We start from the raw sequence: 288,358 nt of genomic DNA, 5'->3' as shown, positions 1-288,358 counted from the left end.
TATTCCTCAAATTTTCCCTAAAGTCAGTTTCATCAGTTGTATGATTGGTTTTAAATCAATTGATTAACCTTCAAAATGTTTTTGACCAACGATCATCTAGGAAGGCAAGGATTGTTTTGAATTTTCAATATTACCACCAGAAGCCAAATTGTAACCTTGATCGAAACCAATTATCAAGGCTTTACGACTTGAACATATTTATAAAATAGTATTTCGTCTTAAAACGGCAGCCATGTTGAATGTCTTTATCACACGTTGTACAATGGCATACTGTTTCTGATCTTTGTAGCAAGTTTGGTTTGATATCATTCCGACGTTGCGGAGATCCTCCGAAGCAAAGATATGATGGAAAGAAGAATTATAAGATACAGAAAAAAACCAAACAAAACAAAACAAAACAAAATGTTCCCCCACTTTGTTTGGTATTATGATTTTCTACATTTTTTACGGTGATTGCTGCAATTTATTGTATTCGTGTAAAACTCCTTTAAATGCTAGTGTGAACTTACTATTGTTGAAGTATTCAAGGCTTGATAATCCAGTAACAAATATATGAGAATGATTACATAAATTTTGATATACCTCGTCAGATATAGTCAATTTGTTTTTGGAACTTCTAATAACCCCAAGTTAATTTTGTACAGTAAATTTAACCTTCATCTTGTTAGGGTTTTTTACAAGATTTAAATACATGTTGGAGACAGCTCAAACCTTTGGCAACATACATAAATCGATGTATTGTAAGTGCATTATAGGTGTTTATTTTGATCAAAAAGTCAAAAACGAAGCTTAAATATGTACTTTTAAGTCAAATTTGCAATATACTTCAAAGACATATGCTTTTGTTTTATATGTATGAGGGATTTCCTCCAAAATCTTGTACCCAAATGGTGTCAAAAAATAAAAATTTGCTATGATCAAAAAAAAAAAAAAAAAGGAAATATGTGGCTGTTCAAATGGTTGGATACGCACTTAGATTCAATTAAATGTCATTTTAGTGTGTCAACGTTATCAATGATAAATCTTGAAAAATTCATGCGCACATTTTATGACTTGACTATGATAAAGAAATCTGAAAGACGTAGAAATTTTTATAAAAATATTCTTTGGATATGCGCCGTAATCAATTATATGCAAATATATGTAAAAAATTGTAAAAAATGGTAAAATTGCTTACTTCGATCGATTAAATCTTTCTATAGTTGTGATTACCGAAGCATGATTCATATAAAATATAATAACATACAGTTATACTTGCAATACATTTGAATCATCGAAAACATTGTACAATAAGTTTTATATTACATAATTTGACTTGGAATAAACCGATATATAAATTCTTTCAATACTTGTAAATTATCATTTTATAGAAAGACACTTGCTCTGTGCAGTAACTCATTGATTGAAAAACCGTATGATATTTTAAACTCTTGATCACAAATACCTCGACATTGCCATCTTTTCATTTTTTGCCTTTGGGGATATTTCATTCTTTCTTATCAGCCATATCAGATATACCAACAACAAGCAAAAACGTTTAAAAGAAAACAATATCGTTTAGTTAGATCCTTTAATCTCAGTTTTCACTATATGTATGACGTATTATCTTTAAACAATTTAATTTTGGAGATGTGATATATCTCATGTAACTCAAAGAACTTGAAATAAAGGATACTACAGACACTGTGAACTTGGCCTCATATCTTGAACTACACTTAGAAATCGATGGTAAATGAAACTATTGACCAAACTTTACGACAAACGTGATGCCTTTTCATTCAGAGTTGTCAAGTTTCCATTCATCTGTGGCAACATCCCTTCAGCACCTGCGTATGGAATATTCATATCACAACTCATACGTTATACCAAAGCTTGCCGAAACTACGCAGACTTTTTATATCGCACTAGAATTCTAAAAAAAATATGCTTCTGGAACAGGGTTATGTTGCTACAAGATTGAAGTCATCAATAAAAAAGTTTTATGGTCGTCATTATGAACTCGTGAATTGTTGCAGTGTATCCATCTGCACCTTGGAAACTGATTTGTTCAACGTGTCATAGTTTTCGTTTCCTCTTTCGTCTACCCCGGACTTTACTTTTTATGAGCAACTCGGTGGGTGTATCTAGAAAGCAGAGGACGCTTACCCTACCGGTGCACCTTTTCCATGCTCCCAGTTTTTAGTGGAGTCCGAGTTGCTCATTTGGTTTTGTCACTTTGTATGTATGATTTTAGTTACTTTATATTCTTTTGTATGTCTGTTTTCCATGTCTGGTCTTTGTCCCTCGATTGCATTTTTTTTATTACCGCTATAACCTTGGTTCTTTTGATTACTCTTGAAGTGACATGACTCCCTGTTTGATAAAGACATCCTACGGGTGTACTGTTCTCAATGTCGCTTTTTATCCTAAAACGTATTTTTTAATCGAATACATGTATGCGCCAAACAATGGCTTATTAAGACTCTTATATTCTGGAAGAATTCAGGTAATCTGAAGCACAATAACATTTATTTGTTATGCACATGTAATGGTCAGACATTTTTTGTTATATAAAAGTCTAATATTTCAGGGTTTTACGAAGCGCTTCAATTTTATGCTTATAATTATAAACGTTGTATAGTGGCTCACTTCAGCGTAAATAATAATAACAGTTATCAATGTTTTAATCTTATTTTCATATGGCTGTTTAGTAACTGTTAGTAGTGAACATGATGAAAATGTGTATGTGTAAAACCTTAATCTTACTACACACTAAATATAGCAACATGAAAAAAAGTAAGGCTCGTTCAAAACGAAGCTTGCTACAAACCTTTATGTGATTTATCTTGCATGATCATGACTGTTGGGATAAAATGGTCGGTATACTTTGACTGCATCTATGAGGGTGTATGCAACAGTGGGTATAGGCTTACTAGTTAGGAGCAAATTTAAGTTAACTTGATACAAAAACAATTTGTTTTGCTTGTGCATAATTGAACTGTCGAACATTAAAATACAAATTTACACGTGCAGCAAGAAAGAAGGGTATATCGGGATTTCGAAATATATAAATTAATCTTTTTATGAAAAGTAAGATGATAAGTTATGCATGACTTGATTAAGCTTGATGCAAGGTCTATGAAAAAAGTTTGGGTTTTACCCATTAAGATGGAATTGCTTTCCAAACTGCAATAGAGCATGATTATCTAACATCTTATAATTTTTTATTCCAATTTCAAACATTTTAACTTTTCTTAGGCATCTGTTTGGTTTTATCACATGACATGTAGAGCATCTCATCCGTTATTAAACGATCGCATGCTATATAGGTTCATGGAATGCAATAATTATGTAACACTTAGAGGATATTTTATTTATTTGTAAATCATTCGAATGTATATGTACATTTGTTTGTCTTATTAATGAAAAAGATAAACGATGATGGCGTTCAAACATAATGCATAATATTTAGACTCAAGTTATAGAAAAATAGTGTAAAATAGAGACACACGTTTTAGGAATATTGTTTATTTGTAAACCTGTGAATTAAAAAAAATGAATTACTATATAAGATGTGATATCCTATTCATATGTACCACTTTAGACGGAAAATTTAAGTAGATTTAATGAATTAGTTGACACGTGTCTCGGAATTATATTATTGTTGTTAGATTTTTACCGGATTATACTCACTCATTTTATGGCGGGTACACCTGGTGGAGCAGGACATGCTTACCCTGAGCACCTGATGTCACTCCCAGTTGTGTAGAGTTCAAATTGGTAGTGCTTTAGTTATTTTGTTTGAAGTCTTCTTCCTCTTCTACTTAGTTTGTATGTAGAATCCTTTTATTCAGTTCGATACATTGTGTATGCAGCCTCGGTAAGTATTGGATTTCTTTGGTTGCACAATAAATCGCTTCCTTAATCTCATTCAAAATCATTAATTGTATTATATCAACTTAGTTCTTTTGAATCAACCAATATCCAGGTTTTTTTCTTCTGAATTCTTGTGTGCTTTAAATTTTGATTTAATATTTATCATATTTGTAATCTTTAAAATAAATGCTTTGAAAATACGGTACATTGGAAATGAAATGGGATTAAAAACAATAATCTTATTTTAGAAAGCTTGTTAAATTGATAATTTCGTTGAATATATTCGTTTTTTTAAAGTTTGGTTTGTGAATGGTTTAAAATGTAAACAATTCAAATATCATTTAAAACTCCGCATAGGGAAATCACTGGTCTGTCTGGCACTTTTGTTTTATTTTAATTTGTCGTCGTTTTTTTTTAATACTGTCAATTGCTGCTGCTCAGATCAATCGGCTCAACCATCATTCTATTTTATTCCTTAAATAATGAAAAAATTATTAGTTCGACGCAACATGCCATCTACCTTTAAATTAGTCTGTAATTACTCTGTCACTACAACCCTCCATTTTTATATCGGTAAAAAAGAGGTTTTAGGGTCAGAGAAAATTCAGATAAAGAAGTGTTTTTAATGAAAGTTACAAACAACAAACGGATTAACTGTCAAAAGCGCCCGTCACTCTCTTCCTACTTTAACCTAGGGCGATCACTCCAAAGTAGTAGGAATTGGATCTTCGTTGTCGTCTTCTTAAGGCAAAATTTCCATCCTTTATGAGGATTTGTTTACAGAAGACCGAATATTAATTGCTTGCTTGATGAAAAAAACCAAAAAAAAAAATGATATACACACACTACAAAAACTCGTATATATAAATGCTTAACGAATTTTCTTTTGCACACATATGACTTATTAGTAAAGATCAAACCAGATTGAAATCAAATGTGCAGAACCAGTATTGAAATATTCATAGATCAAATTCTGTAGTACAGGAAAACATCATAAATAGCTAAAGACCCACACAAGTCATGAATATTTGAGGAATCGTTGTCTAAACTATATAGTAAAAGCTGAATAAGCAGAGATTTTGCTTTTACAAATGATTGTTAGTAACATTTTCATTCTATATAACTTCAGTTATGCATGGTGAAAAGGTCGTATAACTTTCACACACCAGCGGTACGTTTGTTTTAACTTTTAACATAAATCTCATTTAACAGTCCAAGTAATATTGATTATTTCATGTTTGGCTGGCTCTGAGGAAGTTGTTTACTGCGAACAAAACAATGATTTCATGACTTCACGAGTTATGGCCCTTAATGCTTAATTATCAAGTTAAACATGTGTGTGTTTCATATAAATAGGTGTTATAATGACAACAGACCTAAAAACACATATGACACATTAATTTGATGTTGAAAACAAGATGGCGGGTACGTTTTTATATTTTGTTGACACATAATGAACACTTCTTTTTCACATAGGGAAAATCATTTTTTTTCAGTCACGACAAAGCTTTAAGGATTATTTTGTTAACCAACACAACATTGAAACTTTTTATTAGGAAAGTTTAGTAAAGTTAATGTAAGAGATATATTCAAAGGAATTTCAGTCATTTTTTGAATAAATATTAAACATGTACAGAACATTAATTAGAATATACTGTATAATATATCATTATATAGATATCAGAGATTTACCGATTGTTCCCAGTGTATTGTTTTTTCAATAATTCACACTGTAAAATAAATTCGGTAGTTTTACTCTCGCGCTCTCTCCCGCTAAAACGTCACAACACGAATATCAATACGCCGTTCCCAAAATTTTAAATTTGTGTTGAAAATAACAATGAATAATGGAGGAAATCTATATAATAATAGGATAATCAATTGGTTATCGTGAATAACAAACATATGATCACTCGTGCCAAGAACGCATTAAGATTTAATTCATGTGAGGAATATGTTCCTCACACTCCTTAAATCTAGGCTTTCTTCGTCATTGTGATCATATTTAGGTTATTTACTCTTTCCAATTAATTATCCTATTATGAATATTTGGAAAATATGCCGAAACGTCAGTTGTTTAGTTTGGTTTCAGACCAAAAACACACAAGCTTTAACGTCTACATAATTATGCTTTGACTATTTTCCAGTATCTCATATTTTTTTTATTCTTTGGTACACCACCAAAACAAAAGCTGTTCCCAATAGTTATTACTGTATTCATGTGTGAATTACTGTCGCTCATTTACTTTTGTTGCTTTGTACGTATTATTTTGGTTATTTTAATGTTGTCAGAGATCTTGTTTTAGCAAAGTACCCAGATGATGCAGATAATCCTTGTACTTATTCTGAAAACAATTTACGATGCTTACAATGTGCTTTCGTAGTGATGTACGAATTTCCAAAAATGCTTTAAGGAATACTAGCCAAATCAGGAATTCCTGCAACAAAGATGTATGCATTGATTCAATGTGACAAACGATTTAAACCAAAATGAACTCGTGGAAAGCATCATGCTATTCAATCGATGATCTAGGACGACTATTCTGGACTCGATCTCACACCAGTCTTTAAAATTATCACAAACTGTACGAACATTTTCTTTGATCTAAGGATGGAATTCAAATCCAATTTCAACTGAAATAGGAATTGGTGATGATGCTCAACGACTTCGCCTGAAGCGAAACCAGTTTTTCCACAAATTTGAGGCAAATATAATGGAACATGAATTCGAAAATTTCAACCGTGATATGGCGGATATAAGTGCTAGAATCGACGATTATCTTAGTTTGGAAAGATCAAAGTATTTTAAATCTCGATTAAAAATATTAAAAAACAAAGAAATTAACACCGTTGAAGCATAAGAGCTGCAGAAACAATACGACAGAAAAAGTGGTATAACTGGTAGGTAAGAGAACCTATCACAATATTTCATATTTATGATGTAAACATTTTTTCATAACATTATAAATCAGAATAATAATCTACACACAAATCAATTCTGGCAATAACGATTTGTCATAATTTAAAAGTAGATCATACCTATAGCTATTGCAAGGAACATTCTTTTCTATCATCTTCAATTAACGAATGGTATGTGAAATAGTGATACCATGTTACATGCTATTGTCACAGATTACCTTGGATGAAGCTTCGTTTGAATTTTAATGCAAAAACATAGGTCCCCGAACTTGATTTCGAGTTAAATGAACAATAACAATTGTTGCATTTTAAATGAAAACATTGCACATTTCTATAAAGAATACTTAACTTACATTAATTTCCTTTCTAAAAATTAAAATTGGAGGTCATCATAATCTTTTTCATGTTATCAAATTTATTTCATTTAAATAAGATTTGTTTCCGCTTTTTATCTCCTCTAGAAAGAGCGACGATTTTTACAACAGTTTGTAATTGTACCGTACATATTGATGTCAAACAATCTTTGAAATAACAGGTACAGGTGCCATTCTTCATTAATGATTAAAAGGGTCACATTTACGCTTTCGATATTCAACATACAGCCGAAAAATGCACAGCTCCAAAAGAAAACAAGGACTAATTTGAGATATGTCAAAGGACACACGTATTAGATGTGTTATTTTATGTTAATGTTTTATTAAATAATCACTGAGTTGCATGTGAACAAAGTCGGATATATTTATAAACTTTCTCATTGAGATCTATTTTAGACAACAAATCTGTTCGTGTCTAGCATTAGTAAAAATGCTGTTGAAAAAGGCATTGTCACGTATACCGATTTTTCTTAAAAGGCTCTTTCAGGGGTATTCATTCACTCTTAAATTAAACTGCCATTCACACCTGAACAGTATAACGTATTTATATTAAACAAACTTATATATATAAATGCTATATATTCAAAATTTATCTAACAAACACAAACTCAATTCAATAGGTTTGACCTCAATCCTCAATAGTTTCTTACTGATAATGCTATAACACAAAATAACATTTCAAAACGGTCTATACAGTCCAATTTCTTTTTAATAATTCAAATCAAATGATTATTATGATATATCTCGCTTGACAGTGCGACCGGGGTGCAGATGACAATTCATCCAAACTCTCTCGGGGCTCTTGTTTTAGTAGTACTATCTAAACCGAACCCTAACGATCCAAAACCTTTCTATTCTAGACACCTTATATCAAGTAAATGCATTTTGAATAAAACACCTGTCTTAATTGGACCAATTTTATCCAACTGGTACACATGGTCCATACTTCTGGTTTTTAAGTGGAGTCCAGATTGTTCATCTACTTCTGTTAGTTTCAGGTTTTACGTGCATCGATCTTAAACCGTTAATACATGTTTTAAGAACTATATCAGTATATAAGGACTATTGTAATGACAAAAAAAAATTAAATCGGGCCGACAAGGTTTAAGAGAAGGTGTGAACAAACTATTATCCAAGTCCTAATTTAGCACATTTTTAAGTGGAAGTTTCTGGTATCTCTTGGGAATTTAAATTATGTACATACATCATTCTCGTTGTTGTGAAAAATGTTTCCTTTTACTCGGTTATTGTTGTCTGATTTAAAAAACAGAAAGAAATTACCAAGGCAACACAATATACAACAGTGCTTGTTAAACTCCGTAGAATGCGTATTGTTCACCAATGACATCATTAGAAGGATGAAACATGGTATGAAAAAAAACACCATTTTGAAAGTTTAATTTGACTATTTGCACAATCAGAATGAAGAAAAAAGACAAACTTTTCCATATCATTGTGGTAAAATAAGTAATAATTGCATTGATCCACTGGAAATGTTGGGACAAAATTGGACAAATCCAGAGATGTAGAGATCAAATAATGGTCATTTCAACTACAGAAAGCATCCTTGAGTGAAATTATATCGTCAGATGGTAGGTTCTTGACATGCATGCTATCGATTTGTTTCATTTTACCTAATTCTTACAAAAATGGAAAATGAAAAATTTAAAAACAAGGAACGATTTTAAATGTATACAAAAGATACGTATCAAATTAAATAATTGGTACATGTTACTACCCTTTTTGTGACATCGAAAAATAAGGGTTTGTTTTTGAAAGTCTCGCATAAATACACCATTTGTCGTAATTGAAAGGCATTCTCTTCAAAAAGTTATTGCTTGCCATGATAATGGAAAACAGCTAATTTAGAAAAAAAATTTGGGGGGGGTGTGACGTGAACAAGTTACTTATATCGTGTACACTCGACAAGAGGACAATGTATCTACAACTACTTACCTAGAAGAAAAAAGTGAAATGACGGATTTTTAACAGATATTTAAATCAATTTTCTTTATTGACCCTCTGGAACAGGCATGATAGTCTAAGACATTACCTCTAATCTTTTTAGTAGGTTAGCATATCGGGCTGTATAAACAATTAAGGTCAACCAAGCCGGTCGAATTGCAAAAAGGAACATTGTGAATCCCTCTTACTCATAAATTATTTAATAATGATAAAATTCCGGATTCAAAAAAGGGTTTTCGTTTTTATCCTAAGAAACTGGGTCAAAAATTTCAGTATATACGTAAAATAAAATTTACTCCATGTTTTACAACAACAACAATAACATATTTTTTTAACAAATAAATGGTATCAGAGAATACCATGGAATAGAAAGACTTTTTTAGGGGTGATTTCGGGACAAACGTCTTGGTGTCCAGATAATTTGTAACAACAGACATAAATAATGTAAGATGCTCCAAACGTATAATGTAACCAATTCCATCACACGGTATATGAAAACAAAGCAAAAGCAACATATATAAGCATTAGCAAAAGTCGTACATCAGTATCTTTATTTTTTCATTGCATTTTGACATAAAGGAATAAGAATATACAAATAGTTTCAAAAATATTCCGTCCACAAGTTTCCTTACATAGTTCGCAAAATTCTTGATAAACAGTAGCATTATATCACAAAGGTCAAAATGGGTTTTCATTTTATTAAATATTTGACAATGATTGCGATACTATTCCATTTAGGTTTGAATGATATTTAGTTGAGTAGTCCAACTAGAGATTATCAATATACAGATCTTGATAAATCCTTATAGTGTCCATAAAATGACACAAAAGCTTTAAAGTGAAAGAAAATACCGAAAGGTAAGAAAACGTGGAAAAGTATATCATAATTTCCTTCGCTGTAGTATCGACCCTCGTATCCATCTTTCCAACGATAAGTAGCAGAAATAAATGAAGCATTTGCCCAGTAACCAAACTGCATGATGGCCAGAGTGAGACAAATTTGATCTATTGACATATTAAACAAGGTCTGTGGTTTCTTGTAGGAGAAACAATAAATCGTTTGAATAATAAATCCAGTTTGAAGATACGATGAAAGAATTAGAGTTATTTCATGACAAATACCAGTGACTTTTATAGCGTTGGCAATTGTATCGTCCCTGAAAATGTTTGCAAACAAAGACAGAGTCATGAAAAATGTCAATCCAAAAAGAGAAAGAGTAAGTAAGCTATTGCTAAAATTGTAGGAAAGCGTGATAGTTCTCGTTACACAATCTCTGTTTAATAGAAAAAATGCGTAAACTGTTAGGAGAAGTATGTATACATTCCTAAGTATGAAACTGATGTTTAATAAAACAGTGAAGTTTCCATCCTTTGAAATATTTATCAGATTGGTAGCAATTGCAAAAATCGAAATTAAAACTCCGGTTATAACACATGAATTTCTTTGAATAACTTTTGTTAAACCTAAAATTTGCCATCTGATTTGTCTTCTGGTGGTCAGCAGTTGACAATTTTCGTCGTTGTTTTCCTCTTTATCTATTGACTGGTATGAAAAAGTCAGATGATCGTTTCGGCATTGTTCTCTATTGTTCATATATTTCTGAGGCAACATTTCAAATATGAACAAGCTCGCAAGAAGTGCATACTCGAGAATCATAGGATCAACAATTACTCTTGATATCAAGTAAAACTTAGAAATCATTGTAGTGTTTCCACAAGTAGTAAAATTATAATCTCTTATATAATTCTCAAAACAATAAAAGCTTGTCACTGTATAATGCGTCCACACAGACACATTGGTGACTAAAATGAATCCGATGCCATAATACGTGACTATACTGTTGGCAAGAACGAAACGAAACATTATTCGTATGAAAAATGTCTGCACTATGACAAATAGTATAAGAACCACCCTCAAGGCTATGAAGTTACCTAAATCGATACCATCTGGAGAGCATGTATATCGGTAAATCCAGCTGACAGTTTGATGAAATACTCCACCAGCTGTAAATAAGTAAAGGAATTTCATTTTCAACCAAGATGTGTTTGTCATTGAACGCAGTGCAGCCTGTTGAGACGCAATGATTCTTCTGTAATGCACAAATTTCATAAGAAAACACGCAATAATCGCCAGCATACACAAAACCACTAGAAAGTAATTTCCAGGAGGAGTCATGTCAAAAGTATTTTGTCTGGCCCGGTATGATGACACAAACACAGCACAACAAGAAAAGGCTGAGAACATGACAAGAAATACGCTTCCGGAGATGCTTCCATCGTTTTGATAAAAGTGATCGCCTTGAGGAACTCCAGAAGAGATGGTTAAAGCTAAACCCCTTAAGATCGACATCGCGACCGTGTTCTATTAACGATGGACTACGATGTGTAAATAAGTTCCTTTCATCTTATTTAAATTTAGATGAAAACATATTCCCATTTCCGCATCCTTAAATTTAAAAACCCCAATTACGACAGCATGTCAACGTATAAAAAATCTGCGGAAGTTTTTTTTTGCTTTTGTTGGCTGGACAATAGTATTGTATTGCCAAAGCAATTCAGTCTTTTTTAATTTTTGTTTTGAATACAAAATTGTTAAATCTAAACAATAATGATTATAAAAACAAACATCAAATATTAGTTTTAGATTACGCAGATAAAACAATTGTGTGCATAACTAACTACAAGATGTAAATAAAACCGTATGATAACATGATTAAAGTACTAAATGTGTTTATGTAAACATCTGTGAAAGAGTAATCAAGGGAACCAAGGTTATAGTGGTAATCAAATGAATATAATTCGATAACAAAGACCAGACATGGAAAACAGACATACACAAAAATAACATGAAGTAACTAAAATTATACATACCAAGTAACAAAAGCAAATGAGCAACTTGGATTCCACTAAAAATTGGGAGCATGGACCAGGTGCACCGTTAGGGTAAGCAAAAATAAGTACAGACTGTTTTGTTTCTTATTCTCGTCCTCTTCTCCTGCATCATCAACTGAAACAAGTTTTATACGACAATCATAAAAAACAGCCAATTGATTTCTTTCCAAAAGTTGCGGTTGTTGTTTGAACATTCCTTTACTTATTTACTTTAATATTATCATTATCTCTTTATTGCAGAGTATTATATAACTATACAATAAAATAAATAAATAAATAAATAGATAAAGAGGAAGGGCCAGTATTGCAAAAAGAAAGTAGATATATTTCATATCGAAGGAACCCATAACACATTAAAAGTATATAGTTATAATACAACATTGTAACTTGATTGATTAACAAAACATATGAATAAACTAAATAAATCAAAGTATAAAAAATGTTCAGAAGATTTATTTTAAATTTTAATTTTTTAATTGCGTTAATTCTAAGCAACGAGTATCAGGACGTACAATAGCAATATATATGGCGAAAGAACTTTTATTGAATGCTTGATATTAACAATTATAAAGACCAGTTGAAACCTCATTGTGGTTTTGCAATTTCATTTTTGTTTTTGTTGTAGTAACCATTATATGAATGATCATAATATGTCTTTATCAGTCTTCCTATTGACCAGCACCACGATTTAATATATCTCCATAATAATTTATTCAATGATATATTTATCATGACATTCTTCTATTCTTCGTAGAGAATCAAATAGCGGATTTTTTTTAAATAAAAAAACACAAAGACAGCAGCACTTGCATGTTTGAAAACCAACCAATGTTCAAAGGGTTCACCTGTAAATTTGATTCTACCCTTACTAGTCTACAATGACGGTTTTGTCTTTGTACTTTCGTTGGAATCTTAAAATTAGGATATATTCTACTGGCACTGTAAAAAATAATCGCATTCTATGCAAAAATCACAAATCGCGTAAAGTTTTACGTGTAGAAAGTCAAATTTCAATAAGAAGTGATTTGTGTGATTCTATCGGGACGAATAAAGCAATGTTCTACACATGTGGAATTTTTTGTTTGCGAATTTCATACTGCTTCACGATTATGATGCTGAAGATTTGTACAAAACGGCAATAAATTTATTTGAAAGAATCCACAAAGTTAAGGTTGCGCTATACAAATGGGAATGAGGTGCACTTATTCGTACACAAAACTGCCCCGTCTTATTTTGTAAAACTAAAAGGTGAAACTTGGTGGATATATTGATTGGGTGGTAAAGCATTCGTACATAAATAGATGAAATACTTGTGAAGGTAAAGAAGTGTAAAATGCATGCTTTAAGCTTTCCGGAAAGATTCAGGTTCTAACTGGATTGGCTTCTCTTCCCTGCCCCAACTAGCTGTTTTTCAAAAATGCAAAATTTCGCACGAACTTTTAGAATTAAAATCATGAACAAATGAACAGAGAAAGGTACACTTTTTATTTGTTTTCTTTACAATAATACCATGCCCGCGTAATTTTTCTGGCAGTTTTAAAGTGCCTGATATTTTTGAAAACCTGTTTTGTTTACAATAATTTGGGGAAAGCACACAAAATTTGTTATAATAACTAATATATATTTTTATTATGTTACCATGGCTTCATATTTTCATCTTTTTTCATGGATCTCCATAATGTAATGTTTTGAAAAAATGCATACGTTTTACAGGAACAAAATTTGTGATTTGTTTATTTAATGTCTCAGTATAGTTTTATTTCCACAAATTGTCATAGAGTTATCTGCAATGACCTAATAAAACGCGACAAAAGTCGTTGATTGTTCATATCTTAATAAAGTTTAATGGTATTTTTTGCTCATGCCGCAACATTGAAACTTTCATTTTCCGATGTTCTATACATGTACCATGAAAACAAGAAATCTATTATACTCAATGATGCATTTGTTATAAATTTGCTGGCGTTGAACATGTACTTTATGACTTGATGCTTACTGTGTTGTTTGGACAAATAGAGGCCAGGTTTTTCCGACTAATGGACGTGCAATGAAAAGTCACCAAAACCAAGATAATCAATTGATTATTTTTGATGGTTTATGTTATTTCGATTACATGTATGTCAACAATAATGAGGAAAGTGGAAAACAAGACCGACTTTTTAATCTAATTTCACTTCAAAGAAATTCATTATAATGGGTGTAATGTTTCGCAAAACGTATTTATTGCGAGATAATAGTGTACCACAAAACACTGTATCAGCTGAGGTGAAGTTTGATGGATATAGGTCATAGGTATATGCAAGTTAGAAATATGTTTAATTTTAACTGTATTATACGAAAGTTCGAAATATTCATTAACGTGACATGTTGTATTTAAACTGGTCCGGACATTTATTTTAAATTTTGTATACAAATTAAAACATTTATCGTACCGGCTGAGGTTTTTTTTATCCTTTTGTCTATGATAATATCCCTTTACAATGAAAAATAAGTTGTTAAGTCCTTCCCTAAAACAAACAAAATACGATCTGGGTATTCTTATTCCTTGTATTTCGGCATCATTTATGCCAAACTTGTGCATTACAAAATACATCATTCATTTGATATCAAGACATCAAGAAGTCAAAACTAGTTAACAATCGTCTGTTGTGATCAATGCATTTGTTATTTAAATCATTCTATTTATTGTATTTTTCTACAATTTTACCTTGACCATTAATACATTTCTGACTTCCTCGTATTTTAATCCATGTCATACTTCTTGATATGTGGGCCAAGAAACAGGTTTAAAAATATCAAAAAAAGAGTGTGAAGTATTTGGTTATGTTTTGTGTATAGTTTTAGTTGCAGAGGATGCTTACTCTACCGGTGCACCTGGTCCATACTCCCAGTTTTTAGTGGAGTCCGAGTTGCTCATTTGCTTTTGTTACTTTGTATGTATGATTTTAGTTACTTTATTCTTTGTTGTGTTTGTTTTCCATTCTGGTCATTGTCCCTAGATTACATTCTTTTGATTACCGATATAACCAAGGTTCCCTTGATTACTCTTTAAGTAATTGTTAAGGACAATTATCATAGATAAAAAAGATAAAAAGCGCAGCCGCCGGTACGAATAAAGATTCGTATGTATACAAAATTTATGCCATATTTTGTTAAGTATTTGAAAACATATAAAAATGATTCATTTTAGATTTTAAATTGTTTTATTTGAGCTACCATTTGTTTTCTCCTTTTCATTCTCGTTTACATATAACATTATGGAATAGTTTACACTACAAAACACAAAAGGGTAAGTATACAGGAAATACAAGCACAAACATAAACAGTAGAACACAAGTACAAACATAAACGATAGAACACAAGCTCAAATATAAGCAATAGAACACAAGCACAAACATAAACAATAGAACACAAGTACAAACATAAACAATAGAATAAAAGTACAAATATAAACAATGAAACACCAGCACAAACATAAACAATAGAATACAAGTAGAATTGAATGTATGATATAACTTAGTTTTTTGTGGAGTCCGAGTTGCTCATTTGCTTTTGTTACTTTGTATGTATAATTTTAGTTACTTTATGTTATTTTTGTGTATGTCTGTGTTCCATGTGTGGTCCTTGTCCCTGGATTACATTCTTTTGATTACTGCTATAACATTGATTCCCTTGATTATTGTTAGAGACTAATTTGGACCGTTTTCAAATCAAATCCATAACTTTATATTTATCTATGCTACCGTATGAAAAGAGAGAGATTTGAGAATGAATACTTATTTTTGACCGAGGCTCTAATTTTGAAAAGCAAGCACAAACTATTACTAGTATTTATCGAATAATGTATCATAAACATTATGGCCTTTTTCGGGATTTAATGTGCATTGTGGCATTAATCATGTCAGTCTGGCTTCTTATGGTATATGTAAAATATTTGAGGCACAGTGAATTATAGTAATGCTTTTTAAGAGTAATCAAGGGAACCAAGGTTATAGCGGTAATCAAAAGAATGTAATCCAGGGACAATGACCAGACATGGAAAACAGACATACACAACAAATAACATAAAGTAACTAAAATCATACATACAAAGTAACAAAAGTAAATGAGCAACTCGGACTCCACTTAAATATTTTTTTATATAATATCTTCTATACAAAAAACAAAGTTTGAATTAAATGCATTAAAGTTTGTAAGAAAAGTACTTTGGTTCTTTACAAACAAACAAAGATATCAGAGATATTTGTTACAGATTTATAATGCACTGCAATTTCATCATAGAGGGAAATAACTCAACTTTCCTCTATCATCCTATAGTTACTTTGAAGTCGCTTTTCTGCATCCTCCGAATCTTCTTAGACAAACAAACTGTAAACTCGTCCTACAAGATTATACAATAAGCGAAAGCAAATTCGTGAGTTTTCCTGATTCACTATTTTTTTAAAATTTTGTCTGATTGTTTCAGATTCAAGCACTTAAGTAGTACCACGGCTAAGAATCATAAAAAAATGTGATTCATGGTTGGAAAGCCTACATATTTTTATTTTTATAACTTGTATAAAACGTTATTCTAAACAGAACTTAACATGTGATTTTTCATATCACTTTTGTTCATTGGAGATAAAAATTATATAGAATGTACTGTGAAATCAAAATTAAGGGAGATAACTCTTTAAATGACACCCAAATACAAGAGAAACTGTTTCAATATGGATTATCTCCTGAGAGCTCCTGACAGATTGGAATGAATTATTATAAATTGCATCATATAGACCTACATGTATAAAGCAACTTAATAACAAAAAGGAAAATATGTAGCCTTTTTGGGGTGTAACACATTTTACAGAATCTGCATAATTCTTACAAAGACTGCTACTTAATATGGTTGTTTTTTTTTCAGTTAAACAAACTCTATTGTACGGTATTTTTATACACAGATATGGTTTTTTTTTATCAATAGCTGTGGTTTTACCCTTTTCTTCATAGCTTGTTTTCTTCGGAAACTTGACTCATGAAGTATATAGCGATGGAATAACACAACAAATTCAAACCCCAATAGTTGCAATTACGTTTAAGAAAAATACAGTGAAATTTGCTTGAACCAAGGTTCAATGTCATGTAAAAGAAAATGAACCGAATTACAAAGTGTCTTGTTTAAACATTTTTTTATTAGTATGCATTGTTCGATTCAGACAGGTTTAACTGGGGTACATTTCATACTATCAAATAAGCAATAAAATTAGGATAAGGTCTTAAAAACGTTACTTTCAGCATCTTTGTGTTATCTCAAAATTATGCTTTATGAAAGTTCAAATTTATCCATAGTGCAAACCTGTAACAGATAATCCAGTTTAGACATTGTACTGTAGCTAATTACTCGCGGAAAAAGCCGTAAAATGCAATGAAACTCTCGAAATGGTAAAATATCACAAAAGGGAACCAAAACCTTAGAAAGTGGAATTCTGAATAGATTTTAACTGCGTAAATAGGAGTAACAAATGTATAAGACGCCCATATTCCAAAATTACAAATACAAAGAAATAGAAATGTGTTCTTGACAGAGTACACCGAATCTTGGTCATCAGAAATTCTATATTGTTTCATTTGTAGGATGAACAAAGTCTGGTAGATGGTAGCAATAACTTTTAATACTGAGTTAATTATGGAAAGTATATGCCACGATGATGTGTAGGAGTCTGAAAGCTTTTCAATTATATTGATTGTATAGAAGCCACACGTGGCAAATGAACTCGTTAAAACAATTATTTGTTTCAAGTCGGTTTAATTTTCCTCAAAGTGTTTTGGGCGAAGCTGATTGGATAATGCGTAAAAACATCGCATGATAATTGGAGTTCTGGCCAAATTCGCACTTGCAAAAACAACACTCAGAAAGGATTTGTAAAATCCCTTTCGTTTATCATCAACATAAATATATACGCACTGCAAGATAATAAACGATACACTATGAAACATACTAACAAACAAAACGATGCAAGACTTCCTGTTCCATATACGTTCAGAAGTGATGTGCCAATTAGATAGCAACACTGTGTTCTCGCCATCGATTCTACAATTTTCCGATTTTTCTATGGATGAATAAATAGTCGAAGACTCATTTGTTCTCCCTACAGAGTGTTTCGGTCACATTTTGGATAAGAAAATCAAACTCAGTAGACTATACTCAAGTAAAACCGGCTCCAAGTATGGATGAAGACTGATTTCAACGTTTGCAATATCAACACCTTCAGCACACATTGTCGAATATTGCGTTTTATTTCTAGAAATTCCAATGACGTACATTATTCGCTAAGTCCATAGTGATATATTTGTGATGAAAAGTATAACCATTACGTAGTACAAATATAGAACATTAGAAAACTTAAATTTGGAATAATGTTGAATAAATATGGTTTGTAAGAAATGAAAAATCCAATTAGAAGCACAAAACATGACAACGTATGTATCATATATCTTACACGTGATTCTTTGGGCCAGATCAATGGCTTGGTATATTACATTCCCTACACAGAAAAGCCATAGAAATCCTAGTTGAAGTTTGTCGGTCGATTTTCTCTCCAGTGGTGTGCGCCAGTTGTTGCAGAGAGCTGTTGCTAAGCTGACGAAGATTAATACTATGATTGACAGACAGGCTAAAACGATCATCACTTTTCGAGACGTTGTTATAGGTAGCCCACCTATTATTTCAAGGATGATGACAGCAGTCGTCAAGAGTACTGTACCAGCAATACTGCCATCATGCCTAGAGTAATCTCCGTTCCTTCGTTCCTTCACATATCCAGCAGAAAATGGTATGATGCATAATGCCCTTAGTAAGTTTCGACTAATGTTAGCCATCGCTGCTGTTCTAAATTTGAAGTTTTCTAATCTGAACGTAGAATAGATTTAATCATCAATTCGTAATGGAAGATATTTTTACGTTTTGTTTGTCCGTTACAAATGTACCTAAATAATTAGAAACCAGAAAAAAGAAATATTTAGTTCGGCGCGTGTTGAATGTAGTGGCCCAATGTTCTTGGCAAAATATTAATCAATAATCAATAACATTTATAAATAATTTGTCTACAATCTTCCTCATTGGAAAAAAAATTAGGTAAGTTTCTTAAGACACATAGTATAAATAGTTGTATTTTAAGCACATTTATATAACCGTTAAATACATATAACTTTTAAAAACATTCGTTAAGAAATACATTTTTCGCAAAATTATGTTTTAAACAAAGAAATATTTTACACTCACTCAGTAAATTTCAACCTTATCAAAATGAGCAAGTATTATTCAAACTTCCTCATCATTTTCATGTACAAAAGATTTTTGCTTCCATATAGCCAAATAAGTAGCTAAACACGATATTTCCCCCTGTTTTGTCTCGTCAAAGATACAGGTAAACAAATATCTAAATATAGCAACATGTACAATCGTTGTAATCTGTCAAATATGAGATATTAGCATTATGCACGATTTGAAAAAATAATAATAAAAAAAAAATAATAAAAAATTAGTAGGAACACAAAAATTGGGAAAAATCGAAACATCCATGACAAAAACCTATCTATCTGACAATATAGCTTCACTCAAGTATACTTTCTCTATTTGAAAAGACCATTATTTGATCTTTGCATCATTGGATTTGCTCAAAAATGTTTTCAACAGAATGGATATAAAATGTAATTTTAAAGATGTATTTGACCTTGAAATGTTCATTTGTAGTGCATGTTCATGAAAATGTAACTCAGGTTATATGGAAAATCTTGCCTTTTTTCCTTGATTCTAATGGTACAAATTGTAAAATTAATCTTTCAAAATGGTTTTGTCATACCATGTTTCACCTACTGCCCGATTCTTACAGACTGACACTTTAAAATGATTCCATTACAGTTATTTTTTTTGAAAACGTAGGTTGTGAAAATTAACAGCACAATAACACACCACAAACAACTACAATATAAATGTAAATTTATACAGTTTTGAAATAAGAATAAAATTCATGCAAGAAAGTTATTTTTTTTTCAATTTATAATTTTATTTTCTCTGTTAACACTTTTGATATTATTTGTGAACCATTTCTCTTATTTAGCACACTTGTACAGTCCTTGAACTGACCCGCGCAACGTTTTGACGGATCAATCGCCGCTGGCTGATTGATCGCTGACGGATCGATAACCGATGACCGGTGACCAATCTGATCACAGTTTTGTTATGTAAATTGACAGATGATCTGTTTAAAAAGAGATGAATTGTGAAAACGTATAAATTGATGTTTAAATCTTTTGCATTTTGTAAATATGTGTAAATTTGACAAAAAAAACAACAAAAAACAACAACAACACGAAAACCGTAAAAATACGGTAGACGCTCTGTGGGCAGATGTTGCGACAGCCGGTTTAATGAATCGGTTTAACGAATCAATGAATGATCGGAAACTGATCGGTGGTCGATGACCGATCGCGATTTTTGTTGCACGGATCAGTTCATGTACTACAACAAAGCAAAAAAGCTTATTGTTAAACAAGTTTAAGTTCAGATAACTACAGACTGAGCAGTAGTCACAATATGTTAAACTTATATAAAAAAACAAATACTATACAAGAAAATATACATAAATTTGAAATGATTCAAACTAAAATTGATAAATATTAAACAAACCAATTGCATCTTTTTTTAAGTTGCATTTATAGTTTTACATATGTCCTTATTCCAGTTTAACGTGTATCTTTAATGTTTTATATTTAACAATGAAAGTCGCGACTCACATCTAAAGAAAATATATTTCAAAATATTTACAAGTGTGTTTTGAAACTAAATTTATTAAACAGACAAGCTATTTCGACAAATCATTATTCCATGCATTAGGTATACTGCCACTACACTCTCCAAAGAAGAGATAGTGGGAAACTAAATATATGTGCTATCTTCTTTTGGTCTCTCTACCAATGACGATGGTTGTGATTCACCAAATATGTACTGGATTCCTACACTCCACAATAATCTATACAAACAACGCTACATAGCTGGACCTGCAAAATGTACCACTACACCTGTTCAAAACTTTTAACTTCTTATTACTCAAATCTGTCAATGTTACTCCGTATTGGTATTAATTTAATGTGAATCCTGAAAATTTCGAAAGATCTTCTGGAAACCCTCAATTCAAGATTATTATCAGACTACAATATCATTAAAACCTATGATTTTTCAACTCTATATTTCTATTACCCGTACTCAGTTAAAATACCGACTCAGAAACATTATATATCGTTGTTGCTAGAAAAAGGTCGTTACACCTAGATACAAATATGTATTTCATGGTAGTGATTACCCATACTTTTTAAAAAATAATTCCAAATCATCTTCAAAGTATACCGAAAAAGTTGTTTTCAAAATGCTGAAACTTATTTTTTTTTGTGTGGTTGACGCGTTTTTCAACAAACTGTCGGAATTCCAATGGGAACAAATTGTATTCTTCTATTTGCCGACCTATTCATTCACTCTTATGAAGCTGAATTTATAGCTAATCTGATCTGATTTGATACATCGCATCTACCCGAAAGAACTTGAGATAAAGGATACTACCGACACTGCGAAGTCAGCCTCATATCTTGGCCTACACTTAGAGACCGATGGTGAAGGAAAACTATTGACCAAACTATACGACAAAGATGAAGATTTTCACTCAGTATTGTCAACTTTTCTTTCATCTATGGCAACATCCCTTCAGCACCTTCGTAGGGAGTTTTCATATCACAACTCATGCATTATGTCAGAACTTGCCGTAACTTCTTAGACTTTTTCTAACTTTTTTGAACTTTTGAAACTGGTTCATTTTAGACAGTTACTCGATTTACAAAGGTTGACAATACATTTAAATTCATATAAGATACTTTGCAAATTGATTGGTTTAGAAAGTTTTTCGGTTTATTCAGGGTTCAATTTAGATAGGCATCACTGTCTACTAGTTTTCAAGTTTTCTGAGTACCCGTACATTTAGACCATTATATAGCAGTTTTGTAAATGAATCAAACTGTATGCAACATTGCATCTACAGCTGAATACTAAATTTAATGTTAGTTTTCCTCCTGAACTGAACCTTGAAATAGATTGATACATACTTTGTTTGTTTGTTTGTTGGGGTTAAACGTCCGAGCAGCAATATTTCAGCTATATTCAGACGATGAACATGAAATTGATGATAAAATGAACATGAAATAATGATGGGATGGGACACAAGGGCAATGGGGTCGACAAATTTTGATTGCCACTAGAAAAAGGGGGATGGGTAAGGTTGGGCAATTAAGCCTCCTGTGGCGGAGCGCAAAGGTTCCTACTCCTATCAAATACCACAGCAGGGTTCTTTAACGTGCGAGGAACGTGGCATCTTTCCCAACACGGTACACCACTATGGTTTGCGGTCAGGTTTTCCGTATTATAGCCTGACAACCCCAGCATGCAACACGCCAGGGCTACCCCATTCCACCACCTGGGGCACACATCTCAGTTGCTCTGTGGGCAGAGCGCCTAGCCCCCGGCTAGGTTTCTGAGCACTATTTAGTCGCCTTATACGACAAGCTTAGCGCTGCTGCAGGCCTATTCTTTTGACACCCGGACCTGCACGGGGCTGATTGATACATACAAAAAGTTATTAATATAATTACATTTACTGTGCATATCATCAAAATACGCGTCTCGTTTTTGCATAAATGCCTGTACACACAACGTTTCACGAGTCGATGAAACTTACCTTTGAAATATTTATATAACATAATTGGACTACTTTCATTGATCATTGATTTATTTACCACTTTTAGTGGTCTACTTTTATTGATCATTACATATTTTCTATGTATATCTAAAATAAAATGTAAATAAAAAAAGAGAAACATATGCAATTGAAGGTTTCATCAGCGTGTAAAAGCGATGACCGGTAGCACATTTTTGACATTAAGCAATTGACCGGTCGCACATTTTGGACATTAAGCAATTGACCGGTCGCACATTTTTGACATGAAGAGCAAGTGCAACTTATTGAAAATGTGCTATGTATGCTCTTGTACACGCTGACAAAACATAAAAAATGAAATATTGAATTTATAAATAGACAAACCATTATACATAAAAAAGTATAAGCAAAACCTTTTATTGTTATTGAAACGAGTATAAAACGAAGATCCCGGAATCCAAGGAGTTGATAAAAACAGATCGCTGACTAACACTACTTTCGAAAGTCATCACTTCAAAGAGTGCCTACACTAGTAGACACACGAGGTGCATTTTAAATACAAGGGACCTGTAACCTGGGTTTTAATTTGTTTTAGTTTTGTTTAAATATAAAAAAAAATAGTTTGATGTAATTTGTGATATATATATGCGGAAATGTTGATAAAATGAGGAAGAATTTATTTAAAAAAATAAGTTTCGTGTGACTAAAACTGTCTCTTTACCATGGAATTTTTTTACTCGTGTTTCATGTACTCCACATACAATCAAAAATTATTTTCTTCCTTATAATATATTGAAAGAGAATGTAATGTACTATAAATATATTTATGACTCCCGGAAAACTTTAAACGCGCCGATTTGTTTCGTATATTTGTACGTTCTTGTGGTGATTTGTTTCTTTGGAAAACACCTTGGCGCTTAAAATAAGAACCTCAAGACGCTAAACTGGATGTAACAATGGCAAATATTGTTCGTAAAATATTACAAGCAACATTTATATTGCCTTTTTCTGCTGGGCATGTGAAAGAAAGAGAGAATATTGGATTCTCTCGTCATGATGGCAGTATTGCTGGAATTGTACTCTTGACGACTGCTCTCATCATCATAATGGAAATGATAGGTTTATTACCGAATACGGTATCCCGGCAACTTTTGATTATCTTTGTTGGCTTGTCAATATTTGTATTAATCTTCGTTAGTGTAGCGACTGTACTTCGCAACGATTGGTCGACTTCTCGGCAGAGAAAATCAACTGACACACTTAAATTGGGATTTCTATGGATTTTTTGTTTTGGAAATGTAATATATCAAGTTATCGATTTAGCTCAAAGAATCACATGTAAGCTTTATGATACCAATATTATCTTGTTCTTCGCTTCTACTTGGATATTTCATATCTTGCAAACCATATTTATTCAACATTACTCCAAATATAAGTTTTCAAATGTTCTATATTTTTACTACGGCATGATCGTACTTTTTATTACAAATATATCGTTATGGACTCAAAGAATAGTTTATACAATAGGGCATCTGGAAGATAACGCCAAAAATTATACTATGTGTGCTGCTGGAAATGAAATTGCTAAAGTCGAAAAAAGTTTGAAACCATATCTTGAACCAGTTTTGTTAGAGTATAGCTTACTTAGTTTAATATTCTTATCTGAAATGTGGCCAAAGAAACCCTTAGAGGTAACAAACGATTCTACGATACTATATGCATCTGAAGAAGTATCTAACGACAATAGCGTTGATAGCGAAAGTTCGATGTTACTATCTATTTGGCATAATGTAACAGAGCGTAGATCCATATGGAACAGGAACTCATGCATTGTACTTCTAGTTGGTGTTTTGTATAGTGGGTCTTTCATCATTTTACAATTCATATATATTTATGTTGATAACGCAAAGGGTGGTTTTTATAAGTCATTCCTCAATGTACTATTCTCAGGTGCTGATTTTATTCGAACACCGATTATGATAAAGTGTTTCTACGCACTGTCTGATCCGCTTCGCCCAAAACCAATGAGAGGGAACCAAATTTATTCCGTAAGCTTGAACCGGATTATTATTGTCACTAGTTCATTTGCAACATGCGGCTTCTATATAATCGATACCTTTGGAAACTTACCATATTCTTACACCATGTCATGGTATATATTATTTAGACTTAGTGCTGTTTTTAAAGTCATTGCTACAATTTATCAGACATTATTTATTTTACAAAAAAAGCATTATAAGAAAATCGAGGAACAAGATTATTTTTGCTCCATTAAAAATACTTTTCTGTTTCTCTGCGTAAGTAACTTTGGTATTTGGGCGTCATACACATTTGTTACCCCGACATATGCCGCAAAAAACTTTTCGAGGTTCACGTACATTCAATTTTGGTTTCCATTTGTGATATTTTATCACTTTGAAAGTTTTATTGCATTTTACAATTTTTTCCGCGAATAATGGTGTATTGTATTATGGTTAGTACAGCTGGCATAAATACATCATGACATTTTGCGTCCATTGACAATCTACAGTCTGAACCAAAACATCATTGTTAAGGCTTTTCTGAAATAAAAAACGATGTTTTAATTTAGTAAAGAAGTTATCTAAGATGTATTTCGAAGAAGTGTATATGTTATTGTATATAAGTTATTTATGAAAAAATATTTTGTATGTCCCTAACACAAATCCATGTATCATTTATCGTAAGAAAAACATTGTTGAGAAGGTGATTTTAGAAAAAAAAATTATTTGGGGTACAGCTTGGCCTTAAAATCAGACAAAAGCATACTTATTATGATTGATGATTCATGCATTTCTTAGTCCCAAATATTTTTGGATTGGAAATCCTTCAGTAGGCCTCATAGAAAGTGTATTCAAAAATAAAATGTGCAAATGAAAGTTGGTCAGTGGAGATATGATCACTTAACATTTTGTTACGTTATACAATAGAAAAGTATGGGGAAATTTCCAGAAAAATGTTCACACTATAACCAGTCAAATATACTTTACGATATATTGCATATTCAAAGAAATGAACACACCCTATCTGGTTTTAAGACAGAACCATACCTAAAAACAGAAATCGAACTTAACCTCCGCAAGTTTTGTTCTGGAGCGAACTGACGGAATAATACTAGTAATACACGGTGAAAGTCAGAAAAAAAAACACTCATTAGTACAAGGAAAAAGTTAGACAAAGGTTAGAGTATATTGCATAAATATACTACAGTGAACCTGGTAAAAACCGAAGCCCCTTGATTGGTTCGATTTAGACAGGTGTTTTACTAACATTTGTGCCAAAGTTTAAAAGACAAAATTTATATATAGGGACTTTTAATCATTTGTCTGCTTTAGACAGATTCTTTAGGATTCGGTAAGGACAGAGTTTCACTGTATCATCTCTGTACTATGATGGGTTATATAGAATGCACTGTTGATTTAAGAATTAAGGGCGATAATTCTGTAAACGACACACATATACAACAGACTATATTGGATTTTCAATGTTGATTATCTCCTCAGAGCGGAGCAGACAGATAGGAATGAATAATCACACATTTCAAACTAAAAAAACTCTGCTATTAAAATTAAAAACATGTGGTCTAGTTTGAGATGTATCACATTTTTCTCGGATTTTGCATGATTCTTACAGAGATGGCTACTTCAATTACAATACCGAATATGTACTAAAAAAATTAAAAAGTCTAAAAGTATATACAGAAAAATAAAAACAACGAATCCACGATGAACTCAAGAGTGAAAACTCAAATACGTTCACTTGTCTTTAACATTCCCTCATGTCTGTAACATTGGCTTTCTCACTCGTTAAATCTTAGATTTTTTTGCAATCTTGTGATGATCAACTTTTGAAGAATTTCATACCACAGTCCAATTACTCCTTGCGCCAGGTTTGAACTATTTTAATTAAAAGCACTGATGCTGTTTAAACGGCTTGCACTACGCATGCCTAAAAAGATCGATTTTTCATTGTTTATACGTTTTGTGATAGTGCGTGTGCCTCTGAAGAGAGACAGCGATCCGAATAAAAGTGGTATACAAATTCGGCTTAAATCCGTGAAAATACTTGGCACAGCCTCGCATTTTCCAGCAGTTCTAAGCCTTATCCGTAAATCAGTTTTATATCAAGTCATTGTACTGTCTAATTAAAGTGCATTACATTTACCTTTGGGTTTTTTGTGTTACCTTCAGACAAAAATTAGAATTTTTAGATTTTTAAATTAGATTAATCCTAAGAGGAGGAATGATCTGGCCAGCATCTGTCCAAGTAGTCTCGGGCGCTGGACCTTGTGCAGGCGGTGTTGCCATAGATGTCACAGCGGTACGAGTTTCAGTCCCGCGGAGGGAACGACCAAAAATTTGCATCGCAAATTTGACAGTTATGACATCGTTGGGAATTTGTCAGACTGGTATATATATGTGACGACTCTATTCGCCACACTGCTCCATCGGATCAAATTGATACAGGGAAGATATGTAAACGTATAGAAAGGTCTGAAAAATTCCCAACGATGTTAAAACGTCAAATTTGCGATGCAAATTTTTGGTCGTTTCCTCCGCGGGACTCGAACTCGTACCGCTGTGACATCTATGGCAACACCGCCTGCACAAAGTCCAGCGCCCTAGACCACTCGACCAGCTAGGCTATATATGGACTTTGTGCAGGCGGTGTTGCAATAGATGTCACAGCGGTACGAGTTCGAGTGCCGCGGAGGGAACGACCAAACATTTGCACCGCAAATTTGACAGTTCTCACATCGTTGGGAATTTTTCAGTCAGACATTTATATATATATATATCGGTTGCTGTTTTTAATAAAGAGCAGAGAGCGCTTACCCTACCGATGCACTTAATCAATGCTCTCAGGGTTTAGAGGAGTCCGGTAGGTAATTTATTTCATCATCGATGCTGTGAGTATTTTTTAATCTGCATTACATGTACTTTTCTGTTTTTGCGTAACCTTCAGACAATTTAAGATTGAAAGAAGAATAAAAAGATGTTTGTTATTGTCGCGTTACCTTTTTCGGATCTCCCCTTTTAAACGAACATGAAACAAGAAACACATAATACATATTTTGATCGCTGATTCTAATAAAGCTTACCCCAACGATGCACCTAGTTCGTGCTCCCAGGTTTTAGTAAAGCCCCTGATTTGTCATTACTTTAGCATCTGTACTCCGAGTATTATGTTATTCAATTTGCGTTGCATTTATTGTTTCATGTTTTGTATTGACAATTTTGGTTTATTATCTGTCCTTGGACTATAAATATCTTATTCATTGTTCTTGGAACCCCTTGCTATCGAATTGTATTTAAACAAATATCTTTTACTCTGAATTAAACTACAAAAATAATTTGTTCGCGTAACTTTAAACAATGACGGTCATGAATAATCATTTTTCTTATTCTCAATTTTAACTTCTTTTTTTAAATCTTAACCAAAGGGAAGTAAATTCTCAAACCGACATTCTGGTTTCCTTTTACATTTGAGCAATGGACAGCAGTAGATTACAAAGTCAAATATTCTATTCATTGTAGCTGCGGAAATTAATTGGATGCTTCATATTAACTTAATTTAAGCCATTTAGGTACTTAATTACCGAAGTGAAAATAGGTTACGTTTCAAAAACAAAAGTTTCAGTTCTTCCTTTCCCCAATGAGACCACCAACCAGGTTGTCATGAATTGGTGGTTTAAGTTCCTTTGAAAAACTTGGTAAAATGACGTGCATTCCGTAAATATGAAAAAGGACTGAATTTGCCTTATTTTAATATGATTTTATGTTATGGCTATGATTGACGGACCTTAACATATTTCACTTACCTGTTACATGTTTGTTTACGGTGCACCGCCTTGTTGCTATTGGCGAAGTCTCATTGGAGAACGTGTAAGACATTTTTGTCTGTAAAAGCTTAATACATTCTTATACAGCCAATGATTTCTGAATTATTATTAGATAAATATATAAATATAAAATCGTATCCATCGACGTATTGAAAGACAAAACGGTGCCTCTGCACTTGCACGATGGTTCTTCCGTGTCGACAAATTTCGTCACTTCCGTCAGAATAGTTTTTGGTCGTTCATAGCTCTGGTCTTACATTCTACATATATGGAGGTCGCTGATGCTCCGTCTATTTTAACATTTTATCTCAACAGTTAAATACTTATAAAACATTTTAATTGTTATAAAAACACCTATTGTTATAATATAGACGGCTTGTTCCCATTTCGCCTTAGCTGTCAAATTTGGTAGATAATTTTTTTTTTCACATTTCGCCTTAATAAAATTTGGAGTAAACTAAGGCGAAATGGGAACTTATGTAAACATGTAATTAAGTGCTACTTTGTGTTTTTGTAGCAATTAAACCTTATATACACATATTACAAGAATGGATATGTAGATCTTTATATTGTTTGATGGTATTTTTTTTTTTTTTGTTATTTCATTTATTATTTATTCTGTGAATTATTAAGTGGAATTTGTTGGGTTTTTTTGGTCATTTTTTATTAAGAATGGACTTTACCCCCTCTTTTTTATTTGGTAGATTCTATCAATAATACGTGTGAATAACAAAATTCAAATTAAATAAGAAAATATGATATGAATGAGCACTTTCATAATAGCTTGACACGTCCTATTTTTTGAATACACAGAAATAAAGAGGCAAATTAAAATCTTCATTAACATACAACAAAAATGAAAAAATCGTTATAAATCATGATTCCAGCAGAACAAAATTAAAAACAACAGCGGAAGACAATTTCAGACTGAGCACAGCAGCACAGTTGTGAAGGTTCATAGACCATATATAATATTCAATGAAGCTTCAAGATGGCGAGGTTGCATCTCCAAAGTAGATGCAGTTCTTCTCACTGCAGTAGTACATATGTAAGACTCGAGATGGCGACAATATCTGGTTGTGACACTAGCATACATGTACTTCAATGGTTAGAATTGTTATAGAATTTTTAAGGACAAAATTGCAACAAGTTACAAAGCTTTAAGTATAAGCATATTAACCTTTAGTTAAATGATGGTTACCTTATTTCGTTTAATTAACAATTATTTATGCTCCCCAATAAATAATGTCAATTTATTGTTATTGAATTTGCGAATAAATAAAGAATGTGAAGATAACATGTTCGTAATAAGTACTTTGATAATAGCTTCATTAGTTTAATCCAATCCATTGTGCATATTCATTCATTAAATTTATTTTTAAAATATCATGTTTCATTTTTGAACTAAATTTTTGTTTTGTTTTTTTTTCTTTATTGGTCCCTAAATTGTATGAACTCATACACGAAAAATAAAATTGCATATATTTTAAAAGTATTTTTTTTATAATGAAAAGTATTCAAAAACTTTAAATTTATAGCTTAAGAAGAAGAAAAAATGATAAAAATTAATTTAATTGTTTTGTCTTAATCCTTGTAAAACACCACACTTTGTTTTTACAACAGAAAAATATATAAATTCCCATTTCGCCTTAATACTTTTTTACCTTTTATCACCTGTAATTCACAGCTAAGGCGAAATGGGAACACAACATATAAACATCTATTGAAATATTTTTGTTAGCATTCAAGGTAGACACCCAAAATACTTCCTATTTAATAAAATATCTTTTGATCTTCAATCAATTGGAACTTTTTAAAACTATATTTAGTTCATACCGGAAATATTATACAATTTGAAGGTTTATAGAGGGGAAGTTGTGCAAGTAATTTTCAAAGTCAGGGATCAGATATGATACAGACAATAAACTGGGTTATTATATGTTAAAAGTATTTTAAAGATGTTGAATGTTATTCCATAGAATTGCTAATTTAGAAATTGATAACGAATGTCTTACTGTTAAATTTAGTTTTTAGGAATAACTTGTATACAAAAATAATTATGCAAACTACAGTCATAAGAAATTTTGCAACAGTTTAGTTTTAGATTCTCAGTTTTAAAGAATAATAAAATCAGCAAAAATAATGATGTCGACACTATCACAAAGCAAACTATGAAAATAATACATGTTCTGTACATGTAGATAATTGTTTATTCCAACAACGAAAAAAAAACATGTTATTTCTTAAATTGAAAGAAGTATCATTTTGGCGTACCCGAGAAATGATATACGAATTAAGTCAGAAACGAATCTATTTATGTCATTTATCCCACTGTCATGAAAATTCGTGTAATTTTCACAAAAGGCTACTTGATTATGGGAATTACATGTATGGCGGTCAATATAGCCCGCCTCTTTTTATAGATTTTTAGTACCATTTCTTTGGGTACATACATATACAAAATTGGTATTACGTGCTTGATTGAAACCACAGGGACTTGAGGTCATGAGTTAGATCCATTAAATGGGCAAAAAATATACTAAAATGCTGTTTTAACTATTTTGTTTTTACATTTTACCATTCATGGTCATATACCAAAAAACACAAGGAAAACAGCTCGCTACTTCTCCTTATGACGGTGGACTATGAAAACTCCATTTCGTATAAGAACTAAAAATATTACCGCCGTGAAGAGACCCGAGACAGTAATTGTGAACAAGACTGAGATCATTCATGTCGTGAAAGATAAAATAAGGCATGTACGTAGCGAGGGGTTTCAAAGTAACTCTTTATTTTGGAATTCAAAGAGAAGTTGGTAGAGAAATCCAAGATGGCGACCTGTTCCCTAGTGTGTGTTTTTTAGTGTATGGCCATGGATAGTAAAATGTAGAAAATAATTAAAACAGCTTTTTTTGGTACAAGTTTTATACTTTGATTGATCTATTTAGACTAACTTATGACCTCAAGTCCTTGAGATTGAAACCTGCTTCAAGGCAAACTATTTGTTTATTTTAAAGCAAATTTACTTCATATTTATCGAATTCATTCAATTATGAACATTTTAATATCGTTGATAATTATCTATTGACTAATATATGCAAATAAGTGCAACCTACGTCTGGCAATGAAAACCAACGTTACGACAAGTTACACTGCCATAGTATCACGCAATATTAATAACGTAGTAACCAAATGCGAAACAACATGGCGTATCTGTAATCATAAGGTCCGTCAGCTGTTGTGTGGATTTTCAATTAATCAGACATTATCGGTATAATTAGACCTTGTATTCTGTTACATTAACAAACCAGTACAACGCTGTTCGAGGATATCCGGGCATGGAATAGAAACGGTCAAAACGTGCGTCAATGCACTTAGATGGCACGCGGGACGTGTGCAATAGCTATCCAATTGTCATGGAATGTCACGTGCACGATCTTCCTATACACGTGCTACAATTCAGTGACGGCACACGGTTATTACTTTTTCGTTCGAAATTTCAATAGATTCCGTAATTTAACAGTTTTAATATCCTTTCATGCACGTGTCAAAACAGCTTAGTAATATGTGAACATTGTCATGCGCGAAACTATTGAAGTTCTGTTATGTAAAATATCAGATAAGACACAAACTGGTATGCAGTAATACAATATATGTTGTATCGCTTGCCATTTAGAGAGTGTTAATCTTTAACTTTTAAAAAAAGTTATGGACAAAGTCAATTCGGAACCGGATGATTCCAACAAACAGGTATGAAAATAATATCAGTTTATTTATTCATTTTACAAACTTTCATTTAATGAACTAACTTTTCAATTGTTATTGTTTAATGTTTCACAGGATTTTCTGAAACAATGGAAATTTATTACCAGGATGTCATTTTCATAGAACTTGAAGCTACAAAATGTTCACAATAATTTATACTATTATAAATTAAAAGCGCTTTATAAGGGATTGAAAAGGAGCCTTGGAAGATTTTTAGAAATAAAATTATTTATTTCCATCATATTAATGGTAAAAATTGATATACATGTATCTATTTTTACATACATCGGATCAATTTTGCTATTTCCATATCAGGATCTACATATAAGTTTCCTCATCTTCAAGATTAATTCGTCTTTTTTTCCGGAAAGGTCTGTTTCAAAATATTCATTCCAAAATTCTTCAAGGTTCCCTCATTGTGGTTCTATTACATACAGTTACATGTACATGTGATTTTTAGGTACAGATATCACACAAAGTGATCGAGAAAAGAAGACGGGATAGAATTAATACATGTTTGTCGGAGCTCAGTCAAACTGTCCCAGCTGCATTTTCTAAGCAGGTAATTTTAATTTGAAATGTAACCACCACATTCAGTTGTATCTAACTTTTTAAATTTATATAGATATATGTGTGCAATGTAAATAATGCTAAACAATTAAAAGATTAACTATTTGAATAAATTTAAAACTTAGTCACAGGTTTCTTTCGCGTAAAATAGAATAATAATAATAATAAATTGCTTATTTCAAGGTTAAGAGTTTAGGTTTCCAGACTGGGAGAATTTCAGAGAAAAGAGTATCACGTATCGTTTACGCGATTTAGCAAGATTTGTTTTATTAAAATTGTTTTTCGAAATACATTCATTTAGACAGAATCGTACCTCATTTTATTTTAAATACAATAGTAAATCTTAAATGTTTGTCATGTTCTATAATTTTCTTTATCGGTAATATTTTCTGATATAATTAAAAACTCCTTTTTCGGAAAATGATGTGGGTTTTTTTTCTCAAAAGTTGAGCAAAAATTAGCAAAAGACAGCCCGAAACATCACACCCTTTTCAATTTTTTTTGGACCCGGAAGCCACCCTTTTTATTGATTTCTAGGTCATCTCACAAGAATACCCTTTACTTATCACTTTTACAGACGTCAGGAAAACTGGAAAAGGCGGAAATATTAGAGATGACTGTCGATTATCTAAAAGCAATACAAGCAACAGAAGTTGGCATTCGGATTGAAAATGGTAAGTAAATACACATGCACGTTGGAAACAATACAAATGTATCTTGTAAAAATCAAGGACCTCGTACATAAAACAGTTTTTTGTATTTTCTCTCACCCTTTACAAAACGATAACCCTATATTGTTGTACACTAGTAATCTACTTTGAGGAAAAATGAACATATATTTTTGGTTTTGTATTTTATTTGTCAAAGTACTGAGGTACAAAGTCAAGATCGCAATACGAATATAAACATAATTAAGTACATGTTATATATTAATAGTTTAATTTCAGAAGTAACACGCTTTCTGATTGGATACAAAGTTTGTCCATCATCACATAGACCAGATTTTGGAATGTGACTGTGACGTCAACAACCTTTATTAATTATTTACTCGTTGAATTTTGATACTAAAATTAAATAATAAGGACTAACTGTTATAATATTTGTTCGGTCTATTTGAAATGGTAACCTCAATGCCCGTGGTGCATATTTGAAAATAACTGATACACAAGTTATTTAGTGTTCACCACGTGATTGAGGTTATTTCTTCATAGACCTAAAAAAATGTAACAGTCATTCCATAAACGTACATATACATATGCCGGAAAATACCAAATTTATTTGTACTGTACGAGCTTTAGAAATAGGTCAGATCGCGATGGTTTCCCGGTCGATTCTGACTTATTTTTTATATTTTCTGGTAATATTGATGTATTGGCTTAATCCTGCTACTGTATTTTATGGTAACAAATCACGAATTTACCCAGGAAATCGCATCACTATGTGCCATCTCTAGAACACTGGCACATTTGGAATCACCTTAAGAAAGGTAACCTGTTTTCTGCAATAGCTTAAACCGAAAAAAGGTAAACAGGATACGATATTATGCAACTATACAAATACAGCTATGATTTTTCGAAACCCTGTATTTGCATACTAGTATGACACCTAGTTACATAATAGAACGTCAAATGGCAAGATTTACGGCGGTAGGATTTGAATCTGACTAACGGTATATTTTGAATAAGAATTTTGTCCCATAAACATAAAATGTCTTCAGTACACAACACCCACTGCTTTAATACTACTCCATGTGTGACACAATTGTACTCTGAATTATGCAGAGCGTCTTAATTGAACTAAAATGCACGAAAATGACACGTGTGGAAACAAGCGACAGATCGCGTGAATCTATGAAATGGTTTGTATGACCTAAAAAGTCATTGTCGCTTCTCTAAAACTAATATTATTGCATTGTTTCATGTTGCAACTTTAATGTTTTGGACCAAAGCTCTGTCACTCAGACACGTGCCTAACTCTGTAAACACGTGTTTGCGACGTTTTCGCTTTTGGTTCTGGAACGATAGTTTATTAGTCTCAAATAGAACATCAATATTTCCTTAGACTCTTTTATGTTTGAAGATTCAATGAAACATAGTTACTTGTTTTTCTTTTAAAACACCTACAAAAAAGAGTGGGTTATCCTTTCAACATTTATTTATTTGCAAAACGCGAAGGATAATTGACACTTTGAACGATGTAATAAAACAACGAAGAGCTGGGATCAATTATTATAAAAAAAGTTATCATGATGCGATATTTGTCAAATTATGACTTCCCATTACAGATTTCAACCATTAAGATACCGGTAGCTTGAAATTGAAAATAAAAAAAAAATATTTTTAGGCATTTCTCAATTGAGATTTTTATGAAACTTGATATGTAATGCGATAAAAATAAACCCTCAGATATCTAAATTTAATTGGGCAACCGAATTCCCTAAAAAATTGAAGCTGGTTCTGTACCATTGACGGTTCACTGGCAAGGAAACCTTTTCCCAAGTTATCTTTAGTTTTTGCACATCTTAAGTATCAATATCTGCAAGAATCAAGCAGTGGGTGAAACATGGTATATAAAAATAAACACCATTTTGAAAGTTTAATCTGACTATTTTCACCATCAGAATCAAGGAAAACAGACAAGATTTTCCATATCATGCTGGCCAATTGAGTTACAATTTCATTGAAATGCACTGAAAATGAATATTTCAAGGACAGATAACTCTGTCCAAAAACCTCATTTTTCTAAGATTCTATTGAAAAATTTTAAATTAAATAATAGTCTTTTCGAATAGAGAAAGTATCCTTGAGTGATATTTTATTGCCTGATCGATGGGGTTTTGACATGCATGTTTCTATTTTTCCCATTTTGACGGATTCTTACAAACACTTACACTTAAAAGGTAATATTACCACACAGATAGCCAGATGGTAAGTAGTTGTGAGTTTGCATGCATTAGAATTTGAGATATTTTTTGTAGGTGATTGGTATAGCTTATCCATCTGGACAGACTTTATGCACCATTACCGGGTGGGGTATAATGACTGCATACGAGAAATTTTACGATACATGACGGATGTAGAAGGCTTGTGTTCAAACGACGACAGATGTATCAGAATGAAAACTTATTTGGAAACAAAATTCAAACCTGATGGATCCTTATCGGGAGGACAGGCTTACATCCATAACATAAACAAGTGTAATATTGTGCAAAGAGACTGGTTTCATAATACTGATCGATCATCACAGAGTTTACGGTTTCAGCCGTACGTTTCTAGCCAGAACGGAACACAGGATGTTAGATCACTGAGGTTCAGCGAACGACCACATAACATGATAATAAAATCTTCAAGTACTATGGACATACTCCCTCCATTTCTATAATCTTATACTAGTCTTCCAGGTGTAACTGAAAGACGTGTTATGCATACATATACGAAACTTCCATTTTAGATAAACATAAAACAATATTTTATTACTTCTACAATTATAGCGTATTAAACTTTAAACTCATTATATTAATCTGCTTCTTTCTTCCCAAACAATAAAATCACCCTGGTTAACTATCCCGTAACGTTGACACTACGGGGAGAATTACTCGTATTATTTATGTTGCGTTTTTTTTCTACAAAAAGCACAAATAAAAATGATGCTGCATATGTGGAAATTACTGGTGGAAGGATGAGATTTGGAAATTCGAACAATTACATACAAAATACTTGACCTACTTCAGAACTGAATAAAAAGTATTCCCAACACTCAACTCTGGATTTTCAAGTATAATTCAGACACCAAAATATACATTTTTGTTGATGTACAATGTTCATATAAATATAAATAAATCATTTGACGTATCAAGGTTACGGTATTCAAATGTACAAGCGCAGATCAGCTAATATTTTGGTTATTTTTTCGCTCTATATAGGCATAAGTAAACTTGCAAAAGTATAGGTCCTTGACAATTTGTAATTAATTACTATAGAAACGGTGTTTATAAATAAAAACAAGTACTATTTAAAAAAAAAAAGACACAGTAAAATTTTACTTCTAAGTTTCTACATTTCTTTCAAGAAAATAACACATAGCGCGCAATTTCAGATTTTCGATTGTTTTTTTGGAACGCAATTTCAAATTTTCGATAGTTTTGTTTGGAACGCAATTTCAGATTTTCGATAGTTTTGTTTGGAACGCAATTTCAGATTTTCGATATTTTTGAACGCCACAAAGATATCAGTATTTGTTCAATCGGGAAACAGAATTGCAATCAGGTGACTTACGTTTCCATAGAATAGCAACCTTAAATCAAAGGGTAAAATAAATATAAATAAATCTACGGTTTAATAAGCGATCAACTGGCAACTATGACTTTGTGAGTTATTCGAATTCCCTGATTTACATACAAAACCTATACAGTGTATAATATAGCCAGTTTTTGACCATTACTTCAACAAAAAACTTCATTGTTAACATTCTTTAAAAGAAGGAAAAATTTCTTTACCTGGAGCTTTCTAGTGGTTACTAATTGTTTAAGTTTTTTTTTTTTTTTGTAAGAATCAGGCAAAATGGGAAAAATCAGAATCATGCATGTAAAAATTCCACCGATCTGACAATATAATTTCACTCAAGGATGCTTTCTCTTTTGAATAGACCATTATTTGATCTGTAAATTACAGGATTAGCTCAGACATTTTTCATTAGAATGTAAGAAAAATGATATTTTTCAGACAGAGTTATCCGCCCTTGAAATGCTTCTTTTTAGTGCAAGTGAATGAAATTGTAAGTGAATGAAACAAAATTTTTTTCCCTTGACTCTGAAGATGCAAATACAGGTACCAAATTAAACTTTCAAAATGGTGGAGTTTTTCATATCATGTTTCACCCTCTGCCTGATTATTACGGAAACTGACACTTAAATGTTATTCAGGTCATGCTTTTTTATAACCATAATAGGACCGTACTCATTAGTTTAAAGGAAGTTGGAACTAAATTACTTCTAGACCAAAGAAATCATTTTCAGTTCCTGAAGTGCATTTAAAATGCTTCCTTAAAGCTTTTTTTCTTATTCTGAACAATACATTTTGGACACTCACGACGCTGAACAATTCTTACTATTGGCACAGGACTGTTTCATGCGAAAACAAAGAGCTGTTAATTAAGGATTGGTGTTTTTCCAACATTCTTCAAGCTAGCTGCTATACATGTATAATAGCTGTTGGTAAAGAAAAAAAAATCACTTTAAAAATCAAAGAATAGGAGGACTAACATTTTAGATAAACTCAAAAGAACAAATCCTTTATAAAAGGGTTAAAATATCGGAATCGGTGCGTTATGTCTGTCAAAAAGATTCTCCGGGCGATGTTTGTTTTGCCGTTTACTGCTGGATCAATTAAAACACGACGTAATGGTGACTTCTCATCTCATGATGCTAGCATATCTGGTGTTATTCTTCTATCTGCTGCTGTGGTGATACTAGCAGTCCTAATGGTGATGCTAGGTTCAAATAGCAGTGCTCATAGAATATTGATGATAGTTCTTTTATTCATTGGTATTTTATGCTTAATTGTTTGTTCTGCCATTTTATATGTTCGTAGGGACTGGGCAGAAGAAAAGAACACAAATACCATACCAAGTGAAGGTCTTAAACTGAAATTTCTGTGGCTGTTTTGCATCGTTAACTCCTCATTTCAAGCCTTGAAAGTGGCTAAACTTGCTATATGCGACAGCAAATCGGAATTAGGTGAAACCGCAGTGTATTTCGCTTGCACGTGGGTATTTCATGTTATTCAAACAATTTTCATCCAGAAATATTCGAGATTCAAACTGTACAATAATGTTTGTCTTTACTATTGTTTATTTTTCGTTTTCCTTGCTAATATTTCCTTATGGGTGCATAGAACAGTTGACTTGTACTATGAAGACTTCGCTAATTTTGTAGCTAACTACAGCAAATGTTCGTGTGAAAATAACAATGGAAGTGAGATTGCACGTGTTGTGGAAGATACTCAACCCTTTTTAGATCCGATATTGTTGGAATATTGTCTTCTAAGTGTAATACTAATATCAAAGATGTGGCCCGCAATGGAGACAACTAATGTAATCAATGAACTAAACAGTTCTACAACGCCGTCAGAAAACACTGACGAGGCAAGCATCTTGCTGCAAAGGAGTACAACCGAACAGAGTTGCGTGCCTTGCAGACGAAGATCTTTTATTGTCGTTACGCTTCTTACCTTAATTTACATCGTCGTTATGTGCACTTTACAACGGCTTCCTTTATATCGCCACGTGCCAAACGCATTTACAACAATGACAAATCTTGTGTACATTTCTGGAAATTGTGTCCATTGCGCTTTGTTGTTCAAATGTTTTTACTCGCTTTCATTTGAACTCAGACCAAAAACGAAAATCATAAAAGTATTCAATCTCAAAGCCCGTATTAACGTCATAACGTCAGTTGCTACGTGTGGTTTCCATGTTACGCAAGTATATTACATACATTTCAACAATAATAATGAATATGCAGTTTTTCTTGCTTTAACAATTTTTAGGGTTATGGTAGTTGTAGTCCAGACAATTTTCATGGTACAAATGAAATTGTATAGGAAATCATTACGCTTTCGAACCAACTCTGTAACGTCGATTGATAGCACCTTTCTGTTCATTTGTCTCATGAATTTTGGTCTCTGGTTCGGATATACATTTCTCACAATTGAAAAAGAATTACGTTCACATGAACATGCTTACAACTATGACGTCCTGATGATGCTGAAACTCATACACTTTGTGATGCCTTTTATGATATTTTATCACTTCGAAAGTTTTATTTCCTTCTATCATTTTTTTAATCCAGGCACGAATTCATAAGGACGGACCCGGCAAGCCTGGTATGAATCATCTTGAAATATAATTACCCATATAAGGATCGAATGTGACCGACTTCAGGTCACACATTGTAAAAAAAAGGCTGGTCAATACTTTATTAGACGTAAAGTAAGGGACACAACTCTTACAAAGCATTGGAACGTTTATATTCAGCATTTTACATCAATCTCATGTAAACATCAATTACTTTGGATTGATTTCATATTGTTTCAAATGGAAACTTGATAGGCTTTGGTGAAATTGAATATGATTCAAACATATCATTGATTTCAAGAGTTATGTCCCTTACCATAGGTCTACCTCATTAAAGGTCCGACGAAAAAATGAAAAGCACGTTCGAAATGAAACGATATGCGTATTTTTGTGTTTTCTAATTTTCTCAACATGCACATAAAAAACAAAGTTCAAAGTCTTGTTATCCCAGTCATGAGCACACAGGACAAACACGATTTCTTACATACATACAAACTTATAATTTATGGTTGTAACATGCATTTGCAATTATATATTGAAAAGCATTACATGTACATGTATATGTATAACAAATAATCATAAACTGATTATTATGCTGAATAAATTATTCATATGGAAGTGTTTTTTTCTCATATAAAGGTACCTGGAACGGAGAAACTGATCATTTTCTAATAAGGCTAAATAACGTAGTAAATCTGGGTTAACGGAACTTAGTTAATCAAGCTGAAATCTGCACAACGTATATGTACGACACCGACCATTTTATTAGCGTGCGGGGGGTGGGGGGGGGCGTGGCTGGTGTCTTTTTGAGAAAAAAATCAATGTTCCAAAGATCGGACGTTTTTCACTCAGTCATTGAAAACAATAAAAATATTGATTCTATATTTTCCCCATTAATTACAGGACAGAGTTGCAAATAAAAATATTGATTTCGGTTAAATGAAAATAATGCGCATGCGCGAAAAAATGTTTATCCTGTATATCAGAGTCTATAAGCTAGCGGAGTGATACATAGTCAATCAGTAAGCTGTTATAGGTCTGCGGAGGAGATTGGTAACTAGAGTACTCATTAATACTGTATGTTTCTGCACCGGCTAGGTAATCTTACGGAATTCATTTTCTACGCATCCTAAACCCGAGTTGTTCTTTAAGTTATTTTTGTATTTGATGAATCCACCCTTATAGAGCCCGAGATATCGAGGCTAAAATCTTTTTATAGGTCGATCTAAGGTTTCCGTATTGACCTGATTATACCTTTAAGAGGACATTTTATGCTTGTAAAATAAACGACAATTACTAGAAATTTTTGAATAGATTATATCAGAACTTCAACTCATCAAAGGCGGATCGATATTTTTAAAAGGGGGTTCCCTTGAAGCTATTTTTTTTGCTATAATTTTTGCCCAAAGTTTGCATTAATTTAATATATCAAATATTCTTTAAAACAACACAGGTAAGCACGTGTCTTGTTTACATTTCATCTATTTCTTGATTAGTTTTCAAATAAATAATGACAGTTAGTGACCATATTTGTGCCACATTATATCACAATAAGTAAATTTTAAAAGGATCCTTGCATTATATTCGAACGTTTATCTTTTACGGCTTGAATTTGACGGCCTTCCTTGCCATTGATTGCAAGCAGATTTGCTTTTAAAAAAGCGACCCTTACAGCACATGCGTGGATTAAGATCACCAGAAGTCACATGCATATGGATTTATTTAGGTCGTTCTTTGTCTTGCAAGACAATAAATATATAGACACCTATTTCATGTATTCAGCACATTTTATTTGTGGGTATGGAATGAAATTACACAATAAAGGTACAATTTAGTAGCAATAATTCAAATTTAAGGTATATTTCAACAGAAACAAAAATTTACGAAAATGACAGCTAATGCAGCTTGAAATAGTCAATACACGCTGTTTGAATATTTTCAACACTTTTATGCATATTACAATCCAACTGTGAACGTTTGAGACGAGCTTACTTTAAGTACATTTATCAATGAATGCTTGAGCAGTTGCTGTCTCCTGTTAACAAAATCATCTTTTTCATATTAACAAAAGGGGGCCACATTTCGGTCTTGTGGTGGTACAGATATATATGTTTCCGGTGACCCACTTAAGTAATACAGTTTTTGAAAGAAAAACACCGTGAATGTGTAATTGTTGAACACATTTTGGCTCTTGTTTTACTACTTGCTGTAGACATTTTTATCTGTCAATCAGGCATGCGCCCCCTTTTTTAAGTCACGTGCCAGCCACGCGTTCTATAATACGGAAGTTTGACGGTATCAAAAAAGGAACAAAATCGATATCCTGAATCGTGACTCATGTCATGTTATTGATATAAAGATTCGTTTTAATTCTAAAAATAGCTAGTCTGGTTTATTTTTGCAGGTTTAAAACATTTGACTTCCATGGGTTGAACTGTGGTGCTATCTCAAATACGTGTATTGCAGATGCATGTAACAATTTAATGTTATCGCAAATGATTTGTTTTTAGATAAAAAGATAAAAGCCTCTCTTAACCTGGAAGGGAGGAGCTGGGACTATGGGACTACCTGGCTTAGATTGTGTTTCTTTTATTGCCGTTGATTTTCGGATCAAGTTAAAGCTTCAAGGCAAAAATGAAGTTATTAATGTGGCAGAACTGCTTGATTTATGTCCCTTGATTAACTTATTTCAGTTTAATTAATTTTGTTGTGTTTTGAGATTTAAGTCATTGATAATTTATTTAGATAATCTAAAGATACTGAAAATGAAAATAAACTTTATCCAGATTGATATATTTTATAACAGATTTTCTCAGACATTGAAGTATTATGATTTATTATTCACCTTATCCATGAATATTTATAGATTTGAATAACATAACTTTGCAAACTTTTCATAATTGTCTGAGGACTAATTTCTAGCCCAATATTGCGGATAGCCTAGCTGTTCCAACAATGTTAGTGCAACTGCCACACACCTACCCCACTTGAAATGAGATTGCTCCATTTTAATGACTTCTGTATGTAATAAAGTATTTTGTACTTGGGAAATAAAATGTATTGCTAATTGTATTGATTCCTTTACATTCGACCCACATTGCGCTACAAAGCTTGGCATTCGTCGTCCCTCTTATAGTCAATCTAAAGCTGGTATGAATTGTAATCTGAGTCTGCCGAATCTTAAGCAGTAATTGCACCTGCTACACTAATTTATAAAAAATAACATTCACATGCAGAGGAGGTTCAATTGGAAGTTTATTGAAGAAACTGTGTCTGCCTTACAAGCTATCTCATGGTGGTCTATGACATCTTCTACGATGTTCTCAATCGAAACTCCTTAGCCCTTCTCGTTACACAAAATTAAGTATTCTTTTTCAGTGTATCGTAAATGGCCGAGTAGTTTCGATTGAGATGTTCCGGGGTTCAAAAAGTAAAAACGAACAGTCATTGGTCGTATATTTCAACACGCTTTTACGCACTTAACAATCCAGCTGTCAACTTCCGTGAGCTTTTTAAAAATCTATTTATCCCCGCATGTATGAACAGTTTAAACTTTTAAATTATATATCTGTCACAAAGGGTGACACATTTATTTGATGTCTATATATTTCCAGTGGCTCTGTTTTAAAATATGCATCCCTTACAACCAGGGGCGGGTTCATGCAGGGCATGGGTTGTCAGGGGGTAGATTTAAGCGGTTTTAGGTTGAAAGTTTAATTTCTCGCCAATTTTACCCACTCTAGTAGAATGTTTCATAAAATTACCTCAAAACATGTTTCGCATCGCTCCGCACCGCTCGGCGAAATTTTAACTGTGCCCCCCCCCCCATAATCTAAAATCCTGGACCCGCCCCTGACAACTTACTCTAGTAAGTACATTTGTGAGGAGAAATGTTTTCATATATAATATTATTATAGCATAGTCGTTAATTGTTGTTTAAATTTTCAAACTTTTTGGTTCTTGCTTTACCACATGCTAGAAACGCTTGCAAACTCCAAATTACTACCAGTATTGGCAATCAGGCATGTGACCATTCTTACACAAGTCACGTGTCATTCTCATTTCCCAGTTCACCATAAAACACCAGCATTTGACATGTACTCTAAAACGGCGCAAATTATTTAACAATTTTTGTAATGCATGTTATATTTAATGAAAGTGAGTGCTATACATGTAAAATTCGTATGAAACTGTCGCTTCAAGTGAAATTAGTATGAAACTATAGCTTCCAGTGAAATTCATATGAAACTAATGCTTCAAGTAAAATTTCACATGGAATAAACGTGACTTTCACGTGAAATTTACTTATCAGAATTCACGATGTCTTCAAAACGTGTTTGAATGTTAAGTGTAAATAGATGGTTAATTTGGAGAGAATGAACGGTTTTAGTTAATTGTTTATCATACACGAAAGTGCACAAAAAAGGAATGTGAAAAGGTTTTTGAAGGAACTGTGTATGGCCTACAAGCTAGCTCATAATGAAATTTTACATTTAATCTATGATATTCCCAATCGAAACTTCTCAGCCTTTCCCGTTACACAAAAATTGGTGTATTTTGTTCTTCTTCAGTGTATCGGATATCACCGAGTATTTCAGGTTGCGATGTTCTGTCGTTTGAAAAAAAACAAAAACAAACAATCAACTAAACAAAAACAAAAAAATAAAAATAGCACAAAAGAAATTCAGAGCGATATAAATTTATTCTGAAACCTGTCTAAACCGATCCCTGAAAAAATCTGAAGACACGTCTTAATCAGACACTATTTACAGTCCTTTTATATCAATATAGATGTATTATTAAAATTGGTAAACCATACAGCTGCTTATACCGAACCAATGCTAATATGTCGAAAAGGGGGATTGGTTAGACAGGTTTCACTGTATCACATTTTGGTTATCAATCGTACAAAAGAAAGTTAATGGCATATCAACAAGGTTTTCTAATTTATTTTTAACTTCGAATAATATGATTTCAAACTGCATTTTGGATACGATAGCCTATTAAATATTTGTTTCGAACCATGTTCTTGGCTATGAGAATATAAAAAAATATATAAATACAAATAAAAAAGGGGAGATAAATGGTTTGCTAGATTCACGAACGTTAATGGTTGATGTTCATGTATGCATTTAACTCTAGGGGCGGATCCAGACACTTTGAAAAAGAGGGGTGCCTGCCGGGGTTCCTCAGAAAAAAGAGGGGTGTTAGGACAAATAATGTCATATGAAAATGTTATGAAAGGTATTAAAATGTCACACAATGCATATGTTTAATGCAGCTATAGGTCTCGCTATAGGTTTCGCATTGCTATATTAAAGAAAATGACAATTCGTAAGACGCGATATAAAGGAGAAAATGGAAGTCACAGATGCAAAAAAAAAATAAATAAATAAATAAATAAAAAAAAAATCCAAAAACAGGAGAGAAAGAAAGTATTCAGATTCAGAGAAGATTCCAACTTTTTGGATGAATACGACTGTGCAAATAAATTAAATTTATAAATATATTTGTACATGTGACTTGAATCATCAAAAACGTTTGTTGTATGGTAAACATTTTTTCGAAGCTTAATTTTAGGATCAATGAATTTCAAATTGAAAAATTAAATAATTTACGGATCAACTCGATTTAATGTGCCGTTAAATGTACATTTTAATTATACTGCATTTTGTATCTATTTTACCATCTGCGTGTTGTTACTGTTATAATGTCTTCCACTTTGCATTTTTCATGCAGCTCAGATCTTTGTTTGACATTTTCTTAGGCCAGCGGATCTTTATAATGGCCTTTAGAAACCAGTTAATGAAACCTCTCAGTTTATGTTCAAGATCTTTCCTTAGAAGCCAACACACAAGAAAATTTAGTGTTTCAATAGAAACCAAATCTTGGGAAACCATTATAATTATAAAATGTCTTCAAATACATAATTAATGAAAAGGAAAACTTTTATTCTGAGATCAGTTAATTATGTAATTGTCTCCCAAAATCGTAAAAGGACAGAGGTGGTGATTAGATTGTATAGTCGAATAATGTCAGATTGGAGGGCAGTAACACAAATGTACTGGAAGAGTAATCAAGGGAACCAAGGTTATAGCGGTAATCAAAAGAATGTAATCCAAGGACAAAGACCAGACATGGAAAACAGACATAGACAACAAAGAACATAAAGTAACTAAAATCATAGATACAAAGTAACAAAAGTAAATGAGCAACTCGGACTCCACTAAAAACTGGGAGCATGGACCAGGTGCACCGGTAGGGTAAGCGTCCTCTGCTTTTCTAGAAACACCCGCCGAGTTGCTCATAAAAAGTCAAGTCCGGGGTAGACTAAATTACTGTTTACTAAATGCCATTGGTAAAAAAAAAACAAAGCGAAACAAAAATCCCCCCCCCCAAAAAATGCATTCCTCCTGACTTGGCATACCAAAGTGTCATTGAATTACATTCTTTTACATTTCCACTAGAATCTTGGTTCCGCTTCCAGATATTCTAACATGGGATGAAAATACTTGTTCAAAAATACATTTTTCAGAGCAAACGATTCTGTTGAACTGTATTTCGAAACTCCATTTATTCTGTCCAACATGATTATACTTCTTTATATTTAATTTCCTTTCAGTTTCAACATCTATATTGTATTTACATAGTAGGACATGTACATGATGCGTTCATATGTCATAAGCATGACTGTTGTAAATTTAAATATATAAATTGTCAGTATTGATAAGGAGACGGATGAAAGAAAGCTTACTGCTTTCTTCCCAAATCCTGTTTGTCAAACTTTGTTTCATCTATATTGTACACATGTTTGATACTTACAAATAAAATATGTTTAAACTAAATGTTAAGATACTGTTAATGTAGGAACCAACAAGATCCGACGGTACAGGTTGAACTTTATCCAAACAATATGTTTATTTTAATATATTGTTAAATTCAGAACAGGGATTTTTCTGTATCAAATGTGGACGGATACGGATAAATGTTCCTTAACAATAACTAAATTAATATGGGGTAGGCATTGCCTAAATCAGCTAACATCATGAGCCATACCATACATGTACCGTCTGTGCGAGACACGTGACAATAATAAAGGGCAGTACAAAGAGGAGGGGGAGTCGACCTGGATGAAAATTTTTGCTTTGCAAATGCAATATTTTTATTCATATTTAAGCAGGAGGCAAAATCAATATTTCTATTTGAAAATTTACTTGTTAATTAATGGGGGTCAATAAATGAATTACTACAATTTCCCCCCAAATTTCCAATCCCACACCCCCTTTTCCCTTGCTCTCAAAATGGTCAATAACTTTATAGCACTTCGCAATACTTCAGTGTTTGCCTTAATCCACTAGCCCGAAGCCCGGGACTAGTAAAAATTGATTTGGACTAGTGAAATGATGTGTACATTTCTTGTTTTGGGCTAGTTGAATCCTATACAGTCCTCTATTATTCAGGCTAGTCATTCAGAATTTCGAAGGAAAGGACTGATACTATCAATTTTTTATCCCTTAAGGGAATCTCTAGCAACATCCATTTCAGTTTTGGCCTGTCAGATCAGAAACCGGAAATATTACAGTTATCCACCGATGGTAGGAATATTTTACGCATATCTTGTGACGTAAACAAAATTCAGAGGATAGCTGCAAATTCCAAACAAGAAAATGATTGCCTTTCCTATCTTAGAAAAGCCATGCTTCGATTTTGATAATATAATTGGAGTTATATTTTTTCCAACAAGGCGGATTAGGTTCTTGACAACAGCAACATAGGAACAGCGTGTTTCCCGAAGTTTTTAGAAACATAACATTCACTTCTTTAAATAAGCAAAACAAATTAGAAAAAGACTTCAAAACTATTAGATAAGATGAATTTATTTTTACTTAAACATTAACCTATATTTTTTTTTATTTGTTTGATTGAATGAAATGATGAATTTTCTCCGTAAGGACAGTCACTTTTTGTAACGTCCGGGCGTGACTTTTATTCGTTAGTATATTGAGGAACCTTAAGGAAAATTTAGAAAGTACATGTAATAACCGTAGAGGAGATCACACCGCTTCGCGGTGCTCGCTATGAACATATCAAATAATTATTTCCCTTTATTTTAAATATTTTGTAGTACTAAGAACTGACTATGTAATTTATTTCCATTATACCATTTCGTTAAATAACAAATATAGCATTTTGCACCAGTGGTATCGAACAAAATTTCGAAAGCAAACCAAAAAAAAAAAAAAAAAAAAAAAAACATAATAGAATTTGCAGGTTCTTAATCAAGTCTATAAAGCACATCATTACAAACAAGTCTGATTGATTCATCATCTGTCCAGAAAATATTTATTCGTATAGGATATGATTTCTCTTTTATCAATTTCAATTATTTTGAACCTTATTTTCATAAATATAGATATTCGATCGCTAATTACATCTCTGTACGTAAACACTAAGTCATCTTTTCAGTATTGCACTACATCCAATCTTGCCTATTAAAAGTTTAGCCTTCCTCATATTATTTAATGAAAGTGAGTACTACACAGGCAAATATTGTACATATGAAGTTCAGGTGACACTACAGCTTCAATTGAACTTCACATGAAATTAATGTGTTTTCACGTACAATTCACCCATCAAAATTCATGGATGTCTTCAAAACAATTGTAAACGTTTATTGATATTAGGGAGGATGAGCGATTTTAGTTGTTTTTCTTGCATGTTCATTTATAAATAAAATATGCGAAATGGGTGTACTTTGTCCTCATATAAAGAACAATAAAATGACAGTTTAACCAGGATGATTAAAAATTGCACAAAGAAATTTAAAGTAATACAGTGAAATCTTTCTAAACCGACCCCTGAAATAATCTGAGGACCCTTCTATATCAGACACTGTTTACAGTCATTTATATCACCAAAGTAAAATCAAATTAGTGTAAATTATGCGTTTTTCGTGCATTGTGATTGGTTGTCTATCCTTTGCGGTTCCGGCGATGACACTTTACATTAAGTGTAAATTGTAAAATCGACAAAACATAGAGCCGTGAAAAAGCTTGAAACAGCATATCTGCTTTATTCCATTCATTTTCGGCGCTGTATTTTCGAAAGAATATGGTTATCAGTAGCCCGTATTTAGTGAGAATATTGAAATTGACAATGTTGTTGGTTGAATGCCGCAATTTGCAATGAAAACTTGAGATGACAGTTTTACTGAATGACAATCTTAAGGACAAAAAAGACAAAAAAAATACATGAATATATTTCACATACTTTGGAATTGAAATTATAAGGATGAAACACTGTTAATATGCTTTTATTTATTTTGACTGAGTGAACTGTCCGATTTTACACATCGATAAATTCTGGAATGGCAGTGTTTAATAATCTTGGTAAACCGTGTTCACCTGCCTAAACCAATCATGTAACGTCCAAGGGGTTTGGTTAGATAGATTTCACTGTATCACATTTTGGTTATCAATAACTTACAGAAATAATCAATGGAATATCAATAAGGCGACCACCTTGTGACTTTTGAATGTATTTTTAACCGACGAAATCTTTTGTTGCTGTTCTTCCAACAGTGTGATTTACAAATCAAATTGCATTTTTGGATAAGATAGCCTACTTGAGTATTTGTTCGAACCGTGTTTTTTGGCTATGAGAAGATAAAAAATATATTTATAAATGAAAAGGGGGCGGTAAATTGTTTAGCTAAATTCATGAACGTTAATGGTAGATGCACGTTTGTGCATTTAATTCCATATCATTGTTCGGAAACATAAATTAAAAGAAAAACACGTTGGTTTAACATAGAAAATCTTTAAACCTTGATCTCCTGAATTCTTTTTGGAAAATTTTATATTTGATCTGTTCTGGCAAATTTTCAGTCATGTGAATCATTTTGAAATGTATTTGTTGGACATTGCTTTTTATACAAGGTAGTAAAACAAAATGGAAAAACTTATTTAAATCTGATGAAGGGGAACTATTGACCACAAATTCTTGAAGAAGCTGCTGGTAATTTATGTAAAAAGGTAAGGAAGTTGTTATTAAATATACAATTCTTTCAGAAAACATAGGAAACAAGGCTAGTATAAATTTACTGATTACATGTAACTACTTCATATAGAAGATTATTCTAGGTATAAAAAATTTCACATCATGCTTACAAGTATAATAAGCGACTATCCTGTAGCTATAGATCACGCATTGCTTGATAAGAAAGGCAATTCGTAAGACGGAATACAGAAGCAAATGAAGGTCACAGATCTATAAAGAAGAACTGAAAAGAAAGGAAATATTCTGATTCACTTTGTGGTTACAGATGGACATGTACGTGTATATGTATTTATCACGTTACAAGGAAATTTATTAGGCGCAATAAATAGGTAGATGAAAAAACCAAAGAAAGCATACAGAGTCAGTGAAGATTCCCACATTTTTGATAACCATGTGCAAATACGTGAATACATTTATACATGAGACTTGTATCATTTTACCATTTATTGTATAATTGACATTTATTTCGAAGGTTTATTTAGGTTTACGGGTTTTAAATATAAACATCAAATCTCTTAGAGTTCAATTCGATTTAATATGCCGCAATATGTACTTTGTGACTACGTGTATACTGCATTTTGTAAAAAAATTATCATCTTGTGTCGTTGATAAATCTGTTTAGTGCATGGTATTTTTGTACCGAATTAATGTGCATGATATTTTTGTACCGAATAAATGTATTGTCCTTATCCTATTATATGCACATTGTATAAAGTGAAAATTCGTTTTCAATATTTCATTATCTCTTTGATCAAAGAATTGTGCCTTAAGCCATTTATACTGTCGACAGTTTCTTTTTTTACTTTTTGCATATGACATTGATAATTGGTATGCGGGCTTGCCTTTACATTATTGCGTAGAGTTTGTTTAGTTTGGTTGTTTAACCTTAAAAGATAGATATGAATTCAATTATATTTTAATTCTAAATGTACAAGTACCTGTATATGTATATGTTCACGATCTAAAAGGAAAGTTTTACAATCCAAGAGTCATAAGTCGGTATAAATAGAGTCAATCTTAGGTCAAACACAAAAATATTTCGTGTACATGTAAGTGGTCGTTTCCTCCTCAATATTAGTATTATGTAACAATACTTTAACATTCCTTCATTGCATAACCAAGCACTATAACATTACTTCACAAATGTATTAGATAACAGTCTTTATAAAAATCAGACAAACAGTGATTCATGCATGTCAAAAACCCAACGAATTAAGTTTTATTTCTTGTTCATAAAAAATTTACCACATCACCAGTCTTAGGTTTTTTCGTTTTGGGGTTACGCTTTTGCGATAAAATTTATATAGATTGTACATAAAACTAACACTTTGCAAGGGTTATAGTTCTTGATTTGGTTTCATTTGTTTTATTTTAGTGGAAGGTTAAAGTGTAGTTTTCTCAAAAGTACAGATCTAAATACATAAATGACTACTGTCACATAAAAACAGAGCATATATAGACCAAAAAGCATCGTCTTATCTATGGGTTTTTTTCTACACCATTAATTGCCTTACAATAGGATGTGTCTGAATTTTATATGGACTGGCACTTAAATAACAAGCAATTTAAAAAGTCATTTCGGTTTATAATATTTTTTCCTTCATTATTTACATTCTAGAAAGTCAAGCTGAAACAATGTGGAAGAAAATAAGTGGTATACTGCAAGCAGCATTTGTCATTCCATTCACAGCTGGCATTGTCAAAGAGAGAAGAAATGCTGGATACGCCCTTCACGATGGAAGCATCTCTGGTATCGTTTTGTTGACCACCGTCGTTATTTGTATATTTGAGATGATCTTGATTCTTTCAAACAGATATTCCAGACTTCTAATTGTTGGATTGGCATGTTTAGCGATCATTTCGTTGCTACTTGTTAGCTTTTTGGCCAAATTTCATCGGCACTGGACACGACATAGATCGGTGAAACCAGTTGACCATATTAAAATGAAGTTTTTGTGGTTTTTCTGCATTGGAAACATCTTTTATCAATTGCTTCAACTGATTATGCACCAGGTGTGTCATATCCGTAACAACGAAATAATGTTGTTTTGGCTTTCAACATGGACTTTTCAAATAATTCAAACTGTTTTTATACATTACTTTTCAAAATATAAATTCGCAAACGTTTTGTTTCTTTATTATGGACTTTTAATTCTCTTTGTTACGAACATTTCTATGTGGACCCAGCAAACGGTTTATACCTTTTACGCACCTTTACCGGTGGTTAACGATACAGTACATTCAAACAGTACAAGTAGCCCATGCCCGAGTGGAGAATGGATTAAAAAAACAGTTATTTTCTTGAACCCTTTCTTAGAGCCGTTTCTTCTGGAATACAGCCTCTTAAGTCTTATTTTCTTGTCGGAAATGTGGCCGAAAAAAAATAGAGACATTATTTATGTCCACATAGAGGATTCAACGGCTGGACCTGAAGAAAACTCCGTATATGATCATCTTATACACCAAGACAGTCATTCTAATGAGCAGCTGAGAAATCCATGGAACAAAAATGCGATAACCGTCGCAGTTGTAGGGATAGTATATAGCACGTCCTTTTCCATCATTATGTGCATCTACATATATATTCCAAGTACCCATGGTGAGCAATATACCATGTTTTTGTATACAGTGTTCTTCTGTGCGAACTTTGTCCGTACCCCAATTATAGTCAAGTGTTTCCATGCTATGTCAGGACAATTACGTCCAAAACCTGAGAAGGCCAGAAATATAAGTCTCAACCAAGTAATCATTATCGTCAGCTCCTGTGTGACTTGTGGATACTACTTTTTAGAACTACACAGAGAATCACAGCATAGCACAGCTTTTTACATGATCAACTCAATTTTCCGAAACATTGCTACAATTATGCAGACTTTGTTCATACTACAGATGAAACATTATAGAACGACTGGACCACAGACACATTTCACGTCGATTCAGAACACTTTCTTATTCGTCTCTTTGGTCAATCTTGGCATTTGGGTGTCATATACTTTTGTAAATCCACGATTTGCTAAGCACAGTTCACACTCTTTTTGGAATAATTTATGGTTTCCCTTTGTTATTTTTTACCATTTTGAAAGTTTTATAGCTTTTTACAGGTTTTTTTCGAGCGTAGCACTTTTGACTTGACAACTAACTTGCAGGAATTTTGTATTACTACGGTAAAAATTTAAAAAGACCATTTTTAAGACAGTTATGGATTTAAAATTATAAGGAATAAACATTGTGAATAGACTCATTTATTTTGAAAGGAAAAGGTCCGATTTCACACATCGTTAAATTCTGAAAAAAAGTTGGAATCTATATTAAATGTGGTTTTTTATCCTAGGTTAACCATACACCTGTCCGATCCAAACAAATTTTAACGTCCAAAGGGGTTTGGTTAGATAGGTTTCACTGTATCACATTTTGATTATAAATAAACACAAAAATAGTCAATAGAATGTCAATAAGGTGAAGCTTTCAATGTATTTTTAACCGACAAATTATTTTGTTGCTATCCGTCGTACAATGTGATTTATAAATCACACATCATTTAGCATAAGATAGTATTTGTTCCAACCATGTGTGTGGCTATGACGTATGACTAAATAAAAACAGACATAAAGAAAAAGGGGGAAATAAATGATTTGCTAAAGAAATAAACGGTAATGGTAGATGTACATGTATATAACGATACTGGATATGGCGAGTATGCCAATGATACAATAACCCCACCGGGATGTAAAATGTCAGGTCAAGGACACCCACGGGTGTTCAAGGAATGAAGAGGCAACCCTTGCAAACAGGACAAGCTGCAGCTGGCCCCAACATTATACACGGGTACAGCAGAAACGTTGCCAGAAATTCCTGACTTGGGACAGGCGCAAAAAATGCGGCGGGGTTAATGTATTTTGGCGTGATCAGAACCCTCCCCTTTTTAAATCTGTCCACTGTGGAAAAAACATTACACTATTAAAAACACTTTAAAAACAGTTCAAAAAGTTTTGATTCCCTTGTATGCATTTTTCATGGTGGGGGTTGTTGTCTCTTTGACTAACTCTGTATCATTGTTGGGAAAATTCAATCAACAAAACCCATGTCGGTTTAACATGGAAAATCTTCAAAGCCAAAATACATTGTGCCGCTATCATTACTTTGATCGTTGAGATTATTTTGAAATTTTAAGTGTCAGTATCTATAAGAATCAGACAGTGGGTGAAACATGGTATGAAAAAAAAACCCACCATTTTTATAGTTTAATTAATGACTATTTTCACCTTCACAATCAAGGAAAGCATACAAGGTTTTCCGTATCATGCAGCCCATTGAGTTTCAATTTCATTGAAATGCACTGAAAATGAACATTTCAAGGGCAGATAACTCTGTCAAAAACCTCATTCTATTTAAAAAAAACTCTGAGATTAAATAATGGACTTTTTAATTTAAGAACGTATCCTTGAGTGATTTTACATTGTCAGATTGGTGGGGTTTTGACGGGCATGTTTCTGATTTTTCCCATTTTGCCTGATTCTTACAAACACTTACACTTAAATATCAATGTGTTTTCAATCATCATGATCATGTGAATCATTTAAAATTGTATTGATGTGTAAGTTGTGAGAAATTTACTTACAAGGAAGTAAAAATGGGGAAATAAAATTAAAATATAATGAGAGGAAAATATTTACCAAAAGTTGTTGACGAAGCTGCATGTAAATTCTCTTAAAAGGTAAGGAAATATTAATAAAATATTTTTGCTTCATTGAAGATAAGAAGATATGGAATACTTATTCAATGCTACATATAGATAATTATTCAAGGATGCGAGTGTCACGTTAAAAGGCTTATTGTTTCAATGAATGACTATATACAAATACCCTGTAGATCTTAAAAGATATGCTTTAGATGCAAATTGAAGGCCCAAGGTGTTAAAAAGTTGATTAAAGAACAAAAATGTTTAAATTCAGTGAAAATCCACAGTTTATGGATATGAATGTAAAATTAGGTAATATGTATTTATCAAAGAAAGTCATGATAAATAGAAGATGAAAGATGAAAACAGACAAACAAACAAAAAACAACAACAAAACAAAACAAACAAAATGACCCCTGTTTCTGGTAAAATTCCCAGTTAATAAATATACAAGAACATGTAGGTACTTATGTATTCATTAAATGACAATGAAATGCGTTATACGTGATAAAAGTGCCAAGGCAAAAGCAGGAAAGAACGTTTTCAGATTCATTGAAAATATATGTACCTAATTTGTGATCAGCTATACACTTATGTACATTTATATATGTATACAATGTATATGTATGTCACATAACTTTATCATTTCGACAAATCCTAAGACATTTAAATACGTTGTATCGTAAAAATGTATTTCCTTAACTTATTCATTGAGGATAAATGACTACATTTATATACATTTTGACGATAGCCCAGTAAACATTGTAAACACTGTAAAGAACTGATTAAAATGAATATAGTGGACAATAGCTATGATACGTACATATACAGATGCAATCACTTCTAACCTCTCTTAAATTCTGTCAGAATCTGTCAGGATTTCTGTTCTACGACAGCAGATCTAGATAGAAATCCTGACAGAGGCTGTCCTGGGTCAGGACACATTTTGCCCAATCCCTGACAGAAACTGTCCTTGGTCGTGACAAAGAAAATACGAAAAGCTGTTCTAAACTGTCATACCCCTGGACAGTTCATTGTTTATGTTCCTATTTCCGTCGATCACGGTCCGGTCTATCATCGTTCAAAAATTATCATTGTTTACATGCTTTTAGATGTTTGGTAATTCTCACCAAGTTCAAGATTGATACAGTACTTTTTGAGTACAACCTACTTTTAATAACAAAAGTATCACAAATCATTCTAAAAAATGTTAAACTTGACTATTTTAGCATTAAATGGGTGACTTATACCTAAATATTTCGGTCGAAATTCTTCAAAATGCCACATTTAGCAAACGAATATGAGTGTGAACACGTCCAATTTCCGTACATGATCTTTGATGTAGAAAATGTAGAAATTAAAAATTAAAAATGTTAATTTCATATTAGTGACTGTGGCACCTTTATTTCAGTAAAACTTTTGCAAAATGTACAAACAGTTTTATTTTTGATAAGGGTCTAAAACTATTGACTAAAATACAACTATCATGTGGGTGACTCTGACACATATATTTCTGTCAAAATATAAAAATTCTGTATAAACTGTTTAAAATTGTCAATATATAAATTTTATATATTGACAATTTTAAACAGTTAAGGTACTCTGTGTCATACCGTTGCTTAGATTTGCAACCAAAAAGAATCAAGTCTAATTTCTTTAAAGTCAGGGGCGTAACAAATACGGCAGGCAAGAATTTTTGTTGGTACTGCATGCCATACATAAAAGTCGGGTAAAAATTGAAAAAAAAACAAGTTTAAACATAGCAAGGCTTCCTTCCCGTCGTACGAATGGGGATTCGGGTGTTACACCTTTTTTTCGTAATCACGTACTTGTACTGTATGTAATTCAGCCAGAGAAGTATTCTCGAGCTAATGACTGTCAGAATCTGTCAGGAACTGTTCTAATCCACGTATCTGTTCTACCTAGAACAGTCCCTTATAGGAGGGTGTCAGGACCCATGACAGAGCTTGTCCAAGGTCCTGACAGACCCTGACAAGGTATGTCGCAGGTCAGAACAGTTTCTGACAGTTTAGAACTGTTCTATGACAGCGAATCCTGACAGGTTCGAAGAGAGGTTAGAAGTGATCGCATCTGTAAATTACATATCAATATCAATTGAGCAATCAGTTGTATAATATTGATTTGATTCGTTGTGATATGCATCATTAATTTGATCCTCTGACCTACATAATAACACTTAGATGATCTGTCCCCTACTACTATGCATCGTGTACTAAGTTGCAGCCCTAGATTAATCCTACGAGGAGGAATGACCCGGCCAGCGAAAGCTATATTTTTATATAGCCTAGCAGGCCCAGTGGTCTAGGGCGCTGGACTTAATGCAGGCGGTGTTGCTATAGATGTCACAGCGGTTCCGTGGAGGGAACAACCAACAATTTGCTTCGCAAATTTGACAGTTCTACCATCTTTGGGAATTGTTCAGACCCTTATATACGCTTACCTTATCTTCCCTGTATCAATCTGATTGCAGTGTAGCGAATATATAGAGTTGTCGCATTCTGAGACATATATATATATATATATATATATATATATATGTATATATATATATATATATATATATATATATATATATATGTATATATATATATATATATATCTATATATATATATATAAGGGTCTGAAAAATTCCCAACGATGTTAGAACTGTCCCGTACTACCATACATCGTGTACTAAGTTACAGCCCTAGATTAATCCTACGAGGAGGAATCACCCGATCACCCGGCCAGCGAAAGCTATATTTTAATATAGCCTAGCTGGCCGAGTGGTCTAGGGCGCTGGACTTAGTGCAGGCGGTGTTGCCATAGATGTCACAGCGGTACGAGTTCGAGTCCCGCGGAGGGAACGACAAAAATTTTGCTTCGCAAATTTGACAGTTCTAACCTCGTTGGGAATTGTTCAGACCCTTCTATACATACATATATATATATATATATATATATATATATATATATACAAACTTCTCAGAATGTGACGACTCTATTCGCTACACTGCTCCGTCGGATCAAATTGATACAAGGAAGAAATGTAAACGTATAGAAAGGTCTGAAAAATTCCCAACGATATTAGAACTGTCAAATTTGCGATGCATGTACAATAATGTAATTACTAAACTGCATTTTGTAAATATTTAACCATCTTCGTGTGTGATAAATGTACAAAATCATATATTTAGATGAAATTGTAGGTTTTCTGTATGCTCATGTTATAAAACAATTAAACCCTGTATCGTTTACCTGAATACATTTATATTATACCACTTGACCTATAAAATGTATACCGCTTACCCTACTCGGAACAAACTTAAAACAGAGTTGAAATGTATGATATAATGAAAATTTATCACATGCGGTATCAACATGCACTCAAATTATATCATCCCGAGGGCCATTAGCCCTAGGGTGATATAGGGGTCTCGTGTTGATACATATACCAGATGTGACACAGAAATTGAAATGTAATACACAGTACGTTTGTACTGAATAAATGCATTGTTCTTATCCTACTCCGTGTATAAAGTGACAATGTGTTTCAATTATATATAATAATATCCACTGTCAACAGTTTTTTTGCAGAAATTGCAATTTTCGTATTAAGTATTTCAATCGAAATAAATCAAAGTAAATCATGATACATGTAATTTTTTACATGTAATTGTCTTTAACTAAATGCGAAAAAGAAAGTTTATAAAACGCCGGATTCACGGTTTTTGTAAAGCCGGTACTTGTTACGGTCATTTCCAGAGAAATAAGTGGGTATGTAGTCTAAGTAAATTGCTTCAATATGAATGCCAATTTCGTTAATCTATATAGCATTATGAGCATTCAGTGCTACAATGATCAAAAAGTTCCTTGTATTCAGAGGTATAAATCTACCATTTTCTCAATCATTCGTTAAAAGCAAATATAAATACAGCGAATTTTGTCTCATTTTTAGCTTCAGTTATAATTAACATTCAGTGTACACAGTTTCCTACCTTCTGCAATCATCCGCCTTCTTGTACAAAAATGTACATGAAGAAGGTGTCGCTTTGCGTTCATTTTTTTTGCCGCGCCCTTAATTTTCAAGGACTATCATGAAGCCGGAAAGTCCCCATGCATTCAATAACATATGAATAAAATCCTGAACGGGGCACAACAGAAATGTATAGACGAATTCTACCTCACTTTTTCAATGCAGGATAAAAAACAATGTGACATTGTCGAAATGTGTACTCGGCACTGCACGTGGAAAATGCTCATAGAAATCTTAAATTTTGCCCCGTCCCTCAGGCTCATTCAATATACAGGCTTTAATTTTGCGGCAAAACCCAGTATCTATACACTTCATTGGTTAAAAAAAACGTTATATGGCAAAATATGAGGATAAGAGGCATAGAATGGAGTACATGTAAAAATTAACGGGAAATGGGATCTCTGTAACAATCGCAAGGCGAGAGCTCTAATGTTAGTGAATTTCTTTATTGCAGATAAGAAACTATTGGAACAGAAAAATTTGTATCATAAAAGGCATATGAAACACTTAACTACAGCAGAACATTTTTGTTACAAAAATAATAAGCTACAAATTTAAATAACGAATGATCACGAAACCTCATTTTTGACGCCTGGTGTTGTAAGAGCATTGCTTGAAATTCTTTAATGGACAAAACGCAAGTCATACACGGTCAACTTTGCTGTTAAGTAGCAGCCTTCGAAATAATCATGAATACATGATACACCCCAAAAAAGGCCATGAAATGTGTAAATATTCGCTTCAATCTGTCTGCTCTTAGGAGCTAATCAACATTGAAAATCCAATAGATTCTATTGTATTTGAGCGTCATTTAAAGAGTTATCTTCCTTACTTGTGAAATCTATAGTACATTCTATTCTTTTTATCACCTAAAAACATGGATTATAGGAAAAAATGAATGGTAATTTATGTTTACTATGGCTATTCAAACAAAATATAAAAAAAAAATTTAAATGTGTAGGCTTTTTGCATGATTCTTAGCTGGAGTGCTACTTAAAATGTTTCAAATTTATCAATTGTACGTAATTATGGTATCAAAATAATATCGTTAACGTTGTAACCTTCTTTGCAAGAATGCAAAACCGCCAAACCCGGCGTTAAATCAATATTCCATGTTTTTTGGGGGGCGAAAATGAGAGCATTTATGGAAAATTTGAGAACTCTGGTAAAAACTTGTATTAACATGTTCTATTCGCATTTCCTTAAGAGTCTCTTTCATCATACGATTACAATTCTGTAGTTATTTGCAAAGGACAACCATACATGTTGATAATATGTTCAAGCAGCAGCTCAGTGACATTGTCAGCATTCTTAGAATTTATTGCAAACGCTTCAGGAAAACCACTGTATGAATCAATAAAACCAATGACGTACCTGTTTCCGGTAAGAGTAGTCGGATAAGGTCCACTGAGGTCTAGACCAATACAACGGGTTTTTAAGGCGGTATGCCAGTGTGCTGTACTGGTGGTTTGATTTTCTTCCAATTTCTGGTCTGACAAGATAGACAAGTAGAAATATAATTAAACAAATGTTTGTACATATTAGGCCAATAATATTTGAATGATTATGATCATGACTAAAATCTAGATTTTGCTTTTCACATGTAGCAAACTGTTTTGGCTCAAAATGATTAGAATTCAAAGTATTGCTTATATCGAGTTCCTGATAATTTTCAGTACTATCAACAGCGACGCTATCTGCGGACAATCTTGAAAAAAAATCCGCCACTAAATTGTTTTTTGCCTGGAATATATTCAATTGTACAAATTGTAACTACAAATAAAAGTAACTGGACACTCACATATATGCTGTGTTGACTATGTTGTGATCTAACATTGTTTTACATAATAAGTTAGTATATATATGAAGATGTTGTGTTTTCTGAGATCCTAGCTTATACTCTCATAATAAAAGTTGCAGTCGACTTCGTTCTTCTTTGGAATTATACTCCGACCCGGATACTACCACATCACGGCAGAACGTTTTGATGTGAAAAGGCTATAATGAGACAAAATTTGTTTACATTTGCATGTTTACGAATGATTGAGAAAATGGAACACTTTTATCAAAGAATACAAGAAACTACTTTTAGCTTGATCATTGTAGCACTGAATGCTTATTTTGCTATATTAATTATCTAAATTGTCATTCATATCAAAGCAATTTACTTAGGCTACGCATATATATATAGATATAAATGTATTACATAGCCAGCAATTTTAAAGTTGATTTGGCTTTATCATGCCAACTTTGTGTAAAATAAGATCGCTTTAGTGAGAAAATACATGTATTCTCTTTAGTTTTTTTCTTCATTATTTTCATTCCAGACTGTCAAGCTGAAATAATGTGGAAGAAAATAAGTGGTATACTGCAAGCGGCATTTGTCATCCCATTCACGGCTGGCATTGTCAAAGAGAGAAGAAATGCTGGATATGCACTTCACGATGGAAGCATCGCTGGTATCGTTTTGTTGACCACCGTCGTTATTTGTATATTTGAGATGATCTTGATTCTTTCAAACAGATATTCCAGACTTCTAATTGTTGGGTTGGCATGTTTAGCGATCATTTCTTTGCTACTTGTTAGCTTTTTGGCCAAATTTCATCGGCATTGGACACGACATAGTTCGGTGAAACCAGTTGACCATATTAAAATGAAGTTTTTGTGGTTTTTCTGCATTGGAAACATCTTTTATCAATTGCTTCAACTGATTATGCACCAGGTGTGTCATATCCGTAACAACGAAATAATGTTGTTTTGGCTTTCAACATGGACTTTCCAAATAATTCAAACTGCTTTTATACATTACTTTTCAAAGTATAAATTCGCAAACGTTTTGTTTCTTTATTATGGGCTTTTGGTTCTCTTTGTAACAAACATTTCTATGTGGACCCAGCAAACGGTTTATACTTACAGGATTAATATCATACAATTACCGATGTCTAACATTACAGTATATTCAAACAGTACAAGTAGCCCATGCCCGGATGGAGAGTGGATTGAAACAACAGTCATTTTCTTGAACCCTTTCTTAGAGCCGTTTCTATTGGAATACAGCCTCTTAAGTCTTATTTTCTTGTCTGAAATGTGGCCGAAAAAGAATGGAGACACCATTTATGTCCATATTGAGGATTCAACGGCTGGAAACGAAGGAAGCACCGAACATGATCCTCTTCTACACTTAGAGAATCATTCTAATGAACAGCCGAGAAATCCATGGAACCGAAATGCGATAACCGTCGCAGTTATAGGAATAGTATATAGCATGTCTTTTTCCATTATTCAGTGCATCTACATATATGTACCGAGCACCAATGTTGAGCAGTTTACTTTGTTTTTGTATACAGTATTCTTCTGTGCGAACGTTATTCGTACGCCGATCTTGGTCAAGTGTTTCCATGCTATGTCGGAACAGTTACGTCCGAAACCCGAACAGGCCAGAAACATAAATCTGAACCAGGTAATCATTGTCGTCAGCTCTTTTGCGACTTGTGGATATTACTTTTTGGAACTGTCTCGAGAATCAATCAATATAACCGCTCTTTACTGGATCAACTCAGTTTTCCGAAATATTGCTACCATTTTTCAAACGTTGTTCATACTACAGATGAAATATTATAAAAAGGCAGGACAACAGACACATTTCACGTCAATTCAGAACACTTTTTTATTCGTCTCGTTGGTTAATCTGGGCATTTGGGTATCATACACATTTGTAAATCCAAGATTTGTTAAGCACAGTTCCCACTCATATTTGGATAGTCTGTGGTTTCCTTTCGTTATATTTTACCATTTTGAAAGTTTTATAGCTTTTTACAGGTTTTTTCGAGCGTAGTGCATTTGACTTGATGACAGCGTTTTATACGAAATGACGTCGAGATATGGAACTTGTTTCTAACTAATCGGTACACTCTCAGCCAGTCCAGGTAATGCTCGGATACTCTCTAGATTGGCCGAGAAGTTGAGATTGATTCTGAATCAAACAAAGGAATCTGTCTTTAAGTAATACATAGAATATAGTAAATCGTTCTTTTACACTGAATCTTCGATCCTGCGATGTACATCAATATATGCACGGATCACGCAAAGTACTTAAGTTAGCTTACTCCAATCTCATGAATTCATCACATACCGCAAACTACTTGTATAGTACATGTACATGTAGCTGAATGAAATTTGGATAAAAACAATCAAACGTCTAAGCGCTCATCTGTATTCAACAATAACTGTAATATTATATCCTAATTATACGAACCTTAAAATTATGTAAAATTAATCTGTATTTGAAGACCACCTTTCTAATGTGACCATAATTTTGATGTCATGTGGAATGTCATTTAAGACAGTTTTGTGGCTTCGTTTAATATGTTTCTAAGGAAATCTTTATTGTATTGATTCACTCAGGGTTTGAAATTCGAAGATGGACGTTTTGTGTTTCAAACAAAGTTATAAGCCCATCTTCTCTTAATACACGTATAATCAAACCAGTGTAAAAAAAAACACATGTGTATTCTTAGCAAAAACCTGACTTAAACGACTATGAATAAAATATTCCTTATTTTGAATGTAGATAATTATAAACTAACTTTTGGACAGTCGGGTTTAAACATTTGAGAAAAGATGAAATGGAACAAAATTTGTAAATGTGTGTGAAATAGGATACTGTTGTCAGTATTTAATACTTCAGAAATCAGTAGAAATGATTGACATTCATTTTATTAAAACACAATTAATAGTATAGGAAATGTATGGTTATAGTTTTATTTCACATCATTTATATATACATGTACACGTGCTGAAATAAAAACGTTTAGTATGATAGGTCTTTTCCTGCTTTTAAAACGATTTCAACAATACAATCGTAGTTGAGGGCTCACGAACTGCCTTTGGTGTTTTTTTTTGTTTCTATTTTGTGCAGGCTAAGTTTTTGTCTCTTTGACACATTCCCCATTTCCACTTTATTATCTACATTTGTAAGTAAAATGTTATATTATTTTACTTTGAATATATATTTTTCGGGATTATTCAGCTGATTCGCTACTTTTAAAACGTCTTATTTAGATTTCTATACGACCGCAAATGTGTCAGTACCTGCTCAATTACAAACAGTTTTGCAATGGATTCAAACAAGATGCGTCATATGTTCGACATTTTATGTTTATAATCATATTTAAATTAGTAAATTATCAGTGGCGGATTCATAGATTCACGTAAGGGGGCACCAAGTGCCGAATGAAAAATCCGTAATAAACACAATTTTGTGCATGTATTAACATACAAAAATACGTTATTTTCATAAATTTGGGAAATTGATAAAGAGGGCGGACCCCCAGACCCCCGAGTATGTACTTGTAGTTTAAGCGACACAGAAAACGAATTCTTAAGGCCTAAACAAATTAGCTGTGTTTCTGCTTACCCTCTCGACCATTATCATTGTGCCTACCCTAATTTTTTAGGGAAATTTGTTCTGACATGCACTTTCAATGTCTGAGAGTGTCTACAACACAAACCAGTCACAAACTTTTGAAAAAACAAATTTTGACGTACCTACTGACTCTAGTTTTTAGAACATCTTTAGTGGAAAAAATGATTTTGTTCGACCTAATACAAGTTTGTTTCTGTAAATAGTCCCACCACTTTAATGATGAAAAAAAAACTTCCTTGATATTAAACATACCGGAAACTGACAATGACATATGATTTTCACGCGACAACTCTTAAATTTTCATTATTGTAGTAAACAAAGCATGCTGGTCATTTTGTGTAAATTGCTTTCTTATCAGGTAATTTCGCCTTCAATTAAATACTTTGTTATGAAAGGGATCAACAATGTTAAATTGAAGTTTCATTTTCATCAAGTCTGAGCCTCAATGGCTAATCCTCAAGAGAATGTGTATTGTATGAAGCAAATACATGTAGAAAATCCAATCAAATTGAATATTTACATGTAAATTTTCTTTCTTCAGACCGAAAAAAAAAATCATGCATCTGATATAAGTCTAAAACAAGTCCACAATTTAATCGAAAAATCTGTCAAAACTGAAACCTAAATAAATTAATTTGAGATAAATACTGTTATCTGATTGGTTAAAATAATTTTGTTATATCTCAATGGATAAAAGAAAATATTGACACGCCTCTATGCAGTTAAATTCAGAGATACTTTTCTCATGTTTAAAGATAAAAAATATGTTTTAAAATTAATTCATAAGAATTGGCAATGATAAAAATTGTGTTTATTGAAAAATAACATAAATTTTCCATGTGCATATTTTGTTTATTGCACTTCGCGCAATAAACAATATGCACATGGAATATTTATGTTAATTTTTCAATTGCCAATTCTTAAATAATCCGAAAACCTGTCTAAACCAAACGCTTATAAAAAAGATCAATTTAATCAATTTAATGTTTGAACCTTGGTATACCAAACACAGTCTGAACCGAACTAATTTTAAGGTAGATTATACCTACTGTGAAAGTACTATTATAATTGTTCGTGGGGTACCGATTTCTGTGGATTTCGCAGGTAGGCCAAACCACGAATTTCAGTTCCCGACGAAAAGGAGATTTTAATCGAACTTGTGTTTCTTTCCCAATCCACGAAAATTGGTATCTCCGAATTTCTTTCACAGAATTACTCGGTTTAATCTTTTCTATCATCTTGAAAAATCATACAGACATTTATGTTTTAATTATTTCAAACCAAATTTTTACACATGGTAATAACAGGGACTTTATGTTAGTCACTGGGTAAATTTACAAACCTTAACTGTGAATCATATAACGTGAATGGATATACATGTAGTGAATATGTTAAATGTCAACTCGATGCTAACCACGGGTCTTCAATATAAGACGAGGAAACCCTCAAACCACTGGTAAACAAGAATTTTTCAAGGAGAGACAATTGGCGCGAAAAATATTTTATAGAAATAATGGGAATTTTATTTTTTTTTAATAATACAAGAAAAAGAGTTATTTTAAACACATTTTATTAAGTAATTTGCATATTTTAACATCAAGCCAAAAAAAAAATAGAATGAAACAAACAATTATAGCAAATTAATTACAGGATTCAGAAACAAGATTTAAAGGCTTATATCAATCCGTCTCCTGAAATCATGAATTAAAACTATATCATTGATATATAGCAGCATAGCTCAAGGAAGTAGTGCTTTAGTGCTCATAACGTGTATTTGGTGAGTTTGGTGCAAAGTGAAAAGGTTGATATTTAATGCTCTATGTATTTACTCAGGTCATAAGGAATTTTCAAAATTATTCAAAAGAAGTAACTGTCTGAAAAAGTTCGATGATCCCCAACTTCCTTTTTGAGCATGAAAAAAGTTCTTTAATTAATTATAAATAAATTTAAAAAAATCTGCCATTTTTTTTTAATTGCAAAAAGTGAAAATTCTTTACAAAATTCATGTAAAATGTAAAAAATTGCCTTTATTTAGGCTCAGCTACACGTATCTCGAAATCAAGTTCAATCGCTATAACCTTGGTTCCCTTGATTACTCTTTCAATGACATGATTTTTCATTACAATTCTAAAGTAATTAATATATTCATTCAAGATTATTTTAGGAAAAAATATGAAAATCTGCATAGTATTACTATAAATATTATAACAAGAATGGATATGGTGAAATGTCAGCTCAATGCCAAACATGGATCTTCAATGAATGACAAGGAAACCATCACATCACAGGGTAGGTTGCAGCTAGCCCCAAAATAATATTATACACAGGTGCAGCGAACAGTTGCCCCCATATATTCTTAGACTGTCTCAAAGTCCAAAAGATATTCGGTTTGGACTGGTTTCACTACAAGTGTATATATTCACGTGAGAAGTTATTGCAAATTAATTTGATATCTAAATAGAACTAAGAGTTGTTTTGTGTTTTCGGAAAATAAGTAAATATTAAGGAGGTAGACCTATGGTAAAGGACATAACTCTTGAAATCAGTGATATTCAATTTCACCAATATTTCAACCGTTTTATTTGAAACCGAATGAAATCAATCAAAGTTACTTTGATGCTTACATGAGTTTGATGTCAAATGCTGAATACAAACATTCTAATGATTTGTAAATCTTGGAGTCGTGTCCCTTACCCTAGGTCCCCTTTCAACTAAATACAGTGAAACCTGTCTCAACCGAATTAACACATGTCTTAATCAAACACTTTGTAAGGTCTCTTCATACCAGTATCAGCATAAATGTTTTATATTAACAAGTATCAGCCCACATAAACTTCAGACACTGTCTATATTCAAGTGATTCAGGGTGAAAAAAAAACCCACTTAACAAATCAATCTATATACGCTATATTTCTACGTAACAGTTGTCCTTTCAATATTCAGATTTGTACTTATGAGGAAAGCACACACTTACATGTATCTCCCACTAAAACCAACCAAATCGAACAAAATCAAGAATGATAACTCTTGCAAAGTGCTAATTTTATATACAATCTATACAGATTTTAGTGGTTTGTAACTGATTCTGAAGAAAAAAAAAGTGAATTCGGTATGTTTTTTACATGCATGAATCACCTCCTGTCTGATTTTTATAAAGACTGGTACTTAAAACTTGGGTAAACCGAACTAACCTGGTTATACACCGAACTCTACAATGCAAAAGGCGTTCAATTCAGACAGGTTTCACAAAAAAAAATCTATCCATCATATGACTACTTGGAAAGCTGCCACACAGACTCCACATCTGTACTTCCTTTTAAGGAGGTAGACCTAAAATAAGAGGAACAACTCTTCCAAATCACTGGGACGTTTGTATTCAGCATTTTACATCAGTCTCATCAAAGTAACTTGGATTGATTTCTTTCTGTTTCAAATGAAAGCTTGATAGGCCTTGGTGAAATTGAATATGACACAAATGTATCACTGACTTTCAGAGTTATGTCCCCTACCCTAGGTCTACCGCCGTAATTAAAAAAAACTTTATTCCTAATGTATCTACTGTAATCAAACAAATATTGAAAGTCTTCCTTGTTATTCAGCGAACGGGAAAATGATTCTCATGGATGTCAGTCTTAGCTTGAACCCATTTAATGATTATTATGGGAAAAGTTCACTATAATTGCAATCGGAAGTACTCAATCATTTCAACTACATTAAAATAACCTCGGATAAAGTAGATCCCATGAATAAGCGAACAAAAACAGTTAATTCACCCAGTAATTAAGACATCACTACAAATGAACTGTACCAACTCGATTCAGGAAATGTTTCGCAAAAAGAGGAGCTAGTAAGACAAAAGTGTACTATTGCTAAACTGGAGGCTCTAAAGAACACGAGGCGCTCATCTGGAGAATTTCAAATCATTTAGTCATATTATTTGATCTGTTGGAACATAAAGTTTATTTCTTAATGAGGTCCCTATTTTTACTCAAATTCATCCCTGCTACCATCTGATCCTCCTGGGCCACACAAAAAGGAACGTTTAAAAAAAGTTATTGCTGATTGGGATCAACAACCTTAGGCTATCGAGTTTCAAAACATTTACAATTGTGGTTTTAAATGATTTGATATAAAAACATTAATGTTGAGTGTATTTTGAGAGAGGTTGTAAGTAAGATGTCAGTGAGTTTTCTATTGTCATTGTAAGAGAGACGGGGAGGTGTAAATACCGAAAGAGTAAAGTACTATGTAATTCCAATTGCCACGCATCCTTCACTTGTAGTAACAAGTAGAACAGTCATTATAACAATTTATATTTTGTGACTATTTATGATTTTTCACCATTTTATCATACAATGTTTGTGTTTGGTAATCAAATCAATTTCAAACATTTGCATTTTGCACTTTATATTTTGATACTAAACAATGTCTAATCAAAATGAAATATATGACAGTTTGGACAACTTTCAACTGATTTCATGAAAAAAGTTGTGCAAACTGCAACATGAACAGAAATAATTGAACAGGTTGCAACTTGTATTTTTTGTGTCATACACGTTACAACATGTACATTCAATGTAGTTTAAATTTGTACATGTTGCAACTTGCACACGACACATACATCCTAATGAGCGGGTCAGTAGACAGAACTGAATGATAAGGATCGAGAATTTGTTTATGTGATCTACATTACTGTCTAAAATCAAGACAGTAACGTTGATCCAATACTAAAGACTGAAACTGTTGGCAATATAAGCGTGAGCTGATCGATTTCAGCCAATTTTAATTTGAGCTGTAGCTAAGCGTTGTATTGACCAATAACATTCTTCGCTTAAAAATGCTGTTACAAGTACATGCACGTCTTTATAAGTAAGTGTGTTACTTTATAAAACAAATATCAAAACTTTATTTTCCAGTTTGGAACCAGATGAAGGATTAGATGTTTCAGCTTTGTCTGATAACTTTATTTATTGCAAAATTGTGTAGCAATGTAGTCTGGACTGTCATTTTTATTTCTGGAACGGTCTAGCCCCTTTTATAAGTTTCTGGATCTGCTCCTGTGGTAAAGAGCTACATGTAACATTTGTATTTAAGAGTAAATTGCTCACGAAAAATATCTCAGGACCTGAAATTGTTAAGGACTCCCCAACCCGTGCAGGTCCGGGTGTTAAAAGAATAGGCCTGCAGCAGCGCTAAGCTTGTCGTAAAAGGCGACTAAATAGTGCTCAGAAACTTACATGGGGCTAGGCGCTCTGCCCACAAAGCAACTAGGATGTGTGCCCCAGGTGGTGGAATAAGGTACCCCTGGCATGTTACATGCTGGGGTTGTCAGGCTATAATACGGAAAACCTGACCGCAAACCATAGTGGTGCACCGTGTTGGGAAAGATGTCACGTTACTCGCACGTTAAAGAACCCTGCTGTGGTATTCGATAGGAGTAGGAACCTTTGCGCTCCACCACCGGAGGCTAAATTGCCCGACCTTACCCTCCCCCCTTTTTCTAGTGGCAATCCAAATTTGTCGACCGTTTTATCCTTGTGTCCCATCCTTTGTTTTCATTTCATCATCATTTCATGTTCATTTTATCATCCATTTCATGTTCATCGTCTGAATATAGCTGAAATATTGCTGCTCAGACGTTAAACCCCAACAAACAAACAAACAAACAAACAAACAAACTGATCTCCTCAAATAATGATAAAAAATGTCTGAAAAAAAGAACGAGAAAAATATATACAAAATTCAAGAAAAAGGTCACTCAAAGTGAAAAGTTGAAATATACGGATTACAGGTGTTGGAATACTCCTAGCTTAGGAAATCTTGAGCGAATGATAGCATTCCCACTTTCATAATATATTGAATGGACCACCTTTTCGTATAAGTTTATGGATTCCCCTTGATATCTCTTCTTCGAACTTCAGCGAAATACACATGCATACAAGTATCGTATTACGATTATCAATAACCACTTTGAGAAATAAAAATATTGCTACATGTTAATGATATCCAATGGTAAAAAAAACCCTCTGAACTTTCAACTGTACAAGGATATAGTTAGTAACAAATTAAAATTTACTTCCTTCTTCGTCGTCCTGTTATTAAGATGGGACTACGAGGTATCCAATGGTTTTTCCATTTCATGAAGTACCATTAAAATGAGAACGATGCCATGACACAGTTAATCGTGATTGGCAAGCGAACGGATGAAGAGTAAAAATCAAAAAGGTAACAGTAGTTTTGTTTGGTTTTTTTTTCTTTGTAATCGACATCAAATGGAATATACATGTTGTATCTGAAGACTACACGTAACTAGATGTAAATAGTTATATCTATACTTTGTCGATAGAAGAAACAAAACAAAATAAAAACAAACAAAACAAAGAAGGAAACAAAAAAAACAAAACAAAATAATGTACCGACGATAAAAAGTAAAAATTTACAACGAACTACTAAAATGTACTAGTATATAGAAATATGCCAGCAGTCATCACATGGATATGCGTTTAAACAGTCCCGGGGCGGATCCAGATTGAGGGGGAATCCCGTGGGTATGTAGTAATTTCACCCTTTTTCGTCGGAAAATTTTTGTGAGGATTTGTTTGAAATGTGGACGAAATTTAAACAGCAAATTGTAGCCTTGACACCCATTTTAAAAAAAATCTGGAATGGAACCCTTCCATTATCCCCTGCCTCTGTATTTAAATAACACAACTATTACTGAACGCGGTATATGCATTTTCTTAGTTTTAACACATGACATGACCCAGTCCTGAATGACTTGGATCAAGTTATAGATATTGAACATAATTAATAAATACATGTACGACGATGTTATATTAGTTTTGATTATTTAATAAATATAAAGATAGAGGATCAAAATGATAGTCTATCTTCAAATGATAAAGCAGTTAAACTCACGTGCTACAGTGTTTGGTGGACTTACGATGTTTTTCAGCATGTTAGAGCTACTTTTTCTTTCTCTGATGTTCCACGGAGCCTATCAAGCCGCCCTGGATGAATATGTTTATCGCCCAGACCCCTATTACAAGTTTGAGGAGATTGGGAAACAAACAGGCCCGGGATATACCATGTATATGATTAACATGACATCCCAGAAATGGAAAACAGGTACAGAAAATATATTTTCATTTTTCACCCTAAAACTGCTAAAGCAAATGGACATACATCTAACACTTGTGGCTAAGTCCAGAAACAACCATTTAAATTTCAGGGGGCAGGCTAGGATGACATTTTCGATCATACATAGTGCCTATTTTCTTCGGTGCGATCCTTCTTTTTACTTTAAATTTCATCCTACCCTTCCCCACCCCCGAAAAATAAAAATCAAATGGTGTAGTTTCCTTATTATACACAAACAATGTTATACAGGCTTAGCGTTCAAATGGTGGCAAATTTCTGTCATATTCGAGAAAAACGAACAAACAAAACGCTAGACTATAAATTTAATGAAAAACAGTATTGTGTAACAATTGCATGTATCACACTGCATATGTAAGTAATGAAAAGTACAAATGTACTTTTCCATGTAAGTGCTAGGCAGGTAGAAATACACCTACTTTTATACATATACATGCAAGATACTGCCAAAATATACAAACACTTTGGGAACAAAAATACAGGAGATGAAAGGCTTGTTACGTATATTAGAAATACTTGTATAAAAATGGCGGAAAGTTTCTTAATAGCGTGTATGAGGACTGATTCTGCTGTGCAAAAATTATATTTTAGCAAGACAAAATTCCGCGTTATTTTCATGCATTACCGTTATTGTAGAACATGAAAAAAAGAAATTTTTACAAGGAGGTGGGGGGCTAATAACTTCGCACGGGCACTTTCAATAATTTATAAAATTTATGAAAGGGGTGATGTCAAGACCATCGTTGGATTTTTAAAGATTACTTAATTATCTTTCTGTTCTTTGTGTCGGTCAAATGCACATTTCTGCTCAAAAACAAAAAAATGGTATAAGCGAATTAACAACCCTTGCAACGCCTCCGAAAAATGCTTAGCACATTGAAAGCTGATTAATATACATGCTTGTGTTCTAGAGGACAGATTGGATCATCCGATATGGTGGCACTACCTGGCCATTACAATTCCGGACAAAATTGTGTACAAGGATGCCGCATTTATGCTCATTGACGGTGGATCAAATACCGATGCGTAAGTTACAAGATCATTAATTTTGATATTGAGATGACTGTACAGAATTTACCTTTGCCTGGCGGAAGTCAATCACCTTTTAGTTAGATTAGGAATTTTACAAAACATCCTCAATTGCTATCAACCTGACCTTTTCCATTTGTTGTACATTATATTTAAGTTTGGAAAATAGTAGTACTTAGTACGCTCTTTACTCCTTCTAAAATAATGAGTAATGCATGTTTTTTTTGTAAATGATTGATTTTTCTGCTGATTTGACCGCTGATTTATCGATTATTACGCAATAGCCTGTAAAAGCTATTCAATCACCACGTAGTTTTATGCCGGAGTGGAAGAGGGGGCGCGCTCTTAAACCTAGTGTTTAACCCCCCGTGTCGTTTAAAATCCCAGTACCAAGTCAGGACCATTGCGGTACCAGCTGCTCCTTTGGTGTAATATTTATTTCGCCAGATATGTTTTGGACTTGTCTAGATTATTGATCGGATTAATTAGTGATTATTTTGTTTTTACCCTTATTTTAGAGTTACAGAGATGTTTATGTTAATTTTGAATACTTCAAGTTGCAACACTGGTATCCAATTTCTAAATAAAGAGTAAACAAGACTAAAATTTTTAATCACTGCGTAACTTGTAATTCTATGAAATACATATAGGACATATAATTTTATAGTTGTTCCTTAATGTCTACTTTATCGTCTGAATATAGCTGGAATACTGCTGCTCGGACGTTAAACCCCAACAAACAAACAAACAAACAAACATAATGTCTACTTTACATAAGAAAACATAGAATTGATGACATTTGACATGGCATGGATAATTGTTTCAATAACATTCCATATGGATAAGTTGATTTTTTTTCATTTAGACCACCAACAGTAGGTGACAATTTCGTAGCGTTAACTATAGCTTTTGCTGTATCAACAGGATGTATTGGTGCAGATCTGAAAATGATCCCCAACCAACCGCTTGTATTTAAGGTACAGTATAATTATATTCGTGGTTTCACTTCGATTCCCTATGACAAAGGTATGTAAGAATATACATTTCAATGTATATTTTGTACTTGTTTAATCGAACTACAGCGAGTAACAAAATTAGCTTCATGGACCTCTTCGGATTAAACGCCCATTGCCTGATGAAATATCTATTTAGTGAACTGAACAATTGGCAAATCTTATACAATGTATTACTGGACACAGATTAAAATACCTATTGAATGATAGATACTGAATATTTCATGTCAAAATCTGTATCACATGCCGTATCAACCCGAGATTCCTATATCACCCCAAAAGCCACCAGTCTGTGGGGTGATATAGGTCAAGGGTTGATATATGTGATACAGATTTTACCATGCTATATACATTATATCATATATTTTTACGGTCTGTGAAGGGGTGCGATATAAGGTATGAGATGAAGGTCTAGGGGTATGCGGATATAGGTCTAGAGATGTGGTATAGGGTATACGATATAAGTCTAGAGCTGTGATATAGGGTATGCGATATAGGTCTAGAGGTGTGGTATAGGGTATACGATATAAGTCTAGAGCTGTGATATAGGGTATGCGATATAGGTCTAGAGCTGTGATATAGGGTCTGCGATATAGATCTAGGGGTGTGATATAGGGTCTGCGATGTAGGTCTAGGGGTGTGATATAGGGTCTGCGATAAAGGTTTAGGGTGTGATATAGGTCCAGAGGTGTGATATAGGGTCTGCGATAGAGGTCCAGAGGTGTGATATAGGGTATGCGATATAGGTCCAGAGGTGAGATATAGGGTCTGCAATATAAGATAAACGATATACTCGTAGGGTTTAAACAAACAGTTATAATGCATATACAAAAAGTTATATTTTAATCTAAATATATGATATAAAATTAAAAAAATATCCATTTACTACATAAGGAAGTTATGTAATGGTAGTGGTAAGATAAAGTCTATTTCCCGAAGATAACCATGTTGCTCGCTGTAAGTTTGATTCTAAAGTACATGTATCTTTGATCACTACATTCCGTAAATTTGTTCCTCTACTTCTGAAAAAAAGTGAATGAAGAATATGGTTGGTATATTAATACATTATGGATTCAGAAACCTATTTTGAAGTACTAATTCAAAATGATTTACTTCAATGTTTTAAAAGGATGACCCTGAACATAAGAAGAGAAAAGAAGACGCTATAATTGCGTGGACATGGAAAACCTTCGTTGAAAAGAATTCATCGGATCCTGAATTTTTACTTAGATTCCCTATGACAAAGGTATGTAAGAAAAATAAATTAACTTTGCATTCAATTGACGGACTATAAATGAAATATTCTATTATAGAATAAAAATGCGTTCCCGGCTAATATTGGTCAATTCCTACCCAATAATGCACAAAATGACTAAATTTTCCAACAACACTGGAGACTCCAACACCGGACTCCTGGATTCGCCACTGCATTAAATCTAGCTTCTCTCATGTAATCATATCAAACAATGTGTCTCCCAAACAGGATGTACATTTAACTCAAGTTAAAGTCCCACAGAAACAAGTCTAGGTGGTGCTACAATCACAAAAACAAAGATCTGTCTATGGTTCTTATTTTTCTAACAGGCTAGTGTTAGAGGACTAGATACCATAGAGTCAATAGCCAAGCAGAAAACCGGAAATGTAGTCAATAAGTTCTTCATTGCTGGAGCATCTAAGGTATTTGTACTATTCATTACCTTGTGATAAATCTCTATTTATATGAGATGCATTTTGTGTTAAAATGTCCTCCATACCGTGTTAATTAAACCTTATTACTGGAAGAAACCATCTATGTTTAAATATGTTCAATTTATGAGTTCTTGTAATGTTAACGAACTTGGGTAAAAGAATTTGGGTAAATTTATATTTCGAGCTATGAAACTACAATCAGACATGTTATAACTTGCTCAACATTACCGTCTGCTTACTGATTATTTACATGTAATATGTATATTTATACAAATGTAATGTATTAAATTAACATTCTTTACACTTGTATAACTTATACTTATATTAAGGAGGGAGACCTAGGGTAAGGAACATAACCCATGAAATCAGTGATATGTTTGCATCATATTCAATTTCACCAAAACCTCTCAAGCTTTCGTCTGAAGCAAAATAAAATGAATCAGAGTTAATAAGATGCTCACATAAAATTGATGTAAAATGCTGAATACGAACGTTCCAGTGATTGTTAAGAGTTGTGTCTCTTACCCTAAGTCTACCTCATTAACTTGGGTTAATATAGTCTAAGATATATATATGTATTATATCAATTCACACCTATATCTCAAGTTTATAAAAAATAAGTTAATGCAGAACAGACACGGTGCCACTTATAGTCACTGACAAGGTATGGTCCGAATTCCATAGCATGACTGACAGTGACTTTAAAGTAAATGTTTTAATTTAGAGCCATACATCTACAGTTTACGAAAGCCACCATAATTGTATTATATGTTTATTTATTTTCTTTTGGTTTGTCCGGGAAAAAAAGGGTTACTGAGAATTTTGTTCAATAATAATGCCAATAAATTCGATCTGGCCGAAAATGTAGGAAATGGGCATTAAAGAAGTTTTATTAACTCTTATCTCTACTGTCTCTTTACCAATGATAAAAGGTGTGGTAGGGGGAAAACAGGAAATTCTTGTCATGCTTAAAGTCATCGTGGTATACATGTAAGCATTTTAGGAACCTTTATTTTACTGACTATATCAATATGTATCTGTTGTTTATGTTTATATATAGTACTTAAGTATGTCCGCTGCTCATGTTCAGCCATTTTTGTCAGATTTTCAGATTTTTCTGGTTTTATCCATTTCATAGCATAGATATTTTTTGCCCAGTGAAACCCACTTTTTTTCATAATTTCATTAAACACACCTTAACTTGTTACTTATGAATAAATAGAAGTTTATTTCATAGGATTTTCAATAGATTTAACCTACTTAGATAAAACATATGAAAAATCAAGATAAATCCTTTTCCCGCCAGAACTTCATAAGCTTATATCTCTAAAATGAGCATGCTGACCCATCATTTTTGCCGACGCAGTCGGTATAGTTTCGCCTTTTTCTCTTTGACCTTCAAGACTCTCTTCCATGGAAACACAAGTCACCTGATCGCAATTCTGTTTCCCGATTGGCCAGATACTGATAACTTGGTGGCGTTCGAAAAAAAAAAACTGTATTGAAAATTTGAATAGCACGTCATGCGTTATTTCCTGAATGAAATGTAGAAAATAATAAGTTAAAAGAAAAAAGTTACTGCGTCGTCTAAATTTTTTTTAATTAAAGATAGTACTTACACTTATAATGATCTTAAAAAATTTCAATATAAATCCTGTGCAATTCTTGTTATTCGGAAACAGAGCAGCGAACATCCTTTAAAAAGACTTTTGTCAATACTGCCACTTTTCACTTCAGAGAGGTTGGACCACGTGGACAGTTGGAGCAGTAGACAAAAGGGTCGTTGCTATGGCACCGCTAGTCATGGATCTTCTACACATGCAAAGGGTAAATATCATAAAACTCTACAATAAATCGCAAACAGGATTTGCCATAATGATTCTATTGTTAAAACATACGTTTCAGCCCAGCATTATAAACGTGCTTTTTACATGGTAGGATAACATTAGTAACATGAAGTAGATGGCCACAAAGGAGTTAGTAGTTATTATAAATATGGAGTATTTCAAAGTCGATGATGTTTTAATATCTCTGTTAAGTAGTACTTACATGTACTTGTGCTTTTAAGGTCTTAATTATTTAAACGATTTTAATAATAATAATAAAAAAAATTTCATTGACTTTGACTTGGGACAGGTCTCAGTGTATGTTTCATTCTATTAAAGCTCACCACAGCTTACGTTGCCTGTTGTAAAATTAACAGAATCTGAATAAAGTTTCCGTATTCTTTTAGTAATTTTATTTTTTGACTGCACCATAATTACCGTTCTTTTGAGGTGTTACAAAAGTTCAAAATCCCTGAAACACTGACGCTTTATTCTTTGTATTGCACGTGGTAGAAACTCTCGATGCTTCCTATTTCGTTAGTTTTAAAAACTTCTAAAAAATATACAATTTTAATTTTTGGATTTAGATTTTCTTATGTATTTGATTCTAATGCTGTTGATGATAAGTAACTTCTTTTTGTAGAGTCTGCATCACCACTTCCGGTCGTTGGGTGGATGGACATTTGCCTTTGATGACTACTATGATCTCGACTTTACAAGGGATCTGGATAATCCAAATACAACTTTAATGGCATCATATGTAGATCCAATCTGTAAGTGAAATGTTTGAAGCGCTGAAAATGCATGTTAATACAGTGGTGGATCTAGAGGTGGTGGAGGTACATATATATACAAAAAATATACATGATGAAGAGTTGCAAAGAAACACATACAAAATGCGTGTACATGTAACATTAGCGCTTTTCACAACAGAAGCAGTAGTTCTTATATTCAGAACAAAGGCAATCATGGTGTTTGTATTCAAAACGAAGACAATAACTATATAATTGCTTATATTCAGAATAAAGGGAATAGGACTTGCATTCAGAAAAAAATGCAAAAGTGCTTGGATTCAGAGTGATTGATTGATTGTTCGGGTTTAACGTCCAAGCAGCAATATTTCAGCTATATTCAGACGATGAACATGAAGTTGTTGATAAAATGAACATGAAATGATGATGAAATGAAAAAGGGATGGGACACAAGGACAATGGGGTCGACAAATTTTGATTGCCATTGGAAATAGGGAGAGGTGGGTAGGGTCGGGCAATTTAGCCTCCTGTGGCGGAGCCCTATGGTTCTTACTCCGGGAGAATACCACAGTAGTGTTCTTTAAAGTGCGAGGAACGTGGCATCTTTCCCAACACGGTGCACCACTATGGTTTGCGGCCAGGTTTTTCGTATTATAGCCTGACAACCCCAGCATGTAACACGCCAGGGGTACCCCATTCCACCACCTGGGGCACACATCCCAGTTGCTCTGTGGGCAGAGCGCCCTAGCCCCCGGCTAGGTTTCTGAGCACTATTTAGTCGCCTTTTTACGACAAGCTTAGCGCTGCTGCAGGCCTATTCTTTAAACACCCGGACCTGCACGGGACGCTTGGATTCAGAACAAACAAGGCAATAATACTTGTTTTTCTAGCACAGGTGTCATTCATCTATAACAAAGATAATTAATTTAAATATCCTTTTCAGCATACAATGAAAGATATAAAAATCTTCCAAAACTGATTGTTACAACGGGCGGAGACGAGTTCTTCATCCCTGACGATTCACATTACTATTTTAATGATCTCTTAGGGCCAAAACTTCTCAGGTAAGTAAGACTATTCGGCCTTTGATTACGTCTCAGGCATATGAAAATTGCCATATGTAATATCCTAAAAAAATATCAATAGATTTCCGAGATCTGTTCTTTGTTGCTTATGCAAAGTATCGGTTCATGATTTTTTGGGGCAAAGTAAATAGTGATTCCGATAGAAAAAAAAAGAATTAAGGAGGTAGACGTAAGATAAAGGACATAACTCATGAAATCAGTGATATGTTTGTATTAAATTCAATTTCACCAAAGCCTCTTAAGCTTTCGTTTGCAGCCGAATAAAATGAATCCAAGTTTTAGAATTAGATGCTTACATAAGATTGATGTAAAATGCTGAATACAAACATTCCAGTGATGTTTAAGAGTTATGTCCATTACCCTAGGTCTAACCCCGTAAGCCCCCTTTTTTTAAATGCACTAGGTTCATTTGTATTTGATAAGACTTAACTGTTACAGAAAACTACCCAATGCTGAGCACAGTATGGCTGGACATGAAATCAGTGTGCTGTTCACTTTGAGAGCATTTTTTGAGTCAGTTATAACGGTAAATAGAACCTATTTTAATTAAACTGTGTTATTGAAATCAAGATTGTTTTATGTTTCTTAACTGCTTTTTAGCTCACCTGGCCATAGGCCATGTGATCTATTGCCATTACTTGGCGTCTGCGTCGTCATAAATATTTCCCCCCCAACCATTTGTAGTCTCCTCCTTAACTACTTGACAGACTTTAATGAAACTTTGTAAGATTCTTTCTAAGGGTATTTTGCACAAAACCGGTGCTTCAAATTTTGATCCGTCGAAAAACATAAACACAGTTACTAATAAAAAAACGCAGTGGTGAGACAAAAGTTTTCGCGTATATATTCAAAAGCATTAGCTTTAGCCAAATTCAGATGAGGAAAAAGTATTCAACACTATGAGATCCATTTGTTGTCAAATGTTCATGAAAATCTGTTGACACATCTTGGAATTATTGCATGCCCTTTTTACGTTTTTGTTTGCAAGCTATTTTGTATGTAATTTCTTTCAATTTTCTTCTGTGAAACTACACATTCAAATTCTGACAGGATGAAGGTTTTTAGCATGATGAGATCTATCTGTGGTAATTTTTTTTGTGAAATTAATCTGTTAATCCACATGGGATTTATTGCCTTTTTGATACTTTTTTGCTATTTTTTATGTAAATAATTCTTAAAAATCTTCTCAGAAACTATACTGAGCAGAATTCAAATTAGCTTGATATGATTGTTCCTTCTGTTATCCTGCACAAAGTAACTGTAGGGATTTTTTTATCCATGAACAATATGCCCCCATTTACAAAAAGAGCTCTCTAGAGCTTCTTGAAATGAAGCTAGTTTCATTTGTAGTACAAGTATGACATACAAATGTATCTAGTCTAACATCATTTTTTTAAATATTGATTATGACTATGGCACTATTTTTTTCATTATTGTAGAAATGTTATTAGCTGCACATATTATAATATACTTCAAGTTAACTACATTAACTTAGGTATTAATTTGCAGAACAGGAGTTTGCCTGGTATGAGTTGGCAAAAAGAATTCGTAAGTACATTATTTCAAATGTATGGTCCCACTTTTAGTGTATTAATATTTATACAATTAAATATCGTGAAGATTAGTAACAATAACAACCTTTCTTTAAGACGCACAATTTGTACGTTTTTTTTTTTACATATACATTGTGTACTTGTAGACGTAGTCGGAGCAACAATAAATGAAGTTGAAGTCCATACGTCCATCAACACATCGTATAATAGCTCAAAAAACACTTTGAGTGACTTTATTATTTTTTTTAAATGTTTGTCATTGTGGAAAAAAAAGCTTCCTCGTATTCTTTGTTTTCTGATTTTCGTTTTTGTTATGGGATATGAGAGAAAGATGCGGGCATATCAAATTCTTCCACACAGCTGTGTTACTCTTGGTCGCGTTAAACCGGTCGGTTTCATATTCATATGGTCTATCTTGAATATTTTCAACGCAGTTGAGGATCCAGGCAAAAAAATGAAATAGAAAGCCCGGATTTTATAAGCCCCAGTTATGAATTTTCAGATAGTCTACTGCAATGTATTTTTACTTTCTCATTTATTTTTGCCTTTTTTATATAATTGGTCAGCACAAACCTCCGTGAGTATTACTGTTTATTTTAGACATCTACTGGTGGAAGGATTTACTTAAAAACAGACAGAACACCAAAGACCGTTCAGTCTTACCATGCCACAACCACCGACAACAAAAGGTAAATTCCTAACTGTCTCTTGGAAGGTCTATTCTCATACCAGAATATCTACGATCCTATACAGACTTCCAAAGTTATAACAACATCAACAAATTTGCTTTTCCAACACAACTTCTTTATTTCAGACTTGAACAAATGATTCCTTAAATCCATATTTTTACTCTTTTTGGCAAATGAAACTACTATATGTAACTGTAGACTCTTTCGCCTGAATCTAGCTGAAATATTGCTGCTCGGGTGTTAAACCCCAACAATCAATCAATCTTTTTGCAGAAACTGTAAATAAATGACAAGATCAACAAGGCAAAAGCAAATAATTAGAAATGTAAATAATAAATAAATTATTTAATTAATGATTCCAGAAGAGACTTCAGATTATTGATTGGGCAACCCGGAAACACTACTAAACCATTCCCACATCTTGTTCTATGGTTTTCTGAGAATGTTAAAGATATGGTATGTACAGTACTATTGTAGATTTTATCTGCTGCATTACTCCAATAACCTGATTTAACCCACTATTTCTTCAGAAATGCCTGTTCCAAATCAGGACAGCACTGTATTCCGGTGGTTTCCAACTTTCCAGTTTTACCTTGATATTGCCATTTGTTAAATGGATTTTCCTTTTTCACCATTTTTTTAACTATATTCATGATCAGATCAAGACACTTTGAAAAGGAGGGGTGCCAGCAGAGGTTCCTCAGAAAAGGGGGTGCTAGGACATTATTTGCCATTTTTTTTACAGATAAAATTGACAGTTTTTCCAAGTAAAAAAATGGGTACAAACCCCCAGCACACCTCTAGATCCATCACTGATATGTCTAAGATATAATGTCAATGATGTATCCTAGAGATGAACAGTTGGCCATTTTGTTATTATCCTTCATTTCCTACATCACAGAGCGGGACTTATGTTTTGGATGAATAACTTCCACACTTAAAGCCTAATATAATACTAGTAACTCAATATCAAATACCACAGGAAAATAAAGATAAAATGGTGGACAAGCAAGTGTTATATACCAAAACCATACAGAAAAAATGCCACCATAACTACTGCAAACCCATAACTTCATCTTGTTTTCAAAACATGCTCACAAAAATTAACTGATTTTTTTTTTACCTGAAATCATTCATATGACATGCCAATCGAGGAACATGTGTATGTATATTGCAATAAATACCTGGAAATCTTTCTGGATTAGACAGTTGTTCAGCCTACCAATATTAAAAAAACGAAGGGACTTTAAAAGTGTGTGATTTAAACAGGTTTTGGGGTTCGGGCATTTCTAGAAAAGCAGAGAACACTTACCCTACCGGTGCATCTGGTCCATACTCCCAGGTTTTAGTGGGGTCCTGAGTAGGTCATTTATTTTTGTTACTTTGTTTGTATTTTTTTTAATTACTTTATGTTCTTTAGTGCGTTAGTCTATTTTCCATGTCTGGTCTTTGTCCCTCGGTTACATTCTTGATTTCTGCTAGAATCCTGCAATTGGTTCCCTTGATTACTCTTACACAAGTACCACTATATAAAAGTATAAGCAGGATATACAATTGTACTTAAAATCATAAAAAAGATGCATAAATCCAAAACAATTTTATGAGTACCGACATCTATGCTTGGGTAAATAAATTATCATTTCATTGAAGGGGAACAACACATTTATGGCAGAGTTTACCAGTCCACCTGGTGGTAGATGGCGGGCATTTTTCATACAGGTAAACATCATTCTAGTTGCTTGCTTCTGGGTCTGTTTCAGAAACTTTGTGTTATGTGTGATTTTTCTGTCTCTTATTTTTTGTTCCCTCATTTGAATCATTTTTATACCCCCTCAAATAGTGGGTGGTTATCTTGGTATATTGGAATCACCTAGGGGTATGTGCATCCGAATTTCATCACAATTACATGTATCTCAGCTTGCAATGGATAGATAAATTTCAAATTTTGTGTGTGGCTTTGTATAGATGGGACATTCGTTGTAATCTATTTTGGGTGTTGTCAGATATCAATTATGATAACTCTGATCAAACTACCTACATTCTTATGAATTAATAGGAAAACAAGATCAATTCCCGAGTGATTAGGGTGAACACACACAGTCAAAGGGAAATAATTCAACATACTTCAGCTACAATTAGTGGTTTTCTAAGTTAAGAAAACTTCTTTTTCAATCTCAGGATAAGCAGCTACATGTGTATAAGAAGATTCTTGAAAAGCTTTGCTTATACATGTACATATCCCTGCAAAAAAAGCAGCATCACTGATACATGTTACTTTTTTTAGGCCACTTTTGAAGGTGTGAATGGTACAGTACACGAATATACCACAGAAACGATGATCATTCCGGATACATTTCCCTTCCAAGACTGCTCTGGTATCTCTTGTAAAGGAACATTAGTGTAACAGCATGAACAATGACAAAACAGGGGATCTTATATATTATATGAACTTGGAGAGGTTTAAAGCTGCCAGGTCACTTACAATACAATTGAAAAAGCTTTATTTTATTCATACCTGTTCACCTTTGGAACAATTCATGTGGGAGATTCTCCTACTGATAGTATTTAATGTCAGAGATTTTTACCTAAAAGCAAATTTGCCATGGAAAATACAATTTTTCAAATATTTTTCACAGAAAATATAATAATTTTAACCAAAAGCCTTCAACAAATCTTACATTTTTATATGGGAAATTCTAAATTGTTAATTTATTTTATGGGGATTCCCCCCTAATATAGGAGAGTTAACAGGTATGTTCATTACTTTGTATGCTGTTATGTTTGTATAGTCTTTATAGACAGCAGGCTAGTTGATGTGCATGCTTTCAATGGGTGGAGTTTGGTATAGAAGAGAAGGATTTTTCTTGTGGGAATATAACCTGGTATTGGGTGTGCACAAACACTACCTGTAGCTTCTCAGGGAACACTTGCTTTTTGTATAGTACTGGTGCTAAATGAAAATATTGATGCAATTTTTAAATTAAGAATAAATTTTATTCTTTGTTATTTCTTTATACAAGTTTTTTCAACAAGGTTATACAATTGACAAAAATAGTTTACAGCGCATTCAATAACAGTGTTCAGGGAATAAATTTGTCTTCCATTAATTTAATAACATTCAACTGAAAAATTTCCTTCATTATTTGATTTGTCAATAAGAATTTAGATCTGATAGAAAATTCAAATAACGTTTAATTATCAGATACTTAAGGTATTGAAAGAAATCAAATTCTTTTTTTTAATTATCCAGTCAGCTACTTATGGGAAGTTCATCAGTGATTGAAATTTTATCAAAGACAAGACCAACTCTATCCTCTGAACATTATCATTGCATTTGCTGTAACAACAATGTAAGAATCTATTCAACAATGGTAACAACAGAAAAAGTTGATGGTGTAAATCAGTAAAATGTATTAAATATGTTTATCTGTCATATACCACCTATAGCTGCACTGTCAGAATTTCATTCACCATAGAAATGAACAGTCGTTGACACATTGGAACAACCACAAAATGTTGAAGACACATTACAGCAACTAAAAGAATAGAGTTTAGGGAATTGAACTGATTCAATGACAATCACCTGATAAACTTCCTGAGATAGTTACTTGACAATTGACAAAAAAAGTTGAAACTCTCTATCAAACTTTGACTGAAATGTCGATAAATTGCTAGAAAGTTTAAATCTCCATTTAACTATCAAAGACATTTCATCAGGTGATGGTAATTTAACCAAGGAAAGACCATATTTATTCCTTGAATTTAACTATATTACTCACTGTAGAAGACTCATTCCATATGTTAAACATATGATAAAACCTCACATGTTTGTATAATCACGATATTACTCTGAATGCACAACAATTTCATTAAAGCCAATGATTATACTCCCCCTATAACCACATCAGCACTATCAGTATTTAATGATTTGATATCTTCATTCACTCAATGTCCCGAACTCAGGAAAGCCAGGTGGCTTTTGTTACACTTATTAGCATAATGTCCTTTCTCTCCACACTGCAAAAATAAAAATATGATTTGAAAATGTGTGGAAAATGTAATTTTAACATTTAAGTGGATTACCACCTAGAAATCATGCAAAATGTCACATATGTAAACCCAAGGTAACATAACTATATTTTTTACTGCTTGCCAAGTGAAATCAGATTTAGATTGCCATTTCTGAAATGATTTAATATTACTGGGCCTAAAGTAGGTCTTACTGACACTGCCCCTTTGGGATAATGGCTATTTAAATAAGCATTTCTACATTTACCTGTGCATGTAATAAAAAGCTTTGATAATGCACATTTTATGTCCATCCCTCATTTTTTCCATGTTTATAAAGTCCCATTATATATTGTTTGCCTTTTATTACTGCCAAAATGAAAGTCTCCTAATTTGTTAAAAAAACTGGCTTAAATCATTTCACAAAGATAATAAATTCTCTTTGTAAAGTATTAGTACTAAAAGCAAAAAATGTCATCAGGGAAGTAGGCCTAAGTAACTTTAAGAGGGTGTGAATGCAAAGACCAGACAGTGGGTTGCACATGACAAATTTTGTTTTCAATTTTTTTTTTATCCATTTCATATCATATATGCATCCTTTCTCAAAGTTGAATGTTGGTTTTTGATTAACTGCAATGGTTTTAAGAGAAAAAAAATACGTAATTAACTGAAAAAGGGGAGACAACTCTTTATTTTTGTGCAGAATTAGGTTGTTTTATTAGAGAAATTTAAAAAAACATTTTCCAAGCCATCCATTGTCCCATTAAAAAATCTTCAAACTATTTGACATACATATGAAAAAACATTAAATTAAAACAAAAAAAAAACAGTGGGGTAAATATTACCAAGTGCCAACGATATCATTAGGATCTGCCTGATTTTTACAGGGACATTCCTTAATACATTCTTCAAGGTTTTCAAATTCCTAGTAAATGAGGAATATTATCCCCCAAAATAATAAGTAGGGGCAGTTTTGGGGAAAAAAAAGATCAAAATCACTGCCAGTACCTTGAAACAAAGTTTCAAAAACAATGAAAAAACAAAAGAAATTTAAAAAAAAAAAAATTTTAAATTACTTTTTTAAAAACCATTTCCCAAATTGTCAAAGTTGACTTGGAATATTAAAGTTTATGTAACTCAGGATATATATTGCTGAGATGCACACTACTCTCCATATTTGACAAAACCAATAGAAGCAAAGTGAATATAAATTTGCTGCCTCTGAAATTTGGGAGAGTTTGATATCTTTAAGTCAATGGAATAAAAACCAGTTAATGGATTATTTGTGGTAAAATATGGTCTAATACATATTTTTTTTTATGCAAAGGGAGATAACTCTATGAGAAAATTGCATTCAGTCAGTATCATGTGCCTGGATTTCAAAAAGAACAGTTCAGTTTTCAAAGTTTATCTTTTAAAAACAAGAAGATATAGAAAGACAACTTTAAAATATCTACTGAAATTTTCAAACAGGCTTATATACTGGTACACATTTCAATTTTTAAAAAATCAAATTCGAGAAGATAATGAAATGTATTGAATTACACAGACCTGCTTTTTTACATTCTTATGTTAAAACAAACATACAGTAAAAATGAATCATGATAGAAAAATCCAGCTTTGAAATTAAAAGCAGAGGAAAATCATTTCTAGTTGCACAAGTTTTAAAGGCCAGACATAAATTATCCTGTGAACCTGATAGGCTGAGAATTTAAACTGACATTTTTGCATATTTACCTTAAAACATGTAACTTGGTCCAATGGTCTCATTGGGTTCCTATAGTCTGGCATTGGTTTGACAGAACTTGACATTGCTGACTGTGATTGCTGCTAAAATACAATTTATTAAAAATATCAAAAAGCTGTTACTTTTCTTTTGAATTTCATAATATTCTTCTTTGAAATACTTTCATATAATTACAAGTGTATTGTCATAGCATATGCAAATTGAATAGTAATCTCAATATTATATTGTGAAATGGCTATCAACAATCTTCATTCAAATTTTTCAGATAAAATTTGAAGTATGAAAAAAAGCAAAAAAACAGCTGGATAACCGTAAGAAAATCATATAGAAAAAAAATGAGACACAAAACATGAATTCTACACAATGGTACATACAAAATTAGGTTTGGCTTCTTGTGTTGTCTGTATTTCAATCTTGTTGCCATCTTGGTTGTGTTGTTCTGATATTGGTACAGGTGGAATCAGTCCCTGCTGAACTTTGAAACAATTCACAGCTTTGTGACCCATTTCTCCACAGAAGTGACAAGTTACAAAGGATTTCTTGACCACATCTTTGTTGTCATATACCGGTAGTTCAAACTTTGGACTAAAATTTTAACATAAGACAGTAGATTTTTTAAATAACATTATAATTTAATTTCTGAAGTAACAAGCTTTCTGGTTGGATAAAAGAATGTCCTTTATCTCATAGACCAAAATTTGTAATGTGACTGTGACATTATCAACATTTTTTTATGATACATTTTGTACATTCATTAAATGTTGATACTTAAATTAATTATAAAGAATTACTTTATATTTTGTTGCAGTGTTCTAGGATTTTTCAAAAATTGAAGTTTCCTCGGGAAATATCCATATAAAATCAACTTTCCCACAGTCAATGACTGCTTCCCTAACAAAACAAATCCTTACAGCATATGAAGTTTTCAACTTGCCACAGGAAAGTGTAACTAAGTACACGGTACATAACTTTCCCTGACTCAAATTTCACTTGCCCCGGTTAACAGGAAATAGGAATCCTAGGACTCTGCGTTGGTCTATTTGAAATAACTCCAATGCCCATAATGCAACACTTGAACAGCTTATTTAGTATGCACCATGTGATTCAGATTATTTCATTGTCCACTGTCATTCCATAATTTTCGTAAAAACTTTTAATGTCAGTTTAATGTGAATCTTCAACTGACAAAATATCCATCACCTTTATGTATGCTTTCAAAATATATGCACCAATGTTAAGGCAGTGTGACAACAAAACTAGAGTGTACACAAATCAAACCACCATGCTGAACCTGCATACCAAATTTCAAATCCAAATAGGGTATGTAAGTCTCGTCATGTGAACCTGTGATTTCTCCAGATTGGGTCCTAGTCTACCATTCAAAAGCATGGAGACTTGTCATTTAGAGAACGATGAGTTCAGTGTTAAGGGCAAAACATCTTTTTGTGTAAAAAATACCGATAAAAAATAACAAATATCTATTTCTACACGATAAAGGTATTAAGAAAAAATATAAATTAGAAGATTTTGCATTGTTATGCAGTGTTTTGAGTACCCGGCAGTAAACAATAAAATGCAGATTGGTCTCTGGTTTTCAATAAGTTCTACATCGTAAATTTCGGTACAGAAAATGAAACTAGAATGACACTTACGTATCCTATTCCCATATTTCCAATTTCCTAGCTTATGCCTACAAACTATGTAACAGGTATATGAAAACACATACTTTTGAATAACCACAATTCATTGCTCGATACCTAACGAGGACAATACAAACAATGAATTGGGTGTATATACATGTACATAAACAATGTGACTCTTTTTTTGCAGTATCTAGTAAAAAAATGCACTCATCATTTTTATAATAAAACTCATTTAATTAATTCATTATATTTCAGCCAATACAGTACTCTAAATAGCACACAGAAAAATTCTCAGGTCAAAAAGAAAAACATGATATAGTAATGAAAAGTTACTGCAGCAGTCATTTATCAAATCAAGTTTTTGATTTAATTAACAGTGTTCCAATGTCCCCCACGAAAAAAAAATGTGCGGAAACTCTAAATTCACTGAAATTCCAAGGGCCATAACTTCTTTAAACATCATTCAACGGTAACTAAAGTCGAACTTAATCTGTAACTTCTCATAGTAAGACTACATACAAATGAAAAATCAATTGGTAAAAGCATTAAAAAAAGGGTGGAAAACTGTAAATTCACTGAAATTTTCTAAGTCCAAGGGTCGTAACTTCCATAAAAATCAATCAACCGTAACCAAAGTCGAACTTAATCAGTAACTCTTCATTATGAGGCCCAATACCAAAAACAAACTTATTTGGTACAAGCATTACAAAAAAAAAAGTGCAGAAAACGTGGACAGATGGACGCCTGGCATTTCCATGTCCCTTTACAAGGCAATATGGGGGACAAAAAATAATTTTATGTACACCAGTAGTCAGTTCATTTATTATTGATAAGACAAAAATTTACTTTAGGAATATTTTACCAATTTAAGAAAAAACTAAGTTTTCATGTACATGTAGAAAATGTAATGATACTTACTGCATAAATTTACATTTTGGACCATCTAAACAGAAACCATTTAAGTAACACTGACATAAGACTCTTCTAACATGCCTGTTTTTACAGTTTGGACCTGGAATAAGAGTCAAAATAAACTGAATTATAGTGCATTATAACATTTTTCAAAGTGCTGTGAAAGTACTTTTATTTGCGGGTACCAATTTTCGAGGTTTAGGGAAAACCTATCAATTCAGTGATTCTTGATTTCGTGGAATTGACAGTTCTACCATGTATACAAATGGAAAACTTACTTTTACGTTGGAAACCAAATTTCATGGTTTACCAAACCCATGAAAAGCACGAAAATTGGTACCCCATGAACAATAATGCTTTCACAGTATTAATGAGATAAGCAACAGGAGGATGTGACAAATGTATTTACAATAAAAATTGTAGCATGTTAAACATACATGTATGCCTAAAACTACATGTATAATTTAATAAAACACTGCCTTTTGCTAAAAAAAAACCCAAAAAACAACAGGATGTGACAAATGTATTTACAATAAAAATTGTAGCATGTTAAACATACATGTACATATATGCCTAAAACTACATGTATAATTCAATAAAACATTGCCTTTTGCTAAAAAAAAAAAAAAATCTAAATCTTTGAATATAATATAAAAAAACGATGATAAAAGGTACTGTAGGTTAAAGAGTAATCAAGGGAACCAAGGTTATAGCGGTAATCAAAAGAATGCAATTCATGGACGAAGACCAGACATGGAAAATAGACATACACAACAAAGAACATAAAGTAACTAAAATCATAAATACAAAGTAACAAAAGCAACTCAGACTCCACTAAAAACTGGGAACATGGACCAGGTGCACCGGTAGGGTAAGGTTAACACATATTTAAACCCAACTTTTCAATACACAAACTACTGTACAGAAATTAATATCAGATAAACAAAGACCTCCATTACAGTTTCATACAATTATGACAATAACTGTCATCTTCAATGTACATGTCAATCAAACCAGGGCCTAATCTTAGAGGAAGAAATAAGTTAAAAAATTCTCCTTGTTTTTGCTGAATTCTCTTGTTTGTCTTCGACAGGGCGAAGTTATCATGTTCATAGACAAAAATGTCAAAATTGCGTTTTTTTTTTCAAATAGATTTAATTAAAACCTCTGCTTGCAGTGTCTCTTACAAATCATTGGAACATTTGTATTCAACATTTTACATCAATCTCATGTAAGCATCAAAGGAACTTGGACTGATTTCATTCTGTTTCAAAAGACAGCTTGAGAGGCTTTGGTGAGTCTGAATATGATACAAAGATATCACTGGTTTCAAGAGTAATGTCCCTTACACTAAGTCTACCTCTTTAAGCCCTGTAAGAAGGCAAATTAATACCTGCAGTTACCTCTAAGTTACCTACCATGCCGACAGAAACCTCTGTCATACCAAGCACAATCTTTTAACTTTGATGAAGGATCTATATGGAGGAATGGACATTCTTTGTTGTTACATTCACCTGAGAACATGAATAACAGAAATAAAATAAGCAATCAATGATTAAATATGAGTTAAACTCTTCTATTTCAAATGAGACTTCTGATATTAATGATGTTAAAGAGACCTTCATCATGATTATGAAAAACAATGAAATTTTAAATTTCAAAATATGAATTGTTCTGTCAATTCAGGTTTCTGGTTAAATTGGGAATATCGATTTTTAAAATACATGTGCTGTGGGTTGCCCTTAATGGCATAAAAATGCACTGGTTCTGTGACCCACATATACATTTAGCAAGTATATTTTAGAAGTCTCCGTACCACATATTTGGAATGATCTTTTTAAAGCTAACCACATATATGTGTACTAATACATATCTGCTCCAAGACATTTTAAAATAGCTATGAATACTATTACCATGCACTGTCAATGTTCTAATTTTTGTGGCATATTAATTTTTTGCTTTTTTTTTGTTGCTAAGGTCATATAATTGTGAGAAGTTAAGAGTACTGATGAAATCGATTGATGATACACTTCTTATCACATATTTGTAATAAATATGGACATTTTTGTTGCATTAATAATGCTTGAACAGTCTTCCTGGTTATTAGGCAGTTGCCCAGGGCAATATGCCCATAGTCAAAGGTAATGTCATCAGTAAAGAAAGTAACATTCAGATTATAAATAATTTGAGTTGTTTAGAAAAGAACAAACTAAATTCAATTAGAAATGGTCATTTAGAGATTTTTGCAATGATTCAAATAAGTGATAAACATAAAAAGATCATTACATTGCATTGTTCCATATCACCCCTTGCATCAATCCTAGACCCATATCATAATATTGAAGTCTTGTTTTGGTACACAGAACTATATGGAAAATCCAATGTGATAATTTACCTACATGTATTTTTGAAATCTGCCAAAATTAGTCACCAAGAATACAAATGCCTTTTACATGTATATACAATAATCTGTTCCAGTGTGGGAAACCATTTTTTCCCCAACTTGCCATACTGGCTAGTGGAATATTGATCTTGCTAGCCAAATAGAAATTCAACTAGCCAATTTTTTGTTGTTGATTTTTTTGTCTGTACTATCATCTGTTTTTGGATTTGACTACCTTCTGCTTTTCTTTTTCTTTCTTCAACTATCTTTTAATTTGTTTCTAAATTTATCAAAAACTTTTCCATTTTCGAATATTCTTTCCTGTTGAAGTTTTTCAAGTACTTAAAGTACTCCATTTCTGAACTCATATTTTAAAAATAAAATTATATTTCATCAGATTCATCATCATGAAACAAGAAAATGTTTATTTGCTTCTTGTTCATTTTTATTTTGACAATAAACAACTAATTTACAAAGTAACATTTCATAAATTACCCAGATTTCATTTGACTGCTAATACGAGATCGGGACTGTCGCGTAAGTTTTGGCACATCCTGTTTACCGGAAATTAAAATGGCAGATCGTAAACAATTCTTTACAAGTCAATAAAATTGTGCAAAATTCACTTGACATATTCAAGCTAAACTTCTTAATATCTAAGGAACATATTTTTAATGTATCATGTTAAGGAATGTTTAACTAAATAAAATGTTGGCTGGTAAACTTTCCTTAGAACTCGCCAAATTACACATCTACTCGTATTTGGCGAGCTGGCGAGTGGTGGTTTCCCACACTGCTGTTCTGATTTTCCATATGTACACTGTACATGTACATCGTACCTGGTGTTGGTTTGTCTTTCTTCTTACCTTTTTTTTCATTTCTATGGAGTGTATAATATATCAACAAAATTAACTGCACCATACTCTACAATAATTAATTTACACATACCAAATTTTGAAAAGAAGTAACATTCAGGCATCTTGCTCATATCATATTCATGTAAAAATTCACAGTCATCTCCCTTTTTACACAGCCCTCGTAGCCAATGTTTACAAACAACTGTTCTGTCTCCCTTGACATGACGAAAAGGACAAAGATGTCCTTTGCTACAAACATTACTAAGGTAATATGTACAGATAGCAGCACCAGATTCTGTAGCAAAACAAAATAAAAAAATTAATATTTTAACTTGATAGCAAAATTTTGATATTACATTGCAATATATGTACTTGAAGTTATATGTAAGTTTCAATAACAGTCTTAGAACTTTTTGGTACGTTCCTCTATGGTACTGAATCAACTTTTCTTGTAAATTACATGTATACTGGTGAAAGAGTAATTCTCGCCAGCAAATTATTCTCACCAACAGATTTTTTGTCCTCTCCTGTGTAACAAGTCAATGCCCAAATATTAAGACAAAACATCTTAGAGATTACTGATATTTTGCTTTTAAAAAATGAGCTATCATACAACGATTTTAATTGAGAAATAAAATTGTGGATGGTATTTTGGCCAGAATTGCTTCTGTCTTGAAAATGGTGAGATCTACTCTCTGACCAGTATGGTCATTTGTTAATTATAAAAATACAATATTTGATAAATAAACCGTGTAAATGTGAAGAACTATCAACACTACTAACTATTTCTTTTCTTGTAAAATGACCAGCAATTTATCTGTATACATGTACATATATGTAAATTTAATAAATGTCACTGTATTATAGTTCGAATAGATTAATATGGAACTTATAAAACTGGTTGGTCTGGTAGCCGGTGTAGCCCTACATGACATGTACATGCTTAATCAGAAAAAAAAATATTGAGTGAACTTACTGTCCATTCCAGGGAAAGGAAGTGGTAGAGCACCAAGCTGCATCTCTAATGAAGATTCGATATCAAAATGTATGTATGTTACTGGGGCTACAGCGTCCTGCATGTTGAGAAATTATTGTCAACTTCAACAACATGAAATTAAGAATAATGCTCTCAAGTCACACCGAGGATAAAATGACTCTTTATTAGACGAGCGTTTTCAAGGTATAAATTTAGCGAAGAAGATAACAATACACGAAGCCAATGTCGGTAAAGGGATTTTCCGTAATTTTTCCCGGATTCTTATTCCTGGTTCGCAAATTGAAAACACAGTTTTTGATATGCGTAAGAAATCGAAAGAATGAGCTGAAATGAACCAGATCATTATTAGAACTCATAAGAGTGCATATGAACCTGGAGAAGAGATATTTGGGTACTTTATTGTATATCTTTGTAAGAGATCATTTAACTAATTTGCCAAATATTGAAATAATTGAGGACAGCATTTTTCAGTGGTGCATTTTAATTTGCTTGCTTGAGGCTTAAACTTTGAATTAAAATAAACCTCAGCGATACCTCCGGGAGGTTCCACACACCTTGCGGAGTCTACTCCCGTACCGTAAGGTGATGATGATGATGATTATGAATGTCCGAGACTTGAATCATATACACACATTTTTCTATCAGTGTACATTGTACATTACCGTCAATCAAAATTTTAATTTCTCCAGTACCTTTCACAGTGGAGTCACCCAATTCCTCCATTGTGACTACACGGTCACTCCATCAAAGTAAAAATTAGCATAAAATTGGTCCATTTCATTACTTTTCATTTTTTTTGGTCCATAATTGATAAATTATTTAACTGCTAAAACCTAGGTACAGTATAAAGACAGTAGTAGTAAAATACAATATTTTTTTAATGGTGACTCCACTGTGGAGAGTAATGACACTGTGGCTCCACTCATGATATATCCACTGAAATTGGAATTTGTGTTGTCAATAGTGTATGCATGGACTTCTTATTTGGTGATTCCCTCCGCGTCTAGGAGAGTCTTAATTCATTAACAGTTGTTTGTTGATAAAAAATCACAGTGGAGCAATAAAGTGAGCAATTCTCATAGTTTTTTCTAGTATAATTTAGATACTAATATCCAAAATACATGTGGCTGTATAGGCCTGCTTTATGGTTGCAGGAAATTTTGATACATGTAGATAGTTGTCAGTAAATGCTGAATATATAAGGTATACATGTATCGATAGGGTACAGTCTACCCTATTTATTGTTATCTTGAAAATAATGCATGTATATGAAACTAATTTCAGAGAATCTTAGATCACATGTATGATCATATGATACTTTTTACATGTATATAGGGCAACTCTTTCACTGTACCCTTGTATATTGATGTTTTGGGGACAGCTGCAGCCTCCCCTGTGGTATGAGGATTTCATCATCATTCATTGAAGACCAATGGGTGGCCTTGGGCTGACATTGTTGTCTCTTTGACATATACTGTACACCATACCTATTTTTGTTATATGTGAAACTATCATAAATTTTCTTTACTTTTTTATTTTCAGAGTTGTATATCTTAATATTGTAAACCCTACTGCTGGCACTGGTGTACGTGTAAAGTTTGAAGGTTATGAACACTGTAAGTACAAACCATTCTTTCACCATGACTTTGTGGAACATTTGCCAATATTATATGGACAGATCACCACAGAGAAAAATTCAGGGGAGGGGCAAATCGATCAACTTGTATTCCATGTTCATAGTCGTAGAAATATCCAATTATTATTCAAACATTTGAGGGGGCCATAAATCTGTTTTATGATCTGAGCTTATATATTTTGCTTTGTAGGAAAAAATTGTAATTCCTACTCAATATTTACTTGTATTTTGTTAAAAAGATGGTTTTGTTATAAATTTTCTATAATTTAAGGGTGAAGCCCAAAACTTGAGGGTTGGGTAACCCCACCGTTGAATAGCTTGTAGTGAAACCTGTTATGTGTGTTTACATGAACAGTTTTTTTGTAAAAAATTAATTTTCTAAAATTGCACTTTTCTGTAATTTTATGGTTTTCAATTGTACGCTAAAATTTTTTTTTTTTGGTTTTTGCTTTTAAAGGTAAATAACCCCAAATATGCTGTCATCAACTTTGACCAAATAGACTTAAAAAGAGCTCTTCAATCTTAAAAAGGAAAGTTACATTTATTTTTTACAGTATCTCTTATTGTTTTTGAGATATATATAGAAATAGGCTACTTGACCCTGGTGGTCTGAAAATAGCCTGACAGCCATGTTTTACACCTGATCTGCATAATATTATTTTCTAAACGACAGTATAAGCTGAATCACTGTATGTACATTGCAGTTATCTACAACTCAGGCATCCAAGATGAACCAGAATACTTAGAGAAAAAGCAGTATATTGATTGTCCATTTGATTTATATAAATCAAAAGGTGAGAGTTCACTAAAGGAGATAGACCTGGTGTAAGGGACATAACTCTTAAAATTAAATGATAATTAACAATAATGTGCAACTGTAAGCTATACTAGATAGCACAGTAATAAATGTGAGAGTCTGCTCAGCTTAGACTGCAAAACACTTGTGGCTGTAGAAAGTGCTTCATAAAAAACTGTTATGAGCTGTAATGTTAAAGTGATACTACACTTACAGCTTTGTGAAAGAATGAGTGCTGGTAGATAACGATTTTTTTTTTGTGCTTTGGATATGCAAAACTAAAAACATGATAAATGTCATTTTTTGAGGATTATTAAAAGCAAATTTTCCTTTAAAAGTAAAGCCAGATGAGTGACCCCTATATTGAAAGATGTTCAAAGAACCTACCAAATTTATCATATGAAAGGTTAAAAATGTTAATCAATAGTAGTTCTTCAGAGAAATCTAGGTTATAATAGTTTGCAGCACTTAAATCATGTGACTCACCCTTTTTATTCAAATTTTTAAATAGTCAAATTCAATATTTTCTGGAAAATCAAAAAAGGTGAAAAATGTCAAACTGGATCATTGGTGTACATGGCTTCTTTTTTTCATGAAAAGAGACCTGGAACTAAATTTTTAGTGACCATTACAATAGTGTGGTCATTGTTTTTTTTCTTTTAATTTCAGATAATCTTCATATTGGAAGTTATGTTTTCCCATTCAGATTTAAGCTTCTATCTGATCTACCAGGTAAATGATACAATTAATTTTATATCATTCCATTCCCTGAGTTCTTGTTGTTAATACACAAAACACCATAAGTTTGTTTACATTAGACTTTAATGTTCACTATTAATTTCACTTATAGCAAAGGTGACTCCTTACTGAAGTGCTCATAAGAGTTATCTCTCTTAGAACAGAAATAAAATGGAAATTAACACTTGTATTACATTGTATATCATGATCAACATTTCTTTTGTCTGTAGCAAATACCTTAGCATGTTGATTGAAAAATGTTAGAGTTATTGCTCTTTGGTTGTTACAGAACCATGAGTGCCCATGCTTGTGTTACACTCCTTGAGATGTTTAGGTTTCCAGTATGCATGATACCTAAGTGCATGTTAAACACGCACCAAACGCACGATAAACGAACATTTCTATCGTGCATTTTAACAAATGCTCCTATCATGTGTTTAAATGCACAATAAACGAACGCTTGTATTGTGCATTTAAATGAACACTTGTATTGTGCATTTAAATGCACAATAGACGAATGCTTACAGCCTGCGTTTAAAGGCAGGATAGACAAAAGATGAAAAATACTAATATTATCAAATAATGATGAAAAAGAAAATAGAAAATTGAATTAAAATAAATAAATTGATAATAGAAAAAAATATAAAAATAACAATTGAATCAAGGAAATAATCAAAGTACAAAAATAAACAAATTCTTCTATGGTATGTTTAAATGAACACTTCTATCGTATGTTTAAATGAACACTCCTATCGATTTTATTATCTCTAAGTGCAAAAATCTAATGACAAATTATGACTGGTTGATGACATGGTTTGTAACTGTTTCTGAATAAGAAGTGAAAGTGAATTACAAATTAGGTGGATTTTCACATGCATGAATCACATACTGTCTGATTTTTTTACAGACTGCTACTTAAGTATTTAAAATCTTTGTTCCTGGTAAGTCTAATTATACAATGATTACTCAGAATGTTAAAGAATGACACTGACATTCTAAAGATCATAAAAAATGGCACATTCTCAATTTTTTTTTCCCAATCACTACTAATTACTGTGTTTTATTATGAAATTCTGGTAATTTGATAATATTTAAATCTTTATTTTTTTATGAACAAATTGGTTCCTAAATACATCCAAGAAAGTCTAATCCTTACCTTGAATACTTTAAAATTTCAGATTCTTGATTGTTTGTAGGAAGTTACAAGGTTTATCTTTTAAGAATTTAGAACAGCATTTTTTTTTTATACATATTACACAGTTAAACAAACTTATTTATCCTATTTTTGGTGTACTATTGGAACTGTACATGTGATGAAACAATAATATCATAAGTATATATATATTTATATGTCTTTTGTTATAAAAAAAAAAAAGAAAGACGTATAATAATACTTATGATTTCTCATAATGAAAATCTGAAAAAGTGTTCATGTATCAGACTCGGAGATGCAAGAAAAAAGAGATTTTTTTCACAATAAATTAATTGATTGTGGTTTTATATCACATGACAGGTATGTCATGCAATTTTCTGAACAAAATTTTTCAAAACAATATAATGAGAATAGGTATGGTGTATATGTCAAAAAGACAACAACCCCACCGGGATGAAAATATCAGCCCAGGGCCACCCATTGGTCTTCAACGAATGACAAGGAAATCCTCATACCACATGGCAGGCTGCAGATGGCCCCATCATTATACTCCAATCAAACAGAACCTGCTTTGTACTCTGCTTGTCCAACTAGCTGGGCTGGATTTTAATGTGCTTGCTCACAGAATCAACAGCCCACAGGTAGGCATTATTCTAATTCCATGCTAACCAGTTCTTACACCGTCTCTTAAATGTGGCATGCTTGGTGGAGAAGCAGTGACTACCAATTTTAAAGTCTTAAGTAGCACTCCAGCTAAGAATCATGAAAAATGTGATATATGGTTGGAAAGCCTACAAATTTTTATTTTTGATATTTTGTTTAAAATGCTTTAGTAAACAGAAATTAATATTTGGTTTTTCATATAACCTGTGCTCATAGGAGATAAAAATTATATAGAATGCACTGTAGATTTCAAAATTAAGGGAGATAACTCTGTAAATGACACTCAAATATAATAGAATCTACTGGATTTTCAATGTTGATTATCTCCTAAGAGCAGACAGGTCGGAATGAATAATTACACATTTAATAATATACACCCATAAAACAACTTAATTACAAAAATAAAAATATGTAGCCTTTTTTGGGGTGTATCACATTTTTCAGATTTTGCATGATTCTTACAAAGATAGCTACTTAAATATAACTTGGCTATGAATTGAACCTACGACCTCCCATCCTCTAGGTAAGCACCTACCACTAGACCATTGAACCCACAACCTCCCATCCTCTAGGTAAGCACCTACCACTAGACCATAGATGCATTTTTTAAAAAGTGTATCAGTATGGAAACAAAATAATTTCGTATTTTGATTGTTACAGGATCCTTTAGGTCTTCAGACACAGGAGGAGAGAGATGGTGGAAAGCCAGGATACAGTACTGGATATCTGCAGAAATAACCAATGCTGAGAGTGTGAAGGTATATATCAGAACTATTAGATAAATTTTCAGAATATTCTTCAAGTTTCAATATAATCTATTTGGTATTTGAAAAAAAACATAATTATTCAGTCTTGATTGAAGATTTTTACAAATAGTAATATAAAATTGCTCCAAAGTGAAATTGTTTGTAACCACAAAAAATATTGGGGGTGGGTGGGGGGGGGAGCTGGTAGCAGATACACGTGGAGGGTTTTACAGGTTGCCCATCCCCATTCTCCACCATCCAAATTTGTTGGAAAATTTTCTTAATTTTTGTGCAAAATGTAAGCAAAAATTAGCAAATATTGCCTTGACCACACCTTTTTACAAATTTTTAATCTGACCATCACTTTTAGAAATTAATTACATACAAATCTTATACACAGTAAATAATCAGTCAATATAACTTGTTGATTTATTATTTGCAGGAAACTCAGGATGTAATTATCAACCAATCATTACCCAGTACAGTAAATTCTAATGGTCCCACACAGAATATCATTGAAACTATTGATATAGCTAAGTTACCATGGCAAAGTAGGAAGATATCTGTCTCGGCTAGGTATTTAAAACATTTAAGTGTAGGTGTTTGTAAAAATCAGGCAAAATGGGAAAAATCAGAAACATGCATGCAAAAACCCCACTGATCTGACAATGTAATTTCAAATTTCACTCAAGGATACTTTCTCTATTTGAAAAGACCATTATTTGATCTCTGCATCACTTGCTTTGCACAGAAATTTTTCAATAGGTTTTTGACTGTTTTCTTCCCTTGAAATGTTCATTTTCAGTGCATTTCACTGAAATTGTAACTCAATTGTCCAGCATGATATGGAAAATCTTTGTTTCCTTGATTTTGATGGTGCAAATAGTCTGATTACACTATCAAAATTTTGTTTTCATACCATGTCTCAACGACTGCCTGATTCTTACAGAGACTGACACTTAAGGACTCATAAAAGTTGAGCTTGAATGTATGAGTATATACACAATGAAACCCGCATTAATTGAACCCTGTATAAACCAAAAAAAAACTGCCTAAAGGAGACACTATTTTTAAGTCAATTTAGATCTGTTTAAATAAAACTAATTGACTATATTTTGAGAGGGTAACAGAGTTTATTTACAAGAACTAATCTTCCCTGAGGCCTTCATGCAATACAAATGGAGACAGAAATAATATACACATACATGTACATGTAAGTATGTTTACTGAGAAGACAAAATGGTACAAAATAAAAAAAAATAAGAAGCAGGCTGCATGTTCAATTAAAAATATGAGGTACCTGATGAAGACACTTTCTCACCAGGCGAATTGCCCATTAAAGATATTTTGATGTTTTGTATTAAATTTTATATTTTGTCAAGAGACCTGAACACCCATCCATATAATACAAAGAATAAAAGTGCCTTCCCCTTGTCCCTCATATGTATTACTGGAACAGCCCTAATGCAGTTATGTATTACTGTGATAAAATACATAGACACAGGTGTAGACTGAATCTGGGTAAACCACACACCTGTCCAAACTGAACTAATTCTACTGTATAAAAAGAATTTGGTTTAGACAGGTTTTACTGTTATTTACATAACTTTTATGTGATTAATGTGACTTTGTTGTAATCACATGATGGAATATGCTTTAATGTGACTTTGTTGTAATCACACTATGGAATATGCTTTAATGTGACTTTGTTGTAATCACAATATGGAATATGCTTTCAAAGTTTATGTTTTTTAACATTACTAATGCTAGGTTTTTCTATTATTAAAGCCCCATTTTGCTCAAAGATTAGAAATTTGTGATAAAATTTTTTTTATGAGCAATTATTCTTTACTATACTATTTGTTTACAGTAGAATAGTAATTTTAAAAATTAGCTCATATTTTTTAAACCATGATAGATTTGTTGTGGCTATAATATCCGAAACAAGCTTTAAGGTAAAATGTTGACTGATACATATGGTATACAAAAGAAGGACTAATAAATGTGGACTTTAAATAATAAAAAAATAGCTGTAGCAACACATATACATGTAATCAATATGTATTATAGATCATCTAGATTTGTAATTACTACTCACTTTCTAGAATATTTTTATACCACCACTATGAAGGAGAAGGGGGCATACTTTTTTACCCTTGTCTGTGTGTCTGTCTTTATTATTTTTTTCTGTGACACTTTTCTCAGCAACAACTCATTACAGTGGTTTGAAATTTAAAGACATTGTTCCTGTAGGTATGCCATATGGAGGGAGTTATTTTTGGAAAAAATTGACTGCAACTTCCTGTTTACTGAGTACTTTGTTTATTTTCCTTATATTGTGATTGGTATTTGATGGATTCTTTTCAAATTTTTATGCATTGCTTTATGTGACAAAATGAAGGTCAAGTTTAATTTTTACAAATATTGCTTGTGTCATTTCAGAAAAGTGGCTATTTTTGTCTATTACAGTTTGCTATCAATTTCACAGCCTCTTGTTTTTTAGATAGTCTATTATTACATACCAATACTTGTATATACTTTTTCAGGTTGTTTGACCACATACATTTCTCGGGTGGAGTGGCACGCGTCAGAACCATCATCACTAATAACTCGCATATCAATGTCAAGGCAATCTATTTTAAGGTAATTTAAAACTTTGACCACGTCTTTAAACTGGGTTGCACATAGTGTTCAGTTTTTCTTTCTGTTTCCCTTCCTTTTGTTCTCTGTTAAATAAGTCCATCTCTCTTTTTGTCCTTATCTCCTCTTATGGTATACTAGTTAACCATCCCATATTAGGGGGGAGACTCGCACAAAGTCAATGAAAAATTTAGAATCTCCCAATTCAAAATATAAGATTTATGGGAAGTTTTTGGTTAAAATTATTATATTCTCAGTGAAAAAAAAATAAATACTTGAATTTTTACATATAAAATTCACTTTAACATAGAAATCTCCCATATGAGAAAGAGTCAGTGGGGTAGAATCTCCCACCTGAAATGTTCCAAAGGTTAACATATATGCTTATTTTTACATAGCAAGTGTGAATATATCAGAATTATACTAGTAGTCATATCATCTTCAAGTAAAAATTTAAATTTTTTTCATATAACAGGGTCAATCAGGCATTTCAACCAAGCCCTCCTTGTTTGGACTAATTATGCAGGTTCAAATATAGAAACTTTGATTTAAGGTGATTTAGAAGTATGTGTGTGTGTTTTTTTGGGCTTTTTTTTTTATGGACAGATTTCCAGTACGTTCTCAGAATGATTCATGGTTTCTCATTTTTAACTTGCATTACAACACCAATAAATTTGGCATTAATTTTCATTGATTTTATCATGAGCAAGTGCTACATGTATGTTAGATGTAGCTTTTTCAAGCCATTTAGATCTCAACACTGATAAAGGTCTCAGTATCATAATAATTTTCCCATAGACTTCTATAGTGAAGTGTATATTTTTAGGATTTTTTAAAAAAAATATGTAAATTGATTCAATAAAACATTCACTTGTGTATCATTTCTAAGGACATAATTTCCCGCAAAGAAAATAGGGTGAGTCCATGAAGATCAGACAGAAAAGTAGTCTTGAACTATAAATAGCCCTTTTTCCTTCTTTCACTTTCGTTTTGCGCTCGCCAAACCAACCTTTTCAATGGGACATTTTTATGTTATTATGTTAGATTTTCTTTTTAAAAAGTTCTTCATCTTACAGTGTAATGTTTGCTCTATTTTATAAGTCATTGTTCATATCTTTTGACAAAACGTTAGTTTGTAGAGAAGAAAACAGAAAATGCACTATATTTTTATAGCATCCATGTTTTGACATACACCCACTCAGGGATATGCAATACGATACTGGTACCTAAAGGTGCAGTCTTCAAGTTTTGTTTTTAAACCAGAGTTGTCTTTCTTACTATAATGATTAGTAAGACTCATTCTTTTACTAACAATTTTTAGCGTGAAGCAGCTGTTTGGTAAAAAAAAAAATTAAAAATCTTTTAACAATAATATAATTGTAACTTGTTTAAAGACCTTTGTATCAATGATTGCTGTTAGTGTCTAATACATGTATTTGCTGCTATCAGAATTTTCTTCCTTACTAATTACAGATTAAAATTGAAGTTGCACTGTATGAATTAATCTCATTTTAGTCAAAACAAATTGATCTAGGATCTGTTATTAAAACAATTACTATCACTATTGTGATATGCATTAAACGCTAAATTTAAAATTTGAATTTTTGATATTTAGACCTTTAAACTCAAATTTTTTATTGAAGTGGAAATGAAAAAAAAATGAAAATAACATCCAAGCAAATCTCCTACTTCGAAAACATTTTGAGAAGGAGATATTGTGCTTCAGAGTTTTTGGAGGTTAATACCTATGCCTTTATGAAATTGACATTTTATAATTCCAAATTTTGTTACTTATTAAAGTAGGTATGCAAAGTAGTTTAATTATATTGAGTAAAAACCCTCAATGTCTAAAAGTTACATGATCTATTTTTCCAGTTGTTTGGATTGTTTGCCTTTATGACAAAAGGTCAAAAAGTGAACCCTGATGATCCACGTGTTACAGAGGTAGATGATAATGTGGTTATAGAACCTTTGGGGAACCCCAGATTGATATGGGAGTCGGCTCCAATAGAAGGCTGCAACTCAGAGATTTTGAATACGTAAGTTTCCTTATTTTTACCTTAAAAATTCAAGAAGTTTTAAATGCAGTAGATGGAAAATTATTGACAATGAAAATTATTGACAACAGATAAGTATAAAAATGTGCATCCTAATTTCTATTGGCCAGAGATTACTGTTTACATGAATAGTTTACAAACTTTCAGAATCTTGTACCCCCTCATTTGTCTCATTGAAGGCATGATCATCTCATGAGTAGGAGTTCTTGGACTTGGCCTATGGTGAAGTAATACCAAGAACTTGAATTTTTGAAGTTCTAACATTTTTAGTCACTATCTGATCATGTGACAATCATGTGACACATCAGACACAGAGGGAGAACTAGTTGGCTGTAATAAAATGTCTCAGAATGGGGTGACATGCTGTTGTTTTTATCTGTAAGTTAGGTCTCACTGATCGGGACTATACTCCGTCTTTTAGCGGTAGGTCTCACTATCCACTTCTAACGTTTCCATTGCTTTACATGTTAAAAAAATAATTTTCAATGTTTCACTGTGAATTCCCAGGACAAATGACACTCTAAAGTTGTATACCATTACAAAGCTTGGAAAATAAGACTTTCAAAATCATTACTCTAATGGTACGATATCCGTAGAAATTCTTCACAAAATTTACTTGAATAAAAAATACAGAAAAATCAACATTTTTACCTTTTCTGCTAGGCATGGAGGCAAATTTCTAACACATGTAAACAATGTTCATACACTTTTGTAGTAAGTTACATATATGATTTTAAAGTGCACATTCTCAGCTTTATTTTGAGGACTTTTAATCAGAATACACACAAATAATGCACTTACAATGCATAGGTCTAGGTTTTTGGTACTACATAAGGGGTAGCCATTTGACCGGAAGTGGTTAGTGAGACCTTAGCAAATCAAAATTTGGCTCAGCATTTTAGACTAGTACAAATCAGGGTCTGTTCATGGGTCAGAGGCTCTTGTCCTAAAATGTTTAAACGAAAATCAATCCACCATAGGATGTTGAAGACAATATTCAACCAATCAGTCTTTTGTATTATAAATAAAAATATGGTGAAGTGGTGAAATTGGTCTTATTTTTCAGCTAAATTCAAATTCAACCATACAACAGACAGAAAAATACAGTATTTTCATATTTGCTGAATTTTTTAAAGTTGTTATTGTTTTTTTTTTCGGTTTTAAATATAAAATATTTATAAATTTGAAAATGACCAAGATAGGCTATTTCAGATTTTTTTCTTAAAGTTTTGCATTACCCTTTATAGTTTTTCCTCAAAGAAAAGTTGATTCACACTTGTTGATTAAATATCAAATGGCAATTAACCAAGTATCCCTTAAAAACACAAACAAAATTTAAATTGATGGAATGAAGCACTAAACTAGATTGATTGATTGATTGTATGTGTTCAAAGCCTGGGCAGCAATATTTCAGCTATGTCCAGGCAATGATGATGAAATGAAATATGGGATGGGACACAAGGATAATAGGGACAACACATTTTGATTGCCACTGGAAATAGGGAGATGTGGGTAGGGTTGGGCAATTCAGCCTCCTATGGTGGAGTGCAAAGGTTCCTACTCTTAATGAATATCACAGCAGGGTTCTTTAACATACGAGGAATGTAGAACCTTTCCCAACACATGCACCACTATGGTATGCGGTCAGGTTTTCGGTATTATTGGCTGACAATCCCAGAATGTATCATGCCAGCTGTACCCCATTCCACCACCTGCGGCACACAACCCAGAGCTCCTTAGACCTTGACCAGGGTTCTGAACACCATTTAGTCACCTTTTATGACAAGCTTAGCGCTACTGTGGGCCTATTCTTTCATACATCCAGACCTGCACAGGGACACTTAACTAGAAGCCAGTACTTGGGCACTGTTTATTTATAAATTATTTATTGTTCAAGCACATTTTCATTAAATGGTCATGATACAAAAATACAATAATAACATAATAACATAATGCACATACACTTGTATAAACAAAACATTGCTATCATTTACATGTTTAATGTTGTGGACCACGGTGACCAACCAGAAAATTATAATGTTATACTTTGAATGAAAGCTTGGCATTTGTTGATATAATCAATTGTTGCCTTTAGTATTGGGAGTGAGAAAGAGTTAAAAATCAAACTTATGTTGTTTTCTGTTAGTGAGTTGAAATGGTTTATATATTTTTTAATTTTAGTCATTAAATCATTTCTGTAGTTAATGTAGGCGGAACAGTGTATGAAGAAATGGGTTTCATCTTCAGTTTGATTAAATTGACATGATTTGCAAATGCATTCATTAGCTGGAATGTTTTTGTATCATCTTCTCTCTATTGAAGAGGCCCTGTGCAGGTCTGGGTGTTAAAAGAGTAGGCCTGCAGCAGCCCTAAGCTTGTTGTAAAAGGCGACGAAATAGTGCTCAGGAACCTAGCCGGGGGCTAGGCGCTCTGCCCACAGAGCAACTGGGATGTGTGCCCCAGGTGGTGGAATGGGGATACCCCTGGCATGTTACATGCTGCGATTGTCAGGCTATAATACGGAAAACCTGACCGCAAGCCATAGTGGTGCACCGTGTTGGGAAAGATGTCACGTTCCTCGTACGTTAAAGAACCCTGCTGTGATATTCAATATGAGTAGAAAACTTTGCGCTCCGCCACAGGAGGTTAAATTGTCCGACCCTGCCCATCCCCCATTTTTCTAGTGGCAATCAAAATTTGTCGACCCTATTATCCTTGTGTCCCATCCTTTGTTTTCATTTCATCATCATTTCATGTTCATTTTATCATCCATTTCATGTTCATCATCTGAATATAGCTGAAATATTGCTCCTCAGACGTTAAACCCCAACAAACAAACAAACAAACAAACTTTTGAAAGACAGTGGGTACTAATTCAGTATTTGCAAATTATAGATCTGTCTGACTTGTATTTACCTGTATGAACATAAGATGTTTTTTTGTTAACCTTATAGATTTTATCAAAAAAAAACAGAAGTTTCTTATCATCTCTCAATGAGTTGATTTTGAATACTTTGATCAATGATTCTTTGCTTTTTATGATTTATATTATGTTTAAGTAGATCTGTATCAATTAAAATGTAAAACCAAGTTCTTTTATCCAATTGTGAACTGTTGTTAACCATTTATTATTTTGTGGAATATTTTTATATATTTCATTTACAAGAGTGTTATTGGAGTTAATAATGTGTTCCCAGAATTTAATAACCTGAACCATAATTTTGACTTTGAGAGGTTGTCTTTTTAGTTCTGCTAAGCATGCAGAATTTGTTGCTTTTCTGTGAACATCAAGGATTTCTTTTATAAATTTGGAGTGGAGATGTTCAAATGGTTCACTATTTTTGAAATTACAATTGGTTCCCCAAATTTCACAGCCATATAGAATAGTCGGGCTTATAAGCATATCAAATAGTTTTGTTTCTAGCATAGATCATGGATTGTTCAATCCTATAGAGTTTTTAATCTTAAACCATGCCTTGCGACTTTTCTCCATTAATATCTGAGAAGAGATGTTAAAATTGCCTCTATATTTAATTGTTAAACCATGATAGCAATACGTTTTTACAGTTTCTAAAGTGTTATCATTAAGTTTAAAATCATTAAGCATTTCCATTTGAATTGAATATAATAATTTAAGATTTTTGTTGGTTGACCTCTAGCTTCATGATTCACAAAAATTGTGCAAAATATTTATATTACAGTGGTGTTGATAACGTTAGAGTTCCACTACAATTTAAGGATGGATCACCTCTTCCACCCACTGTTAGTAGTAAATACCATATCAAGGTGAGTATTAGCACAAATAATTCTGTAAAAAGGTTGTCCATAGAGATCCCAAGCGGTTAGTGGTTTATGCAAAATTTTCTTTCTGAATAATTATCAGCAATTAGAGATCAAAAGCTTATGTTTTCCGATTTATCATATTTTAATTGTTCTTAGTGCCTGATTGGACAACAACGATACACCTATTTCACGATACATATCGTGATACATGGGTGCCGATATGATACATTTCAATGCGATTTACAGCAGCATGCTGGCTTATCTATTTTCCTCAATTTGGAATAAAAAATATTCAACAAATTTTTTGTTGAAGCCAGGTTTCATTCTTAGAGCATATAACCTTGATCTTAACAAAGATTCATGATTTTTTTCCTCACAAGACATAGTGACACATAAACATTGTGATGAATCATTTCATCCTCATTGCCTTATGATATTATCAGATAAACACAGCCTTATGTGACAAATCTAAAGTCATCCGGTAGCTGTTTGAATTGAATTTATTAGTCATGCTTTATAACTTCTGAATATCTGTGTTGTAAAAAGCAAGATGTCACCTGGTTGATCTAAATATGCATCTCATTATGCATGTATTTATATCCTAAAAATACATGTATGTATACATTGTACAGTTAAACCTTTTTTAAACATTTTTGAAAGTCCTGTTATACCAATTTAAATATATTTTGGAACTTTATAGATGATGAAATCCTCATACTGGTAAATCATAAAATTTAACCTTTGACCTTAGAAACACTGAGAGCCTGTTTTCAGTCTGACAGGGAGGTATACCGGTAACCTTAATGGATAACATTAGTACATGTAGTATAATCCCAGTTGGCAACCAGTAATGCAGAGTTAGGATCTTAGTAGTTTCATATTTATATGAAGTCCCTGCTTTAACAAAACAAAATGTTAATAGCTCACACCTTTAAGTTTTTTTTAAGTTATTAAGTAAAATAAATCCAAGTTAACATAAAACTGTAAAAGGCATGATTATTCTTAAAAAAATGCCAGTATTCAACTTTGTTTTCTTACTGGTTACACCTGCATCATATTAAACCCAAAAATCTGTCTTAACCATACCAAAAGGGATTTGGTTTGACAGGTTTTGCTGTACTTTGTACTTTTTCAGTTTTCAGTTCATACATTTTTCGTTTTGATTTTAGTGTACATATGAAATAGAAGTTACTGTTGAATTAGAAAAATCTCAGAAAATCTCACTGACCTTACCTTTACATTGTGTTAGACACAATGAAGATGAAACAGTAAGTATCTTAGAGAAAAATATTTGGAATATCAATGCTAGGAAGATTGTAAATGATTTCAGATTTACATTTGGTTTTATGTCCTTGTCTTTTGATGAATATATTACTGTAAAGTGAATAATTTTCGCTGGTGCTGAGTTTTGTGACTTTTTCTATGAATAAGGGTATTGAATATTCAGGGTCTTGTCGTTTCGCGTCCAAAGATATTTTCTACGGGAGATAAACAATTCCCCAATCCTCATGATTGTTGAGAAAATTAGATCATCGCAAAAAATTCCCACTTTATAGTTTTATAGTCTACCATTGATCTCTTCATATGTCAATTTGTATATTATATCATAAATTATAAACTCTTAAAAGGAATCTGAATAAATAATTGAGTACAGTAGTTATCTTCAATTTTGGAAGCTTTCTTCCAGTTTTCATTGTTAAATTTTTAATCCCTGCGTAAAGAAGTGGCATAGTTTTATGTGATACCTTCTGAAAAGTTGTGTGTCTGTCAGTCCATCTGTCCTTCTGTTCATCTGTACTTTCTTTTGTCTGTCTGTCCATCCTTCTGTCTGTTCCCCCCCAGTTTCTACATGATAAACTAAGAACAGATCAATAATATTTTTACTCATTGCACAGTTATTTATTACCATGAAATACAGGTTAAGTTTAATTGCCATCCCCCTTTTTTACCATTACATGGTTGGGTATCACTTAATGTTCCTCTAATGCCTGTTTTGTTTGTTTTAAAGTATGGGACATTAAAAATGGAAAAAAAGAGGACAGTAGTATCATTTAGTGCAACTGTTTATTATATTACAAGGGACTTTTTTTGGATGTGCACTCATAGTTACAAAAACAAATACTTGTATTTGATCACTCTTGGAAAAGTGTGTTATAGAATGTTTTCATACATATTTCCTCATACTATAATATTTTGTTTCTGAATGGTTTATTTATGAACAGCTTGTAAATTTATTTTTACAAAAAAAAAAAAAGATAGAAAGTTAATTAAAGGAGTTTCTTTTAGAATAAAAAAAAGTAGTTGAAGTGGGATATACAGCCTTAATAGCTTAGTGCTTACATTACAACATTTTTGTCTTTTTGGAAAAAAAAAGTGATTACCTTCTGAATAATAGCAATACAATTTTGACCATGTATCATTATTGAATTGATTACTCATACATGTCATACAGATCTGTTTTTCCAAGGTTTTTAAGTTTTAAAATCATTATTCTGAAAAAAAAATAATTCAACCAATTTGTTTTTCAACCACATGGTCTCCATTCTGTGTGCAATAACACTTCCTCTTATGTTCCATGACCTTTTTGTCTTTGTTAACCTTCGACATATATTCATTTCAGTGGTCGAAATGGGCAGCTCCTACATGGGTTTATGACACAGAAATCGTTACATCCAACTCAAGGTTCAGTGTTCCTGAGAATATCATGAGTAAGCATATATCACAACATTGCATGTTGTTTGTCTTTTACATTTAGAATATCTATGTGCTTGACAGAAAAACAGTGGTTTGTGAACATATTTTTTTTGGTTTTTTACCTTTATAATGCTGTTTTCCAAAAAAAGTATGGAATTCCTTTTATGTAAGTAATTCAATATTTTACAAAGCTGTTATGACAATGGCATGGCACATGATGCAAAGAGCACACACAATGATTTTTTGTCTTTTGCACAACTGATGTCAGCTCTGCATAGTAGGGGTCTTTATCTTCAGTACTCTTCAATTCATTTTACACATCTTACACTGAATTAAGAAATAAGTCATGGAAACTTCATTTTCATTGCTTTACCATGGTCTGGCCATTTATGTCGCTTTGCAAGATCGAGGGGATAAATGAAAGCATACATAGCCAGGCCATAGTTAAACAATGATGAAATGGAGTTTGTGGGATTTATTTCAATTCTAATATGACTAGTTTCTTCATATTTTTGAATAGACACAGCATGTGTTGCACGAAATGTTGGTCATTTTTTTTATTACTTTTTAACTATGGCTGTGGTCTAAAGAGCTTTGAATCATTTCATATTAGAAGTTAATTTTTACCTTGCACACAGACAGTAATCATTTAACATTGAGATGTCTTATTTATTGCAGATGGCCCATGTTTTTCCACAATACCAAGATTTCAACCTTTAAGCTGATCAACCCTTATAATTGAAAACAGTTTCTGTTGCAGTAATCTTTCACCTTTACCTGGTGAATATGTACTGTTATTAATATTCAATAAGTTTGATTGCGTGCTTAGGGATAGTCAGTAAATCTATGATTAAGTGTAAGTATTTGTAAGAATCAGGCATAATGGAAAAGAATGGAAACATGCATGTCAAAAGCCTACTGATCGGACAATGTAATATTGCTCAAGTATACTTTTCCTATTTGAAAAGACCATAATTTGATCTCTGCATTGCTGGCTTTGCTCAGAAATTTTTCAATAAAGTCTTAGAAAATTGAGGTTTTTGACAGAGTTATCTGTCCTTGAAATGTTTATTTTCACTGCATTTCAATGAAACTGTAATTCAGTGGTCCAATATGATATGGAAAATCTTGTCTGTTTTCTTTGATTCTGATGGTCCAAATAGTCAAATTACACTAACAAAATGATGTTTTTTTCATACCATGTTTCACCTACTGCCTGATTCTTACAGGGACTGACACTTTGTTATCTAATTGCTTCTACCTTAAGATATCATAGTCATGTCATTTAAAAAAAAACTGTATAAATCATTTCCTATTATGTAAATCCTTTCCTTAGCAAATTTATTGTAAGACTCTTGACTCCGCAATCTTTGTGTAAACTGTTAAAAATTAAAAATATATAAAATATAAAATATAAAATTCTCTAAATGTTTTTTTTCCCAAGTAACATTAAAATATCAAGTCAACCTATTGATTGCACACATTGTTATTTTTCATTTTCATTTCTGCTTCCATTTTTGTCCAAGTAGAAGAAAATCCAGTTTTTGAGATTTTATCTAAAATTTGAAAATGCCTTTGCAATTATCTTCAATAATAAAATCCTATTCCAATAACAATTTGAAAGGAATTCCTCGAGTTATCTCGAAGGAATGAATTCAATGAAAAATATTAATCCTGCTTACTTTTGACTAATTAGTATCACCCCCTACTTTTTGTCCCCCCTATGACTCTAGTTAAGTCTAGAGACCATCTTATTCAGCAGGAGGATGATATTAAACTCTTCTTTAAGTATATACCAGGAAATAAAATATGTTATACTTTCACTTTACCTGAGCCAAATATATGGATTTGTCTTTTGGTATTCCAATTTCATTTGAAATCTATTCAGGACCTTGTCTGAAAAATCCCCATGGGGATTTTCAAAAGTTGGCAGGTATGCAATAACAAAACACATCACTGTTGACAATCATTTAAGCCAAAAACAACATGTGTGCTTCTAGTTTCATGCTTTAAAAAAATAAGGTAGGTAGGCAGAGATTTCTTTTTGTCCCCCGTGACGGGTCACCAGGGGACATGGAAATGCCGGCGTTTCCCATGTTTTCCGCACCGTTTTTGTTATGATTTACCAAATAAGTTTGTTTTTTGGTATGTGGCTTTATTATGAAGTTACAGATTAAGTTCGACTGTGGTTATGGTTGAATGAATTTTATGGAAGTTATTGCCCTTGCACATAGACAATTTCAGTGAATTTACAGTTTTCCACACTTTTTTTTTTGCAGGGACATTTGAACATTGTTCTTTATGTAAATAATTTTTTTAACCTTGAGTTAATGGGGCTAGAATTTCAAGTTTAATTATGCTCAGGCCAAAATGACAATAAAAATACTACAGTAAGCACAAAAAATAGGGCAGTTAGAAATCAGAAACACACCTTTTTTTTCATTTGGCCTTATGTACACATATTTGACAAGTAATGTGCTCTTCCAGTGTTTCTGTGATACAAACACAAAGTTTTACACATACCCATGTTTTAATTTGTCATGGTTGGTCATTGTCTGATCATCTGTCCTCATGTGCTGCTTGAAGACACTTGAGTGATTTCAAATTTTTATGTTGAATGTTTATGTTAATGGAAGGGGTCCCCTATTGTTTTCAACTGTTTCTGATTTTCTATTCTGGAGTTATGATACTGAACGATCAGAACACCTGAGCCTTTCTAGTTACACGGAAGAATAATCTAGGAGGCAAAAGAATCTATCGGGAATTCTAAAATTATAGTTTCACTGGTTGAAATTTTTACCATTACTTTTTTTTTTAGCTCCTCGCTTCATGCCAAAATTCTTGACAGAGTTATTGTTCATTATTTCTATGATATCTAACCAAATTTTATAATGCCACCTGGCAGATAGATCTACTTTGAGTTGCATATGTCTACAATTCTGGCAATTTTTTTCATGAATAAATTCTTCTTTCTGCATCCTAGGTTATTTTTTAATGTAGCGGAAATGGTGAGTAGTTCTGATTGGATACTGAAGACACTGAATGGAAAGTAACTTGTGATGAAAAAATTTTTTTCTTACTAATTTTAGGGTGGGGGGCGTACACCCGGTACACCAGTCCTTGGATCCGTGCCTGTAACAATCATAATCCAACAAAAGATGTTATATGATACATGTAGTGGTCTTAATATGTCTGGTATTTAATTTTATGATAAAATCATCCAAAAGCACAACAAAACATAATTATAAATGCAGTAAAATCTGTCAAATCTAGTCCCTTCAGTTGAATGTTTTTTTTAACCTGGGAGAACCAAATACTTTTTTTAAACTTAACAAACTCTACAGTCCAATAGGATTTCAGTTAATACAAGTTCCACTGTATTGTTTAAAATAATTCTTTATAGTTGAAGTCTGTTTCTGGTATAATCTTAAACACGTAATTCTTTGTCAATTGACATGATTAAAGATACATAGTTTAGTTATGATTATAACATTAAGACATTGCAGTGAATGAGTCTTTTTTTTGTTCTTTGTTTCTCAACATTTGATATGTTGTTTTTTTTAAACAAAGCTTGATAATCAAATCTGACAGAACAGCACTCCACGTTTATGTATATATGTACATTGGTATTTTAAGTTTTATATTTATGGTATTATATTAATTGTTATGTTGAAGTAATAATTAAAGGGAGAAAATTCAAATTTAATATCATGTGTCTAATGTTAACTTTATCATAATGGAAAAAAGATGAATTTGATCAATAAATTATTATTGCATATTATTCCCCTGGCAACATAATTTGGGGTCGAACAATGCCACTGTCATCATCACCTTAGACTCTCATTTTCTTCTGAAACAATTTAAATTTAAAAATTCTTTACTGGAAGGATCTAAATGGATTTTTTTAACAAGGTCCAGTACCAGGAAAGAATGGTTGTGATTGATATGTTTTGGGTTATTGTCCCCATTTTAAGACAATTAGGGCAATAAAAATTTGATATGTTTTGAGTTATTGTCCCCATTTTAAGACAATTAGGGCAATACAGATTTGATATGTTTTGAGTTATTGTCCCCATTTGAAGACAATTAGGGCAATACAGATTTGATATGTTTTGAGTTATTGTCCCCATTTTAAGACAATTAGGGCAATACAGATTTGATATGTTTTGGGTTATTGTCCCAGTTTTAAGACATTTAGAGCAATAAAAATGTCTATATGTTCAAGGTTTGACACATGCAGTTGCATCAAGCTGTGCTTGTGGAGCATTCTGTGAATAGACAATATGTCTTTACAACATTTTTCATTGTATTTCAATGTGACTTATGATATAATTTTTTTTCATGGTGATATCGATTACTACATGTATACATGTTTTTAATATATTTTTAATTGAATGTCTTCCAAGTACATGTATAATGTCTCACTATGTCAACACTCTTTGTATTCTAGGCTTTAAAGGTGCTATAATGCATTTTGTAAAGGATTTTGTATAAAATTGAAATATTGTACTATGTCTTTTTTGTTTTATTTTCGTTGTTGGTGAAATTAGTCTAGTGCATATATATATTACTCACATATATATATTAAGTAAACTGATAATCATTAAGACAACGTTTACAAACATTACTGTGATCACTAATTACTCAGAAATGGAATTAGGAAATGACTGGACTTGGTACGTCGAAAATCCTAGTTATATTTATAGCACGGTCTTACCAGTTTGAGCATGCAAGGCGAGAAGTCTATTTGATAACGAAGAAGGCGGTGCTATAAATGATTTGTGGCATGAATTGACAACACCCATTAATCGATAATTGATCCATGAGAGATATACAGGCACGGGTAGCTCGTGGTCTTATTCACTATCCATGCGAGACCCGACAGGGTAGTCAAGGACGTCAAAAAACCCCTTAGTAGTAGTGGTCTTATTCCGCATGGAGTCATTTGCGTATGAGGCGGAGTTGTCCATCTGCAGTATTTATGCTCATTAGGTTGGAAATTGCATGGCTGTTTTTCCAATTGAGTTCTATGGGAACATGTGACCTATCGTGCAATATCATAAAAGATTTCTAGTTGGAACACGCTTGGTCTTCCTGTTATCTTTATTTGAGAAAAGGAACGAAGGAAAATTCCCAATTCATGTTGCAATTGGTTGAGTAGGTACTCCTTAGAGTTTAATTATTTTCAAATGTCAAAATCAATTTGAATGAGTTACGTAATAATGACCTAAAAATCATAGTACCGAAATTCTAATTATATATGAAAAAGGAAAAGAAGTAATTATATAACCTATGGACAAAAAAACCACGATTGAGAATATATGAAAACTGACAAGGACAACCAACCTCGAAGACAAAAATTCAAGGTACACGTGAAGGCAAGCAGCTCGAACCCCACTGAAAATCGGGGGAGGGGGCGGAGTCAGGTGCTCATGAAGGGTGTAAAGGGTCTTTAAGACTGAAAAGGGTAACTGATCTAGATTTAGAAAGCTTAACTAGAGCAAACAGCTCGAATCTGCTTTTGACATGATCATTTTTCAATTGTTCTTAGTTAATTCTTAGCATAAACTTAACAAAGGATGAGTGGTTAAACAAGCGCAAGGCTACAAGTAAGTATGGGGTAATGTGCCAATTCTACGGCATGAATGTAATTCACACCTAATGTGTTTCACTTTCAAATTAGCGGTGCCTGTGCAAAATCATATGTAGTTGCAACTATGTTCATGAAACTAGCTTGACTGGTTGCGTTGATTGTGACACTTGTGACTATGCATATTTTAACTTGTTTTCATATTTGTTATTCACTTCAACATATTCAGTGAATGCATTACAGCAGTCGTCAAACGTTTAGGCTTAAATCAGTTCGTCCGTCCGTTTTCTTTATTAGTATTTTTGCATTGAATCTTTTGGAGATAAAACGGTTTCCCCGTTTGTTTGATCGATAATCTTGATTGAGGACTTTACCTTAATTCTAAAATCAAACGAAGCAGTTATGCATAACCCATATTAGCACATTTTGGTTAGAATTATTAAGTCTTAAACTTACATGTCTACCAAGCACGTAGAGGACGTATGCGAAAATGCAACCATAATACTTCAACCTTTATTCTGTTGTACATGTATTTCTAATATTTTTGCAGTAAAACATTATTTTTACTGGTTATGATTAATTACGCGATAACTCAAAAGTACAATTATGGAGTTTCGTCAAACATTTGAATTTTGCTGGAACAACATGGAATTTTAGTACGAAGAAGTTATCGAAAGATTAATTTATATTTTGTCAAGTTGACAATTTCTATCAAATCAGTCTATAATTCGTTTAAAAAATTCTTTGAGCAACCTTTATAAAGTCTTATTAAATATAATTTAACGAGACGGGAAAATTTGAGTATCAATTTAATAAGTTTTTTTCAAACCTTCTCATCGCCCTTGAGATAAATCTAAATTGATGTTTTCAAGATTGAATCATGGCGCATAAATAAATTATTGACAAGTGCAGAAAAGTGAAAAATCATTTCAATACAATGATAATGAAAGATAGAAATGAGAAATATAAACTAAGTGATTTGCGTTTTATTTGGGTATTGAGAGTATATTTGATGAATTATGAACTTCTTTATTTGGTGAAAACAACACATAATCTCAAAAACATTACTTTTGGAAGTAGATGGGAATCTATCCTTAGAATATGGTGGAAAAATAGAAATAACGTGTACTTAAGTTAAAGGACACCGTTACAAGCCAATATTTCGGAAAAGCAGCCTATTTTGACCTAAACCTTCACTGTTTATTCAATTGTCATTCCCTACTTGTTCCCTGTTACCTCGTAGAACAAGAAAATTATAGATCTAAAATGTAAATTTATTTATTGTATTAAAAACTCAAAAACCGCTAAAACAATGTGTCGCAATTCCCAGTATATATAGCCCTTGGTAGAAATTCTTGGTGTTAGAACTATCTTACCATTTCGATATTTTGTGTTTCGAGTTTTTCTTGTATACAGTTTTATTTTTGGATCTAAATCTTCTTATGTATTTGGTTCTAATGCTATCGATGAGAGGCTACTTTTACGACTACTTGCTAATAGTACAACATACCAAAATTTGCACTATAAATATGAGTGGTACATTTTTTATTTACTGTATGTGTGTACACAGTTGGGGTGCTTTTAATGAACAAAAAGTAGGTATGCTTGTGGAAAATATGTGATTGTAAGATTACAAGTAGTCTTATGTATAGATTTGATACGAATCTACAAAAAACATTCCAATATGAAGCACTTCAAAGTCTTTGAACTACAGCTGTGGTTAAACTTGGATAAACATATGACCTACTTCATAGACCTTAGGACAGTATTATTTCCGACGTCATAGATAAGCTGTTAAAGTACTCAGTTTTACCGATATCACAAAGAGAATGTTGCTTCATAGTGGTCACCATTTCTTGCAACACATAGGCTGCCTCCTTAAGATATGAGAAAACTGGTCCTATTAGAATTAAAAAAAACAAACAAAAAAAAAAAAAAAAAAAAAAAAAAAAAAACCGAACATTTATTTTATTATTGTTTTACCGCGGGCTGGATATTTATGTCGATAATAAACGCCTCGCTATCGTTTGGGGTAAAGTAGTGCGACATAAATGCGTTTTAATCCAATAATAATGAATGATCCAAAAACAAATCAAAAACGAGTAAATTATATAATACCAACATTAAATCATGAAGCATTATCAAAAAGAGATTGACCAACTTTCTTTATTAAAAAAATAACCAAAAGTATCGATGCCCCAGTTATAAATTTAGAAATCCATTTACTTTACAATGAGTTCAGAGAACAAATTTGATAGGTCGGATACGAATTAAAATCACCTTGCCTATGTTTGGAAACTTGTTTCCGGTCATTTTCCCTTTCTAGTATCACGTGGTCATCCATTCAGAAGTTTTGACAGAAAGTATGTAAGATTTTTTTTGTCTACGTTGTTGACAACATCTAAACCTCGGAAAAAATCCATTTCACAATGATTAGTGTTCATCATATTCTGATTAACACTTGATTTTACTTTATTTCTTCCATTTTGAAAGACTGACAAGAAGAGAGAAAATACCGCAACTAAGAAAAGCATGAATAAATCATACGCTCTTCCATAAGAGAAACAAATGCAAGATGAAATGTATATTAAACTTTTATGAAATATAGTATTATGAAGGCAAATAGTTAATTAAAGGGATACGAACGGCGACTTTGAAGAAATTCAAAAAACAAAAAAAATAGTCAGTCGTCGAAATAGCAACCGCTCGATTGCCATGCAATGTCCTCTTGTATGCAGCATGCTTTTCAGGAAAAAAAGCAAAGTACACCATGAAATTTAAATATCATTGGTATGACTCAAACGGGACCGAGTCAATGCGTTTTTCGTTGGGGCTTGCTTCAGCTTTTGATAAACGATAGAAAGAACATATAGCTTAACGTTTCATATATTCGCCATGCGTAAACTTTTCTGGCATACGCCTATTTTAATCGAAAAAAAAATCAGGACAATATAATGGTGTCTTCAGTTATGTGAGTATGTATAAACTAAATATGTTCTAAATGTTTTATTGAAAATCAAGCAAAATCATTTGCATGTGATGAGAAATGATAACAATTACATCTTTGCACAAATTCATTATGTCATATCGGTTAAAAACGAGCCATTATACATTTAAAGTTTCGAAACTACAAATTTTGCATTATGCTTACAGAATTATGCGCGGAAAAATCTATAAAAGGCTATGAAACTCTCAAAATGATAGAAAATGACGAAAGGAAACCACATACTATCCAGAAACGAAGCATATGTCTTATACTTTAGCTCTTGATGGACAAATCTTGGTTTCATAAATGTGTAAGAAATCCATACACCTAAATTCACCAACGAAATGAATAAGAAAGTGTTCTGAATTGAGCAAAAATGTGACTGTGGTCCTATTTTTTCATAGTACTTCATCTGTAATATTAACAAAGTCTGCAAAATCGTATACATGTTTCTGACAACGCAGTGAATCAAATGAAAAACTGACATATACAATGATAGTTTTGGTATCTCTTTAAAGTAGTATCCACAGGTAGCCACGGAACTTATAATTATGATTACATGGTTCAGACTAATGTTACTGCTCTTGCAACACTTTGGCTTCAATTGTGTTGACATTCCATAGAAGCACTTTATTATAACTACAATACGGAAGATATTACCAATAAAGAAAAGAGTATACAAAAACGTTGAAAATTGATTAGTATTAGAACTTGGCACGTATATATAAATGGATTCAAGAACCGAGTAGAATAGAATATATGCAATTCCAATCAGAGCAACAATTATAGAAAATTTGTTCCATTGATTTCGGGGACTTCGTGAGTGATCGTTGATTGAAGCATTAAAATGTAGTAATGGTTCGTTTTCGTTGGTTTCATTCACTGCGGATACACCCTCTAAATAATGACCACTCGTTATATATTTGTTCTTTTCTGGCCACATTTCGGACAAGAATATAAGACTCAGAAGACTGTATTCCAATAGAAACGGCTCTAAGAAAGGATCCAAGAAGTCAACAAGTTTCACAATCAACTCGTCTCTAGAGCATCTGCCATCAGTACCATTTGATGCTGTTTTATGAAGCACAATTATTGTTGAAGCTTTTGTTCTATGAGTATAAACTCTTTGCTGGGTCCACACAGATATGTTGGTTACGAAAAGAATCAAAAGCCCGTAATATAAAGTCAAAATATTCGTAAACTTGTATTTTAAAAAGTAATGTATGAATATTGTTTGTGATATGAGAAAACTCCAAATCGATAGCCAATACAAAATTATCTCGTCTTTCCGTTTACTTATACTACAATTATGGAGAACAATCAGTTGAAGAACTTGAAAAAGTATGTTGCCAGCGACAAAAAGCCACAAAAAATTAATTTTGATGTATTCCACGGCTTTTACAGATCTTCGTATTGTCCAGTGTGGGCGACATTTGACTAGAATACTAATAGTTAGTAAACAAATTGTTGCTAGGCATGATAATCCAACAATTAGTAGGCGTGAATTCCTATTAGAGATAGTAATTATTGTTTCAAATATGTATGTTACTGTTGTAGCCAGTAAGACAATACCAGCAATGCTTCCGTCATGTGACGCAAACCCAGCATTACTTCTTTCCTTGACAATACCAGCCGTGAATGGAAGAATAAACGCTGCATGGAGTACGTCGCTCAATTTACTCCGCATTGTCTTGCCTCTGAAAAATAGATAATAATTAAATAACCAAAATTTTATTTTTAAAATCAAATATTGGAAAAAGAACGGATATAGTGAAAAGCACCGAATGAGCCAGCGTGCAACTTAAATACGAAATAGTAAATACCTTTCAATGATCACCAACAAGTCTTCGAAATGTTGAAACACACACCTTTAAGAAAGCTCTGAAACGCCCGACCACAATACTTTTTTTCAATTACTGAAAATGAATAAATATCACTGATCATAAAACATGGACTTTCACTTATTATACATACTTTAACGGATACTAATTACAATAAAAAACAACAAATAATATAGATAGAATAGCTTTTTTATCCCATACTTTTACAAAGGGAGGAAGTTAATGAAAAAAAAACTTTCCAAAGTCCATAATCCTTTGTCTATTTTAGCAACATTTATATGATTTACTGCCACAGAAGAACAAGGTTCATTTTAATATGAGATCAGCCGGTTTATTTTCAGATTCGATTAAGTTATGGGAAAATTGCTCAAAATATTCAAGGCTAGGCAAATTGACAAGAAAATTAAGGGAATCAGGATTTGAATAATTATCAAAAGAATTACGATTAAACAAGGAAATAAATACACAATAAAGAAGAAGAAAACCAAATTAACACGTACAAAGAAAAAAAAGTAAATCAGCAACCTAGACTCCACTAAAAGCTTGAAGCATGTCCCAGGTGCACCGATAAGGTAAGCTATCATCCTCTGCCTGTCTAGTTTGAAACGTCATAGTACCTTTAGTAATTGGCTTTAGCGTAGTAGTAATAGAGTCAATGTGTTGCGAAATATACTTGTTATTGCCATCTGTTTATCAAAGTATATTTCTATAGACAAATCAAGCTGTGCGACACCTGAGCAGCATGATTATTCTGGAAACGAAATAAAGACAACATATGTTTTCAACAAGTTTTTTTTCATTTCTATAAAATCCTTGCTAAAAATGATGTTATAATGTTTATGTAAGCGACTTACAAGTGACCTAATATTTGTTGAAGAATAGACAAAATAGAATGTATGACTAGGATTCAAGTACTGCGTTGATATCTTTCTGATCTTAATTTAGATTAAGTAGATCCTTATCATAACGGAAAATATCCGAATATCTAGTAAAGGAGGAACAATTGTGTCAATGGTGTAAAACTAGGATGAAAAATTATCTTGAGACTTTGGACACCGAAATCATTTCTGTTACTTTCTAAATGATTTGTATACACAATGCAGTTCGCGAACAAAACACAGTTAGGATATATAGCAATGACCGTTGATGGCTCGTCAAACGAATAAATCATAGCGAATAACATAGTTAACTAAAAAAATGTTGGACTTCCCTTGATTAAATGACCATTACCTGATGAAATATCGTTGATATTTAACTGAAAGATTAAAACACATTCTACAAGACACAAATTAAACTACTTTTAGAAAGTTTCAACTTCATGGTAAATGTATACATATATGGTATGTGATATACTAGGTATATAATCAAGGGAAAGCAAACATACTTTAATCCTGAAGTTAAATTTGTTCCCAGACAGCATGCCTTCGTTGGTCCAACGTTGTTGGTTGGTTCGTTAGCCCTTAGTTGGCGCTGGCGAGACAACGTTGGCCTAACGTTTGCCATAGGTATCAGTGAGTGGTTATGGAACATATTTCCTCTTGATTAATTTTTTTTCCAAAATGGTTTCTACTTGACAAGCCAAAAGTTAAACATGACGTTTTGAAATTTTACATATTTTCATTCTGTAAAAAAGATTTTACATTGGCCTAACGTTGGTCCAGCGTTGGACCTTCTACATTCAGAATAATCATTACAATTTAATTTTCCCTTAAATAAATTGTTTTTGGAAGTTATTTGTTATATTGTTAAATTGCAATTTTTAAATCAAAACCATGATTACAAAATTTACCTTTTTCTACATTAGTCCTACCTAGAGCCAACGGTCGACCAACATTGAAGCTACATTGAACCAACGTCGAAACAACTTCGGTAACATATAATTCTTAATTCAAAAATGTATGTCGATCTCAAGAAAAATAAGATAAAAAGCAAATCCAGATATATGCATGGAAGAAAATATTGTGCTGCATCTAAACTGAGGTAATACTTTAACCAACGTTGGCTCGACGTTGGCCAAACGTTGACAGAACAAAACAAATATTTATATATATTTTTACTTTAAAAAGTATTGGCTCTTTTCTCAAATTCTGTTAGCTCCAAGTTTAATATGTATGTAATAAGTATTCGCGTTTTAAATTTGAAACTTAATTACTCAAAAACTTATTATGAATAACTGAATCTAAATTATGATAACAACAATAATATATGTGATTATCTCCCCTTATGCAGTTTTGTACACTTTTTTTTCAAAACAAACGCTGTCTTTAATTTTAAACAAGTGTATATATATTTTCAACGTAAATTCAACCTAAACATATAAAAGTGACAAGCATTATCATTTTTCTATTAAATGCAGAAAATTTGCAAATATATGCAAGTTTTATAATCGAGTTTTTTGTTTAAATTTTGTAAACTGCAATCGGCTTGTCATTGATATTATAACTGGAATGAATTTACATGATAGACTAAGCTTAAATTTGAGCATTTACTCTTAATAGTATAGCATAAGCTAGCGCTCTACAACATAACAATTTAAACAATTCTGTTTTAATCTTTAAGAATGACATCGTCGGACCATTTGGTTGGGTTAACGTTGGGTCAACATTGGACACTCGATGGGTCGATGTTGACATTACGTTGGGCCAAAGTTGGACCTCTTTGCGCTTGCAACGTTGAGTTGAGCCTACATTATGCATCCTATGTTGGCCCAACGTAAATGACTTCGTTGTAAAAACGTTGGATCAATGTGGGAATACTGTTTGGGTTATTCCTTATAATTCTGTTACACTGCGTTTACTACACACATAAACATTGTAATTGTAGACCGATCAATGAATATAATAACATAACAATAACAAAAATAGAATCCAATAACTGAACCACACTAAGTACATGAAATTGAGAGAGGGTTTTTCAGTTAGCACAAATTTATTTTGCTCCAGTTTTTTCTTCATAGTTAGTCTGATATAAATTCATGGGCAATTCATTTCTAATTTTAAAAGGTTGTCGTAGTTTGGTATTAAATTAATAATAGAGAACGAATTCGATGGCACGGAAACACTTTGAAGGCATTTTGTCATGAAAATGACTCATGTTTCCTTTTGTTTTTTCCTTTCCCTGTCATGTGAAATTATGTTTTAAATAGAAAATAAATAATTTTCAAACGTTAGTAACTAATTCCTTAGTCGCTATCTAATTATCGTTTCGTTTTCGCTACTTGTTCGTTTTGTTTTTTCTGATTCCTTATTCGCTTCTTGTATTGTTTTGCATTTTAATATAAACATTTTGTTCGGACCGTTCTTTTTCCTATGTGAACAAGTGGTATTATTTATATGCACAAATCCATAAAAATACACAGTGCCAATAGTGGTGGAGAATCATAATGCAGGAAAAAAACCCTAAAAAAAAACGATGTTTCTTCTTTCTACATATGCTATATATGCAAATAAATCAATAAAATCATGAAAGATAAGTCTTATAAAATGCCCAATACACGTACAACCTTTATAATTTTATATCAAAAGTGCAAAAATCGAATGCAAAGTAAGATTGGTTTTGTGGTCTGTATTATAAATTAGAAGTGAGTTTGGTGCGTTTTTAACATACATGCTACTTAAAATAACAGACCGTTTAGCTAGCTACTAAGAATCAAGCATGAAATACGAAACGAATTTAATGAATCCCCAGTTTTTTTTTTGGTAACATCCCTTCAGCACCTGCATATTGAGTTTTCATATCACAACTCATATGTTATGTCAGAGCTTGCCGTAACTACGCAGACTTTTTCTACCGCGCTAGACTTCTAACAGTTAGACTTCTGGAACAGGGTTATGTTGCTACAAGATCGAAGTCATCACAAGTTTTATGACCATCATCATCACGAACTCGTGGTTTGTTACGGTGTATCAATCTACATTATGAAAACGAATTTGTCCAACTTATCATAGTTTACTGTTCCTCTTTTGACTACTTTTTTATGAGCAGCTCGGCGGGTGTTTCTACAAAAGCAGAGGAGAGGACGCTTACATTACCGGTGCACCTGGTCCATGCTCCCATTTTGTATTGGTGTCCGTGTTGCTCATTTACTTATGTACATATTATTTTGGTTATTTTATCAACAATATGTTATTTGTTGTTTGTGTCTGTTTTCCATGTCTGGTTTTTGTTCCTGTAAAAATTCTTTTGATTTCCACTAGAATGTTCCCTTGACTATTCTTCCATGCTACTGCCCTGATACTATGAATCCCGTTGTTGTGTACTTTGTTCTGAATTGACTAAACAACTGCCATAATATATTTTTCCTGACGATGTTTAATCTATATCTTTAATGTTTAGGGACCTTATGGAAGGGGAGGGGAAATGTCCCGTTACCAGAAATATGGAAAGGCAAATTTGGGATGACAAGTTATGGACAGGGAATATGGGTTTCGTCCGACACATTAAAATAATTTAATAAAGAAAACAAAGGAAGTTGGTTGAAAAGTATCTACTGATATCAATTATTTATTCTAATTAAGTAATATGGTTTAGTAGTTTATGAAATTCTAATTGATAAGACAATCAATCGGAAACACGATTTCAATGGTTGTATTATTTCAAAACCGGGTATTGATGAAGATATGTTGAGTTAATTGTAAGGTGCTATCATTCGATTTTACTTATTGTCCGTAATTGTTACTACAAAAGTTCATAACGCTCGTTCAAATTTGTCTTCCCACGGAAGAATCCGTAAAAAGCTATAAAACTTTCAAAATGATAAAAAATGACAAAAGGAAACCACAGCCTATTTAGAAATATAACATGTGTCTTATGCTTCAAACTAAGGAACTTTGGGTTAACAAATGTATATGATATCCAAACACCAAAATTAATCATAGAATTAAACAAAAATGTGTTTTGAACTGAACAAAAATGTGTCTGTGGTCCTTTCTTTTTATAATATTTCATCTGAAGTATGAATAAAGTCTGTAAAATTGTATCAATGTTTCTAACAACAGCGTTCATCCAGAACAAACTTGTTAGATAAATTGACGATCTTGATATCTGTAAAAAGGAGTATCCACATGTAGCAACAGAGCTTAAAATTATGATAACTTGATTCAGAGTTATATTTCTATCCTTGTCAACTTTCGGTCTCAATTGATTTGACATTCCATAAAAGCACTTTATTAATACTGGAATACGGACTAGATTAGCACTGAAAAAGAGAATATACAAAAACGTCGAAAATTGGTCACTTTCGGTATCCGGTACATATATGTAAAGGCATTCTAGAACAGAAAAGGATAGGGTATATGCAGTACTTAAAAGAGCAACACTTATCGATGTTTTGTTCCATGGCCCTGATGAATGATCGTTTGGACCACCACTCAATTGCAGTAAGGGGTCGTTTTCGTTATTTTCCTTCGTTTCGGTTAAATCTTCAAAATGATCACTAAGTCTACCTTTGCTCTTCTTCGGCCACATTTCTGACAAGAAGATAAGACTTAGGAGGCTGTATTCTAAAAGGAATGGTTCCATGAAAGGTTCTAAAAAAAAAACAATCTTCACAATCCATTCCTTTTCCGAACAAGTACCCATTGTTATATTTGGTGTAAAAGATGTATTAGGTTTGATATATGTCTCTTTCCTATAAGTGTAAACCCTTTGTTGTGTCCAAATAGAAATGTTTGTGACAAAAAGAATTAAAAGTCCATAGTATAAGCTCAAAACTTTTGCAAATTTGAATTTCGAAAAGTGGTGTATAAAGATAGTTTGAAATATTTGGAAAATCCATGTTGATATAAAATATGTAACGATAACCATGTGATCGATGTTGCATACTTCCCGCAAAATTATATTTAGACATTGAAAAACGATATTACCGACAACAAAAAACCACAAGAACTTCAGTTTAACTTTGTCTGCAGGCTTCAAAGACCTTCGTCTTGTCCAATTCGGGTGAGATTTTGCTAAAATACTTAGAATCAACAAACAAAAGGTCGCTATACACGATAGCGCAAAAATAAGCATTTGAGAATGCCTGTTTGTTATAACAAGGATAGTTTCAAATATAAATATCACGGCTGTAGCCAAAAAGACAATCCCAGCAATGCTTCCGTCATGTAGCGAATATCCAACATTCCTTCTGTCCTTAACACTGCCGGCAGTAAACGGAAGAACGAAAGTTGCTTGGAGTATAGTACTCAATTTATTCCGCAAGGTCATTTCTGTCTGAAAAATAATAAAAAAAACATATTAATCATATCGATTACTTCTAATGTTTCTGTCAATATGCATGTTTTTTTATTCATTATTGGAAACTGCCATAATAGCTTTAAACCCTTTTAACTTACATTTTTCATAAAATCACTGAAGATAATACTTCACAAGGAAATAAATACATACAAAACTGAAATATATTTTATATCATAGTTTATACAAGGAAGGAAACTAACAAATCATTCAAGTTACCATCTGATACATTTTTATAGCAATAGTTTTATTATTTTCCTGATGAAACGTATAATGATCGGATGTGACAAGGACCGGATTGAATTAATAAGTGTCATTATGTTCTTACATCGAAAAGAAAACACGAAGGATAACTTTTGCAAAATCAATTGTTTGTTTTTGTACAATCAATAAAAAAAATTATTGATATTTAATATTTAAGTCATTTTTCAAGTCAAGCGCTGTTTATGAAAAAGTGCTGGACCTCTTTTTTCAAACCCAAATCAACTTTTTGTAAACGTATATAATGACTGAGATGTATAAAACCCCCACATCTAGAATTGTTTATAGAATATATATATTAAGCAACCTTTAATATCGACAAAAAGTGGGAGTATGCAAATACGTCAACGTAAAAAAATATGGCCTCAATCTGGAATATTTGAAACTTCAAGATTTCAAAAGAAATAAAATTAATATCTCTCTAAATGCTCTAACACTCGGGCATGACGTTTCCAAATATGAGATTAAATAAGTTGAAAGAAAGAAATGTGATAGACAATTTTGAAATTTATTTTTTAACCGGAACTGCCTATGGGTATATCGATGTTCGTGTAGGACACATTTTAAGAAAATTTTATTTAATGAAGTTTAGAATAAAACTCAAAATAAAAAGCGTTTTGAAAATGCAAAGCCACAGCATTGTTATGAGAGCAAAGTCATTAAAGTATTGAAGTGTGGCATGATTAGAAAAAAAAATCTGGTAGAAGATAAACTACATCTTATCTCGCAAGATCTGGGCATGTAAACATTAATAAAATAATTGGTTATGTGATTTACCGTGAATGTACCTGATTCCTAAACTCCACAAGAATCCATACAAATTGCGTTACATAGCTGGATCTGCAAAATGTACCATCAAACCTCTTCCAAAACTTTTAACTTCTATACTCACATTGTCAAAGAGGGTCTCCAGTCATACCACAACACTTTTTACTCTCGTTGTGGTATTAATTCAATGTGGCTCCTACGCAGACATTTTGTATCATCTACAGAAGATTTATGGTCGCCATCATGAACTCGTGGATCTTTATTGTGTATCCATCTGCACTATGAAAACTGGTTTGTTCATCGTGTCATAGTTTTTCTTTCCTCTTTCGTCTACCCCGTACTTAACGTTTTATGAGCAACTCGGCAGGTGTTTCGGGTGTTTCTAGAAAAGCAGAGGACCATGCTCCAAGTTTTTAGTAGAGTCGGAGTTGCTCATTTGCTTTTTCTACTTTGTACGTATTATTTTAGTTACTTAATGTTCTTTGTTGTGTATGTCTGTTTTCCATGTTTGTTCTTTGTCCCTGAATTACTTTCTTTTGCTTACCGCTAGAACCTTGGTTCCTTTGATTATTCTTCAGGGCAGTCTCAGGATAGCAGTGTAATTAATAATTGTGATCGAGAATTGTGGTTAATGTCGCCTAGCCACCACTTCGACTCCCTTTGTGTCAAATTAACTACTTCATTGCGGCGAGAAGGTGTCAAATTCGGTGGGTAGCAAACCCGGTAGACGTCGAACCTAATACCGGTATCTTGCCTTATCTAATCTCGGGAGATTGAAATTTCATATTTGTCGATCAGATTGTGATGTCGAACGTAAAACTTCTGTAGTGATGAATGAACCCCTTTTTGAGGCACAGAACGTCTGTGCACAGATCACATGATCGACAGTAATGAATGTACCAGCATATGTACCGTATTTTTGATCCACTACAAAGACGTTATAAGACATCTAAAGTAATATTGTTGTAGTAGATAGATGCCAAGGTGCTATACAAAATGTAACATGAAAAGTGCACAGCGCATACTCGAATGCAAGAAAACAGAAAATTATTATAAAGTAGTAGTTATAAGGGCCGATTTTCACTTTGTGTGGTTCTGTCTAAACATCAGGCAGTGATTAATTCATCACATCGCCAGGTAATCAATGAAACTATTCGAACACTTTTACATCTTTAAAGCAACTCTTCTTATGTTCATGTTACTAGATCTATTATATTTCGTTAACCAATTATTAGGTCCACTAGGTAACTTTCATTTGAACGTTTAATTGTGAATGCAGTTTCTTAGAAGCCTACTGAAGCATTTTCAATAAAAATATATTTGGGATTAAGAAATGCATGAATTTCTACTTACTAGTATAACATTCTGTATTGTTTTAAGGCAGAGCTGCACTTAATCATTTTTCGACATGATTGGTCTCGCAAGTTTGTGTTGCATTGATTCAAGTATTCCTTTTATATTAATAACATTTGTGGAAGACTTGTGCAATATAAGTCGGATATGACTTAAGGTTTGGAGTCCCTTGATCAATTATCAATTATGGTTTAATGTCCTATCGTATATATTTCCTGCATTTTAGAACGAGAACGACACGCTGATCCGGATATTTAATATAATTGCCTAGATAAGTTAGAGCACACATGTAGGTATGTCACACCTCTTGGGCAAATGCTCCAAGCCGAACAAATGTCACTCCATACATTTAAATACAACAAACGTGGTGGAGAAGCAGTGACTACCAGTTTTAGTCTCTGGTGTGACTCGGCGTTTCATCAAACCCACCGCTTCCACACTCCAGGCGAACATGCTACCCAGAGACCACTGAAGCGGTTGGTTTTCATTCAAACATAAATTAATTTGAGATAAATACTGTAATCTGATTGGTTAAAATAAGTTTGTTTTATTTCAATGGATTAAAAAAATATTGACACGCCCTTATTCAGTTAAATTCAGAGCTACTTTTCGCATGTTTAAAGATAAAAATATGTTTTAAAAGCAATTTATAATAATTGGCAACGATAAAAATATTGTCTATTGAAATCTACAGTGCATTCTATATAATTTTTATCACCTAAGAACACGGGTTGTATGAAAAATTGAATGTTTATTCCTGTTTACCATGGCAATTCAAACAAAATATAAAAAATAAAAATATATAGGCTTTTCACCCATGAAGCACATTTTTCATGATTCTTAGCTGGAGTGCTACTTAAAATGGGTGCTTCTTTATCTTCTAATAACATTGGAATAAACACATTGCTTATTTTTTTATTTATTTTTACTGATAGTTTGGTCGATGAACAATAAAATTACTGCTGATGCTTGCATGCTTTTGTTTTATAATGTCATGCTTGAAATATTTTTCTGTTGCATGAATAATGTTCAAGCAGGCGTCGAAACCATATCTGTATACATGTACAACAAGGAAAACTCACGACATGTGGATTGACTGTAGGACAAAAACATTATGTCATTGCTAAAAAGGATGGTATAAGCAATCTAGAGCTGGATTTTTTCACTTTAAAATGTTATCACCACATATGTTTGATAGACGTTATCATAGATCTTTTTAAGGTATACAGATTCATTCAGTATGTTTGTGTGTGTGTGTTTCACTTTGACGTAGGCAATTCGACTAGTATTTCTTAATGATATTGCTGCATCTGTAATGCGAGATATTTTGTGTTCAATTAAGAGGGTGTTCATGCAAGAGCCAGGCAGTTGGTAGTACATAACAATTTGTTTTGAATTTTTTCATTAGAGAATAATCAGGGACTCCTTATGTGGTTTGTTTATAAATGATAAACATGACTTATATAGCGGAACAAGATGATCATTGTCTTTGAAACATGGTGAGGTCAGCAGGTCATGAGAAACGATACAAGAAAGGGACGGACAAACTAAAGAATGATCTGACAATAGAGGAATTAAAACAGTGAGGACAAACTTGTCCTTACCAACTTTCCCATAACAAACAAAAGCATGCACAAATATACATCATAAGGAAAGTGTGAGTGTCTACGCATTCACATCAATGCTCTACTCAAGATAGAGAGAAAACAGAAAAAGAGTGCTTTTTAGAACCATATGTTATCAAAGCCTTTACATATAGTCTAACAGTCTCAACCTTAACATATTACAATACCTCCTTAACTGTAAATACGTCCATTCCATTCTCGTGTTATGATTAATGGCGTTATAACTAATGAGTTGGATTTTAGATAGGAAAGTTAAAGTTTACACAAGAATAAAAGAATTGTAATGAATGAAAAATCGATCCAATGTGTTCAAAGAAGTGAAATGAGTTGCTGCTCTTTTACTTACAAACCATTACGGTTGTCTATCAAAAGTTGAAAACTTCAAGTATATGTTAAGGGAGAATAATTCACGTCAATAACTGAAAAAAACAATACATAAAGTTCCATTAAAGCCATACATTAGGTCCTATGAAAGCCATACATGAAGTCCTATGAAACCCATACATTAAGTCCTATGAAAGCCATACATTAGGTCCTATGAAAGCCATACATTAAGTCCTATGAAATCCATACATTAAGTCCGATGAAAGCCATACATTAAGTCCTATGAAAGTCAATACTTAACATCTGATTATTTATTACTTATTTTCATGATTTTTTTATGTTTTTTATCAGTATTGAACTACACTTTCGAGAAATATTATGTTTTTCAAAACATATGGAACTAAATGTTGTATTTACGCCTGTGTAAAGAAATCATTACTGAATAAGGCTACAAAATAAGAAAACATGAAATTAGGATTTGTTATATTTTGCAAATATCTTAAGTGCATATCGTTATTTAATACTAACTTAATAACAAAATACGAATGTGTAGCCTTTTTTGAGGTGTATCACATACTGCAAAATTTGCATTTTTGTTACAAAGACTGCTACTTAAAGCGTCAAAAGTGACAGCATTTTTATTAATGTGTAAAACAAACAACTATAGTAGCCTGGTGATATCATCTTTCTACTTGATAGAAAAGCGAATATATCGTACTAAATAAAAATAGAAATGTTTAGACAGTTTTTACTTTAAAAGCAGTAAAGTAGTGTCTTTAACTCATATTTTTATTGTCGAAACCTAAAAGATATCCACTACTTTAATCAGTAGTTATATGTCAATAAATATATATTTCTAAAAAAGAGGACAATTTCCACTTTTAAAATAATTTTGAGTAATCTTAATGAACTATAAGCTGTAAGACTTGAAAATAGTGCTCAACATTTTAGCTATGAAAGTGTAATCAAGGGAATCAAGATTCTCACGGAAATAAAAAAAAAATGTACACAAAAAAGAACATAACGTAATTAAAATAACACATTCAAAAAAAAAAAAAAAAAAAAAAAAAAAAAATGAAAGTAAATGAGCAACTCGGACTCCACTAAATGATGAAGAAATATAATTGTTCACCAAACAGTTGGTATAAATTTCAATGCCTTGTGACACCGTATTATAAATAATTGATTAGTTTTGAATTAAGGTGTAATGAAAGATATTGTATGAATTTTAGTAGAAGAAAGATTGACCAATATTGTCAGTAAATACAAGTTTCTGTTTTAATGTATATACATGTATCTACATGACGTACTACTGAAAACAATTACTTTAAATGTGTTCAGTTTGATTTCAGTGTTTTGACACTCAAAATATATTGTTTCCACACGTTTGCACATACATTAAAATCTGTTGAAACCAGATTTTTTTTAAAGATTTTTTCTTTCAGTTGAAATATATATTGAATCTGAGTAAACCTAAGAAAGGTGTTCGCTTAAAACATGCTTCACTGTATACTACAGAAATGCAGTTTCTAAAACGAATCGGCTACAGCGCGCAAACGTAAATTAAATATACAAAACGCTCGTTAAATTTTGTAAACTAACAAAGATTTATAGTTAAGCATGTTTGGGAAAGCTTAAGCAAAGCGGAACAAATCTAGAACGATTTTGTTTAGTTACTGCTCTTATAAAACCTTTAAAAATGAGGTAAAAGGCTATATAACCATAAAGATGACACACAATGACAATTCTTTTACGAGACGAACAGATGAATAATAAATTTTGTGTCTTACCAGGAAACCCATAGATTTAGTAGAGCAAATATAGTTTAAGGCAGGTGTGCGTGATGATATTCGTCCTCGACCAATTTGACTTCCTGGTCAAACTCTGCCATGTCCACTAACCACCACTGGAACCTTTGCTTTTTATCAAGAAAATTGACTTTATTACGCAAACCAGTGGTCAATTGCCATATCATTCGACATTTCTGTGAAGAGGTTAAAATAGGCATTATGTAAAAATTGTACCTAAAGCATTATAATTGTTTTGTCTGTTTCATTAAGCTAAAAATAAGGATTATATATTTTTGCCATAGAAATGTTCAGTTTTCTCTTTCAATTTTATACACATTGACATTAAAATGATTCTTTGTGGCTGTTGCATCTGTTTTATCTGAACCAATAATCCTTAAAACATAATTGTAACCGCATTTTGTATTTTAATATCGGTTGATAGGATGAAGATACTATCTACTGCATTTTCTGACCATGGGTTACACATCCTCTGTACGTGGAATTCAGTTCTTGAAACATGTACACATCCTCTGTACGAGGTAGTCAGTTCTTGAAACATGTTTAGATAGTAACATACATAAATTTAGGAATACGTACACTGAACAACAGAAATGTAATACAACTTCTCATATTGCATTGTATTTGTGCTCATCTTTAGCATCCATATTAGCATTCAGTCAGTAGCAGCATATACTTATCATAAGCGACCATAGGATCGCTACAACGATGGATTCAGGTCACCAGCACAATTTATGAGTACATTGCCGCTTATGAAATAAAATCAAAGTAATGGTGGAATTATTTTAATTAATTTAATTATTGTATCGTAATCTGAAACAAGTAATTTGAATAAATATTTAAACGCATCCTTTTTTAATTTGAATATTAGAACGTATATAATTAATAAAGATTGCCTTATATCCACTCGAACAATCAAAATACAGAAGACGTCACTGGCGACCCTGGGTTATATTTGAAAGGACCGTGTGGAAAGAAAACATTACCATTGCTTCTTAATGCAAACGTTATTGCACTAGATACTGATATGTATATTACAATCGTGTACTGTTTTCTACACTCTATATTATTGTTTTAACCTCTGACACTTAAATATTCGACCACATTTCCGACTACATGCACATGCTTATCAATGTTCCTGCAAGTATACAGGGAAACGAGGGCTACAAATATTTACATTATGTACATACTTTTCACAAACAAATTGCAGTGTGTGTGAAAAAACCTTTATTGATACAAGTATCCTTTTTTAAAATCTCCACAAACAAAACTGTTTTATGGCTCATTTGCACGACAAAATAATTCATGAATGTCATTCATTTTTATAATCCGGGTTTGTGTAAAGATGCACATTTTTTTACAGTATCGTCATTTTAAAATCGCAAATTCAAACTTAACTTAGCAAAGGATTAAGTCATAAGGTCCTTATTGGTATAAGCTTTGTAACTTGCGGTACAATCTGCTCCAGTGGTGTAATATCTATTTTGTTAGATTCATTTTGGACTTCAATCGATTATGAATCGAATTGGTGTTCGGTAATTTTACTAATACCCTAATTTGCGTGACTATTGTTTTATTTATTTTGAACAAATACATTAAAAAAAAGGCTTTGAGGCACCTTTACCCTACAATTGGTAATAATTTTACTTCACCTATATTCTGCTTAGACTGGAATATACATGAGAAGTACGGGACAGGTGTAGTCAATTTTACAGTGACAAGAACAAATTCACTATGAATCTGCAAGAAAATGTAACCGGACTAACACAATTTGCTAATATCGACAAATTACATTTTGAAACCGGGTTGAAAACTCTTCAATTCAAGTGAAAAACGTAGGAAATTAAACTTAATACATATCATTCAACATGAAAATTCTCCTGATTTTCTACAAGACAGTGTAAAAAGAAATATGAACGTTAATCGGGTATATAATCTCGGAAAAAATAATAATTTGAAGGTTTCACTTACAAAATAAGAACTATATTCGAAGTCTTTTTCCTGGTCGTCATCATGAACTCGTGGATCGTTATGGTGTATCCATCAGCACCATGAAAACAGATTTATTCAACGGGTCATAGTTTTCCTTTCCTCGTTTGTCTACCCCGGACTTGACTTTTTATGAGCAACTCGGCGGGTGTTTCTAGAAAAGCAGAGGACGCTTACCCTACCGTGCACCTGGTCCATGCTCCCAGTTTTTAGTGGAGTCCGAGTTGCTCATTTACATTTGTTACTTTGTATGTATGATTCTAGTTACTTTATGTTCTTTGTTGTGTATGTCTGTTTTTCATGTCTGGTCTTTGTCCTTGGATTACATTCTTTTGATTACCGCTATAACCTTGGTTCCCTTGATTACTCTTTCGATACGGTAATGGAACGCATTTGATGTAAACTTGCGGCGGTTGCCGACATTCAATCGTTTGAAGAAAAAAAAAAAAAAAAAAAAAAAAAAAAAAAAAAAAAAAAAAAAAACTTATTAGAAGGAATGAATTTCCTAAACCGCCGGTATACTTTTCAGTTATTAATTGAAAGTTAAACATATAACATACTCATGTATGGCCAGGATGCAGTAACCTAAACGCTGATCTATTATTCCGAGTCAATTTTACACATGGTGCTAGCTGTAGATGTGGGTGGCCTTCAATATTTCATAGAATGTAATTTATATCAAATTAAAAGGGGCATTCTATTAGCAAGATTACATGAAAATACTAATATTAAAAAAAAAAATTTTGGTAATGACTTATTTTCTGATGAACATAATAGTAGAATTTGTGTTGCCATGCAGGATACCCAAAGGTTTGGAAATTTATCACATGACAATCTATCCTCGCTTTTTGTCTTTTACTTTCATCGTTATTGCCTCTCCTCTATGTCATTTGTTTAATTTTTCACATTTTTTTGTGAATATATTGTTGATAAGATATATGTTAATTATATTTTTATATATATATGGAGAGGGTATTCCTCAGGAAATAAGGGTGCTAGAACATTTTCCAATTAAATTAGGGTTGTCAACCCTCTGCACCCTCCCACCTTGATCCGTCACTGAGCAGTTCATTGAAGTGATCTAAATTGCACAATATCTTGGTTTAAAAGCTGTACACCTCAGTATACAATTAAAATAAATTTTACCGTTTCCCCATAAATTATCAAACGTAACTGATGTTTACAAAATGCTGGAATTTTTAATGGACAACATATTTGTCCATTGTGTAGGACGTGTTTTCCAACAAACGATCGGCATTCCAATGGAAACAAATTGTGCTCCTTTACTTGCTGACCTATTCCTTCACTCTTATGAGGCTGACTTTATAGTTGATCTGATCCGAAAGAAAGAATATCGTTTAGATAGATCCTTTAATATCAGTTTCCGCTATATAGATGACGTATTATCTTTAAACAATCCTAATTTCGGGGATTTGATACATCGCATCTACCCGAAAGAACTCGAGATAAAGGATGCTGCAGATACTGTGAAGTCAGCCTCATATCTTGACCTATACTTAGAAATCGATGGTAAAGGAAAACTATTGACCAAACTTTACGACAAACGTGATGACTTTCATTCAGAATTGTCAACTTTCCTTTCATCTGTGGCTACGTTCCTTCAACACCTGCGTATGGAGTGTTCATATCACAACTCATACGTTATGCCAGAGCTTGCCGAAACTACGCAGACTGTTTGTATCGCGCTAGAACTCTAACAAATAGGTTTTCGAACAGGGTTATGTTGCTACAAGATTGAAGTCATCACTACACAAGTTTTATGGTCGCCATCATGAACTTGTGGATCGTTATGGTGTATCCATCAGCACCATGAAAACTGATTTATTCAACGGGTCATAGTTTTCCTTTCCTCGTTTGTCTACCCGGACTTGGCTTTTTATGAGCAACTCGGCAGGTGTTTCTAGAAAAGCAGAGGATGCTTACCCTACCGTGCACCTGGTCCATGCTCCATTTTTAAGTGGAGTCCGAGTTGCTCATTTGCTTTTGTTACTTTGTGTGTATGATTTTGGTCACTTTGTTTTCTTTGTTGTGTGTGTCTGTTTTCCATGTCTGGTCTTTGTCCCCGAATTACGTTCTTTTGATTACCGCTATAACATTGGTTCCCTTGATTACTCTTTTTTATTTACAAGGACACTGCGCTCAAAAGTTTTTTTTTCATTATTCTTTATTGCTAAATATTTATCTTTTACACAAACCTATTCAAAAGCATCTTTGCAATCATTAGACCTTGTAACATTTGAAATAGTTATCAATTTCCACTTAGTACATGTGTTTCTTGTGTAGTCGTTTTAATTTTGCATTTTTTATCTCAGTATTTTTCTATAAAATAAAGTTTAAATGCAGAGATAAAATTAGCCATCCACTCTACCAATTAATCTGTACAGTTTTTGTTTATGCATGTTAGATCGATCGCCATAAAAACACAAAATAAATGTTTGGACTTAAGAACTACCCTGGTAAACGTACTTCGCTCTTTGAATGGACTGTTCACGAGAGATGTCCAGTTAGTAATTTGATAACAGCATTACACATTATGATTGCTTCTACTTACAGTAAACATGAACCATATAAAACAATTTTTAGTGATTTATGAATATAAATTTGATTTAAACATTTGTATATCACGTCTCGTGCCTATTGTTCACGCGTACCATGGTATAGTTTTTCTTAAGTGTAAATGTCCTTTATAAAATGTCAACACAAATCAATGTATTCTGAAATTCGTATCTCTCGTTTCAGGCTAATTTGAAAGATTTAAGACAAAAACATGGAATTCTGCTGTAACTGCCTTAGGTTAGTTAGTCATTAACCAGACAGCTAATGTAATACGAAATGTCAATGAAGGCCTTATACATAATTGAGGTATAAACGGAAGTGTCTGTATCATTGATATTACAGATTAAAACAATTACAATATTTGCATTTGAATTACCTTTTACAACAGTGATAAATTGTTCAAATTAAGATAATTAGGTATGTTTCCAAAATCAATTCTGATAAACGTTGGAAGATCAATTCAAACTTAAACCCTGTTGTCATATTGTGATCAGTTTTCATTCAAATTTTCTCTATGGTTCATTGTCTTTCAATTTGCAAAATATAACGAAGTCATTTTGTTGGTAATGCATCAAACTAATTACTTCAAAAGTTTATTGAGTGCTATAGTGCCATTACATATAAAATTCGGACACTGCCTATCACAGAGGCGATTCATGGTATCAAAAATTCTACCGAACAAACGATGCCTTTTCGATATACATATGATACGGTTTCACTTTAGATTTCTGAATTCCGATCTGTATTTGTTAGGAAACAATACATTATTTTTCTACTAAAATTAACCAAATCAAAGTCAAAACGTTAAGGTTTGAAAAAGTGACGATTTCACACACATCGAAAGTCCAACAGCCATGTAATAAACTTGGGCTGGTTACGTGGTCTGTTACTGTACTGTTCGGAATTAGAAAAAAAGTAAATTTTGTGAGTATTTGTCATTTATAGGCTTTTTTCTATTGTTAAACATCAACTAAATACTCCTTATAATGTGCTACTATAAAATAGGATTACGCATTGAAATGGAAGTATTCTGGTGTCGATTTAACGAAAAAAAAATGTTAGTGTAATGTTTATCGTAAGTAATGACGTCACAACCTAAAATAGCTTTAATTTATCATAATTTACGATGTCACGCTTACGACTTTTTGTGAAATTGACACCTGGACTTTATCAGAAATAAATTTATTACTAGGTACACTGACATAATTACTAGGTACACTGATATTATTTGAAAAATAGAAACTCCAAATGTAAAGAAATACACAAAAAGGATTTTCATTTGTTAAATTTTGAAACACATTTTACTGTTTATTAAACATTTAGTGTACTTTATTAAAAGTATATCGAATAGTTTGAATATAACCCATGGAAACGTAAAATTACTAATAATACAAAAACATGTAACTGTGTATACTTATAAGGATTTGCACAAGAAAATGACAGAACTTGTGTCAACTGCACTGTGCGAAAGTCACTACAAACTATTAAAAAGGATCTGCTAAATGTACACATGTATCATATTGATTGCTCTTCCTCTAAGACAAAACAAAGCTTCATTTAAAAGTGAGTTTGGATAAATTGGAAGTTAATTCCATTGAGTTATTCTGAGGAGAAAGGATCTTAAAAGAAAATAAAAATAAAAATACAGTCTTAGACAAAGGGAAGGATTCAGACTGACAGCTGAAAGACAGTATTGAGTGAAACGTAGACTATAATATTGTTTATAAACTAATAAATCCATTGCCGTAATGTAGAAATGATCATACATTATTCTATTCTCGTAATTCGCCAAAATCAAAAACAAACAATACGCACACCCAATTTCATCGGTTTGTCAATTTGCTATTAAGCCGTCTGGATTTCCTCCTTCCGCTTAACAGTTCATCGAGTCAAGACATAAGCTTTCTGTAAATGTATTTATATGTCCCGTTAGGGAGTTGAAACTTACGAAATGGCGTCTCGCATGTAAGATTTTACAACATTTTGACAAGGCATTGTATGACGTGGTGTATGATTTGACAACAGCGTATGTAAATTTATTAACGCCACTACCAGAGGAATTGATATATCAACACATTTGGAAGTAAATTCTTTCATTACTTGAGCGTTAACTTTCATGGCTAGATTTTACAATAGTAAACATCATTCTTACACATGACCTGGGGATTGACACAACGGAAACTTTGTTATCTATTATCAGAATTATCTGATGTCGTTTTTTACGATACTTTTTACTTCAAAAGGTCTTAGTGACCTCAACATCACGTGACATCAATGCTCAATGTTAGGATATTATATTTTACCTTTTCTATTTAAGGATATGCGATACATGACAGATATATTCAGATAGTAACTAATGATGCAAAGATCTGAAGGCAGCAATATCATCTCGCGTGCACTCAGACATGCTAATCTGACTCAACACAAAGTCATTTCTGTATACCATACATGCCGCTTGAACCCACAACTACCTACACTCGAACACAACATCACAAGACAATCGAAACGACCCCATTACAGAGGAACAATAAACCATTGAAACTTATTGCATATGGCATTGCAAATGTGTTTAAATATAGTTAAACTTTTTCTCATAACGAAACCTATACATATACCATAAGCGAGGGTGTTGGAATACCAATTCCAAATACCTTCGATGCTGACGACCAAAAGAAGAAATATGAACCACAAACCTCCTCTTTTGGCGCGTCAATATACTGTATGGAATTTGCAGCACCAGCAAAGCTAAACACAACAAAGCTTAAGGAAAATGTTTGGATTTGATAATATTATAAATCTTATTGAGTGCATATCCTGATGATATAAAATCATAGTTTCGAATATCATAAACGCTATGGAAGTTACTGTCCGTTTAGTTATACAAATATAGTAAGTTTTTTTTTCACCTAGATTTGTATACTAATAAAAACGAAACGAATAAGGTGAAACGTAACAAATACATCAGCATAACACCTTAATCTGACGGCCAATATAGGAATGACATTTGTTTCCAAAGATAATTCTACGAGTCTATATGTAGATGAAAATTCACAAATTTTTAAATAGTAAGTTCAGTTTTGCATTACAAAAGGTCCATAAGTAAAAAAAACCCTTTTTTTTGTTAACTGAGCCAGTTTAACTGAATTTTATAGGACTCGCTAAACAGTTATATATTCGAATTTTGTTCTTTTCCGTACAATTTCCACGACTCAACATAAATGGATGGTATAGAAGACAAATGTACACACATGTCCTGTGATTTTTGGTGTTTCAAACCCTGTATAGGAGAGCTTATAAGTCAGCGGATAAAACATGAATGGGGTCTATAGAGGAGACTGTTACTCTCTTTGACATGAGTGAGGCTTGTGTTTTCATAAAAGCAGAAGTGGTTGTGTCCGAGATACATACGATCGATTAATTCATTTATTGGTGAAATCAGTGTTGGTAGTATCCTTTAACCGAATTTGTATTTGTTTTGGTGTCAATATCCAATTACCTCCATCCCCTCTCCGATACACGTTTAAACAATAAATGAATGTTTACTTCTTGAAAGGACTTCATTTACAATAGCTTCTGCCAGGCAGGTCATTTAGAATCAAAAATGTTTACCAATCATTGAAATAGTGTTTCTTTTTAATTTGAAAAACGATAATCTTATAAATTCACAAACCAGAAGGAATGACGAATAGTACGAAATCTAAAAAGAGTACATGGCTGAAAGTCGCGTTAATTACATAGTATAAATTCTACTCCCCTTAAGGTATGAAGAGTGCCTTTTACATCAGAAAAGGGAAGCAATTATTAATCTTTCCTTGCTCCTTTATTGACTTTTAAATATCAGTAAACTTCACATGTCCTCGAGAGAATCGCACTCGTATTGAGGTTGGTAAAGCAATTATTATATTTTGATTTACCCGAGGTTATTCATCAATGTCTTAAGTCGAATATTCTTATGATTTTATTTTACAAAATAGGAAGATTAAAGTGGAGTACTATATAAATCTTTCGCTAATAAACAAGACAAAACAAAAAGAAAACAAACAAACAAACAAACAAACAAAACAAAACAAAAAATCGAACTTCATGAATACAGTTAGTTTTCAAGTAATAATTGCTATGTAAAACAATGTGGCCTATAAATGCAATTGGTTACAGGCATTTGTCGCATTATATAATATTTTAGCCTTAATATAAGAGTTATACTAGCTTTACAAAAATTTCATCTTTTGGAAAAAAAAGATTATGGTAATTAAAACAATGTTTTCTAAATTTCTGCTTTAAAAACACGACATTCAAAAAAGTACTTTAGAAAGTTAAAAATGTTTTTATTTATATTAGGTATACTAAATCAACCAGTCACTACTAGAATTTGTACTAGATATCCTTAAGTCATTGTCAGTCCCTGTAAGAATCAGGCAGTGAATGAAGCATAGTATGACAAAATGCCAACATTTTGATAGTGTAATTTTACTATTTTCATGATCAGAATCAAGGAAAACAGACCAGATTTCCCATGTCTTGTTGGTGCATTGAATTATAATTCCATTGAAATGCACTAAAAATGAACATTTTAATGGCAGCTAACTCAGTCAAAACCCTCATTTTTCTAAGATTTGTATGAAAAATTATGAGCACATACAATGATGCAGAGATGAAATAATGGTCTTTTCAAATAAGAAAAAAAACCACTCTTGAGTGAAATCATATTGTCACATCGTTGGGGTTTAACATGCAATTTTCTGATTTTTTTCAAATTTTGTCGGATTCTCACAAACATTTACTCTTAAATCAAAGTATATAAAGAAGCGAAGAATCCTCATCCTTGATAGTAATAAATCCACGCGATTGTTTATGAATTTACAGAAGTTAATATATTTAATTAGACAAAGAACTTACACGTTTTTTATACCAAAAGGTTGGTACAGCAAGTTCTGCATTAGTGACAGTCAAATTTCAAGAAATTTGTTTCTTAAATTAAAGACAAAATTGACAGCTTTCTACGAAGTAATGAAATTTTGTTCTTTAATATTTATTGTTTAAAACACAATCAAACGCTTTGTTTGCATACTGCATTTATATAATTCGAAGAAATCATACAACAGAAAACCTCTGATTATACACCATTGAAAATCAGAATTGAAACAACATAATAGATGTTACGAGACGAATCAGGTTATTCAACGTAAGCATGTGGGTTAATTGTTTGAAGGAAAAAGGAAACCCAGAAAGGAAAGAAATTAGTAACATTTTCCGTCTATGTTTACTTGAAACATTCCTTTCAAATAATCATCTGAATTACCGGACCCATTAAGGTGCAGCAAAGACGCTAAATGTAATTGTATGGTTTGAAATGATCGTGTTCTGCAATCTTAGTAAATGCACCTAATAACTCTATCATCGGATGCAAACAAGATTTAACGTTTTTACAAGTTGACTAACATCTTAAAATCACGATGACTAAACACAGCAACTAAACATAATATTAAAAAACAAATATATTTAGACTAAGAAAAAAACAGTAAGCAATCTTCGTTTAATTGACATTTCTGCAATTTGATAAAATCGCTATTTGACCACAAAATTGATATTGATCAAAATTGTAAAAATGAGGTTCACAATGGAAAGATGCAATATAGATTCTATGAAAGTTTCAATCATTTCCCATCAGTTGTGTTGGATTAAAGATAGTACACCCCCACCCACAGTGCAAACGGCAGATAAAGTATGGACAGAAGCAATGACGGTCCTCCTTTAACGCGATACCCTCACTTTAATTTCTATACAATAGAAAAACCACAACTATTTCATTTTTTGTTTAACATAGGTTTTTGAGCAGATTATTAACCAGGACGGAAACGTCCATATCAATCTGACTTGTAATTAAGATGAACGCTTGAAAATCATCAACATGTCTCTTAATTGAAAGATGATAAGTGCAAGAATACTGGAGCAAACTTGTGTCACCCTATTAGAAACGAAGATAGGATAAAAGCCATATGTTACGATCAAAACAACTGTTCTAATGACTTTCCTCCTTTTGCGACTATTACGACCCTACTTATTACTCCGTCAGGATAGCTTGCAACGGTGGAAAAAGTAATATAATTAATTACGGGTTTCTAAAATGCCATGAAAGTGCCTACTGAATATTTTATTTTGTGTTAAAAGTTAACATGTTTTGTTGTGGTTTTTTCCTCTTTCGAGGAGTATAAAACACGATTTAAGCGTCTGTCTACGTAGAAATAAGGCATATCCTTAATATTGGTCTCAAAAAGAAAATTTCCTCCCACCATTATCAATGTACCATTTAACTTATTAATCTAACAAAACAACTTTAATACAAAAATCATCGAGTTATTCCTCTTTATTTGTAAGTTTGTAGCGCTTTCTCTTTTCTATCATTCTCACCATAACAAACAAACAGTCACTTTTTTAATACACGAGTTTGTGGTCTAATTCCATGAACAAAATTCTCTCACCGAAGTTTTCATAAACGTTCAAATGCATATGAATCTATGTTAACCAAACATTTATCTGAACTGAACAAATGCGGATAAAGGTCCTTATTAAGTTAAGAATGTTTCGCCATATTAATGATTGTTGATAATTAAAATAAGATTAACAGATAAGAAAGCCATTTTACAATGCGTTTATTTTACCTATATCAACCATATAATATGTGTCCTAGACAATTTGAACATACGTTACGATGTATTACGAGCTGTTGTCTGAAATTGCAGAATTAATTTAATTTAAAAATCTTTTTTTCCAGTACAAGTGTAGTATTTTTTTTATTATATGTGCACGAGACTGAAAATATTAGCTAAGCTAGAGCAAACGTGCCTTCTGTTTCCTGGCTAATACATATTAATATAATACTGAAAACTTTATTTACTTTGTCTTTTATTGCAATCATAAAAAAATGAGGAAGTAAAAGCATGGATGTAGCACAGTGAAATCTATCTAAAACGAATACTAAATACGCCGAAACCCTACCTAAACCAGACACTTTTTAAGAATAAGAATCATGCAAAATGTGATTATGGTTGAAAAGACTACATATAGTTGGTTTTGATATTTTTTTAAATGTTGTAGTTAACAGAAATTAACATATTGCTTTTCGTATAACCTTTGTTCATAAGAGATAAAAGTTATACATACTGTATTTTAGAATTCGAAATTAAGGGGGATTACTCTATAAATGACACTAAATTCAATAGAAACTGTTGGATTTTCAATGTGGATTATCTCCTAAGAGTGGACAAATTGACATTATTGATTTCTTGTGGATCGTTACGGTGTATCGATCTGCACCATGAAAAGGAAAACTATTGACCAAACTTTACGACAAACGTGAAAACTTTCATTCAGAATTGTTAACTAACCTTCCATCTAAGGCAACATCCCTTCAACACCTACGTATGGAGTGTGCATATCACAACTACAGTGTAGAACTAGTAAGCTAAAGTCGAAGTGTAGAATTAGTAAGCTTAAGTCGCAGTGTAGAATTAGTAAGCTAAAGTTAATATTTACCCGTTTTCATGTACCAAATGTATAAGGATTGAAGTTAAGCCATGTGTTTAGTGTCACTTATTCGATTTATTTGTTTTTTGAACTTAATTTTAAATAGGTCGATTGGAGCTGTAGAAGAAAATAAGAACAAACATAAAAGGCATATCCCGGAAATAAATGCTAGCAACATGCGTAAAATGTTGTTCCCTTCGACTCTCAAAGGAAGGAAACATGTGGTCTTATACATACAACAGAAATTAATTTCCTGTATGTCCAATTGTCATATTTTGAAGTACAGTTTGGTTGATGTAATTAGACAAAGCACAATATACAGCTGTGTTAGCTGTTTTCTGCGTATCTGCAAAACTGTGTAGGTTCAACTTTATTGTTTTGTTTCCTTAATTTGTATGAAGTCTGACAAATTCTTTGATTTCTGTTGACTTATATCGAATTAATTCTGTTAGTTTCATCTACAATGTAACATTTTAGCCAGTTTATCATGACGGGGGAGAAAAAACCATTTTAAGCGATGTATATACAATTTAATATTTAATATCAAACACTCATAAGACATTTGTACTCAGTTTTGTGGCATGAACGTCATTGCAACATATATATAAGCCCATTTTACACAATACACAGAACAGTTGTTCTCATTTATACACTTTTTATCCATTTATATATTTCTCGATGATTAATGATTTAATTGTATAAAATAAATTACCTGTCAAGTAGTACTTACAAATTCTGTTGAGTTTGTCATTGCAATAGCCAGTACTTGTATAAAACCAATTACCATTTTCATATGTCTCATGTCTTTAGTCTGTCTGCTGAGATACGTTTACTAATAAAGATCGAAATTACCATAAGACTAGAATAGATTATAGAAGGCTAATAAAATAAAAATTGATCAGACCTATGATTAATGATGGAGATTCAATTTCAACATACTTTGTGCTTTTGTGATTTTACAAAAAGCTCAAAACTTTGTCCAACTATGTAAGTTTTCATGAGTTATTTTAGAGAACGTTGTCTGTTCAAAACAGTTGGAAGGCTACGCTGACAATTTCTAAAGGAGTAAATTTTATAGTTACTTAACAGGGAAATGAATATTAAAGAAATTAAGATTGAGCCACTGAGTTAAACACTGTAATTATCGAGAGATTTATTTGTGAAGGGTTGATGGAACTTGAAAAACAAAGTCAGAAAAAAAATACGATTTTTCCTTTAGATGGTCTCCATTGAAAGATAAAACGAATATAATTACGTTAAAATATCGCCATAATGGCACAGTGGAATGAATACAAGCAATACCGAACATTTATACCTACCGGTGCACCTGGTCCATGCTCCCAGTTTTTAGTGGAGTCCGAGTTGCTCATTTGCTTTTGTTACTTTGTATGTATGACTTTAGTTACTTTTTATTCTTTGTTGTTTATGTCTGTTTTCCCTGTCTGGTCTTTGTCCCTGGATTACATTCTTTTGATAACCGCTATAACCTTGGTTCCCTTGATTACTATTTTACTGCCAGTCAGCAATACATTTTTATAGAACTATCAATTGCTTGTAAATAAGACGTACGACAAAACATTTAGATACTCTATGTCAGCAATAACTAGAAATACAACACTATCAGGCTCTTGATAATCATTCACAGCTTGTGATATAATATATTTACAAAATAATATGTTTAAATATTATCTCTTTAACGATGTGACAAACGGAGACCTCGAGAGAGGATGATGCTTTCGACCTCCAAACTGAAAGGTCGCATGACTGGAAACCCGATCTAATTTACAAAATGTTTGCCCATAGATATTAAATTTGTAAACAATATCAATGTAGTAAATAAAACAAAAGGCATTTACAAAAATATATATATCTGATTGTTACGATTTTGTGTTTAAATGCCTTTCAGTGTAATACAGTAAATAACATCTGGATAAAAGGGTAATAGAGAGTTTATTACCCCTTGGATCTGCCTCGGGGTGACAATAACTTTCTCGGGGTGTATGTTATTTGTATACTATTAATCATATAAGAAGTTTTCAATATAATTCGAACAAATTTTGTCTTAAAAAGCGTTCTTTCTAGAAGTCAGACAGAAGGTGATTCATGCATGTCAAAAACCCACTGAATTCAGTTTTATTTCTTGTTCAGAAACAATTGCTGATCACATAACCATATTTTTTTTATTTGGTTATTGCGATTTTGAGATGTAGTTTATAGGGATTGTTTATGAAATTAGCACTTTGTAATTGTCCTTGATTTGGTTTGATTTGATTGTTTTTAGTGGGAGGTTTAAGTGTAGTTTTCTCAAAAATACTGATCTGATTAAAAAAAAGGACTAGATACAAATATATAGTTTTTGGTAGATATTCCTCATACTTTGTAAGAAATAATTCCAAATCATCTTCCAAATATACAGAGGAAGCTGTTTACAAAATGCTGGAATTTCTAATCGACAACATATTTGTCCAGTGCGGTGGACGGGTTTTCAACAAACGGTCGACATTCCAATGGAAACAAATTGTGCTCCTTTACTTGCTGACCTACTCCTTCGCTCTTATGAGGCTGACTTTATAGGTGATCTGATCCGAAGGAAATTTTGTCATTTGGCTAGATCCTTTAATCTCAGTTTCCGCTATGTAGATGACGTATTATCTTAAACAATCCTAATTTCGGTGATTTGATACATCGCATCTACCCCAAAGAACTTGAGATAAAGGATACCACAGACACTGTGAAGTCAACCTCATATCTTGACCTACACTTAGAAATGGATAGTACAGGAAAATTATTGACCAAAATTTACGACAAACGTGATGACTTTTCATTCAGAATTCTCAACTTTCCTTTCAACTTCCCTTCAGCATCTGCGTATGGAGTGTTCATATCACAACTCATACGTTATGTCAGAGCTTGCCGAAACTATGTAGACTTTTTGTAATGCGCTAGAACTCTAACAAATAGGCTTCTGGACCAGGGTTATATTGCTACAAGATTGTAGTCATCACTACAGAAGTTTTATAGTCGTCATCATGAACTCGTGGATCGTTAAAATGTATCCATCTGCGCCATGAAAACTGATTTATTCAACAGGTCATAGTTTTCCTTTCCTCCTTTGTCTACCCCGGACTTGACTTTTTATAATGAACTCGGCAGGTGTTTCTAGAAAAGCAGAGGACGCTTACCCTACCGATGCACCTGGTCCATGCTCCCAGTCTTTAGTGGAGTCCGAGTTTCTCATATACTTTTGTTAGTTTGTATGTATGATTTTAGTTACCGTATGTTCTTTGTTATGTATGCCTGTTTTCCATATTTGGTCTTTGTCCCTGGATTATGTTCTTTTGATTACCGCTATAACATTGGTTTCCTTTGATCACTCTTTCACGTAAAAAATGGTATAGGTAGACCAAAAGGCATCGTTTGATCAATGAGGTTTTATTCACCATAAATCTCTTTTCCATAAGCAGTATCTGAATCTTATAGGTATCAGTATTGTATTACATATTCCTAAGCGGGTGGCCCCGTGCAGGTCCGGGTGTTAAAAGAATAGGCCTGCAGCAGCGTTAAGCTTGTCGTAAAAGGCGACTAAATAGTGCTCAGAACTCTAGCCGGGGGCCACAGAGCAACTGGGATGTGTGCCCCAGGTAGTGGAATGGGGTACCCCTGGCGTGTTACATGCTGGGGTTGTCAGGTTATAATACGGAAAATCTGACCGAAAACCATAGTGGTGCACCGTGTTGGGAAAGATGCCAAGTTCCTCGCACGTTAAAGAACCCTACTGCAGTATTCTCCCGGAGTAGGAACCATAGGGCACCGCCACAGGAGGCTAAATTACCCGACCCTACCCACTTTTCCCTATTTCCAGTGGCAATCAAAATTTGTCGACCCCATTGTCCTTGTGTCCATCCCTTTTTCATTTCATCATCATTACATGTTCATTCTATCATCAATTCCATGTTCATCGTCTGAATGTAGCTGAAATATTGCTGCTCGGACGTTAAACCCCAACAAACAAACAAACAAACAAACAAACCTAAGGGGGTGTACGTTAAAACATGGAGGCTGAAAAATATAGTGCGTCCTCTTTTTAACTTTTCCTGTTTTTGTTCCTTCGCAAATGATAATCATTTTGCATCAAAACACAGGGTGAATATCATGCTATGACACAAAAAATCTTGTTTTTGTAGAAAAACAGTATTTTCATGAAAAATAATGCTTCAGAAAACGGGTCTATTTTATTCACTCCAAATAAAAGTGAAAGTAGAAGGTCTATTTTTAGTTCGACATGTTCTTGTGTACCATTCTAAAATGGACCTAAAAATTATTTATGACATTTCCGTAATGGAAAAACATAGTTAAATGTTAGATTGCAACTCATTGTCTATTTCTTTTAAACAGAAATTATGAAAATTCAAGGTTAACTATAGAAACCTAAGGGGCAAAGAATACAAGACTGAGACGTTGTATGGACTGGTACTTAAATACATGAATTTTGAACCCTAACTGTGTTTTAAAGACAATTTACTTTGTGCAGAGTCTCATTTACATATCCATACAGTGTCAGTAAATGGCTTTTTTAACCTAATGAATAATTATGAAGTCAATTGTATGCATTTTGATTTTTCGCTTGTACTTCGAGTCTCGTTACAGGAGGCTGAACACTGATAAGTTTTCGGAAAGAATTGACATAACATAAATCCAGGCGAGCTTAGGTAGAAAGTTAAGATTTTTACGGAATTTGAGGACACGCCCATGTTAATTTTAATACAATGAATCGAGCTGAACATATTGTCAGACTAAACTTTATGACCTTTTAACAATCTATTGCGAAATTTAAATATTACAGGAAAACAAGATACTTCATACGTCCCGTACAGTTTCTTATCAGAAAGGGAAATTCATATGACGCGATCTTCCGTTTGTTAATTCACTGGTATAAAAGCAGACTCATCTATAGATAAAACAGACTCATCTATAGATAAAACTATCAAATCTTCACTGTTAAGAAAGGGGTAAGTAAGAACATGATCTTAAGTAGTATTCCAGCATTGTATTGTTGATATGTCTAAAATACGTTACAGTAAACATAAATTAACGTGTTTTTTTCCTATAACACTATTGTCCATAGGAGATGTTCATCATAAACAGTGTGCTATAAAATTCATAATTAAGAGAGATTACTCTGTAAATGATACTGAAACACAAAAGAAACTTGAATTTTCAATATGAATTATCGGCTGAGAGCAGACAAATTGGAACAAACGAAGAAAGCATTTCAGCATACAGACTCACAAAAACAACTATATTACGGGCAAAAAAAAATGTGTAACCTGTTTTTAGGTATATCACATACTGCAGAATTTGCAAAAACTGCTATTGAAAGTTTAAACTCAACATTTGTAAGACATTCTTACTATTTTAAAGCCTCCGACGAGACTATTCGCATTTTGTTTCTTTTGCATCGTCATTGATGTAAAAAAAACATTATGTGTGATTAAGTTATATTTAATTGAATACAACCTTACAAAATACAAACAGTTAACCAATAATGACCATATAAAAAGGAAATAAAAAATGTATCCAATTTTTTATCGATTAATGGAAAAACTTATTGGACCGAAATTTCTTTCAACTATTGCAATGAGGACTCGGTATTAATTTGTCAACATGTAAATGACGGTGATAATAAATAAAAAGTTATCCAACATTAAAACGTTTACCCTACCGGTGACCCTGGTCCATGCTCCATGTTTTAGTGGGTCGGACTTGCTCATACTTTGTTTGTATTAATTTGGTTATTTTATGTTCTTTGTTGCGTGTGTCTGTTTTCCATGTCTGGTCTTTATCCCAGGACTACATTCTTTTGATTTCCGCAAGAAATTACTCTTTTATACCTGGTCCATGCTTCCAGTTTTCAGTGGTCTGTGTTGCTTACTTATTTACTCTAAACTGTTTTTACGTGTCATTTTGAGTTTTTCATGTTCTTTGCTGTTTGTGTCTATTTTCCTTGCTTGCATAGAACATGTTTTTGATTACCGCTCGAATCTTGGTTCCCTTGATTACTGTTTCAAAATGAACTATCAGGAGATGTTTTACAATACAGGCAAGTTGACGAAACAACAGAACTTGTTATGTACATTTTGTTAGGGGTTTATCTATTTTAGACATATTTTTTAATTGTTTTTTTTTGTATATACTTGTGGGCGCGGTAATTTTTTTATTTTTCCTTTCTATAAAATGAACATAGATAGTGATTCTCTAAGAGAAATAAAGGAAATAAGATGCTACTCTGTATTTTTGTTCATATATTTCAGAAAATCCTAGAAATAGACAATAAAATGTTTAGTAGGAAATCATTGGTATTAACAACAGTTTTACTGGTATTGGCAGTTGCCACAACGGAAGCAGTTTGTCCATCCCATTGTTACCAGGCAAGTTCCAACTGTATGACCAACTGTTACAACACTATATCAAGCATCATCAATAATATCGGCAAACGTGACGTTTCAGATGCTAAGTTACGTAAAAAGAGATATGACTGCTATGGGATGTGCCAGACCATTTATAAGGCTTGCTGCGGAACCAACTGAACAAAACTCATGATTACAGATTTTAATTTTACTGACATTATTAAGTAGTACTCCAGCTAAGGATCATGCAAAATGTGATTCATGGGTAAAAAGCCTACATATTTATATTTTTGATATTTTGTTTGAAATGTCATAGTAAACAGAAATTCACATGTGGTTTTTCATATAACCCGTGCTCTTAGGAGATAAAAAATATATAGAATGCACTGTAGATTTCAAAATTAAGGCAGATAACTCTGTAAATGGAGCCCAGATACAATAGAATCTACTGGATTTTCAATGTTGATTATCTCCAAAGAGCAGGCAGATTTGAATGAATAATTACACATTTCATAGTATAGACCCATGAAATAACTTAATTACAAAAATAAAAATATGTAGCCTTTTTGGGGTATATCACATTTTTTAGATTTTGCATGATTCTTACAAAGACAGTTACTTAAATGCATTACATGATTTATTTGCTTTTCTTAGATTTATCCTTCCAAATCGAGAATCAAAACTTATGACAAATGTATATTGTGTAAATTTTATTTGCTTCTCATCAAGCTTTGAGCTTTCTCAAATAAAAATTATGCTTAATTCGGCATTACAAGTATTATTGATAAATACCACTTGGTTTTTGCCATATCTGTGTCATAAGTTGCAGCGTTTAAGGATGTTTGCTGGTCTATTTTCAGAGGTAGACTTAAAGTAACGGACACAACTGTAACCAGTCATTGGAACGTTTGTATTCGGCATTTTATATCAATCTCATGTAAGCACCCAAGTAACTTGGACTAATTTCATTCTGTTTCAAAGGAAAGCTTGATAGGCTTTGGTAAAATTGAATATGATGCAAACATATCACTGATTTCATGAGTTATGTCCCTTACCCTAGGTCTACGTCCTTAAGAAAAAAACAAGGCCTTCAAAGGGTTGTGAAATATTTAAAGATCTTTTATGTTGGAACAGTATAAGAAGATATAATAGACGGGTAAGCGTACTCGGTTTTTTAATACAAGCATTTGAAATTTTGGCGGGAAATGGATTTCTTCAGATTTTCCAGAGGTTTTGTCTTTTAGAAATAATAAAGAAATAACAAAGTTGTTGTTAAAAAAACTTTCCAAATAACAATCTAAAATGCGTTTAATGAATTTATGAAAAGAAAAGTGGGGGTCTTTGGGAAAAAAAATAATGGTATGGAATGGATAAAACCAGAGAGTCTGAAAATCTGACAAAAATGGCTAAACATGACCAGCAAACAAACTAAAGTAAGGAAAAAGGTGAAACAAACATTTAAAAAAGTAACGTGACATAGGGTTACTATGTACTGGTACATAAAACGTAGAAATCAATACGTAGCAAACGTAAATAACATACATATTAAAAAAAAAATTAAATGAACAAATGTCCAGCAGTATCGGAAGGGTACGCGTCTGCACTCATTTGTATTTTTACGTGCGACAATAATCATCGATAAATTTATGATGCGGCAACAGTAATATAGTTCTTCATCTATCGATCAAGGACCATTTGTTACATGTAAACTAAGCCCATCACTACAGCTAATATGTTACTGTAAAAGAGAAAGTCCGACAGAAAATGTAGAAACTATATATTTTTTTTCTTAAATAATATCGGTTTAAACACAGCTTTTTTTTCCCGTACCAGACATTTGCGAACAATATTTTGATCTGAGCCTTACATCAACTTTTAATTAAGTATTTGACAAAGTCATCAAATGCATTGCTACATGAACACCAAATATGATATAATAGTGCTTCAGTGCACAACCTTTTTGAACGTAAAAAACATATTTACTGTCTTTCCCACTCGTTCACTTTGGTAATGGAAGGAATCGCAGGACATTATTTAATTAAAGACTCATTAGGAACCAAGCGGTCTAACACACATAAATTTGCTAGCCTTGATAATCATTATTTACTAAATTGAACGATGCTATCAGCATTATAAGGAAAGCGTAGTTCTAGGAATGTCCTATTAAGCGATCTTTATAAAAACTGTATTCTTCAGCCTTCATGGATTTGGACATTTTTATCTTTAATCACTGAAAAGAATACATTAACAATTACAATTATTATTTTAATAATTAATATTCAACCGATATACAATTTCTGTAGGTTCATATTAAAACTTCACTAAAGGGTTACCAAAAACAAATGGTTGCATACTAGGAAATGTTGTAAACCTTGTATGTATTGGAAACAGTGGCGGATCCAGAGTTTTAGTTTAGTGGGAGGGGGGCAAACAAAATTATTGACAGGATCACCGGTGAGGATCTCGAAGTAAGTGTTTTTTTACATGATTTAACACACTTTTTCAACAATTGTTTTTTCTAAGGGGGCGGTCCCTCCCCTCCCTGGATCCGTCACTGGGAAGAGTAATCCTACAACTGTTCTTTCTTCCTTTATCGTACTGTTTGCAATGTTATACTCATTATATGTATAAAGGTCAAATAGCTAACTGGCTTCCGTAGTTATACTATAGTTACTATTACCAAACTCTTGTGTCGTAAATCCCATTAATAATTGTTCACTTTTACGGTTTGCAGACTCGTTTTAGAAAACAAGTATTGTAATTCAATAAAATAAAGTGAATTCTCGTCAAACTGTAATTATAGAAGACGAATTCCTCATCACGTTATTTAATGTGAATTTCAGTCACAGCTTGGGGCACTAGTAGCATGATTTTAGTCTGAATGAAGTCACGTCTTGCAGAGCTCAAATTAAGTTCAGTATGTACATAACTTCTTCACTAAAAGGCATTTTATATGGTCTTCAATAATTATTTAAAATACGTAACTATCTTTAAGACACTTTTTTCGTTTATGATATGCCACAAGGGTTTGCCTTTCCGGCTTTAGTCATAAAATCTGAAGTACAAAAACTAGGTATATACCGGTCTCGCTAAGTAGCAACGGAAAGTGTCAAGAAACGTCACAAAATTAAATGAACCATCAAGAGGTCTGGAAAAGGCGACAAGAGAGGAGAGGTGGTGACAAAAAGATTGTAAAATATTTCTACGTGTTCAACTTCGTCACCGTACAAGGAACACCTGTTTTATATTAAAATCTATATCTCTCTATAAAAGTAAAAAAAAAGAAGTATTTATTGTTATGCTACCTAGAATGGATAATTGGGTCGTAAAATGTCGAAAGTAATGGTTAATTACTATTCCCCATATTGCCAATTCTCGGCTGGAATATTTTGATTCTATTTTCCTTTCACCACATTAGAAAGACGATTAATTTCTGATCTCATCTGAATCAAAATGTCTTTTTCCGTTTCGCATTCTATTAAATACAAAAACTCAACGTCAGTGAAAGTACAAAAGGGCAATTGTCGACAGTAGAAATGAATTTAAGGACAGCTTTTATGCGACAGTAGTAATCATTTTCTCACATGATTGACCTTATCTGTGATACAAAGTGAATTCTGTTAATGAATAATTTTCTAGACGGTTACACATTTAGTGTAAATGTGTCATCAAATTACATAAACGTGCTTTTTTTTTAATCCTGACCATAAAAATACCAATTACAACGTCTGAACGATTTGAAAACTCTGTGGCAGTCCTGTCTAATAAAATAATATGATCAAATCTCCAGCTGAGAGTTTTATTAGCTCATTAGTGAAGTTGAATTTCTATTCTGTCTTTAACAAGGAAATGGCATATAAACATCATGAACAAATATAAGCAACATGAATACCGGCCAGTAGATCATTAGAAAAACTCAGGTGATCAGACCTCAGTCTGTATTCTTGTAAAATCTTAAATCGAGGATTTCCTGAAATATTTCCTGAACTGAAGTACAATCAGATTGCTTGAAATTGGAAATTTGAGGAAAACTCGAGGATTGGGGGAAAATCACAACTTCAGACGTATATGAATTCCCTACAGTTTTTAAATGACCCCAATATAAAAAGTTCACACCATTATTTGTTTCCAGTAAACGAAAATGTATCGCAGAGTAGGAATAATGAAAAGGGATTTCATAGACAAGATATTGTCCACTACATTTCATGCGTCAAGTTTTATTCTATTGATGTATCAGAATACAATATTCATTTTTGATTGCTGAGTAACAGTGAATCAATCTGCTTCATTGGCCTTCTGTATAACTGCTTCTCGACCTATTTCATATCACTCCGCTAGCTTATAGGCTCTTCTTTACAGGATGAGAATAAATTCACAAGGCATGTCTTTGAGCAAGTTCCGAATACCTTCTGACGTTCCAAATTCTAGACGCTGCAGCCAGCCCTCTAAGAAAATGCAGAATCTTGCAAAGTCGGGAAAAGGTAAATGATTAAACGCGACCTTATCCGATATTGTCAAACGACGTTTAATTTGAATGATGTCCGATAATTTCGAAAAGACTGTCTGCGGCGGTTAGTAAGTGAAGAGACAAACGTCTGCCGCTTCATGGAGCTTGGTCTTTGAGCACGATTCATTACAAATCCGTATAGTCGTTTCCGTTGCACTGCACGCATTTAGAGGCGGGGTTTAATACTGATTGTGGAAGAAGTGTACAGTTTTGAAATGGCGAATATAACATCTGTACAGGAGATTGATCGTCTAGTTCTTTATAGAAGAGTTGATATCCCAGGCGTTTAGGCTCGTAGTATACTACCTCTGTGGTATTTCTTTTTCATAAAGCTCAGTCGTCATACAAAACGAACGTGTGTATTTTGTACATTGCAATGCAACGTAATATGATTATGCCATTGATAAATTAATAGTTTCACACTGCAAAAGACAGTTTTCCCAATCACTTCCGTTCCCGTAAAGTTCTTCCATTTAATCGAGATAAACTTTGTCAACACAAAGTTTTCCATGATAAGTTATTATGATAATTATATATATCTTAGCCTATACTTCGTTTGTGTCGTGCCGTTAATTACAAAAAAAAAAAAAAAAAAAAAAAAAAAAAAAAAAAAAAAAAAAAAAAAAAAAAAAAAACCTCAGTTTTTGTGCCTAAAGGTATAAACAAGTGGTACTTGTAAATGTACAGGCAATTTTAGCAAGGTAAAAATTTCTTTCGCACGTTCAGGTATCATTGATAGTTATACAATATGTATTCCGAATCTGGCGACAGCCAATACTTCGGGGTATAGCTAGGCAAATGTGCATGTAATTCCCTTGACTTATTAGTAGGTTTGGCATTGGAACCCACTTTTGTGGAAACAATATAGGACAAAAATGTGCAGAAAATAGCCTGGTACCAATCTGGAACACCTATTCAAAATATCTGAACCAGCCCCTGTACGTCTGTTTTTTTCGGACTTACAAGGAGATTCAATGACTAATTAATACGTTGTTAGAAATATCATCAAATTTTTCCGTTGTAACTACCCAGGATCCTTCAATGCAAATAAATTAGCTTTACAAGAAAACGGAAGGACAAGACTCAATGCGCTTAATGGAATATACAATTATGGAAAGTTAGTTGCAGCTTTTCATGTTGTTCGTATATGGTTTCACTCGATCATATGCTGATTTGGTTGCTGTTAAGGAAATTATTAATTTGCATTTAATTTTGATAAGAAGAGGGACTATTTAACTACGTTTTTATTCAGCTAGCTATTTCAAATATGATTTGGTGCTTGTAAGTAGAGGTGTAAATAATGTAAAAGCTGAGAAAAGATTCATATAACCGCATGCAATAATGTTACTTATGCATCAATCGTAGATTTATTTCGTATATTTCAGTACAGGGCCTGGAGTTTTTCAAAGCAGTAAAGGTACCTTGTCAAAAGACATGATAGGTTCACTTATAACATTGGGCTACAGAAATTGATGTTTTTTTATGTTGCATTTATTTTTCCAGTATTAATTTCTTGTGAAATCTGAGCCATACAAAATATAAAAAAAATCCTTATGTTATGAAGTTCGGATTACAGTTAAAAAATAAGTTTCAAAGTGTTTTTTCTTTTTTTTTTAAATGGCTGTTGCAATCAAATGACAATTCGATGGAGGTGAATGGTTTATTCGGGTAAATGCAACAGGCACTGATAATAAGTTAGATGTCAATTATATTAATGGGATCCTTTTTAATTCGAAGCAAATTAATCTGCATATCAAGTTTGAAGGAAAAGTGGTTTATTGGGTTCGATTATTGGCGTAAATAATATGGAATTAACCTCACATATAGTGTATAAATTGGACCTAAGTTTTAGTGGGGTATACTAAATGAATTATTTTATGTTGCGGTATACGAGGTACACGTAGTAGCAGGTGCTAACAGGTTTACAGATTTAGGCTCTGGCAATTGCTTACTCGATTCAAATCGTCGATCTACGTAAATAAAAAGCATACTTTTTCTACCGCGCGAGTGACTATTTATTAACCGTACAAGCAAATAAATAATTAGCAAATAACATTTAGTAAATCAAGAAGGTGCATGTGAAATACTAATTAGTGTCCAATCTGACAAATAATTGATTGTAGAATCAAAGATAAAAACATTAAAAAGATGTTATTACAGAATATTTCTGGTCTATTGTGTTGGTGATTAGACACCTTAGTTTGTCAAGGATTCCTACTGTTTCCTCTGTGTTATTACAGAATATTTCTGGTCTATTTTGTTGGTGATTAGAGACCTTAGTTTGGTCAAGGATTCCTACTGTTTCCTCTCTGTTATTACAGAATATTTCTGGTCTATTTTGTTGGTGATTAGAGACTTTAGTTTGGTCAAGGATTCCGACCGTTTCTTCTCTGTTATTACAGAATATTTCTGGTCTGTTTTGTTGGTGATTATACACCTCAGTTTACTAAATTTAATTAGATACAAGTTAAGGTTTGATTGAAATGAAGGTTGGGTCTCGAGAGTTACATGTAAATCTCATACCCCTTTTTTTGTTGGAATTTTTTTCAAAAGGTAGGCAGAAATTAATGAATGATGACCTGGACCCCATTTCTAGAAAAGAAACGTTTTGAAAGTTTCTGGATCCACCCTTGCCCTATGCACGCATCTTAAATCCTCCCCTGTCATCCTATAGAGGATGAAGTCATCAATACTGTTATTTAGTTATAATAATTTGACCTATGGCATGAGAACCATTTCCAGTCTGAGAGAAAGTGATATACTGTGCAAATACCATTCAGAACTACTCAGCATTTCTCCTTGCAACGAGAGAGTACAATGAAGCTGCACAATGAACGTTTTAAAAAACGGGACAACTCGGCGCACAAGCAGTTCGCCATACATCTACTTTGATCATGGACGATACTAAACAAGACAAGTAATATATCTACCCCCTCCCCCGACAGATTACACCTGCTTTGTACTAGACAAGCTGGAGAAAATGACAAAACATGAAATGCAATGAATGTTTCAAATCGTGTCATACAACTTGTTTTCGTTTAGTATAAGGAAACACAACTAGAGAAGAAACATAATAATTGTGTTGGTCTAAGATTTAACCTTGAATGGGTATTTCACAGAAGAACCCTTGCCTGAAAATGTTCTTCCTTTTCGATAAATCGACATTTGTCATACTTTATGGACACCCCTAAGGTCATACATGTAAAATATTCAAACTAATTTTATCAGGATCACATAATACATGTATATTCAGTAAGTTAAATTAATAAATCTATTTTATTAATTCAATTCATATTAGAATTTCAGGAATTAATTCCCAATTACCATGCAGCTTCAAGTAAGTATGTTTCATTTCAAGGTTCTCAAAAAAAAATAATAATAAAATAAAATAAAATAAAAAAAAAAAAAATAAATAAAATAAAATAAAATAAAATAAAATAAAATAAAAAAAAAAACCGTCGCATAATATTCATTACAGATAACAACTATGACATTCATTACAAATGCATTGCCCCAATTACAGATATTCTTTTTAATGAGAAGACTTTGTGAAGCGAAATACATTGGTGACATTAAATCAAGGACATGCTAGAAATTGAAGGACTGACTTGAAACCTTTCTATGCATTTCTTATTCAAATTTTACAATTAATTCATTCATATGCGTTTCTTGAAATACAGCCCCGTCATGTATGTAAATCAAATTTCTTTTCAAAGTCGATTTCCGCGTTTATAACTAAATATAGTATTACTGCTAAATTGTTCTAAGGCATTTTATTAAAGGCAAATTTATTTGATAGACATTTCATTTTCTACATCATGAAACCAAGAAAAACTAATTTTCAATTCAAATGTTCCACATACATTAAAATCATTTCCCTACCGTATAAAAGAGGTCTCAGTATGAAGCAAGTTCCCTGTTGCAGCAAACAACATTGTAAATTTCACATTTTGGGCTTTTCATGAATTAAGATAACGATATATCCAACATATTTGCTCCATTTGAACACTTAATATTTCGTTTTGTGGTTACAATTTTGATATTATATACTAGTCATGTATTTGTGAAAAGTGGGGTTTGAGAATTTCAGATCTTATTGAGATCTTAGCAGCCCCCTTTTCTGGGGAACCCCGGTTGGCATCCCTCTTTTTCAAAGTGTCTAGATACGTCACTGCAAATGCCTGAAAAATTGCCGTTTACAGACCGTTGATTTCAGTATTAAAATCGAAACAAAGTAATCTTTTTGTGAATAAAAAATATGAAAGTTGCAAATATTATTCTACATAGGAAAAGTAATATAAACAGCAATAAACTGTAGATTTTTGCACTGACAGTGCAATGCAGCGTTTCGAGATATCAGAAGTAAGCAATAAAATGCCAATCGATCTTCGGTTTTCAAATAATTCCGGTAAAAAGTGAAACTAGAACTAGACTTAGAAGCCTTTAAACAATCATAAACAATTCTTGATGTGGTTAATTACATTTATGAAATGTCTGTCATTTTAAAAACTATCAAAAACTACCTTATAGAAAGAATAACTTGTAATTACATGTACTTGCACAGCACAGGAAACAACAATGTAAAAATACATGTACAAATGTACGATTAGTTTATTTTTAGTACATTTTTTTGTACATTTATTTTTGTCTACTTATTTTTGCATGAAGAATTTCCGTTCATTTGTTTAATTTGCAAACAAAGATAATTCCATTACAAACAAATATTACATGTAAACCATGATTATCTCTGTTAAATAACTATTTGTACAAATAATCCTGACCCAACGACACTAGTAGAAATTAGAAACGGGCACGTCCAGTTTTATACTAATTAGCTTTATCATTATACCGCTGTAACTATCATTTTAATCGCTATTATTCTTTGTAAACTCTCTTTGTTTTCTCTCCCAATAAATGTTCATGCATGATATTCATGTACATATGCTATAATCTTACATATGCATTCGTCTCCGAGAAAGAACAGGTAAGATCCATTTTTTTCACTAAAACGAGTCCAGGGGCTCATATAAGTGGTGGTTCGAGGTCCAGGGTCCTCAATTTCTGACACAGGGTCTTTGAAATTGTATTTACTTTTGTCCTGGACCTACAACCCTTGTTGTGGACTTTTGGTTTTTCTCAAGAGGACTGTTAGTTTGAAACTTTGGAAAGTTCAGGACCGTCCACACTTGAAAGTAAATTTGAACATTAAGTTCTTTCTATAACATTTTGAACATATATATGTGATAACAAGTAAGAAAATGCCAAGTTTTTCTCTTAATTTCCGTTATCTTATTCTTTATTTTTGTTGTTTACATTATTAGCATTGATATACAATCTAAATAAAACTTCGATTGTAATTGTAACTTATCGTAGCCTAAACATCTGTCCAGTCAACCAAGGTAAATACACATTTAGATTGACAAAAAGGAGCTCCAAAAAGTGTATGGTATAGACAGGTTTTAATGTATTAATACTTTTTATATTTATTGTTATAAACGATGCTCCTCATATAACATGCAAGGGAATTATTATATGCCGAGAAATGATTACGTGTAAGGGAATGATTACATGTAATGGAATGATTACATGCAGGGGAATGATTACATGCAAGGGAATGATTACATGAAAGGGAATCTTCTTATACGAAATCAAACCATAATCAGTTGGAATAATATTATTTCAAAAGTTACATGTACAGACCTAAGTAGAACTCAACATTTCTGAACTTCCAACTTTTTGAATATGAAAATAAACACACCTCCTTCAGAAAATATACTTCAACTACAATAAATATTTCCACATCTAAGAAAAGGTTAACATTTCCAATTAACTTTCTAATTTGATAGTTGTATAAAAAAAACACCATATGTAGGATATGATCCTACACAGGAGTTCCTAAGTTGAGGTATTGTTCCCGACCTGTATAAAACATCTTTATATTTAAAATGAAAAATCAAGGGTAAATTGTCCCTGCAATTCATGTATGATTGATTGCAATTTCACCTTTTACAATCAAATATTATATGATCTCTTCTGTTCGCTATTTTATTGATTACTTGGAACCAAAAACGTAAAGTAATGTCTATCATTCAATACTCTGAAATGTTTCATTATTTTTACCATACACTAGTGCCTCAAGTCAGAGCCAATTTGAAATTTTAATGCCCAGAAAAAGGTATTTTTAATGCAAATGTTTTCGGTACCGTAGTAGAAACATTTATCAGGTGGAGCTCGAGCCCGAAGACGAATAAACAGAACGATCATGTTAAGACAAAATGATATAACGTAAAGATGTTACTACATCACGTAATAACAAAATTACTTCATGTTGTGATTAAACCACAGTAATTCTTATAAAATTGACAGCACATACATTGTAATCCCAGCTACCGCCCCTTCCCCCTTTCGAGAAGTAAATGATTTGTGTGTTACTGTAGCTGTTTTAAACTTTAAATTTCAATTCAAAGATTCTTTAGGATAATTAGTTGATCTATCCATTGTACATTGTAGAAAATAAGATTTCCTTTGTACAGGTCTATGGATGAATTAAGGGGATAATGGCTTTTGACACCTGTACATATCTTATCAATGATTAAAAAAATTCCGTTGACTGACACTAAATTGAACTTGTCAAATGATCCCAAATTTTTGGCCTAGAATGGTACATACATTTCTTCTATAACGTTACATCAAAAGACATCCTGACACATTTTCAAATAAGACCCTTTAAGTTGCCCCCCCCCCCAACTCCCGTTTTCAGAGTAGAAAACTTAATGAAGTTTGCACATCAACAAATTTTTCGAAATCTGTGAAATCGTTGTCGTCTAATGTGATCAATGCAATTTGAACAAACTAAAATGTACTTTCACTTTGGAAATTCATGGTATACAAAGTTGTCATGGCTGGGGTTAAGCAGTGTATTTTCAATTTTTTAACAATGTGTTGTACAAGTATTGAAAAAATTGACAATATAATACTATAACAATATCAGTCCGTGCACATGTATACTAAATACGTGTAACTACATGTACGAGACTCATTACAGACTTTTAAAAGTGCATATCTGGAATAAACAGATTTCCGGATTATTCAGGTTACGGTTTATACAAGTTCCACTATATTTTTGTTCTTTTTTTGTAGTCACAACATGAACATCAACAATACATTTTCTGCCGTGTTACAGACAAACTTTGTACTTCCTTGCCTCTTACTTATTGGTTTCGGCATACCACTGTTGCTGTACAACAATATGAAAGCTTTAGATATTCACAAAACATTTGTTGAACTAGATAAAGAGCTTATACATTTCATGAACAGATCATATACCCTTTTGTCCATGATAAAATCTGTGAAAACAGAAAACCGTAAAACCGGTGCGTTTTATTTTCAGAAACAAAATAATACCAATAATAAAAATAATAATTATAACTCTGCTGTCAGTGATAGAAATAGAATAATTTTCAGTCAACCACCGATTGGAATAACAAAGAACAGTTTGCAAAGAGAAACTACAGCACGGCCTCTCATATGTTATGGTTGTTTCAAATATGCACCGGATGTTTTGATAAATAATGAAAATATATGCAATTCGAAAGAAAAATCTGTTAAAATGTTGATTCTGATATCTTCAGCACCAAACCATGCCATGCAGAGAAAAGCTATACGAGATACATGGTTAAAAGATTTGCGACAAGAAAACGCCACCATCAAGTACGTTTTTTTACTTGGCGATTCAATAGAGACTCCCGAAGTTGCTAAAGAAAGCTCAATCACAGCGGATATTATTGTAGGGAATTTCATCGATGTATACTCTAATCTAACATTGAAGACATTATTTGGGTTTAAATGGACAAGTCGTTACTGTAATCAAACCCAGTTCATCATGAAAACTGACGATGACATGTATGTCAATATACCTAACCTCCATAGAACGATTGACTTACATTGGAAAACTCTCCAGACATCAGTTGGTGGTAGTTGTGCGCAATTGGCACATCCCATTAGGAGTAAATCTTCAAAATGGTATGCTTCTTACAGAAACTATCCTCAAAAAACATACCCAGGTTTTTGTTCCGGGACTGGTTACGTCACCAGTATTAACGTTGTAAATAAGATCTTAGATATTTCCAAACATATTCCATTTTTCTATCTAGAAGATGTGTATGTTGCACTTTGCGTGAAGCAACTTGGATATAGATTACAAGGTCTCCATGGGTTCTTGATAGGTCACAATAATGACCCCTGTTTTTTTAAAGGACCGTCATTGGTAACCGCACATAGAATTTCACCGAAATGGTTGAAACTAATTTGGGAGAAACAATGTGAAAGACAAAAGAATTAAAAAATAATACAACAAAAAGGATTAATTTTTGTTCTTATGTCTATACTATCTCTACATACAAATAGGCTACCAAATTGATCATTTGACATTGCACATTGAAAAAGATTTAGTCTTCAATTCACAAATCTATTTTTTTATGGAAAAGGAGGATGTTGCTTGAGTATGACAATCATTTTAGCCCATCCTCCACGTTACCGGTTCACCAACACTGTTAGCTGAATTTACACTTTGTATTTAAAAAAAAGGTTGACCTAGGGTAAGGGACATGACTCTTGAAATCAGTGATACACTGTATGTTTGTACATGTGTATCTTATTCGATTTCACCAAAACCTATTAAGCTTTCTTTTGAAATAAAATCAGTCCAAGTTACTTTGATGCTTACATAACATTGATGTAAAATGCTGAAGACAAACATTCCAGTGTGATAACGTAAAACTTAGACGCAATTAATTCATATACATGTATCAATAAATCACCCAATCATATTTCCTCATCTATCATTTATTTCAATTACAAATTTGGATTAGCATTAATTCTATTAATTACTTAATTAATTAATTGTTAAAGATCGTGAACATCACGCCGAAATCGCAAGGGCAGGCAACTCTGTATTAGTAAACTCGTTGTTTCTACGTTTCACGTCTTTTGGTTTTTATCTTTGTAATCAGTTATTATAAAATGTAATTATTTCATGATCTGAGTCCGATTCTTGTACATCAGTTTATTATAATAGAAAACACACGGTTCTTGTTTGAATTAAATTAGTCATGACATCATGACGTCTAATTTGTGTTGCACTGCAATCTCCCAATCGGTACATCCTCGGCCAATCCCGGCAATGTTCGGATTCAACTTTGATCCCGAAATTGGCTAAGAAGTTGCGGTTGTGCAATCTCCATTTCTCTCTCCATTTTCGTGTACCAATAAATGCCCCTTTGAACACAAAATGGCAAATGCGGTGTAGCTTTAATTTCTCGGTTGATTTTGTTGAGCGAAGATCATAACAATATTTGTGTTCTATCAGGGTAAATTATAACACTAACATTTTGATTAAAATGATATATATGTCGCAATCTGTAGATTATGTAAATTCTTCGTCATCACTGTGGATACACTGACATGAATCCAATTCCTCTGAGTGAGGTGTTCTGATAGTGATCACGAACTCACGGAAGCATCGTCTCTCTTTAATAAATCAAAACCATTCATAATTTGCAAATAGATATAGAAAATTTATATGTTAAAAGGGTTTACCACTTTTACGTCTGGATGAATTTAATACATCATGATTCTGAAACAATAATTTGAATTGACACTACGTTCAGCGGTGTTACAACAAAAACAATAGACTGGTAATAACTATTTTGTTCTCCTCTCCCCTTGCTTTAACTAAGTTATTTTTTTTTCCTTTTTTTCCGACGCAGTTGGTATAGTTTCGATTTTTACCTTTTACCTTAAGAACGCTCTTCTATGGAATCGCCAGTCACCTGATAGCAACTCTGAATCACGATTGGCCAAATACTGATACATGTAATTTAGTGGCTTTAAAAAAAAGGAACAGAAAATTTGGAATTGCGTTCGAAAAAAAAACTGTGACGAAAATTTGAAATTGCGTGCCATCTGTTGTTTCCCGAAAGAAATGTAAAAACTTAGAAGTAAAATTTTACTGCGTCGGCTCTTTTTTTTTTAAAGATAGCACTTGTTTTTACTTAAAATGAATGATTAAATCCTTTAATTTTTATAGTTTTTTGGACGTGCCGTATTTTGTTTAGACTAGAAGACACATCAGATGGCGAATCTTAGGTTTAACAAAATAATTCAAAGGAATTCATGTCTTATAACGGGGGTTTCAATTCCGATTTTTCAATACCAATCTGATAAATATCTTTAACCAAGGACACTTCACTGTTTTATTAAACATCAGTTTCATACATGTACTTATGAATGTATACATGCTTCTAACAGTTCATGCATTCATTCTATTGAACAGAGATTGTGTGACGAAAACTGTCACGAATACCTCCAATGTTAGCAAGTATAGCTTACTCACCCTTTTTTTCATTTTACATTTTTCATGATTTTTGTAAAGACATCACGCAAAATGCATTGTACATCATGCTGTTCTCATTTTTATTATACATAGTATTTGTCTATTTCGATGTCTTTTTCATGTTATCAACTTATCCATAGTTCTAAGTTCGATGTAGTTACTGTAAAGTTAGCGTATTAATTTTCTCGGCAGCTAATCTACGCAGTTTTTGAAAAAGTCAACTGTTCGCAAGTATTAATTTTCACGGTTCTCAAGGTGGACGAAATTAAGTTTTTCAATAGTCTCAGCAGTGTGTAATTTCTCGTTTGATCAGTTATTTTACCGTTAATATTTCAATGAAATTAATGATGGCCGTTAATAACAATAACAAAATGACAATTCCACATAGTTTCTTCTAGCCATTTTTATCTAACAGTGCAGGTCCGGGTGTTAAAAGAATAGGCCTGCTGCAGCGCTAAACTTGTCGTAAAAGGCGACTAGATAGTGCTCACTAAGCGATACTTCCGTTCTGGTGTTCTTAGTAAACATCTGTGTTTAACGACAACAAATTACTTTTTGACAGTGGAGTTGCTGCTGAACTTTCAAAATGCTTTGATAGGTTTTGTAGTATTGAGTTAAATGTTAAGTATAGAAGGCATATTTGGAGCTGTTACATTGAAAAACAGATTACGATGAAAACTATATCAGTTAAAAAAGTCCCAGTATGTCAGTAAGTGTAAGAATCAGGCAGTAGGTGGAACATGGTAGGAAAAAACCCATCATTAAAAAAAAAAAAAAAGAATGAATCATAGTTCCATAATCTTTCGAGAAAAGTTACGTCATAATAATAAACAAAATGCCATTGTGACGTTATTATTTACACTCAATTTGTTGTGAAAAGACCAACGTCTGGTTCCGTAAAAGACAATGTTGTTAGAATGTAAATGTTTTATATTGGAGTAGTTCAAATCTTTTAAAGAGTAATCAAGGGAACCAAGATTCTGGCGAAAATCAGAAGAATGTGATCCAGGGACAAATACCAGACATGGAAAACAGACAAACAAAGACGTGAATAAAATCAATTAGTGTGCAGAAGAGTTTGTATATGACTGGGAATAAAGAACTGAACAATCCTTATAGAGCTATCGCGACACTAAATTATATTGACAATTAGATTACACTGTAGAAAAACAAAACATGTCGATAGGAAAGCGTGAAAAACTTGCGTGAATTACAGTGACTCAGAATCGTGATTAAAGCATTTGTTTTCATTGATAACATATTTCGATTAAAAATGATGCAAATTTAAGGCAAAAATTGGTGAAAATTTGCAATCAAGCAAATCATTAGAGGATTTTAATCTTTTAGATTGTAATGTTGATGACTTTAAACAATATTAAATGAGTTAAAAGTGACACAAAATGTATTCAAACACTTCGTGTATATATGACACTTTTATATGACACCAATCAATTTGATGAACTTCAACTTTAATTTTTCCTCTTTACCGAACACAAACATCGTCGGGCAGAACGGGCGGGTGTCTAGAGAAAGCAGGAACTGTTCAATCTCCCAGTGCGCCCGAGGGCACCATCAGAATTCATGGCGAGACCATTTTACTCACCTTCGCGTGAATCTATTTGTTGTCTTTCCTATTGTTTTTTCCTTGTAACTCATGTTTTTGATATAAATTTTTTTTAAGATAGTCCCGTTTTTGATTGGTGCTTTCACATGTTCATTTTTTAAATGAAAATACAATTAAACTGCTATTTCCGTAAGAAAGTCCATGAATACTTGAACTATCGATAAGTTTTATCGGTGATTCGTGATCGCTGTTGTTTATCAAAACGTTAACTAAATGAATGGTTCTATCAAAGCAGGAAAACAATTAATTGATGGGAAAGACAGGAATGTGATAAATTGGTTGAAACGTTGAAAAAAAAAAAAGAATTTTTCCAAGATATTAGTTTTTTTCCGTTGTTAATCGTGAGCTTACATATATCGTTTTTAAAATCCTGCTCAAAAAGGAAATTTGTAAAGTAAAAAACTAGGGTTAAACCAAATCAACGTTTTGTCCTGTTTTTGTTCAACAGTTATTGCCTTGTTACCTAAACGCGAGTTTAAACTGAGGTAATGATGGAACGATGTGGGGAATTGCATTATTAGAAATTAATTTATACACGATGTTACTGTCTAGCCTTCTTTGCATTAATTGCGGCATGATGATACGATACATGTAGCTCTAATAAAGTTAAAGCTATATTCGTATAACTGTATTGAGTCTCCGAAATACTTCTGATGTAAGTCGATAACAAATTATTACAATATTTCAATTTAATTTGTCGTATTTTGGTTGGTTAGATACCAGGGTATTATTCTGCTCTATCACATGACTCAGAGAGTTTTTTTTATCTATTAACCCTCGACCGGAAACATTCAGTACCAATTCAAATGAAGTCAATTGTGCGTTTGAAGGAACATATATGAGCATCGTTCGTTTACATGACTGGAATAACAGTGATCAATATAGGAGATGACAATTTACAAATTTTTGCCCATAGATGTCAAATTTGAAAACAGAACAATATCAACGTAGTAAATAAAACCAAATTCATTATTAAAAAAAACATACAAATTTGATTGAAAGGGATTAGTGTATAAAAGAAAAAAAAATCAATATAATAAAGTAAATAACATATACCTATGAGAGTATTAGAAAGTCTGTTACATCGAAGCGGTTCATATCCCATAATATAACCAACAATTGGAAACAAATCTTATATTCAAAAACACAAAAAAAACCCCCAAAAAACCAAAAATAGAATCACGATATATTGTGTTTATAATTTGAAATCAACATTAAATGCCGATCAATACTGCAATATATTCGATTGCACCATTTGTAATTTACATGCATGCTTTTAGTGTATTGGGGTACCCCATTAAATGTTTTACTCAATTTTTCGATACCATTATTTTTATGCTGAGAATGCTGTAAACACAGAAAAATAGTAATTATATCTGATATTTTGCTAAAATCGACATATCTAAAAGGATAATTAAATGGAAAGAGTGAATAACCAAAACATGATCACGAGTGCCGAAGAAAGCCTATGCGTTCTTGGCACGAGTGATCATATTCTGGTTATTCACGATAACCAATTTATTATCATATTTATTATAAAGATTTCCTCCAATTTGCATTTCTATTTTGTGAACGGGCGGATTGATATTCGTGTTGTAATGTTTTGGCTGGAGAACGTGCGAGAATGAAATTACCGAATTTACTCCACAGTGTGAATCATCGGTTTTATTTATAACTGGGGAATATTCGGTAAATCACGTCTATCTATATAATAAAAAAGGATATCTCAGGAATGAAATTGAGGATATGTTAATTTGTTCGTTTAAAAAGCTTTAGAATTTACCAAAAATGAAAAATGATCTACATGCATTTTTGCCAGTCTCCAAAACAATGGAGATCCTAATTTCGTGGAAACACATAATGATATTGTATAAGAATAAAGAAATCACATGATCAACTTTGTATAAATCACATGATCAACTCTGTATATAACATAATAGATTTGTGCTTTTGTTGGTTTCTCTACCGTATCAAGTTTTAGAGAATGGTATATTGTAATTATTTCTTAATTGTTATCTTTTTTTCGATGGAGGCCAGGTAGTCTCATCACTAAAACAGAAAAGCATCAATTCAAACGATCAGATCTAAGTGGGGAGATAAAAAGGCAGCAATTGAGTTTATTGAGGGAGATGACATAAGTTTTTTTTTCATACAAAACGCTCCATACGCAGTCTAAAAAAATCCGATATCAAGATCTTTTTCGGAAATAATGTGTTTCTGAAAAAAATATAGACTTAAATAGACTAATATATAAAAAAGTATAGTTCGACACATTCTCACACATTTCCGCGATTCTCATTAAATTTTACACATGTATATTTTTTTGCCACGTAAATTCTCTGTTATTCTCTGTAAATTTTTTTACGACGCAACGCAATGTATACTGACGTTATACTGCTTTATACGTCACATAAACATTTTTTTCTAAATATCGTGCTAAACAACACTTCTACACAGTCGGCTGCATGCATGCTAATATTTCGTTTAACCATCTCTAGAAATTAGGCACAATGTATGCTTCCTTAGATACCACTTATATGTATGAAGTATAAGTTGTGAGTTTGCTTGTTCCCAGATTCGAGAAAACTTTCTTAACAATACACTTCATAGAAAGAGAATTAGTTTAACCAATGTTTCGTGATCGCAGATCAAAATATTGCTTTATTGAAACGTCAATTGAAATAATATTTCTATCAAAGCAGGAAAACAATTAATTGATTCGACAAGACATTAAATGTGATAAATAACCTTGCATCGATGCGAGAGCTATAACTATTTCTGTGATATTTTTGCTGTTTATTTCGTAAGGGTGCATATCACGTTTTAAAACTCCTGCAGAAATTGTTGAAAAGTTGAAAAAAGTGAGGTCAAACTTAATCATCATCTTTGCCTATTTTCCAGTGTTTTGAAATGGTGTTTTTGTATTTGGGCTGACCAGAATGGTAAAATTAGCTCACAACAAAAGAATGTAAATATCGAATGTTTTATGTAATATCATGATAAATAATAGCAGTCTAGTTAACTTGAACAAAACAATGTGAAAAAAAAAAAAAACGCAACATATCACTGCTAAACTCTGTTTCCATAGTATGCTCCTCTCCATAGTTTGTGTTACACTCCCATTTTACATCTATCACGTTTGTATTTCGTTGCCCTAAAATCAGCGTCCCGCAGAATAAGCCGGAAATCAACGTCACGCTATGGAGCGCCGGTAAACCAGACAAACCCGCGCATAGTACATCTAACAATATTGCCTTGTAACATAAACATGATTTTAAATGTAGTACCTGTATGGGGTAAACCCACAATTCCATGATATATTTTGGATTGGGTATGGAAATAGTGTATGGGGAGAATGGGGGAATTAGTTTTTAAAGTTTTTATTGAAGTGAAAAATATTTTGAATTCTATTTAAAACAAAAGGAAGAATGTTGAAGAACCGATTCAATTTAATAATGTAAATATTTGATAAAGAAAAATGCAATGGAGATTCTAAGGACATGGGATTCTTATGAAAATGGAAAATTCTCAATGTGGAATTGGGATTGGGACAACCGGGAATGGGAGAAAGTATACGGCCTATATGGGAAGTTTGTACCATTTTAGTGTTGTACAAGTAATGATGTACTGATATGAAGAAAACCATTCTTGTACATGGTGCACATGACACATTTAAGTTTGAGAGTGAAGAAAAATGGTACAAAATTCTAAAACTCGATTCACTTTGTTGCGTATAAAAGAGGAATGGCCTTAGTTGATAATGTCATACAAAATGTTTAGTAGCAGTCTTTGTAAGAATCATGCGAAATCTGAAAAAAATGTGATACACCCCCAAAAAGGCTACATATTTTTTATTTTTGTAATTTAGTTGTTTTATGGGTCTACATTGTGAAATGTGTAATAATTCATTCATGTCTTCCTGCTCTTAGAAGATAATCAACATTGAAAATACAATAGATTCTATTGTATTTGAGTTTCATTTACAGAGTTATCTCCCTTAATTTTGAAATCTATAGTGCATTCTTTATAATTTTTATCTCCTATGAACATTGGTTATATGAAAAACCACATGTAATATCAGGTTTACTATTTCAAACAAAATATAAAAAATAAAAATTTGTAGGCTTTCCAAGTTGAACCATGAATCACATTTTGCACGATTCTTATGTGGAGTGCTGCTTAAATTGATTAAAGGTTTTGTCCATGAGAGAAGGAACTTTAACGTAATTGATAATGCACCGTTATATTCTCAACATATAAATGATGTACAATTTATATCGACCAACTGGATATACGAGAATAAACGAGACTTCCATTAGCTCATGATTAGTGTCTTCATACAAGCAATCATATACTTACTGCATATATCACTTCCGACAAAAATATTTTGAGCCATTCATATTTTGACAGAGGTACAATCCATCAGAAATAGACAATAACAAAGCTTTGACTTAAGGTAGTAGACCTGGGGTAAGGGAGGTAATCCAAATTGAAAGGATTTTAGTAACTAGAGCGTTTAAATGACTCCTAATATGCAAGCTTCAAAGTGATACTGATGTTAAAGGGAAATAACTCCAAGACAGGGTTCAACTTCTAGAGCAAAGATGCCAGCCCCAGTAAAACTGTTCTTTGGAAGTATTGATTAAATGTTTCAAATGGGTACATTGAGGAATATATTTTATGAGGTGGCAAATCGTTTGAAATGATACCTTTTGCGGCAAATCAAGATTCCTTTAGATATAATATTAGAATTGAAATATGAAATGACCTCTGTCATGAGACGGTATGGCTAACCAATAACATTGCCAGTTCTATAACTTCTAAACCTTTAAGAATTGTTAAGCATATGGCTCTATCCAGCATTTAACTACGTTAAGCATATACGTTTGCCCCTTCGTTCAGAAGTAAAAATATTCGTGTGACATTACTTATCAACAATAGATGGCTCAAGCTGTGCCTTGCAATGTTCTTTCATCAATATAAGTCATCATACTTTGATACTTGGTAACTTTATTGAATATTAACATAATTTTAGCAATAAAGATTAATTATATAAAAAAAAATAATAAAACAAAAACAAAAACACAAAACAAACCAAAAAAACAAAATGTTACAATGCCCTACCCTACTATTATTATAACGTTTAGAAAAAAAAACTACACGGTGAACTTTTCTGAAAATTGGTTTATTGATTAGCATAATATGAGATGTCCATATAATATCAGTTTTGTACGAAAATTGAATTATGGATTTTTTTTTGCAAAATAGAGGTTTTTATATAAGCCAAAGGCTGAAAATTACCCCCTCTTTTATTTTTTTGGTAAATTAAAAGCCTAGTATTTTTTCTACAAAATGAAAAGAATAAAATTTGATATGGAATCTGATATATTAATCATTTTAAAGTGTATTTGAAATAATATTCAGTTACTTATTTAAATATATTGTAAAAATGACCCTAAAATACCAGATGTGGTTCAGTTTGGCCAATGATTCAGATTTCAGATATTTAGCCTTTTTGAGGTGTATCACATTTTAAATAATTTGCCTGACTCTTACAAAGACTTCTACTGAATCTTTTTATCACTTGTCCTTCTATGAACACTGATCTTTATACTCTTTGCTTCCTGCTTTAAATTTGAATTTAAATCTTTTTGACTAAATCGATGTTGATGCTGTGTAAGATTCTATATGTATGTATCAACTATACACTAAGTTCTTTGGATTCAAGATTCCTAAAGACTTCCTTAATAATGCTCTTTATAGAAAATAAAATAATAATTCATAGTGCTATAAGTGAATACAATAGCTTTAAATTTCTTCTTTCCCTAATGCGGAAATGTCAACTGGATTAAGAGGAAATATATATTCTTAGAAAAGAAATAAATGCATTGACTTTGAAACCATTGACTAGTCATATCAGTCCACCCTAAAATAATACTTTAAGGACTTCTCCGTCTAAGAATCAGGAAAAATGTGTATAAGGAGTGGCACATGAAGGAACAAAAAACATATTTTATTGCATTAACAAGTATTTATACCCGATAACCTCCAGAATTAACCATCAAAGTGTTCGTAAAATTTGCCTTTTTAAGATATTGATAGGTCAAATTCAGTTGAACTACGGACAAATGGCTTGATAAATTTCCCGCACTTTTTCCTTATATAAGCAGTTCAAATATATCTACGTTACAGATGCTTCAGGATGAATTTAAATAGCTGTGCAATTGTTTTCTAGATGTACTGAATATATTTGAATCAAAAAAGACCAAATTGAGAAATATAAGGTGCCAACCATTGCCTGATTTTTACACAGGATGGTACTTAAAGGATTTTCTCAATATATATATATGAAGTAGATAATAACAATGTGGGTTGATAAAAGTGTAGGTAGTGTGCATAGTCATTAGTAAAATAAGTTAATTATCAAGAAAAGAAAAGTACATGTGAGATAAAATGAAAGAGTAATCAAGGGAACCAATATTATAGCGGTAATCAAAAGAATGTAATCCAAGGACAAAGACCAGACATGGAAAACAGGAATGCACAACAAAGAACATAAAGTAACTAAAATCATACATACAAGTAACAAAAGCAAATGAGCAACTCGGACTCCACTAAAAACTGGAAGCATGGACCAGGTGCGCCGGTAGGGTAAGCATCCTCTGCTTTTCTAGAAACACCCGCCGAGTTGCTCATAAAAAGTCAAATCCGGGGTAGATAAACGAGGAAAGGAAAACTATGACCTGGTGAATAAATAAGTTTTCATAGTACAGATGGATACAGATAGATACACCATAACGATCCACGAGTTCATGATGACGACCATAAAACTTCTGTAGTAATGACTTCAATCTTGTAGCAACATAACTCTGTTCCAGAAGCCTATTTGTTAGAGTTTTACCGCGATACAAAAAGTCTGCGTAATTTTGGCAATCTCTGGCATGACGTATGAGTTGTGATATGAACACTCCATATGCAGGTGCTTACGGGATGTTGCCACAGATGAAAGAAAAGTTAACAATTCTGAATGAAAAGTCATCACGTTTGTCGTAAAGTTTGGTCAACAGTTTGTCATCGATTTCTAAGTGTAAGTCAAGATATTAGGCTGACTTCACAGTGTCTGTAGTATCCTTTATCTCAAGTTCTTTGGGGGTAGATTCGTTGCATTAAATCCCCGAAATTAGGATGGTTAAAAAAAATACGTCATCTATATAGCGGAAACTGCGATCAAAGGATCTAGCCAAACGATATTTTTTCTTTCGGATAAGATCAGCTATAAAGTCAGCCTCATAAGAGTAAAGGAATAGGCCAAACTTAGATAATATTTTGATGCCCACCAATTGAATGTTCTGGATCGTTTGTTTTTGCAAAGAAGTAGACATGCACTGGCTAACCAACATGATTGTTTCTTGTGATTGATTTTTATGAGATTTACGTTTTGTATCATTGTTTTGATGTACATGCAATTGATATAATGTTCATTAGGACTCTCTCTCTCTCTTTCACACACACGCACACACACGCACACACACACACACACAGACAATATATTAATCAAACAAATAACGAACAAAGAAAGGCTTTCGTATTGATCAATTGAAAAATGTCACCATTTTCATACTTTCATTCTTTATAGACAAGAGTCCATCGCAATAAATTAAGTAGCAAAAGGCGTAAATACTGTGGTTTGTACTTCATAGGCATGTTTCACTGTGAATTTAAATGCTATGAACTGTCCTTTTCAAAAACATCAATTTCATTCGCATTACCATTTGCCTTGTTCAAACAACATTGGTTTCTAGTTCTTATTCCCATCCAAACTCATCGTTGCTAAAAAAAAATCCAACAGAACAAAGATGTATTCAAGAATTTTGTATGATTAAAATTGCATTGATATGATAAAATGAAAATTTGAAAAAAAGAGTCTTAAATACGCTTGTAAATACCCATCCCTATACCAAATATACAATTCCTTTTTCCCGAATGAGTATTTCCCCAAGACAACTTAATAAAATATACAAAATAAAAATGTTGTTTGATTTTTCAGATATCAAGGTATTCTAAAAATTACATATAAATACAATAAAAACAAACAAACCACAAAACAAACAAATACTCACAACAAAAGACAAAGACCAAAGAAACAAACAAACTAAACTAAAAAAAAAAAAATAACATTGATGAAATCTTCGAAGGTCTTGTTAATTTTAATAACAAAGTTATTACTTAATGTATGACAGCAACGATCATGCGAAGTTACTTCGCCGTACAGCTCTTGTATGGTATAAACTTTCCACTTATACTATATACCATCCCCCATTCCCCTTTGATATTTCCCCATTCCCTGAACAAAAATACCCAACCCCATACAATCCCCAATGCGTATTTCATATTAAATATTTACTTCAAAATAAATTTTCTATCTTTGAATTCTTAAACAGTTAAGCTATGTTTTGAATTAAATTTATATATTTCTTTATAACAATAAAGGTTTTAAACCTGATAAACCCATCCTCCCCATTCAAAATCCCCACCCCCATACAATATCCCCACTCCCGTTCCCCATTGACTATTCCCCTATTTCTCATTCCCCATCCACCACATACCATGGCATGGGAAGCTTTCAGCATACAAGTACTGTACCGTATTGTTAATTGTCTTATGCCGCGAGTGTTTGGTCATAAAGTGAATAATGACACATGGTTTAAATTTTTCAAACGATCAACTCTTAACAGTACAAGGGTCATGTTACTTTCATCTTCGAGTGCAGCTTTGTTTGTGTAGGGTAAACACTTTACATGGTTTTGTCTACAAGGGAATCCATTTTATGGGGATATTATGAAACAAACAGTCTCACTGTGTTACTGTGTTGATGGAAAAATTATGATTTACCTCAAAACCAAATAGAGGTAAATATATGATTAATATAAGACGATATATAGAAATATTTATTTTATAGGTTTATATTTATTCAACGGGTCATAGTCTTCCTTTCCTCCTTTGTCTACGCCGGACTTCACTTTTTATGAGCAACTCGGCGGGTATTTCTAGAAAAGCAGTGGATGCTTACCCTACCGGTGCACCTGGTTCATGCTCCCAGGTTTTAGTGGAGTCCGAGTTTTTGCTTTTGTTACTTTGTATGTATGATTTTAGTTACTTTATGTTCTTTGTTGTGTATGTCTGTTTTCCATGTCCCTGGATTACATTCTTTTGATTACCGCTATAATCTTGGTTCCCTTGATTACTCCTATAGGACAGGAAAAGCGCATATAAGCGTAAAATTAGAGACACTGATATAAACATGTTTAGTGTCTAAATATACATGTTCATTTAATATATTTGAGGCATAACAAAACAATAAAATGAGAAAACAGCAACACCACTTACTCAAGTGTTCACATAGAAACATATGTACAAAAATGAAGCACCTACATGTATTATTAATGTTACATAAAGGTGCAATACAATTTTTTTCAAAACAAAATTTATAGTTTGATCAATATTGAGAATGATTGATCAAGGTTACGAGTCTATTAAACATGTCTATGTTAATGACGTGAGACAATGAATTATACATAATGAAATGAATATAGTATAATTATATAGCGTGTTTTCACAGTAATGTAAAATTGATTTAAATTTCGGTTCTGGTATTAGGCTTACGTTATTCAATTTATGATCAAAAACTGTAATAAGTAAGTAGTCGTGGTTTGCAGATTGATATACTCTATTTTCTAATGGTAAACAAAAGTGTTAGTGATTAAAAAAAAACATGTGTCTTGTCTAAACGCCCTTCGCCCAAAAATGATTAAAATAGTATGCACTGGAAAATGTACAAAATTATAACATATACCCTTTCTTGTTATGGTGTATATGCGGGAATGTTTCGATAGGAAATGAAAAAAGCGTTGATTAAATATACAATGTAAGTATTATGATATTTAAAAATATTTATGCCTTGATAAATAATGCAATGTACTGGAAAATATGGATTTTACAAGTACTGGATTTTACAAGTACTAAGTAAGTTGAGACCTGTGATTTGGGAAGAGTAGTAGTTTTCTTATGGAAACGACGTTTATGTAAAAGGTTAATTCGATACTATGTTGGCATCATACTTTATAGCCTAAGAAATATCACTATTAAATAATCTATAAGTAAATGTACATGTATTTCAACATTATTGATAATTTCTTCGATGTAATTCCAGACATTCATTTGATATTAACCCCCAATACATGCACATCCTCAAATATGAACAATGTATATATAACTACCTTAGTTATCTCCAAAAACATCTCAAACTTCATTATATTAGAGTATCTCCACAAATGTTCATCCACTTTCATCTCTCCACTCGCATGACCTAGCCTTGAATCTTATCTATGTAAAAATTTATACAATCTTGTGACCATAATACTTATCAAATCAAAATAGAAATTCAACAAATAAACTCTATGTTTTATAATAATCATTTTCGTCTTAATGCTTTCTTTCCAGTACACAATTTTATACTTTTACTATTTACTTATGGAAGCTCGAATCGATCAACCTAATGGTTGCATTAATATAGTACATTGTATAGCAAATTTGACATCGAAATTTCTCTTATAGGGTTTGTTTGTTTGTTTGTTGGGGTTTAACGTCCGAGCAGCAGAAATTTCAGCTATTTTCAGACGATGAACATGGAATTGATGATAAAATGAACATGAAATGATGATGAAATGAAAAAGGGATGGGACAAAAGGACAATGGAGTCGACAAATTTTGATTGCCACTGGAAATAGGGAGAGGTGGGTAGGGTCGGGCAATTTAGCCTCCTGTAGCGGAGCCCTATGGTTCCTACTCCGGGAGAATACCACAGTAGGGTTCTTTAACGTGCGAGGAACTGACATCTTTCCCAACACGGTGCACCACTATGGTTTGCGGTCAGGTTTTCTGTATTGTAGCCTGACAACCCCAGCATGTAACACGCCAGGGATACCCCATTCCACCACCTGGGGCACACATCCCAGTTGCTCTGTGGGCAAAGCGCCCTAGCCCCCGGCTAGAGTTCCTAGCACTATATAGTCGCCTTTTACGACAAGCTTAGCGGTGCTGCAGGCCTATTCTTTTACCACCCGGACCTGCACGGGGCTCTCTTATAGAGTCTGGTAATTTTACTTGCAGCTTTGATTTAAATATAAACATGAATTCTACAATGTACTGAACTCCCCCAAATAGGAACCCCAATGCAGGCAAAGGGACGCTAACTTTTTTTAATAATTCTAAATTTTAATTTAAAGAAACTCAAAACGATTAAATGGATTAAAAGTAAAAAGTGTCAGAAAATCCACGTGTAAGTCAACATCATTTCAGCTTGTCAGATAAAATAGTAATTATTAAGAACCTAATTTTCTGTATTCTATATTGAAAGGAATATCAACTATCATACATTTACATTGTAATGGTTTAAGTTAGTAAAAGGGATTAAACCCACGGTCTTTTGCACGCTTTGGACAAGCACGCTCCGACGGTCTCACGAGGCTGTTATAAATATCAAGAGTTTAACCATATGAAATACGGCTTCAACCTTGACGCATAGGAATTAATTTTAACTTACATAGTTTAAACCCCATAAAAACGAACCTTTGTGTAGAGAACAATAATTGTACAGTACTTGTATGGGGAAAGCTTCCTTTTCTATGGAATATGGGGGATGGGGATTTTGAATTGGGAGGTTGAGGAAATTAGTCTTAAAATATTTATTGATACAAAAAAAATGTGTAAAATTTAAATAAAAATAACAGCTAAATTGTTGAATAAGTTAAAAATACAAAATTTAATTTGACAGTTTAAATATCTGATAAAAAATCCTAGTAGTGATTATATGGGGGGATGGAGATTTTTTCTATGGGGAATGATCTATGGAGAATGGGAATGGGGGATGGTATATGGTATAAGTGGGAAGATGATACCATACAAGAGCCGTAAAACTTCCTTTTCTTTCAATATATCATGACATACCGGTACAAAATGACGAGACTAGTAATCATTTCTCTTAATCTCCCATCCATGAATCTCGATGTTTCAATCATAGTTTGCTTGTTTATTTCATCAGTCGTTCTTGTAACCCTTCAAATCATGTATTTTGCGGTTTAAACACCAAACTTCTACAATATAATATTGCCAAGACATGATTGTACGAACCATTGAAATATAGAAATTTTGTTTGTGTGGTTTCGTTTTTAAATCAAGTATTAAGGATTAAAAATGTTCGTTTTTAAATCAAGTATTTAGGACTAAAAATGTGAACGTTAAATTTTTTTTGTACAACATCCGTATACTCCCTAAAGTATGCATATAAGATCGACTCTTTTCCAGTTTACTAAACAATAGCCCCAGTGTATAAATTGGTTTTATATTCTTTAAATCGAATAATATCGGTAAGAAAGAATAAAACGACATTTCTAAAAATAATTAAGTGTCAGTCCCTGTAAGAATCAGACAGTAGGTGAAATTATTAGCACCATCAGAATTAAGGAAAACAGACTTTTCATGGTATGCTGGATAATTGAGGTGCAATGCACTGTAATGAACATTTCAAGGGCAGATAAATCTGTCAAAAACCTCATTTGTTTTTCCGAACTATCTGAGCAAATCCAATAATGGTCGTTTCAGATGGAGAAATCATCATTGAGTGAAATCAGAACGGCGGGGTTTTGATATGCATGTTTCTGATTTTTTATTGCCTGATTCTTACAAACACTTACATTTAATTCATGTATCAAAGATTATCTTATTTAATATATGCTTCCATAGTGTTTATGTTTATCCCTGTTGCAATCACAATGTTTTATTTCAAACGATATTTACATGAACAGTTGTAATGGCAAAAAGATAACTTTTTATATAAATATCCTTGATGTATTATTCACAATTTACTCTTTAATTATAATGCCCCTAGTCCTGTAGTTCGGAAATGTAATAGCTCAAGTACTCTCCATAAAGTCCACGAGTAAGGCTCTAGTTACGATGACCCGAGTGCAGAAGATAAACATATTGTAACTGTAATATTGGCAGGACGAGTCGTTTCATGAACGGAAAGACACTGGTTATTTACGTGAAGGAATAAATGCCGCGAGGTCTTTAAGATAAAAAACGAATGCCTGTACTTAGGTACAAATACGTAAATGAATATAGGAACTATATGTCCATCATAACATTGACGTTGTTCAAAGTGTTGCGCATGTAAATGAGTATAAATAAAATAGCATTTTCTTTTAGTAATTTCTTTGTTTGTAATGCAATGAATGTCATCAATTAAAAATATATATATTTTAAACCACCATTAAACTTTAGCCTCAGAGAGGTCAAGTCTTACTTTTTTATTCTTGAGATTTAAGAAACCACAGCAATTTTAATGGCCAAAATTAAAGACATTAATTCTATGCAGATTGTATATCTTTTATTTTATTATTTGTATTTTATTTGCTTTTGTGTCTTGTTTTCGTTGCTTTCCTTTCTGGTGACATGCATTTTCGGAAACATGCATGCCAAAATTCTCATCGATCTGAACATATAATTTTACTCAAGGATGATTTCTGTACTTGAAAAGTACATTATTTGCTCCTTGCATCACTGGATAAGAATTTTTAAATAGAATGCTAGAAAAATCATGTTTTTGGAAGAGATATCCGCCCTTGAAATGTTAATCTTCTGTGCATCTATATGAAGTTATTACTCATGTAAATCTTTTTTTTTCTTGATTCTCATTGTGTAAACTGTCAAATTGATTTTATGGTGTTTTTTTTTCCATACCATGTTTTACTCACTGTTTTATTCTTTTGACAGATCCTTAATACGTATTGTAGACTTATGTAAGGTATTGACATACATGGACATTTGCCTGAGTTAATCATGACATTGTAATAATCAGAATCAAAAGGAAAACCATTTTTGTGAAAAATAAAGTCATGAAACCATGAAATATGAGGCTAAATCGGTATATGTTTCACTTTTCATAAATTGGGGAACGTCCTAGATTTGGGATCAGTCATCGGTTGGTCGGGTTTTGATAAACATCCGTATTTGCCTAACATAATTTTCATACAGAATTGTCAACTTTCTTTTCATCTGTGGCAACATCCCTCCAGTATCTGCATATGAAGGATTTCATATCACAACTCATAAGTTACACCGCAGGTTGCCGTAACCGGCAGACTTTTTGTATAGCGCTTGACTTCTTACAATTAGGCTTCTGGAACAGGGTTATGTTGCAACAAGATTGAAGTCATCACTACAGAAGTTTTATGGTCATCATTATGAACTGGTCGATCGTTACGGTGTATCAAACTACACCACAAAAACTGATTTTGTCAACATGTTATTGTGGAGTCCGAGTTGCTCATTTCCTTTTTTAATTTGTATCTAGTATTTTAGTTACTTTATGTTCTTTGTTGTGTTTGTCTGTTTTTCATGTTTGATCTTTATTGCTTTTGTTTTCCGCTAGAATCGTGGTTCCCTTGATTACTCTAACAGGAGAACAGCCCCAGTCAGACTAATATAAGACCGTCAGTGTTTCTAAGGTAAAAGGTTTCGTATAAATTACCTTTGTTAGAACATTTTGAACCATTGAACCACCATACAACATTTAGTTTTTATAAGAAAGCAATGGATGTATTTTCGTTAAATCTAATGTAGTATAGGCAACAATGTATACTGTGTTCGTTATCAAAATCCATAAAGACGTTAATTTTGTTGATAAACAAGAATAAATACATATAATACTATAACTGACGTGTCAGATTATTCGTTGAATATGATAATTTCCAAGTTTAGTGAAATAAAGATAACGTTTTGCCATAATATTATTTAGATTATACAATATGTCAAATTGTATTAGTCGAAAGATTTATAACAGTTGATTTTCAATGACATAGAGACTCTCCAGCCAGCTAATATCATTAACAAAAATATTTTGGCAATTAATTCTCAGGAAGCCTGCGATGTAAGTGGCGCCTTTAGTGTTGTAAACTGTTTCATTTAGTTAGATCAAAAACACGTTAACTGTTCGAAAAATCTAAGAGAACTCATATTAGTCTTGTTATATTTAGACTTACATTAATGTTTTTTTTATCTTTTAAGTTTTGTATGCAATTTTTACTTCACGGTTATTCATGGTGCCAACAATGGAGAAAATAAAACAAAACAAAAAACCAAGAAAACATAAAACAACAAATAACAAATATTGTATAACGAAAAAGAAAATTAGATTCAGTCGAAGATATTACATTAAGAGTATAAAAAAAATAATATTGTATTGTTGACTGAATAACCACCCTACATCCTAACAATTCATACTTAAACATATCCTGTTTTGGTCTTGCTTGCCATCTTGTTTTTCGAAAGTTCTGTAGGTCAGAAAAGTTTTTTTTTCATTTTATTTGTTTATCTTTAGCTAGCGATATAAATATAATTTTGAGGAGTTTATCATTTCCAAATGGGATTTGAAATATTTGTTTAGTTACACATGAATTAGGTCATTGTATTTTGTTACCATCGGTCGCTAAATTAACAGTCTTGTCAAATTTTATATTGTACTGTAATCCACATTTCTTGAATACCACGAGTGATACATCGCTCCCGGCTTCTAGTTATGATTGAAGCGAACGTTAGCATTACAACCTAACAGCACTTAAAACAGATCGTTCCACAACAGGCAAATCTTTACATAAAACGAGATAAAAAGAAGCTTTGGAAGTAAAATAGTTTTTTCACTGCAAATAAAGTCTAATAAATGCAAAATAAGACGTTATATGAAAATTTTATTGAAAATATGTGTAGAAATAACAGGAAATACCATTAAGTAAAGCTGTAATATTGTGTCGAAAGCATTTGGTGACTGCAAAAATCATCTATAAACAAATTACATTATCGAGTTGGCTTACACAATGTATTTATGGGATTTTGATTCCTAACTTTAGCCACGGATGATTAGTTGCCGTACTCATCACGAAATTAATTTCAAGGATAGAGAAAAAGAGAGATAGAGAGAGATTCAAACCACGGAATTTGGTTCCAAATTAAAAGGAGATTTCCATTGAAGTGTATACTGAAAACTTTAAAACCAAGAATTTAAGCATCCACAAACTTGTGTTTCTCTTACCCATGAAAATTGGTATCCACAAATTAAAGTACATTCACAGTATTCCAATTATTAAAAAGCCCGAAGGTCAAAAGTCTTCAGACGCTATGATATGTTTTGAGTACTTCAAATACTTGTATATTATTTATGTTTGGATTCAGAGTTTCCTATATATATATATTTGATACTTGTGCTGGTGATTTGAGGTCACTCCTTGAAACTGTATACAGTATATCGAAGTTTACAATACATATGATTTGTATGTTTTTGTGTATCTGAAAGAAGTTGATAAGGAAACTACATAGTCAAAGAAAGTCTTGTTTTGATCTTGTCTGTATTTTTGTTTTGATTAAATTGGTCAGCTTAATTGATATATACACTCGTAAATTATATTATAATTATTAATAAATCGACGACGTTGCATCATTATAAGTCTTTGTTGGATCGTATTCTCCCAATGTTAATAATTATTCCTGAATTACGAGTTTATTGTCCGATAACTCATGGCCTCAAGTTCAGTTCTAAACGAAGATAAATTACTGCAGTGATGTATATGGTATCAGTGTTAATGTATAAACACTACCTTATTTGCTGTTACTATCCTTTAATTTCTTTTAATTTCTATTATGCGGTCGTTTGAGAATACGCAGTTATATCATTTATTATTGTTCTTGTCTAAATTTCCAGAATACATTTTTATTTATTTGTTAACAAGTGGGATGCAAGTTTTAAATCTTCAACACAAACTCTGTTTATACAAAAGACAACAATCAAGAAATTTACAAATTTTGGGAGGGGTGGTTCAAGCTATCATTTACTCATTTTAGACAAAATTCTTAAACAGAAAGAGGGTCCAACCCCCGGTAAACTTGTCGGGATCCGCAACTATATATTGATGAAAAACTTAAAAGAATACCTTGTTTTTATTTTTTGTTAATATAATATGCCTTTAATGAATCAATCCATCCATTTTATGTCTTTTGATTGCAGAAAGCGGCAACTGTAACTAGTGATGGAACGCTTTTCGTTCGGATTCCTATTTCTTTTCAGTTTGTGTCCCCTTACTTTTGCCAAACGCGGACAGAGAATGTAATAACTGGAAGTGCTGTTAAGTGTTATTTTTCATTTATCTTCTGTAAAACTGCAGTATCTGATAACAACAAGTGAATTACAACTAGAGCTTTTGTTCGCCGTGTCATTGTTGTCCTATCGTCTTTCTTCTACCCCCAAAATAACATTTTATCAGCCAGAGAAAGCTTACCCTACCAGTGCACCTGGACCATACTCTCAGTTTCTAGTGAAACCCGGGTTGCTTACAGTACTGTAGTTATTGTTGTTTTCTGAACGTGTCATTTTGGTTAATTAGTGTTATTTGCAATGTTTGTCTATATACACTGTCTACAAGTTATGCTTGGAATATATTTTTCTAATTATTGGTCGAATCTTGGTTCCCTTGGTTGATATTTCTAGCGATTTATTACGTATAAAAAAATTTGTGTTTTCAGGACCATAACTAATCAGCATATCTATCAACGAACCGGAACAATATTTTTGAATTTTATCTATAACTACTTATGGTAAAACAATGTACCAAGTTTTACATGTATAAAATAAAATTTGAAAAAAATGTATGATGTGAAGTGGCATTGATTAAACGTAAATGAAGATAATGCATAGGTGAACAACAACCACGTTTAAAAGGTAACAACGCATTACATACAAATGAAATACAAATACAATGCAAAAGAATATTAAGAATATGGGCTCCAGAGTGCAAACCTAAGTCTCCATCGGCGTAAATTGCTAGTAGGAGAACAAATTGTACATAGGTCATATGATTATGTTAATATTTAAGTTTGTTTAAATCATCTGGGATGTTGATCAGTACATCCGATCATATCTGAAAATAAATGTCTAACACAATCTCGTTTCTCCTCTATGATAACTCATCTTTGAAAAGATGAGTCCATTGTCCCTCTTGTCTCTGCTTTGTCTTACACTTGATATGTAATAAATCAGTTCACAAGATTCTCTTTCATAGTAGATGTAATCATACTTCTTTGCGGTGACTCATGGACCTGTTGTTCAAGGTTCATATACTTCAACGAAACAAAAAGCATCAACGACTTCTTTTCGTTGTCGATAGAGGTCAAATATTTGTAAAAAAAATATTTTAAAATACAAATATCAATTTTTATATGCCGCGCATCACCATGTTAGGTAATAGGTAAATGACGCTATACCAAGCACTGTATGAATATAAATTGTTACAGTTTTTATATTGAAATTTACATTTTAATTTGATTCAAATGTTGATGATGAAAGGTCACTACTTGAAACACGTCTACAGTATATCAAAATAGACAATAATATATGTTTGGTACTATGTTGTTTACAAATTACAATTTTGTACAAGTTGCAATATGTACTAAATCAAATGTACATGCTGCAACCTGTATGAAACGAAAATTTTGAAGCTTTTCTTTTTTATATCTGGAATTATCTTTGGAGACAAAGCTTTTGAATTAAAATAGTAAACCTGGGATAAAAAAGTTTTTAAAAAAGGTGCCACCGATTTCATGATAAAGGCTGTACAAACTGCAAAATGTACAGAAATAACTGTACAGGCTGTAGCTTATATTTATGTCATACAAGTTGCAACATGCAAGAACTTGAGATAAAGGATACTTAAGGTACTATGAGGTCAGCCTCATATCTTGACCTACACTTAGAGATCGATAGAAAAACAATTGACCAAACTTAACCACAAACGTGAGGACGTTTCATTCAGAGTTGTCAACATCTCTTCAGCACCTGTGTATGAAGTCTTTATATCACAACGCATAAGATATGCCAGAGCTTGCTGTAACTACGCAGACTTTTTGTATCGCTCTTGATTTCCTACAATTAGGCTTCTGGAACAGGATTTTTGCTACAATTTCTGTGCCCTCTTTTAGGAGGTAAATGGTTATATTATCAACTTGGTTGCACTTTCCTTTGTCATTAAGAATATAAATATTATGTTTGCACCTTCATTCAAGAGCCTAAAACAGTATCAAAGCAAATTTTTCGTATGTTATACTGTTATATGCGAGCAGATATTATTTTGTTGTGAATATAATATTATTCTATTCAAGGGATAATTTCCATAAATATAAATGTAATATCTCTACTTTCTCTATGTTTTACTCGTTTTATCAATTTCTTTGACTGCTTAATTTCACATCTGTGGGCGAAGTATATGAAAAATCGCCACCGTAATTCGTTGTTGTGTGGTAGTGACGCATATGAAATCGATGAAATATGATTGGTTACTTTCAGCAACGTTAGTTATATTGATTCCTAGTACAACTATATGGTGTCGTACACCTAGATATCAGCCTGTGCAGATACTGCATATTGTCAATTGGCCAAATATTTCAGAAAAAAAAATGATGGAAGAGAAAGGTTTTATAACTTGAGAAGTTTTATTATTAATATCGACTCGAATTAATAACTTTCAGCGTCGTAACTAACTCGTCGATATTTGTTTGTTATGATTGACGAATTGACTTATAGGAGTTTATAATTTATTCAACCTTTGAATTATATGGCAAAGGTAATTGCAGACATTTTTATATTCTTGCATATACAATATATATTCTAACAAAGTATTTCTATGTATAAAACTATTTTTGATTTCAACCAAAATGTCATAGTTGAACTAGTCAACTGTACATCTTACTTCAGTTTTTACCACTAGGGCATTAATTCTAAAATTAATCGACTTTAGCCCCATCTATCTAATATCTACCTGACAGGTTAAACAACAAATAAAATGCATTTTTGTATAATAATCTTCAGACATTTGTACAATATTCGACGTCAAATTAGAATGTTTCGTTTATTTTCCGAAAATAGCCTTATGCATGTAGCCTTCTATGCATACACAAGGATATTTTGCACGGTCATATTCTTGAGCTTTTTCCACGAAAAAATACAAGCCAATATGTACTACAATACAATAAATGATGTTAATATTAGTATATAATACAAATATTTACTGCACTCAAATGTAATTGACTTAACTTTTATTGTGTTTTAAATAGTAAATGGACATTATTATCTCCGTTGAAGTATCCTCTTTGGAATAATAAAATTAATTCTATACTTTTTTCTGAAAAGCACTACGCTAACTTTAAAATATTAAACATAAATATCAAAATAAATGACATGTATCATTTACAAAACTTGACACATGGGGAAGCGCTCAAAAAAACCAAATCATCATTATCTTGATTGTTGGTTGGATACAAGGTGCAGATTTCTTATTCATTACCAAGGTTTTTATATTCAAATGAACGTGATCTACGTCAATTTTGTTGTCATACATCACTTGTCGGCGGAAACAATGTCAGATGAAATTAAATTGCTGAAATCAAAGTCGTATCAGTCAGCAATTTTCTGACGTTATTAGATAAAAGAATAGGTCAATGAAAAAAAGTGGCATCATATATTTATGTCCATGTTATAAACTACGAAGCAGATGTATTTTAATTTCTGAGGTCCATTTGGACCGTGCATACCGGCAGGGCTATGCCGCCATACCGACAAGTGCAAGATTTATAAGAAATAGAAAACACACTGTTGCTTTGGGGAAGAGAACGATGCGTTCAGTTATGGCGGCATTTCTTGCTCCGGGATATGCCCAAGGTTATAGATTATTACCATTCGACTTAGTTCATGTACAGTGTAGCTCGTAATAATTCATTTGATTTTTCCTTATCTATCATTCGATTTTTCTTACTGAAAAGCATGAGTAATATTATTGTACGACAAATACTACAAACACAACACCAATTATTTCATTTAGAATACCAATGAAAGACGTTTTACAGCTCTTTAGTGGTATAAACGTTCCTTTTACACCATATACGATCCTCATTCCACATTGTAAATCCTCTTTCCCAATAGGGAATTCCTCATTCCCCGTAGAAAAATGTTCATTGCAATTTTCTTGATCAAATATTGACAATATAAAATTAAATTGAATATGTCTTAATACTTCAACATTTAAAATGTTATTTTCAATTATATTTGATTTAAAGCAAAAGGGTTTAGGTATAAGTGTACATATTGTTTTTGCTGAAACTGTTTTTTTTTCAGTTCAAGGAATCTTTTTAAAAAAAACATAACAGACAAAATCTTATTCGTTCAACAACTGCGAAAATTACATCTTTAAGAAACTAGATAGTTACGCTTTCCGCTTTCAACTTTCAATTGTATGTACACGACACTATCCTGCTCTCAAAGTAAAGAAATAAACTAAAGCCTTTAAAAAAAATCCCTCGTGAATAAACTTTCAGTCAATGTGAACACATATGTAATCTTTACAAAGCAAATTTATCCCAGATTTAAGGATTTCAGCGATTAAACTTAAATGTGGAATTTTGTTGTTTTTCTTTCCAGTCTTTTTTTTTAAACAAAACGTATGTAATCATACTAATAAAATACTATGGTTAACCGAATTGACCCCTTTATACCGATTGGTGAAGTAATAGACACGCAGTAACTAAGCACATATAATAATGAAAAGAGTAGGTTCAAAAGAATGGTACGATAGACTTAAAACAATTATATTTTACTACATTTGCAGATATAAAATATATAAAAAAAACTGGAGAATATTTGTTCCAGTATACATTACACTTTACTTCAAGTAATCATTATTTTGTAAAGTTTATCAATGTAGTTACATCGTAAATCGGGAATTGATAAAGATCAATGAAGATCTCTACAATAACGGTGACTTGGAACTAAAACTATATTATCTAATCTCAAGTGGTCTTCCGCTTCTAAGTTAACACATTAAATACCGATTTAGAAGACAGGACATGACAAATATATACAATTGACAAGGCCTTAAACCAATAAATTTGCACTATAAATGGCAAATAAGTAGCCTTCAACGAATCATTTGCGAAAAAAGATCCGCTATAATGATTGAGATGTCTCTTCGATGACAGTCCCAGTTAATCATTGTCATAATGTTTTAGGAGGTTTGTTCGAAGGCGTTATTTTCCACGATAAAAGACATTCAAACCAATAATGTGTACTATTCGAAAAAATCAGCTTATTCGTACTCCTCAAATGCAAGACGATTGCAAAAGCCGGAAGTGATAAAAAAAATTGTACACTACACTCGAACATTGCATTCTGGATATGACGGTAGGCGTTTAACTGACATGAAATTTTAAAATTGTAGGTAGGTTAATGATTGGCTGAAGGAAATCTGATCATATATGGACTGAATAGTGAAAACACTTAGTGTTTCATTTCAAATATCCTGGATCTTTTACAGGTACATGTAAACTTATACTGTACTATGATAAGAAAATAGTGAAGTCGTGAATGTACCACGAGAACAAAACTTAGACAATTCAAGAAATGACTTATGACTTGAGACAAAATCAATTCCTTTCTCTAAATCATTAGACAAATGACATTGTCTTTATTACTACTTTTAAACAGTTTTCCGTTTTTTTTTAATTAAAAAAAATAGAAATCAATTTTGAATCTCTGAACATCGTACTTATAGGAACAAAGGCTGTAACGTCTTCCGAAATGAAAACAGCAAAGTCCCGAAAGATTAACATCTATTTTGCTGTTGCGTTTCGTAGAAACCATAAATGACATATTGCATGATTTATCAACATGCTATTTCAAAGCATGTCATTAAAAGCTTTTTTTTTTAAATTTTCCTAGAATAATTTCAAAATCAACATTTTGAACTTATGTGCACAGGTCGATAACATTAACATAATTATCATTGGACTGAAACTTTCCGGATACGATTCTTAATTTCAATCACATATGTTTACCATGACATACATTACATCTGTCTACGTATAAATGCGTAACTACAATTAAGCGATATATCCATCTAAATTGTAACTTTTTAAGTTTTAAGTTTTTTTTTTAATTCGAACGGGTCAACTTGGTGTCCGAAACAGTGCCCGTTTTTCTTCTGAATACTTGACTGTATTTTTGCGATTAACATTCTAATCTTGATTCTCATGATTTCCCACTAAAAAAAAGTATGGTTATTTTTCTATTAAAGACAATGTCTGCCGTGATAATCCACCGAGGTTCCCCTGCAAAAGCCCAATAAAGTCCGCCGCGATAACCGGACGTTGTTTCCATGAAATATAAACAAAAATGAAAAAAAAAACATCTGCAACCTTACAGGAATATTTCCTATAGAAATAATTATATTATGTGACTTAGATATTAAGAGCGGTAACAACTACCGTGATATGTAAAAGATAACCAGTCGTTAAAGAAATTATACTTTTAATGATAATTGATGTTGGAATTCAGCTGATTTAAGGGATGAATTGTTTGAAATGGTATTAGTCTTATAAAGGCAATTTCTTCCAGCAAACCAAGATGCTCTGCATAATGTTTTTAGAATTTAGATCTCACTTATGAGAGCTGCTGATTTACTGTTTTGTTGTTTTCAAAATATAGAGGTTAAAAATCGTTTCGTATGTTTCTAATTGCGCTTTTGTTTGATATGTACAAATGCATTCAGCAAATTTTCATAGCAACATGTAAGAATTATGAATGATAACCTTTAGATAAGAAATACCCCTTATATTAAATTTCAAACCTCATTTTAGTTTAAAACGGTAGAAAATATGTTCAAACCATAGAAAAATTATTGACAAAACAACAAATAGAAATCAAAACTTCATAACAGTGGTTAATTGAAGAACCTGTAGCTCTACTTTTATTCGAGCTTAGGGTTGAATTTTTTTCTAAGGATTTTTATTGCCAATCTCAAAAGGAAAACAATAGAAGTGTTGGCTCGGTATGTAAATTATCATGTTAAGCATTGTTGTGGTTTCAGAGGATAGTAAATTTCTGAATCAAAATGAAATAAATGTCAATAGACGCTATTCTGCACCGGAAGTTACAGAAAGACAAGCTAGAATAAAAAAAGATATATGAATAACAAGATCTAATAATTACAAATAGAAAATAAAACAAATAAATAACATACCAATACTTCAAGTATTCAGTAAATTACGTGCAAGCTTTTCTCTTTCATATTTTGCAATACATTTTTCAATTCAAAGGTTTTTTTCTTTGAATAACAATATTTATAGTCATCCATGGAATGATAAAAAAGACCTCAAAATATGCGAGTACACGTATGAAATTGCTCACAAAGGGAAGACAAATACATTGCACTGATTTAGGAAACATATTTGGTAGTCGTAAAGGGGGTTCCTGGCACCATCCAGACTTTCTCTCCAAGGATTTACGGAACAAAAAGCATATTTTAATTGTAAATTATACAATTCTGTCATGGCAGTTTGCAAAATTACTAACATGGTTTTAGTGACCCACACTTTTCTTTTCATATTTTCTTGACGCACACCTTAAGATGTTATACAGAAAGATATTATGATTCCGTGCTATTTCTTAAGTGTTTTAAAAGATAAAACTAACTAAAGCAGAATCTATGGAAAATCTGGAGAAATTTAAAATGCTTATATCTCAATAACGAACACAATGGCCATATGTTCTTGCTGCATATTCTGTTTTAGCATGTCAGATCGTAAAAGTTATTCAACAACCATTTGATATCTTTGTAATTTCTTAAATAGAGCTGCGAACATCGGTAAATAACGACTTCGAAGATGATGCATCACTACATTGCTATGGTTTATTCACCTTTCTATTCGAAATAACGTTCGTCAATTCTGAATATCTTTACTTCTTGCTTTTCTTAAAAACTGGTATCGTGCAAAATATCGCTCAAAAACGATTAGTGTGAATTGGACCCATTTTCGTGAAACTATGGAGTCACATAACGAGATTTACATACCCTATTTACATCAAGAACACTATGTATACAATAACGTATTCAAAAATGTTCTTAATAAGCTAGTAATTTATTCATTACTTTTTTCTAGTCACTTTAAAATGAGTTAAGAGGGCATCCACAAAAAAACCGGGCAGCGGGTGGCTCATTACAATTTTTTTCATCCGTTGCATGTAGCAAACGTATCCTTTTTCGAAGTTTAATATTGGTTTGTTTTGATTGCAGCGGTTGAAGAGAAATAAATTACATAGAAAGCAATGAATTTCATTGAAAAAGGGAGATAACTCTTTCATTTTCGATTTAATCTCTGTATTGTGTTACACACATATGATATAAATATTACATTGACACGAAAATTTCGGTGTGAAAAAAATGTCCATTTGCCATTCATATCAAAGCAAATGTCTGGTATACATGGACATGTTTCTTAAATATACAACAATGTATGGTGTTAAACACGTACATAAAATGAATGAATAGGTGAGGAAAAAAGATTCACAGTTAACTTTTTAAACAATTAAATATTATTAAAACAAAATTTAAACGCTAACATTATAACGATTATAGACATGGCGTATTTGTCAAAGAGACAATAACTTCATGGGGATCAAAATGTCAGCTCAAGACTATCAATTTGTCTTCAATAAATTTCATGACTTAAAGGAAAAAACGCAACCTGAGACATCCATAATTCTATGTGTTTCAAATTTTTATATAATCCCTTCTTTATAAAATTTAATCAATATTTGTTAAGTTTGCTGTACGTGCAATTTATATTATTGTCTACCATTACGGTGAAAAAAAAACTTCATATTTCAAAAGGAACTAATTCTAATCGCATTTGTCAACAAGTAATCTTTCCATTGAATTTTCTTTTTTACTTTTTTATATTACTGCAAATTTTAAAAATATTTTTTTTGGGAGTTGACTGTATAGCATCGAGATTTATAAATGATGTCCTTGAATTTTAATACAATTATTGTTAGAAAATATATAATAGGTATGCAAATCTAATATGCTTGTTCCTTCTCTTATTAAGACTATGTTTAAAGTCTTACACTTTTTATCAACATTCAATTCATACGTTATGACTCAAATTATTAATTGGTCATAATGATAGACGAATCAGTTTTGCTTTTTTTACGTTGTCTGAAGAGTTTTTTTTAAGATTTGTATATACCAGCTTTGTTAAAATTTTCTTAAAATTTCTAAGTATCTTCTATATGTACTTTTTAGGACTAAGACGGCAAACAAAACATATTTAATGTTAAAACAAGAACATCCAAGAATTTTAAAGCGTATTGCTTAAATTTCAATGGTTGCACATTGTGCACTTATGAGGCAGACAAAAACTGTTAGAGAAGGTATTGGTATTCTAGAGAAGCTGTATCGAAATATATGTCACCTATCCTAAATTTGATGTTCGGACTTGACTTTTTATGAGCAACTCGGCGGGTGCTTCTGGAAAAACAGAGGACACTTACCCTATCGGTGCACCTGGTCCATGCTCCCAGTTTTCAGTGGAGTCCGAGTTGCTCATTTACTTTAATTACTTTGTATGTTTTATCACAGTTACTTTTTGTTCTTTTTGTTTGTCCGTTTTCCATGTATGGTCTTTGCCCTTGGATTATATTCCTTTGGTCTCTAAAACCTTAAGACCTCGTAAAAAGACACAGCATAGACAAACAATATCAACAAACTAAAATCGAAAACATAAACTTCAATTTAAAAGAACAACGATCACGACGAACTACAGCTGCTGTGCTAGTTATATGAAAAAAATTAAAATAAAGTGCAATAATATATGTGTCTAACACATTGACAAGGTTTGGTAACTAAATGTATAGTATCCTTGACAATTGTTGGATCATGCAGTTTGCGTATCAGTTGTCCTCTTCATTTCACAATTGGAGCTCGAACTGACAGAAAGACACGTCCTTTTTCCGCTAAGTGAATAACCGATTAAGGTAACCAATAATTACTATATTTTGTTGCTTGATGATAAGCATTGAGATCTTTTACAGTAAAGTAGCAGTCCATGTGAAAATCAGACAGTAGGTGATTCATGCATGTAAAAAAAAACCACCAAATTAACTTTTATTTCTTGTTCAGAAACAGCTATAGACCACATAACAAATCTTATTTTTTCATTTGGGTGTTGCACTTTTGAGATGAAATTTATATAGATTGTACTTAAAAATCGAACTTTGCAATAGTTATAATTCTTGATTTGGTTGATTTTAGTGGGAGGTTAAGTTCTAAATACAGGAAGGACTATTGTCACATAACATATAGCATATGTAGACCAAAAAGCATCGTTTGTTCCATGGGTTTTTCTACACCATGAATCACCTTACCATAGGCAGTGTCTGAATTATATATGGACAAGTACTTAAATCTTTTATTCTGAAATCTACACAATATATTTGGTCAAATACCCAATGTTTTTATATGGCGTCTGTTAACAGTTTTTTTGACAAAGTGGTTTTTATATTACAACATATTTTTGTCTTATGAACTAACAACTAGCAATCCTTGTTAAATCTTTCTTCTATTTTTTTAATTATGATCTTGTGTACAGACGATGATTAAAGCCTAATATATCCGTAACCTTGTAAAAAAATAAGTCCTTCGTCAAAATAAGTGAAAAACATACTTCCTTCGGGATTTGATTTGCTATGGAAGTACATTTCTAATCTTTAAGATTGATGAGCTTACTATGCTATTTTCAACGCCTTGTAATTGGTTGGTGGCTCAAAGCATTAATAAGAACATATTGAATTGATGGTAAAAAAAGTAACAATGGAAGATTCTCATCGAAATAAACTGATTAAATATACATGTTGTTAAAAATACGTTTCATCTACCGACCAAACAATTACCGTTCCGACCACGTTTAAACTCGGTGACGTTTTTTTTTTACAATTTAAATAAGCAATTTGTCATGGTGACTCAATTGTGCCACATGTCGCCTTATTTTACACCGATCGATAGTAAGTGTGTTAAATGAGGCAGCTTACGCTTTGTATGTTTGTTGGGGTAAAACGCTACTATGATGTCTGTAAAGATTTGTTAACTTGTTAACTCTTCGATCATAAAATCGTCATGAACTATTAAAATTCATTATATTTCAGAGACAAATCAGTACTGATGTTTTTTCATATTCCTGTACCACTCCTATTTCATCCAAATAATCAATACAGAAGGTCATTTTAGGACTTCAAAATTGATGAACTAAAATCTTATATGGTGCTTCCGAATACGTCATTACGGGAGATTTAAAAAACGTAGCCAAACCATTGTCTACTATGCATGACAATTATGTTTTTGTACCAGCAGACAAAGCCCAAAGCAATATATTCGTTTGTTTGCAAGGCAAATACTATTAAAATTCGGTAAAGAAAATACTAGTAATAATGAGATCTCTACTGCTACCACACTCTCCAAAGAAGAGATAGTCAAAATCTATAAATATATTCATACAAAAGATAATGATTTTAATCATCCGCCTATGAATCGGATTCAAAACCCCATAAGAATGCACACAAACAACATCTTACAACTGGATATGCAACTTGTACTGAGATGCCACTTTTGAAACAATCAATTAACATACTCACAGCTATTAAAGAGGGATTTTTAGTCTTACTACGACATTTGTTACTCACCTAGTTGCGTCAATTAAAAAATGTTATTCAGGAAACATGCTATGCTATAGGGCTAAAGGCACCAAGAGTTGGATTTTTCAACATTTTATACATGTACTAAAATATCCCATATTAAATGGAAATGCAGACTCAAAACACTATCCATTGTTGTAAAGCTAAAACAAGATGGAACAATTAGATACAAAAAGTGGTACTTGTTCGAATTTTCCATACATTGTATAGAACGTTTCTAAATCATCTTAAATCACGTTTACCTTCGATTGTTGTTTCTGAAACATATTCTATTTTTGAATGCAGTTTCCCATGTCATTCCCTATAATAAAAGAAATAGCCAAAGATCTAAAAAAGAATGCATTTTACTTTCTTAGTATTATTTATATCTTAACTTTGGAAATATCCATTTGTACTTCAATGATGTTTGTAATTGGAATAAGTTTCAACTTTTTGGAAGATGTTTTTGAACCTTTAGAGTATTTAAATAGGGAAAAATTCCCATTTTTTGGTGGATCGGAAAATTGGTGAAATGATGAAATGGTGGATGGGGAATGGGGATGGTGTACATTGTATAGAGGGATTAGGATATGAAAAATGTGCTATATGTAAATAAAAAATAACAGTTTAAATGCTGATGAATTTGAAAATGTAAAATTCGATTTGATAATATAAATATTTGATAAGATATATGCAAAGGAATTCTATGGGGGATGGGCATTTTTCTATGGAGAATGGTAGTGGGGACAATGGAGAATGGGGAAGGGTATATGGTATAAGTGGGAAGTTTATACCATTTAAGTGATGAATATCAGGCTTTACATTTACACGTAAATTAAAAACAAAATTTCTGCGATCTTGAACTTTTATATAAGGCTATACAGTTCATGAAATATATTATTCTGTGTAATACCTTACATCACTTCCTGCGTCATTAGTAGGGATTGCATGTTAAATCAGCGAATAGTTTTATTGTGCAATGAATATTGAAGCATTCATTTCAAGTAGTTATGTACACACATCGCGTAGGAAAGTAATCGAGTAGTTTATTATGTAAAATTGAAACATTAAATAAAAAATCAAATAATTTGATTTTAAACTGTCTTTGATAATGAAAATACTTTCAGAAAAACAATGTACCATGTGCGACAGATCAAACAAACGGGTCACTAAGTATTTAAATCACGCTTTTCTTAAATAGTCATTGAGGTCAAAGACACCTCAAACTACGTAATGAAACCCTAATTACATGTCTATCAAGATAACATATTTTTCTGATAAATATTGTCTCAATCCTTCGAAGTAATGAATAGTGAGATAAAGCTATTTGATTAAAACATATCATTTTCAGCTTGTTTGCAAATAGAGACACGTTTGGCAGAAGCCTTGCGTATATTGTTTATTTATTCATTTCAACTACGTAATTAGCTCGGATTCAGAGCAGTAACGATCTTTATAACTCCCATAAAATAAATCGGTATAAGACCTAAGTCAAACATATATGAAAGCTGTTTTAAAGGTAAAAGGAAAATAAGTAATCAATTGTTTTTTTTCACAACTAAGTCGTCTGTGTTGAAAATCTTTAGTTTAGTATCAACATTGCAAGTACGGGTCCATATAAAACACAGTCAACGGCAATAGTAAAGTGATGCATGGTGTAGAAATATCCACCAAACAAACAATTCTTTTTTGGGTCTACATATGCTATATTTTTACATAACAACGATCCTTTCTGTACTTTTTAGAAAAAACAAACCTTTAGCTCCTAATAAAATCAACCAGATCAAACAAAACAAGAACGGCAACTCTTGTAAAATGCCACTTTCATGTATAATCTTTATAATTATATCTGAAAAGCGGGACACCCACATAAAAAAGCTAAGACTGTTTATGTGACCAGTCCTACTCAACACTACATTTGCTTTGATGTTTTACGATTGTCCAATACAACGCATTTTTGTGTTGAGTTTGACAAATTGTGTTTTAAATAGACATTTTAAGTGTTGATATGGTCAAAATATGATTAAGTAAAACAATGAGCGTTTAAGTAGACACAATTTATTTGCTTCATTTATTTTTTTGACTGTGCATGGGCATTACAGTCATTATCTTAGCCAGCAGTGCATGCATGGAATTATTGAATATAACTCATACGGTATGCCACAGCTTGCGGAAACTACCCAGCCTTTTTGTATTGCACTAGAATTCAAACAAATAGGCTTCTGGAACAGGGTTATATAGCTGCAAGATTGAAGTCATCACTACAGAAGTTTTATGGTCGTCATCATGAACTCATGGATCGTTACGGTGTATCCATCTGCGCAATGAAAACTGACTTGTTCAATGTGTCATATTTTTCCTTTCCTCATTCGACTACCATGGACTTGACTTTTAATGAGCAACTCAGCGGGTGTTTCTAGCAAAGCAGAGGACGCTTACCCTACAGGTGCACCTGGTCCATGCTCCCTGTTTTTAGTCCAAGTTGCTCATTTGCTTATTTTACTTTGTATGTACGATTTTAGTTACTGTATGATCTTTGTTGCATATGTCTGGGTTTCATGTCTGGTCTTTGTCCCTGGATTACATGATTTTGATTACCGCTATAACCTTGGTTCCCTTTGTTACTCTTTCTTATTGCAAGTGCCAAAATCAAAATACTATAATTAGAATGAGAAACAATTTCCGATTTGCCAAGGTATACCAAAATAGGGCGGCTAAAAAATTTTGAACTCGTCTTTATCTTGAGCGGGTTAACAAAAAGATCATAAAGCCATGTGCATATACAGTTTTCTTTATATTATTGTTTTGGCTGATTTGGGAAAAATAAAAAGAACCAAAATTCGAGCGCGATAATCAATGATGTGTATATTAATTTCCATGTTATACATTTACGTACGAAATATATATTCCAAGGATAAAGACTAGTCATGGAATATAGATATATAGATATACACAACACAGAACATGAAATGACCAAAAATAATATGTGCAAAGAAAGGTAAATGAGCAACCTGGACTCCACTTCAAACTAGGAGCATGGACAAGGTGAGCACAAGGGTAAGCGTCCTCTGCTTTTCTAGAAAATGTTTCCGGAAGTGCTTCTGCGATTCCCTATTCTAGAACATACAACCGAAGCGTCAGAAAATAATGATGTTAAATGTGAAAACATTTATGAATGTTTATATTGATTGTCATATTATCAAAACGAAACATTTAACCAAACACCTCTATTCTAACCCTAAAATCACAAGGTTAAATTTATGCATGACAAGGAAACCTACTTGAAGTAATATTATATTACCCTTAGAGTAAAACGATTTGGCATGTAATGTAACTAAACCCATAAAAACTTGGCTGCTGTTTTTTCAAGACAGTCATTCAATCAATTGCAGCACGGCGAACTACCTCTTAGGAGGTTATTTAATACATAGGCTTTACTTTTGCTGATTAAGATGTAATGTTAGAAGCCCACTTAATCCGATTCTTTTATATACTGCTGAAGATTGTCTAAATAAAAACGTTGAAGAAGGAATTTGAACCTTTGATTTGATAAATCTTATTTAGTTAAAGGAAAAATGACAACAAGAGATTAAAATGTTATAACGCGTTTTGTAAGGTCTCTTGAAACATGATTTTTCCTTTGGGATTCTTACTGGTTTCGTATGTTTGTTGCTATTCGTTGTTTTGACTTTCGAATGTTGTATTAAATGTAAGTTTTTGTAAAAATCAGAAACATGCATGTCAAAAACCTACCGATGACCGGTCAGATCACAGTTTGTTATGTAAAATGACGGTTGATTGGTTCATGTAAATTTGAGAATTTCCATTACACGAATCCAATATAATGTCATACTAAATTTACCTTAAAGTTTTGGAAGAAATTGAGCAAACGTAAAATGAAAGTAAATTAATTTATGTTTAAATATGTTGAGTTTTTTTTGTAAATTATTCCTCATGCTGATGTGACCATTGATTTTACAATTATGACCCATTAGCATGCAAATGCTATTTCATCACCATCAATATATTCACGCTGCATTGGAAGAGGGGGGTTTGGCTTGGCGCCCTGCAAAACCTATATTTAACCCACGATTTTGTTTGAAAAACCTGTAACAGGCCAGGACCTTTAGGGTACCGGCTATTCCGGCGGGTAATGTTCATTTTGTCAAATTCAATTTGGACTTGACTTAATTTTGGATCGGAATAATTTTTTCTTATTTTGTTTTAACTCTAATTTGCATATTCGGTGGTTCTTATTATACAACTTATATAAGCTTCTTTTTCATAATAATCCTATTATCATTAATATAGCATAATTATTTTCTCTCAAATACCTAAGTAGACATAATGATACACATTATAACTATGAACCACCTGTGGTCAAAGAAATACTGCAAGGAAAAAAAAATACCACAAGGACTGAAGATTTAATAAGATTATAAATAGTTTCCCTGAAGATATTTTTTCTAATGGCAATGTCAGCACATTTGGTTTATTATACAAAATAAGTTTCTGTTGATACTGCTTGAAATGCCTAAAAATAGTCTTTTATTTATAAGAAAGGTTTTACAAACAAAACTAAAGTGAAAATGCACATAACTTTGTATCAAGATTCTTGATTGCTGTTCTGAGAAAACTGACAAAAATAAATCCGCAATATCGTTGTTGTCGTGTACAGCTTTGAAAAAATCCGATACAAAGAAAGTTTCGACCTACAATCAATAATAAGAAATAACCAACGCAATCCTTAGTTCTTACTATATATGTATAAATGTTTTGGCGTTCCGATTGCAATATGCTTTACATCTTTGAAATATATTATTTATGATATTGTCAGTCAGTTTATATCGTGTCATCATAATTATTATTTTATTTTTTTTTAAACATTCTAACTTTGATACTACTTCATTATTAGTTTTCAGGCTGGCGGTTAAAAAAAAAACTTCAAATAATTGGTACGCTGAAAGGAGACAGTTAGTAGGCTTTTTTACTTTTTGATCAACAGTATTTGTTATGATTCAAGTTCTAATCAATGTAATAAAAATTGATGCTTGCATATATTTCAAAAGGTATCCGAAATGATGTTTTTAATGTATCAGACTGAATAACATGATATTTTAGTAATATCTATGTCTTTTTTCATAGTGAATAGTAAACCATCAAAATTAAGTATATACATAAATTAATATATTCACCATGGGAACGTCTCGTGATGTTGTTTAAATTAGACTTATATCTTTTACTAACTCGCAGTAGTGTATGAGAGCCACTGTTAGTATTTTTTTTATAAATTGTCGACTTGAAAGGCGGAATTTTAAACTTAAATGTTGGAATTAATGACCTTTATGTTTGGATTATCGACTCTAATGTTGAAACCTCTGACTTTATAGTCGATAATCCAAACTTTAGAATCGATAATTGGAAACACTAAAAATACACAGTGGTCCTTATACGTTTCCGTACTGTAGACATATTTCATGAAGCCTATATATTTCATTTACGATCCTCAATAGTATCTGTTACATTATGGAATTATTTTAATTAGTAGACATGCATTATGACTAATTGTTATTAAAAATGTTCGTCCTACTACAAAATCTTCCGATAAGTTCACTCACATGTAACATTTTGTAACACTCTGAACCACACTGCTCGTGGCCAACTATAGAGTCGATGTTACACTAAAGCATATATATTAGAATATACCTTTCTTGTATAAGCATTATAAGTGTTTGATTAAAGCTTATTTCACATACCCTATATCACACTTCTAGACCTTTATCGCTTACCCTATATCACACTTCTAGACCTATATCACATACCCTATATCAAACTTCTAGATCTTTTTAGCTTACTCTATATCACACTTCTAGACCTTTATAGCTTATCTTATATCACACTTCTAGATCTTTATCGCATACCCTATATAACACCTCTAGACCTATATCGCATATCCTATATCACACCTCTAGTCCTTTATCGCTTACCCTATATCACACTTCCAGACCTTTATAGCTTACCCTATATCACACTTCTAGATCTTTATCGCTCACCCAATAGCACACTTCTAGACCTTTATAGCTTACCCTATATCACACTTCTAGTCCTTTATCGCTTACCCTATATCACACTTCTAGACCTTTATAGCTTACCCTATATCACACTTCTAGGCCTTTATCGCTTACCCTATATCACACTTCCAGACCTTTATAGTTTACCCTATATCACACTTCTAGTCCTTTATCGCTTACCCTATATCACACTTCTAGACCTTGATCGCTTACCCTATATCACACTTCTAGTCCTTTATCGCTTACCCTATATCACACTTCCAGACCTTTATCGCTTACCCTATATCACACTTCTAGACCTTGATCGCTTACCCTATATCACACTCCTACACAAAACACTAGAAGTAAAGTTAATATATTTGACATACTAAAACATGACATGTCAAAATCTATATCACATTGTGTATCAACCCTCGACCTATATCATCCCGCGGGCCGGTAGTACTTTGGGGAATATAGGAATCTTTTGTTGATACCGCATGCGATATTTATAAATTTGCGTATAACAACTTACAGACCAAAAACAAAATGCGTTCATTCAGAATCATTCATACTAATCCAATGTATAAAAAATTAACATTTACGATATATGAAAACCAAAACAATCGCTTTGACCTTGCCAATTGTTTCGTGTAGCACTGCTTTTAGCAGAAGGGTTCATTGTGTAGAAAACGTCACCTAAGAAACAATGATTTTCTGTCAACAGATGCTATACCTTGAAGTAAAGATTCATATGGGTAAATTTATTCTCAAAAGTGTAAACAACCGAATGAACGCGTGGTCATTAATCTGAAACTTCTTCTGGATTAGAAGTAAGGAAAAGTCTGTAGGCTTTTTGACATAAAAAAAAATCACCTCCTCTCTGGTTTTTATATTTATATTTCTGCTTTCTCTTTATTGCGTTTGCTAATTCTTACTGTAGACCTAAGTACACGTACACCTAAGTGTGTTATTTAGCTTCTTAAAATAACTCAGCATATACATCTATTTAAAGATATATGTTTTAGTATAAAGTACTTGAATATTCTACCAGAATCGTTTGATAAAACAAAGAAGTTGGTTATTCTATACTTTCCAACTGATTTATATTCCTATGGCTTTTTATGATATGGCATTCTTCAGTATCTAATAGGAAAGAGTAACCAAGGGAACCAAGGTTATAGCGGCAACCAAAAAGAAAAACGCAATCCAGGGACAACAGACACACACAACAAAGAACATAAAATAACTAAGACCATACATACAAAGTGACAAAAGTAAATGAGTAACGGACTCCACTAAAAACAGGGAGCAAGGACCAGGTGCACCGGTAGGGTAAGCGTCCTAAGGAAAATGAGAACAACAAATCGACTTGAAATTACGAAATTTCAGTACTTTGTTTGAAAAATAAAATAATGAAAATATTCCAATATATACCTAGAACCTTCAGCTTCGACTTGTTATTGAATTATCATTAAATTCATATTTTCGAGCGTTTAAAGCATACAGCACAATTAAATGCATTAACTATCATATAGTCTTAACCTATATCCTCCTTATGTGATATAGCATGTTTTCTATTGAAAAAGCTGAACAATCACCTGAAAATGAAAAAAAGGAGGACAAAATGATACCAATCTGTAATTGTCAACAAACCCAGAAAGGGTTACACCTTTTTAGCATATGCCCCATATTTTGTGAATTGACATAAAATGTATATACTTTGACTTCTCGGTCTAATCAATAGAAAATGTTTGACATTGGTGACATTTGAATGTGGTTTCATGATTCTATACTTTATTTTTTTATTCTTTTAGTTTTAGTGGTTTGTGGAACGATAGATAATGAGATTTAAATGATACAAATAAAGCATTTAATGAAATGTTGTAATTGAATCACTAAGTTCTAACTTGGTTCAATGTGCTTTTGAGCAATTTCGTATACATTCGTCATCAAATATGTATTTTATGGTGTCATCATATTTCCAGTCGCCTCATTTTCAAATAGTTATATGTTTAAGGTACATGAAGTTCAAACATTACATATTTCTTCATATGTTCTTTACAAAAAGGATCAAAGACCACTTTGACGAACAGCACCAATTCGAACTTTAAAAAAATGTTAATCAAAGAACAGTTTTGCAAGACAATTGAACATTTACGAATTCTATTTTTGGAGTTTTGATTTTTTTACAGTTGATATTACTCACATAAAATAATTTCCTTAAACAGATAAACAAAAATAAACAAGACACCATTTTTTGTTTAATAGAGAAACACAAAATTGACATTCAAATTCTAATAACACTTCTGTAGTCTTAGGGTAACTTTTACTATATCCCCTTGAAATAGTTTTTGGTACAATTATTCATGTTTTTTAGATATATTTTAACCTAAAAAAATATTTAGAATTTATATCAATTTTATATAAAGGTGTTACATCATCTAAAAATCATTTGCCAAAAAAAAAATTATTTCCTTGTCACTGAATAAAATATAGCAATGTTCTCTAGACCTTATTGCTTTATAACGTTGCTGGTTTTCCTAACGTTAACGTTCCCTAAATCACATTCTTACTTTTTCCGGAGTTTGATTGAGAATGGCGTTATAAACATCCGGCTAAGGAATAAGAAAGCGAAACGGACGACGATCTAAAGAGGGACACTTTGTAATTTGTCGTAAATGACGAGTTTTTATTTGCAAAGAAGTGGTGTATATAGACTATCTATGCTATGATATTCATTTGTACCTGGAGTTTTAGTAAGTCATTTTTATATAGTTTGCGATCTTTGTTATTGATATTTTGTTAATGAAAAGAACAACCGTTCGGACTCTTTTCATAGCAAATATTTACTACATTTTGATAATATGACGACAGTATTTATTTTATGCGTGTGTTGGTGATATAAGTTATTCTTTACAGCTGGAAAATGAGAGGACGATGACACTAAGTATTTAGTATGCATTATAATCCTCTTGCAGCTGTTTACAAAGTGATATTGAAATACGTAAACAGTCTAAAAATGACTTCATTTCATCGATCTAACGGGGTATCTAACACATTCTCTAAATTTTTTTGGCTTGTTTAAATTTCTTGAAATTTTAGCCAGTATTTACCTTGATCAAAATTACTGAAGTTTTATGGTCGTCGCCATGAAGTCGTGGATCATTTCGGTGTAACCATGAAAAATGATTTGTTCAACGTGTTATAGTTTTTCTTTCCTCTTTCGTCTACCTCTGACTTGACTTTTTATGAGCAATTCGGCAAGTTTTTTTTTTCTAGAAAAGCAGCGGATGCTTACCCTATCGGTGCACTTGGTCCATGCTCCCAGTTTTTAATGTGTTACTGTGGTAACTTTATGTTCTTTTTTGTGTTTGTCCCTTTTCCATGTCTGGTCTTTGTCCGTGGTTTGCAATTCCATTCTTTGGGTTTCCACTATAATCTTGGTTCTCTAGATTACTCTTCCATGAGATTAATTTTAATGAACATATTATAGTTTTATCAACAAAACTTTTGATTAATAAAATGTTTTAAGTTTGGTATCAGAATATCACAAAATAAAACGTTTTGTTGATTAAAGCAGAATTACTTCCCTTTAGTGTACCCCTTTAATTGCAAAATATATGAAAGACATTTTTTTATTCAATAACTACTGGTTTTCTGCCAATGATAAAGGACCAAAGGTCCCCGGGGGAATTCATCAACCAGGTAGTCAGATGTCTGGCCACGAGTAATGTCAAATTTTATTTATCTTATTGATCACAATTTGCAGTATTAAACATTTCAAGATGTCTAATACATCCAGGCTTCATTCACTATAATGCAAATTGTAGAACATCTCGGTAATGAATTTGGCTTCCTATGTCAGTAGTATTGGTGTAAATACTTCTGGTATTCAATTGATGCTTGAATTTAAATCTTTCTATACATTTGATTGTAATGATGAGATGGTATTACTGAAAACAAGTGTTCAGCACATCAACATTTGCAACTATATATATAATTAGTGTTTATATATTTAGTCGTTTAATCATTTTTGTAGGTTTCCACAGACAAATATTGCTCGAAGCTTCCCATGGAAATCACTTGCTTGAAGGCTCGAGTAACCTTAAGTTTATGTGAACTCTGTCACAAAGTTTATTTACTCTATTTCAGTGAAAATTAAAAATTATAAATTTGTTACGCCTGTGTACATTTCAAAATATACCATGGATTACAAAACCATTACAAAATATCTAAAATAGATATTAATTGTTTATAACATAGAATTGGATAATGATAAATGATCTATTCTAATAGAAATGGGGAGGTAATTATGCATGTTTAGTAAATTCATCATGCTAAAGTTTTTATAATGACTGTATTTGAAATATCTTCTCTACCATCAAATCACAGATTTTATACTATTATGCAACATTATTTATCACCCTACCTTCTTTCAAAAGAAAATCAACAAATAAGAAATAATAAAAATGCGTATTGAAGATGTACTAACTTATCAAAAAGGTCAATAGTGTCCTTGAAATGATTTGGAAATATTTGATAATTTGTTTTGTTCAAGTAAATATGAAGTACATATGAAACTTGCTAAAAAGATATTGACATCAATCTTTCCTGATGTCGAAAAGAACATTTAGACCTGTTCGAAGTTTACAAATGCTGATGGTACTAAAATTGTTCCATTTAAGGCTCAAATGTTACCTTGTTTTGAATCGTTTGAATTATTCAGCTTAAACATGATATCAACGGTGTAATATATTTCATATGTAAATGATATATGTAATATCGATGAAATCTTATTAAAAGAAAAATATGGTTCTTCTGGTCACGCCAATACGAGAGGTTTGAAAGTTCAAGTACCGTCAACCTCGCTCCATAAATTTGAATTGAACTTTACAGTTCTTATTGATGCCATGGAGGACTATGCAAAAAAAATGGATAAAACGAGAACAATAAGACATTGATTCACTGTCAAAATAAGTAAAGGCTGTGAGGTCTTTAATTTTGAACGTATGATACTTTTACGTAGGTCATTAAGTTTCAATGTTAGATAAGTTTTGTAAGAGACAGATGTAGCATAAGCATTTTCTTATATACCTGACGAATATGTTGTGGGACATGTACCAGCAGAGAAACCCCAAAACAACATTGTTTTGTATGCAAAACATATTATTTCCAATATTTATTATCAGAAATAGGAGTAGAAAAGTATATAAGGATTAAGGCCTAAGATTACTGCTACCACACTCTTCAAAGAAAAGATAGTGGAAAACCATAAATCTGTTGATGTCCCTATCAAATACGATGATGCATACAAAAAAACCTACATAGCTGGATCTGCAAAATGTATCACCAAACATCTCTCAAAAATTTAACGTCTATACTCACAGCTGTCAAAGATGATCTCCAACCCTATCACGACACGTATTACTCCCGTTTTAATTCAATAAGGATCCTAAACAGTTCTAAGGATCTTCTGGAAACCCTCAATTCGAGATTATTACCAGAATATAATAGCATTAAAACTATTGTTTTCGACTCTTTATACTTCTATTCCAATACTCAGTTAAAATCCCGATTTAAGAACATTAATCGTCGATGCTACTCAAAAGATAGACGGTACACCTAGATACAAATAGATAGTTCTTGGTAGAGATTTCTCATACTTTGTAAACAACGATTCAGAATTATCTTTCAAATATACCGAATGAGATGCTTACCAAATGCTAGAATTTTTTATCGTAGTGGACGCAACGAACGGAATTTCAATGGAAACAAATTGTGTTCCTCTACATGCTGATTCTTACCCTACCGGTGCACCTAGTCTATGCTCCCAGTTTTTAATGGAGTTCAAGTTACTCATTTTTGGTTATTTCATATTATTTGTTATTTGTGTCTGTTTTCCGTGTCTTGTCTTCATCCCTGGATAGCATTGGTTTGATTTTGGCTAGAATCTCGATTCCGTTGATTACTCTTTCATGGTTTAAATAAATTTTGTATTTGCTTTAGCAGCCTATCTAAAAACCATTTACAATACATTCCTTGCGTTTTATTTTATCATTTATCATGTACTTATAGATAGCTTGTTTCTTTTTAATTTTGAAACAACAAGAGGGTCGAATACGGGAGGATGGATATGTTGGTTTGAAAAGACAACAAGACAGCAGAGTGCAGTGCTCGAATAAGAAAAATCAAATAATGGCTACAATGTTTAATATTGACCCCAATTTGGTGTGTTTTCTACTTCTGAACGATAGTTATTTAGCGAAACCACACCATGCACGATGTGATACGAACACCTGATATGAAAGAACTTCATTGCGATTGTTTGTTGTATGATTGTTTGTAATATATTAACAAACCTGAAAAGTCAAAAGCAATTTTTGTACGTTTTGACATTGTTTTTGCATAAAAACTCATGATGTCATAGATGGACGATTGCTAGAATTGCCAACATGAAAAACGCCGAGTGTTCCCGCCGCTCGTTTGCATAATGTTGAATAAGATAACTTGAGCTGACATTGTACGTTTTTCAACTTTCTCTCATTATGAAACATATTATTTATGTTATGTATCTTGCTGTTTATTTCTAGTGTAATATCAATAAACAGTCTTTAATCCGATGATTTCCTCTCTGAAATAAATATTTTTATACTAATTTAAGGTCATTTCGTAACATAAATTTGCCGTTTTCTCACGAAACTGTTATGCTCCCTTTTTTCCAACCTGGTCAATGCAGACAAATTATGTTATTTTCACGTTGCTTAACCCAAGTTATTTTTAAGCACTATACTTTCCCTTAAAATTCTCCCTTTGAAACAATATTTATTTTTTAAGTTAAATTACAGATTATATAATAATGATGTTAATTTTATTTTGCAACTGAGTTACAAAATCCCCTGTCATGGTGATGGATGGATCAATCGTTTTATCTTCTCCTAATTTATTTTGTCAGCTAATTGGAGAAAATAAGCTAATTCGTGAAATAAACTACTATACTTTAAGTGTGATCACGGGTTTAATTTTGGTCATGGAGGTTTGGTTGATCTCTTGATTATTATTGGATTATAATTACATGGAATGACGGATGCCAATGGTGCAATAGGACATGCTTATTTCCGGAGCACCTGATCTCACCACCAGTATTTTGTGGTTCATATTGCCAGTGCACTAGTTGTGTTTTGTGTGACATGTTTCTTTCCTTTCTTTCCCTTAGCTTTATTTTCAGTTTTTTTTTATTTATTATTAACCTTATTCGGTTATAAAAAATTAGCATGTAGATCGTTTTTGTTTCCGTTTAGGCAAAGATTATGGTTGTTGACGTATTTGAATCATCCTTTGGCTGATGGTTCCGTATTTTTGCCGATATTTAGGAGAACACCCTCAAACAGGTTGACATACGGGATATTACAAATAGCCATTCACTGCGAAAGTATAGCATAATCTATGAATTTATTGTCGTAACAAAATACCGATGTTTTTTTTTTAATTGAAGTAAAATTTGCCAAAAAAAAAAAGCTAAGTATAATGAGATAATGTATAATGTACAACAACCCCACCTGGATGAAAATTTCAGCACAAATCCACCCATTAGCCTTCAATAAAAGACAAGGAATCCAGCATACCACAAAACAGACTGCAGTTGACCCCAAGTACTCAAGTATCATTGAAATAAATTAAAGGTGAAAACTAAACAAGATTACAAGAGGCCAAAAATACTTATTTTGTTTTGTTTTGTGACAGATGCAAAAATTCTGTGGTAAAGCACTTTGGCGTGATTGCAAACCTGCCTGATTAAAATCTAGCCATTATGGAACAATATTACGCAAGCCCACCTAAAATTCAGTTCTTAAAAGTGTTACAAAAAAGTTGAAAGTGACCTAAGTTCAAACATATAGTACATGCATGTTATAATTTTGTAGACAATGAATTATTCATACTCTTTGTGACTTTATCGTGTGGAATGAACATCAAACGTAAAACACTGTACATGTTTTCTTATTCTAGTAATAATAGTTTATTATTCTGTATAAATGAGTTGTTTGTATTTATTTTAATTATATAGGCCAGAAATGAGTATACATATCACGAGATTAAGTGCGAACAAAACTGGACCAACAGCTTGCATGTATAATTAAAAAATACCGTTTATTATCCAATGAACTCAATTCACCCACGCAGTGATTCATAAGAGATAATGATTCTTCTTTGAACATTTCAATCATCAATCTCTTCTTAGAGTTTTGCTTATAATTAACTTTTAACACGCACATGGGGCTCCTTTGAAGCCTTTCTTGAAGCTCGTGCCGAAAGCAAAAAGTCATCAATTAGTGATAAGACATACAAAATATTATAAAAGTATAATATGGATGATACAAATCTTGACGACAACCCCACAAGACAATAAAGACTTTTGATCATGAAAAAATACCAACAGCATAGTAGAATCCAATTTTTTATTACCCCCTATAAATAGCACTTGGAGGTTTTCTACAGGAAAACATGACCTTTGCAATTTATAAATATGTTGATACTTCGGTTTCCAAACATTATGTGTTACTCTTCTTAAACCACTGAATTTAATTAAATTATACTTTCATAGAATCTTTATATAATCCTGCAATTCTGTAACTCCTATCATATACTTTATCTTTTGACATGAATAAGAAATGTGATATATATATATATATATATATATATAAAGATAAATTTGCTTTAATGTTAAATACAAAACATGCTCAATAGAAATAGGCAAACTATAATGCAGTGAAGTACCTATACCTCTTCTGCTACATATGTAATTATTAAGAATGATAATGCACCATTCCTGTTTTAACCTCAATCATATAAAACACACAAATCTTCAGAAAAAGAACACCTCAGACGATATGTAAGCTGATAATTCAATTATGCATATTTTAGATTCTGTATGATGACCCCCTTTTTTGTAAGAAATGTAGAGGAATTCCCTTCCGTTAAGCTTACCAATATCACCCGTGCTACACTGTCAGTAATAAATCTTCCATGAATTCTTCAGAGCTACAAGTAAAAACATGCAGAAGCAAGGCAATATATAGTCTTTTCCAGGTTAACCTTATAGATTGAACTGTATAACACAAAGAAATATAATAGACCTTTTTTTCACATTCCCGACTCTGACATCGTTTTCGAAGTTTTTTTTTAGCAAAGGGAAGTAACTCCAAACCTTGACAGACTGGGTAATCATCTGGTTACAGAAAATGAAGTGAAATTTACTATTTACTTGAAATTCAAAGATTTAGCTTATTAGAGCTACGGTAAGTATTTGTATACTTTTAAAGACTTAAACTTATTTTACATCATCTTTCTACTTGCCGAAATGAAATTAGTTTGAGAAAAATGTTTACTGTTCCTTTTTTCTCTAATGTCACCACAAACCTGATTGTCGGGTGTAAGAGAGGTACGTCCTTTTGAAAAAAAAAATGTTAAAATGGCTAGCATTCCGCAAATATGAAAGAAAAAAAAGACCATTAGCATATGTATCTTCAAAAAGAACACACACACACACACAAAAAAAAACTAATTAAAAACTATTTGAATCAAATACGAATATATTCAATTTGATACCTTGTAAGTAAATCAATAATTCAATTAAATTGTCACTTTGTCCTTTAATTTTACAATACTTATATGAAGTCAGTATAACATATTATGTAACATGCATTTTGTGTATATACTGGATATTATTTGATATGGATGTATCTTACACATCTCTTGAATAGTACAAACTCATTTACTGGATGTATACCATTCCCGCACAACACATCCCTATTCGTCGTAAAAAACTCTCGGCAGTATTTTCATGATAAACTTGAACTTTATATATTTTATGAACTCAAAATTTTAATTTAATCAAATATAAATAATATACAAATAATATCGTTAAGTTATTTCTCCATTCTCCCCATACTCCGATACGAAATCTCTAATTCCCACATCCTATTTACCCTATAGTGAGAAATAAACTCCATTTAAGTCTTTAACCAGGTCTGTTATATATATAACTTTATTATTTACTATAGTACCCGAAAAAAATGTTGTTTACTATTTGTATTCTACAATAATGTGAAACAGAAAAAAAATAATCATTATCATTTAAAAGCTACGGAATACGCACAGTTCAATGACCCAGTGGTCTTCTTTACGTAAATATTATCTGACATATCTATCTTATACTTTATGGTAATGTTCTTGCAGTATGTCGTCATTTCTATACACAAGGCTGTTAAGTACAAATCTGTGTAAGAATAAGGGAATGGATGGATTTTATGTTTCTTAATCTGGTTCTATCTGCCTCAAATGTATTCTTAACATACATGGATACATTACCTGAAACGATCCGTGCAACAAAAATTGAGATCGGTCATCGATCACCGATCATTTTCTGGTCAGTCATTGATCCCTCAAACCGGTCCATTTAACTGGTGATCGCATCACGTGACCACAGAGCGGTCAATGTATTTTACGGTTTTTGTTGTTTTCTTTGTCAATTTTACACATATATATATATACATAATGTAATAGATTTAAACATCAATTTATATTTTTATTTTACATTTCTTTTATTTAAAACAGATCTTACGTCATTTTACATAACAAAACTGCGATCAGATGGGTCATCGATTCGTTAGCGATCAATCAGTCAACGGTCACCGATCCGTCAAATCGTTGCACGGATCAGTTCAAGGACTGTAATCCGAAAAGCTATTTTGATTAATCCTGAAGCATCTGTGATATATATGTTTTTAACTGATTATATGAAAAATGATGCTAGAAAAATGTCCCACCATTTTTCCACAGTGAAAACTAAGTTTGACCTACCAATATCTAAATAAAGCAAACTTAACGAACACTTTTAAGATATTTATGGAGGTTATAAGATATAAATATTTGGATAATGCAAAAATAAAACTCTTTGGTTGTATTGGTTTCATATGCCACAATTAACCTAAACACGTTTTGCCTGATTTTTATACCGGATAGAACTTAAACGTGTCAGTGTCTGATTAAGGCACGACGCTATGTTTACAAGGTATTTGTTCGGCATTGTAATGGACCAGTAATGAATCGGTACCTAGCTTTTTGATAACGCTGATTTATTTTGTACAAAAAGTGTTAGGAAATTTAACATTTTTGTCTCTCTTCAATCTTTTTTTTTCTTGCTTTGGTTCCAAATGGTGAATCAAGTTTGTATGGAACCTTTTGACATAATAAGTACAATTCTTTTTCATTGTGTTTTTTTTTTAAATAAATATTTAGTAGCACACCAGCTAAGAATAACCCAAAATATGAAACATGGTTGGAAAGCCTACATATTTTTATTTTGATTATTTCGTATCAAATGTTATCATAAACAGAAATAAAGATGAGGTTTTTCATATTACCCATGCTCTTAGGGATAAAATTTATATAGAACATACTGTAGAATACAACATTAAGGAAGATAACCCTATAAATGGCAGCAATATACTGTAGAAACTTTTGGATTTTCAATATGGATTATCTACCAAGAGCAGAATGATTGGAATGAATAGTTATACACTTTATCATATAGACCTATAAAGCGACTTTATAACAAAAATAAAATTGTGTAACCTTTTTGGGTTGCATCACATATTACAGAATTTGCATGATTCTTACAAAGACTGCTACTTAATTATATTACTGTTACTACTACGATTCCTGCTACTATCTTTTCATTACAATCATCATCATCATTATTCCATCATCTTTTAGAACATCAGAGATAATGCATTACACCTGATGAACAACAGAGACTCTCGGCTATAGGAAACTACTGTAAACAACAGAGACTCTCGGCTGTAGGAAACTACTGTAAACAACAGAGACTCTCGGCTGTAGGAAACTACTGTAAAATTGTCGTTATTTTACTACATTTTAAGAATAATAAATTTCTGTTAAATACTAAAATCTCGAAAAAAATTTTTTTTTTTTCGTTTAACTGATATTGCTGTCATTCTATCGGCTAAACTGCCTGCTAATGAGAAAGAATGGATGCTTGAGGAATACAGGAAATCATTAATTGGCCAACTACTGACCTTTTTCGCAATTTTCCAAGAACAATTATCTACTGCTGTCCTTAGAGCTCTTCAATTATCCAAGCCGCCTTTATTAAGAAAGGATTAAGACTCATTTTGCATTAAATGACCTTGGAATCCTTAAGTAATGCTGGACTTCTTGTCAGAATTTATTTTAATTTGTTATTACAAGTAATATTAATATGAGGCGTATTTCAGAGACGTCATTAAATGCGCACGTCATTTCAACATTGACCGTCGAAATAGTTTGTGTATGCGTACAACGAGATAAGATATTTCCCACACATGTAGATATCCAGCTACGTTTCTATGGAAATAAGCAATCGTTAACAAGCCTTTTTTGTATTCCATTAAAATGCATTAGTCAATGAAAAAGGAAATATTTTACACATGTGCATGTGTTCATACCTGAATCAGTCTACGTACCTAAGAACAGACATAGTCATAAATGAGTTATATTTCTCATGCTTTCGTTGGTCTACATTTCTCTCCCTGGAGAAAATAGTTTGGTATGTGATTTCGTTTTATGCGTATTACTCTTTGAAAAAATCGGGGAACAACATAATGAAATTGTGAAGATCATTCGTACTTTATACTTTCGGAAAACAGGCAAATCGAGAAACTCTATGTGTTTTTTTAATGAAATTGCTTGTTTCTGATTTGTTGACAGTCTCCACTGTATAGATACAATTATTACATGTTTTAATACATATTTTATCACAATACAATAATAAGCAGTGAGAAGAATATAATTACTTTACTTGTAATCTTACACAACACCACATGTGCGTTTGCGTTCCCTTTAGTTAGTATGTGTAGATATATGTTAAGAATGTAAATTTGATCTTGTCATATAAGTATGGTTCTGCCTAACAACAAGCAGGGGTGATTCATCATATCTCAAGAGAATCAATGAAACAGTTTGATAGACCTTAAAAAACATTTTTTTTCTTACGTTCATGTTCTTGGATCTGCTTTTTATCGTGATATTTTTTTAAATGATTATAGTGTAAAAATCATTGTAGAACATTGTCTCATATTTTTTGTAGTAGAAGATTACAATTTTGTAACAGTTAATATTTCCATTTGGCAACTTCAGCTGCAATTTTATTTTTAAATGCAGTTTCTATGATGCCTGCTGAAAGGTTTCCAAAAAATGATTATTTGGGATAAAGAAATGCATGATTCACTTATCATAAGACTCTGCCTGGTTTTAAGGCAGAGTTGCACTTCATATTTTGTAAAGGTATAAACACAGAACATGTAGGTTTTGTGAATAATAATAATAATAATAATAATCAGAAACATATTGATGATATTGAATAAAAAGATATACAAAACAAAGCATGTACTGACCGCCCATAAGCTTCTTCTTAAAACGATATTTCGTTTGAAGGGCAAATCTGAATCTATCATCCAATACCATCTCTTACTTGCACATTATGAGATTGTATTACGGGGAGCATTTTTATGATATCAGTGATCAGAGCTGTCACATAAAATTCACAAAGTTAAATAATAAATCATATATTATTCAACATTTACTCCATAGTTTAAAACAAATTTAAATATGAATTTTATACAAAACATAACTAAAAGTTATTTCCTCATCCTCACCATTCAAAAACGAGATACGAAATTGCAATAAATTGGAAGTTTGCCCCATACATGGACTATACCAGTCCTGTAGACGATGCTTAACGAAGAAGTATAGTACTGTAAGCTTAGGAATAAAGAATGTTGTTTAGTATTTGTACTTACCAATTACGTGCAATTAACAAAATAATAATTTCAATTTTACCATATATAAAATTCCGGAATATACACAGTTCAATGACCGAGTTCACTTCTTTACGCAAATACGATCTGACATATCTATCATAACGTGTTTGGTTATACATTAATGTTTTACCGGTGTATCGTCATGTCCATACTCAGAGCTGTTAAGTACCATTCTGTGTAAGAATCATGCATGGGTTGCACAATATTTTTTTTTTCTCAACAACGTCTTTTGTGCCCCAAATATTTAAATCAGATCGATAAACCCAAAGCTATTTACACGTTAATTTATCCTAGAGCATCCTGAGGTGTCGATATTTTTTTACTGCTCATATAGGGCTAAAGTGTCCAAAAATGGTCCCTACATTGTTCATTAGTGCATTTCAACTAAATTTGACCGATCAATTTCTTAATAATTTTACGAACTCTTTTGATGGTCATTTCTGGAGTTTATGAGGTATTAAAACTTTTTATACACATTTTGCCTGATTCCTAGAAGTAATGAAACAGTACCTAGCCTGCTAAGCGGTTAAATATCAAAAGATTAAGATCTACGAATTCTTTAAATGTGACTTATGGGATCACTGGGCCGGGTTTATCAATAATAAATGTTTAATATATGTGTAATTGATACATTTTACACATGGCACAGTGAAAAATAATCTACTTTCTTATTTATTCACTTATTGATGGAATGACTTATATTTCTCAAGCTGTCATTGTTTTACATTCTTCATCCCTGGAGAACATATCTTGTGATTTCTTTATTTTACTGAGTATTCTTTGAAAACTCTTGGGGACTGCCAAAATAAATTGACCTAGAAACTCTACCACTAAATGCAGCTGCTAGCTTCTGATCTGTAGACGGTCTCCAGTGCGTCGGTACTACAGAGAACTACTTCCTGATTAATTGAATTCATTAAAATAGCGTAGATAAGCACAAAAATTCATGACTCCCTGTCATTTTATCACAGCACAATAATGAACCATTTCCCGATATAACTTTTTAAAGTAAATTACTCTTATTGTGCTCTGATATTGCCTTTTGTAGCAAATGCCAATCATATAAATATTGCAACGTTTTGTGTAAAGTACTCGCGTTTCAATGAGTTACCTCTTATCAGAACATACATGGAATAAGAACCGAATACTTACGAATTTCAAGATCCAAAATTACATTATATACATGAATAAGAGGAACCCAAAACAAAAAAGAAAGTTCTAGAATAGCATGTCAAAGGGATACTATTGTTGTAAGTTTCATGCTTCATGCAAGCAATGAAGCCTAATTTATTTAAAGTGTTTACAATTTTGGACAATTATCTATGACTATTGCACGGTTTAGTCTGACTTCTTAACTGGTGAATTGGAAAATTAAGGAAACAGGTTCTAATGGCGCTGGTGAGAGGTTACACACGGATTTGTTTGAATAGTCTCTAGTTTTTATTTTCACGTTGCGGACAGGTCCTGTGAGTTTGACTGGTATCGATGACTCTTCTGTATTGTGTCACCGATATATATGATTGGCATTTTCATATTCTCATCTTATTGAAATATGTAAACTATCACCTTAAATTAAAAAAAAAATCAAATAAAGGCGGTGGACCTAAGGTAAGCTATATCAATTTTTAAATCAATGATATGTTTGTATCATATTCAAGTTCATCAATACCTATAAAGCGTTCATCTGAAAATAGTCCAAGTTTCTTTGATGTTTACTTAACACTTGAAATCATTGATATGTCTGTATCATATTCAATTTAACCAAAGCCTATTAAGATTTCATTTGAAATCAGTCCATGTTACTTTGATGCTTACATAAGATTGATGTAAAACGCTAAATACAAATTTTAAAATGATTGCAAGAATTGTGTCAGTTACCCTAGACCTACCTCCTCAATTCATGATAAACATGAAACTACTCTGCTAACTGTTCACAGTGCAATTCATTATCTTGAATATATTAATTCAATTTTTAAGTAGCTGTCTTTGTAAGAATCATGGAAAATCTGAAAAATGTGATACACCCAAAAAAAGGCTACATATTTTTATTTTTGTAATTAAGTTGTTTTATGGGTCTATACTATGAAATGTGTAATTATTCATTCAAATCTGCCTGCTCTTAGGAGATAATCAACATTGAAATTCCAGTAGACTCTAGTGTATTTCAGCGTCATTTACAGAGTTATCTCCCTTAATTCTGAAATCTACAGTGCATTCTATATTATTTTTATCTCCTAAGAGCACAGGCTATATGAAAAAACACATGTTAATTTCTGCTTACTATGACATTTCAAACAAAATATCAAAAGTAAAAATATGTAGGCTTTTTACCCATGAATCACATTTTGCATAATCCTTAGTTGAATATTTTGAGTGCAAATAAAAAACATCGCATTGCAGAGAACAAACCTAATAAAATATTAACGATATTTCACAGTAGGAAAATTACGGGAAATTGAAACGTTGCATGTGTACTGTTTTAATTGATGGAAATAAAAATTAGATAAAGCGCTCTCCCAAACCAAATTTTTATTACGCATGATTGTATAATATCATTCTAATTGACAAATTACTATGCTATAATATTTTTGCTGAAAGTATAATAAAGACGGTAAATTATTCTGAAAAGCAATTTATTTTACAAAATCTCCTTAAAACCTATACAAATTAATTTTGCAAAATAATCAATTATGCAAATGAATAGCGGTAAAATTAAAAAATCAAACTTAGAATGCATATACCAACAAAGAATGTAAATTCCATGCAAAACACGTTTTACATCAACAATATTGAGGATATGATTTTTAATGCATTGTCATTCAAAACAAAAAAAACAAAAACAAAAACAAACAAAAACAAACAAAAACAAAAACAAACAAAAAAACAAACAAAAAAACAAAAAAACAAAAACAAAAACTAAAACAACAAAAACAAGACAAACAAAATAAAATAAAATAAAAGACGTATAACATAACAAAACAAAACAAAACTAGACAAAACATAAAGAAAAAAAAAGAAAAAACCCAAAAAACACGAATTTAGGTTAAAACAAGAATAATAACACACAGCCAAGAACTTATTATAAATCTTGGTAGCAACTTGCAAAGTGTATATATACTTTTGTTATAATTTTCAATTCAAGGTAAATCAAAATAATCATGGTCGTTCAAAACCTTGGTCACAATACAGTTAACGAAATAAGTTTAATCACATGGTCTGTACGAGTAATCAAGGGAACCCAGATTCTATCAGAAATCAAAAGAATATAATCTTGGGACGAAGTCCAGATGTGAAAAACAGACAAACACAACAAAGAACATAAATTAACCAAAATAAAGCAAATCCGACTCATGAGGTGTTTTGGAGCTCTTCTCAATCCGTTTTTTTCTCTACATTCCAGTCTACTTTCATAACCACAAATTTCTCTTTCATATTTGACCGCTGGTACCATAATGGACATTTTTTCGTTAATTTTTTAAACTGGTAATGTATGTTTTATTGTACTATGCCAAGTTTATCTACTCGAAACGGATATATTTCATGTAGATAGTCAATTAGTTATGGACGGCCACTTGAGATATTTAAATGACAATGTTCTTCATACAAGCTTAGCGAATATGCTGAAATATACATGCTACCATAGAGTTCATACATTTTTTAAATGAAGACTAATCAGAAGGGGAATCGGTTTCTCCAAGGGAATATTAAAAAAATGAAAAATGAAAACTGGTGAGAGACCTCATGCGCATTTATAATTATTAGTTAAAAATGAAAGAAATGCAATGTCCATCGTAAAATAATTTTTGCGTATACAGAGTAAGTAGTATATAGCAGTTTGATTGTATTTCTTTCTTATTTGTTAATTCTATTTCCCCAAAAGATTCTATTTCACGTGGTACATGTTTTTTGTTTTATTTTCACAGTTGAATTTGTTAATCAATAACTGTCGTATTTGTTTAAGAAACATTTATTTGCAATTAATGTTCATTTTGTTTTACCTTTGACTTTCCGTTTTCCCGAGATATTCTTCCATTGCCTTGATGTGTTGTTCTTACAGTTCAGGTTTATATATTGGTCTATTCATACAGTATGTCAGTAATAATAAGAATATCGATCTTTACTGTTTGTAGTCTCTGTAGTAAGAATGTTTAATTTTACTGAAGGATTCTGATTTTGTTACAAATTAATCATTATCATTTGATGTTAGAGTGTGTTGCGATTTCTTTAAATAAGAAGATGAAATGGACAAAGTGTAATTTTAACAACTGCTATTATGGTGTTCCATTGACTAATGCCCAGTTTTTACCCAGCAAAAGGTGTTGGAAAGATGTGATTTACAGTGTTGAACTGTTCTCCTATGCATCTACAATCATAATGTTTTAGTACTGTTTATGTTTATTATGTACCATTCTGTGTCAGAATAAGGCAAAGGATGGCACATCATTTAGTAATTTTTGCCTAAAATATATTCAGTACATCTAGAAAACAACCAAAATGCTATTTATATTTATTCCGAAAGCATCTGTGACGTAGATATTATTTGACTGCTTATATATGGAAAGAGTGCGGGAAAATTTTCCAGCCATTTTTCCATAGTGCATTTCAACTGATTTTGACTTATCTATATCTTAAAAAAGGCAAATTAATCACTGAAATCACAAGGGTAGTTGACATGGGGATCCGTTCGCAGGTAAACACGAGGAAATTTATTATCAAAGGCACTGCTATTTCTTGAATCCAAAAATGTCCGGAAATATCGCATTTTGTGTGCTGATGCAATTAAATTAATACAAAGATAATATAATACTAATAAAAAAAACACAGTCATAGTTTAAACAAATTTATTAAGTAATTGCATGTTTTAACATCAAACCAAATCCATAGAATGAAACGAACAATAGCAAATTAATCACAGGATTCAGAAACAAGACTGAAAGTCTTATATCAATCCGTCTGAAATCATGAATAATAATTATGTCATATATCATAGCTCAAGGAAGTAGTGCTCTAGTGCTTATAGCGTGCATTTGATGAGTTTCGTGCAACGCGAAGAGGTTGATATTTAATGCTCTATGTATTTACTCCAGTCATAAGGAATTATTAAAATTATTCAAAAGAAGTTACTGTGTAATTTGGGTTGTTAATTTGAGGCGTTTGCTCTGTATCAAAAAGTTTTGAGCACACTCATGATTAATGATGTGCATAGAACAGAATAAATACACAAACTCACCAATACATGAGTATAGATTATCGATTAACTGGTAGTAATATAGGTAAATGATTTTGGGTCTATTTGTGTCTGTTGTACTATATAAAACTGCCTTTATTTATGATGAAACCAAACAGAACGTTTAAATTTGCATATGCAGGAAGTCGGATTTTTTGTTCGCTATACCATCGCAATACAATAATATGATATACATAGATGGCGGAGCACATAATGCTACTCTCTTGGATTATATTGCTAGGGCTTTATTTCTTCGTATTTCGTTCTCTTTTCCTAGTTTGCAGTTTTGATATATATTTATTCTGTTCGCTACTTGTGTTTTAGACCGTTTTTGACTCCTGTTTTTTGCGTTTTTGTTTGTACTTGGATTTTTATGTTTCTGAATTGTCCAATATTGACGCTTCAGTATTATTTTGCCGATACTATATACAGATTACGTTAACTACGGTAAAAAATTTTATATAAAAATCAATAGAAGCAGATTAAATTTTAAACAATATATAATCAAACATATTGACCATTAAGGGGCAAGGAAAAGAACGAGATAACAATAAACGCGAAAAAAATGGAGCATCAATATGCACCAGGACAAAATAATCAAGGTAAAAGACCAGAAAAGGAAATCAGACACAAATACACAAGAATCAGGTTCCCTGGTCAATATAATAAGCGAACCTAGGATCGCTATAAATATATACTCAAGTCACGAGCGATGGATATACAAAATATGAAATTATCTAAAGTAACTTTATTAATATACAGTTGTATCGGAAGGAAATATAAGTAATTTGAAAGAAATATTTATTTTTTTTAATTTGAATATTAGAATGTATATAAATAACAAACATGACGTCTTATCCGCTCATCCAATCAAAGAACAAAAGACGTTCCCCGGGGTTATATTTTAGAGAAACTTGTGGAACGAAAAGAGTACCCTTAACATACCAGCCAAGTAGCTCTTAGTATGTCATGTCCGGGTAGACGAAAGAGGAAAAGCAAAACTATAACAATCGGTTATCATGTGCAAGTGGATATACCATGACTATCCACGAGTTCATGATGACGACCATAAATAATCTGTGGTAATGACTACAGAGTTGAAGCAACTTAATCCTGTTACAGAGCATAATGGTAAAAAGTCGAGTACGATAAAAAAAAAGCTTATTTATGGAAAGCTCTGACATAACAACAAATTAAATGAAATGGAGTAATAATGGCAATCGTCTTATAGTTTGGTTATTTGGTAATGAATTATAGAAAAAAAGTGCATATATAAGAAGTAAACATGATATTTGTTTTCATTTAAACAAAATACGCGACATAATCAAACAATATTTTGTCAAATATTACTTTCTGTCGTCGAGATTATCAGTTGTGTCTTCCTACTCTTTAGTGCTAATTAATACTGTCGTCGAGATTAACTGTTGTTTATTCCTACCGTATACTGCTAACTAATACTGTCGTCGAGATTAACTGTTGTGTTTTTCCTACCTTTAAGTGGTAATTAATACTACAAAAGGCGCAAAGGCGGAACACATAGGACATTTCTATCGTTAGTATATTCAATTTGCATTGTTTTGTGTCAAGTTGTTTTTTTTTTAAATTGTGCTACTTTTTTACTTATTTGTTATATATATGTAAAAAATAAAAGTTGTACCTCGCTTTTGTTGTGCCAGGATTCTCGAGAGATTTGATTATTGATATACGTTTACTGTAAATTAAGTTAAGTCTTATTTATATTAAATCATACATGCGTATGAAAAGCCTACTGACAAGGCGTTGTACAAATAATGAGCCCAAACACAATTACAAGAAGAATCCTGACATTTAGATCTAGATCTTCCAAATAGAAGATATTTCTTATGATTTGTCATGCTAGGAATTTAACAAGGCTTATGGCTTAACAACGTGTCATGGTAAAAGCTATGACAAATGTGAATACAGGTTTTTGTGTTATTAAATACAAAAAAATATCTTTGAAATTATATTTATATCTAGTTAACAATGTCACAGATAAAGAATAGTATAAGTAAAATGAGAAAAAAAAGAGAAAAGAGAAAAAAAAGTAAACGCTAATCAAAAGCACGCAACAAACATAAACAGACACCTACAACAAACACGCAACACTAAATTATCTGGAATGTCAACCAGATGTAATAGTTGGTAGGTAAATCTCAAGCGTTCTAGCTCAATATATCATACAATGTAAAAAAAAAACATTTCGAATATAAGTTTAAATGTTATAGTCACGCTTATAATCAATTTTTAAGGTTTACAAAGAAATTTCTCTACATCATGACTTAACAAAATATCAGTCATTTCAGACAACGTAACTTAAATGTAATCTTAACCAAACCTAAAATTCCTGATAGATGTGTTATAAAAAAGAAAAAAAAAACACTGTTAAAGTGGAAAAAACTGTGTACCAAACAAGGATATTTTTTCGACTTTTTTATTTCTGTTTTAAATCAATTGTTAAGCTTTAATACACGTGACTGTCATATAAAAAAAACTGTAAAATGGAATTTTCAAATTTTTATTAGTCAATCAATGACACAATACAATACAAAATGTTTACATACGTACGTTGCTACAATTCATGTTTGAATCCCTCTATCCGTAAATGTATTTGGGTCGTTAGTTATGTTGTCCGAACAAGTACAGTTAGAAACTTCTTTATCAACGAGGGCATTAGATTCATCGGGATATGGGTGCACACATTCACCCTTAGCAATGCCATGGTTTTCAGCTAAGGTAAGTGTTGTCATTTCATACTTTTCTTCCTTGTGATTGTTGTTACGTCCATTTTTTCGTCTTCCGCTTGCTTTTGTAAAAATACTGTTTTCATGCACTAAGCTTTTATTTACATCAGCTGATGATGCACATTTAAATGCTTTGGCAAAACTTTTTCTGAAGTTTTCACTTAAAAAGGCATACACGAGAGGATTGAGCATACTGTTCGCAAACGTTAGAACGGTAAATGCGTTGATTGCATAAATCTTCCATTTTGCGGGAACAGTGCCGTTTGGTTTAAAAGTAAGGTTTACTTGTAATAACCAATGGGGCAACCAACAAATAACGTATACAGATATAACTGCTAAGACCATTCTAGTTACTTTCCTGTGCGAACGTTTCTTTTCCTTCGATTTTGTTTTCGGTCCAACTGTTCGCAATCGACATACCACGGAAAGATAGAAAACTGATATCATAGAAACAGGAATAGCAAAACCTAAGAGGAAAGTGTACCATGTAAAGGCTTTATCTGGTGATATCAATTGGTTCCTAGGCCATTTAATTGTACATGTTTTCCAATCACTATTCTTCCGATTCGGTACAGCGGTTGAATATAATATAATGGGCAGCATGACAACGAAGGATACAGTCCATATACAAAGACAAATGAAAAAAGCTTTGGTTGTTGTACGGTATTGTGCAGATCTAATCGGATGGCAAACAGCAAGGTATCTATCCCCACTAAGTGCCGTAAGAGTGAACACACTTGTAATGAAGTTTATGGAATAAAGCACGAAGAAGATTTTACACATTGCCGTCTCAAATACCCAATGTTCGAGAATGGTAGTTGTTATCAGAAAAGGTAAACTGATAAGAAAAAGAACATCCGAAATCGCCAAATTTAGAATATACAAATTTGTTACTGTTTTCATCTTGGCAAATCTTGTAACTACGTAAATAACCAACATATTTCCAATCAGTCCAGCTATACATATAATTGTGTATGAAGAAACAAGGAAAACTGTCATAGCTGCTTTGTTTATTGCTTCAAAGGGTTTTCCCGTTCCGTTTGTAAGTTTTTCAGTGAGGTTCCCATCACAAAACATGAGCCCAGAATCACTTGCGTTCATTGTGAAACTGATGTAAAAAGTCGTCAAATACCAATCCAGTTGCTTCTACTTTTCCTTCGGTTATGTGGTGTAAATCAATTAAACAGTTTTCCACCGAAATAGTTTGCAAGATCCATTAGGTTATAACGACAAATACGAGGTATTTTACCAACTAATGGTATTGAATTTTCCGCCTGTATCGCAAAATAATTAAGATATTGGAAGACGGTCTTCAGCTTGGTGAAGTTCTAGACTCAGAAACAAATAACAAAGTTTTTACTCTCAGAGGATTATTTCTGGAGAGGTTATCAGCCAATCAAATTATTATATTTTGTCTATAGCGTAAGTAGGCACGGCTAGAGAAGAGTTTAAAACATCTTTAGAATTTATTCATTTGCGGATAATGAAAGTAATGAAAGGCTGAAACACTAAATGAGAATAGTAGACGACAATTTCCTTTTATAAGCCATCTGATCCAATCAGTAAAAAAAAAAAAAAAAAAAAACAATTCAGTAGATGATTGTATATTGAATCCACAATGCTACTACATATACAAAATTGATTTTTGGTAACACTACTAATCATTGAACTACTTTACGTTTTTGCACGTCGACCACACTTTAATATTCACATCATAAACCTTTTGTTACGAAATATTACATTAAGTGACTATACGTGTTTATTTATTCATACCGTTTCCAATTTAGAGGTCGAATAACGCTCTTTCCAGTAATGACTGTAAGCTTGTAATATTGCATCTAGATGCTTGATTTTGAAGACATTCCGTTGCACCTGGTCCATGCCCTAAATGTTAAATGGAGTCAGGTGGCTCACTTTTTTGTTTGTGTGTTTGTCTTTTTGCTTATCCAGTCGTTGACAAGTCAGAATGAAAAAAAAAATCCAAAAATAAGAACAGTCGACTATAGTATTGCCTTGATGGATGCATCAATGAAGTAAAAAAAAAAAAAATAAACAAAAATAAACAACAAAAGACAAAAAAAAATAATACCAACAAAAACAAAGCAACCCCCCCCCCCCAAATGCGGGTTGCTGATTGTGGCATATATCAACAATCTACCTAAAAAACGTAAATTAAATTTTGCAAAGAAAATTGTTTTTGGCTAGCGTACTTAGTGCAAAAATAAGAAACTCCATTTTATTTCATATATCTTTTGGTTAAAAAGTCACAAAATCTTACACCCGCTAAAATAACCCGGAAAAGGTACATCGTTTGATAATCAAAGACACTAGCTTCTATGCTACGACGAAATTTTTGATTCAGTAAATACCTCATGGCAAATAGCAAACTAAGAGCCGATGGTCTACATTTGGACTGTACAAGACAAAACAGTATTAAAATATTTACATTAAACAAATCAAAGCTAATTTTATTAGAGTAATCATAGAAACCAAGATCCTAGCGGAAATCACAATAATGTACAGAATTGTTTTTAGAGACTAAGAGAAGTATTCGATTAGTTTCATTGATTGTCTTGAGATATGATGAATCGCCACCTGCCTTGTTTTTTAGGCAGAACTTAATATTCATTAATAAAACATTGCATGTAGTAACTACTCAGCTTTCTTCCAAGTTTGTTATATAATGATATATTATAATGAATGAAAGAAAAAATCAAGAAAAGAAACAAATTGGTCTGAGTATGCTAGAAATCATTGCGTTTCGATAATTTAACCAATATATTCCAGCTCTTCAGTGTTTTGAAAAAAAATTGAAGATTAAAATGTCAGTCCTCATTTTTTGAAGCTTAAATGTATAATTTTGTTAAAATTCTTCATGATCAAATAATTTGAAAAAATGAAGTAAAATTTTAATGTAATATCTGTGTGTTCAATTTTAATATCGTTCACCTTTCGTAAGCGTTTACCTTCTTTTGCTATTTATAACATTATTTATGAACTTGAAACAACTGAAGAACGTTCCTCTAAAGGTACATATAAATCCAAGTGCGAAAATCAAGTTCGGGATATCTCTGTCCTCGACTCTTCTGTTTGTGGCTAATTGTAGCTTAAAGTAATTAATCAATTAAACATTAACATGTATAGAGATTAAATGTTTTTTGCACTCAAATTACTACACATGTGTGGTGTTCTAAAAGATATTAAAACAATAAATTCGGTTGACTACTTACAAAAACAAAAACAAAAAACCAAACCAAACCACACACACACACACACACACACACACACGAACCAGCAACTACAGAAACAATACATGTAACAGCAAATCATAAATAAATAAATAAAATACAATAAATAAAATATAAGATAATAATAATAATAATAATAATAAGAATAATAATAAAAAAAAACAACAATTTTATCAGAATCATAAATAGTTCATAAGCAGCAGCATCATCTATTTATTTTATTATTTATTATTATCCTGATTCATTATTTGTTGTTGTTGATATTTTGTATTGGTCGTTTGAAACTCTGTCTGTAGTGATACAAAAGCTGAAGTATGTTGCGCTAACGTGTAAACAGACTGAACGGAATACCAGTCATCGATAAAATACAAAAATGAATTCAAAACATGCTATCAAGCAGTTAAATAAAAAATAAATAAAATAAAATTCGACTATTATAACAGATTTCACCAGACCATAAGCGCTACAATACAATAACATCTAGCAAAGTCTAATAATAATGGATACTTTACTATATGTATAACGGTCGTATAAATTAAGAAGGCCTTTATCGAATAACCTTAACAGAAAAACACGTAAAACGGTATTTTGATGTTTGACATTATTCGTTAATCAAAGACAAATGCTTGATAAATGTGTCTCTTAGTTTTTCTCACGAACTCGTTTGTTAAATAAATTAACAATAACTGACAGAAACGGTACTATCTGAATATTTTCCTTCATTGGAAAAAAGTCCTTTTTAATTCTGCTTTATCTCGTAATATTAGAGAAACTTGTATATGTCGACAAAAGTGGAAACATACGCTTCAGTGTGTTGAGAATTCCAGTTTATTTGGAATATGTGAGCATATATCAATTTAATTTAAAATTTAGAGGGAGAATCAGAAGTTCACAAACAATTGCTGGTATAAAATATGACGTATATAATATTACCTCACAGTGCTATCTCCCGTTCAGACGTCATTTGTAAATGTATACGATCTTTTTGCGTCTAAGTTGTTTTCAAATCTGCTTAAAGAAAAATTGTGAGACTCAACATGTGTTTTCCTCAGGTCGATAAACAGTAACCACAGAATGGTAACATAAATCCCACAGTATTTGTCACCTTCACCCTTCAGATGTATGATTGTATGCTCAACTACAGCTGTCTATCCGTAAGCCGTTACTTGCGCATATATGTGATGATAAAACGGCTATCAGGTTTTATATTTAGTCATCGGAGTAGCTAAGGTGCTAACAAATTAAGTAGTTGTCTTTGTAACAATCATGCCAATTCTGTAATTTGTGATACACCTCCATTCTCATTTTCGTTATTTAGTAGCTTTATAGGTCTATATGATGAATTTTTCAATCTAATCTGTTTGCTTTTAGGAGATAATCCACATGGAAAATCAACAGTTTCTTTTGTATTTTAGTGTCATTTATATAATTATCTCCCTTGATTTTGATGTGTACAGTACATTTTATATAATTTTTTTAATCTTTTAGGAACGAGGGTATATTTATATGAAAAGCTGTATTTCTGTTTTCATTATCATTTAAAACAAAATATCAAACATAACCATCTACAGGCTTTCCTGTCATGAATCACATTTAACATGATTTTTATCTGGAGTGCTTCATAATATTCTTTTACTCTGAGAAGAAAAATGTGAAACAACAATAAGTTCAACTGATACAAACTATGTGTATCTGCAAATTTGATATCATTCATAATCGGAAAGTTAAGAACATTGAAAGAGTAATCAAGGGAACGTAGATTCTAGCGGAAATCAAAAGAATGTATATTAGGGACAAAGACCCGACATGGAAAACAGACAAACACAACAGAGAACATAATGTAACTAAAATAATACGTACAAAGTAACAAAAGTAAATGAGTAACCCGGACTCCACTACAAACTGGGAACATGGACTAGGTGCACCGGTAGGATAAGCGTCCTCTGTTTTTTTCCAGAAGTAGCCGCCGAGTTGCTTATAAAAAGTCAAGTGCAGGGTAGACGAAAGTGGAAACAAAATTGGCACGTTGAACAAATCAATTTGCATGGTGTAGATGGATACAACGTAACGATCCACGAGTTTATGGTGACGACCATAACACTTCTGTAGTGGTGACTTATATCTTGTAGCAACATAACACTGTTCCAGAAGCCTAATTGTTAGCAGTCTAGTACGGTTCAAAAAGTCTTTGAGTCACGGCAAGCTCTGGCATAGCGCGTGTGATATGAAATCTCCCTACGCAGGTGCTGAAAAACGACATTGAGAATATGTATAACCTACAGAACAACGGATATAGAAACGATCAAAGAAGTAATTTGTAGTATTAGGTTATATTACTACAGTAAAAACGTAAATCAAAATGCATTCAATAAGTTATAAAGATTGAGTTAAATGTAGCAACAACGTTGTTTTATGACTTTTCTTTCTTTTTATTTTCTTTTGCTCTCTTGGCTTGATTTTATTTTATTTCAGAAGTTATCATTTAAATTTTGATGTCACAATCCACTACAGTTGTGCAGTGACTGCTGACTCCCATACTGATTTGCATGTACACTTTTTATAGTTTTTTCTATACCAGGCATCAATTGTGTTTGGTGTATGGACTATTCAATTCCTATTTTCTTCAACCACTTTTATATCCTAATTCATAATTTGGTGATACCTTATCGTGGAAGGTATAATTCCCAACCCTCCGATTTAATATCATGTATGGCGAAATTTATCTTTGTTAACTTTCGTTAGATACGAATGCCACATTATCTTTATGATACCATAATCAAATTTTATGGAAGCATTTCACATTGATAATACAAAAAAGTTATTCTTATACAATAAATAACATAATATAAAAAAAATCATCACACATACTATATGGATTAATGAGACAATCTTATGACCATACAGCAGTTTTGAAGCTGGCATCATTTAGGCTCACTTTAAATTAACTTTGTAGTATTGAATTGCGACCTTATTGTGTGTGATTAATTTAAATCAATATGATTATTTTGAATTCTTGAACGACTACGAATTTGCACATTTCTGCAGTATAATACGCAAGTTGCATAATACAAACTTTATTTCCTCTAATCTGAATAGGTTAGGCTTTCACGGAAGGATGCTTTCAAAAGGATTCGTTTAATTAAATTTTTAAGCCCTAGATGTTTCAAAGTATAAAGTGTTGCAAATTAAAATTTAGAATCAATTATTTGAAAGGCGGAAAACAAATTATCTTAGTTTGAAAAATTAGTTTTCTGTTCTGTTTTACAATGAGAACTATCTAGGGCATTTCTTTCTATTTTTCAGCCAAACCACCTCTAATGATTACGTTTGAGATCAAATACATGAAACGCAGTAGTTATTTTAGTATTTGGTTGTGACAAGAGTTTCATCATTGAGGATTATTTTGAATTATTTTGAAATACGTTGGTGTTTCTTTCTCTATAATTACAGATTTGAAAGCTAACTATGACATTTACAGGAAGAACACTCAAGCTTTGAAAAATGATATCTTTTTATACTTGCAGCAAATGAAATCTGAGTCTCATTTATGACAAGCCATCCCATTATAACGACCGAGAGCTAGAAATCATGGCATAGTTCTCCGGATGAGCCACACCGAGAATTCGAAAACTGGTGTTCAGTGTTTCTTCAAAAACTAATTTGTCCAACGTTTCATAGTTTTCCTTTCCTCTTTTTTCTACCCTGGACTTGCTTTTCATGAGCAACTCGGTGAGTGTTTCTATAAAAGCAGAGAACGCTTACCCTGCTGGTTGACCTTGGCATGCTCTTGGTTGTTGTTGGAATCCGAGTTGCTCATTTTTTTTGTTATGTAGTACGCATTATTTGGGTTTTTTTATGTTCTTTATTGTATGTTTCGGTTTTCCATGTCTGATTTTTGTCCCTGAATTACATTATTCTGCTAGAATCTTGGTTCCCTTTATTTACATGTTACCAAGGACGAGGCATTTTACAGAAAGACTGGCTATTGGTTAGACTGGACTAAGTTATGTTCGTATGAGTGATTTGACATTCCTATCAGCAGGCTGTTGCTCTTCATAGCTAACATTACATTCGACTCAGCTTGTTTGCAAGTACAAAAAGGATGTGCTTGTTTGACAAACATCTATCTATCTATCTATCTATCTATCTATCTATCTATCATTGTCTTGATTTTAATATTTACATGCAGTGTATATGTCGTCGGTATATTCAAACATTTAAGAGAATTTCAACGAAATTATGAGCATGTAAAAAATAACATTAATGTAAAATATTTATATTTCAAACCTTTTGTAACGTATCTTTATAAAATATTGTAAACACCATGCAACAAGGGTCCAAAATATATACATTTAAATTGATCATCCCCAGTATAAACGATATTTCCACTACATTCCTGAAATGTTAACCACCTTTTGAGTCGTGAGAAGAATACTGATATTATAACATTTGTACTCGGAAGATTATTGGTTTCAATAACTTCGTAACATCAACACTAGTTTTTTTTTTTTTTGGACAACGTTTATTTCGGAGAATTTTTATTCCAATTGCAAATAATATTTCTTCAGAATGAATCTTGCATTAGAACTTACGGACTGTTAGATTTCTCGTATGTTAATGACGAGATTTTAAATACACGCCAAACCTCGTGCTAAATGTAACAATATATTCTGGTTATTCATTCGCTACAATATAAACAAGTACTATCTTAAAAAAAACGATAGCCGACGCTGTTACTTCTTTTTACTTTTTTGTTCTTTTTACTTATTTTTTCTACATTTCATTCAGAAAATAACACATGGCAGGCAATTTCAGTTTTCGATACAGTTTTTTTTTCGAACGCCACTAAGTTATCAGTATTCGGCCAATCGGGAAACAGAATTGCGATCAGGTGACTTGCGTTTCCATGGAAGAGCGTCTTTGAGGTGCAGTTGGTAATAGCGAAACTATACCAACTGCGTCGGAAAAAGATGTATATATCATACGTCTAGATAAGCAAACTCTTGATAATTTGCTTATTAATTGGTATGTGTAAAAATTCCCACTAACATTCTAAAAAAAGTTCGTAATTGAATAAGCCCTAGTCCGTGTACATACATGAATCCCATTTTTAACAATTATATGTTTTAATTGTATTTTTATTATTTGTACATGTTAAGTATTATTCAAGAATCACAAAAACAAGCGTGAATATAACACAATCGATAAAATCCTAACAAGTATACAAATAGATACGCAAAAATTTCAAACAAAACTAAAACAAAGAAGCAAAACCAGGAACACGTACAAGAGAAGTAGCAAGTGTTTTTTTCTATAAATTTTTCCGTCTTAATAAAACTTTGCAGAAGCCAATAACAATTACAACAAAACTATGACTTAGTTGTATACACCAAACATATCGATACATCAACTAAGTTTAATTACGCAATCTAAATCGTATACAAATAAATGGGTATTTGAGTATACAGGTAACACCTAATGTTTTCACGATCAAAAATCATTTGAGAAAATCCGCGAATATGTATAACAAGCACTTCAAATGTAATAACATAAACTTTAATACTCAGGAAAATGCTTGAAAAACTTTCCTTGTCAAAAATAAGTACCAGATAAAAAATAAGTCGAATGGCTGCTTTTCTTTTTTTAGTTACAACAAATATATTGCGACGGTATTTCTAGATAACCACCGCATTTTCACATTACTCGACGTTTATAGATTGAATTTTATAGCATACTTAGCGGGATTCTTGGGTCTATGAAAGCCTTTATTACTGTTAGATTTATTTTTTGGACCAAAATAAATAAATTGAAAGACGTCCATATGATTCTTGCGAATACTTGGTTTATTCTTACCCTACCAGTGCACCTGGTCCATGCACCCAGTTTTTAGTGGAGTCCGAGTTGCACATTTGCTTTTGTTATTTTGTATGTATGATTTTAGTTACTTTATGTTCTTTGTTGTGTATGTCTGTTTTCCATATCTGGTCTTTGTCTCTGGATTGCATTCTTTTGATTACCGCTATAACCTTGGTTCCCATGATTACTCTTTAAATTAGCATGTACTTCCAATATTCAAATGTGACAATAAATTGCAACCACATAGCTTAACAGTTGTATGTTTGCTTAAATTACTTATCTCTAGCGTATGAAAACGTTAACTATGCATCAAATGCTTATATTTTTTTACATTTTATTTTCGTTAGAATCCTGGTTCCCTTGCTTACTCTTGTTATAGAATATAGTTGTGAGCAATATATGTGCATGCTAACTTATTACGATAGCACATAATAAACGATCCCTTTTTGTCATGTTGGATATAGATAGAGACACTTAGAGAAATGTCTATTAGGTCTTTATTACGCCTTGTATTTAAAATGTAAATGTGTACAGCTGGAAAGCCATTGACACCGGAGATTTCTTTCTGATGTCCAGATTTTGATTTAAAAGTCTTAAATCATTTTTATCGTTTCAACGGCACAATTAAAAACCGTAATTACACTTACTTATCGTGTTTCAAAAAATAATTAATAGTATGTGTGGCTGCCTGAATAATTCATATTTTTACTAACTCTTTATACTTTATGATGGGAAACATATTTGAAGAAATCAAACGTCATGTGGAAAGTTGGGAGGAGTCACGCGTCAATTGAATCATGAAACTTGCCGTTCACAAATCGAGTGATGGGCATTTATGTGGTTAATATTATGAAAAAAATCATATAAAACATTGAATATCCCAATAAGAAGAAAAACAAATCTAGGGGATGTAATTGTGTCAAGCTTTTCTGACCTACCTACACGCCAGTGACTGGTTCATAGACGTCATAACTTAAATACATTCGGAACGTTTCGGATTTATCGAATGAAAAAAATAGTTAATTCTAGAAAGGTGTTTCTAAAAAAAAAGAAAACTATTTTTGGTCTCATCATATTGTTTGACAATTTGTTTTTGTAATTATCAATGTCGAAATAGTCAAGACCATTTATTAATGAATGGAAAGAAGAGAAACCTTTTCAAAAAGAAAATTAGTTAATTAACCAGAGAAGAAATACACAATAATCATGTAGGATATTTCCATATTATTATTGTTTTATTTATACATCAATACAAAATTATAATTGTTTTCTATGGTATGTAATAAATAATGAACATACAATTAATTATCTTTCTATATCCAACATTTATGCTGTATGTTAAAATTGCATACTGGCAAATAGGACTTAACAGGCTTGGTGCTATATCAAAAATAAAAAAAAAAGTGGATGTGGTTGTACTATTTCTTGATATTTTCAATGATAGTTAGGGCAATTGCCGTCAACTTATACCTGAAAATTCAAACTGTAATAGGTCTTAGTAGTATTTAATCATAAATACGATATGCTGATACTATTTGGAAACTTATCCCCCTTTCTCTCTCATTTATAATATGCATAGCCCTGAACTGCTTTATGAACATAGGATAGAGAAAATAAGAGCACCAGGGATACATAGCAAGAACATTTTATATATGTAAAATGTATTAAAGTAAACAATTCTGCAGTGTGAGTTTTAAATCATTCTCCGTAAAAAATAAAATTGAGTCTAGGCAAGTCACATTAAAGCCTGTTGTCTATATTTACTATAATACGCACACACACACACACACACACACACACACACACACACACACACACACACACACACACACACACACACACACACACACACAGAGAGATTTTATTGCATTAAAGTGACAGATCTGTATTTTTATTTCTGCCAAATACTTAAAACATATCGAATATAATATTTTCCTTGGATGAGGGAAAATTATGCGGTATGCTTCCTAAAATTTCTTAGTAAATTTGTCTTTAAGAATATAAAATAATTTTAAAAAGGGAGGTTTGACAAAGTAAGTGATAAAAATCTAGAAATAGTTGAATCCTGTACCTGTTATATTTTATATTTCATTTTCTTTGGTTGGGGTGGAGGTTTTCTCTACAACTCATTCAGTTTACTAGATTGGTAAACATTCTGATCTCATCATCTGAAGCTATGTTTCTTCTTTTAGATGTTGTGATATTTTAGCAGAGGTGTGTGTGTTAGTGTTTGTGTGTTTGTAAAAATAATATCTTTGCTTTCACCTGCTTTGCTGCTTTTATTTATTATTTTGAATTTACCCAAGAGCTAGTTTACATTAGTACACTCCCTAATTAAGTTTACACAGGTTGTCTAATGAAAAACGTTCTCATGTTTTATGTAGGGCTAATTCAATATACATTGATAGTGGACTAAAACTTCTAAAATTTCACGACACCTTAAACCTCGTGCAAAGGTTTCAAACCAGAATTTAAGGTAAGTAAGGGGAATTGAATTTTAACCCCGGTATAGTGAGGAAAGGATTTTTTTTGCATAAAACATGAAAACAAAACAAAACAAAACATAAAAACAAAAACCCCGAAAAAAATTCCCCCAATTGATCATTTTTGGAGGGGACCATACGTCTGTCACACCTTTCCGTGAATCCCCAAGACCTACACAGGTATTTGCTAACACACAATGAACATTAACTATTTACTTTAAATGGATTCAGCATGCATGGCCATCATCTGCACTACAGTACAAGTTTACTTAACTCTCAAAGCCTGTGTGACAAGTAAGTCCGTGAATCCGGCAAAATTTTCAAATTTTATTTTGCGGCAGATTGGGAATATATAATATATTGGAAACAAATTAAAAGAATGTATAATAATTTACTTCATAAACGAAAATTACATTCAACTAAACAACACAAGTATCTCCACTGCCTCATTATCAGCCGGTATGGCATCCTGGACTAGGGTAAAAACAAATGCCTATTTTTATACCATGGGGAGTGAGTGACGATTTTTTGTCAGGTATCATTCGAAAGGAAAGATTGCATCGTTGGTATATTCTATCACAAAACCAATGGGATGCGATTGTGTCGGGTATTTATAGGCCTCAGTGCAACTCTCTGAATTCAACATCAGTATTTTATGAACGACCAAACTCTAAAGGTTCAAATTTTGTTTTCACATAAAAAAAAATAAATTTCCTTTCACTTTTTCTTCTTTATATTCACGGATCAACTAAATTTATTAAAACTAGCAGGATTTATCCGAAGAACAACCGTAGGTAATGCTCAACGATTATCACGCCTTCTGGTGGAATTTAATTGTCTCCCCTTGGACGAAAAACCTTTAGAGTAATGGGCGGAGGTACATAATTAGTCACTGGCTTCTCAGCTGTGTACATGTATACAATATAACAGTTCTGAAGTGTAATAATAAATACGGGTACGTTGATAACAGCAAAGGTACATATGTAGCAACAAAAAATGCTATAATAAAAAAGTCCACAGTCAGTGACGAGAAAATTCATCCACAGACACAATTCTGAATTGGATATGAAGTAACTGCTTGTCATTTAATTTGCTGCTTTTGATTTATATTCAAATGGATATCCTGTGGATATATCTATTTGTGATTTTCCCGTATGAAATCAATGACCAATATTTCACATAGCCATTGACAGTAATCCTCGAGCTTAAAATAAGACTTCTGAAAGGCTGTCTATCTCAATTCCCAGAGAACTTACTTTTCTGATCAACTGTTTTTTATTCATTCATCTATTCAACCTTTGTCCATAATAAAATCCAAATGGGGGATGACTTATTTTTTTTATTACATTTTAACCATTTAATTATTCTATCATGAACTTTGTCTCATGTAAACTCTTAGATACCATTTACGTATAATATTTGTTCAATTTTTTCAATGCAAAAAAAGTTAAACAAAACAAAAATCACAATGGAAACGTCTTTGTAAATTTATCTTCAGACTACTACAACGTTAAGTGAATGTAAATGTGTTTTGGCTCCTTAAGTGAAATTCAACATAGAGACACTGTCCAACGAGGACGTATGTATCTTACTGAGGTAAATACCTTTCATACATAATAAGAGAAAAAGTCCTCATAATGGAAAACAATTCGAATTTGTTTTGACTTTAGAAGCACTGAACGCCTGATTTCAGTCTGACAAGAAGATAACTTGTACATGGTTTAAAACTACGAGTTATACAAAGCAAGGTCTTTTTGAATTTCGTATCTTTAACATCCTTAGATATTCATAGCTGTAAATTATCAGAGAAAACCTAGATGATGCTAAAACCGTTAAAAACATCAGCATTTTTAAGAAGACAATATAAATACATTTTTTTTTGTTCTCGTACGCCTACACCAGCCTCATACTACCTTTATTGCTTAACATTCACATGTATGGGGTGGGGAGTGTGCACGTTGTAAATGGGAATAAGGGATGGTGAATGGGGATATGAATTGTGCTTTGAGATGTGGAGATTTGGATTGTGGAGACAGGCACTAATTCTTATGTTTTGTATTACTGAGAATTATTTTTCTTCTTAAGTTTTAAGCATACATTGAAACCTTAAACATACATTTTGTGATATGGTTCGTTTGTTATAAGGTACCTCTATTAATATAATTTTACTTCTAGATCTTTTTTCGATCCTTCCGTTTATAAATTGATGGAATGACTCACTACATCAATATAATTCCTTATTTTAACATAGACAAAAGTCCAAATGGCTGATAATATCGTGATAGGAAAGAAATGAAATGTTTTATAATAATTAAATGAGTACAAGAAGTACATGTTCATATCAAGGATTAAAGGTGAGATAGAGGAATCACAATTTAAAATTTAACTACTATGAACCCGTATGGTGCCATAGTAAAAACACTAACGCTAGGATGCTTCTAAGAATTGTACAAAAAGAAAAATGCAATACTCATAATCGTATATGCGTGTCACTAATTGTAATTAATTCTTGTCAATAAGAGAAACGATGGAAAACTAAATTCGTTAAGATTTATACATACTTGAATTTAAAGTTTCTTCAACATCTCTTTTTTTCACAAAAAAACAAAACAAAACAAAACAAAACAAACAAAAAAACAAAAAAAAAAACAAAAAAAAAAAACAACCCCCCCCAAAAAAAAACAAAACAAAAAAAAAAAAAAAAACAAAAAGTACCATTAGTCTTCATTTTTTTCTTTTAAATTCTAAATAGATACGATGAAAATCCGGAATGTTTCCTTTTCGTCCGCGGTTACAATGTGCATGAATGCATTATTTAAGGAGGTTGACTTGGGGTAAGAGACATATACCTCTTGAACTTAGTGATATGTTTGCATCTTATATTAATTGTATCAAAGCCTATCAATCTGTTATTTGAAATTGTATGCGATAAATAAGTTACTTTGATGTTTAGATTAGATTGATGTAAAATGCTTTACAAGAAACGTTCAAATGATTTATAAGAGTTATCCCAATAGGTCTAGCTCTTCATCTTGTTTTATGTTAATTTTTGGACTACGCACCAGGTAAATAATTTGCAGTAATAAAAGTTGAAAACGAATCCAGATTTTTATCTACACAGGTAGTCCGAAATCGGCGTGACTAGATAATTGGATGTCTTTAAGTAATATGAAGCATGCCGATGTCGCATATCTTTTGTATGTGGTACGAATACCAAAATTATAACTTGTGAAGACCACGATGCCAGTAAATGCAATAAACACCATGCGAAACGTCATTTACGTGTATGCAACCCTAAAATGAATGCGGAATATATTCCCATACCCAAAGAAAAACCATCGTTAAAACAACAATGTACAAATAAACTTTATTTCTAAAACATACAAGAAGACATAAAAAAATACATACATTTTGTTTCATGCGAAATGCTTTCCCATGTGTCAAGTTAGATTAGAAAAAGAAAGATTACTCAATATTTTTGTTAATTTTCACAGATCAAATAATATAAAGTGGAAATATTAATATTTTCTACGAAATTTCAACGCAAGCAGGGTAGTATGAAATTAGTTTACGGTATATCATAACTATTACAAGGAGCATTCCTTTCTGTCATCTTGCAAAATCATACAGTCACATATATTTTCGATAGACTTATAGTGTTTTTAATAATTAAAAATTATTCAAATTATTTCAAATGCTTTTTTGACATAAAAATTAGAAAAAAAATGAAAATACATCATTTAAAAAAAAACAAAAGCTCTTTCAAGGGGAGATATTTGGTGGTGGTAATTCTTTCATAAAAGGGATATTCTTGGCAGGGAAATATCTGTTTTAATGTATAGCAATTTTTAGTTTTTTTTTCAATATTTCGAGGAAAGGAGTTTGGTGACCCCAAATTTTCCGTTTCGAAATATGAAAGATTGTCAGCTAATTGTTCTTTATATGAATTTATAACGAATCTTATGTATCAGTTTTTTATTCTATATAAAATGTTGCCTTTTTAAGGGCTCAATTATTTCGAAATCAAGTTCGATTAACTATTTTCATTAACATTAAAATTCTGAATAATGTTCATTCGGGGTTTTCTTTCAGGAAAACTAGGATAAGTCATCTACTATAAATAGAAGATATGACCTACCTTAAAGCAAAATATAAAAAAAAATACACTTCTTTACTTTAAACAATCCTAATTTCGGGGATTTGATACATCGCATCTACACAAAAGAACTTGAGGTAAAGGATACTACAGACACTGTGAAGTCAGCCTCATATCTTGACCTACACTTAGAAATCGATGGTAAAGGAAAACTATTGACCAAACTTTACGACAAACGTGATGACTTTTCATTCAAAATTGTCAACTTTCCTTTCATCTGTGGCAGCATCCCTTCGGCTCCTGCGTATGGAGTGTTCATATCACAACTCATACGTTATGCCAGAGCTTGCCGAAACTACGCAGACTTTTTGTATCGCGCTAGAACTCTAACAAATAGGCTTCTGGAATAGGGTTATGTTGCTACAAGATTGAAGTCATCACTACAGACGTTTTATGGTCGTCATCATGAACTCGTGGATCGTTATAATGTATCCATCAGCATCATGAAAACTGATTTATTCAACGGGTCATAGTTTGCCTTTTCTCGTTTGTCTACCCCGAACTTGACTTTTTATGAGCAACTCGGCGGGTGTTTTAAGAAAAGCAGAGGACGCTTACCCTACCGGTGCACTTGGTCCATGCTCCTAGTTTTTAGTGCAGTCCGAGTTGCTCATTTACTTTTGTTACTTTCTATGTATGATTTTAGTTACTTTATGTTCTTTGTTGTGTGTGTCTGTTTTCCATGTCTGGTCTTTGTCCCTGGATTATATTCTTTTGATTACCGCTATAACCTTGGTTCCCTTGATTACTCTTTTTTGAAAGCGATTTATTTGACATAATTTTAGATTCCAAACAAATATAACATTTAAACATGATTTGTGTGGGCAATGGGAGACAATTGTGATATGGTACATGTGTATATGCGCTTTGTTTATAGTATTGGTTATGTTTGGTACGTCAGTAATGGAGAGTTTCTAAAATCTAAGACAAAAAAAAAAAAGGAAAAGATATTGTGAACTACAACACATGCACTATCGTATAACCATTAAAAATATAGTAAGTACCTACAGAGATCACAAACCTTTCTTCAATAAAAAGACCCACATCCTCAAGTAACTTATGAAACCCCAACAACAGTAATACATTACATGGTACATGTAACGGAACGATGACACTTTTTTCTTCAAAGTATACTACTCATTATTGACCGACATTGAAAAACACTGTTGACATTTGGGCAAACTAATTCATTTCTAACCATGAATCACGCTGCAAGCATAGTCGACAACTTAGAAATAGTGAACAAACATCCGATATCAACAAAATTAGATTAGGGCAACGAAACACCATAAAACATGCGATATTTATCAATTTATGTTTCTTTGTGAATATGGTTGGTCAAAGTTAAAATAACAATATTCATGATCAAAAATTCTTTAGTGGGTAATATCGCATAGTCAACCGTCATTCTCGAGAGAGTAAAGTATTGTAATCACCTTTGAAATGAACAAACACATTGGTTAATGAATACTAATAAATAAATTGAAAATGATAATTATGGATGTAGAAAAATCAAATGAAATGAATGTTTATATGTATTTTATCTAATTGTCGGTAAATAATGAGAAGAATATCATAACTTGATTTAATATGTATGTAGATAAATGTAGACCAAATATTATAAATGTATATTATCATAAACGCATTGACAAATAACTTAAAAGGAAATTAAGGGAATGAGGATTCCAACAATAATCGAAAAGAGCATTATGCCGGAATAATGACTAGACAAAGAAAATAGGCACTCACAACAAAGAGCATGAAATAACCAAAACTACGCGCAAAAGTAAATAAATAATCCGTACTTTATTAAAATCTTGAGTTATGGAACCAATGTACCGTAAAAGTAAGCGTTCTCTGTTTTTCCCCACAGAATCGGGTTTGTAAGTCTCGTACTAGTTTCAGTTTCCTTGCATTTTATTGTTTATTTCCGGGAAATCCAAATGCTGCATCACAATGGAAAATATTCTGTTTTATGCTTTTCTCAACAATTTTATTTTGTAGCACCAGACATGTGTCATTTTTATCAGTATTGTTTCACAAAAACAATATTTTGCTTTTAATATTGAACCCATTGATGTCTTAATGACGAATCTCCATGCATTTAAATGGTAGACGAGGACCCATTGTCATTGAATAACGGAGTCACGTGACGAGACTTACATATCGTTTAGCTCAGAGAAGGTAATGTCAGGAGAGGGGAGTCAGATTGGCGAGAAAACAATGACTTGATGAACAACATGGTTATCATAATTCAGATTCATATATAATGATGATGCACGAATTCATGATCACGACTATTAATCTTTCCTAATGATGACTTGATGACTTTTAACTTTTAGCCACATAATTTTCTTCCAGAATCCTAGCTGTAAAACGTCTCGCGCGGAACAAAGTTTCACTAACCTCTAGCATAATCTACGCATTCTGATATGAAAACACCATACACAGAGGCTGACAGGTTGTTGTCACATATGACAGAATTGAAGAGATACGGAGCGAGAAGTCATCGCAACATCTTGTTATAATTTATTCATTTTTTTTTCACCGTTCTCTAAGAGTGAAGGATCAATCAGTAATTAGACACAAGTGAAGAAGTTGTTCAAGAAATTGAATATATTCTAGAAGACAAAATATGAGTACTAATTTATCATTGATTTTTATTATTATTTTTCATATCTATGGTAACTTTCTATATATATTTTGTTCTCATCATAATGAAATTCAAGATAATTTGTATAAATGATGACAATCTAAATGTAACAATTGTGACATTCTAGATAAGACAATGGTGACATTATAGATAAGACAATGGTGTCATTTTAGATAAGACAATGGCGACATTCTAGATAAGACAATGGTGTCATTTTAGATAATTTACATAACAATTATGACACTCTAGATTAGAAATACAAAAAACTACATCTACAGTTCTTATAATAACAATAATTATAATAATAATAGTAATAATAATAGTAATAGTAATATGCCATTTAAGTAGCACTCCAGCTAATAATCACGCAAAATGTGATTCATTAGTAAAAAAGCCTACATATTTTTATTTTTGATATTTTGTTTACATTGCGACAGTAAACCGAAATTAATATTCATTTTATTATATAACCCGTGTTCGTAGGAGACAAAAAATATATAGAATGCACTGTAGATTTCAAAATTAAGGTAGATAACTCTGTAAATGACACTCAAATACAATAGAATGTATTGGATTTTCATTGTTGATTATCTCCTAAGAGAAGGCAGCTTTGAATGAAATATTACACATTTAATAGTATAGACTCATAAATCAACCTAACTACAAAAATATGTAGCCTTTTTGGGGGTGTATCACATTTTCTGATTTTGCATGATTCTTACAAAGACAGTTACTTAAAATTTAAAACTGAATTGCACATTATTGCCACGTCAGTTGCAAGTGGTTTGCTCGATGTTTGAAAGGTAGAACGAATCAAATCAGGAATTTTTTTTTATTTTATATGCACTAAGTCTTTCATCCTTTATCATGCAAGTTTTAAGATATAATAAATGTAACGAATGTCAACTGGGCTATTATTACACGCATTTTTGTGCTCTTGCAGAAGTTGTATAAAGCAACTACATGTACGTTTTTATGATCTTTGTTTGAAATGAATCATCTATATGCTTTAAATCGAAGATATTAAGCAATACCTCGTAAATTTAAAAAATACAATCAAACAAAATAACACACACAAATACATGCATTAAGTCCAAAGAATTTAATCAACAATATAAAAAAGCACGCACACAGAACAAAACAAACAAAACAAACAACTTCTCCCAAAACAAAACAAAAAAAAAAAAACAAACAAACAAACAAAAATACAAAAAAAAAAACCAAAAAACAAAAAACGAACAAACAAAAAACAAAAGATGTAGCAATAATGACAGAATATATTCCATATTATACGCTGCAAATATCAAATTATAAAATGCCTTCCTTGGTATAATTCGTGGCTTTTATTCAGGTCAGTTCAATTTACGTATACAGTTATCAAATTAGGATCGTCATGAAACATAGATAAGTTATAGAATAATTTTTCTATCTACTTGCTTATTGTAGTCCGCAGTTCCGAGTAATCACGAAGTTTGCGTGTTCCATTAGATTTGCCAAACTATTAGTTACATCATACGGATATTCACTTAAGAAGTTTTTCATTAAATTGAAAATATACAAACATCCGAATTAAACGAAAACAACTCAATTAGAGTTTTGAATGAAAATTAGCAATTGCTTTGTTTAATATCAATATCAAACGATTCATAACTGTCATTTGGATTTTTTTTACATTCTCAATGTTTCATGACAACACGTAAGCAATACATTCAGGATAAGAGTATACGTTATTGTACCCACTTTCCGTACATGAATATTCCTGGTTTATTAGACTTTAGCAAATATTGACAAATATTTTAACTTCAAATATTTAAGAAACCTTTGAACTCCAGTATAAGCACCTGCATCCCAATGACGTATATCTGCATTAACAATTACCAGAAAGTCCAATTTAATTAATGAAAGCACGACCAGAAGGCTTCATTCATTACGGTATATGAATTTGTCAATTTAAACACTTAAGGTTGAAAGCATTATTTAAAGCTTCTTAATCAGTAAAATGTCGATATCGCTCTTCGAATATAAATAAATGAACTAATGCACGGAATAAACTGCAGGTTACTAGGACTAAACTGGAAGCATCCAAGTTTTAGACAGACAGGGATGGAACCCACCAAAAAGATCGATATCAAATGGCCGAAGAGTTGATTTTCATATGTTCAATGAATAGCTGTTCTTGTTAGGATGTTAGTTCTCTCCAAAAAAACATACTTAGTCAGCTTCACAAGATGTAGCAGAGTGAAAACTTCCAAGGACACGATTTACCTTTTATTACAAACATGTCGATTCGTCCGATTTTTCACCTTATATCTACTTTATAATGTGTAAATGTATGCACCGAATAAAAGGTTAGTAGGGTTATACTGGTAGAATCCAAGATAGACAGGGGAGGAACGTGGCGAAACGACATATTACTATGGCTCATGAATGTTTTACCATTTATTACATTAATCACATTTTGTAGTATATATATATATACAACGTCTCAGAATGTGACGACTCTATTTGCTACACTGCTCCATCGGATCAAATTGATACAGGGAAGATATATAAACGTATAGAAAGGTCTGAAAAATTCCCAACGATGTCAGAACTGTCAAATTTGCGATGCAAATTTTTGGTCGTTCCCTTCGCGGGACTCGAACTCGTACTGCTGTGACAGCTATGGCAACACCGACTGCACAAAGTCCAGCGCCCTAGACCACTCGGCCAGCTAGGCTATATAAAATAAAGAGAGAGCACAAATTTCGTCAGCATTACAAGAGCTATATAGTAGGTTAAATATTTCTAAAAAGTTGATAAACATTTATCATTCACATGTCAAATCGTCACTGAAGACCTACTTTATAAACTGAAATCTCAATGTCTTATCAGATCCAGGATATACCACAATGAGGCCATACATCTTGCTTTGCGTTCTTGGTATTGCTTTTGGCACAGGTACGTTTACTTGTACTTGAAAATAATTTAAAATCTTAATTTTAAAAAGAAATTTTGTAATAAATGTTTCTGAAAGCAACTTTAGTTTTTCTTTAAAGTCGCATTCTTTATAATTCTATGGTATTTATTTACTTAATGTAAGTTTATATTATGCATACAAATATTAATTCGTGAGTTCACATTCAATCAATTTGTCAACATTGTGCTAGATTGAAAGTAATCTCTATTGTACATGATTAACCTATCTGATTCATGTACATTGAATAGGATTACCGAAAAACCAACCATGTGGCAGACCAGTAATAACTCCAAAATCCTTGACATCTTACATTGTCGGAGGGGAGGAGGCTATACCACACAGCTGGCCTTGGCAGGTAAATTGAACTTTACTTTAAATTAATTCTTATATTAAACCTCAACGTTCATCACAAGACACTGCAAATTATTAGCGTGTAATATATTATTTGAATTATGCCCTAAACGCATTTGTTCAATGATCAGCAGTAAAAGCAAGGACATCATGATTATAACAAGGGACAGGATATTTATGATTCTTATTTAAAGTCGCCTACCAAGTTGATCATATGTTGAAAGTGTAAAAGGGAAACAGTGACATAATAAGTAAAAAAAGGTGCAAAAGCATAATCAAGGGAACCAAGGTTATAGTGATAATCAAAACAATGTAATCCAGGGACAAAGACCAGACATGGAAAACAGACATACACAACAAAGAACATAAAGTAACTAAAATCATACATACAAAGTAACAAAAGCAAATGAGCAACTCGGACTCCACTAAAAACTGGGAACATGGACCAGGTGCGCCGGTAGGGTAAGCGTCTATGAATATGCTTTTCTAGAAACACCCGCCGAGTTGCTCATAAAAAGTCCGGGGTAGACAAACGAGGAAAGGAAAACTATTACCCGTTGAATAAATCAGTCTTCATGGTGCTGATAGATACACCATAATGATCCATGAGTTCATGATGACGAACATAAAACTTTTGTAGTGGTGACTTCAATCTTGTAGCAACATAACCCTGTTCCAGAAGCCTATTTGTTAGAGTTCTAGCGCGATACAAAAAGTCTGCGTAGTTTCGGCAAGCTCTGGCATAACGTATGAGTTGTGATATGAACACTCCATACGCAGGTGCTGAAGGGATGTTGCCACAGATGAAAGGAAAGTTGACAATTTTGAATGAAAAGTCATCACGTTTGTCGTAAAGTTTGGTCAGTAGTTTTCCTTTACCATCGATTTCTTCTAAGTGTAGGTCAAGATATGAGGCTGACTTCACAGTGTCTGTAATATCCTTTATCTCAAGTTTTAATGGGTAGATGCGATGTATCAAATCCGCGAAATTAGGATTGTTTAAAGATAATACGTTATCTATATAGCGGAAACTGAGATTGAAGGATCTAGCCAAACGATATTCTTTCTTTCTGATCAGGTCAGCCTATAAGAGTGAAGGAATAGGTCAGCAAGTAAAGGAGCACAATTTGTTCGTTGCAAGTACACATTTCCTAAAATTTCTAATTGTAATAGGAAACTTTGTAATACGTATTAACGGTTGCATTAAATTCACAAACAAGCAAAAGGTTTCAATTGTTGTATGGGTTTTCGAAACTAGTTTTCATTTATAGATTGTTTGTTTATGAAATATGATTCAACCATCATCGTTGCAAACCTGCCATTTAAGCTATTTTCTGCTTGTATATTTTCCATATGCACCTTTGTTTAGGTACTTCTGAAATACAGAACAAGTACCCTTACATGTGGAGGATCTCTGATAAGAACCAATACCAATGAATTAGTTGTTCTTACAGCTGCTCACTGCGTCGATGGGTATGTTTAAATCGAATATTTTTAATATTTTTTTATTGCTATGGACAGTTGCATATTTGTGGCGGGGCTCAACTAATTTTAGGCCTTAGGCACTCTCCCATTTGATATAAGGTCACACCTGACAGACACAACATACATACACACAATGAAGCTCATGGTCTTTATTTCTTAGGTCCTTCGAAAATTAGTATCATGTATGAATTATGTTTGAGATATTTATACTGTCTTTGTTTTTGTAAACCATCCATTCTACTGTGCTTGTAAAATGAAATAAAATATCGAAATTGATTTTTTTGTTTTTTTTTTGTGGGTTAAACTCTTTCTCATCAGAATAATTCTTCTCATAACTTGAGTTATTTATCCTTCACAATTTAAATTCAGTATTTAGATATGAGGTGTCCGTCTTTTCATCCATACATTTTTCATTCCTTCTTTACCCATGTCTTATCCGTTACTATTTATATGACACTGAATGAAATGTAATATTGTTTTTGTCTTACATACATGTATTCAAATTGTGAACCTCCTATTTTTGATATGTTCTATATCCTTAGGGGGATGAAACGGATAGTTGGAGGTGATATCAACTTTTTCTATGATGTATCTTTGAATCGATTTTGATTCGGACCCAACATACGTATTCTTAATATTTACAGACCTTTCACTTTCGATTAACTTTTGGTATGTTTATCCTTTCCTCTGACTAGTATTTTCCTTATGCAGAACTGAAAACAGACCATCAGACTGGAAAATCGATGTTGGAGTACACTCTAGGCAATTCACTGAAGAAAACCAAAGAACATACACCTGTAACCAAATCAACAAACATAACCAATATAATTCAAGAACATTCGCAAATGATATTGCTATCATGAAAGTCTCAGGCACCATCGAAGAAAGCGATCACGTCGCACCTATTTGCATAACTTCAATTCCAACAAGTGATTTCTTTGGACAAAATTGTGTTGTAACAGGATGGGGAACAACATCTGAAGGTAAATTTGTACATTCGAAAAAAAAAAAATGCTGGTGGTGTAATAAGAGACCCAAATGTATTAAACAGTCTAGTAGTAAGACTAGTATGACATGTATTATCATACAACTCTGCAAAAACAGGATAAAAGATGGCTGCATCCCGAACTCTGCAAGTAGGGACTATTTATCAAAATTTGCAGTATTACATATTTCAAACTGCCTGAAAGACCGATTCTTCATTCCTTGAACTGAATATGGTACTCTAGGTGATGGATTTGGCTTCCTATTTTGATAGTTTTAATTTTGGGTACCTCTTGTAAATGATTAATGTAGGCTTTATATCTTCCTATATACTTGATTTAAATGCTGCTGATGAGAGCACGTGTACACACAAAAAAAATAAATATTTTATGATTGATATTTTCCGTATTTTTAAGTATACGTTTTCACCGATTGTCCAGGAAAAAGTCCCCATGTAAACTTCATTCTTCATTTTTCATTCTTACTATGAAGTACTGTTGATAAATTTGTTTAAGTATCATTTCTTAATTGCAAATGAATAAATTAGAGAGGTAAAGCTCTTCATATACATACAGTATATATTTTATATATATGTTGTTTTAAATTCGTTCAAAGTCATTTAATTTTTATTTTAAGTTTTTATTTTATTTTTGGTGATGCTTTTCTTTTGTATGTATGATTTTTGTTTTTTGTGTTTTGTTTTTTTTCATGTTTTTTTTTTGTTTAAATGTGTTATCGGCTATAGATCGTGATATGTATCAACTATTAACATCGATAGTATTTGAATCCATCAGTAACACTATACCATTGTGATATTTAAATACTGAAAACACAGACATCCAAAAATATACAAAAAAACCGATAATTACCCTGGATGCTTATATTCGGGAATTTTAACGGTCTGTCTAAAAACGCCAAAATTAATTCCGTGAAATTTTTACTTGTAAATTAAATGCTTTGTGCACCATTCAACATCTGCAAAAACAAGAAACGCAAAATTCTTTTGTATACCTTCCCTTAAACCGCCAAATTTTACACCCTTCAAAATATCCCGCCACGTGGTAGTTTGACTTATACAAATGTCTCTAGTTTGAACTTTTAAAATTATTATTACAGGTGGAGCTACATCTGACAGACTTCAACAAGTCTACAAACCCGTACTGTCTGATGCTCAGTGTTCAGGATACTTGGGCAGTTCTTACGATTCAAACACTATGCTTTGCGCTGGTCTTGACGTTGGTGGCAAAGACGCATGTCAGGTGAGTTATAGATTTCAATCAGTGTATTCATGACTATTTGTTTTAAATTACTTAGAAATTTGAGTTTCAGTAGGCGACCAATATGATGTTTATGTTCTGAAAGTGAAATTTACAGTTTAGCACTATGATCAACAGTTAATGTGAAGCAAAATTGAACCGTTTACAGTACTTAATAGTTCAAATAAATGCTAAAAAAATGGTTTATGTTACCCATTTTTTTTTAAATACAAACTCGTAAGTTATTGTTTAGAATATAAAACTGATAGCAAAGTAAGCTATAAGGGTCATGCATATTACATTTATCATTTATCATTGGCTTTTTTTAATTGTCTTATTTTTTTGTCATTTCTGTTTAAATACCTATTATTCTTTTGGTAAAGATGTCTACTAAAATCATTTTTACAGAAACATGTGCGTATTTACTCATGTACGATTATTGAGCTTTTGCGTAGTGCATACCAGAATTCGTTATATATTTTAATGAGTTTAACATTTATTTATTGTATACATGTAATTGCAGTCATGTTTAAATGTTCATTTTTTTTATTTTTGAAAGGGTGATTCCGGGGGACCTTACGCTTGCCTGAACGCTAATGGTGATTGGGATATTATTGGTAAGTGGCATGTAAATATGGAGCTTCAAAGTTTTTGTTTTAGTCATTTCATTCAAAAACAAATAAGCAATTTCCAATTAAACAAAATATTTCAAGACATAAAATAAGACATCGGGTTCTCTTAAAAACAGATGAAAGACCTTGATACAAGAAGTTTAAGTAATACAAATTGTAGTAGATCTTACTTGAAAAAAATCAACTAAAATTGAAATATATAATTATGAAGTATATATTGTATATCCGTCAACAAGTGCATAATTTATTCCAAAAAGAGCACAATGAAAATATAAAAAAAAAAATTAATAACACGCTTTCAATTTTCCAATCTTGATGCATGTCAATGTAATCCTAAAGATAAATCAATGTTTTGTTTCGGCAAACTGTAGTTTAAGTGTTAGTTGTTCAAAGAATCAGACATAACAGGAAAAAATCAGAAACATGTTTGTCAAAACCTCACTTACCTGACAATGTAATTTCACTCACTGATGATTTTTCCTTTTGAAAAGAGCACTATTTTATCTCTGAAGAACTGGATTTGTTCAGATACCTTTCAATAGCATGTTAGAAATATGAGGTTGTTGACACGGTTATCGGCCGTTGAAATGTTCATTTACAGTGCACTTCACCGAAATGATAAGAAATGATAGATGAACAATCTTTTTCATTGATTCCAATAGTGCAAATAGTCAAATTTAAATATCAAAACGGGCGGGGGAGGGGGCTATTTTTTTCCATACCATGTTTCACTTACTGCCTGGTTCTTACAGAAAATAACACTTAAATGATGAATATATACATGACAATCATCTTGATGGACGGCATGCTGTATTATGTATCCCACATATTAACATTTTAATATTTAAAAAAAACCACAGAGTTAATCTTACAGAGTTAATAGTCAAATTGTTAGACAGATGCAAAACCAGATATGAAAAAAAATAAAAATGAGATTAAATGTTCAGACATAGAAAACCTTAATAGATGATCGCAAAGAAATGTTTCATTGTTTATATACTCTATTATTAAGGTATTGTAAGTTGGGGATACGGATGTGCTCGTCCTGAACTTCCAGGAGTATACGCTGATGTCCATAAATACATTAATTGGATAGCAAACAACTCATAAAATAAAATATAAACGATGTAGTAATAATTGTTATTGATGAAAATTTCCTGTTGTTTGTTCATTTTTGGTAACTGGTCTTTTTTCAGTTGCATATATATATATTTAAGCCCAACAAATATAATTTTATCATTACTGTTCGATTCTGTAATCAGTCATTGATCCGTTAAACCGGTGATCGCATCACTTGGACACCGAGCAGTAAATTTTAACGGGTACCGTTGTTTCGTTCAATATACATATTTACAATATGCAATATATTTAATCTGCAATTAGTAATTTTTTTTAATTTTATATATGTTTTATTTTTTACAAAATACAATATGTGGATTAACTATTTCAAATTCAAGATAAATATGATATGCGATTACATTGGATTCGTTCGAATATTTGTTTAAAATTTACATCAACCGATCATCCGTCATTTTACGTAACAAAACTGGGATTGGTGCATTGGTCATCCATCAGTCAGCAATCATTCATGCAGCAATCATGGTAGCACGAATCGGTTAAGTGATTGTAAATACAAAAAAAAAAAAAAAAAAAAAAAAAAAAAAAGAACAAAGTACATAAAGAGGTACAAAAGATAACAAAACAAAAAAAACAAAACAAAACAAAACAAAACAAAACCCCCCCCCAAAAAAAAACCGAATAAAATATACGTTAGAAAAGAAAGCAAAATCGAACACAAGAAAGTTCTACGACGTGCAATATGCAATACGAATAATGAAGTCTCAGTGTATAGGCAATTATTTACTTCTCCGTCTAAAAATCAGGCAAAATGTGTATAAGGTGTGGCACAGGAAGAAAAAATACACAGATATTTTATTGCATAATTCCAAGTATTTGTACCTCATAACCTCAAAGCAAAGTGCTAGAAAAGTTTGCCTTTTTAAGATATTGATATGTCAAATTTAGTTGAAATGCGCTATGGAAAAATGGCAGGAAAAGTAGTCAAAAAATATCTACATCCACGATGCTTCAGGATAAATTTAAATAGCTTTTCAGTTGTTTTCTAGATGTGTTCAATGTATTTGAGGCATAAAAGACCAAATTAAGAATATGATGTGCCACCCATTGCCTGATTCTTACACAGAATGGTACTTAAATAATTGTGAAACTTAGAATTCAGCAAATGTTCTATAATACTGGCCTCATTCAAACATAAAGGCAAAACAATGTACTTTTAAGGTTTTCTCAATAATTTGCTTTGGTGCCTTAATTCAAAATTTTATTGAAAGGATGAAAACAGAAATATTTTTAAAAATTCAGTGAACTTTGAGTATAAGGTCAATATACAATAAGAGGTTATATTAAGCGCATTCTTAAGGAGGTAGACCTAGGGTAAGGGACATAACTCTTGAAATCAGTGATATGTTTGTATCATATTCAAAGCCTTTCAAGCTGTCCTTTGAAAGAGAATCAAATCAATTTGATGTCAAATGCTGAATACAAAAGTTCCAATGATTTTTGAAGAGTTGTGTCCCTTTCCCTAGGTCTACCTCTTTAATTTCCGGTTCAGTAATATGGGAAATCAACCATCCACTTTACCAATTCGCAATCGCTGTTTGCCCTACAAAAAATCCGGTTCGTATTCATCAACATCAATATCGGATCATTTATGAAACACATTATAATACATGTTAGTATATTATTTCATAATTATAAAACGAAAACTATGTTACTTTCGATTTGTGTACACCGTGACATTTTGTGATACGCTATTTTCGTGATGAAATATGTAAAACAAAAATTAAAGTGTCGTGAATGTATCCTATGTAGGATATTATAAGATAATTTTAGGAATGTTTTCAACTTTACAAAAAAGAAAAAAAGAAAAAAAAAAGGTTCATATACGCATGTTATCCACATTGCCCTTGATCATTCCCCTTGCCTCATTTAAACACATTATCCGGTTACAGTCATGTACAGTAGTCCTAATCTTACTTATCTTTAAAGGAATCGTAATTCTCCAACTATCTTACAACTTTAACATTAAAGCACTCAAGTAAATATTCAAATATACATACATGTAAATATGATAAGGCAATCACGATTTGGACAACAATGTCCTATTAACATGAACATGAATACCAGTTATGGCAAGATAAAGATAAGATGGTTCAATAGTCATGCAAAAAGTCCTTGAATGATATAATTATAGTTTGTCTCACTTTTATTGATATTGCATTCAAGTGAAATATCATGGCTGACAATACTTCCATGCAAACAATACCAATAATAATTGATAATTGATGGAGTGTTGAGCAAATAGTGGATGTGTTACACAAAATTGACAACCAACTTGCTACATTTTCTTTACAATATTGAAATAAAAAGAACAACAAAAAAATCAATGAAAAGCCAAGGAAAAAAAGGATAAAAAAGAAAACAAACTATAAAGAGAAAACCAAGAGCCAGAAGACAAACAGACGAAAAACATAACAAATGCAAGGTAAAACAGACATAAAGACAACTTAAAAAAAACACAAAACAAACAAACAAACGAACAAAACAAAACAAAACGAATAATATTAAAATTAAACATTGCATTTTAAATGTAATAGACACACTGTTGTAATTTCCATTGTCTTACATGTATATAACCTTAACTCGCACATAAAAGATAACTATAATGATAATGGATATTGTGAATATAACAAAGATACAACAACCCCATCAGGATGAAAAATGTCAGTTAGTATATTTAGTCTCTTTTTGCTCTTTTAAATATACAAAGATTATTAATATATATAAATTTGTGTTCGAAATACCTCTTGTGTTAAAATATTGACTATTTCCATATAATCCAATCACCTATATTGCAAGTTCGAAAGAAAAATGACATATTGTTTAAACGTGACCTTTCAACTAAATAAACTCTCCGGAGCATTGTTGTTTTCTGTCCAACATAAAGGTGAGATAAAGATTGATTTACATTTTGTGTTATGAATTTTTGTTCTTACCACAGGCTGACTATTTATGCCGCATCATCTTACCCAGAACTTTTGCTCGGGGTAAAATAATGAGGCATAAATAGCCAGCCAGTTGTAAAACAATGATAAACTGGAGTTACCCTGATTTATTTCTTAAATTTTAATCCTTATTTACAACCTCCGTCAATCTTTCTATGTAATTAACAGACTTAATCATGTTTTGCTCTGTACAACATTGAGTCTGGGGATAGGTTATTATTAAGAAATTGTATGTTACCACAGCTTTGTTAGAAATGGTTACACAAATTTAGACATGGCACGAAAATCTGCTGCAACAATACAGGAATAGAATGTAGTTCTGATTGATGCAGTTAAAGGTCCTATGACACAAAACTGATTTAAAAATTAAGCACATCATACCACTTTCTTTTTTTTATGAATATTTACACGCGAGACAAATATGTATCTGAATATAATAAAAATCAAAACAAAATCAAAAGACGCATGCCAATTTTGAGTTACCTTTCTTTTTTCATCTTTTATTCTCTGGTGTTTGTTCATATAATATTCGTTTCCAGATAAGAAATACACCTTTTCTTAAAACAATATATATGATTAGTTTATCTCAAAACTGTGTTCAAGAAGCAGTCCATATAAAATTCAGACACTTCAAATTGTCAAGGTGAATAACAGTGCTTTCAGTTTTCTGCTTAGCATTGTTGTAGAATAGCAAAGATTCATTTCCACTGAAACCAACAAAATCATGAATGATTACAAAGAGCCGATTTCTTCGCAATCTATTTTTTTATCTAAAACATTTAACACAAATATGTAAGAAGTTTTTTTTTCTGTAACGTATCTGTTTTTTTTCCAAATTTAGGGAAAAAAAGTAATGTCAGGTGGAGATTTTTTGTAATGACTGAAACTTAAGAAGCAATCAATAAACCTCTAGCTCCGTATACATTTCACATATGGCATTTTGGCGTAAACATGATGCAAACTGTAAATACAATAAACTTGCAAAAGAACACCAATATGAAAACTATCCGTACAATATCCGTATCGGTACGGTTCTGGATTATTTCTTTGTCATCTGAACTTACAAAAATTCCGACACTTCTATATTTCATTTTTAAAATGTAGATGACGTGCACAATTCAGTTATTTGCAAAGAAAATATTGATCAACATTTTAAATCATTTGAAATAAATATTGGAAAAGGTAACTGGTTAGTAAATAAATATATTACCACACAAGGGTTTCTATATTGCTCTTTACCCTTTGTACTTATATTCGTCATCAACGTCATTGACAACTGAAGGAGAGCTTATATGATTTCAATTTAACACTGCCTTTTTAAGAAAGGATGATTAATTGTAAGTAGTATTTGATAGGGCATACTTAGATCAAATCACTAAAAAGTCAATAACAAATACACTGAAAACATGTTGATAGACAATATATTTGTTCAGTCTGGATGTTTAATACTTCATCAGACCACAAGAATATCAATGTGTACAGACTCCATTTAGTTTTAACTACAACATAAAGGACAAAAAAGTTAGGTCAGGTTTTGTATTTCAGTTTTAGCTCAATAGATGATATTCTTTCATTGAAAAATTGTTCATTATTATCTTCTGCTTAACTATTCAAGAGCGTTTGACATTATTGACACTTTTTACACGCCACAGTCTGCAATGTCTATTGACCTTCATTTCGAAATTGACTATAAAGAAAATTACTAACAGTTTGATCTCGTTTCTGTTTCCATGTGCATGGTATTGTTCCAACTGTTACGGCCTAAAGCTTCTTTATTTCACAGCTCATTTGTTTGGAATGAAATGTTGTCAATATGTAGATTAGGCGATTCTAACAGAAACTATTGGAATAAAGTACTAGTATATTGTAAACGACTTACTGAAAGTTTCCTGACAAAGCCTAGTTTATGGTTAAAGTCTGTTTTCATTGTTTTCTTCAGAAGAAATGAGCTGATATTCTGAAATCTCTTTCGGTTAAGAAAAGAAGTTCTGACTTTTCTCATAAATGCTATTTTCGCTAAGCATAGAGGTTGAGCACCATGCAATTCATTACAGTGAATAGAAATTGAACCATTATCACTCGCACCAATACGGTTTTGTCTCTAGCAAATTTATAAAATGATTTATACAATATTCTAATATGACGTACTCCAAAGCTTTTTAGACCACAGTCATGGTACAAATGTGATTAACGCATAAACAATATTTCGTGCAACTCATGGGCTGCGTCTATTAAAAAACATGGAGAAACCATTCCTATTAGAATCATAATACATCACGGAAACACTATTTTATCATTGTTTTACCACGGACTGGCCATTTATGTCCTTATTTAACCCCTCGCTATCGCCCTGAGTAAAACAATTCGATATAAACGGCCAGCCCATGGTAAAACAATGATAAAAAGGGGTTTCCGTGATTTATATCTGAATTAATAGTCTATTTGTCAGTCTATTGATACACCACGATAAATATGTCTTTTGAATATTCATGTTTAAAAAATAGTGTTTATCCTATTAGCCATTTCAATGAAATACCACATCAATTATGTTCTTTTGATCGGGTAGCATTACTGTATTCGAGTCAAATTTCATAACATCAACCCGTCAGATGCACTGTTACTTCTTTAAAACTACAACTAATAACATTGATTACTTCTTTAAAATCGCAAGATTGGTTTTAATTTAAAAAAAAGTGTTAATTTTAAATAAGTAGGTCAGTCGGTTATCAGCATTTAATCTTTAATGCTTATTAAGTTAACAAGATTAAGCAAATTGTGTTTGTATTTCAAATGACAATATGTCATTGAATCATTCTATTTTTTTAAACAATCGATATGTGTTGTTTTCACAAATGCTCCATCGGGTTTTATCACACGATCTGTTTACTGTTGATTAAATCAGTAGTATTCGGTTGGGTTGATTTCCTTATGGTCGTCGTCAATGAGCAGTTGTAGTTTATCATCAATAGAACAATCAAGTCATTACGCTTACACCACGGAAACGTGAAGTTACAGTTTATTTGTAAAGTGGTATATCACTTAATCATCTGGATACGACCATTTATTCAAGTACAGGTGAGTAGAATTTCTACATTTCTTTTAAGATCAGTGATACAGTTACTAAGATAGGTCTTCTCAATTAAAAAAAAATGTCTTTATTTGTAATTCTTTGATGAATTATCAAATCAATTCATATGATAGTTTGGTGTTTCTAGAAAAGCAGAGGACGCTTACCCTACCGGTTCACGTGGTCCATGCTTCCAGTTTTTAGTGGAGTCCGAGTTACTCATATGCTTTTGTTACTTTGTATGTATGATTTTAGTTACATTATGTTATTTGTTGTGTATGTTTGTTTTCCATGTCTGGTCTTTGTCCCTGAATTGCATTCTTTTGATTACCGCTATAACCTTGGTTCCCTTGATTACTCGTTGATTTCCGTTGGAATCTTGTTTCCCTTGATTACTCCTTTAAACAAGTTGATAGAAAGATGTTAATGTCCCTTTCTAACACTTTAAATGTATTTTGAATCTTGGTAAAACCATATACATTTGTACATGTTCACATAAGAGTGGTTTTACTTTACCAATATACTTCCTTTCTTACTATGTTTTAAATGAAAGTGTTTGCAAGAATAAGGCGAAGTGGGAATAAATGCATGTCAAAAACCCATCGATCTGACAATGTACACTCAAGGATAATTTCTCTATCTGAAAATACCATTATTTGACCTCTGCATCACTGGCGTTAGCAAAATGAGCTTTTTGACAGAGTAACATTTTTTAAAACGTTCACGTTTCTCATTAAGGGTCCGTGCATCGTTTTTCGCGCTTTTACACATCGTTTTGCTTTAGTTAAACGCGCGATGAACGCACGATCGAAGCCTTCGTTTAAACGCACGAAACAAGCATTTGTTTAAACGCACGGTTCGTTTATCGTACGTTTAGTGAGTGTTTAGCGTGCGTTTAGGCATCATACGTGCGGGAAACCTAAATATCTCAAGGAGTGTATATGCCCTTAAAGTATTCATTTTCAGTGCATTTGAATGAAATTATAACTCAATGCACCAACATGATATGGAATATGTTGTCTTTTTTCCTTGATTCTGATATTGCAGATAGTTAAATAAGACTGTGAAAATGAAAGGTTTTTTTTCAATGTTTCCTTTAGAGACTGACACTTAGGATTCAAGATATGACAGATAAAATGTATAAATATTGACATTTTGATGAAAACATCATGGGTTTGAATCGTGTTAATCACAGCTTGTTTTATTCACTGAACTTACTTTCAACTTGAAAAATAAACGAATTGCTTCTTCGTGGAACGCATAAATATCTTTTACACAGTAATATTGTATTCATATTTCTATGAATGGTAATTACTCTTGAATAATTAAATATATGTTTCTGTATACGTATGGCACGTCGTTATAAATCATTAAAAATAACAAAAAAAAAAAAAATAGACACACAGGTTAACCGGTTGTTGCTTTATTTCAGATTTTCATAAAATTTACTATGAAATGTAGCCGGCAAAAATCTCAAACATGTATGTGAAAACTGGTGTGATAATACAGAACAATCGCATGGTTCATCATAATGAAATTTAATATTGCACAAGTTCGTCATTATGATCAATCTTTTTTTCTTGTAAAAAATCACGATGACAACATTTTTGAATCGTTTTAATGGTATTACACAATGTGAACATTGGGAGAATCATGTTAGTTCTGGACACAAGTCAAATAAAGACGTTCTTGTTTAAATCAGGTTTGCATAATTATATCGACGTGATGACTATTCGACCGACATACATCGTTCGACATAGCTGTCTCAATCGAGCTATATTAGTATCAATAATGTCAAAAATATGATCTGGTCCAATTTTAATACATACCACATTGATATGCAATTGAGTTGTGTCGCGATACAGGTTTTTTTTTTTTTTTTTTGCTTTTTCTCCCGTAAAATATCAGAATATACAGTGAATACTTTATAACAGTAAATACCAATACGTGCAATACTATGGTGTTTTGAATTTATATTGACAGATATTGCCTGAGCACGAGTTTTAATTTAGTTCTAAAATTGTTGTTACCGTACGACTATTAATCTCATTTACATAGTATACATATAACGGCTTTAGTAATATAATGCATACACTGTACAAGCGTTGTAGTGTACGGTCTCTGAACCGATCCGTGCAACTCTTTGACGGATCGATGACACATGATTGATTGTTCGCTGACGGGCCGATAACCGATGACCGGTGACTGATCTGAACGCAGTTTTGTTAAGGAAAATGACAGATGATCGGTTCATGTAAATTTCAGAATTTCCGTTGGAACAAATTCGATGTAATACCCTATTTAATTTATCTTAAATTTGAGATATTAAATCCATATACAATGTAACAGTTATATTTTGTTAAAAATAAATGAAATGTAAAGCAGAAATAATCAATTGATGTTTAAGTCTATTTCATTTAGTAAATTTCATGTGAAGATTGACAAACGAAGCAACGAAATCCATAAATATGTTAACCGCTCAGTTGTCACATGATGCGCTCACCGGTTTAATCGATCGATTTGAAGGACCGATGATTGATAGGAAACTGATTGGTGATAAATGACAGATCACACTTATAGTTGAAAGTACTGTTCTTAGTCTGATTATTTTTATAAGGAAAAAACAATATCCGAAAAATAGACTTTTAATACACTACTAACCGTTCTTTTAAACCACAAGAATTAATATTTGCAAATTCATATGTAAACCTAACAAAATCCAAGTAAATTAGGAAGCGTTAACAATTATTCGCCGTTTACAGTAGCTACCGTTTAAATACAATAATAAATTGGACAGTTATTTTCGCGATCATTTTGTGAAATAACATGCAAATCCTTAAAACTGTATTATAACATCACTTCCTGATCGTCGTCCTTATTTTCCTAAGGATGTATTTATCCTTTATGTAGTTTAAATACGGTCTAAGATTACATTCTTAGTGGGAACAAAATAATTGCAACACAGGATACATATGTATCTGGTCTTTACACAAAAGATAATTTAACACAAAGTCCACTACATAAAGAAATTATAATCATAAAACGGATTTCATTTGAATAAAGTAGGTCGATACGACAGGGTTGAATGTAATCAACGCCATAATCATTACTTTATGATGCATAACATATTTAATTCGTTAGTCCTAAAGAAACGTTAAAGCCTTTTCAGCGACTTCAATATAAGTGTTTGCAAAATCAGGCAACATTGGTAAAGTCATAAACATGCATACCAAAACCCCACCAATCTGACAATGTAATATCACTCAAGGATACTTTCTATTTTTGAAAAGACCATTATTTAATCACTGCATCAATGACTTCGCTCAGAAATATTAAATAGAATGTAAAAAATATGGTTTTGACAGAGTTATCTGCCGTTGCAATGTTAATTTTCAGTGCATTTCAATGAAATTATAACAAACACAAATTTCCAGATGATATGGAAAATATTGTCTTTTTTCCTTGATTCTGATAGTGCAAGTAGTCAAATTACACTATCAAAATTTTGTTTTTTTTTCAAACATGTGCCATGCTTTACCCACTGCCTAATTCTTACAGGGACTGACACTTGACTGTTGTATATTAAACACTACATTATAGAAAATAAAATATCTAAATTGCATCTGACATCTTACCTATATTCGTTTATGCAAAATATACAAGATAGCATGTTTAATAACAAAGAAGAAACTGCATACATGTTAAAATAAAACTACACTAGACCGCTGTCATAACTTTGCATTAAGAAAAGTATTATATTTTTCTTTATTTGATAAAACTTGACAAGCCTATATCGACGCAAGAATTATAGAAACACTTAAGCGTAAATTTACATTCTTGGTTTCTCCTCATGATGTGTCAAATGAAATGTAAAGTGTATTTATACGAATGTCTACACGCAACACTTTTTCGTAGTTGCACATAATTATAAACATACGTAATACGTTATTATGGGTAATCCGTATTATTACAACAAAGGCAAATTATGTTATTAACGAAATGTGTAAATAACAATACATTTAACTATTTGGATTGATTTATTTGTCTAGAACAAATACAATCAACTGGATTTAAAATGCAAGTTAAGATATATTTTATTCCGGGGCTACACAAACAAATAATGTAGCTGCCGGATATGCCCTTCTAATCAAAATTAAATAATTTGACAACACAAGCACATTTTCGTTGTTCAGGCACAAAAAAGCAGCAAAAGTGAGTGATATTGCTGATATCTATCCAGTTAATTAATGCTGTCTCTCAAATAGTTAAAAGATGAACAGGTATGATGTTTGATAGTAAGTTGAAATCAAAACCTACTTATGATCAATTTAATTCATTGTTTTATTCGATACTTTTCTTAAAACGCCAATATTTTGGTCTTCTCAACTGTATTAGTAGTTCTGTTGAAGTGATATCAGTGCATCCCCGAATTAAATGCTTTTGTTTTAGAACAAGAGAATAGGTTAAGATGTCATTATGTTAACATGAGACAAAATTAAGTAGTTTTACTCAGTTCATTTACCGATAATTTACACAACTTAGATAATATCTTATTTTCATATTTTTGTTTGTATAATTGCAATTTTATAGACATCAGTCGACAAATTTGATTTCTCATTGAAAATTGTACCTAATTATTGATATTTCTTGTGGTGTGATTTGCCAGCCAATCTCTGTGATACGTCATCCAATAGAGTATATTAGTTTCTCACAATTAGAACTGCAGTTCAGATTTGCGTGAATATTTGCAATTGAAATCAAACAAAACACTGAGCTATATGATATCAAATCGACGAGTTTTTGTAGACTGACGCTAATGATATTTGGAGCTAATTCATAAATGTTTAAGGTAAGGACAATTTTGCAAACATGTACGTTCATCATTTCAGATTGTTTATCATGTTACATAAAATTCAGTGAGTTATTGATCAACCAATAATCAAAATTAAAAGAAAAAATGAAAATAATACTCGATTGTTTCTAAACTGTCATTGATGTTAACCAGATAATTCAGTAATAGTAAAAGGTTACAGTTTTGTTAATTTTAGATCACAGAACCAGTCTTTATTATTTTTTATATGAATTATAATGTTTGAAATCATTGACGAAAAGAAAGTTTAACTTAATTCCGGTGAAAACTGTCATTGTAAATAAAAAAAATGAAGATCCGTCATAGCAATCAATTATTATTATAAGTTTAATTCATTAGAGCGTTAACAAAAGTGCAAGTGATTTTCCCTAATATAATTTTAATTAATTGATTAATTTTTTTTTTTCACGTTTATGGAATGTTCATTCTTGTACATAAGAACAGAATACAAAAGCAGCGACAAAAATAATAATACATATTGAACAAACTTGAGGAAATATAAATAGACTTAAGGAGGTAGATCTCGGGTAAGGGACATAACTCATGAAATCACTGATATGTTTGCATCATACACAATTTCACCTAATCCTCTCAAGCTTTCATTTGAAGCAGAATAAAATGAATCCAAATTCATCAGATGCTTACAAAGGTTGATGTAAAATGCTAAATACAAACGTTCCATTGATTTTTTGTTGTTCCAGAGTTGTTTCCCTTACCCTAGGTCTACCTCCTTAAAAGGAATGTAATCTCTGTCTTCGATCTGAACAAAGGAAGATGCGTATCACCACTTTGATACGATTTTCTATACAGAGTTAAGGAGAATATGCATACATTGTACATATATATCTTAATTTTTTAATTTGAAAGAATGCAAACACAAAAACATTCAGGGTTGCTGGACCTTTTTTTTAAATAAAAAAGCTTGATCACTCATTATGTTCTGAAGCCTTTCCATACTAAAGTAATGCGTATTCATCAAATATTGCCGCCTCTTTTCGGATATGCCTGTTCCAAGTCAGGACTATGTTCATGGTTTCGAACTTTATGGTTTCTATCCTGATATTGCAATATATAGACTTTTATTTATAGTATTCCTTTTGACTATTGTCTAGATTTGATCAGTTAGATAATTTTACGATTACCCATCATGTGTATGTTTATTTATTCAATTTAGATCATTACTATGAGAAATTGGTGGTAGACTGGCGAAAGTCGTATTTGTGTCTTTACTTGACATTTTAGCGTTTTGAAGTATGCCGATTAATTACAAAATAAAACTGAATTTAGAATACACCAGGCCCTGGCACCTTTCGGTTTTAAAATAAAAAAATACTCAAATCTATGAATATTTATTATCGTATGTGACGTCTAAAGACTTTCGTTAAAATTACCTGAAAAAATTCTCCCAGTTTTAATTATTCTTTTGTAAACCACCACGTTACAGGCAAGAAGGCAATAAAAAGAAATCAATGAGATTTCTGAAATCGATAAAAAAAAATCCATATAAAATAATAACTTTACAAACAACGCATTGTGTTCATCATAAATTCAGTATTGATTAAGGTAATAATAGAGATGCTAGGAAGGCGGTCAATCCGGGATTAACTCGAGATTTTCCACTGTCAGTTTGCCATAGTAAAGGTGTCACATTTCAGTCAATATTTTATCATGAGTACGCTTTTTATTTAAACAGATGAAGGGATTCTCTGGATCCAAATGCGCAAATTAAACCCACGTAAACATATAAACAGTCCCTGCAATAACATAATTCAATCGATAGCTTTAGGTGATTTAATTAATATCATTTCACAGAGGAAGTGCAGAAATGTTTCCTACATTAATTCATTTCTTCCATTTTAATTTACATTAAAATATGTTTTTGATAATTGTAGAAAACAACAAATCTTATCCTTGTAGGTATGACGTTTTGAAAGCACTTAACAATTTAATCAGTAAAAGCTGCCTAAGAAGAACCCTGAACATACTCGAAAATCTGATTAAAGCAGGAACTTTCTTTAAAAGGCTTGTTTTATCAATGCACACCTCAGTAAACCGAACTCTGACTAAATTAAATCAAAGTCCAAAGTCCAAAAAAGATTCGATTCAGACAGGTTTCACTAGTTATGAACTCCTCAAAAGTGTTTCAAACTCAAAACCAAAATCGGTAGCGTTTGCTATGCAACATTACAAACAAACAAAAAATAAATAAATAAAGTGACTTGCTACAGCTTTTCATTTCTTGTCTCTGCATTGAATATTCAGAAACAATGGCTTGTTATAGCTAATGTATATTTTGTCATTTAACTAACTTCCCACATATGTCAAATTACAAATTCTATTGCGTCTTAACATCGCATTATTTTCTCATTATAATTTCTTAACTTACAGTAATAAAACTTTTAAAACATTATCGGTCACTTTATCCAATTGTCATCCAACACGACGCATGGAAATATTCTTATTAAAATGAAATAAACTGCTGTTCACTTGCAATTGTCTTAATACAAACTTCATGGGCAAAGTTCACATGGAAGTTCGTATCAAATGAAATTCACGTGACAGCTGTTTCAAAATTAATTGCGTAATCCAATTGAAAATCACGTGGAATCTTTAGCGAACAATTCTGTAATAATAGATTTACCTGTGAATCGTAAAAAATAAATTGTTACAAACACATTTATCGTTAGAACAGGGAAATTAATGAAGTAGTTGGTAACTTAGACACTAAAAAGTTACGTAAAGAGAAAGTGGACACAAATTCCATTTCACACTTTAATAACTTCAAATTTATGGCATGACTCGAAACTCCAATACACTTAATTACAAACACAATGTATTATTTTTAACAACGCAAACTCATTTTGCACACAATGAACATAACGATTCGTTTAAATAATACTTAATGATACATTATTTGCAATGACTGTTACTTTTTAAGTGAAATAATATTTAAGAATACGAAGACAATGATAGACATATTTTTTGTTCTTTTGATTTAACTATGGATGTGCCATACTTGGCAATATGTTAAAATTACACACAATAAAAGTTCTACAATGATATGAAACATACGCATTCAATTTATACGTAAGTCGAAAGATGGACAGGATGTATAACTTTACTCAAACTTTTAAATAAAGGCAAAACGTAGATCAAATAATAACAAATTGATATACAGTACTTTTGACAGTCATAGAAATGGAATAGTTTATTAGTTCAATTCTTATAAAATTCCTTTCTATAAGCAAGGGTTAGAGAGGTGTTTCCAGGATATGTAAAATGTTATACATAGATATACTTTTTGATGTATAAAAATATCAAAATTCTTTAGTCCTCGTTTGCATTTTGTCAATTTAACCCCAATACTTTCCACTTTTTGCATGTGTCATAACGAAAAAAAGTGTAAACAATTTAAACACAACAGTTTTGATGGCTGTCTGTTCAACTTATCAGCAACTATAAAATTTTTAATGATTTTGTCAATTTTACACAGAAAAAAAATATAAAGAAAGACATATTAATTTTGCTTGACATAGATTTAAGTGTTAAGTATTTTCTACATTTGTCTATTATCACTGCAACCAATAAGTAAATAAAGTAAATAGGATGTAGACAAACAATAAAAAATACAATATTTAATCTCTCGAGTAAAACTCATCTAATTCAACATTTGTCCCTCTCAAAATGTATCACTGAAAAGTACAAATATACAACAGCTGTATGTAGTGTCATGGTTAAAAACATAAATCGTAAATGATAACGACAACAACGTTTTTGCTTTGTCGATTGAAGCAAAGCCTGTTTTTCAACTTATTATTTCATTTTATTTGATCTAATTACAGTAATAGTGTGTCTTAATAAGATTTGATTGCATCCATCTGTTCCAACAAGCAATAATTGGTCCGTATCTGATTTAAGATATATTGCATAATAATAATAAAACAGAGTAAAGTACAACTCAATGAAAGAATCAGACAGTGCAAAAGGAAAAAATGTGAAAAAAATGCATATCAAGAATTGACTGCTTTGACAAGATCGTTCACTCAATGAGGTCTTACTTATCTGATATAAACTCGTTTTACTTTCTGCATGTGTAAATATCTGAGAAATTGGTCATAAGAATGTCAAATAATGGAGATTTTTTTACAGAGTTATATACCTCTGAAATGTCAATTGCAGTGTAATTTGATGAAACTATAGTTCATTTTGTCCTCACATTATATGGACAATTTTGTCATTTCGTTTCTTCTGATGGTACAAATAGTAAGACATTACCGCAGAAATGATATGTAACATCCTATCATATTTCACCCACTGACTGACATTTAATAGAGAGTGATAAAGTATGCATACAAGATCGAAACAAATTCTACCAGATACCTATCATTCATGATACATCGTTATAGAATTTCGATCAATAATTTTCTTACACTAGAAGATATGAGACAAATGCTCCATCACACAAGTTCTGTTTTATGACACGAAATCCATATCCGTTGTCCTTTGGCGTTATTTTTTTTTGTAACTGTAATCTTGATAGCATTGACATGCTGCGCACATGTTTTGTTTTGCTATCCAATATTTCATGTAAAACGAAACAAAGGAATTGAATTAAGGTTAGAATTTTATGACATGAAATTAACATTGGAATATAATAGAAGATGTAGTGCAAAGTGATGATATGTCATTATATGTATGCGTAGTTATAAACTTGTTATCTCCATGCAACAAGTACATGTTCAAATTAAATAAGTAAAAAACGGTAAATGTGGCGTTGGCATTGTCCACATGCGAGTATTAATGTGTTTTCTCTCTAAATGGCACATGCAGAATAGAACATCAATGAGCAATAACTAGTCAACAGAGAATGTTAAACATAATTATTTGAAATCTGTAATTAAAAAAAAATGAATAAATAAAATATATTTATGTTTTTGAAAGTAAATTAATTTGTACTTTTACCCAAAAAATCTGACATGATTTGTCAATGAATCGAATTTGGGACGAAAGTGAAAGGGACGACATTGATTGCAATGTGAAATTCTTATAAAGTAAACATTGAACGTACCTCCAATCGTTCTTTGCTCTTTAAGTAATTTTAGGCGATTAAGACATCGTTTCAATTTTTCAAATAATTATTGGGGACACTTAGTGATATTTTGTACTCTATCCGCGACATGACACTTCCAGACGATGATTTTTTTTGGGTTCTTTTTCATTCTGCAGCCCGATAACTTGCTCGTCGTGCTCGCTATAAAGTCATTATTAGCGACCATAACATTGACAAAAAGTAGTAGGATCTTCCCGTTCGTACATACAGGCAAAAACTCACATACATGCATTCATACGCATATATATAATTTTGTAACAAAGTGAGGAATGAAACTTTATTATCAAACCAATGTGCAATGTACACAATAACAAAACATATGAGACTGTGAGGGATGTACAAAACAAGCAAAATATAGAAAGAATAAAATAACATACGATAAGAGCTGAAACGAACAAAAAAGAAAAGAAATAAAAGTTAAATAAGTATAAAATGAAGTGAATATTATGGGAAAAATCATGCATTAAAAATATTAATGTAAGGAAAAATACAAACTACATATATAAAACAACAGGTCATTGACACTTATCCAATGCGATTGAAGAAGGTATATCCTGTCATTTAATGACGGAAATGAGGATAAAAAAACACATTGACCGAACACAAAATAAATTTGGCAAGAAAGATATTACACCAATTGCAGCTGATACCACAATGGTCCTGCCTCGGTACAGGCACTTCAAATGAAAATGAGGGTTAAATCTAGGTTTAACAGCGCACACTAAACCTCCCTCTTCCATTGTTGGGTAACTATACCAGTGGTGATCAAAATCGTTGAATAAAATATTAAGTTTCTTCTAAAACAATGAGTAATGATGCTTTTTTTGTTGAAATTCAACTTTGTGCTGACGTGACCGATTATGACAATAGCATGCAAATGTTTTATTTACTGATATCTAAAAAGAATTTGGTAAGAGACCTTTTAAGACGAATTTCCTAAAACCCCTGATTCAGGAGTATGTTACGCTGATGGTGTTCAAGGAAATCAGAGTAGTTAGTACTTGCTCTTTCGTAGCGAACCAATTGTGAAATATAAACACCATATGTAGGAGATGAAGGTTATTGCTACACAGGTAAGGGAAATATACGATATTGAAATTAAAGTCGTCTCTTTTTTCTTAAATCCTATTGCTGAAATGACCACTGTTGTCGAATTCGAGATGTTGTTCTAAAAAAAAAGATGCAGGACAGACTGTTTCCGTAGTCTCCTTTTTCATGAATAAAAAATATATTTCTTCATCATTTTATGTTGTTTTACAATCTGCTACAGCTTACATTATAGTGTTTACGTGCCCTTTACAATAAACTGATGCATTAATTAAAAATTGCATGGACGTAGACGTATTGTCGACAAAAGCACAAATGAAACGAACTCTTGGGATAGAATATGCCTTTACATCATGGCATTCAATGATTTACATTCGTGCATATCAAGTAGGGAAAACCACTTTTTCTTGTAAAGAATATAATGTCATGATGCTGATTAAGACGTATTTATACTTTCAATGGTAACTGAATTAGATAGCCGGCAAATTGCATATGAATGGCATAAAAAATATAAAATTATGGAGTTCATTCAGACCGTATAGTTTATTGAGAGGTCAGTTAAAATACAAATAACTGTTACGCGTTGGGCATTTTTTGACATTAAAGTTAATAGAAATTAAGAGAACCAAGATTCTAGCGGAAATCAAAAGGATATAATCCAGGGACAGAGACAAGACACAACAGAGAACATAACGTAATTAAAATAAAACAGTCGTACAAAGCAATGAAAGTAGATGACCAACTCGGACTCCACTAAAATTGGGAGCATGGAGCAGCTTCACCGGTAGGTTACGCATCCTCTGCTAGAAACACCCGCCATTCTTTTCTAACAGGTATGATATAATTAGGTAAAGGTACGGGAAGTAAATGTATTACAAAGAAAACAACTAGACAGGGGAAAAAGACAAACACAGCAAAATACTTGACATGATCAAAATAATGCATAAAAAAAACAACGAAAGTAAATGAGTAAGTCGGACTCCACTAAAACATGGATGCTTGGAGCAGTTGCATAGGTAGGGTAAACGTCCTCTAATTTTCTAGGAAGCATTGGCGGGGTGGCTTTCAAATAGATTTACACATGCTTTTTGTGCAACACATTATAATTTTTCAATCACCTCGGTTACTTTTAAAAAGATTAAATTTTAATAACAAATGAAAAAAATACACGTATGTAGACAGGAACGATAAGACAAAGCAACGCAAGGAATATCAACGGACAAAGCAAACATTCAAACGTAAAGGTGAATCGACATAGCATCATAGCGTTTCTGAAGACAAAAAAATAAACAGCGTAAACTTTTTACAACAAAGTAGCATTTCTATACAAAGAATTAAACATTCATTCATATTTTCTCATTTCCATGTACAAAGCCAATATTGAAGTTTTCTAAACTGGGACACTTTAAGATGTAATTGAAATTCAATTTCTCACTGTTAGCTTTCCTTCAAAATTAGATATTTTTTTTCAATATTAATTGATCTTTTAAAGTTTTTTCTTTGTCAATTCTAAAGTATTACTCAAGGATTGATTTTCTTGTTTTATTTGATATCCTCCCTCTTTAATCGACGTTCGTTTTGATTACTTCCTTAGCGTCGCTAGATTCTTTTTTTTTAATTTTCCTTTAAATTGAATTTTCAATATTATTCTTCGCTTAAAATAACATTTACAAGACATATTTAGAAGAGAAAAATACATTTAGGGCACAAGCTTTCTTGAATGATTAATTGTCTGACAAGATTCAATTACTTTAAAATTATCAAAAAATTGAAGCTATAAATCTTTTTCATGACAAAAAGTGCGTTGAATCCAACTTAGGTTATTGAAACTGACACACTTAGTTTAGATATAAATTTATAGTTTTATACCTATGAAAGAATGTGGAAAGGAGAACATTGCAAAACGCTGTAGCACTATATTGCACCAGCTCATATTCTAAAATCAAAACAGTAAATACATCTATGAATCACTCAAAACGGCATCTTTGACATTTGTTTTATCATATAAACAATTCCCACATGTTTTTTTTATTTGAAAAATTTAAAATAAGTTGGGCGAATGATCTTGCTGCAAACATATTTAATCTGCATACATCAAATTTGAAAAGAATTCACGAGGAAGCATTTGATGATTGGTTTGGCTTTAAATGTAATACGTTTTTATAATCTGCTTTATACACAAGTTTATTTTTTTAATTTTTTTTTCAAAATTGGGTAGTTATGAATAACTAATAATATCCGGGAACTTGATACATGAAGGCACAATGTCTTCAGACATCTGCTAATTTTTTCAAGTACATATGCGTACCAAGAATGCGTTAAAATTCAGAAAACAAAATTTATATATTGGAAAACTGTGTATTTCTTTGTCTGAGCTCGCTTTCTGGTAAACAGTTTTTTACATGTGCACGTCCTGAGCTGATTTTTGTAAGAAACTAAAGATGATTTCCCTTCAATACATATATTCAGGCAACCGCTTGTCACACTTGGACAATGCAAAGAAAAAAAAATTAAAAACAAATTTGACATGCAACACAAGGCATTCGTGTTCTTACAAATATGTTGTAATACGCCTTTAAAAGTACAGCTTATTTCTTGGTCAAATACACGGATATTTACATACAAAAAATTCTGAAGTGTTTAAAATTCAATATAATATGGGACAAAACACTCTGTTTGTAATGATGAATTTAAAAACAAATGTATATATCTGTAAGTGTAGAGTAAAATATAATGATTTACAATTAAACTTTTCAACATATCAATAAGTGCAATTTTGTGATTTGAAACGGATTAAAATGTTGATTATTCTGTATTTGATAATGAAAAAGTAAGTCCACCCAGAAAATGCAAGAATCTTTCAAAATCGGAACAAAGTACAGCTCTTATGATTTAAACTTCCCATTCACGCCAGATTTCATCATTTCCTTATTCCCTATTTTACTCATCTAAATACCCATAGGATAATTCCCATAGAAATAATTCACCCCCACTGATTCCATTTTGCAAATTAACGGACAAATATTAATCTTATCTATTTTGATTCTTCAATATATTAACTGATATCTCTAAAGAAATCTTTTAAATTTTCCAAACAAAGAAATACTTAAAACTTATTATCTCATCCTTTCAATTCAAAATCCTGATCCCCGTACACCATCCACATTCCATTCGCAATTCCTGATCTCCACCTTCGTCATTCCCCCGTATATCAAAATTTTATAAGTTTACCCCATACACGATCTGTATATTTATACTCGTAGTTCTCTGCTTGCCAAAGGACAATTGATTTTAATAACGCCTTAGAAGTTGAAAGATCCGTCAGCAGAAATTATTTAGTGAGGACGCGATTTTCTGCCATTGTTTAATGCAGTATTCTAAAATGTTCACCAGTCATTTTTATTATCTTAGTGTAAGATATACTGGGTGATCGTATAGAATTAAGGGTAATCAAAAGAACAAAATTCTAGCGGAAATCAAAATAATATAATCCAGGGACAAAGACAAGACATGGAAAACAGACAAATACAATAAAGAACACAAAGCAACCAAAAACAAGACATACAAAGCAACTAAAGCCAATGAGAAACTTGGACTTCCCTAAAAACTGAGAGCATGGACCAGTTGGACCGGTAGGATAAGCATCCTCCGCTTTTCTAGAAACACCCGCCGAGTTGCTCAGCAAAAGTTACATGTTTTGTTTCATTTTGTCAGGTAACACTAAGAATTTCGTTTCTGATAATAAAGTTGGCTTATCGTTTTCAAATGGATGGATTGCACACCTATTCTTTACCCTACAGACACATCGTACACTTTCACTTTGTATATCTTTTCTTAACAAGCTGTTAGATGTTAATAGCAATGAAGTGTAAGTTTTGTAAGAATCCGGTAAAATGGAAAAGATCAGAAACATGCATGCAAAAACCCCACCGATGTAGCAATAAAACTTTACACAATGATGTTTTTTATCTATTTGAAAAGACTATTATTTGATCACTGCATCAGTGTTTGCTCTGGCGTTTTTAGATATTATATTAGAAAAATGGTGTTTCTGAGAGAGTTATTTGCCCTTATAATGTTCATTTTCAGTGCATTTGCAATGAAATAATAACTCAGTTTACAAAAATGGTATGGAAGATCTTGGTTTTTCCCTTGATTACGATGGCTCAAATTGTCAAATACAAGTTTTATTAATCATACCATGTTTCACCCACTGCCTGATTCTCACGAATACTGGCACTTGAACATGTTATTTATATTGCAGAAGATCATGAAATCCCACAGTTAAATATCCAGGGAGATAAAAATTAACACTATGGAAACGACAACGAATACCAGCGTTTTATGGAGAAGTAGCTCTCATGCATGGATGGCTGAAAATCTGAACATTTCCTCTGAGCAATACAATGTTACAGAAATACTAGATTACTGCGATGACAATCTTACAACAAATACTGCTTTGTCGAACAGAACAAACTTTGGTCCCCTAATCAATAAAGCAGCTATAAATATATTTCTGATAACTTCCTATGTTATTATATTCCTCGTTGGAGTCGTCGGAAATACATTAGTCATTTACGTTGTCTTACGATTCGCAAAGATGAAAACCGTTACCAATTTATATATCCTTAATCTGGCTGTCGCAGATGCTTCCTTTCTAATAAGCATTCCGTTTATTATTACAACTACCCTACTCCAACACTGGATATTTGGACTTGCCATGTGCAAAATTTATAATGTTCTTTTCTCGATCAATTTCGTCACGAGTGTTTTGACATTAACTGTTCTAAGCGGAGATCGTTATCTTGCCGTGTGCCACCCAATCCGTTCCGGCAAGTATCGTACAATCAACATTGCTTACTTCGTATGTCTTTGCATATGGTCAGTGTCGTTTTTAGTCATGCTGCCAATTATATTGTACTCTACAACTATACCCAATTTCACTCAACCATCTTTGAAAACATGTACGATTAAGTGGCCTTCAAATCAGCTTCTCCCACAAGGAAAGGCTTTTACTTGGTATACGTTTCTATTGGGCTTTGCTATTCCCATATCAATGATAACAGTGTTTTACACATCAGTAATTGTTAGACTCACATGTGTCGGACAATTAATCAAGTCAAAAAGTAAAAAGAAATCACACAGAAAAGTTACCAAACTTGTTCTAGCTGTTATTTTAGTTTATTTTTGCTGTTGGCTACCGTATTGGGTGTTTCAAATCAATTTGACATTTCAACCGATGGATCATCGTGTTCAAGTATGGGAAATATATCTGTTTAACGTCTTTACTGTTTTAACATTTGCAAATAGTATGTTAAATCCTCTTTTGTATGCTTTCCTGAGTGACAATTTCAGACGAAGCTTTGCTAAAGCTTTCAAATGTATATCAGCTAAAGATTTAGAGAGGAGGACCACTGCTGGAGATAATAGCGTGTATCCAAAATCATCCCAACAAAATGCGAAAGACAATAATAAAACACAAAAGTACGAACTTGACACGATGAAAACTGCGACAACCGCTTTCTTACCATCACCCTCAGAAAATGCTAATGCAGCTCTACTAGAACAAAGCAGTATATATGTTGATAAAGAAAGCCAGACACAGCAGGTAGTCATATAAATATACTTATTCAGACCACCTTAAAGATCAAGTTTTTTCTTCGTTTTTGAACGTTTTACATTAAGAAAAGATACTTAGATTGTGCATGGAATTATCACTTTGCGATGGATCATGTTCTTGATTTGATTTATTAACATGATGTTCCCATGAATACAGATTTGTGTGGAGAAACGACTGCAGTAACTTAAAAAATGGCGTTTGTAGATTGAACAGGCATCTATTATTCGATATGTTTCCCTGCACAATGTATCACCTCTACAGTTGACAGTATCTAAATTTTATATGGATTGGAACAGCAGCTAGACTTTTGAACATATGGAGTGATTTGGTTATCTCGAAAATAAAAACATCAACACTAAAACAAATACACATATTATATCTGATATAAACTTCTGCGCCTAGATTTTAACCAGATTATATGACCCTCGATATTGTACTTATATGTTCAATTATTTGAATAAATGTTGTTATTGTAAACCTTTCTTATCATTGAATCTTTAATCATTTTTTTTTTCATTTTAAAGAGGTAGACCTTGGGTAAGGGAAATAACTCTTGAAATTACTAATATGTTTCCACCAAAGCCTTTCAATCTTTAATTTGAAAACAATAATGAAGTCACTCCAAATTACTTGATGCTTACATGAGATAGATGTAAAATGCTGAATACAAATATTCTGATGATTTGTAATAGTTGTGTTCTTTACCCTAGGTGTACCTGCTTAAACAAGATCGATATTAATAATTGGTCATTACAAATTTGGGACTAGGATTTCCATTCTGTTTAAGGAAACACTATTTTGATATGATTGTGGGTATAAAAAGATTCTACATTAGGGTACTATCGATCATGAACATAATGAAAAGGCGCACGCGTTTTTCATATGCTTTGATAGAGACACATATGTTTATCAGACAAAACATGTTTTGATTTGTATGTCTTAAAGCAGTCATTTGTTCATAATTTACTTAGTAATGAAAAAAAATAATGATAAAATAATAATATATAAAATTATAATCAATGAAACACCAGAAAAAACAAAATACTTATTGTCAAATTTTATAATCTATTACTTTATGCATTCAATAAGGACAATGCAAGCATTTAATACATCCAGAAAGGGCATTAGGCTCAGACTATAGCAATATGATAAAACTTAAGTTAGTCGTTAATTGTAATACATCTTGAATCGGATAAAGATCTCTGGAAATTGGATTAAATCAACCGGATGAATATATCAAAACGCTCTGTCAGCGCAAAGAATTTATCGTATTTATTCGGTATAGTGTGTAATGAATACAATTAATAGTTTCATTAGTTTCCCATAGTCTGATTAACAAAAGATAGAATGTAAGCTTGGAGACATTTAGTGATGTATAGATACACATTAGTATCAGAGAACCTAACGTCGTCTTTGGGCAAGCAATAATCGATTTTGCAGCATAATTCATTATTAGTAGGTCATCACAATTAGCTTCACCGTCGTAAAAATCTTGTCTTGCTGGATTAATTACCTCTATTTGCAAATAAGTACTTAACGACTGTTGACTATTTTCTGACCCTCTAAATCATTGGTGATATAAAAACATGCAATTTTATCATTTGATTAGATTTTTTAAATCATAACCAGCAGAACGACGACAATTACAATCCAAACAAAACGAAGCCTGAACCAAAAAGCATTGCGCATTAGATAGTTAACCACATGTAGTCAAAAATGTAACAGAGATATCTGAAATTTAGCAGTGTTTCTTTGCCCTTATAAGGCTTTAAACAGTGTTCTACATAATTTGTATGTTGCAGCTTACTTGCATGAAACAAACCAAGTGAACGTGCTCAGAAATCTAGAATAAAATGATCCACTGTATATTAGGGGAAATATCGATAACAAATATCATACCGTCGGGAAAACAGGAATAGAACACACATCAGAAACAAAAGGCGAAGCCTATAGGAAACACAGGTAATTCACACAGGGTGTTGACAACAGAATTAAAAAGACTATTACATATCAAAATAGAAAAGAAGAAAATTATAAACGCACATAAGATACTACATACCACAAAAAAGAATCTGATGTATTTTCATGTGATGTCATATATCCTGCTCCTCAGGCAACATCAGTCACATTTCAATTTTTTTTTTTGCAGTAGAGTAGGCATCGAATCGGCTAAACGAGAAATCTTACTGAAGATATATTTTATTATATACGAAATAGTATGGGCCATAGTTAAAAATAAAGTAAAGTAATAAGGATAATTATCATGTACAGCGATTGTCGATTTCGTTCGAAATATGCCATGCATTTAATTTCGATGGAAACTATAGAAATAAAGACAGTCAATAATTTAGCGATATCTTATTCAATTCAATATACCAACATATACATACATTTCAAACAAACATTTCATAAAAAGAAATGGTTAAAAACAATAAAAATACAAATAATTTTGTAATAAAACAAACAACAAAGCGAAAGTAAAGATTCTCCGAAAGGAGTTTGTCGATTAAATTACGTTCAGAGTGGTTAAATATCTGCATGGCAAAATATGTCATGAACTCCTCTGACAATCAACCATGTTTTTATGGGATACATGTATAGTACTTAATAGATAATTGCAACAAAAATTAATTAGGAAAACCTTTTAAGGAGAGATCATGCATGTTCATGTTATAATTCAGGTAATAAAGTAGAAAGGCGGAAAAGAACCAAGGCCGTATGTAGAATAGCAACGTCGTTAACCTATTGCATGATCATTTATTGTCTTTTGCGTGCTGTATATGAGTAAGAAGTTATCGTACTTGCTATGTTAAAATATCATTGCAAAGGAGGATTTCCTCTAATTAAATGAATAAATTTTAATTCAGAACAATGATTTGCAGGAATATTCTACAAATTATAAGTGTTTGATCCTAAAGCGGAAGCAAGTTACAGATGCATACCACAAAAATGTGTAAACAATCTTCCCTCAGCAAAAAAAAAAAAATAATAAAAATGCCGTGTCAAATACCGTGGCTCCGTTTGCTACGCAAAAGCAAATTGGAATTCCGCTTCAGCAGGTTGGACTAGAACAAAGAAGGTTCTTTTCGATTTGTCAAGCCTTCTGCGTCATAAAGGTAAGAAATAATCATAATTGGACGTTAAACCAAAATCAATCAAACAATTATTTCTAGCAAGCATGCATTTAATATATATATATATAAAATGTTCGTGCATAGATTAAATTAAAACAATATCAAACAGTATTAAAGCAAATGCAAAAGGGAACTCATGTGAAATTCAAAGCATGCACTATTCATAAATAATATATAGAATTTGTAAAGTAAGCCAAACACAAAAACTCAACAGTTGTCATTTTCAATTGGCAAAATGCAGCCTTTTCCAAGGAAATTAATCACGCCTAGTGTTAATCATACTGAGTTCAATTTTGTAAAAAGAAAATAATGCTTAATTAGCTAAACCAAGAACTTAATAAATACACCTGTTAATCACACTATTGTAGATAACAATAATAAAGAATCCTGGTTATACGAGTCAGCGACCATCGTCCTTTGTATTCCCTTCTTTTCATACATCATGTTTTGAATTTGGTACACAATTATTTTGTTTCACATAAATCAAAAACCTCGGTAAGGCTTGATTCAACATATTTAAATAGTGTGAAAACAGAAAAAAGCTAGAAAATACGAGAAACAAGCTTTATATCGTTACCGGAAAATTAGTGGCAATAGGCCGAGTAGAATTTTAAACTAGACAAAGTGTCTAATAAATGAGGTTGGCACTAACAGTCAGTGGAGTTGATGTATCAAAATAGTTGCAGGTATGAATTTGAGGTTTAGTTTAAATAATAGACATTGCTACGATATCTAAATATAGGAACGACCGCCAATACATGCAATAACCACAACAATACACAAACATGGCTTGTAGAAACATATTTAGACCATTGTTGTACATTGCGTACCAGCTACCTCAGTGACGTAATGTATATTTTGTCAAATTTATTTAAGTAAGAATCATGCAAAATGTGATTCTTGGGTGAAAAGCCTACATATTTTTATTTTTCATATTTTATTTGAAATGCCATAATAAACAGAAATTAACAGTCGGTTTTTCATATAACCCGTGCTCTTAGGAGATATATAGAATGCACCGTAGATTTCAAAATTAAGGGAAATAACTCTGTAAATGACATTTAAATTCAACAGAATCTATTAAATTTTCAATATTTAATATCTCCTAAGAGCAGGCAAATTTGAATAAATAATTACAAATTTCATAATGTAGACCCATAAATCAACTTAATATCAAATATAGAAATATGTAGCCTTTTCTGAGGTATATCACATTTTACAGAATTTGCAAGATTCTTACAAAGACTACAACTTAAGACTTGAATGTAGATCGGTTTAGTGATCGGTAATTGTGTCGAATCTCTTATCCAACAATGATAATAAATAAATAAAATCAATAATATTATTTCAAAAGTTGATTGTCATAAATATAGAAGAATACTGTTGAATATGAATGTGTTGTCTTTCAACCTTTTTAAACTACTTCCTGTTATAATTATACGAATCTAAGTGAAAAAAAAAGAGTGACTGTTATATGATCGGGGTCTATGCAAAATAACCTCAATTACGTGGTGAATAATAAATAACAGCCATTACTTATTGGTTGATAACCCCACAGCCATATAGTCTATGAGATGATTGACAATGTGTGTTATCCCATCAGAAAACGTATTACACCTGAATTTAAATTATTGTTTTGTATTTGGAACAAAAAATCAAAATATTTGAAATAAAATTTTCGTAAAACATTCAGTGGTTATTTTAAAATGATTAGTCATTATTTATCTAATTATTCATTTTAAAATTAGGAATACAATCTCTAAGTTGTCATGTTTCAATTCAAAGGTGCACTTTGCTAGAATGGCGTTTAATTGCCGATTCCAAGAGTCATTTTGAAATTGAAAGTTGGTGCTTTGATAATAATTTCGTTAACCTTTTTCTTTAAATATCATGCAGATAGAGTAGATTCTAAACGCAATTGGAACATGTTGCTCATTTACATGACATTTTATGAGCAACTCGGTGGGCGTTCCTACAGAAGTAGAGGAAGTTTACCTTACCGTTGCACCTGATCCATGCTCCCAGTTTTAAGTTGAATCTGAGTTGCACATTTACTTTCGTTATTTTGATGTATTATTTGGTTGTTGTATGTTCTTTGTTGTGTGTGTCTGTTTTCTACGTCTTGCACCTCTTCCTGGACTACATTCATTTGATTTCCACTAGAATATTGGTTCTCTTGATAACTCTTTCTTTATGAGGTCCTATGGGAACAAATTTTGAGTAGACTCTAAGATCAAGCGGTTAAATGCTGAAGCAATGATAAAATATTACAAGTAATTAAATTCGTTGACTAATGTGTTAATTAACAGTTTCGTTATATTTTTTTCTTAACAATTGAGTTGTTCCAAGTGTAAGTGTCGTTTAGGTTTAGGAACTACGGCTGTTTATTGATTAAGCAATACATTCACAAACAAATCGTGTAATAGGAAATTATTCATTTTTTTTTTGTGTGGGGGAGGGGGGTTAAGTGCCAGGATTTTATGTTCTAGTTTTGCAAATTAAATATCAAATGCGTTTTTGTTTTGTTTTGTTTTATTTATTTTGTTGGCTTTGTTTGTTTTTTTTTCTTGCCGTATAACTACAAAACCAATGCAGCTGATGTCTACAAGTCATTTATATTTAGATCATTGCAAATTCAAGTTAAATTCCCACTTACACTATATATCATCCCCATTACAATTTAGATTTCCTTATTCCCCACAGAAAAATCCCATCTCCCCATCGAATCCCAATTGCATATTTTTTATCAAATATTTATATGTACCAAAATAAAGTTTATATCTATAAATTCATATACATTTAAACTGTAATGTTAAATCTGATTTAATGCATTTTTCACGTCAACAATACTTTTAAAACAATTTTCCCCATCTTCTCTTTCAAAACCCCCATCCCCCATATAAAAATCCCCATCCCCATCCGCATTCCCTTTCCCCCCATTCTCCATCTCCATAAAAGTACTGCAGTTCTAATATAGATTTTAAATATATATTTATCGTATCATTACGAAACAGTAACAATTAAACCGCCTATGATTTTCACCTGCTCCAAATTGTTTATGCTCTGACCCATTTCATGGTCATAAATCATTTCTTTCTAACATGAACGCGAGTTTTCGACAATAAAAAAGGAGATCACTTATGACACATTAGTATAACGTAAAACAGATTTAAAACTGTATCAACAAATACCATGTATATTTCAATATAAATGTAAGCAATTAGCACTACACGTTTTAATGAAAATTTCCGTCCTTTTTATTTGTGTCCTCATAAGTAAATTGTTTTGGAGACTAAGCTTATAGTGTTTGTAAGTCTCATCATGTGACTCCGTGCTTTCACGAGAATGGAACTTTTCTACCAATGAAATACATAGAGATTTGTCATTTTCAGAGCGTTGGATTCAGTTTATAAATGCAAAACATATATTCGTGTAAAATTACCAATAAAAATGACAAATATCTATTTCCACATAATTAAAGTTTGAAGAAAAGCATACAATAAAAGATTGTAATTGTAATACGGCCTTATTTCCCGGAAGTGAACGATAAAAACAAGACCGGTCTTCGGATTTCAATACGTTCTACATTAGAAATTCCGGCCAAGAAAATTAAAAAAAAAAAATAGAACGAGACTTACAGACCCTGTTAAGGTATATCGGTATAAACAATTGGCATGTACTTCTGTCATGATATGACTTTGACAAAATACACTTCAATGTTTTAAAGATATCATACAAATCGAATGGATATACAATTCAAACTCTCTGATTGAAATGCTGTGAAATAGATAAGATGATGTTTAAATTAGAATGGAACTTCCTAAATGACAAGGAAGAAATACGTGGGCGAAGCCGGAAACTCCAATGTCTAAATTAGGCGATGTGAATGAGTACATGCGACACTGAAAACTTGTTGAGGCGTAAACTATACGCAAACAGTGTTCATTACACTCGTTAACCCTATATTACATAACATTCAGTTAAAGAAAACAAAACTGAATTTCAAAAGAACATATTTGAAGCCGAATATATGCAACTCAAACATATAGTGGTACAGGTTTATGATTATGTTTTTTTTCACCAGTTTCTTGAACGAGTTCTTATATTCTATATATCATAACGATTGAAAGACTACTAAACGATCGAGACTTTCGATTAGAGACTGAATCAACCATAGTAGCGACACAAAGGGAAAAATGAAAACGACTTCATATGGTCCAATTCTTCTAAATGAAAGAAGGAAATAAAGAAAGAAGAATCGTATGTTTGAGTATATGATTAACCGGTTGATAATGATATGTCTTGCCTTTCAGACCGGCCACTTTGACATATTTAAATCTATTATTTTTTTTAAAATTTGGATGAAACAGTAAAAATGAGAAGTAGAATATTATTCATGTAACCTCTAATATGTTTGTAGGATGGGTTATTGGCAAGTAAAATGAGGAATCGTATATATGCCATTTATTTTTAAGTAGCACTGAAAAATTCCCAACGATGTTATAAATGTAACATTTGCGAAGCTAATTTATGGTCGTTCCCACCGCGGGTCTCGAACTCCTACCACTGTGACATATAAGGCAACAACGCCTACCTAAAGTCCAGCGCTCTAGACCTTTCGCTCAAGTATGCTATATAAAATATGTATATATCATAATAGATATTGGAAAAGTATTACAATCATTCAATTATAAATGTGCATTTTTATGGGAGAATGGAATCTCATATGAAAAAAAGAAAAATAATAGATGGTTTATGGTGTTAATGGAATGGAACCTAATTAACAAATAATATGGTAGAGAAGTGGCATGAGTATCGGCCATTTTAACCTCGAATCATCAACCCCCTTTAATCAGTATAAAAAAACCTTCGCCTATGGTATTTAAAAAAACTGCATGTATGAATAATAACACAATGTTGTATGACAATGGTGACATTATTTTTGTCATTTAAGTATAAGCATTCCTTTTGTATGAGTAGTACATTATGACCTAGGTTATGTTTGTATCTCATCTACATGTACGATGACAATTATAATTTTATTATGCAAACACAAAACTATTATGAATTAAAACAGTGTAAATGAAATATCATTAGTGGTTTGACTATACACAAAATCAGCTTGTAATAAAGATAACGATTATGATAAGTAATCGTTATATCAATAATTTAGTTCTTTTAGCCTGAGGGAATCCTAGACTTCCTGATTTTGAAAATTATTATTATTGTATTGCATTTTTATTTACTTTGCTAATTCTTTTTAGATGATTTCTTGGGAGTTTAATTTACGTTTCAGTTTGATTTTGTTTCATAAAACTGTGAAAATATGTGTTTGAAAAAAGAATATTGTTTATATGAACTTGAAAACCCATATTGATACTAGTAAACAATCTCACCTAATTTAAATATTTCAATCTGAATTGGTGTGTGAGGGTAAACAAAGTGTTTGTACAAGTACTTTCGTGTCGTTAAAAAATATTCACACTATAATGACGTTAAACGAAAAACGCCTAATTTTTACCCCATATTTCCTTGATTATGGTCTTCACATATTAGGGAGGTAGACCTAAGGTAGGGGACATGACTCTTGAAATCAGTGATATGTTTGTATCATATTCAATTTTACCAAAGCCGATCAAGCTTTCATATGAAACAGAATGAAATTAGTCCAAGTAACTTTGAATCTTGCATGAGATTTATGTAAAATGTTGAATACAAATGTTCCATTGATTTGTATGACTTGGGTCCCTTACCCTAGATTTACCTCCTTAATGGAGGATGTCCATGTAACAATCAGGTAGATCATGTGATATGGTTGGCACAGGATAAATTTTATCTCACAGATGTTTTGTGTTTCAAAGTAATATTTATATCATATTTGTTACAATAAGTAACATATAAATTTTTCATAACGACAATGGAAAGATCGGAAAACAATTTTAAGGTTCCCAAATAATGCAACCAAATTTTGCACAAAAATTAGAGTAATCTCTATTTTTCAACAAATTTCATTGTTTTCTATGCATTTTGTTTCTATTTAACCGTTGCAGTTAAACAAAAACTAACATTCAGTCCGGTCGGGTTGTTGTCTCTTTGATATATACATCATGCCTATTCTCGTTACATTCAACACTGAAAACAAAGTTTGTCATGGTGCCCCTCTTAACAACTCAGCAATCCTTATTTTGTATAATCAATCTTAAAAATGTCATTGATATCGTATGACGTCATTCGGGCCAAAATGAAATAGTTCTAATCTCTTGTTTTTTTTTTTGTTTGTTTTGTTTGTTTTGGTATCGTATTTAAAGGAAGAACATTTAGTAATAGAATTATAAGACTATGTAGAAGTAATAAGTGTACTAACAGTACGCCATGCAGATGTTATCATTGTGGGAAAAACAACCAAAATATGTTTAGTATACTGAAAGGATATCGTTTCAGCATAGCGCCGAGTCCTTAAAGGTTTATTATATTTTCGTCGGATGTTTAGTTACTAAATATATTTAGATAAGTGTAGAATTATTTTAATAACAGTCATAACAAAATTTTACAAAGTCATAAAAATTTTAAGTATAATATTTATCAAATTTTATGGGACTACTTAATGGAGTTATTTTTATAAATTATTCATTGGTTTTAACCTACATTGAACAATTAAGTATTACTCCTTCGAAGAATCATGCAAAATTATATTAAACTTAATTGAAAGTGTAACATATTTTGTTCTTATATAAATTCGCGTGTGCTATTTAAATATAGATATAAGATATGGATATAGAAAATACATTTTTTAGGCAACGAATGAGACAGGTTTTTGGAACCCTGCTGCAATAGCCGGTCACTTAGGTAACGTAGACGATTTAAAGAGTCATAATAGTATAATTCATTTGTGGCAACATTCCTTCAGCACCTGCGTATGGAGTGTTCATATAATGACTCATACGTTATTTCAGAGGCTGCCGAAACTACTTAGACTTTTTGTGTGGCGCTAGAATTCTAACGAGTAGGCTTCCGAAACAGGGTATTGTTGCTACAAGATTGAAGTCATCACTACAAAAGTTTTATGGTCGTCATCAAGAACTTGTGGATCGTTACGGTGTATCCATCTACGCAATGAATACTGATTTGTTAAACGAGTCATAGTTTTCATTTCCTCTTTCGTTTACCCTGGACTTGACTATTTTTATGAGCCAATCGGTGGGTGTTTTAGAAAAGCAGAGAACGTTTATCCTACCGATGCACCTGGTCCATGCTCCCAGTTTTTAGTGTATTCTGAGTTGCTCATTTACTTTTGTTATTTTGTATGTATTATTTTAGTTACTTTATATTCTTTGTTGTGTATGTCTGTTTTCAATGTCTGATTATTGTCCCTGGATTACATTATTTTTATTATCGCTAGAATCTTGGTTGCCTTCATTTCTGTTTCTATCCGCTATAAACCTTAACAACTGCAATATAAAACATCATATGATGAGCTAGTTGGCATATTACTGTACAAGGATCTATACTGTTTGCCCATTTCGTCTTTCACAAGATTATCACCTGATCGGTTAGGAGAGGGACACAATTAGTGGAAAACCAATACTTTGTTAAAGAAAAATATTCTTAATAAAGTGACCAGCATGTTCTTGAGAAGAAACTCTAGCGTACAGGTCACTGTTGCGCGATGGAGCAATTTTAGTCATTTTTGTTTAGTAATTGTAGCAATGTTACAATATGTAGGATTCACCCTAAAACAACAAATTTGTGAGAATAACCATTCTTGTAATCAACAGCTTTGTTGAAGATCTCTTTCAGATGGTCTTTAAATTTATCATGCATTAAAGTTGTATATTATGTATATAAACTAATAGTTTTTATATAGTTGATTTCAGCGAAAGAGCAAGTTTAATGTTTATCTAAGATATATTTAGAGATGTTAGAATCCACATATGATTAATACCATTACGTGAGTAATGAGTTTCACAGCATTTTTTTTTTTATTGTTCTTTCCAAATTGTGAACAAAATCTTCACGAGCCGTACAAACAGTTCTTTTTTTAGCAAGTTGATATTCCTGCTCATGAATATATTCCTGTATTACGAAGCAAAATAATGTGATGACGATTCGTTTATTTATTTATTTATTTTTTTTTTCATTTAAGTCCTCTTTGGTCCTCGCGAAGCACAGAGCAGATACAGTCCGTCGCAATCTTACTCTTTTTTATCTAATATTTACTTTCTCGATCATTCATATTCTTCTCCATTTTGAATGGTCACTCTTGTTTTCTGTGTCCATATGGATTCCAGTCCAATACATCTATGGTGATAGTATTTTGAGACTTTCTCCAGGTGTGACCTGTCCATTGCGTTGCCCATCTCTTTATAAAAAGTTCTTTTATTTCAAGGCTCGTACCTCTAGTATATGTTCGTTTATTATTTAAATTGAAAAACTAACTTAACAACTTTGCGGTTATTTAAAAAAAAAACCCGAGTACGCTTACCTTTCGGTGCACTTAGTCCAAGCTCCCAAATTGTAATGGAGTCCCATTTGATCATTTACTTTTGTTAATTTTCATGTATTATTTTGGTAATTTTATGTTTTGTTGTCTGCTGATCGTTGCCCTTGATTACATTATAATGATTTCCGCTAGAATCTTGGTTCCCTTGATTTCTCTTGAACATACATAAATATGTCTTAGGCATTTGCTAGTAAAAACCTAAATTTTTAATGTTATGGAGACAAAACAATAACTTAAAACAAGTGACGTTCGTAGGACGCTTATTAATATGATAGTGACTTATTCGATACAAGTAAATAATATTTTTATAGTTGCAGTGCAGCTACGTATGTGGAAAAACAATGTATACGATCGTCTTTGATGTTGTGGTAACTTAATTGGGAAAACATGGTTCAATTATTGCATTATTCAATGTAAGTATGGAAAATGATTTTTTATTCTAAGGTAAAAAGAAAAAAAGAAATATTACTTTTCAATTCTTACTCAGCTGAAAACATCAAATGATAAATTAATTTACTTTTATGATGTGTAATTGCAATTTTACCGAACTGTTCTCAACTCAAAAAAGTACAGTTTTACTTTTAATAGAGTTTAGATGATTTACAAATACACTTTATTTTGTTTGCTTACACATTTGACTTAAATCTGGGTAATGCTATTTCAACACTTGCATGGTATCATCTTTGTATACAATTATCTATTCATTCGTCACTGTACAAATAAATTCTTACTTCAAAAGAACTTTCTATGCCGGTAATATGTCTACAAATAAAAATTCCAATTTCTTGTTCACGATAGCTTTCGTTTGTTTTGTTAGATCCTAATGTAATGTCTACGTTGATTGATTAATTTCTTTCTAATCGTTGCTGTGTGAGAAAAAAAAATGTTCAGCATTCTTGGCATTTTCAAATAGCAATTTCTTATTTTACAATTAATTCCACTTGTCATTTGACATAAAGGTGTTTGATTTATTCGAACGTCCCCTTTTTTATTGTATATGTTCCTTTTTTCCCCCTAAATTGCATTTTGATATAAAAAGGAATGGCATGGCGGATTTAAACATATTGACGTATGTTTGATCTGACATATCCATTAGGCCCACTATTTGGCATAAATACGACTAAAGCAACATCTTAAGGAAGGAGGTAGACCTAGGATAAGGGACATAACCTTTACAAATCATTGGAACGTTTGCATTTACCATACATCAATCTCATGTACGCATCAAATTAACTTTGACTGATTTCATTCCGTTTCAAAGGAAAGCTTGGAAGGCGTTTGTGAAATTGAACATGATACAAACATATGACTCTTTACCTCCTTAAAATGCCACGAATTGTTAGATTTTGTTATAGTTAGTCTTACAACAAAATTTCTATGAGTGCCATATTTGCGTTGTTGAAGTCAACGCGATAACAAAATCTTTCAAATGATTAAAATAATAATAACAACCTTATTCGTGTAATACGGTTGGGACACTAAGCCAGCACAAAATAAACCTGCTTGCTATTTCTACATTTGATTTATTAGTTCGTGCACTTTTCATCAACCTTGAAAAATATACAGGAAAGAAAACACCCTGCTATATAATAATGATAATAAGGTACATATATGAAAAGTATATAATACCTAAAACTATTCACACCTAAAAGCACATAGCAGTGTTCGCTTAGAACAACCGGGCACTAAATTTAAAAAGAAAATAAACCAATTGCATCGTGTAAGTAGTACATTTATCTACACTGCAAAATGAATACAGTATATTTTGATAAGACTCAGATTCTCAAAAATACAGATAAACTACTAAATCAATTATGCACTGTTCCAGAATTCACATTATACGAATTGCTTATGTAACTACGCAGTTCAAAATATAGAAAATATAAAATACAATAATTCTGTCAAAATAGCTTAGCAATTACAGTATACCTTTCATAAATAGCGCTGCGGGAAACAAAACATATCAGATTTATAAATGAATACATGTTAGATATTAATCACTTTACAAATGAAAATGTACGTTCGCACATATTTAAGTGAGGATTTTGACATTTTACCCTTTAAACCGCAATTGGCTTTTTTGTGTGAAACATCTTTTTGCGAACTAGGCTCGTCAGGCTACCTCCGATGGCATATCTGTTCTAAGCCACTGATTCCTATACTTACACTAAAATCGTGGATTTAAGAGCTAGACAATTGGAATGATTAGTCAAGAGAATGAAACATTAACCTGATAATAACTAA

The 288,358-nt window shown here is 32.1% G+C and overlaps 16 protein-coding genes and 3 long non-coding RNA genes across 23 annotated transcripts; 11 read left to right on the top strand and 8 right to left on the bottom strand.

The window, feature by feature from the left end:
- Positions 1–8,653: 8,653 nt before the first annotated feature.
- LOC148620119 (uncharacterized) lies at positions 8,654–11,554 on the bottom strand. The gene has a single exon (XM_088580697.1). It carries the CDS (start codon positions 11,461–11,463, stop codon positions 9,892–9,894), a length of 1,572 nt encoding a protein of 523 aa, XP_088436823.1. The 5' UTR covers positions 11,464–11,554; the 3' UTR covers positions 8,654–9,891.
- Positions 11,555–17,688: 6,134 nt separating this feature from the next.
- LOC148620118 (uncharacterized) lies at positions 17,689–19,042 on the bottom strand. Its single transcript, XM_088576986.1, has one exon. The coding sequence runs from the start codon at positions 18,858–18,860 to the stop codon at positions 18,312–18,314; it is 549 nt and encodes a 182-aa protein (XP_088433112.1). The 5' UTR covers positions 18,861–19,042; the 3' UTR covers positions 17,689–18,311.
- A 4,418-nt stretch (positions 19,043–23,460) lies between these two features.
- On the top strand, positions 23,461–25,197 carry LOC148620117 (uncharacterized). The gene has a single exon (XM_088580688.1). The coding sequence runs from the start codon at positions 23,698–23,700 to the stop codon at positions 25,195–25,197; it is 1,500 nt and encodes a 499-aa protein (XP_088436814.1). The 5' UTR covers positions 23,461–23,697.
- LOC148620113 (uncharacterized) lies at positions 25,167–60,626 on the bottom strand. The gene is made up of 3 exons (XR_015921725.1): positions 60,364–60,626; positions 59,937–60,054; positions 25,167–25,302 (listed from the first exon to the last, which is right to left on the bottom strand). It is a non-coding gene; the product is annotated as an uncharacterized LOC148620113 (long non-coding RNA).
- LOC148620116 (hairy and enhancer of split-related protein helt-like) lies at positions 27,409–36,740 on the top strand. Its single transcript, XM_088580696.1, has 5 exons — positions 27,409–27,668; positions 32,278–32,351; positions 32,827–32,928; positions 33,514–33,610; positions 35,914–36,740. The coding sequence occupies exons 2-5, from the start codon at positions 32,310–32,312 to the stop codon at positions 36,315–36,317; spliced, it is 645 nt and encodes a 214-aa protein (XP_088436822.1). The 5' UTR covers positions 27,409–27,668; positions 32,278–32,309; the 3' UTR covers positions 36,318–36,740.
- On the top strand, positions 38,212–40,278 carry LOC148620115 (uncharacterized). Its single transcript, XM_088576984.1, has one exon. It carries the CDS (start codon positions 38,262–38,264, stop codon positions 39,795–39,797), a length of 1,536 nt encoding a protein of 511 aa, XP_088433110.1. The 5' UTR covers positions 38,212–38,261; the 3' UTR covers positions 39,798–40,278.
- LOC148620114 (uncharacterized) lies at positions 49,495–53,084 on the top strand. The gene is made up of 2 exons (XM_088580689.1): positions 49,495–49,822; positions 51,466–53,084. Exon 2 carries the CDS (start codon positions 51,483–51,485, stop codon positions 52,977–52,979), a length of 1,497 nt encoding a protein of 498 aa, XP_088436815.1. The 5' UTR covers positions 49,495–49,822; positions 51,466–51,482; the 3' UTR covers positions 52,980–53,084.
- LOC148620112 (uncharacterized) lies at positions 53,463–63,381 on the top strand. Its single transcript, XM_088580690.1, has 2 exons — positions 53,463–54,561; positions 60,890–63,381. The coding sequence occupies exon 2, from the start codon at positions 60,907–60,909 to the stop codon at positions 62,395–62,397; it is 1,491 nt and encodes a 496-aa protein (XP_088436816.1). The 5' UTR covers positions 53,463–54,561; positions 60,890–60,906; the 3' UTR covers positions 62,398–63,381.
- Positions 63,382–69,364: 5,983 nt separating this feature from the next.
- LOC148620111 (autocrine proliferation repressor protein A-like) lies at positions 69,365–83,787 on the top strand. 2 transcript variants are annotated; one of them, XR_015921724.1, is made up of 15 exons: positions 69,365–70,212; positions 70,943–71,115; positions 72,057–72,171; positions 73,040–73,151; positions 74,317–74,433; positions 74,772–74,864; positions 76,614–76,703; positions 77,346–77,475; positions 78,398–78,518; positions 78,978–79,065; positions 80,054–80,087; positions 80,693–80,781; positions 81,144–81,237; positions 82,432–82,500; positions 83,066–83,787. XR_015921724.1 is itself a non-coding variant. In XM_088580691.1 (15 exons), the coding sequence occupies exons 2-15, from the start codon at positions 70,944–70,946 to the stop codon at positions 83,183–83,185; spliced, it is 1,449 nt and encodes a 482-aa protein (XP_088436817.1). In that variant the 5' UTR covers positions 69,390–70,212; position 70,943; the 3' UTR covers positions 83,186–83,787. The 2 variants fall into 2 exon arrangements, 1 of the variants encoding a protein (XP_088436817.1); XM_088580691.1 differs by having other exon boundaries at positions 69,390–70,212; positions 80,049–80,087.
- LOC148620110 (cleavage and polyadenylation specificity factor subunit 4-like) lies at positions 83,754–93,511 on the bottom strand. 2 transcript variants are annotated; one of them, XM_088580694.1, is made up of 7 exons: positions 93,308–93,511; positions 92,423–92,626; positions 90,510–90,605; positions 89,098–89,191; positions 86,911–87,121; positions 86,527–86,616; positions 83,754–84,798 (listed from the first exon to the last, which is right to left on the bottom strand). In XM_088580694.1, the coding sequence occupies exons 1-7, from the start codon at positions 93,408–93,410 to the stop codon at positions 84,727–84,729; spliced, it is 870 nt and encodes a 289-aa protein (XP_088436820.1). In that variant the 5' UTR covers positions 93,411–93,511; the 3' UTR covers positions 83,754–84,726. The 2 variants fall into 2 exon arrangements, with proteins under 2 accessions (XP_088436820.1, XP_088436819.1); XM_088580693.1 differs by having other exon boundaries at positions 86,527–86,619; positions 93,308–93,509.
- A 54-nt stretch (positions 93,512–93,565) lies between these two features.
- Positions 93,566–114,741, top strand: LOC148620109 (uncharacterized). The gene is made up of 12 exons (XM_088580692.1): positions 93,566–93,719; positions 94,871–94,944; positions 95,669–95,758; positions 96,430–96,492; positions 98,975–99,072; positions 99,503–99,636; positions 101,607–101,703; positions 103,576–103,739; positions 107,459–107,543; positions 108,710–108,808; positions 110,161–110,248; positions 110,913–114,741. Exons 1-12 carry the CDS (start codon positions 93,658–93,660, stop codon positions 110,957–110,959), a joined length of 1,101 nt encoding a protein of 366 aa, XP_088436818.1. The 5' UTR covers positions 93,566–93,657; the 3' UTR covers positions 110,960–114,741.
- A 4,066-nt stretch (positions 114,742–118,807) lies between these two features.
- LOC148620108 (uncharacterized) lies at positions 118,808–120,822 on the bottom strand. The gene is made up of 2 exons (XM_088580686.1): positions 120,634–120,822; positions 118,808–120,507 (listed from the first exon to the last, which is right to left on the bottom strand). Exon 2 carries the CDS (start codon positions 120,495–120,497, stop codon positions 118,980–118,982), a length of 1,518 nt encoding a protein of 505 aa, XP_088436812.1. The 5' UTR covers positions 120,498–120,507; positions 120,634–120,822; the 3' UTR covers positions 118,808–118,979.
- A 4,128-nt stretch (positions 120,823–124,950) lies between these two features.
- Positions 124,951–127,093, bottom strand: LOC148620107 (uncharacterized). Of its 2 annotated transcripts, none has more exons than XM_088580685.1 (2): positions 127,039–127,093; positions 124,951–126,864 (listed from the first exon to the last, which is right to left on the bottom strand). In XM_088580685.1, exon 2 carries the CDS (start codon positions 126,856–126,858, stop codon positions 125,329–125,331), a length of 1,530 nt encoding a protein of 509 aa, XP_088436811.1. In that variant the 5' UTR covers positions 126,859–126,864; positions 127,039–127,093; the 3' UTR covers positions 124,951–125,328. The 2 variants fall into 2 exon arrangements, with proteins under 2 accessions (XP_088436811.1, XP_088436810.1); XM_088580684.1 differs by having other exon boundaries at positions 124,952–126,864; positions 126,987–127,076.
- An 8,230-nt stretch (positions 127,094–135,323) lies between these two features.
- Positions 135,324–252,356, bottom strand: LOC148620102 (uncharacterized). Its single transcript, XR_015921726.1, has 3 exons — positions 252,319–252,356; positions 156,606–156,664; positions 135,324–135,496 (listed from the first exon to the last, which is right to left on the bottom strand). It is a non-coding gene; the product is annotated as an uncharacterized LOC148620102 (long non-coding RNA).
- LOC148620106 (uncharacterized) lies at positions 149,132–152,283 on the top strand. The gene is made up of 2 exons (XR_015921723.1): positions 149,132–150,123; positions 151,426–152,283. It is a non-coding gene; the product is annotated as an uncharacterized LOC148620106 (long non-coding RNA).
- On the top strand, positions 160,987–164,369 carry LOC148620105 (beta-1,3-galactosyltransferase 5-like). Its single transcript, XM_088576838.1, has 2 exons — positions 160,987–161,012; positions 163,469–164,369. The coding sequence occupies exons 1-2, from the start codon at positions 160,987–160,989 to the stop codon at positions 164,367–164,369; spliced, it is 927 nt and encodes a 308-aa protein (XP_088432964.1).
- On the bottom strand, positions 224,457–226,405 carry LOC148620104 (somatostatin receptor type 2-like). Its single transcript, XM_088576837.1, has one exon. The coding sequence runs from the start codon at positions 225,720–225,722 to the stop codon at positions 224,457–224,459; it is 1,266 nt and encodes a 421-aa protein (XP_088432963.1). The 5' UTR covers positions 225,723–226,405.
- LOC148620103 (trypsin-1-like) lies at positions 245,804–251,821 on the top strand. Its single transcript, XM_088580709.1, has 7 exons — positions 245,804–245,957; positions 246,225–246,331; positions 247,697–247,800; positions 248,524–248,795; positions 249,913–250,055; positions 250,612–250,669; positions 251,697–251,821. Exons 1-7 carry the CDS (start codon positions 245,909–245,911, stop codon positions 251,792–251,794), a joined length of 831 nt encoding a protein of 276 aa, XP_088436835.1. The 5' UTR covers positions 245,804–245,908; the 3' UTR covers positions 251,795–251,821.
- A 5,274-nt stretch (positions 252,357–257,630) lies between the features above and the next one.
- On the top strand, positions 257,631–274,957 carry LOC148620101 (somatostatin receptor type 2-like). Of its 2 annotated transcripts, none has more exons than XM_088580682.1 (2): positions 257,631–257,841; positions 273,125–274,957. In XM_088580682.1, exon 2 carries the CDS (start codon positions 273,176–273,178, stop codon positions 274,478–274,480), a length of 1,305 nt encoding a protein of 434 aa, XP_088436808.1. In that variant the 5' UTR covers positions 257,631–257,841; positions 273,125–273,175; the 3' UTR covers positions 274,481–274,957. The 2 variants fall into 2 exon arrangements, with proteins under 2 accessions (XP_088436808.1, XP_088436809.1); XM_088580683.1 differs by lacking the exon at positions 257,631–257,841 and adding an exon at positions 262,522–262,682.
- The last annotated feature ends 13,401 nt before the right edge of the window (positions 274,958–288,358 follow it).

The sequence above is a fragment of the Perna viridis genome, chromosome 4 (assembly GCF_037379345.1).
Source record: "Perna viridis isolate PV_CMFRI_1.1 ecotype Kerala chromosome 4, ASM3737934v1, whole genome shotgun sequence".
NCBI lineage: Eukaryota > Metazoa > Mollusca > Bivalvia > Mytilida > Mytilidae > Perna > Perna viridis.
Note: the sequence above shows the minus strand (reverse complement) of the source record. Positions and strands in the feature narration are given on the sequence as shown.

What these genes read in the sequence shown, in the direction of transcription:
- LOC148620109 (XM_088580692.1), top strand. Translation starts at nt 93,658, where the DNA reads ATGAACCAGATCATTATTAGAACTCATAAGAGTGCATATGAACCTGGA. An exon ending in CCAATGCTGAGAGTGTGAAG is followed by an intron (nt 99,073 to 99,502) that starts GTATATATCAGA and finishes TATTATTTGCAG; the next exon opens with GAAACTCAGGATGTAATTAT. An exon ending in TGTTCCTGAGAATATCATGA is followed by an intron (nt 110,249 to 110,912) that starts GTAAGCATATAT and finishes TATTTATTGCAG; the next exon opens with ATGGCCCATGTTTTTCCACA.
- LOC148620114 (XM_088580689.1), top strand. Translation starts at nt 51,483, where the DNA reads ATGTGGAAGAAAATAAGTGGTATACTGCAAGCAGCATTTGTCATTCCA.
- LOC148620103 (XM_088580709.1), top strand. Translation starts at nt 245,909, where the DNA reads ATGAGGCCATACATCTTGCTTTGCGTTCTTGGTATTGCTTTTGGCACA. An exon ending in CACACAGCTGGCCTTGGCAG is followed by an intron (nt 246,332 to 247,696) that starts GTAAATTGAACT and finishes ACCTTTGTTTAG; the next exon opens with GTACTTCTGAAATACAGAAC. An exon ending in ATGGGGAACAACATCTGAAG is followed by an intron (nt 248,796 to 249,912) that starts GTAAATTTGTAC and finishes TTATTATTACAG; the next exon opens with GTGGAGCTACATCTGACAGA.
- LOC148620104 (XM_088576837.1), bottom strand. Translation starts at nt 225,722, where the DNA reads ATGAACGCAAGTGATTCTGGGCTCATGTTTTGTGATGGGAACCTCACT.
- LOC148620110 (XM_088580693.1), bottom strand. Translation starts at nt 93,410, where the DNA reads ATGCAGGACGCTGTAGCCCCAGTAACATACATACATTTTGATATCGAA. An exon ending in CAGAGGTTTCTGTCGGCATG is followed by an intron (nt 89,192 to 90,509) that starts GTAGGTAACTTA and finishes CTCTTATTCCAG; the next exon opens with GTCCAAACTGTAAAAACAGG. An exon ending in CCAAAATGTAAATTTATGCA is followed by an intron (nt 87,122 to 89,097) that starts GTAAGTATCATT and finishes TTAAAATTTTAG; the next exon opens with TCCAAAGTTTGAACTACCGG.
- LOC148620108 (XM_088580686.1), bottom strand. Translation starts at nt 120,497, where the DNA reads ATGCGGAGTAAATTGAGCGACGTACTCCATGCAGCGTTTATTCTTCCA.
- LOC148620117 (XM_088580688.1), top strand. Translation starts at nt 23,698, where the DNA reads ATGGCAAATATTGTTCGTAAAATATTACAAGCAACATTTATATTGCCT.
- LOC148620111 (XM_088580691.1), top strand. Translation starts at nt 70,944, where the DNA reads ATGTTAGAGCTACTTTTTCTTTCTCTGATGTTCCACGGAGCCTATCAA. An exon ending in TTAGGGCCAAAACTTCTCAG is followed by an intron (nt 78,519 to 78,977) that starts GTAAGTAAGACT and finishes TAACTGTTACAG; the next exon opens with AAAACTACCCAATGCTGAGC. An exon ending in GGCGGGCATTTTTCATACAG is followed by an intron (nt 82,501 to 83,065) that starts GTAAACATCATT and finishes TACTTTTTTTAG; the next exon opens with GCCACTTTTGAAGGTGTGAA.
- LOC148620119 (XM_088580697.1), bottom strand. Translation starts at nt 11,463, where the DNA reads ATGTCGATCTTAAGGGGTTTAGCTTTAACCATCTCTTCTGGAGTTCCT.
- LOC148620105 (XM_088576838.1), top strand. Translation starts at nt 160,987, where the DNA reads ATGCATTCGTCTCCGAGAAAGAACAG. An exon ending in TCGTCTCCGAGAAAGAACAG is followed by an intron (nt 161,013 to 163,468) that starts GTAAGATCCATT and finishes CTCTGCTGTCAG; the next exon opens with TGATAGAAATAGAATAATTT.
- LOC148620116 (XM_088580696.1), top strand. Translation starts at nt 32,310, where the DNA reads ATGGACAAAGTCAATTCGGAACCGGATGATTCCAACAAACAG. An exon ending in CAGCTGCATTTTCTAAGCAG is followed by an intron (nt 32,929 to 33,513) that starts GTAATTTTAATT and finishes TCACTTTTACAG; the next exon opens with ACGTCAGGAAAACTGGAAAA. An exon ending in TGGCATTCGGATTGAAAATG is followed by an intron (nt 33,611 to 35,913) that starts GTAAGTAAATAC and finishes TATTTTTTGTAG; the next exon opens with GTGATTGGTATAGCTTATCC.
- LOC148620118 (XM_088576986.1), bottom strand. Translation starts at nt 18,860, where the DNA reads ATGGCTAACATTAGTCGAAACTTACTAAGGGCATTATGCATCATACCA.
- LOC148620112 (XM_088580690.1), top strand. Translation starts at nt 60,907, where the DNA reads ATGTGGAAGAAAATAAGTGGTATACTGCAAGCGGCATTTGTCATCCCA.
- LOC148620115 (XM_088576984.1), top strand. Translation starts at nt 38,262, where the DNA reads ATGTCTGTCAAAAAGATTCTCCGGGCGATGTTTGTTTTGCCGTTTACT.
- LOC148620101 (XM_088580682.1), top strand. Translation starts at nt 273,176, where the DNA reads ATGGAAACGACAACGAATACCAGCGTTTTATGGAGAAGTAGCTCTCAT.